Source organism: Chamaea fasciata, unplaced genomic scaffold, assembly GCF_029207755.1.
Source record: "Chamaea fasciata isolate MVZ Bird 193981 ecotype frontalis unplaced genomic scaffold, bChaFas1.0.hap1 SCAF_27, whole genome shotgun sequence".
Lineage (NCBI taxonomy): Eukaryota > Metazoa > Chordata > Aves > Passeriformes > Sylviidae > Chamaea > Chamaea fasciata.
Genome location: NW_027094112.1, coordinates 3770245 through 3998073, shown reverse-complemented (window position 1 = coordinate 3998073; position 227829 = coordinate 3770245). Strand labels below are relative to the sequence as shown.

The 227829-nt window shown below is 60.6% G+C and overlaps 18 protein-coding genes across 28 annotated transcripts; 10 read left to right on the top strand and 8 right to left on the bottom strand.

Annotated features, from left to right (window-relative positions):
* The first annotated feature begins 569 nt into the window (after positions 1–569).
* PSMD3 (proteasome 26S subunit, non-ATPase 3) lies at positions 570–5886 on the top strand. Its single transcript, XM_066205193.1, has 12 exons — positions 570–780; positions 1653–1843; positions 2562–2699; positions 2869–3005; positions 3094–3284; positions 3464–3567; positions 4196–4310; positions 4529–4648; positions 4728–4831; positions 5043–5198; positions 5290–5340; positions 5436–5886. Exons 1-12 carry the CDS (start codon positions 609–611, stop codon positions 5511–5513), a joined length of 1557 nt encoding a protein of 518 aa, XP_066061290.1. The 5' UTR covers positions 570–608; the 3' UTR covers positions 5514–5886.
* A 2320-nt stretch (positions 5887–8206) lies between these two features.
* On the top strand, positions 8207–9948 carry CSF3 (colony stimulating factor 3). Its single transcript, XM_066205275.1, has 5 exons — positions 8207–8222; positions 8661–8830; positions 9187–9294; positions 9424–9570; positions 9778–9948. The coding sequence occupies exons 1-5, from the start codon at positions 8207–8209 to the stop codon at positions 9946–9948; spliced, it is 612 nt and encodes a 203-aa protein (XP_066061372.1).
* Positions 9949–12838: 2890 nt separating this feature from the next.
* Positions 12839–30421, bottom strand: MED24 (mediator complex subunit 24). The gene is made up of 25 exons (XM_066205138.1): positions 30037–30421; positions 27691–27773; positions 27139–27177; positions 25685–25758; positions 24423–24646; positions 23843–23954; positions 23242–23392; positions 22916–23029; positions 22146–22193; positions 21897–21979; positions 21474–21560; positions 21066–21177; positions 20360–20502; positions 19688–19725; positions 18988–19070; positions 17619–17797; positions 17424–17523; positions 16926–17101; positions 16220–16484; positions 15871–16052; positions 15537–15630; positions 15104–15203; positions 13565–13642; positions 13298–13446; positions 12839–13176 (listed from the first exon to the last, which is right to left on the bottom strand). The coding sequence occupies exons 1-25, from the start codon at positions 30164–30166 to the stop codon at positions 13060–13062; spliced, it is 2961 nt and encodes a 986-aa protein (XP_066061235.1). The 5' UTR covers positions 30167–30421; the 3' UTR covers positions 12839–13059.
* Positions 30422–35048: 4627 nt separating this feature from the next.
* THRA (thyroid hormone receptor alpha) lies at positions 35049–49321 on the top strand. Of its 2 annotated transcripts, none has more exons than XM_066205028.1 (10): positions 35049–35160; positions 40500–40548; positions 41559–41778; positions 43082–43143; positions 44851–44951; positions 45034–45181; positions 45524–45729; positions 46391–46537; positions 46626–46884; positions 47777–49321. In XM_066205028.1, exons 3-10 carry the CDS (start codon positions 41726–41728, stop codon positions 48025–48027), a joined length of 1227 nt encoding a protein of 408 aa, XP_066061125.1. In that variant the 5' UTR covers positions 35049–35160; positions 40500–40548; positions 41559–41725; the 3' UTR covers positions 48028–49321. The 2 variants fall into 2 exon arrangements, with proteins under 2 accessions (XP_066061125.1, XP_066061126.1); XM_066205029.1 differs by lacking the exon at positions 35049–35160 and adding an exon at positions 35249–35263 and having other exon boundaries at positions 40503–40548.
* A 1618-nt stretch (positions 49322–50939) lies between these two features.
* Positions 50940–57524, bottom strand: NR1D1 (nuclear receptor subfamily 1 group D member 1). Its single transcript, XM_066205030.1, has 8 exons — positions 57338–57524; positions 54412–54753; positions 54235–54323; positions 54006–54150; positions 52901–53364; positions 52554–52739; positions 51593–51803; positions 50940–51386 (listed from the first exon to the last, which is right to left on the bottom strand). Exons 1-8 carry the CDS (start codon positions 57522–57524, stop codon positions 51187–51189), a joined length of 1824 nt encoding a protein of 607 aa, XP_066061127.1. The 3' UTR covers positions 50940–51186.
* A 7107-nt stretch (positions 57525–64631) lies between these two features.
* On the top strand, positions 64632–71641 carry MSL1 (MSL complex subunit 1). Its single transcript, XM_066205189.1, has 8 exons — positions 64632–64859; positions 67652–67875; positions 68206–68588; positions 69276–69340; positions 69517–69584; positions 69808–69932; positions 70018–70090; positions 70228–71641. The coding sequence occupies exons 1-8, from the start codon at positions 64716–64718 to the stop codon at positions 70316–70318; spliced, it is 1173 nt and encodes a 390-aa protein (XP_066061286.1). The 5' UTR covers positions 64632–64715; the 3' UTR covers positions 70319–71641.
* A 161-nt stretch (positions 71642–71802) lies between these two features.
* CASC3 (CASC3 exon junction complex subunit) lies at positions 71803–83371 on the top strand. Of its 5 annotated transcripts, none has more exons than XR_010723943.1 (14): positions 71803–72089; positions 74010–74037; positions 74320–74357; positions 75755–75913; positions 75990–76141; positions 76525–76701; positions 76904–77589; positions 79076–79143; positions 79339–79453; positions 80010–80108; positions 80695–80909; positions 82007–82129; positions 82299–82830; positions 82936–83371. XR_010723943.1 is itself a non-coding variant. In XM_066205044.1 (14 exons), the coding sequence occupies exons 1-13, from the start codon at positions 71817–71819 to the stop codon at positions 82341–82343; spliced, it is 2178 nt and encodes a 725-aa protein (XP_066061141.1). In that variant the 5' UTR covers positions 71803–71816; the 3' UTR covers positions 82344–82362; positions 82936–83371. The 5 variants fall into 5 exon arrangements, 3 of the variants coding, with proteins under 3 accessions (XP_066061141.1, XP_066061144.1, XP_066061143.1); XR_010723944.1 differs by having other exon boundaries at positions 82286–82830; XM_066205044.1 differs by having other exon boundaries at positions 82299–82362.
* Positions 83372–87423: 4052 nt separating this feature from the next.
* Positions 87424–95380, top strand: RAPGEFL1 (Rap guanine nucleotide exchange factor like 1). Its single transcript, XM_066204972.1, has 15 exons — positions 87424–87976; positions 89854–89932; positions 90562–90712; positions 90785–90882; positions 91409–91521; positions 91703–91870; positions 91951–92048; positions 92173–92295; positions 92397–92575; positions 92644–92734; positions 93364–93414; positions 93636–93723; positions 93819–93883; positions 94156–94210; positions 94860–95380. The coding sequence occupies exons 1-15, from the start codon at positions 87541–87543 to the stop codon at positions 94982–94984; spliced, it is 1920 nt and encodes a 639-aa protein (XP_066061069.1). The 5' UTR covers positions 87424–87540; the 3' UTR covers positions 94985–95380.
* A 497-nt stretch (positions 95381–95877) lies between these two features.
* Positions 95878–107118, top strand: WIPF2 (WAS/WASL interacting protein family member 2). The gene is made up of 8 exons (XM_066205179.1): positions 95878–95948; positions 102013–102125; positions 102312–102444; positions 102583–102702; positions 103120–103770; positions 104799–105008; positions 105118–105219; positions 105907–107118. The coding sequence occupies exons 2-8, from the start codon at positions 102063–102065 to the stop codon at positions 105945–105947; spliced, it is 1320 nt and encodes a 439-aa protein (XP_066061276.1). The 5' UTR covers positions 95878–95948; positions 102013–102062; the 3' UTR covers positions 105948–107118.
* Positions 107119–107696: 578 nt separating this feature from the next.
* On the top strand, positions 107697–111250 carry CDC6 (cell division cycle 6). Of its 4 annotated transcripts, none has more exons than XM_066204987.1 (12): positions 107697–107758; positions 107952–108202; positions 108441–108659; positions 108945–109144; positions 109232–109395; positions 109532–109638; positions 109778–109917; positions 110003–110103; positions 110229–110293; positions 110438–110637; positions 110747–110887; positions 110996–111250. In XM_066204987.1, the coding sequence occupies exons 2-12, from the start codon at positions 107959–107961 to the stop codon at positions 111083–111085; spliced, it is 1671 nt and encodes a 556-aa protein (XP_066061084.1). In that variant the 5' UTR covers positions 107697–107758; positions 107952–107958; the 3' UTR covers positions 111086–111250. The 4 variants fall into 4 exon arrangements, with proteins under 4 accessions (XP_066061084.1, XP_066061085.1, XP_066061083.1 ...); XM_066204988.1 differs by having other exon boundaries at positions 107709–107754; XM_066204986.1 differs by lacking the exon at positions 107697–107758 and adding an exon at positions 107774–107858.
* Positions 111251–113477: 2227 nt separating this feature from the next.
* Positions 113478–118844, bottom strand: LOC136301677 (basic salivary proline-rich protein 1-like). Its single transcript, XM_066204799.1, has 4 exons — positions 118673–118844; positions 115438–115955; positions 115137–115334; positions 113478–114110 (listed from the first exon to the last, which is right to left on the bottom strand). The coding sequence occupies exons 1-4, from the start codon at positions 118842–118844 to the stop codon at positions 113478–113480; spliced, it is 1521 nt and encodes a 506-aa protein (XP_066060896.1).
* Positions 114974–135351, top strand: RARA (retinoic acid receptor alpha). 2 transcript variants are annotated; one of them, XM_066205369.1, is made up of 9 exons: positions 114974–115186; positions 121847–122142; positions 132152–132300; positions 132405–132546; positions 133468–133628; positions 133714–133890; positions 133970–134174; positions 134355–134513; positions 135053–135351. In XM_066205369.1, exons 2-9 carry the CDS (start codon positions 121965–121967, stop codon positions 135262–135264), a joined length of 1383 nt encoding a protein of 460 aa, XP_066061466.1. In that variant the 5' UTR covers positions 114974–115186; positions 121847–121964; the 3' UTR covers positions 135265–135351. The 2 variants fall into 2 exon arrangements, with proteins under 2 accessions (XP_066061466.1, XP_066061467.1); XM_066205370.1 differs by lacking the exons at positions 114974–115186; positions 121847–122142 and adding an exon at positions 127164–127319.
* A 1247-nt stretch (positions 135352–136598) lies between these two features.
* GJD3 (gap junction protein delta 3) lies at positions 136599–137773 on the bottom strand. The gene is made up of 2 exons (XM_066205371.1): positions 137647–137773; positions 136599–137325 (listed from the first exon to the last, which is right to left on the bottom strand). The coding sequence occupies exon 2, from the start codon at positions 137316–137318 to the stop codon at positions 136599–136601; it is 720 nt and encodes a 239-aa protein (XP_066061468.1). The 5' UTR covers positions 137319–137325; positions 137647–137773.
* Positions 137774–139052: 1279 nt separating this feature from the next.
* On the bottom strand, positions 139053–157172 carry TOP2A (DNA topoisomerase II alpha). Its single transcript, XM_066205368.1, has 35 exons — positions 157140–157172; positions 156644–156787; positions 156360–156450; positions 155870–155933; positions 155292–155437; positions 154585–154682; positions 154069–154281; positions 153690–153863; positions 153393–153494; positions 152803–152940; positions 152561–152699; positions 152123–152280; positions 151600–151725; positions 151041–151151; positions 150844–150949; positions 150355–150464; positions 149562–149654; positions 148983–149097; positions 148546–148667; positions 147804–147952; positions 147260–147491; positions 146997–147131; positions 146698–146898; positions 145947–146142; positions 144621–144712; positions 144292–144435; positions 144085–144168; positions 143790–143987; positions 142766–142871; positions 142356–142496; positions 141762–141906; positions 141567–141628; positions 141323–141442; positions 140144–140343; positions 139053–139708 (listed from the first exon to the last, which is right to left on the bottom strand). Exons 1-35 carry the CDS (start codon positions 157170–157172, stop codon positions 139574–139576), a joined length of 4623 nt encoding a protein of 1540 aa, XP_066061465.1. The 3' UTR covers positions 139053–139573.
* Positions 157173–158128: 956 nt separating this feature from the next.
* On the bottom strand, positions 158129–164379 carry LOC136301676 (collagen alpha-1(XV) chain-like). Its single transcript, XM_066204798.1, has 18 exons — positions 164214–164379; positions 163946–164001; positions 163243–163305; positions 163094–163159; positions 162660–162866; positions 161775–161894; positions 161645–161698; positions 161045–161146; positions 160814–160858; positions 160564–160644; positions 160419–160460; positions 159783–159917; positions 159592–159654; positions 159397–159465; positions 159145–159213; positions 158793–158987; positions 158482–158594; positions 158129–158343 (listed from the first exon to the last, which is right to left on the bottom strand). The coding sequence occupies exons 1-18, from the start codon at positions 164377–164379 to the stop codon at positions 158133–158135; spliced, it is 1857 nt and encodes a 618-aa protein (XP_066060895.1). The 3' UTR covers positions 158129–158132.
* Positions 164380–166483: 2104 nt separating this feature from the next.
* Positions 166484–175437, top strand: IGFBP4 (insulin like growth factor binding protein 4). Its single transcript, XM_066205228.1, has 4 exons — positions 166484–166882; positions 172743–172897; positions 173012–173146; positions 173423–175437. The coding sequence occupies exons 1-4, from the start codon at positions 166519–166521 to the stop codon at positions 173549–173551; spliced, it is 783 nt and encodes a 260-aa protein (XP_066061325.1). The 5' UTR covers positions 166484–166518; the 3' UTR covers positions 173552–175437.
* Positions 175438–176855: 1418 nt separating this feature from the next.
* Positions 176856–194257, bottom strand: TNS4 (tensin 4). 2 transcript variants are annotated; one of them, XM_066205205.1, is made up of 13 exons: positions 194173–194257; positions 187479–188113; positions 183511–183937; positions 182934–183349; positions 182026–182112; positions 181452–181559; positions 181094–181186; positions 180739–180816; positions 180277–180348; positions 179118–179286; positions 178767–178835; positions 178526–178552; positions 176856–178009 (listed from the first exon to the last, which is right to left on the bottom strand). In XM_066205205.1, exons 2-13 carry the CDS (start codon positions 187987–187989, stop codon positions 177880–177882), a joined length of 2187 nt encoding a protein of 728 aa, XP_066061302.1. In that variant the 5' UTR covers positions 187990–188113; positions 194173–194257; the 3' UTR covers positions 176856–177879. The 2 variants fall into 2 exon arrangements, with proteins under 2 accessions (XP_066061302.1, XP_066061303.1); XM_066205206.1 differs by having other exon boundaries at positions 182934–183346.
* A 16983-nt stretch (positions 194258–211240) lies between these two features.
* CCR7 (C-C motif chemokine receptor 7) lies at positions 211241–221003 on the bottom strand. Its single transcript, XM_066205259.1, has 3 exons — positions 220938–221003; positions 215854–215903; positions 211241–214539 (listed from the first exon to the last, which is right to left on the bottom strand). Exons 1-3 carry the CDS (start codon positions 220945–220947, stop codon positions 213478–213480), a joined length of 1122 nt encoding a protein of 373 aa, XP_066061356.1. The 5' UTR covers positions 220948–221003; the 3' UTR covers positions 211241–213477.
* Positions 221004–227829: the final 6826 nt, after the last annotated feature.

Below are 227829 nucleotides of genomic sequence, written 5' to 3'. Positions count from 1 at the left end.
GGGACCTACGGCATTCCCAACCCGGCCCCAGCGCGGCCCCTCATGGGCCCCTTCACAGAATCCCCGGTCCCAGCCCGGCCCCCCACGGGACCCTTCACGGGACCCCCCGTCACAGCCGAGCCCCTCAGGGGACCCTTCACGGGACCCCCCGTCACAGCCGAGCCCCTCAGGGGACCCTTCACGGGACCCCCCGCCACAGTCGAGCCCCTCAGAGGACCCCGCGCTGCGCCTCAGCGAAGACTCGCCCGCGCGCGCGCCCCCAAAAGGCGGGAAGAGCTCAGCACCCGGCGGAAACCTCCGAAAGCTCTACGGAAATCTCCGAGTGAGTGAAGAGAAAGGAGCCGATCAGTGCCGGAACCCTCCGAAAGGGCTCGGCGAAAAAGCCCGAGAATACGGCGGAAATCTCCGAGCGAGGACGGAAATACCCGAGAGCGTCGCGGAGAGCAGGCGCGACGGAAGTCTCCGAGCGGTACCTGAGGTCTCCGAAAGCCTGGCGGAACAACCCGAGCGGCGGCGGAAACGGCCGAGCGAAAGGCGGAAGGAGACGATCGTGTGTGGCTCGGCGCTCGGCTGGTCGCGCCTGGCGGCCCGTTGTGCAGTGTCACGCCATGAAGCAGGACGGCGCGTCCCGCCGCCGCGGCGACAAGGCCAAGGCACCCCCGGAGGGACCCCCGCCCGCGCCCCCCGACGTCGAGATGCACGAGGAGGCGGCGCCGGTGGCCCCCGAGGCGGCCGGGGAGCGGCAGCCGCAGCGGGAGCTGGACGCGATCACGCTGGAGGGTGAGGGGGGGCTGTTGTTGTAATGGGGGTGTCTGTGGCGATGGGGGGGGGAACTGGGGGCTCTTGGGGGTAGAAGGGAGCTGGCACAGACCGGGGGAACCGCTGAGAGGGGGAATTTTGGAGAAAGGGGACTGAGGGGAGGTATAGTAAACCCTGAGGGGGTCAGGGTGGGGGTACCTGAGGGGGGGGGGTGTGGGAAAGGGGCTGGAAAGGTGTCGGAGCAGGGAAATGACGGGATCGGGGGGGGGGGCAGTTTGAGGGGGCTCTGAGGGAAAAAGAAATGAGAGGTGAGTTTAGGGTGGGGGAACACTTCGGGGAAGGGGAGCTGGGGGGCAGCATGTGGGAGAGAGAGAGGGGAGGTGTGTTTGGGGGGATGTCACTATGGGGAAAGGGGTTTAGGGGGCACAGAGAGCGAAATGGAGATGGAGGGTGTGTTTTCTGTGGGGGAGAAGGGTGTTTGGGGCAGTGTGTGAGGGAAAGGAAGGGGGAGATTGGTTTTGGGGGCAGTCGCTGAAGAATGGGAGATGGAGTTGTGTTTTGGGGGGATCACTGTGGAAGGGAATTGGGGCGGCTCTGTGAGGGCGAGGGTGTGTTTTGGGGACAGACTGTGAGGGATGGGGGACCGCAGACCTGCTGTGGTGGGACCCCACGGGGGTGCAGAGGGAGGATGGAGCCTTTTGGGAGGAGGGAGAAAACTCTGCAAGGGCCTCACCAGCCCCCTGCTCCAAGCAGGGACAGCCTTGAGGGCAGGTCAGGCCACCAAGGCTATGGGCAGAGAGAGCTCGGAACAGCAGAAGGGGGCAGCCCTGGCTTTGCTCCGGGGTGCTCCAGGCAGAGGATTTGGGGTGAGGGGTGTCCGTGTGCCCCCGCAGACATCAAGGAGCACGTGAAGCAGCTGGAGAAGGCGGTGTCGGGGAAGGAGCCGCGCTACGTCCTGCGGGCGCTGCGGGCTCTGCCCTCCACCTCCCGCCGCCTCAACCCCAACGTGCTGCACAAGGCCATCCACGGCTTCTTCACCTCCAACTGCACTGTCAGGGACTTCCTGCTCGGATTCCTGGAGGAGGTACGGATGCCTGCACTCACCTCTGCCCTGCTCTGGTGACACCTCTCAGGCAGAGCTGCCCTCGGCACGGGAGGGATGTGGGGCTGTAGGAGTGAATCCAGAGGATAATCAAAGGGATGGAGCAGCTCAAGCTGTGAGGAAATACAGGGAGAATTGGGATTGTTCAGCCTGAGGAGGAGAAGGTTTAGGGGTGACCTAATTGTGGTATCTGAAGAAGCGACAGGAAAGATGGAGAGGGACTATTTACAAGTGCTTGGAGTGACAGGACAAGAGGGAATGGCTTGCCCCTGACAGAGGGCAGGATTAGATGGGATATTGGCCAGAAATTCTTCCCTGTGAGGGCAGTGAAGTACTGGAATGGATTTCCCAGGAAAGCTGTGACTGCCCCATTCCTGGAAGTGCCCATGGCTGGGTTGGATGGAGTTTGGAGCAACATGGTTTAGTGGAAGGTGTCGCTAGCCGTGGCAGGGTATGGGGCTGGATGGACGTGAAGGCCTCTCCAACCCAAAAAAGTCTGGGATTCTGTGATTCTTTCCCTCTCCTAGGAGCCTCTGGAATAGGGCAGTGGGGTTTGTGGGCACAGGGGACGAGCAGCCCCTCTGCTCAGACACACACGAGCAGGGACAGGACCTTGCAGTCCTGGCCTGGTTCCTGTCACACCTGGAGCAGAGCTGTCTCCACACAGGGACAGGAATCCAGAATTTCTCTCTCCCCTCAGTCCATGGACACAGAAGCTGAACTGCAGTTCCGCCCACGGACTGGGAAAGCAGCCTCAGCCCCTCTCCTGCCAGAGGTGGAGGCCTATCTGCAGCTGCTGCTCGTCATCTACCTGATGAACAGCAAGAGGTACCCTGAGGTGAGACCCCTGAGCTGCCCCTGCAGTGCTCCTGCTCCCCAGGCATCCCCTGCCTCTGCCCCCTGCTGTCCCCTCATCCCAGCAGTGTTCGTTTGCTCCCCACAGCCCAGGTGGTCTCTGCCTCTCCTGGGATCAGCCCCCTGCTCTGACGTCCCTTTTCCTCCTGCAGGCTCAGAAAGTGTCCGATGACCTGATGCAGAAGATCAGCTCCCAGAACCGCCGGGCCCTGGACCTGGTGGTGGCCAAGTGTTACTATTACCACTCCCGCATCTACGAATTCCTGAACAAACTCGATGTGGTCCGGAGGTGGGATGGGTCCTGTGGCGGGGGCTCTCCCTGAACTTGACCCCCCAGCTTTCCTTTCTCTTCCCTGACTCCCAGTCCCACCCCGCAGCTTCCTGCACGCCCGGCTCCGCACGGCCACGCTGCGCCACGACGCCGACGGCCAGGCCACGCTCCTGAACCTGCTCCTGAGGAATTACCTCCACTACAACCTCTACGACCAGGCCGAGAAGCTCGTCTCCAAATCTGTGTTCCCCGAGCAGGCCAACAACAACGAGTGGGCTCGGTACCTGTACTACACAGGTGAGCGGGGCTCAGTACCTGCCCTGGCTCCTGGCACCCCACACCGAGGGCTCCAGTTCCTCAGAGAACTCCTTTGAGCAGCTGGAGGTGGGGCTTCCAGGCAGGATTTGGAGCCCCATCCATGTAGGTCAGGTTGGATTCACTGGGTGGCTTTCCCCGCCCGCCCCGTGTGGGCGCAGGGCGGATCAAGGCCATCCAGCTGGAATACTCGGAGGCGCGGCGGACCATGACCAACGCCCTGCGCAAGGCCCCGCAGCACACGGCCGTCGGCTTCAAGCAGACAGTGAGTGGGGAGGGGGGCAGGAGCCCCTGGGTTGGGTCTGAGACCTCCTCGGGGTTGGGATCTCACAGGGTTTGGATGTGGGACCTTCTGGGATGTCAGGGCCCGTGGAATTTGGTTTGGGAATTCCCAGGCTTGGGACCTTCAGCGATGGTGATGGTCAGGCCCCATGGAGTTTAGTTTGGGACCTCCCAGATTTGGGACATGCTGGGGACAGGTTTGGGACCTCCTTGGGTGTCAGGCCTCATGGAGTCAGGTCCCCTGGGATTTGGGACTTCCCAGGGTCAGGTGCAGGACTGCCCAGGGTTGGTCTCCACAGGGATGGTTCTGGGATCTCCCAGGCTTGACACCTTCCAGGATGAGATCTGGAACCCCCCAGGGTTGGGATCTCAAAGGTTCAGGCCCCATGGAGGCAGGTTTGGGACCTCCCAGGGCGTTGGGCCCTGCAGGGATGACAGGTGCAGGGCCTCCTAAGTTTGGAACTTCCCAGGGATAAATCTGGGACCTTCCAGTCCCCACAGGGACAGGAACGGGTTTGCGGTCTCCTGGAGTCTTGTGCCACACGGGGACGGGTGCACAGAGATAGTTTCAGGCCCTGTGGGGACTCACTCAGGGTCTCGCTCTGGCCCAGGTGCACAAGCTGCTCATCGTGGTGGAGCTGCTCCTCGGGGAGATCCCGGACAGGCTCCAGTTCCGGCAGCCCTCGCTCAAGCGCTCGCTCATGCCCTACTTCCTGCTGACCCAGGGTACGGCTGCCCACCCCTGCCTGTCTCTGTCCTTCCTGCAATGTCAGAGGATCATGGAATATCCTGAGTGGGAAGGGACCCAGTGGGAATTCTCTCTGCCCTTGATGGGACTTGGATGCAGATGCCACTTGGGAAGGAGGAGAAGGAGGAAGTCAGCCAGCCGTGTATTGCTTTCCCCAGCCTTTCTCCTTCCCCCATTCCCGCCTTCTTCCCTCCAGCTGTCAGGACAGGGAACCTGGCCAAGTTCAACCAAGTCCTTGACCAGTTTGGGGACAAGTTTCAGGCTGATGGCACCTACACCCTGATCATTCGGCTGAGGCACAACGTCATCAAGACAGGTAGGAGGATGTTTGGGGACCCGCACCAGGCTGGGCAGGCCTGGGGGGGCTGCATCCCGTTCTTCCCTTCTCCCTGCAGGTGTCCGCATGATCAGCCTCTCCTACTCCCGCATCTCCCTGGCTGACATTGCCCAGAAGCTGCAGCTGGACAGCCCCGAGGACGCCGAGTTCATCGTTGCCAAGGTACCAGCACGGGGAGTCCCATCCCTGTGGGGTCCTGGAGTGCCCACAGCCCCCCACCCTGCCCCATTCCCCCGCATCCCCTCCCTGCAGCACCGCTGGGTTGGGGTTGAGGCTCCTGTAGGGAAAATTGGGGACACTCAGAGCGCCATGTCCCTGCTCTGTGTGAGCCCTCGGGGACACCCCATGCCCTGCCCCGTGCCCGGGCTCGCAGGCCATCCGGGACGGCGTCATCGAGGCCAGCATCAACCATGAGAAGGGCTACGTCCAGTCCAAGGAGATGATCGACATCTACTCCACGCGGGAGCCGCAGCTGGCCTTCCACCAGCGCATCTCCTTCTGCCTCGACATCCACAACATGTCTGTGAAGGTGAGCACAGCGTGGCCCCTGGTTCCTGATGGGGACAGCAGGACGCGGCTCAGGGCTGGCTCAGCTCTGAGCTCCTCTTCTTTTTCTCCAGGCCATGAGGTTCCCACCCAAATCTTACAACAAGGACTTGGAATCTGCAGAGGTGAGATCTCACCAGGGTCGCTGCAGCCACCGTGGCCACGGGAAGGATGTGGCTCCTGTCCCCGCCTGCCACCAACCTCGGCCTTTGCTTTCCAGGAGCGCCGGGAGCGTGAGCAGCAGGACCTGGAGTTCGCCAAGGAGATGGCAGAGGACGATGATGATGGTTTTCCATGACCCTGGGCCCTGGCTGTACTTTTTTATTTGTCCCTTGGACAGATGGTGGCTGAGCAGGGCCCTCCGTCCCCCCCCAGACCCCCTTTTATAAATCCCTGCATGTCTGTACTGTGGGAGGGGACACAGGGGGTTCCCTGGATCCACACCCCCTGGCCACCTGCACTTGTGGTGGGACCCTCTCCCCAATAAACATCCTTGAAAGGATCCCTGTGGTGACATCGGAGCCGATGCCGGGGGGCTGCGAGGGGAGCGGGGCTGGAGGGAGCAGGAGTGGGGTCTCCACTGGTGCCCCCCCAGTTCCCACGACAAAAGTGGGGTCAAACTTTGTTAAACTTCAATTATGACTTTTAAAATAAAAGATGGAAAAACACCAGCCTGGGTGGCTCCTGCTGTGGGTTTGTTGGGATGGGGAGGGAGCATGGGGCTGGTCTGGGGCCTCTGCTCTCTCCCTGGGGCTAGGCACCAGAGATGGAACTAGATCTGGGGGCCTGGAGCTTTGTCTCAGTGGTGCTGGGAGTGGCCCCAGCAGCTCCAGGATGGCATCCCAGGAGGATTCCCTTGGGAAAGGCACAGAGCCCCCCTTGTGCCCCACAACACCAACCCTCGGGGTGATGGGGGCAGGGGACATGCAGCCGCTCCAGGTGGGTCCCATCAACATCTGCAATGAGCTCTCTGAGAAAATCTGGGAATCTCCCAGCCACGCCCATGCCGGGATGGCAGCCAGGGCTGCAGGTCAAGAGCCGGGCTGTCCCAGCCCATTCCCGCTCTGGGGGAGACCAAAGAAGGCAAGAGCCCAGTCACAGGGGCTGGGGCTGGCACTGGGGACACAGGGGCATCCCAGGAGCACTGGTGTGGTGGCAGATGTTGGGAAGGGGCTGAGGGTGCCCAGGTTGGGCCCTGGGAAGAGGAAGGGTGACCACAAGACCGAAACACAATGGGGTGGATGCCCAGGACTGTCCCGGGACTGAGCAGCTCTGGCCCCGTGGTGGGGGGGGGGATTTGCTGGGCCAGCTCCTTCCTCCTCCCCCCAATACCCAGAGTTTCAGATTTGAAACCACTTCCTTCCTTGGAAAGCTGACAGGGCCTTTGGGCGCTGATTCAACCCCCCCACGCCCCCATCACAATTCCTGAAAGCACCATCCTGCTGAGAGGGCAGATCCGCTCTGGGGTCACCCCTTGGTCAGACTGAGGGGACCATGCTGAGCCCCCCAATGGCCACCGGCTCTCCCTGGCTCCGGGGTGGGGACAGGCACAGCTGGGGGGACTGTTTCTCCCGCAAATCCCATGAACAGTCTCTACAGCCAAGGTCCTTCCACACATCTGGAGGGCAGAACGTTTAGTGCTGCCAGGTTTGAAGGGAGGTCATCAGTAGGTTTCAGAGTTAACACCTGCCTGTGCCAGGAAGGCTCTGCTTTGTACTCACGGATGGGCTGCAGCTGATGGGGGTTTATTTCCCAGCTAGAAGCAGGAACTTCCAGGACTTCCAGGAACTTCTGGGGCTGGTGCTGTGGCTGGACCCCACAAATTACCCCATGGGGTGTGGGTGTGTGGCCCATCCCAGCAGCCGCCAACATCTGCAACCTGCAGAGCCCGGGTTCCCCGTCCCCATCCCTGTCCACACAGCCTCCAGGAGGGCAGCGATGGGACCCAGCCAGGGGTCAGGGGTGCAGAACGAGCCTCCCCAGCCCAATGCTGGCCTGGGCTCACCCTGGGGTCACCCTGGGGTCCGGGGCTGTGAGGGGAGCGGGTGCCTCCCGTGCCCCAGCCAGCCTGTGCCGGGCAGGAGGCAGCCAGCTGGCACTGACCCAGCAGATCCTGGAAGGACTTGCGGGAACAGGCACGAGCCAAATTTCCCTCGTCAGTGCAACGGGGCTGGGAGCAGCCACCCCTTGCCAAGGGCTGCCCTGGAAGCCTCTTCCCCGTAGGGTCAGAGGCGGGGCTGGGCCCTCGCAGGTGGGGTCAGCCCGATGTGGCTGGTGCTTGGTGCCGCACATGGGGACACCGGGCAATACCCGGCCCCGCAGTGCCCAGCAGGGCAGGATCAGGCCCTGTGGTGCTGCCCCGGGGAGCCACAGCCCTGGGCAGCTGCCTGGACCGGGCCACACCTTGGCCACCTCCAATTGGTGTTGGCATCATGAAGGTCACACCAATACCCGCCCTAATGCCGGGGTGAGGGTCTGGGGCAGCTTACAGGGAGTGCTGCCCATGTGGGCAGTCCCAGAGTGACAGCAGCAGCGAGAAGCCACCATCCCTTTGGCCGGTCACCTGCGAGTGACCCTGCGAGTGACCCTGCACATGACCCTGCTGCGCTGGGCACTGGCCCACCTGGCCAGTGCAGTGGGAGCCCTGCAAGCAGGTTAATGAGTCACCAAAGCACCACCTGCCCTGTCCCGGCACCCGCCTCGGTGCCTGGGCTCCACCGGGCGACTGCAGCCACACCGAGGGGCACCGCTGCCCACCGGGAAAGCCCCACGCTGTGGCCGCGGTCGAGCACCCGCTTCGCGAGATTTGCATGCTGTGATTAAGGCAGTGAAGCAATCGCGCTGTTGCCTCATCGGTGAGAATCCCCGAGGCCCGTGCGCTATAAATGCCCCTGGATCAATGAGCACAGCCAGGCAGGAGCGAGCAGAGCCGGGCTGGGCTGGGCAGGGCCGCACTGCACAGAGGAGGAGACACCGAGCCGGGCACCCACCATGTGCTTCCTCACCCGTGAGTACTCAGCACCCACTGCAGCACCTCATCTCCCACTGCTCCCGTTACACCCGCTTCCCCCACTGCTCCTGCTGCACCCAAACCACCCCTAAAACCCACTTTGCCCATAGGACGCGCTGCCCCCAAAACCACAGCACTCAGACCACCCATTCTTAACAGTAGCACCCACCGTCCCCACTGCACCCAGAGCACCCAAAAACTCACCCTACCTGTAGCACCTGCTGCACCCACACACCCAGAGCCCCCTGCTGCTGCCCTCGGCCCTGGTCAGAGGCAGGGGACACTGGTCCCTCTCCCCTTTTGGGGTCTCTGCCCCTTCCCCAGGCCATGCTGCTGCCACCATACCCAAGGTAATCCTGGTTGCTGAGCCCATCCTGGCTGAGGGGTCGGCGCTCCTTGGGGTGTCCGGTGGATGCTGAGCCGCTGTCTCCACAGGTGGGCTGGCGCTGCTGCTGGGTGTGCTGCTGTGGGCGCCGTGGCAGGCGCTGCATGGGGCACCACTGACCGAGCTCTCAGGGGACCAGGACTTCCAGCTCTTCCTGCAGAGGAACCTCGAGTTCACCCGCAAGATCCGCGGGGATGTGGCTGCGCTGCAGCGCGTGGTGGTGAGTCCCACAAGCTGCAGAGGGGGGATGGCAGCCGCTGTGAGGTCACTGATAAGGTGACCTTCCCCTCCCTGCCCTTATCAGCACCGCAGGGTGAGGAACTAGCAGGGTCCCCTGCACTGGCCAAGGCTCAGCCCCGGGGTGTTGGGACACCCACCGGGGCTGCGTGGTGACCTTCCTGGATACACACTTGCCTGGGCAGACACATCTCCCTCCCCATCCCACCGGGTCCACTCCATCTCCTCCTTCCTCCTGGCTGGGCTGCACAGGGTCCCACATCCCAGGGATGGGATGCTGTGGGGTGCTGGGGGTGTCATGGTACTCTGGTGTCCTGACCCTGTCCCCTTTATCCACAGTGTGACACCCTCCAGCTGTGCAAGGAGGACGAGCTGCAGCTGGTGAGACAGGACCTGGACATCACACAGGTGCCACTGGAGCAGTGTCACAAGCGCACCTTCCAGGCAGTGAGTGCAGACAGCCCACCCCTGCCATGAGCTGCTCAGCTCTGTCACGGCTCAGGGCACCCCAGAGCCCCCTGTGGCTTGGTGGCCAGGTCACACCCAGCCCCACTGACCCCGCCATGCCCACCACAGGAGACCTGCTTCAGCCAGATCCGTGCCGGGCTCCGTGTGTACCAGGGATCTCTGGCCACCATCCAGGCCCTGCTGCCCGCGCACGCTGGGCTGGTGGAGACCCTGCAGCTGGACATGGCCAACCTGTCCTCCAACATCCAGCAGCAGGTGAGGGGGCAAAGGGGAGACAGGTGGGGACACGTGGGTAAAGAAGGTGTTGCACCCCAAAAGGAGGGGTTGGGCATAGTGGGGCACGGGGCTGCATTGACGGGGATGGGTGGGCAGGGTGGGGGCTGCATCCCTGCCAGGGGCACACTTGGGCAGGGGGGCGTCTCCAGGCCTGGAGCTGATGCCTCTGCCTCTGCCTGGCTGCAGATGGAGGACCTGGGCCTGGCCACAGTGACATACCCCTCAGAGAACCAGGACCCTCTCCCCACCTTCTCCACCAACTTCCACCACCAAGTGGGCGGCTTCTTCATCCTGGCCAACTTCCAGCGGTTCCTGGAGACGGCGTACAGGGCACTGCGGCACCTCGCCAGCCTCTGACCCCTGTTTGTGGATGTCCCACCTCAGGGACATCCCGGGAGCACCCCATTTCCTGCTTATTTAATATTTATGGCTATTTAATATTTATCTGTCTGGGGATGCTCCCCCACCCGCGGCCCCGGGCAGGCGCCGGGGGATCCCGCGGTGGATCCATGCACAGGTACCTGTGCAGCATCACCCTTGTTTAATATTTAAACACAAGCGTATCTCTGCTACGAGGATCTGGAGCTGGGCTGAGCCCCCGTAGCTGCTGCTGGCACTGCCTGTGCCTCAGTTTCCCTACAGCTCGCACTGCTGGGGCTGCTGCAGCATCCCACAGGAAAACACCTTCATCCCAGGATGAGGATGCTTCAGAGCAACATCTCCCTGTCTGGGCTGCAGCCTGCAGGGACACATCTGATGGGTGTTATTTCTAGTAATTAATATTTATTAGCCATTAGGGAGGGAAGACAGAAGAACCATAGGGATGCAGCAGCCTCACCAGGATGAGCGTTTTCCAGCACTTTGGGGAGCTGCATCTCTGCTCTGTCCCCCTTTCCCTGCTAAACTTAGAGTACTTGTTGCAGTTTAACTTATTTGTGCCCGTCCCTGGCCGGAAAGAGCCACTTGGACACATTCCCATCCTCCTGAGCCTGACGCAGCCCCGGTCCCGTGGCTGTGTGGGAGCTCTGGGCGTGGGGGGTTTTGTACTGTATTTATTGCTGCAGCTGGGTGAGCCCCAAGAAACACCCGCTTTTTTTTTCTATGTGATAAAAATGGAAATAAACTCTATTTTTGCACTCTCTCCGTTCTGCTGTCTCCTGCTTGCGTGGGAGGGAGGCAGAGTGGCCAGGGTGTGGGGACATAGGGACAGAGAAATGGGAGATGAGGGAAGGGAATTTTGGGCAGGGCTGTGGCTGCTGGTGTCAGCTCGGGAAGATGAAATGCAGCCCCCGCAGTGCTCCCACCCCACGGCCTGAGCCCGCTGAGGGCCAGGGGGCATCATGGGACGGCCACTTCCTCCCACACCCAGGAGTGCTGCTTGGGCAAGAGCCGATTCCTAGAAAGCTCCGGAAGGCACCCGGGCTGGCAGTGCCCGCTGAGGGCACAGGCACCATGCCCAGAGCTGGTTTGTGGGCTCATCCTGGGGCTGGTGGCACTGGGGGTCCCCAGCCACGCTTCTGCTGCTGCTGTCAAAGAGGGAATCTGCTCCAGAGCTGCCCAGTGACATGCTCAGAGCCCTCCCGGAGCTGCCCTGGTGGGAGCAGGCTTTCAGCAGTGAGGAAGGCAGAGCGGATGAACAAAAGGGGCAGCCCCCAATGTGGCTGAGCAATGTCAGGAGAGCCCTGAGCATCTCCCCTGCCCCAGAAAACCCCTAAGGGCACCCCCAGCCTCTCCCCAGTGGGTGTTTGCCCACCCTGGGCTGTCCCAGCTTCACCAGTCCCATTTCCTGCCACGGGGCCCACGCTCGCATCCCATGACCACCAGCATCCCTCACCACACTCATCCCAGCCGCACAGGAACAGAGCCCAGTGCTGCGGGCTGCCAGGGCTCCCAGTTCTGCCTCTGCACACAGGCTGGAGCCCCATGGTGATGAACTGCCAGGGGGAAGCCCTCGCCCACGGGCATTTGGCTGCGCACACCCCACGGGCAGCAGTTCCCTCCTTCCTCCCCCACCTCCTGGCTGCTTACAGAAAACTCCCTTCACCTGCTCCAGCCCCTTCCTGTAAGGGGAAGCACCGGTGCCAACGCCAGGCATGGGGCTGCCTTGGCAAATATTGACAGAACTGGGAAGGCCACGCCAGGTCCTGCTCTTTGCTCTGGGCTAACGGTAAAGAGCTGCCCCTGGACGAGCAGAGGTGCCCAAGCAGGTCGGTGCCAGCTCAGGGTGGGACTCACACCAGCGTCAGGCTCGGTGAGGCCATCCCGGCCCATCCCGGTTCGTGCCACGGCTCTGTTATCCGCCCCACCCAGCCCTGCAGCTGCTCCCGGCTGCCTCGGACTGGGACCAGGGACTGGACCCCTGGGGCCAGCAGGAAGGGCGAGGATGCTCTGTGTGCCAAGGCCAAGGACCAGCAACACCCGCAGCTACCCCAAGTGCATCAGGGTCTCTCCCTCCGGCAAAGCCTGGGAGCTGCCAGGAGCTGAACTCATCCTGGGATCAGATGGGGTCAGCCCGGCCCTGAGTCACTGCTCTGCTGCCTCTTCCCTGGCCAGCACCAGCACGGAGCCAGTGCTGATTCCCTGTGCCCCATCTCCCTTCAGAGCCTCCCAAAACAGGGCTGGGAACGCCAGTGGTGCTGAGGGGGGGCAGAGGCACAGCCCAGCCCCAGGAGTGGGCTCAGAGTCACAGCGCCCTGAGGGAAGGGCTGGTGCCCGCTGCCTCTGCTTTCCCCTTTCTTGTGAGTCAACACCAGTGGAAAGGGCAGAGGTGCAGCCACCGTGGCCCTGCCACCCCCTCGGGGACAGTTCGTGACAGCTCTGGGAGGATTCACTGCTGGAGCAGCTGAGAGGGTGTGGGGTCAGTCCCAGGAGAGCCTGTCCCAGCAGGATGCCGGTGTGGTGCTGGTGAGGCCACAGTTACTCACCCACTGCCCGTGCAGTGCTCACCACGGACCGAACTCATGGGAGGGAATTCCAACAAGAACTCACGCTCACGTGGCGGAATTCCCAACAAGAGCCCGCTTGTGGCTGACAGCACAGCAGGGAAGCATCCCTGCCCCACCCAGCACAGCGCCTGCTCCCAGCCAGAGCACCACAGGCAGCCCACCACCCTCTCTCAGGTTCAGGACAAGACGGAGGAGATTTCCCCTCCTGCCCAGCACAGGGCTTGGCCACTGGTTCCCCATCACCCCCAAAATCGAGGGGTTTTGGGGAGTCCCAGGAACCCAAATGTAGATGAGGCAAAAGCTGGTTGTACAAAAGGACTGATTTATAGAATTTAAAAAAAAAAAAAAAAAATAAGGGGTGTCTCAGTCTCAAAAGTGCCTTGAGGCAGAGTAAGGAGATGTCTCCATGTTCCAAGGGAGCAGCCCTCCTGCAGCTGCAGTGACAGAGGCTGTCCCAGCCATCCAGACCTTGAGGGAGACCCCTGGGCCCCTCAGGGATCCCCCCTGGCCGAAGTAGCCCCGCTCACAGCGCGGCGATGGCCTTGGCGGCGACGCGGCGGCCCAGGGGCAGGCTGAGGTCAGTGATGGCCAGGACGATTTTGGGACTGGACATGGTGGACACCTTCACCAGCTCTGAAACCTGCCCAGGGACAGAGGAGAAGCACGGGTAAGTGTCAGCAGAAGCCTGGGACGTGCCCACCCTGCGGGACCCTGTGCACGCCCCCAAGAAGGGACAGGCATGTCACAGCCACTGCACCCACCATGGTGAAGGGCATGAACTGGAGGATGCTCCCACGGCTGCCCTGCTCCAGGCACTCCACACACTCCTCCATGAACCACTGGACAAACTGGGTGTGGGTGCCGGCTGTCTTGGCCCCCAGGATGGAAGAGATGAGCAGGAAGAGGTTTGCTGTGGGGCCAGGGAGAGAGCAACAGTCAAGTCACTTCTGCGAGGCTGCAGGTGGCCTGAACTTCTCACTGGTGCCCCAGTGGCTGGATGTGACCCCACAGACCCATCCCCACCTTACCCAGCACCCGGTTCAGCGGGTCCCTCATGCTGACGGTGTGGAGTTGAGAGGCAGAGAGTGAGCTGCTCATGGAGCGATCTGTGGGCAGGAGCACAGAGTCAGGAACAGCCTCATGGCCCCCTTGGCTGAGACAACGTGCCCACACTGGCCAGCTCTGGCTACTCAAAGTCACCCAGCTCTGGGAGGGGCTTTGCCATGAGACAGCTCCGTGAAGCAGAAGAGGTTTAGGTCCCTTGTACCCAACAGAGCGTGTGCCAGTGGGGCACCTCAGAAACAGCACAGGTGGTCTCTGCCCCATCCCTGTCCCCTGTGCCAGCCCACACGGAGCCCAGGCAGGTTTCCCACGCTGCTTTCGGGGTGTGATGCGTGATGTCACGATCAGGAGCGGAGAACGGCAGCGACGCACACGTTACACGTCCTGTGTGCAAGCCAGATGTTCAACAGCTGCACAGCAGCCCTCCCATCTCAGTGTCAGGGCGCAATCCAGCTATCAGAGCTGAGGCATGTCCAAATCTAGCAGCAACTCCTGGGACAGACCAGCAGGATTGAGCTGACACCAGCTGTGAAGCACTGCTGGGCTCTCCTGTGGGAAGAAGTGGGTCAGGTCCACTCCGACAGGATGGGAATGCCCTTGGGAGGGCTCTCATGCACACCCCACAGCCCCTGCCCGAATCTGCAGGATCCACCTTGTGCTGCTCTGAGGATGCTCACCAGAAAAAGCAAGCCCTCCCACACTTTTCTCATGGAATCACATGAGTTACATGGTGGCTGCAGGAAGCGGCATTTCCACATCACTGCAGCAAATAGCCCAAAAAAGTCCTGAATGTCACTGGGAAGAGGTGGGACTGCCTCAGGAGGTAAAAGAAGATAAGTGAAATAAAGGGAAAAGCCCATATTTCAACATTAATGAAACCAACCGAAACTGAAGGTCAATGGATGTGTCGAAAACTAATATATAGAGTAATATGGGCTAAAGAGAGAAACAGTGACCTGAGAATGTCCTGACTCACTGCCCAGGAGTGTGGACAATGTATGTGGGAACCGTGACAGCACCCACTGGGCAGGACATGGACCCCCCCCCAGCAAATCCCCTGCCGGAGCTGATGCAACCCGTGACACTGCAGGGACTCGGATGTGACCAGGGGCCTCATCCGCTCTGCTTCTGTCTTGTTAACAGCAGTGGAATGTCAGGATTTGGCCCCAGGCATCAGGAATGTCGCCTCCAGCTGTGGTCCCATGCGGGGTGGCTGGAGGGACACAAAGCCCCCGAGCCCCTCGGGTGTGGGGTGCTGGGCTGGGGGACACTGGCACGAAAGGAAGTTGTAATCTCACCCTTTTAAGTCGTTCTGATCAGAAAAAAATAAAGAAATTGACCTTTGCCAAATGCAAAAACTCCAAGATAACTCAAAAAACACTTGAGAGCTCTAAATCCTCATCCGGCTGGTTTGGGAAGGGAAGGGTTTTGTGCAAATACACATTTCATACACAAAAGGGACAGCGAGGCAGAGGAGCTGTTCCTCCCTCCCCTCCTGCACTTACTGGGGCTGGAGAGGATGTTGGAATCCTCTTCGTTGGAGCTCAGCAGCCGCATGAGCTTGGAGGGCTGTGTGTCATCCAGTGGGAACAGGCTGATGTAATCCTGGGGGGAGAAGGGGGTCAGCCCCACCAGCCCCTCACTCTGCACAGGGCTGGTGGCCACCCCGGGCTCTGCACAGCCCCACAGCCCAGGATCTGAGCTCTGTTCACCCAGAGCACCCCAGTCTGAGCGGGACACATGCTGACCAGCTCGCTACAGCCCTTTGCCCAGAAAACAGAAAAGGAGAATCCTGAATTTTAAGGCTGGAAAGCCTCAGAGAAGCTGGGCAGGGAGTCTGGCTTTACCCACCCACTCCTGCCACCCTCACCTCCCCCAGCCACTGCTGCTTTTGGGCACAGAGAGCCCCCAGCCAACCCCTGCTCCACCTAGACACACCTCGATGTCCTCCCGGTGCCGCTTCTTCTGCCGGGCCGAGGCCTGGACCTTGCTGTGGGAGGAGTAGGAGCTCAGGGCACACCAAACAGAGAGCCTGGGGACAGAGCAGAGACACGGCCAGGTGCTGCCAGCCCACCTGACAACGGGGTGTGGGACATGGCAGCTTCCTCCTCAGAGGGGGACAGCAGGGAATGGGGACCAGAGTGGAAACTGCTGGCACTGCTGAAGCCAGAGAGGGATTTGGGCAGCTGGCATCCTCATCCCAGCACAGACCATCCCCTCATCTCCCCAAACAGGCCCCAGGGAGACAGTCTCCATGGCTCTGGGGTCTTACTTGGCCAGGGCCTTCCCGGGGGGGTCCATGAGGGTGTGCCACTTGGAGGAGTCTGTCAGCAGGTTGGGCAGGATGTGGCCCAGCAGTGTCAGTGTCAGCTGCGGCATGTCCAGGCAGAAGATGGCATAGAGCAGCTCCACGGCCCTCAGCGTGTGCTCCTTCCGAGTCTCCTTCAGGAGCTCCTGCAGGGCAGGGGGGAGAGGTGGGCCTGCCCCACTCCCCTACAGCACCAGAACCGTCCCAGCACTCAGCCCAGGGACCCCCAGGACACTGGGAAGACAAACTTGACCCACCAGTCCTGGCCTCAGCACCCTGCCCAGCACTAGGGGTCCCTCCTGCCCCCTCATACCTTGACCAGGTTGTTGCAGAACCAGTACACGCCCCCCATGTGCAGCAGGGTGTCGAAGATGTGGATGGAGCGGCTGTCGACCCAGCCCTTCTCCAGCACCTTGGTGAACACACTGGTCAGCACCTCCTTGATGGGCTTCTTAGGGGGCAGAAGATTCCAGTAGGGAATGGTGTCCATGCCAGTGGAAGGGAATTTGATCTGCGTGGCCGTTTGCTGCAGGACGTCCGCGCACATGTGCTCCAGGATGGAGCTCATGATCACCACACTGCAATGGAGGGACAATGTCAGGGGGAAGGAAAAGCAGGGCAGAGAATGGCACGGCTTGGGAGGTGTGAGCTGAGCCGGAAATGGAAACAGGAATTTATATGGCACCAGGGAAGTGGAAGCAGGGCAGGAGAGAGCACAGCACCGGGAAGGAGAAATGGGGAAGATGGCATGGCACTGGGAAGAGGAAGAAGGGCAGGAGGCAACGGCACTGGAAAGTGGAAACGGAGCAGGAGGCAGCATGGAACTGGGAAGTGGAAGCAGGGCAGGAGATGACACGAGATCAGGAAGTGGAATCGGGACGGGAGGTCATGGCACTGGGAAGCAGAAGCAGGGCAGGAGGTGGCACAGCCTCAGGAAATGGAGAAGGGGAAGCAAGGCAGGAGATGTGGCACTGGGAAGCGGCAGCAGGGCAGGAAGAGGCCCGTGTCCCCCAGCTCACCGCTCGTTGTAGAACTGGAGCGTGTTCTCTCCGTACAGGGGGGTGGCGAGCTGCCGGATCATCTGCAGGGACTTCTCCCGCTCATCCAGGCCCAGCATGCGGACGTGGGCCACCAGCCAGGCCACAGCACACACTGCCATGCTGCACACCTTCCCCTTGATGTTGTCCGTGATTTTCTAGAAGAGGAGACAGAGCAGAGGATGAGCATAGCCAGGTGGATGCACAGCCATCACCTCCTAGGACTGTGGGTCCTGACTGCAGGGTCCAAGCTCTTCTCTCCTCCACGGGTGACACTGTCCCTGCCAGTCCCACTGCCACCCACAGGGCAGTTTAGAGCAGGAACAAGGGGCTGAAGCCACATCAGTTTCCCACTTCCAAGTCACAGCAAGCTCCAAGGCAACTGCCAGAGGGATCAGGGCAGGAGAACAGGGCACCCCAGAGCTTCTGGCCCCTCCTCAGGACACAGCACAGCCCCACTCTGCCCCCCACCAGCCCCACCTGGATCGACTCAAAGGTGAGGACTCCATTCTCCCAGGCATTGAGGATCTCCAGTATGGCAGCTGAAATGCTCAGACACACCTCGTGCCACTTCATCTGCCTGTTGGGGCAAGACGGGGATTCAGACACAGCTCTGGGGTCAGGGGAGCTGGGCTGGGGGCTCCCCCCAGGGTGGGCACGTGGGTGGGCTCTTACACCAGCTTCATCTCAGAGGAGTTGTTGAGGAGAGCAACCAGGGATTCCACCTTGGTGGAATCTGGGCGGAAGCAGGGGTGATCAGGGTTGAGGATCTTCCCCTCCTCGGGCATGCAGGTCAGCATCCAGGTCTCAAAGAAGGGCACTTCGCCCGGAGGATTGGAATCTGACAGGATCACCTGGAAAGGAACCAGCACGGGGTCTGCATCCCACAGGGACCCTGCTGGAGACCCCCACCCTGGGGCCCGTCTCCCACCCTAGGGTGCTTGTGGCCGTGGGAACAGCGCCGCCCTGTGGCCTGGGGGGAGAGACAGGCAGTGGTCATGCCCCAGTAGGGCACTGGTCAGCCCCTCAGAGGCACTGGTTTCCCGTCTGTGGGCTGTGGTTTCCCCCAAAACTAGGGGGGAACCCCGGCAGAACACAGTCCAGCTCAGAGGAGAGATGCCAGGCCAGCTGTGAATGTGGCCACGGGGTCACTGTGTCCGGCTCAGACAGGTCCCCCCCACCCTGTCAAGCCACGCACAGGGTCCCCCTGGGGCCAGGGTGCCACAGCCCAGCTGGGAGGGTCCTGTGGGGGCCATGAGCTGGGAACCCCACACGTCACTTCCTCCCCTCAGCCTGTGTCACCCAGGGGACACTATTTTTATCCAAAAAAGTTTTGCACATCTGTTCAGCAGCAGCTGGGCAGGAAAGTCACCGGGCTAGGAGGGGGGGATGAGATCTCATTGGACAGCCCTGGGCACATCCGTCCCTGCCTGGCCCCCCCTTCCCTGCTCCCAGGGCCAGCTGGGCAGGACCCCACTCTCCCCCTCTCTGCATTCCCAGTGTTTCGGTATCGTTTCGCCTCCCAGCACGCGCAGATGTCGAAACCTGCAAAATTTTCATGCAACTGAAGTAGTGCTGTTTCCTGAGCAGGGCTGTGAGTTCCTCCTTGGACGGGAAGGGCTGACACTGCCAGGCCAAGCAACTCCTCCAGCCAAGCAGTGCCAAACTGGACGGGCAAACTGGGTGAGCTCCGAGGCCATTGGAAGCAGCATTCCCACTGATCCCACCGCCCATCAATGGAGCACAGCCCAAGTCCTCGGGGAGGCAACAGCAAGTCCCCTTCCGTCACGTGGCACCCAGAGAGCCCTAGGGACAGATTTCCAGGTGACAGGTGCTGGGTGCTGTGCCCTGGGCTCTGAAGTGGCTGCAGGGACAGGAGGAACAGTGGTGACAGTGGCAGGCTGGCCACTAGAGGAGGCTGACAGGCTGTAGCAGCACAGAGACTGAGCTGGCAGAGTGAGAGGCCGCCTTAGGATCCAGCTTCATCCTTCCCCTCCCTCAGAGGCTCCAGTCCCACCCTCTCACCCTCGCGGAGGATCCTTACCTCTGAGCCATAGGTCTGGGCCACATGGCACAGCATGAGGAAGGAGATGTCAAAGAGCAGAGCCCGGACTGGGCCACTCTTGGCTGAGGGAGGAGAAATAAAGATCTTAGGGCCCTCTGGCTTCAGCAGCAGGAGGGAAGCACAACCCCACAGGAATGGGGGCTGGAGCCCTGCTTTCCCCACACAGCTTTTCTAACCCCCCTCCGTGCTTCAGTGTGAACAAGGGGACGTGCCAAGCGCCTCCCCCCACCTCATCTGCCTCTGCTTGAGCCCCCAGAGCAGCGCTGGCCTCGCTCTGGGCAGCCCCAGCCCAAGTGGGGCCCCCCCTCACCATGGAAGGTCAGAGCACTCCGCAGGTTTCATCACACAGAGTCAGAGTCCTTATCTGGGCTGTGCTGACACATCACCCCTTCCAGGGAGGGAGCCGAGGGGCCCCCAGGCTCAGCTGGGGAGAGGGAGCCCATGGGAACACCCCAGATTTGGGATGGACACGAAGGCAGCGTGTCCCCAGGAGCCCAGATCCCTGCTGGCACATGGCCCACTCCCTGCCAGCACCCCCAGTCGGGCCTGGCACAGCTCAGCTTGCTCCAGTGCCACAGTCGGTCCCAGTTTAATCCAGCCAGGCCCCAGAGCATCCCAGCACAGGCAGCAGGGGGGGCACAGCTCCAAGCACCCCACGCACGGACACACACACACTTACAGATCTCTCCAGTGATTTGCTTGGTGAATTCATTCAGCCTGGAGGGGCAGAGAGTGGCAGCAAAGCATTATCAGCCCAACTAGACAATTCCCAACTCTGAGACAAGCAGAGGGCTGCCTGGCCTGCAGACCCTCCCAAACTGCATCCCAGCACAGAGGGGCAGGAGACGCAAAGCAGACACCCTCCAGCACCACAGGGATAAATCACCTCCTCCCTGTCTCTGCTCCCTGTGGCCGCACAGGTCCAGCCATGCTGCTCACCCCACACCAATGGGCTCTCCCCAGAGCCAGCTCTGTGGGTGTTTCAGAGCACAGACCCCCAAACAGGCCCCCCCATGCACCCTGAGGTTGGCGTGGGTCAAATCACCGTGGGGGAGCCCATCACACATTCCCTTGTGTCTGCAGACAGCGGGGACACACTGCCCTGGATCAAGGGCTCTGCCACAGCCTTCAGTTTTCTGAACACCCCCAGACCAACCTGGCTCCAATTCCCTGTCCTATTCATGCAAAGATGGGGTGCTGTGGGGCGCAGCCTCCCTGAGATCCCAGCCCCCCTCAGTGTTCCATAAGGCCAGGGGCACATCCAGCCCTGTCTAGGGGGCAGTTTAGGGGGCAGCCTGTTCCCCCCAGCCCCCCGGTCACTACTCACAGTGCCACCCAGGTGGACACTCACTTGACAAACTTCCGAGCGAAGGATTTCAGCTTCCCAGTGGCTGCCGCTGCTGCCAGCAGCAAGTCCAGGCTTTTCCCAGACAGCATGTGACCCAGGACCCCCAGCAGGCCCTCAGGGGACTTGGAGTGATCCGCATCCATGGTCTACAAGCAAAAAAAAATAAGAGGAAAAGGAAGTCACGGGGAATGTGTGCTACAGAGCAGCAGCAAACTCCAGCTTTTGAGGTACAGAGTTGATCAGCTGCAAGAGCTGTCCCTGAGACCTTGAGGAGCAGGGACCTGCTGGATTTGGGAGAGGTGAGATGGAGACCTCTGAGCCCCCACCACCAGCAGGAAAATATCTCCTGCCACTCAGTAGCAGCAAAATAACCAGAGTGACACAGGGACATGAGGAGTCCCCAGGGAACAGGGGAAATGCACACAGGGAGCAGTTGAGCGGGACGGGCAGAGCTGGCTGGGCTCAGGCTGCCGGCACTGATGACATGCCACCTGACAGCTCCTCCAGCTTCCTGGGAAGGAGGAGGGGAGCTCCTAATCTCCACAATAGAGTAGCAAGGCTCGAGTGATTTCTCCACTACTCCACCCCAGGGCAGGGGGAAATCCGGCGCCTCCCAACCGCCCTGGCTGCCTGGTTAGACTGATGCTGCTGGCAAAGGGCTCTAGGCCTGAGCCCAGCCAGCCCAGCACGGTTGCAGAAGGGCACTCACCTTCAGGATGTTGGTGACAGTGGGCTCAGCCCTCAGGATGAGCCCGGGGTTTGGCTGGATATTGGCGTTCTCAGCTGATTTCAGGGACGGAGAGTTTTCCTTGTCTGCGGCCCTGGGGGATCCCAAAGAAGGGCCAGTGTGTAGGAATCCATCACCCTGCCTCCCCCTCTTCACCCACTGGCACCCTCAAGGGGCAGGCACTGCCTTAGGCCACCACCAGCTGCCTCTTTGAGGGGACAGACTCTGCCTGTACGCAACCTGTCCCAAAAGCAGCATCCCGTCCCCTCAGGCCACCATGTCCCAGGCACAGTCCCCCAGTGTCAGCACAGCTGCTCCCTCATGCTCCCCCCAACACCAGGTGCTCCAGCCCCACATCTGGGGCCTTCCCAGACTTTGGTGTGGCTGTACCGTTTGTCGATGAGGTTGTTCATGTTGGCCTCGGAGAGCAGCCCCTGCTTGCTGCACTCCTGCAGCAGCAGGCTCATGCAGTTGCAGCTGGAAGAGAGAGAAGAGCTGTAGCCCCGAGGACAGTATTCCTATCACCTCACACAATGCCACAGGGCAGGGGGACTCATGAGCTGCCCTCCCAGCCCTGTCCCACCCCACCGAGGGTGCTGCAGGGTCCAGAGCAGCTCTGGGTGTCACACATGTGACTCAGCTGTCACACACACTCACTGCCTCACTCATGTGGCAGCAGCAGGTCCTCAGGAAGGAGAAATGAGATCAGAAACTAACCCAGCCCTGCCAGGAGCTGCCCCAGCACCCCACACTAAGGACAGGGTGGCTGTGGCATGTGGCTGTGTGGCAGCTCTGGCCATGGTGAGCACTCACTTGCAGCGCTGGTCAGCCTTGTCGAGGAGAGGGGTCAACTTCAGCAGGAACTCAAAGGCACAGTTCACATCCTCAGTGAAATCCTGGTGAACACAAAGGCACTCAGCTCACCATGCTACTGGCACAGGCCCACATCCCCCTGCCCCCACCTGCTCTGCCAGAGAGGCTCTTGGGAGCATTTCCGCGTGCAGGCCAGGCACAGCACCATCACGACACACCCAGGCCCCACAGATGTCCCTCTAGTCTCACCTTGTCCCCTTGGGGATACTTCTTGAGTTTAACCAGCACTTGGGGCATCTGAAAGACACAGAGTAACATGAGAGCAGACCCTGTTCCACAGCTGGGACCCCCCAGCAGCACCAGCCCACACCAACACAGCTGCACCCAGCTGCTCTCCCAGCCCCAGGAAAGCAGCATTTCTGGAGCAGTGCGTGCACCCAGGGGAGGACTTTGCGCCCCTGTTCCCCTCCACAGTGTCCTTCCACCATCACCTGGAGACACATTTTCCCCACAACATCTCGGGGAAACTCACTTTGCCAAACAAAATGAGGCTGGGCTGAAAGGAGGCCCCTGACAGTAAAGTTGATGCTCAGTGGGTGACAGGAGGCCTGGAGTGGGCTCGGGTGGGATGGACCCCAAGGGGCACATTGGGGGGAGTGGGGGTACCCAGAGGAGCACACTGTGGGGAGTGGGGGACATACTGTGGGGTGTGGGACACCCTAAGGGGAGCATTTTGGGGTGCAGGGGCATCCCGAGGGGCACGATGTGAGGCGTGGGGGCATCCCAAGGGGCATCCTGAGGGGCACACTGTGGGTGAGGGGCACGCTGTGAGGTTAGAAGACATCCCAAGGGACACATTGTGAGGTGGGGGATGCCTGGAGGGGCACACTGTGGGGTGTGGGGCACACTGCAAGAAAGAAGGAGTAATTGCTCTGGCAGAGCTCAAGGCTCAGCAGGAGCCAGACCTGCAGGGAAAGGACAACAGTGGGCAGGGACTCAGTGCTGGGGCTGGGCCCTACCTTCAGGAAGGTGAAGGCTGTCCACTTGAGCTCCTCTGTGCCCTCAGGACACTCGATGAGGCCCACAAAACAGGCCTTCCAGATCTCCAGCACGAAGAGCGGGGAGGGGATGCGCTGTGGGGCACACACACAAACCCTCCCTGTGCTGGGCTGGCAGCAAAGCACATCCCCCAACACAGCCAAACCCCGAACCCCTGCAGAGGTGTTGATGGGCTCCCGCTGCTCCCCTGGACCAGGCCCAGCACAGGGAAGGCACATGGCATGGAGCTGTGGCCTGGCCCCACAGCCCCAGGCTGCCTGAGCAGAACACACTGTCACTTCTGTACCTGCATCCTCTTCACCATCATCAGCTGCTCCACTAGTGGCTGGGTCTCTCCTGTGAGGTTCATGGTGCCCTCCAGCAGCACCACGGCGTGCACGGTGGGGAAGCCTGTCTTGTTCAGCTGCTCCGAGTGGACTGAGAGCATGGTGGGGATGCTGGATGGAAGAGGACAGCCCAGGGTCACTGGAGCCTTGCAGGGACAGATTCCTGCTCCTCCTGTCCCACTCCCATTCCCTGGCCAAACCCCCAACCTTCGCTGCCCTGGGGCAGGACCCTGAAACACCTGTGCCAGGGAGCTCCAAGGCACACCCAAGCAGGGATAGCAGCTCTGGTGTGGCCAGAGCAGCTGAGAGATAGTAAAAGGTCTCAGGGACACCAGAGGAGCAACCCCTGGGTAAGACTCTTCTGCAACAGGTCACCACCAGCCCTGTCCTCTCTCCTCTGGGCAGCCCCTGCTGGAGCAGGGATCTGAGCTGGGAAGGGATGGGGAAGCAGGGAGCCAATGTGAAGGGAGGCGGGAGCCTCTCAGAGCTCAGGGCAGGCAGGTCAGAGTGGGACTCTGACCCATTTTGCCCCGAGCCCATGGAGAAGCAGCACACAGCCACCTCTTGATGAGGGACACGCAGTCATCAGCCTGGCTCCGCAGCGGGGAGCTGCCAAGGTTGTTCAGGTTCTCTCCCAGCTTGACAAGGGACTGCTCCACAGTGCTCCAGGAGGCTGGGGAGGAAAGGCAGGGATTCAGCGAGGGGACAGTGACACATGGGGAAACCAGGCCAGCTCCAAAGCCTACATCAGCCCAGACAGGCTGAAGAGGCTAGGATGCAAGCCTAACCCAGGGGTCTGTGTATTCCCAGCAGGTCCCACCCCAAGCTCAGCCTGGCACAGCCTCCTGGCCAGACACAGATGAAGGCGTGGGGCTGTGCCAGGCTGTCGGAGCACAGGGCTCGCCACGCACCCAGGAACAGCTCACGCAGCCTTCACATTAATTCTGCTCCTCTTACAAGGGCAGCACGGAGGGGAGGGGGCAGAGAGTGGCACAGAGCCAGGGAGGAGACAGTTACAGCAACAGGGCTGGAAGATGGATAGGCTTGGAGCCGCAGGGACAATGCGGCAGGAGCCGGGCAGGGGGAAGGGAGAGGTGGCAGTGACATCTCTCCAGGGCCAGCGCGCGGGGCAGGGACATACATGTCTCCTCCAGCTTGGCAATGTGGATCAGGGCACGGTTCTTGGTGCTGCTGAGCACCTTCTCCAGCCTCTCCAGACACATCTTCAGCTGGTTCTCCGCCGCCGCCTGCTCCAGCGGCTCCTTCACCTTCTCGGCGTAGAAGGTGGCGCAGCGCAGGAACCAGGTGAGGGCACTCAGCAGTGCCCGGCACAGGCTGATGCACTCCTCGGCCTTGCCGTGGCAGCTGGGACAGGAGAGAAAGGGGAATATGCTCACTGTGTGTGTGGAAGCTGAGGCAGGGACACTGGGTAGGCTGGGGAACTCAAAACCAGCTCCTGCACTCCCAGCCCACTCCTCTGCTGCAGATCCCAACCTGCTCATCCCACCAGCGCTCCCGCTGTGCCAGGGGAAGGAGACACTCCCGCCCCCACCACGCAGCCTCCTTGCTGGCCTCTCCACTACAGGGAAACTTTCCAAGCTTTTAATCAAATTATCTTGCTAAGAGAGGCTCAACATTGATCAGTGCACTGCAAGAGGTGAACGCTTTCCCCTCCTGATGCACAAATCATCGAGGCCAGAAGTTTTGATCAAATCAAGCAGAGGATCAGAGCAGGCAGGAGCGGATTAAGGGCCGGCTCTGCAGTTGGCCAGCGACAGCTCCTTGTCAACATCTGCCACTGATGCATATTCATTGCTGCTGCTTCATTTCATCTCATTGAAGAGCCTTCCTCATCCTCCTTCTCCTCCCACTGCCCCTGCCACACGCTCCCGCCTCCCAGAAGAGGCTGTCAGGGGTTAACAGGAAGATTTCTGAGCTCTCAAAATAAGTTTTTGTGGCCTGAATTGTCTGGACTCCCCTGGGTCCTGCAACACCAGCGGAAGAGCATAAAGGAAGAAAACAAGGCAGCGCCTGGGGCAGCACCAGACCGGGACACGCAGCCAGGGCTTGGGAAGGTGCAGAGGGAAAGGAAATGGAGACCCTCAGACCACGGGTCTTACACCCACCCCATCCACCTGAACTGAGCAGGAAAACCATGGTGAGGTTTATCCCAGAATAGGGGTTTCTGGCAGCTTCCCACAACGCTGGTGGGGTTTGCATTCCCTCTGCTGGCACTCACAACACAGCAATTTGGTAATGGACACAGAGTTGGAGGGGGATCCTGCCTTCCTGTGCCAGGGTGAGTATCTGGGATCAGACAGGACTCCCAGGCTCTGCTGGTTCCTGGTTCTGCCCATGGCACAGCCAGGGCAGAGATGGCAGCGCTGGAATGTCACACAGTACCTGAGGCGGTCACAGAACATGTCCATGATCTCCAGGAGCGACTGGACACACAAGTCCCGGGAGAAGTCATCGAACTAGAGCAGGATAACACAGAGAGACTTCAGATGGGGGCTGCTCCAGCAGCTCCCGACACAAGCTCAAGCCCTTCCTCCAGGGCTGGGCCAGGCGCTGCGGCCACAGGACACTCCCCCTGGCAGCTGCCCAGAAGCCACTTGAATGAGAAGTAGGTCAGGACTGTCTGTCGGCCAGGTCGTGCCCTCCCGGGGTGGCGAGAGGCGGTGCGGCCGCGGCAGCAGGGCCGGGGCTGGGTTTTCTCCGCAGCCTCAGGCCGGGGCTGCGCTGCCCTGGCGCGGCGGTGGTGGCCGGACGCCAGCCCCCTGCCCACCCCCGGCTCGGTGGGGCTGGCAGCGCCAACAGCCCGGCCGGCCGCGGGGCCGGGGGCGGGGGGCAACAGAAGCGCGGCCCCCCCGCCTCCTCCCGGAGCAGATGGGGAGCCCCGCCGGGCCGGAGCTTGCCCGCAGCTCTGCGCTGGGCCCACGCTGCGCTGAAGGAGGAAGGCTCGGCTGTCAAGGTCAGCGCTGTGCCCGCCCCTCCGAACGGGCAGCGACGCGGCACCGGGTAACAGCAACGAGCCCGAGCCCTTCGGAGCAGAGCTGGGCTGGGCCCTGCTCTACCCTCCCCTGGGAGCGCACCCTCCCCGCCGGATCGGCGCTGGCACCGCTGGAGGGCTCCCCACCTCCCCAGGGCTTCATGGCACAACTCTGAGTTCAGCCTGCAGTCCCCCAGAATTTTCAACGCTGACTGCCAGAGGCATTCTCCTCCCATCCCCATAACAACAACGAGGTGGGGGAAGAGAAATCGTTCCCCCTGAAATCATTACTCCTTTGGTCACCCTGAGTAGGGGGCCTGTGGTGACCCTGACAAGGAAGAGAGCGGGAGTCTGTCACAGCCTGCGAGGGGCTTCCCAACATCAAGCAGCGGCAGCCATGGAGGGTGCTCAGTGTCCCCAGGGAAGCAGCACAGGGACACAGAGCACCCGTGGGAAGCCACAGCTGAGCGTGGTGTGTGGCTGCAGCCGCACGGCCCAGCCCTGGCAGCTCCTCCACGGCCAGCTCCGATCCGCACAGCGCTGCCAGCGCCGCCGGCCGCGGCGGGATGTGGTTTTCGGCGGTTGGGATGGGGTTACACACAGGCCGGGAGCCTGCCAGGGCCCCTAGGGCAGAGGGACCAGGCACTCACACCCCCAAAACCCACCAGGACCCGCGGCAGCCCATCCCCAGGGGGACACGGAGAGGCTCACGGGCACTAATCCGTGCTGGCTGCCCGCTGCTGACTCAGCCCAGGACGTCGCTTTCCACTTGACCTATATTTGGTGGGAGCCGTGGGGAGGGAAAGGGATTTGTGGGGTTGTGGGTAAAGAGCGAAACCTCGGACAGCACCTGCCGGAGCCGTACCTTGCTGATGGCCGTCAGCACCGTGGAATAAGACACCATCTACAAGACAGAAAGCCAAAACAAACGCGGTGTCACAGGGGCTGTGCGCCAGCACCGCGCTCGTTGCTGAGGAACGGCAAGGTCAGGGCACGGCCCCACTGCCTGTCACCGCAGACGGGGCCGGGGCCGGGGCGCTGACCCGGCACAAATCCAAACAGACATTTTTAGGTGATCGCTGATGTGTTTCACACAAACTTTAGGCGATATTAAATGCCAGGATATGAAAGCGTGGAGCTCACAGCGAGTGCAGAGGCTCTCGGGGGGCAGAATTCCCACCCTGGGCGATGGCAGAGGCTATTTATGGAAACATCCCTGCCCAAGGCACGCGCTGATCCCTCCACTGCCTGCCCCGGCCCAGCAGAGGCTCAGATGGGGGATTTGGGGTGCCTGCCCAGCCCAGGAGAGGCTCAGATGGGGGATTTGGGGTGCCTGCCCACTGCCAACACCCCAGTCGCTATGCCCAACCTCACTGAGGCTGCCAGGTGACCCCCAGCGGCACCAGCAGGTCCTTACCTGGGAGCTGATGGCGTATTTCAGGTAGGACAAGATGAGTGGGTTTGGGGACGGCCCGATCATGGCCTGCTCCAGGAGAGCCTCTGCAAGGAAAGAGGGTCCTAGGTCAGCACACAGGACACACAGACACGCTCTTCTCCCCTCATCCCACAGGGAAGCTGGCAAAGTCCAGCTGTACCAACTACAGTGGCTCCACACCCGTTTTCTCCTGAATTCACTGAATCCCACGACTTTGTAATCCCTGATGGGCACAAGCTGGGAAATAATTCAGGCAGAGCACGCAGCCTCTTGCTAACACCGCTCTCTCTGGGCGCTCAGGCCCCGAAACTGCTGCTCTCCACATTCCCCTCCCTCCCACTTCTTGCCAAGAGGCTCCTGCAGCCTGCACTGAGTGTCTTTTGCCCAGGCACCTGGGGCTGAGCTTGGGGCCACCAGTCCCCTGCACTGGGCGCAGCCCTGCCCGTCTGGCCCTCGGTGGCCTGAGGGGCTTTGCCCGTCCCATCTGCTCAGCCAAGCCTTTAATTGCCCATTTGAACCATGGCAGAGTGCAGGAAGCACCTCCCCGAGCAGGCCCCGGGCTGTGGCGCAGGCTGCAAGTAGGTCAAAGCACCCAGATGTAAACGGGGGAGCAGCAGCCGGGTGGGAAGTTGTTGCCCCAAAGCCGAGGAGGAGAAGCCACCGCTGGATCCTGAGTGTGGAGGCAGGAGACTCCCTGGGTCTGGCTCCAAGGCTGAATCCTGGGCCAAGAGCGTCTGGGATGAGGACAGAAGGCTGGTGGCAGCCGTCCCCTCCCCAGCCCATCCCAGAGTGTCACCACGAGCCAGCCACATGCTGCTCCCCGCTGCAGACATGTCAGCAGCGATCTGCCAGGCCCTGCCGTGATCCCGGCAGCCCGTGCCAGCTTTCCCTCCTTTGTACTTCCAAGCTGAAAGGCACAAGCTTGGGAAAGGACAGCTCTGGGGGCTGTGGTGAGGAAGGGAGCTGCTGTTCCAGCCATCGGGACCTCGGGAATGGGCTCTCCCTGTGTGCATACAATGCTCAGAGTCAGGGCCAGGGTCCTGCCCGTGTGGCTCCCAAAAGGAAAAGGGGACATTGCTCCTTACCCTCCTGGCAGAGGAGCTGCCCCAAAGAAACCACTGAGCCCTGGCTCAATGTGGGCCAGGAGAAACCCGTTCCTGCAGAAATAATAGGGAATTATCATCTCTGCGTCTGTTTTTGGGGATACGCAGATGAGTCCAAGCCAAGCACCCCGCAGGCCTTGCTGCCAGCAGAGCAAGAGCTGGTGCCACCAGGGTGGGAACAGGCACCAGGGAGCCCCGGGGACCAGCTGGGCAGCAGCAGGACTGGCCGTCGAGCCAACCACCCCCACCCCCAGCAAATCCATCCAGAGCAAATCCATCTCCCCACAGCCACAGCTCCACTTGGCCCCTCCAGCCACACCTCGGAGATGACAAACCCAGCAGAGGCAGCTCAGCAGTGGGGACAGGGTGTGACAAAAAAAAAGACCCTGACAGAAAATCCAGTGGGAGGATGGAGAGAGGGGGAAAACATCCACAGGGGAAACGATCCCCACACTCAGAAGAGTGAGAGTTGCTGCCTTTGTGGGGCTGGCTCCTTTAAACCCCCTGGAGCAGCAACCCCCAGCTCTGTTTATTTATCCAGAGACTTGCTACACAGGGAAAATCCCAGCACCAAGTTTCTATAATTAGCAGGAGAGCCTGGCAAATCTTTAAACCAGTCCTAGCCTTTGGCAGGATTTGTGTGAAATGCCCTTGAATTGGGCTGGGAAGCAGCCGTGGGAGCAGCACCTGGCTCCTGTGCAGTGCTAGAATCAGGAAATCGGGGAATCATTAAGGCTGGAAACACCTCCAAGAGCATCTCACCACTAACCCAAGTCCCCAGGAGCCACATCCACATGGTAACTCCACCACAGCCTGTGCCAACGCCTAACCACCCTTTCAATGAGAAAAGTTCTCCTGATTTCCCATCTAATTCTCTCCTGGCTCAACTCGAAGCTCCTTCTCTTGTCCAAAAAGCCAGGCTGTGCTGACCTCTGAACCCTCCCATGGGGAAAAAGGAGGGAATGACTCCAAAACGGAGCTGGCGGGGTGGGAAAGGGGCGGGGGAACAGCTGGGAATGGGCTGACATGGTTGGGAATGGGCATTTTGGCGTGAAGAATGGTGTGGAATGGGGGGGACCCAAAATGAAACACGGACCCCCATGATATCCCTGTCTGCACCCCAAAGGCGAGAACATTGGGGGCAACACCCCAATAGCCGCGTGGGAACCCCCAAAACACCCCAGTGTGTCCAGTAAGGAGGAGGAACCCCCCGCCTCCCCCCGACCTGCCAAGTTGAGGATGTCCCAGGTGGCTCCGCGGGGGAAGAACCGCTTCATGTTTATGGCCCATTGATAGTCGCTCCAGCGCTCCTTCCAGGCCTGCAGGATGGCCTGCTTCAGGTTCACCACCTTCATGGTCACCTTGCGGACGGACAGCTCAAGGCGAGGGGGATGGAGCCCTGACCCCACCGGGCAGGGCAGAGCGGGCCGGGGAGCGCGGGGAAGGGGCCCAGCGGCTTCGGAGGGGCACAGCTGGGGGTCTGCCCGCTCCCCGAGCCTGGGGGAGCTCGGAGCCGCCCCGGAGCCCCCCGGAGCCCGCCGAGGTCCGATGCTTGCGGGTCCCGCAGGGTCCCGCCGCCCCTCGCTGCGGCCCGGCGCCGCCCTCAGCGCCTGGGCACCGCCATTGCGGCGCCTGCCAACAAGCCGCGCGCTGATTGGGCGGTGAGCACGGCGTGCGCAGGGGATGATGGGAGTGGTAGTTCGGGAGGGGCTAGGCCGGGCGGGGGCGGGAGTGAGTGTGCAAAGGGTGGGTGGAAACGGGGAGCGAGTGTGCAAACACCGGGGTGAGAGTGCAAACAGCGTGTGGGTGAGCAAACGGGGGAGAGTGGGCTAAGACGGGATGTGTTTGTGCTGAAACATGAGGCTGATTGTGGAAATAGGATTTGACTATGCAAACACCGGGGGTGAGGGTGCAAATAGGGTGTGTGTGCAAACAGGAGGGGGTGTGAAAATGGGGGTTGCAAACACGGGGATGTGCAAACAGGGGCGGGTGTGCAAATAGCAGGGGTGTGGAACGGTGGGGGTGTACAAGCACAGGGGGAGGGTGCAAATACTGTGTGTATGTGAAAATGAGGAGTCGTGCAAAAACGAGGTGAGTGTAAAAACGGGGTGTACAAACGGGGTGAGTGTAAAAACAAGGGATGTGCAAACATGGTGCGAAGGGGTGAATGTGCAAAGGCTCTGGGGTGGCAGCACGGGTCTCACAGCATGTCTGTGTGTGTGCGCAGGTGTGCAAGTGTGCACACGCACACGGGATTGTGTGCATGCACGTGTGTGTGCTTAGATGTACATAGGTGTTCATGCACCCACACACATGAGCACAGGTGCGTGCACACAAGTGTGTGAGCACAGAGGTGTGCATGTGTGGGTGTGCAACCACACAGGTGTGCGCTGGGGTCTGTGTGTGACACAGACAGGTGTGTGCACACATGTGGATGCACAGGAGTGTGCATGTTCCTGCACACGCGTGCAGACACCAGCAGCCCCGGGCAGGTGTGCACACAGGTACCTGTGCAGGGCCGGGCACACGCGGGTGTGCACGGCCATGTGCCGCAGACACGCGTGTGCACACACGTGTCACAGCCATGGGCCTGGGCTGCCCCCCACCCCCTCCCTGCAGCACCAGCAGCTAAAAATATCCCCAGGGATGGTGCCAGCCGTTGCTATGGCAACGGGAGGATGGGGAGCGGGGCCGGGGGGCAGCCCCCCCACAACCACCAGCCCCCCAGAACCCCAACACCCTCAGTACCCCCAGCACACCGACCCCTCCCAGAATGCCCCCCGTAGCCCCCCAAACCCCCCAGAACCCCCTGCAGCCCCAACACCCCCAGGCCTCAGCACCCCCAGAACACTCCCAGCCCCCCCTTCCCCCCAAACCCTCAGCACCCCCTACACTGTCAGTCCCCCCCAGAACTCCCCAGGGGAGGACCCCAGGGGAGCCCCTAAGGCTCAAGAGCAGGGCGAAGGCTGCCATGGGGCTGGGGTGGGAGCTCAGTCACCCAGTGCCCCCACTGTTCGGGGGGGCTTCGTGGCCCCTTAATTCCCCGGTTAATCATTCATGGGGCCGGGGCGCAGCAAATCCCCCCGTGCCGGGGCCGGGATTAGGCGGGCAAGCGGCTGCCCAGCCGGCGAGGGGCCCCGACAGCGGGGGGGTCCCGCCGGGGGGGGAGACCTATCCATGAGGAGGGATTTCCTGTGCAGGGGGGGCCCCACTTCCCACAGCTGGCGGGGGAACAGACACCACGGGGGTCCCGAGGCAGGAGGGGCTCGGAGGAACCCTGCTGGACGCTCCCCCCCCGGCACAGCCCTCCCAAAGTCTGGGGGCAGAGATTGCTGGCCCTGGCGGGGTGGGGGGGATGGCAGGGTGTGCTCGGGGGGTCGCAGCTCCCCGGGGCTCCGCGGGGGCGGCCGGGTGGGGGGAAGGCGTCGAGGCCTCGGCGCTTTGGCAGGGCGCCCCGGCACAGCTGCCTCCGGCCCGGGGCCGGGGGGGCCGGAAGGGGCTGGGGCCGTTCCCAGCGCCGGGGGCAGGCGAGGGGCGAGCGGGGGCCAGCGTGGGGGGCTTCCCCTTCCCACGGGGTCACTGGGATGGCTGGGACCTCTGGTGCCACATCCTGCTGGGGGGGCACATGGCTGGTGCCTGGTGTTCAGTGGGGTGCGAAGGATCTGATCCGGGGCGGGGGGACACCCCCATGGGGACATCCAAACCCCCCGGCTGGTGGGGGGTGCTGCCCCATGGGGGTGTCCAATGCTGGGGATGGAGGTGCCTGGTGTCATCCCCTTCCTGGGGGTCCGGGGGGGGGGGCACCACTGCTGACTTGGGGCTATATTTAGTGTCTCTGCCGCAGAGCAGCGGGATGAATTTTAATGAGCATGTTCCGGCCGACTGCCTGCGCCCCGAGAACAGCACGGCCCCTCTAAATCCCAAATCCCGCCGGATCAGGGTCTGCCACAGGGCACGGGATCCCCACCCTGCTGGGGCAGTGCAGAGAGACCTGTGGTGGCCCTGGGGGCACCTCACGGGGGATGGGGAGCTGGTGATGAGTGCGAGAGGTGCCTGTCCATGCTCCAGAGGGGCCACAGGCAAACTCCAGCCCTGCCTCAGTTTCCCCACTGGGATGGGGGCTGCCAGGCAGCCTGGGGCAGGGGGATCTGGGGACATGTCATGCTGTTGAGGTGGCCGAGCCTCACGGGCTGGGGGCAGACAAGCTCGGCCACAGCCTTATCGCGGGCAGACGGTTGTGGGGGGCCGTGGCCGTGCCGTGTTTGCTGAGGATAAAGTGTACGGAACAGACGGGGAGGGACGGGGGGGCCGTCACGCCGCTGCTGCCCCGCCACGCTGGGACCGCCAGCCATGCGGCTGAGGGCCCCAGGGTGACACAGGGACCAGGGGATTGATGGGGGCTATGGGGGCCACAGGCCTGTGGGGGCCAGGGGCAGCAGGAGGTCCAGGGGTCCATCGGGGTCTGTGGGGACACCCACCAGCAGTCCCAGGTGTCATTCTCCTCCATGTTCTGGGTACCCCCATCCCCTGGGGACTCTCATTACCTGGGGGCCACCATCCCTGGGAACCACCATCCCCTGGGGATCCCCATTCCCCGGGTAGAACTGTCCCCTTGTTGTCCCCATCCTGAGCAACAGCGTGCCCTGAGAGCTGCTGGCCCTTGGGGACCCCTCTTCCCTGGGTGCTGCCTGTGTTCCCCGAGTATGGGAAACCATTCCCTGGGTACACCCCTCCCAAGGAAACCTTCATCCCTTGGGGACCCTCCTCTCCTAGAAGCCTTCATGCCCAGGAGACCCCCATCCCCCTCGTCCCCTGGGTGTCGCCGCACCGCCTGTGCAGCCCAGGGAGGGGGGTACCCGCGGGGCTGGGGGGTGGGGGGCGGCCAGGCTGAACCCCCCAGGGGTCCCAGGGCCGAGCTGCGGGGCGGCGGGCGGGGGTGGGGGTGGGCGGCTGAGCCGCTTTAAGCCCGGGCATGACGGGACGTGTAGTCCGGGGAGGAAAAGGGGGGGCTGGCAGCAGGGGCTGCTGGGAAGGGGGTGGGGTGGCACGGCCGGGTCGGGGGGCTCCGGGGGGCGACCCTCAGCTCCCTCCCCAGTGATCCCCCCGAGCTCTCAGTGCACGTCGCCGTCGCCGGCCCCACAGCAGCTCCGGATCCGGCCCCACAGCGGAGTACGGCCCCCGTCCTCCCCAGTCCCACACATCCCCCGGGGGGCGCAGGGGCAGGGCCCCCCGACGTGCGGGTGTCCTGCGGGGCCGGATCCTGCCCGGGGAGGTGCGGATCTGGGTGGGACTCCCGTGTCTGGTGTGTGCCCCTCCCCGGACCAGGTTGGGCACCCCGGGGTGTGGAGCTGCCGCCTGCCCCGTGGGCACAGTCACCAGCCGCCGTGGGGACCGTCGCAGATCTCCATGAGCATCATCTCCACCCCACCACCACCCAGCGAGGGCACCGTCCCAGCCCCTCCTGGGTGCAGTCCCCAAATCCCGGGGCAGCCTCCCCAGTCGCCACTGTCACTATCACAGCATCCCCGTGGGCACAGTCCCGAGCTCCCTGCGGGTGCCATCCCCTGTCCTCGTGGACACCAGGTTGTCACTGTCACAGCATCCTCGTGGGTGCTGTTCCCAGTCCCTGTGGGCGCCATCTGCACCCTGCCACGGGAATCCCCCTGGGCCTCCCTGGGCACTGTCTCCGGTCCCCCTTCGGTACAGCCCCCCAAGCTGTGGTCGCCATCCCCCGTCCCCGTTGTCAATGTCACTAAATCCCCGTGAGCACCGTCCCAAACTCCTGTTGTCACCAGCTTCGCCTCACCACGGGCACCATCCCGAGGACCCTGTGGGCACCGTCCCCAGCTCCCTATGGGTGCCCTCCCCAACCCCCGTGGGCACCTCCCCTATAGCCCCCCTTGCACACACAGCCCCCCTCCCTGTGCTCACCACCCCCCGTCCTCGTTGTTGCTGTCACCACAGCCCCGTGGGCACCGTCAGGGCTCCCTCCCATCACGCACGCGGCCACGGCCACCGTCCCCACCCCGTGATCCCTGTGTCCCGCGCTGCCCATCCCGGGGTCACCCTCCCACGGTACGCTCGGACCCCGCCGCTCCCCCGTGGGTCCCCACGCGGGGCCGGGCGCGGCGGGTGCAGGGAGCGGCTGCGGCCGGCGGAGGGGGCTGCGGCCGCGGCGGAGCGGAGCGGGCGGGCGGCGGGGCCGGGGGAGGGAGGAGCCAGCGCCGTTCGTCCGCCGCCGCCGCCGCCGCTGCGCCCCGCTCCGCTCCGCTCCGCGCCCCGCACCGCCGCTCCGAGCCCCGCTCCGCACCCCGCACCACCGCTCCGCGCCCGCCGCCGTCGTCCCCAGGTACGGCCCGAGCGGCCCCGCTGCCCCCCCCGGCCCCGCCGCCCCCCGGTTGTTTACCGCCGCCCCCCCCGGGCCCCCCCCGGCTGAGCACGGGCGCAGTTCGGTGCGTGGAATGGGGGGGTGGGGGGCGATCGGGTCGGAAGGCTCGGGACCCGCGGAGGGCTCGGGGGCCGCGAACCGCGAGGAAAAAACACGGGGAAAGATTTTTTTTTTTTCTTGGAAAATCCGGGCGTTTGGCGTGGGGCGGGGGGGCCGCGTTCCCCCGTGGGGGCGGGGGGGGGGCACCGCGCCCCCCACCGCACCCGCCGCTGCTGCATGCGGGGCACGGCGCTGCCCCCCGCCCGCCACGCCACGCCACGGGGGCAGCCCCCCCCCCGGCCGTGGCCCCCCGGCCCCGCGGCCCCCCCGTGGCCGTGGCGTGGCGGCGTGGCGGGGTCCGGGCCGCGGCGTGGCTCTGCGGTGATGGGCGCGGGGCCGCGCCGTGGGCAGGTCGCGGGGCCGGGCCGTGGGCAGGCCGTGGCCCTGTCGCGGCGGGGGGGGGAACCGTGGACGGCCGGGCCGTGACGGCGCCGTGGGGTGTCCGTGAGGGCTTTAGGGGCCCCTGTGGCCGCTCCCCCGCACCCACCCCGCAGGGCGGCAGGAATGCTGCGATTTTTTTATTTTTAAAATTTTAGAATATTTTTTTTAATTCTTTATTTTTGCGCCGAGAGCGGAGCGCGGGGGGGGCGGGGGGGGCGGTTCGGCCGCTCCCGGTTAGGGCGGGGGCAGCGGGGGGGCGTCCCCGGTGCGGCGGGGCGGGGGGGGGGCCTCGAGCCCCGCACCACGGGCTTCGCCCTGAGCGGGGCGCGGGGCGTGGCGGGGGCTCCCCTGTGCACGGCGCCCCGCGGTCCCGCGGGGTGTCCCCCACCCCAATCCCGGGGGGGGCGGATCCTGCCCCCGGTCCGGTGTCGCCGCCGGGGTTAGGGATGCGGTCCCAACAGGACCCTGACCCGTCCCCACTGTGCGATGCGGGGAAACTGAGGCAGGGGCGGGCGGGCGCCACGGCCAAGGTCACCCCGGGACCGCGACCTTCAGCCGTGACCCCCCCCCCCCGCCGGGGGTTGCCACCGGCACCGACACCGGGAGCCGCACCGGGAGGCCGGGCTGCGCGTCACCCTGCCTGACCTCCGACGGCACCGGGGACCCCCGCGGCTCCGCTGGAGCGTTGGGGGGGCTGGGGCCGCCGTGGGGCGCGGGCAAACCCCGGTGGAACCGGTTTGGGGGTGCTCCCCTGCCCGGGGGTCTTGGCGCAGGGTGGGGGCGCGGCGCGTCCCCTCCCCACGGCAGTGCCGTGCGGCTGCGTGTGCCCCCCGTAATGGTGCGGGCCCCGCGGGCCGGCGGAGCGGGATTCTCGCGTGGGGGTTCTCCCCAGCACCCCTTACCCTCCCGCGGCCGTGACCTTCGCGGGGCCGCGGCGTGGTCGTCCCGCGCACGGGTTCCCAGAGGGGGAAGCGCGGGCTGTACACGCCCAGTGTCCCGCACCCTGCGGAGCAGGAACGGGGGGGGCTGCGGGTGCACCCCCAGACTCCTCCTGACGGGCGGCGGCTGCAGGAAGCGGGACCCCCCTCCCCCCGGCTCCGCTCCTCGCCCCGCGAGCGCATTCCCGGGGCAGCAGAGACTGAAGCAGCGGCGGGGCCGCCCCGGGGGTCCCATCCCACCGACCCCCGGCCCCGCCGGACCCCGCGCAGCCGCCGGTGCGTGGGGGCGGGGCCGGACGCCTGGGTCCCCCTCCGGACTCGGGGGAAGAGGAGGAGGAGAGGGGGGGGATGCGGTGTTGGCGAAGTCGGGCGCGGGCTGCGCTCTTAGGGCCCCGCTGGGGCTGGATGCGGGCGGGGGACGCAGCGGGATCGGGCCCCCAGAGGCGGTGCCGTTCGGGTTGTCCTCCGTGCTGCAGACCCTCGGACAGGGTCGGGTGACTGCAGGAACACTGCGAAGACTGTCCCTCACGTCCCCTTCTCAGGGGGGACGGGCTCCCATGGGCGGTCTCGGTGCCGTGTCCTGGTGCCCGTTCCCGTGTCCTGGTGCCTGTCCCTGTGTCCCCTCGTCAGTGCCCGTGCTGGGCACCTCGTGGCAGCCACCTCCCCCCTTCAAGCAGGGCTCCCCGGGGAGGGGATCCAGGAGCCCCCCCGTCCCTGTGCACGTGAACCAGAGCCCCTGATTTAGAAACGTCCCATGCCGTGCCAAGGGCTGAGAATAGCTCCCAGCGTCCCGGCACACCTCCTGGGGCCGGGGGCACCCCGTGGGGCTCGGGGCCTGCAGCCACCCCAAAGAGCTGAGACTGGGCACACTTAGCACACACCAGGTGCTCAGGGGTCCCTGTGGGGTGACCTTCGTGACCTGGACAAGCATTGACATAGCGATGAGCCACATCCTGTGTGCTGGCACGGGGGACAGTGCTGGGGATATGGGAGTGTGTCTCTTCCTCGGCCGGGCAGCTCCAGTGGGATGGGAAACTGAGGTGGGATGGGGAAAAGGAGGCACAGCTGAATGCTCAGACACTGCAGGAAGGAGCGGCTGGTGTGGCCTTGGTTGGATGTAGTGTTATTGGTTGTCCTGTGGGGGCTGTGGGGGCTGTGGGGGCTGTGGGGCTGTGGGGCTGTGGTGATGCAGGACACGTCGGACACAGGACGCGGCGGTGGCTTAAGGCCACAACATTGGGTGTCCAGTCAGTGTCGGGACGGGTCATCAGCCCTGCAGCTGCCAGCCGTCGTATGAGTGGTGGCTTTTCTGAGCCGTGAGCGACAGAGAGGACATGAACCTGGGCCCAGCCATCCTGTGTCACAGCACAGCCCAGGCCCCACATGTGTGGGGAACAGGCACCATGCAGGCCACCCGTGGCACTGGGTGGGCTGCCCTGATGTCAGGCCCATGGCATCCCCCTTGCTCGGGCTGCCCAGCTGCTGCGGATGCCTGGGATTCCTGCAGCCTCCCGGCACGGCACGGCACGGCACAGCACGCTGTCCCCACTGCCACACATGCCCATGGCACTGGGCACCGCGTGGCACTGGGCACGGTGTGCCGGGCACTGGCACAGGTGTGCGATGAGCGCGCAGCACCAGACGCAGACACGCGTGTGGCACTTGGCACAGCCTCACACACGGGCATCGGCGCGTGCCGGGTGCTGCCAGCCGTGGCACGGCAGGTGCCCTGTGCCTGGCCACGCTCCCACGGCACGGTCCTGCCAGCCGGTGCGGCCAGGGTTCTTCAGGCAGCGGCAGATCTGTACCACCCTGGTGCCCATCGTGATGCTGCCCCAGTGCCCGCTGTGACACTGCCCCAGTGCCCACCCAGACGCTGCCCTGGTGCCCACCGTGATGCTGCAGCGCCCGCAATGACACTGCCCCAGTGCCCGCATGGCCGGGCATCGCTGGCTGGTGGCCGCGGGTCTGCCCTGCCCCCAGCCCGCGCTAATCACACTAATTGGCACCGTGGCTAAAGCGCTTAGGCCCTCACCTCCCTGACCCGGCTGGCAGCTGGGCTGGGGGGGCGCTGGGACCCCCGGAGCCCATCTGTGCTGGGGGGCAGGGACACGGCAGTGGCCCCGTAGGGCGGCCCCGGTATCCGGCACCCACGTCCGGCTGCACGGAGCCGGTCAGTGCCTTTATGGAGGGGCGTCCCATTGTCTGGGGTCCCCGTTCCGGGGGTCCCCGGGGGTGGGGTCTGTGGGGAGCGGGGTGCTGGGTGCCCCCACTAGGGCGAGGTGGCTCCCGCCGTCGGCCCAGCCCCGGACTTTGCCCCCGGGTTGTTTTCAGCCGTCTGCAACCACCCGACTCAGCAGAAACGCTCCCCTGGGCGTGGGGCTGGGCTGGGGGGGCGCCGGGGGGGCTCCCGCTGGCTGCCACTCCGCTCCCACCCAGCACCCACCCAGCACCTGGTGCTGCAGGTGGGACGCGCAGGTTTGGGTGCCGGCGGCGCAGGGTGGGCTGAGACCTGACTGCGCTCATCACACGTGTCCCGCTGGAGGAGGAGGAAGAGGAGGAGGAGGAGAAGGAGGAGAAGAGCCGCCTCCCGTGTCTGTCTGTCTGTCTGGGCCGCCCCAACGCGCCCGGGATTCCTCGAGTGACGGTTCCTGGAGCGGCACCGCAGGCTCCGCCGGGCGATCTCAGGGTGCCGGTGATGCCGGGGGCGTCAGGGGACTGTTGGGGTCTCGCTGGGGTGGCGAACCCCGACCTAACGCCGCTGCCCCCCGGCTTAAGGCCTGAGCCTGTCTCGTTTGGGGCCGCACCCACCACGCCGCCTCAATGGGGAAACTGAGGCGGGGCGGCCGAGCCCACCCACCGCACACTGACTTTGGGGACACCCCATATTCCACCCCACAGTGGTTTCACCGCGACGTCGATGCACCCCGAGCCCCACACATGCACCGAGCGTGTCGGGGCTCTGCCGGCGCGCGGGGTCCCGGGGGAGAGGGGCGGGGGGCGGCGGGGGGGCCGGTGCCCGGCGGGGGCCGCGCAGCTCTGGATCCCTGCCAGTGCCTATACTTGGAAGTTCTCTGCGCGCCGTTCCCATATGGAACAAACATTTGCTGCAGCCCCCGGCTCTATAGGTACCGCCGGCCCCAAACCCGGCCTGAGGCTGCGGCGAGGGGCGCCCAGGCCCCATGAGCCCCCCGAGGCGGGGAGCGTACCCCGGGGTGGTGGGATGCGGTGCGGTGCCTCAGTTTCCCTGAAGAGGCTGATGCAGGCGACGCCCCCTCCTCAGGCGTTCTGGGGGACTCGTCGTGCGAACCCCCCGGGCAGCGCGGGGTGCTCTGTGCACCCATGGGTGCAGCATCCCTCGCCCCCCATCCTGTGCTGGTCGGGGTGTCCTCGGCTGGGGGGGGGTGAGGCAGCAAGGGGCGCCCCGTAGCGTGGGGGTGTCGGGGGGGGCCCCCAGCCCCGTCCGCCGCGTTTTAAATCCGCCGGAGGAATTTCTGTGGCGGCCAAGACAAACGTGACCTACTTTCTGCTGTCCCCGCGCGGAGCGGAGGAGCCCGGGGCTGGGCACCGCGCCCGCCGCGGCCCCCCCGGCCCCCCCGGCGCGGGCTGAGGGCCCCCCGCGCCCCTCACACCCCTCCGCGCCGGGAGGGTCACCGCGGGGTCACGGGGGGGGTTGTGAGCAGGGCCCCCCATCCTGCCGTGGTGCTGGACGGGTGCTGGGTGTCCGTGGGATGTGGAACGGGGTGGGCACGAAGAGTCGGGGGTGCTGCCGCCGTCGTGCTTCAGTGTCCCCGTCACGGGGCGCTGGGGGGGAGTCGGGGGGTGCCCCCCCCCCCGGTGCTGCCCGTTCCATGACCCCCCCACATCGTGTCTTTGCCACAGCAGAGCTCGCAGAGGAGGGATCGCCTGGACCCCCGGCGCCCCCCACCCCGTAAGTCACCAGCTACCCCATAAGTCACCCCCACCCCATAGGTCACCCCCTCAGCAAGAGTCACCCCCAGCCCCAGATTTGGGGGTGTTCGACTGTGCAGTGATCATGTCAGGGCTCTCAGCCTGGCAGCATCCGAGGGGCTTTGCTGGATGGGGAGGGGCTGCCCTCTGCACCCCCTCCCCAAAGGGCTCCCCCAAATCTTGGGGACCCCCCAGCCCTGCCCCAAAGGGGGGGGAAACTCCCTGTGTGTGCTTGTGCTTTGCTGCACACTCACAGCCCTGGGCATGTTCTCACACAGCCTTGCACCCCTGAGCGTGCTTTTGCACACCCACCCACAGCTGTGCACACTCACACAGCTTTGCACACCTCTGCACACACCTGTGTGTGCTCTTGCACAACCCTGCACATACTCTCTCACACGCCTGCTATGCTCCCACAGCTTCACACACCTGTGCACGCTCACACACACCTGTGCATGCTCTTGCACACTTGCACATGCTTTTGCACACCCGTGCACACACTCTCACGTGCCCTGCACCCACTCTCACATGCCCTGCATGCTTGTGCATGCTCTCCCACAGCATGGCACACCTGTACACAAACTTGCACACCTGTGCACATTCCTGTACATCTCTGTGTGCTCTTCCACAACCCTGCACACTCTTTCATTCCCTCAGTGCTCTCCCAGCTTTGCACACCCGTGCATTTCACCCCCCTGTGCACACTCTCACCCCGCTGTGCCCTCTGGCCCAGCCCCGGTGCTGTCGCACACACCCTGCACTCCGCTCCCTCCTTGTATTCTCGCACGTCCCTCGTGCCCTCGCCCAGCCCTGGGCGCCCTTGCACGCTCCACACGTTCTTGCACACTCACACCCAGCCCTCCCCTGTGGCCACAGCTCCAGGGGGTACCTCATGTCTTCACACCCCTCCCTGGAGGTCCCCTCCGTGTCCCCCACGGCTGGTCTCCTTCCCCCGTCCTGGAGGTCCGTGCTGACGCCGCTGTCCCGCAGGGTCCGGCCCGGGATGCTGCGCGGTGCTGAGCACTGAGGGGCACCATGGGGTGCGCGGCGTAGCCCCCCGCCGTGGCCCCCCGGCCGTGGCCGCCCCGCCGTGGCCCCCGCGTGGCGCCGGAGCCCCCTCGGTCGGTGCTGAGCGCTCCTTGATGGAATTGCGGTGAATGGAACAGAAGCCCAGCACCCTGGACCCGCTGTCGGAGCCAGAGGACACCCGGTGAGCCCCCACCCCAGCACGGGGACACGCGGGGGACACGTGTGTCCCTGCGCATCCATGCGTGGCCTGCACCTGGCTGCGTCCTCTGTGTCCAAAAATCATGTGCATCCCCAAGTGTCCCCGTACCTGCCGCACCCCTGTGCCCACTGTGTCCCTTGTCTCCCTGTGCCCGGTGTGTCCCTGTGCCTGCTGTGTCCCGCGTGTCCTCGTGCTCAGTGTGTCCCCACGCATCCCTGCATGGTCATGTATGTGACCGTGCCCTGGGTACCCCCTGTGTCCCCGTGTGTCCCCGTGGTTGTGTCTGTGTCCGTGCCCCGTGTGTCCCTGTGTCCTGGGTGTCCCTTGTGTCCCTGCGCCCACCGTGTCCCCATGCATGTTCCGAACCTGGGTGTCCCCACGTCCTGTACCCCAGTTGTCCCCCAGCCCCCCTGTACCCCCCATGTCCCCAAGTGTCCCTGTGTGCCCTCACATTCTGGGTATCCCCACATGCGCCCCTGGGTGTCCCTCTGCACCCCACGTGTCACCAGGTGTGTCCATGCCCACGTGTCCCTGTGTCCCCACGCTCACTCGTGCCCCGCCATGGTGTCCCCCCCACCCGAGCCTCTCCCAGCCGCCCCCTCCCCGCGTGGGCCCCTCGCCCCCCCCTCCCGGGGCTATTTCGGGCCCCCGGTGGGGGGTGGCGGCCCGGGGTCACCTTGGGCTGGAGCCCCCGTGGGGGGGTGCGGGGTCCCCGGGGCGCTCCCCCGCCCCCCCCCGCAGGTGCCGATCCCCGCGGCCTCGGCCCCCCCCCCCGCGGGGACGGGCGCGCGCGGACCCCCGCCGCCCGCCATTGGCTGAGCCCCCGATGACGTCACTTCCCCGCTCAGCCAAAAGGACATTTTGTCTTTGACTGTGAATGAGCCCCTCCCCCACCCGCCCCTCCCCCAACCTTCCCCCGCCCCTCCCCCACCCCCCACCCTTTCCCTTCTCCTCCCCCACCCCTCACCCTTTCCCTTCCCCTCCCTCCCCCCCCCACCCAGCCCGGTCCCAGCCCCCCCGGGGCGGTGCCGTGTCCCGGAGGGGGGGTCCCGGGAGGGGTGTTCTGGGTGGGGGGGTCCCCAGGACCCTCTCCTACGCCCCATCCCGCACCCCGGGGCCGGACCCCACCTGTGACATCGCCGCGTTGGGACCTCTGGGCTGAGGCTGCCCAGCAGAGAAGGGGGTCGAGGGGGATTTTGGGGAGGGGGGGGCTGTTGGAAGTTTGGGGGGGGGGCAGCGGAAATCCGTGGGCACCCTTCCAGCCTGTCCCCCCCCGCTCCCGCAGGTGGCTGGATGGGAAGCGCAAAAGAAAGAGCAGCCAATGTTTGGTGAAGAGCAGCATGTCAGGTACGGGGACCCGCGGCAGCCCCGACACCCCGCCGGGCACCCCACGGCCCTGCTGGCCGCTCCCGGGTCACCCCAGCACCTCATATGCTCGCAGGGTTCTGCAGGCATCCCCTGTCCTGGTGGCCACCCTGGGGGCCCCGAGTCCTTGTCCAAGTCCTTGGACACCGCGTGTGTCACCTGGGTCCCCCAAAGTCTATGGACACCCCTTGTCCCCCATGGGCACCCCAGGATTCCTGTGTCCGTGCACCCCAGTGTCCCACGGACACCCCAGGTCTCGACTGGGTTCCCCGGAGTCCCACAGACACCCCGTGTCCCCTGTGGGCACCCCAGGAATTCCATGTCGTTGCCAGGGTCCCACGGTCACCCCATGTCCCTGGTGGAGAGCCCGAGGTCCCCATATCGCCCCGGCACCCCAGATCCCCGCAGGGTCTCCCGGGGTCTCAGTCCCCAAAGTCCCCGTCGGCACCCCGTGGGTCAGGGCGGTGCCATCGGGACGGCAGCGCCCTGGGGTGGGCGATAAGGGGGGCCCCGCGGGCGCTGCCCCCCGCCCTGCCCCATTCCCCGGCGGGGAGCGGCCGGCGCCGGCGGGACCTGACGGGGGGGCCCTGAGGAACCCGGGCGTCCAGCTCCCGCCCATCCCCTGCACCCGCCCTGCTCCGTCAGGGAGGGAACACCCGGGGACCCCCACGTCCAGCACCTGCAGAGCGCCAGAGCGGGCTCGGAGGGGTCCCCACGCCTGGGTTTGGGGGATCCCGGGTGGGTGCGGCAGTGCCGGGGTGCTGGGGACACCCCCCGAATTATGGGTGCTCTCTACCGGGGGGACCCAGGCATCCAGCCCCCTCCCCATCCCTCCCACCCCTCGGGGATTCCCACTTCCAGCCCCCCCAAAACACGAGGGTGAGCTCCTGGGGGGGCCGCGAGGGGCCCAGGGTGCTGGGGGCCACCCCGTGGGTCGTGGATGAACCGTGCCTCAGTTTCCCTGAGCACTTGGTGGTGGGGAGGCTCGGGGGGCTCTGGCGGGGGGCTGGTCCCCGGGCTGCCAGGCAGGGGGACCCCTGACAACGGCGGGGACAGTGGGTCTTTGTGTGCCAGGGGGACAGGGACCCCCCCGCTGCCGGTGCCCGGCCGGATAATGGGATAATGGGGGCTTTATTGGTGCGGGGGGCTCGGGCACCCCCCACACACCCCCAGCGTTAACCCTTCCCGTGCTGGGGCAGGGGCAGTGGCGGGGCAGACAGTGGTGGGTGCAGACAGAGGGGAAACTGAGGCACAGAGAGGGGAGGGCGTAGTGGGCATCCCTGGCATGGGGTGGGGTGGGGTGGAGGTCCCTGACGCTGCATGTACCAACCGTCTCTGATGTGGGGCGTGCAAGGGGGTCCCTAACTCGGCTCCTGGGGGACCCCTGATGTGGGCCGTGCAGAGGGGTCCCTGACTCAGGGTTTCTGGCAGTCCCTGATGTGGGGTGTGTGGGAGGGTCACTGGTACAGGGTGCTCCGGGGGTCCCTGACTTGGGGTTCCCTGGGGTTACCCTATCATGGAGCACTCCGGGGGCCACTGAGTTGGGGTGCCTTGGGAGTCCCTGACATGAGAATTTCTCTCATGGGGTGCTCTGGAGGCCTCTGTCATGGGAACCCCTGTCATGGAGCACCCCACGAGTCCCTGCTGTGGGGGGTGTCCTGGGGGTCCCTGACTCGGGGGTCCCCACAGGGTACATCCCTAGTTACCTGGACAAAGATGAACAGTGCGTGGTGTGCGGGGACAAGGCCACCGGCTACCACTACCGCTGCATCACCTGCGAGGGCTGCAAGGTGAGTTGGGGCGGGGGGGGCTTGGGGGGGGCTCAGGGGAGCTCAGCAGGGCTCACTGTGTCACCCCCTGCACCCTCCCCAGGGATTTTTCCGTCGGACCATCCAGAAGAACCTGCACCCCACCTACTCCTGCAAATACGATGGGTGCTGCGTCATCGACAAGATCACCCGCAACCAGTGCCAGCTCTGCCGCTTCAAGAAGTGCATCTCCGTGGGCATGGCCATGGACTGTGAGTTGGGGGGCACTGGGGGGCTCGGCTGGTGGGGCAGATTGAGGTCCCGGCACCATGGGGCACATTGGGGGTACCCAGTTCAGCTGCAGGACCAGGCTGGGATGTCAGGTGTCGTGATACAGCAGCGGGGTGGGATGGATGAACGGGGGGGTCCTAGCTGACTGGGGGGGTCCCAGATGATAGTAGGGGGCTTTTGGGAGGTGGGTTGGGTCCTATGGGGTGAGCTGGGGTGCCCAGAGCAGCCACAGGACGAGGCTGGGGGGTCGCAGTGGGGTGCTGTGCTGCAGCTGTGGGACACAGGGGTGGGGGGCTCCTGGCTGATGCTGGGGGTCCTGGCAGTGGTGCTGGATGACTCGAAGCGGGTAGCCAAGAGGAAGCTGATCGAGGAGAACCGGGAGCGGCGGCGGAAGGAGGAGATGATCAAGTCCCTGCAGCACCGCCCCAACCCCAGCGCTGAGGAGTGGGAGCTGATCCATGTTGTGACAGAAGCCCACCGCAGCACCAATGCCCAGGGCAGCCACTGGAAGCAGAAGCGGAAATTCCTGGTGAGGGGATGCAGTGGAGGGACTCTGTCACCATCTCAGCCCCCCACCCTGTCCCCAGGCCCCGGCTGGGATCTGCTGAGCACTCGTACACTCAGCACACACATGGTGGCGGTGCCAGGGTTTGGGATGTCACCGGTCTCCTTGGGCAGTCGAGGGGGGTGGGGACATCGCTCAGTGTCCTTGAGCTGGTCACCCCCAAAGGGTTCAGGGGTGAGCAGTGACCGAAGGGGACAGCTGTGCCCGCAGGTGGCCCTGGCCACAGCCCTGCCACTGGCCCTGTCACTGTCCCTGTCAGGCAGCTCCCTCTCCTGGCTGCTGCACCGGCCCTGCCACAACTGTTCCAGTGACATGGGGGCCCCAGAGGGGTAGCAGGGTCACATCACAGCCCCCAGGGGGTCCCAGGGAGGGGGAACAGGGTGACACCGCACCCCCAACACCACTGCCCACCATGGGGGTCCTAGAGGGGGAACACTCACTCTGCACACCCTAACACCACTGTCCACCATGGGGGACACAGTCACGCCATACCCCCCCAATGTCCTGTCTGCTGTGGGGGTCCCAGGGGTGACACGGTCACACCGCACTCCCCAATGCCACCATGGTGGTCCCAGGGGGCCCATGGTGACATCACCCCTCCCCAACACCACCATGTCCCCCACAGCCTGAGGACATCGGCCAGTCCCCCATGGCCTCCATGCCCGACGGGGACAAAGTCGACCTGGAGGCGTTCAGTGAGTTTACAAAAATCATCACCCCGGCCATCACCCGCGTGGTCGACTTTGCCAAAAAACTGCCCATGTTTTCAGAGGTAACGGCGGGCTGGGGAGTTTGGGAGGTCTGGAGTGGGCTGAGTCACACCAAACCCCCCCCCAACAACTGCCCCCACGTCCCCCCAGCTGCCTTGCGAGGACCAGATCATCCTGCTGAAAGGGTGCTGCATGGAGATCATGTCGCTGCGGGCGGCCGTGCGCTACGACCCCGAGAGCGAGACGCTGACGCTGAGCGGGGAGATGGCAGTGAAACGCGAGCAGCTCAAGAACGGCGGCCTGGGCGTTGTCTCCGATGCCATCTTCGACCTGGGCAAGTCCCTCTCTGCCTTCAACCTGGATGACACCGAGGTGGCCCTGCTCCAGGCTGTGCTGCTCATGTCCTCAGGTAATGGGTGATGGGGGGAATGGGGTGGGCACCCCAGTGCCTGGGCAATCGAGGGTGTGTTGGGTGGGCACCCCAATGCTCAGAGTTCTCACTGTCCTGCGGAGGTGTTGGGTGGGCACCACGATGCCCAGAGTCCTGACTGTCTTGGGGGTGTGTTGGGTGGGCACCCTGATGCTAGAGCCCCCAGTATTTGGGGTTGCAATGGGTGGGCACCCACCCTGACGCCCAGAGTCCTCTGTCCTGGGAAGTGTTGGATGGGCACTGTGATGCCAGAGCCCCCCAGCATCTTCAGAGTGCATTGGGTAGTAAACCACGCCCCCCTGGATTTCGGGTGGATTTGGGATGGGCGCCCCAATTCCCAGAGCTTCAGGCAGCTGTGCCAGGTTGGGAGGGGTCCCAGGAGCATGAGTGGGCACCCCAGTCCCTGGTACCCAGGAGCACAGGCTGAGCCTCTTGGTCCCCTGGGGACCCCTGCCAGGCTGACATGGGTCTGTGGGGTGGGCACCCCAAAAGCTGGGAGTGTGTGGGACACTCAGCCCGGTGGGAGGGAGAATCCCTGCAGATGCCGGACTGGGAGAGGGACTCTTCCATGGGCAGAAAATGCCAGAACAGCAAGGAGAGGTTTAAACTAAAAAAGGGAGATTGTGATGGGGTATTGGGAAGAAATTCTCTCTGCGAGGGTGGTGAGCCCCTGGCACAGGGTACCCAGAGAAGCTGTGGCTGCCCCATCCCTGGGAGTGTCCAAGGCCAGGTTGGATGTGTCTTGGAGCAGCCTGGGGTAGTGGAAAGTGTCCCTGCTAATGGCAGGGGTGGCACTGGATGGGCTTCAAGGTCCCTTCCAACCCAAACCATTCTGTGATCCCACAATCTCCTGATCCCCTGTTTCCCGCAGACCGGACGGGGCTGATCTGCGTGGAGAAGATCGAGAAGTGCCAGGAGACATATCTGCTGGCCTTTGAGCACTACATCAACTACCGCAAACACAACATTCCCCACTTCTGGCCCAAGCTGCTGATGAAGGTGACGGATCTGCGGATGATCGGCGCCTGCCACGCCAGCCGCTTCCTGCACATGAAGGTGGAGTGTCCCACCGAGCTCTTCCCCCCCCTCTTCCTCGAGGTCTTCGAGGACCAGGAGGTGTAGGGCTGACACCCCCCACCCTGTGCCCCCCAAGCCCCACTCTGGCCCCCCCCCAAGTCTTTCTCGTCCCCCTGTAAGGACAAGGGGATGCTGCGCCCAGGGTGGGGGTCCTGCTGTGCCCCCCAACAGCCATCCCCCCTGCCCCAGGACTTGACGAATTTTGTTTGTTTGCACAGGGAAGGGCCCCGACGGTCGAGCGTTCCCTTTATTGTCCTTCTCTTCGTAGATTATTATTTTTTAAGCATTTATTTCCCTCCCTGAGAGGCTAAAATATTAAACTAACTGCACTTTGGAAGGAGGAGGAGGAGGAGGAGGAGGAGGAGGAAGAGCAGGGAGGAGAGGAGGGGGCTCTGGGCTGCACAGGGAGAGGCTGCCCCAGCCGGGGGGCCGTGGCCATATGCACTTTTGGCCGGGCAGCAATTTGGGGGGCTGGGGTGGGGGCCAGGACCCTCCCCCATTGCAGGGCAGGGGGTGGGACCCCCATCCCCCATAGTGGGGTGAGGGCCAGGACCCCCCCTACAGCAGGGCGGGGGCACGGGGGGGGCACAGTGGTGGCAAGGGGGACCCCAGCCCATCGGGGTGCAGGGCTGGTGGACCCTCCCCCAGCCCGCTGGGTCTGCCCCGGCTGGGGTGACCCCCCTGTGTCCCCCCCTTATCCCCAAATTTGGGGCCAGATTTGGGGTTTTGGGGGTTCTCTTGTCTTTTTTTGGGCTGAGAGGAGACGATTTTGTGCCAAGCGCCGCAGATGATGGGCGCTGCAGGACACTGGGGGGGACCACTCCCCCCCCAACCCCCCCAACTTTTCCGTTGTCCTTTTTTTGTTGTTTTTCCCCTCGTCCTCGTGGGTTTTGTCGTGTCCGTCAGGAGTTGCAAAGGCCCCGGAGGCGCCGGCGGGGGGGCGGTGGGTGCCCCCCCCGGGACCCCCCACTGCACTACTGCCCCAGCCCCCCGGCAGCAGCACTTTGGGGGGGCTGCACCCCCCAACCGCCTCCCCGGGGGGGCCGGGCTGAGGCGGGGGCCGGCAGGGGGAGTCCCACAGGGGGCTTTGTGAGGGGGGGGGCACAGCTGCGAGGGGGCACCCGGGAATGGTTTTATCACCTTTTTAAACACCCCCCCCCCCCCCCCGAAATTTAGGTTTGTGAATTTTTTCTTACCTCAGGCGGAGGCCGAGGGGGGGTGCGGGCCGGGGGGGGGCCGGCGAGGCAGGCCGGGCCCACCTAAGCTAATATATATATATATATATATATAAATATATATAAAATATATAATTTTTGTAATTAAAAAAAAAATCTTTTTACGGGTCGTTTAAAAGCAGAAAATCCCAACACCAGACACGTCCCCCCACAGGCACAGGGGGCCGGGCTGGGCTCCCCCCACACCCCAGACTTCCCCCAACCATGGGGGTCGTGCTGGGGGGCCCCGCCAGACCCCCTGCAGCTGGGTTGGGGGGGGCACATCGGGGCTGCGGCACCCCGGAGTGCCCTGAGTGGGGCTGCCTGCCCCCAGCCCCAAGTACCAGCGCCGGTGGTGCAAAATGTCTTAAACCCCCAGCCGGGTGCCCGGCTCGGGGGTCCCGGCTCGGGGGTCCCGGCTCGGGGGTCCCGGCAGCACCGGCTGCGGGCGGTGCAATAGGAGCCGAACACTAACGCCCGCACTGGGGGGGGCACAGGGTTCGGGGCTTCGCCCCCCACCCCTGGCAGCACCGGCCCCAACACGTGCCTTGGGGCCACGGGCGGGGCTGCGGCAGCCGGGTGATGCCCCCCACGCCCGGTGGTGCCGTGGCCGTGACGGTGCCGTGGCCGTGCCATTGTTGGTGCCATGGCCACGCATGTTGGTGCCGTGACCGTGCCGGTGCTGTGGCCACGCGTGCTGGTGTTGTGCCAGCGCCGTGGCTGTGCCATGTTGGTGCCGGTGCAAGGCACGTTGGTGCAATGCCGGTGCCATGGCCACGCGTGTTGGTGTCGTGGCCGTGCCATGTCAGTGCCATGGCAACTCCTGTTGGTGCAATGACGGCGCGGCGCCGTGGCCGTGCCGGTGCCGGTGCCGTGGCCGTGCCATGTCGTTGCGGTGCCGGTGCCGTGGCCCCGCGCTGCCCGCGTGTTCCCGCGCACACTCCGCGTGACGCCGCGCGCTCCCGTCGCGACACGGCAGCGCCGTCGCGGGACGTGTCTTAATCAGCCCCCGTGACCCCCCCCCCCCCCCGAGCGGCCACACGGGGCCCTGGGGCAGCTTGTCCCGGGCTGGGGGGGGCTCAGCCCGGCCCCCCACACCCGCTGTCCCCCGCACGCCCCCCACCCTCTACTCCCCCCGCGCCCCCCCCGGGCCGTCCCCGCGTCTCCGTCTCGCGTCGCCATCGCACGTCCAGCATCCAGCGTCGGTCCCGGGGGGCCACACCGGTGCCCCCCACCCCTGCGCCACCTCCCCCGGGCCACCCCCGCCCCGCGTCCCCCTCGTCCCCGCGCCTCCCGCCTCCCCCCCCCCCGCCCCCCCCCAAGCACATACCTCATGGCTCCCGGAGCTGCCCCTGTCCGCGGGCGTCGAGCCCGGCCGGCACCTGGCCCAGCACAGCCCCGGCACGGCCCGGCTCGGCTCGGCGCGCCCCACGCGCGGTCCCCCACTATGCAGGGTGCCGGGGGGGCCGCGGCCGGCGTCGCTGAATGTAGGGGCGCGGGCCGGGGGGGCCGCAGAGCCCCCGTGACAATCACAGTCTGTGACGTGCGATTTTAAACCCTTTTGTGTTTTGGTCAGGATTTTAAAGAAAGATATTTTTATGGTAATTGTTGCTGGTCTATTTTACTATATATTTATGTAATAAATATATGATGAAAAAAAAAACAACCAACCAAACCCCCCACCCCCGACCCACCCCCCCCCCCCCCGGCGCGGCTGGATCCGGCCTCTGCGTCCCACCCCCGGCCACCAGAACGGGGGTGTCAGGGCGAAGGGACCCCCCGGCGCTGCCAGCGGAGCCGTGGGGGTGGTGCCCGATTTGGGGTGGGGGGTCCCAGCATCCTGGCGCCCACCTTGGGGTGAATCCCTGCAAGTCCGACGGGCGCCACGGGGTCGGTGCTGCCCCGGGGGAGAGGGGGAAGTCTGTGTGTCCCCCCGCTGTGGTGTATGTACAGGGGTGCGCGAGGGGGGTCCTGGGGGGTCCGGGGGGCACTACTGGGCGTCGATGCGGAAGGAGAGCAGCTTCTCGGAGTGGAGGTTGTTGAGGGTGCGCAGGTCCGGCAGCTTCAGCAGCAGTTTGGTGAAGCGCGAGGTCTCGGCCGGGCGCGTCTTCAACACGAGGGCGCGCAGGGCCCGCAGCAGCGTCTCCTGCAGCTGCTCCACTGATGCTGTGTCCTCCATGCCCGAGCGGTCTGTGGAGGACGGGGGGTCAGAGGCAGGGCAGGAGACACCCCAGCTCCACCCCCAAAACCCCCCTGATGTTCCCCCGGTATCACCTCAATGGCAACTCAGTCACCTCGATCCCATCCCTGAAAGCCCCAAACACCCCACTAACCCCCTGATCCAAGCCCCAAACTCCTCAATCCCCCCAAAACTCCCTGAACCCTCCAGTGCCCACCTGCCGAGACAAGGACGACGGCGGTGAAGAGCCCCAGCTCCTCATCACTGAGCTCGAGGGCGCTGAGCTTCTCGCTGAAGTCGAACATGGCCCCGAGCAGGTCTCCCATGCCCATGGCCCACAGCTCCTCCAGCCCGTACCGCGTGCGGCTCATGAATGTCACCGTCTGCTCCTTCACGTCGAACAGTGACGCAAAGCGAACCATCAGCACCTGTGGGCAAGGGGCAGGATATGGGACGGGGCACCAGGCAGAGCCATGGGCACCACACTTCATGCCAAGGACATCAGTCTCCATGCCACAGCTCCCAAATGTGGGGCACTACCGTGCCGTGGGGCACCAGACTGTGCCAGGGGCATTGTGCCATCCCATGGGCTCCGTGATCCATACTGTGATTACCGAATGTGGGGTACCATGCCACGGGGACTGTGCGATGCCAGGGGCACTGTGTTTCATGCCGCGGCTCCCAAATGTGGGATTACAATGCCATGGGACACCAGGCAGTGCCATGAGGCTTCGTGTCAGTCCGTGGTTCCCAAATATGGGGTACCATGCCATGCCAAGGGCATCATGCTCCATGCCACAGCTCCCAAAAGTGTGGCACTGCAGTACCATGGGGCACTATATAATGTCCGGAGCACTGTGCTGCATGCCACAACTCCTGTTTGTGAAGCACTGCAGTGCTGCAGGGCTCTGTGCCAGTCCACAGGGCACTGTGCCATGACAGGGACACCGTGCTCTGTGCCACAGATCCCAAATGTGGGGCACTGCAGTGCTGTGAGGCACCAGGCAATGCCATGAGCGCCGTGGCTCCCAAATGTGGGGCACTGCGACGCCACGGGACTCCTGCCTTGTTCTGAGCCACTGTTCCCAAGTTTTGGGGCTCCATGCCAGTCCATGGAGCACAGGGAATGCCATAGGGCGCCATGCCGTCCATCGAGCCCTCGCCATTCCAGGATGTACCTCAAAGGTGCCAGCCTTGAGCAGGGTGACTTGGTCGTGCTGGGAGAGCGCCTGGAAGCCGGGAATGTGCTTGGCGAACTCAACGACCTCACGGACGGCGGGGGTGAAGCTGAGGGAGAAATCCTCCCAGATCTCTTGCACGGAGCGTCCGCTGCGGCCGGGCACGTGGCTGTTCATGGGGCATGCCTGCGGGTGACCAGGGGTCAGCGGGCTGCGGGGGCTCCCCCCGGCCTCTGCGGGGCTCCCCCGGCTCTGCCACCCCAGGCCGGGGGGGGCACCGACAAGGGGATTAATGTGATTAGCGGCTAAAAATAGCTGGGAGGGAGCGGGAGCCCCCGGGCGCTCACCGGCAGGACGTCCTTGGGGCCGCGGGGCCAGGGGCACCCCCGAGGGGCCGGGGGCTCGGGGTAGGCGGCGGGGCACAGCCGGGGCTCGGGGGGGCCGGGGGCCCAGGCGGGGGGCGCGTCCCAGCGCAGAAGACCGCTGTCACAGGCGGGAGGGGGTCCCAGCTTGTCGTGCGCGTAGATGAAGATCTCCTTGTGGGCCTTGGCCACCTGCGCGATGACGTCCTCGGTGGCCCCCCCAGGGCTGGGCGAGCGGGGCGGCGTCAGCTGCTGCGGGAACTGGGAGAAGCAGGCGGGGGGGGCGAGCGGCGGGGGGCCGGGGGGCGGCGCACGACCCCCACCCGCTGCGGGACCCTCGCCGGGCCCCGGCATCGGCGGTGGGGCACTGGCCATGCCGCCCATGGCGCTCTGCATCTCCGCCAGCATCCGCTGCTTCTCCCGCTTGGGGATGCGCCCGAAGCGCACGGCTGAGGGAGGACACCGGTGTTAGGAGGACATCAGCGGCAGCAGGCACCGTGACCCCCTCCCCGCCCCCCAGACCTGCACCAGGAGGGGCCAGGGGCTGGCGGGAGCAGGGCTGCATCCCTCCCCCGGGCTTGGAGGGGACACGCCACCCTTGAGCACGGGGGGGAACCCATCCTGGAAGGGGACATGCAGCCTTAAAAATGAGAAGACACGGTCCTGGAAGGGACATAGAGCCCTGAAGATAGGGAGAGCCATCCCGGGAGGGGATGTAGAGACCTGAGCACGGGGGGGATGCATCCAAGGAAGGGACATACAGCCTCGATGTTGGGGGACTCTGTGTGGGAGGGGATACACAGCCCTGGCCATGGGGGACCCATCCTGGGAGGGGGGACATGCAGCTCTGGGCACGGGGCACGCAGGCTTGGAAGGAACACACAGCCCCACACATGGGGGGATTCCAGGAAGGGCAGACACATCCCTTGGGACAGGTACAGCACCCGGCACAGGCAGGGGGACCCGGCTCTAGAGGGGACCTACAGCCCTAGATACATCCAGGGAAGGGAGGAGCAGCCTGGGCACGGGGAATCCCACCCCCAGAGGGAATCCCCGGCTCGGGACGTCACGAGGGTCCCTCAGAGCTCACCATCACGGGACATGCCGACCAGCAGGCACTTCTTGAAGCGGCACTGCTGGCAGCGGTTGCGGTTGATGCGGACGATAGAGCAATTCTCGTTCTTGAGGCACTTCTTGTACTGGATGTTCTGCTGGATGCTGCGGCGGAAGAAGCCCTGCGGGGCGAGGGGGAGGAATCACTGGGGGTCCCAGCAGTGTGACAGGGGCTCCGTGCCCCATGCCCGGCCCCATCCCAGTACCTTGCAGCCCTCGCAGGCGTGGACGCCGTAGTGGAAGCCGGAGGCGACATCCCCGCAGACCTTGCAGAGCAGCACCATCCCGTTGAGCTCTGCGGGGGGACGGGGGTCAGCGGGGTCCAGGGGTGCCTGCCGCGGGGTGGGGAGACCACCCGCCACCCCCCCGCGAGCCCCACTCACTCGTGACGGTGCTGCCGGCTTTGCTTGGCGAGCTGCGACGCCGCTCGTCCGCGGGGACCGGCTGCACCCCGGGGAAATTCACCGAGGAGCCGTACGAGGAAGAAGTGGAGGAGGAGGAGGATGAGGAGGAGGAGGAAGGGGAGCCGTCTTCATGGGGGGCCAGTGTGGCTCCGCCATAGGCGCGGGAATCCTGGAGGGAGCCGGTGGGCGACGGGGGGAAGTACGTGGGGAAGGGCTGCGAGCCCGACTGGGAGCTGCCGTTGGAGCTGTCGCTGCAGAGGGACACGGGGCTGGTGCGGGTGGGAGAGGCGCCGCTGGAGCCCACGTAGCTGATCACCCCACCTGCAGAGAGAAGGAGCCACTCATGCACTGAGCAGTGCCGGGCTCAGCCTCCCCCGACTCATGGTGGTGGGAACCTCCGGTGGTGGGTGGGATGCCCAGGGAAGCACCCTGAATCCATCGGCAATCAGGATCCACGGGCATCCCGCGGAGCCACATATGCACTGAGCTGTGCCAGGCTCAGCCTCTCCCAGCTGAGGAGGGGGAAACCCCTTGGAGGGGGATTGCAGCCCCAGGTGGGGTGGGATCCATAGGGAACCATCCCGGATCCATGGGTTTCCCGTTGGGCCGCTCATGTACTGAGCTACACCAGGCTCAGCCTCCCTCAGCGCGGGGGGGGGAGGAGGGAAGCCCCCCAGAGGGGAATCGCAGCCCCACGCGGGGTGGGGTCTCCAGGGAAGCACCCCGGATACATCCCGGATCCGTGGATATCCCGCTGCGCCGCACGTGTGCCGCCCACCCTGAGTCAGGCACCGCACCCACCGGCCGCCACGAGCGACGGCCCCACGTGGGACGGGGACAGCCGGGTTTATCCGGGTGCGTGCCGGCTGGGGACACGGGCAGGGCACCCCGGAATTGCCTGCAGGAGGAATGTGGGCTGGGAACCCTCTGGAGAGGTGAAATCAGGAGGTCATAGGAGTTACTCCTGCCGTTCCTGGCTCCGTGCCAGCAGCGCAGCCGGGCTCCCGCCCCACAGCTCCCGGGACAGTCCCACGGCGCAGCCCCCCACGACGCAGCCCCCCGCGGCACCGGGATGCTCCCAGTGCAGCCCCCCATGGCACCGGGATGCTCCCAGCGCAGCCCCCCCAACTGGGGGGGTACGTCCCCACTGCAGGACTGAGGAGCTGTGTAAGGACCCCCGAAAGTGGGGAGCAGCATAGGGGGAGACACACGCGTGGCCCCTGGCTGAAGTCACAGCCGTTGTCACCCCACTCACGGGGCAGGGACAGCAGCACCGGGACACGACTCCGGGCTGGGACACGTGGACGGTGATGTCGGGGACACACGGGATCACCAGGGCCATGTGTCTCCCGCCGCACACGGTGCCGCTGGCACAGATGCCACGCGCCAGAGCCAGCTTGTCACTATCGCTCATCACTGAACCACCTCCAAAGGGGGTCACAGAATTGGGGACAGTGGGTCCCACCTCCAGGGCAGCTGATCCTGGGGACCCCCAGCTGCTTACAACACCGAAATAATGGGGGGATCTCCACCCCCTAAAGCCTCGGGACACCCATTTTAGGGTTTGGGGTGCGGGGATTCCCCCTAAGGGCTTGCCCCAGAACGAGGGAAACTTTCTTGACCCCAAAACAGAGGGAACCCCCCCAAACAGCTTCCCCGCAGCCCTCCCCCAAGCTCAGGCGGCCTCACGCCGCCGCCCCACGTGCTCCGGCCGCACGTGGCCCCCTAAACCCCGCCCCTTCACGCTTTACCACGCCCACCTTTCTCTCACTGGCCAGACTCCGCCCCGCCCCCTTTCGTTGCCCCGGAGACAGGGCTGCCCCCCCCAATGAACGGCGGCGTCCCCAGTTCCGTGCGTGACGTCATCGATGATGTCATGTGCCGACCAATGGGAGGGGGCGGGGCGGGGCTGCGGGGAAAACAAACTCCGCACGTGGCAGCGGCGGGGAGGGGGACACGTGCGGGGGGGTGGACACGGGGGAGGGGGGGGCACCGCCTCCGGTCCCCCCTCCGTCCCTCCCGGTGCGCGGGGAGCCCCGACACGCGCGGCACCGCCTCGGCCGTCCACGGGCTGCCCGGTCCCCGTGGCCCCGGCGCCGCTGATAGGGACAGCCCGGTCCCGCAGATAGGGACACCCCGGTGCCGCTGATAGCGACACACCGGTCCCGCCGCGGTCCCCTCCGGTCACCCCAACCGGTCCCGCCGCCCGGGACACACCGATCCCTGTGCGCTGCCCTGCTGTCCCGGTTCCTGGAACATTCCTGTCCCGCTGTCCGGGACTCACTTCACTCCCCTCCGGTTTCGCTGCCCAAGAGACAGCAATCCCGGTTTTCACCCTTTCCACCCCTGCGTCCAGCACTCTCTGGCGTTCGGGAATCCTCGGCCCCGGTCTCCGGGACACCCGGAGCTCCCCTCCGGTCCCGCTGCCCGGGACACCCCGGAACACCGATCCCTGTTTTCAACCATCCTACCTCCGCGTCCAGCACGCCCCAGTGTTCGGGACACCCCAGTCCGGTCTCCATCCCTTCTGCCCCGACCACCGAAGCACCCCGGTGCCGGTGTTCGCATAGCCCCGGTGTGCAGGACGCCCGGTACCGGCGCGCAGCCCTCCCTACCCTCCTCCCGGGGACACCCCGGCCCCGCTGTCTGAGCCTTACCCCGCTCTGCAGGACCCCCCGGTCCCGGTAGGACGGAGCCCCGTTCCGGGACGCGGTCCCGGTGCGCATCCTGCCCAGTCGGGCGTGCGGGACCCCTCGGTCCCCGTGTCCGGACCCCTCCAACTCGCGGTCTCAGCGCGCAGCCCCTCGCCGCGGTCCCGGGGCGCTGCCCCCCGATCTGCTCCGGCGCTGGGGACCGGTGCCCGCACGGTGGTCCCGGGGGTGGGGGGCTCCGGCGGGGCACTGACCTGTGCTGCCAGCCTCGGGGGCCGCCATCCTGTCCCGGCCCCGTGAGCCTCCCGGAGCGGAGCCGCGCTGAGCCGTGCCGCGCCGCCGCCCGGTGCGGGCTGTTGTGCGCCCGCCGCCTGCCCCGCCGCCCCCCGCACCGGCCGCGGCTGCGCACTGGGCCGCACGCGGCGCCGCCGCCTCCCCCATGTGATTCCCGGGGACAGCCTCGTGCCCCAGTGACACACTTTCCGCCGGCGGCCCCGGCCCCGCGCCGCCGGGGAGCCCGGGCTCGGCGGGGACCCCCGCACCGGGGCCGCCTGACGGACCGCGGGGACCGGGACCCGCACTGGTCCCTGCACCGGGGACACGGGGTACCCCGTCACGCAGCGCGGCACAGTCCCTGCGCTGGGAACCCCCGGGCGCAGCACTGTCCCCTGCACTGCGGACACTCGGGTGCAGCACTTGACACATCTGTCACCTGGCACGGCACTATCCCCCGCACTGGGGACCCCCAGTCCCGGCACTGGCAGCCCTGTCACCTTGCACAGCACTGTCACCTGCACTGGGAACACCTGAGCGTGGCACTGGCTGTCCCCTGCAGCGGGGATATCCAGGCACAGCACTGTCACTCTGCGTGGCACCTTACCCTGGGGACACCTGGGCACCGATGTCACCCCGCACAGCACTGGGGACACCCGGGTACCCCTGTCACCCCTCAATGCACTGTCCATCGCTCTAGGGACACCCAAGCACCCCTGTAACCCCGCGTGGCACTGTCCCCTGCACTGGGGACACCGAGTTACCCCTGTCACCCCACATGGCACCGTCTCCTGTGCCCACCTGTTCAGCTCTACCACCGCAGCCCCCTCAGCGCCAGGGATGCCTGTTCATGGTACAGCCCCCGGCACAGCCCCTGCCCGCTGCCCCCTCCCCATGTCCCCCTGCCCAGCCCCTGCTGTCCCCATGCTGCCCACGGCGGGTGCCCGCTGTGGCACGTGCCTGGCATCCACGTCCCAGCCTGGCCCCACTCCCGGCTGCCGCGGGGGCTGCGGCAACGCTGTGCCAGGACAGAGTTGGTGGCAGATCTGGGTCGCGGCGCCGGCCGGAGCCAGCCCAGCTCGGTGGCTCCGGGGGCTCCGGGGGTGCTCCTGCTCCCGCCAAGGGGAAGGTTTTGGGGGTGCCAGCACCCTCCCGGGTGCCATGCGCCGGGCGCTGCCCTGGCCCTCAGCCAGGAGGAGAAGGAGCAGAGCACGGATGTGCCAGCCCCGGGAAATCCTCCGAGCTAATCCCACAGGAGGGGAGGCCTCCGGTGCCCCGGTTGTGCAAAGTGCGCGAGGAGGGACACCAGAGCTCTGCTCTGCACCCCAAAGACCCCCCGGCATCCCGTGGGTGACGAGGCTACCCCTCAGCTGGAGGTGTCCGGGGGTTGCTGGGGGTGGTCCCGGGTTTTGGGGTTCCCCAAAGCACTGGGGTGGTGGGAATACCCCGACACCGCACAGGACGTGCCCTTGCCCTGAGTCACGGGGCGGTTGCACGGTACCGCGGCACCTCCGGCCGGGAGAACCGCGGCAACTCCCGGAAGGATGTGTGGGGCCAGGCTGGCACGGGAACGGGGGGACCCGGGGGGACCCGGGGGGACCCGGGGGGAACGCCGGTCCCGGGGTGAAGGGACCCGGCTGCCCGCAGGGCCGTGCTTGGACCGTGCAGGTGCCCTTGGCTCCACGCAGCTCCTCCCGGCACGTTCCCGGTGATTATCCGTGACTCAGCCGCACGTCTGGATTGGGAAAACATCCCCGCGCACGGCGCTGCGGCACACGGCGCTTGTGATGCTCGCCTGAAATCCTGATCCCTCAGGAATCCCCGGGACGGGACTGGGACTGGGATGGACGGGCCAGACCTCTTGGGGTCACTCTGTGGGGTCCCGCCATGAGGCTGGGAACCCGGCACGGGGGGTCCTGGTGAAAGTGCTGCGAGCAGGGACCCCAGGCTGGGCACAGCTGGGATATTTCCGGGATATCCCGACTCTGGGACCACCCATGGGGAGCAGGGTGAGGGAGAGGGGCCACCAAAGCCACCGGGACAGCGGGGTACTGCAGCTGACGTGAGCCGAGAACGCCTCCAGAGGCCGGGTCTGTGCCTCGGGGGGCTTCCCGCGGCTCCCTGTGCACCCCATCATGGCAGTGCCCGTGCCAACCAGTCCATAGCGCAAGGCGGGCACCTGAACGCCCCTCAAGATCTTCACATGCTACCAGACCCACCCCTAAATCCTGCACCTCCACGGATCTCTGCACCCCTGCAACCCCGCACCCCGCACCCCTGCATCCTGCACCCCCAAACTCTGCATCCCTGCACTTTCCTGGGGTGCTTGCAAGCCTAGATCCTGTCCTGCAAGTCCAGATCCTGTCCCTTTGTATCCTGCACCCCCAGATCCTGCACCTCCCGGGGTCTCTACCCCTCAATCCAGGTCTGCCCCATCCCGTCGTGGCAGGACCCCATGGGGTACCCCCACCCGCCGTGAGGTGCGCGGAGTGTCGGGGGGACACACACGTCACCCCGTCCGTGCCACCGGCTGCGTCCCTGCCCTTTCCATGCCGTGCCCCCCCCCCAGCTGCACCCCCTGGACCCCCCCACTTCAACAGCCCCACGGGGGATGCAGTCTGCATTTCCCTCCCCTGCCACTGCTCCGGGGGGCAGGAGGCAGCAGAGGGGCGGTGGGGCCGGTGGCAGAGCGCGGGGTGAGGCCGGTGCCCGGTGCGGGGTGCCCGGTGCCGGAGCCGGTGCCGGTGCCGTGGCCGTGCCGCGTGACGCTCGCCCCGCTTCCCGCCCGGCGCCTGCGTGCCGAGGGTTTATTTTTACTCGGGGCTGGAGCCTTGTTTACCTTGTTGAACCTTTTCCAGGAAAAGGGGGGCGTCTCCGCCGGGAACGGGGGTTCGTTCTTGCTTTTCACCCCCTCGGCCCCCAGGTTGGACAGCGGGGGCTGACAGGGCACAGAGCCCCCAGCCCTGCACCCCCAGCCTCACTTGAACACCCCCAGACCCACCGCGGGGCTGTAGCTGCACTGTGGGTTTGGGGACACCGGCTCCAGCTGTGTCCCCGTGTCACCCTACACACATCGAACCTCAGTTTCTCCACCCATAACTGTACTCTAGGGGGGCAACCAGAGGTGTTGGGTCCCACCCAATTTGGGGGTCCTGCACCCTTGACCCCCCTTTCATCCTCCCTCACTGACGGCACTGGGGGGGGAAGGGTGGGACAGAAGCCCCAGTGCTGCTATGGGGGGCCAGGAGAGTGCTCGGAGGGTCGGGGTTTGGGGTGTTTTGGGGGTGTTTTCCTGCCGGGAGCAGCCCTGGCTCGGCCCCTGGCTCTTGGCTGGAGCAGCAGCTCCAGCTGCCAGAATCGTCCTCCCTCCCCGGGAACGGGAAAAATCGGGTAAACAAGGCAGGCCTGGCCCGGACTGGGGGCACCCCACGGCAGGTGGGGGCACCCCAAGGCAGAGGGGGGCACCCCATGGTGTCCTGGCACTGCAGAATGGGGCAGACCAGGGTTGGGGGGCAGAGACCCCAGGAAGTGCAGGGTCTGGGGGTGCAGGGTTTGGGGATACAGGGGTCCCCCAGGAGGGTGCAGGAGTGCAGGATTTGGGGGGAGCAGGAGTGCACAGATTGGTGGACCCGCAGGATTTAGGGATGAATGCACCCCAGGAGGTTGCAGGCACCCAAAAAGGGATGCAGGGTCAAGGGGTGTAGGGACCCCACGAGGATTCAGGGGTGCAGGACCACAGGAAAGGTGCACTGGGATAGGGTTTGGGAGTGTCAGGACCCCAGGAGGGTTTAGGGACCCAGAAATTGGGGTGATACTGTCACATAGGGGTGCAAAAGGGGTGCAGGACCCCTGGGGTAGGGGGGACCCCAGTGTGTTCATCATGTGGGGGGGTCTGAGGAGCAACCCCGTGTGAAGTAGCCATGGCAGATGGGACCCCTCTCACCTGCCCGCCCCCCCCCCCCCTTCAAGGTCTCACGTGCTGATGTTTGTGTTCCCTCTGCAGCCTTGGGACCCCACGGGGGGGCCAAGGGGGGTAGGGGGCGGGACAGCAGCGGGAACTCCTTCAGCCTGCGGATCCCCCACCTCAGACCCACCACCTGGGAACCCTCCTCCCCTTTCCCATTCCGCCGTCGCCCCATGTTTGACCTTCCCAAAGGTCAAATGTGTGAGGAAGTGGGGGGGGGAGGGGGGCGGGGCGGCACCCCATCAGCCCCCCAACCCACAGGTCACACAGAGGCCACGGCGTCGTGGCCAGCGGCCCGGTTGGCATCTGTGCCAGCCCATGTGAGCGGGCTCCCTCCTCCTCCTCCTCTTCCTCCTCCTCCTCCTCCTCGCGCGGGGAGCCCTCTCCATGCGCGTCACGTGGCGCTGGCATGTGCGCCCTGCTCCATTTTTAGCCCCAGCAGCCTCCCTGCTGCAGAGCCATGTGCGGGCGGGCGCCGGCCGGCACGTGGGCCTGCCGCAGCGGGGATGGGCACCGGCACCGGCCCGGCCCGGGCAGGACGGGCACGGCGGGGACACGGCACCCGTGTGTGCAGATACGGACCTGTGTGCGGGCAGGCTCGTGTGTGTGTGAACATGGCTCTGTGTGTGTTTGTGAACATGGTCACGCGTGTGTGTGTGTGAACATGGCTGTGTGTGTGTTTGAGCATTGTCATGTGTGTGAACATGGCTCTGTGTGTGTGTTTGTGAACATGGTCACGCGCGCGCGTGTGTGTGTGTGAACATGGCTCTGTGTGTTTGTGAACATGGTCACGCGTGTGTGTGTGTGTGAACATGGCTCTGTGTGTGTTTGAGCACTGTCATGTGTGTGAACATGGCTCTGTGTGTGTGTAAACAAGGCTCTGTGTGTGTTTGTGAACATGGTCACATGTGTGTGTGTGTGAACATGCCTGTGTGTGTGTTTGAGCACTGTCGTGTGTGAACATGGCTCTGTGTGTGTGAACATGGCTCTGTGTGTGAATGTGAACATGGTCACACGTGTGTGTGTGAACATGGCTATGTGTTTGAGCACTGTCATGTGTGAAGATGGCTCTGTGTGTGTGTGAACATGGTCACATGTGTGAACACGGCTCTGTGTGTTTGAGCAGTTGTGTGTGAACATGGCTGTGTGTATGAACATGGTCACATGTGTGTATGGACATGGCTGTGTATGTGTGAACATGGTCACATGTGTGTGTGTGTGTGTGAACATGGCTCTGTGTGTGAACCTGGTCACACATGTGTGAACACGGCTCTGTATCAATGTGGTCATGTGTGTGTGAGTACAGCCATGTGTGTACAACCACAGTCATGTGGATGTGTGTGTGAGTACAGCCATGTGTGTAAAACCACAGTCATGTACGTGTGTGAGCACGGTCACATGCGTGTACAGCCACAGTCATGAATATGAGAACAGCCATGCACGCGTGTGAACATGACCATGCGTGTGTGCAAGCCACAACCATGGCTCTGTGTGTGTGTGTAAGAATGGCTACACACATGTATAAGCACAGACACGCGTGTGTGTGGGCACATCCACGCAGGGGGACAAGCACTGCCACCTCTATATGTGACCACAGCCACATGTGTGGATGTGCACAATCACACGGGGGGGACAACCACAGCCCCCCACCGTGTCTGAATAACAGCCACGCATATGCACACGCTGGTGGGTACAGCTGCCGGCAGGGCGTGATGTGACCCATGGCACAACAGGAACCGCGGAGCGGCTTCCCCAGTGCCACACTGTGGGGGTGGCACCGCCAGTGTGACCCGGGCACCAGGACCAGGGGTGCCCTGATACTCGCAGGGGGCTGGGTGAAGGGGGATCTCCCCCCGCGTGTGTTTGTGTGTCCCTGAACGCAGCTCTGCAGAGAGGCACGTCCCCCACGTGTCCCCTGTGCGTCCCCAGCACGTGCCACGCGTGTCCCCTGTGTGTCCCCGGTGACACGGCCCCGTGTGCTGCGGGGGGTGGAGTTTCAGCCGGGAGAGGGGGAAATGATCCTGTGTGTGTGTTTATACGTGTACATACATGTCCGTGCATGCCCATACGCGTCCATACGTGTGCTCTGGGGCTGCAGTCCCAGCTGTGCGTGTACATACATGTGCATGAGCGTGCACACATGTGCATACGTGTGCTCTGGGACTGCAGTCGGGGGTGCTTGTGCACGGGGCTGCAGTGTCTGCGGGCTGCGCCTGTGCTGCAGTGGGGGCTGCAGTCGCTCCCTGCAGGGGGACACGCGTGTGCATGTGCGTGCATGTCCGTGTGCGTACGAGTGTGCTGGGGCTGCAGCCTCTGCAGAGGGGGTGCTGCGGACTTGTGCGTGTGTGCGCGTTCTTGCACACGTCCAGCAGGAACTGCAGAGCTCTGTGTGTGTGCACCGGGGGGGGGGGGGGTTCAGCCTCCGTGGAAGGGGGTGTGCGCGCCTACGGGGAGGTGCAGACCCCGAGAATCACAGCACAACCACCCCCTCCTGGCCCTCCCCGCGTGGGGGGCTTGTAGCGGTGGGTCCCTTTGTGTCGTCTCCCCCCGCAACCCGAAGGTCCCCCCGCCCCGCCGTGTCCCCTCCCGCCACGGGACCGGCCCGTGACCCGACACCCCCCCCCCGTGGGGCGGGGGGCGGGCGCGGAGAGCCGGTGCCGCCACGCTCGGGAGCCCCCGAGCGGCCGCCCCCGGTACTGCGGCGCGGGACCCCCGCCCCACGCGCGTCCGCGTGTCGCGACCACCCGCCCCCCCGTCCCGGGGGAAGCGGCGCGGGCGGGCACCGTCCCGGGGGTCCCCTGGTAGGGACCGGCCCCGCTCCTCACCCGCCGGGATCCCACCGCCCCCACCGCCGCCGGCGCATGCGCGCCGAGCCCCGTTCGCCGGTACCCGGGGTCCCGTGCCCGGTACCGACCCCCGCCCCGCCGCCCCCCCGCGCGGCTCATCCCCGCGCGGGTCATCCCCGGGGCGGGGGCCGCTCCGCGCCGATGCCCCCGGCGCCCCCCGCGCCGCCGCCCTGCGGTGCCGGCGGGCGGTAACGGGGCCCGGCCATGCGGTCCACGGCGTTCCGGGGGGGCGGGCGGCGGCGGCCCGAAGGGGCGGGCGGGGAGGAGGAGGAGGAGGAGGGGGAGGAGGGGGAGGAAGGCCCCGCTCCGCCGGCCCGGCGGCCCCGGGCCCCGCCGCCGCTGGGGGCACACACGGGCCGCGGCTGCGGGGTGGCGGAGCGGGAGCGGAGCGGGGCCGCGGCGGGGCCGGCGGCCGGCGGGGGCAGGGCCGCGGCGGGGGATGCGGGCGGGCTGCCCGGGGAGGCGGCGGCGGCGGGGCCGGGAGCGGGGCCGGGGCCGGGAGCGGGGCCCGCGGAGCCGGGGAAGCGGCGGCCCGCGGCCCGCGCAGCGATGGGCGCCGGCGGAGGGTCGCCCGGGCAGGCCGCCTGCCTGCGGCAGATCCTGCTGCTCCAGCTGGACCTGATCGAGCAGCAGCAGCAGCAGCTGCAGGCCAAGGAGCGGCAGATCGAGGAGCTCCGGGCCGAGCGCGACACGGTACGGCGGGAAGGGGGGGCGGGGGGGGGGGGGAGCACCGGGGAGGAGGGCGGGAATGCGGCATGGAAGGGGTTAACTCCCGCCAAGGTTAACCCCTGCTTGGGTTTAACCCCCCCCCGATTTAACCCACTGCCCTGTGGGGTGACCCCCCCCCCCTCAGGGTTAACGCGCCCTCAGGGTTAACTCTCCCTTTAGGTTTAACCTCCCTCAGGTTTAACTCACCCTCCCCTCCCCCCCCGTGGGGTGACCCCAACCCTAGGGGTAACTACCCCTTGGTTTGACACCCTCCTATGGGGTGACCCCCCCATAGGGTGATCCTCACTCGGTTTAACCACCCCTAGCTTTAATACCCCTCCCGTGGGGTGATGCCCCCTCCCCCTAGGGTTAATGGCTCCCCAACACCACCCAGGGGTCCCTGGGATTGTGGTGGAATTTTGCTCATCGACAGGGAAGTTCCCAATCCCCGTGACACCCAAGGGGCTAATGCCCCCCCCCCCCTTTAGGGTTAATGCTCCCCTCCTATTTGGGGTTAATACCCCCCTCTTTGGGGGTTGATTTCTCTTCTCTTTGGGTTAATTCTTTCCCCTCGATGGTTATTTTACTCTCCTTTCTGGGGTCCATACCTCCCTCTTTGGGGTAATACCCCCCTTTTTGGGGGTTGATTTCACATCTTTTTTGGGGGGTTAATTCACTGCCCTCTTTGGGGGTTAATGTGCCCCTTTCTTTGGGGGAATAATTCCACCACCTTATCGGGGGTTAATTCTGCACCCCGTGGGAGTTAATGCCCCCCACCTCTGAGGGTTAATACTGCGCCCCTCTTTGGGGTTAATGCCCCCCCCCCCCCCTTGAGGGGTTGATTCCACCCCTCTTTGGGGGTTAATTCCCACCCCTCTTTGGGGGTTAATTCTGCTCCCCTCGAGGGTTAATATCCCCCTTTTGGGGGGGTTAGTGTCCCCCCCATAGGGGTTAAGGTCCAACCGCCGTGTCACCCCAGGGCTTAGTGCAGTTAACCTGCTCCCCCCCGTGGCACCCCAGGGGTTAATGTCCCCCCCCCTTGGCTGTTAATGCCCCACATCGGGACTTACTGTTCTCCCCTCGTGGGGGACGCCCCTTGGGGGTTAACGTGCCCCCATTTCGGGGTTAACGACTCCGGCTGGCACCCCAGGGGTTAATGCTCCCTCCTTGGGGGTTCCTGTTCTCCCCCCGTGGCACTCCAGGGGTTAATACCCCCCTCTTTGAGAAGTAATACCCTCAATGGGGGCGTCTGGCCCCCTCTCCGTGGGGGGGGGGGGGAGTGTACATAACCCTCCAGGAGGTTAATGCCCCCCTCCCCGAGGGGTTAAACACTCGCCAGGGGCAATTCTGCCCCCCCTCCCGAGGGGTGAGGCCCCCCCGGAGGTCTCTGCCTCCCCCAGGCCTGGGCTCCCCCTCGGGGGGTCGCGGGTTGCCCCGGGGGTCGCAGCCCCCCCCCCCCCCCCAAACAAAGCCGCGGGGGCACAAAGGGCGGGGGCGGGGCGGGGGTTAACGGGCCGCCGCCCGTCGCCGTGGTGACGGCTCGGGGGGGGGGGCCCTTAAAGGGGCCGCGTCACCGCGGGCACCGGGCGGGACACGGCCACAAGGGATGTCGCCCTCGCTGCTCGGAGCTGCACCTCCACCCCGGGGATGTGGGGCCCCTCACAGCCACGAGAGGCTGCCAGCCTTGGGGGGGGGATACTGTGGGGTCCCCACGGCTGAGCTGTGCTCCCTCCTCCCCTCCCTCCCCCTCCCACTAAGGGTGTCCTCTCTGTCACCCCAGAGATGCCATGTGTGCCCCTGCCATAGGTAGCCTACTTGTATGCCCCCCCCCCACATTGCCCTACCCGTGCTGTACCCCCAGGGGTGTTGTGTCACCCCACAGATGCTGCGTGTTCCCCCCTCACAGCCATGGGTCACCCCCTTGCCAGCCCCACAGCCCTGTGGCCATGTGCCATCAACGGCGGTGGCCGTGCCCAGCTGCAGTGTCTGTGTCAGCCGTGGCTGCCCCGGTTGTGGCAGGAAGGACGGGGACACCCCACGTGATGTCACCGCAGGCAATGCCGCGTCCCCCAACATGGAGGAGCCACTGCGGCAAGTCTGTGATGGGACTTCAGGGGCTGCCCCTGGGCACGGCCTCCCGGGGTGACACTGGTGGGGAGATGGGACCACCACACCCTGGGTGCACTGGGCTCTGCTCCCCAAGGCTGGGTCCCCCCAGAGCGATGTCCTCAGGGGTGCCAGGACCCCCCCGCACTCTGCTGTCCAAAGCAACCCCTCTAAACGGTGCAGGCCCTGGCTGGGGAGGGCTGGGGGCAGGTGACCATGGGCAGGGGTCACCAGGTGCTCTTTAAGCCCACAGCTAATTGCAAGACCCCCCCCACCCCCCCATCCTGCATCCTCGGGGAGGATACACAGAGGGTGGGACCCCCAAATTCTCTGGTTTCTGCTGCCTCATCTCTGGAAGTATTCAAGGCCAGGTTGGACGGAGTTTGGAGCAACCTGGGATAGTGGAAGATGTCCCTGCCCTTGGTAGGGGATGGGACTGGATGGGCTTTAAGGTGCCTCCCAACCCAAACCATTCCTGGACTCTTTGATTCAATGAAATCCCCCCCTCAAACTGTGGTTTGCAGCTGGACACAGGCATGGGCAGTGCTGGTGCAGGAGCAGCAGCCGGAGAGTGGCCATTTTGTGCCATTGGACATCCAGTGGCAGCTGCCCCGGGGTGCCCACGGGGGTGACCCCACCCCAAGGTGAGCCCTCCCTCACCTGCCTTGCAGCTCCTGGCGCGGATCGAGCGCATGGAAAGGCGGGTGCAGCTGGTGAAGAAGGACAGCGAGCGGGAGAAACAGCGCATCTTCCAGGGCTTTGAGGTGGATGAGAAGCCAGAGGCGGAGACGTGTGAAAAGCTGCCTCTGGAGTGTCCCCAGGACCTGCTGGAGCCTCCCCCCACCCTGCAGCCCAAGCACTTCCCCTACAGCAGGAACGGGAAGGGGCACAAAAGGTACAGAGTGCATGGGGGGCTGCATGGGGAGAAGGGGGGACACTCCCTGTGGCTTCACCCTCTGTTTATGGGGCTGGCACTGCCCAGTGGCCTTTGAGGTGTTTGGGGAGGCCAGCCAGCACCAGGAACACATCCCTGTGTTCAGGGGAACCTCAAGAAAGCCTGTGTGGGAGTGCAGGGCCCCAAAATGGTGGGGAAGCCCCTCTGTAAACTGCTGAAGTCTGGCCCTGATGCAGCAGGCCTGTTTTGGGGGTGCCAGGAGCCCCCTACAGCGGCTCTGGTGCAGGGCAAGGATCCACGTACCTGGCTCAGCTCCTCTTCCTCCTGCAGGAAGCCAACGTTTGGGAGCACGGAGAGGAAGACGCCTGTTAAAAAACTAGTGTCAGAGTTCTCCAAAGTGAAGAGTAAAACTCCAAAGCACTCCCCGGGGAAGGAGGAATCGGGCGCCTCCTTGGCTGAAACTGTTTGTAAACGAGAACTGCGGAGCCAAGAGACTCCAGAAAAACCCCGGTCGCTCCTGGAGACCCCACTCAGAGCTTCAGCCCCACCAAAGGGCCCCGGCACCCACCCCAAGGAGAAAGGCTTTGTCAGCGAGGCCGACGACCTGCCCTATCTCTCCACCACCGAAATGTACTTGTGCCGCTGGCACCAGCCGCCCCCATCGCCGCTGCCACTGCGGGAACCTTCTCCCAAAAAGGAGGAGACCGTAGCAAGTAAGGATGGAGAGAATGATGGAGAGGATGGAGAGAATGATGGAGAAGCTGTTGGGGCTGAGCCGGCCTGGGAACAAGGCTCGGCACCCTCATTCTGAATCTGGGAAAGGGCTCCCAGATTCCCAAAGGGAATGCCGGTGGTGCTGGGAAAGGTGCCATGCTGTTGGCTCCTTCTGCCCTGATGGGTGCTGGCTCCGGGCTCTCCCAGATCTCATCTTGGGCTCACCTCGCTCTGGGCAGGGCTCCTGACTGGTGTCTGTTGGAGCAAGTGGTGAAGCAACTTTTGGGTGGGTGGGAAACGTGTCTCTGGCTCATGCCGTGGTGACACAGCACCGGGGTCACCTGCTGTCCCCAAATCCGGTGCTTGTCCTGCCTTGAGCCCAGCGAGGTTGGTGCCAACGATGGGAACTGGGCTGTGCCAGGTGGCTCAGCGCTGCGGCTCAGACAGACCCTGGCACATCCCCAGGAGTAGCTCAGGTTTGCTTTGTGTGTGCTTGGCCAAGGGGGTAGAGATGAGCTTTGCTGTGCTGTGGCAGCTCACACTGCTGGCTCAGGATGGGGGTTTGAGGCATCCCAAGCTGTGCTCCAGGAGGAAGGGTGGGCAGGAAGGGAGCGGGGAGGTGGTGAGGTGGAGCAGGGGCGGTGGGGATTCAGGTGTGGGGTAACACCCTCCTTCTTGTCCTGCAGTTCCGTCTTGGAGGGACCATGTCGTGGAGCCCCTGAGAGACCCCAACCCCTCGGACCTCCTGGAGGTACGTGAGCCATCGGAGCTGGCGGTGCCACAGGGGCTTTCCAGGCTGTCCCACGCTCCCAGAGCTGGTGGCATCTCATCTCCTCATCCAGCATAAACCCTGGCTGTGGTTGGGGGGCTGAGGTGGGGGATCTGGCCCTGGGATGATGCACTGATCCCCATCCGGTGTTGTTGCAGAACCTGGACGACAGCGTCTTTTCCAAACGGCACGCGAAGCTGGAGCTGGATGAGAAACGAAGGAAAAGGTGGGAGCAAAGGGAGCAGTGGGGGTCTGGAGTCCCAGTCTTACAGCGGAGGGTCCTGGGGTATCACCCAGAGCAGGGGGCAGGGCAGGGATGGGCACCAGGAATGCTGCAGGAGGAAGGATGCTCTCACACCACTGGCAGCCGGTGCAGCCCCTTGATCACCTTGGGGGGGAGTCTGGCACTGCCCGTGGCTCCTCACCTTCCCAGCCATCCTGTTTTCCAGGTGGGACATCCAGCGGATCAGGGAACAGAGAATCCTACAGCGGCTGCAGCTCCGAATGTACAAAAGGAAAGGGATTCAGGAGTCGGAACCTGAAGTTACCTCATTTTTCCCTGAGCCAGATGATGGTGAGGCTTGGGAAGGGGGTGTTGGGGGTGAGGGTACAGACGGGGAGGTCTCAGAGGTCTCACACGCTCTGGTGTCCCTCCACAGTGGAAAGTTTGCTCATCACCCCTTACCTGCCCGTTGTCGCCTTTGGCCGGCCCTTGCCCAAACTGACCCCACAGTGAGTACTGGGGGCGGCAGGGGATGGGGCTGGGGAGTGCCGGTGTCATTCCTAGGAAGATGCCCTGCCCATTTTGGGTCTGGAGGGTGCTGTTTTGGGTCTGGGCAGTGCTGCAGTGACACCAGCTGTGCCCACAGGAACTTCGAGCTGCCCTGGCTGGACGAGCGCAGCCGCTGCCGGCTGGAGGTGCAGAAGAAGCAGACGCCTCACCGGACCTGTCGGAAATAAGGGAGATGCTGGGAGCTCCAAACACCTCCAGGAGCTCCAAATACCTCCAGGAGCTCTGTATGTCCTCGGGGGGAGCTCTGAACACCTCTACGGCACCAGAAGTTCTGCCATCACCGGGTCACCACCAGCTGCTGCCTGCTCCGTGCTGACGGATGGTTTCGTTCTTCTGTGATCCCAGTTTTGTTCGTTTGGGTTTTGGAACGTTTTGGACTCATCCCCCACACTGGCACCGGCCTCCCAGTGCCGGCAGCTCCACTCCCTGGGGCAGCAGGCAGATCCCAACCCCATCCTGGAGTCCCCCGTGTGCCGCCCCTGCGCTCTGCAGCCTGTGGCCTTGGGATCTGGGGCTCTCACCGTGTCCGGTGGGAACACGGGGATCACCAGCACCAGATCCCGTGTCTGGGGGTGCCACGGCCCCCGGGACTCACCCGCTGCTGCCTTCATGTTGTGTTTAGTTAGAAAGCAGGATAAACAGCGGATTGTGTTGGAGCCAGCTGGGCCCTGGAAACTGGGAAGCACCTGGGGTTCTCTTTTGGGAGGTTTTCCCTCTCTTTGGGGGTTTTCCTCTCTGGAGTGAGTTGGCAGGGGCAGAGGGGAGAGTTAAAAAGCAAATTTTTCTTTTTTTTTTTTTTTTTTTTTTTTTTGGTGAAATAGAAACCCTGTGCGCACAATTTGGGGGGTTTTCATGTTTTTTTTAAATGTAATTTAAATGTTTTGAGGCGGGCGAGGGGTTTGCTGTGAGAGGGGGCGATTATTGCCTATCCGAGCCCCTGGGTGCTGCTGGACCCTCTTGGTGCTGGATGGGTGGGGAGGGGCTCCATGGGCAGGGGCTCCATGTGTCCCCCTTTTTCCTCTTTTTTCCCCCTATCTCCCTTTTCCTCTTATCTCCTCCTTTTTTCCTCACCTTCCAAGCCCCCTTTTTTCCACATATTTTCCTCCTCTTTCCCCCTTTTCCTGTCCCTACATTGAGCCTGTGCCCCCCCAGTCTTATCCCCCACTGCCCCCCTCTCTATAATTAACCCCGAGCTTATTGGACGCCGGAAAACTCGTTTACAAAAAAAAAAAAAAAAAAAAAAAAGTTAGAAAAAAAACTTTAAGAAAAGAAAAACTAAAAAAAAAAAAAACTTTAAAAACCCGGAAATTGTTAAAAAATCGATAAAGTTCTAAAACCGCCGAGTTCTAAACACGTTACGGGAGGGGGTGCGGTCACGCGCGGACGCGCCCGCTCGCTGGTTTTATTTTATTATTTTTTATTGCTTTTCGTTGTTGGTTTTTTTTGTTTCTGTTGAGGTTGTTTTTTTTACAATAAACAAGGAAAAGGCTGCTGGGCGCTGATGGTTTTTCTTCCCTCCCTCCCCCCCCCCATATTTACCCGCCCTGCGGCGTGACGTCATTTCCGCGGGGCGGTGACGTCAGCGGCGCGCGCGGCGCGCTCCCCCTGGCGGGCGGCGGCGGAGAGGCGCCGCGCGCGCCGGTCCCGTGGTGCCCCGCGGCCAAGATGGCGGACCGGCGGCGGCAGCGCGCCTCGCAGGACAGCGAGGACAGCGAGGGCTCGGCGGCCTCCGACAGCGCCGGCTCCGCGCCCGGCTCCCCCCGCTCCGCCCGTTCCCGCTCGGCCTCCGGATCCCGCTCCCGCTCCCGCTCCGGCTCGCCCCGCCTGCCGCACCGCCCGCCGCGCGGCGCCGCGGGGGCCCTCGGCACTGGGCCGCGGGGCCGCGGGACCGAGAGCGCCGGTGGGGCGGGGGGGAAGAGCGCGGCCGAGTCGGAGTGTGTGAGTGCGGGGCTGCGGGGAGCTCGGGGACGGGGGGGCGGGCTCTGCTGTGTGAGTGCGGCCGCGGCGAAGTCGCGGAGCCTGGGGACACTGAGGGCCCTGGGGAGGGAGGGCCTGCGCGGTGTGTTCTGGTGTCTGCGGGAATCAGAGGGGAGCTTGGGGGCCCTGGGGAGAGGCGGGAGGGGCCTCAGGGATGTCCTGGTGTCTGGGCGCCCGGGGGAAGGCGCGGGGGTTGGACACCGAGGACCCGGGGCGGGGAGGGGGCTGAGAGAGGGGTTCTGGTGTCTGAGGAGGGCCTTGGGGAGGAGGGGGAGGGCTGGCGGGCTCTGGTGCCGGGGAGGCGTAGGGGAAGTTGTGGGACTGATATTACAACCTGCGGGGTGTGGGGACACTGGGGACAGAGTGGGGGGTGGAGAGCTAAGGGAGCACGAGTCTGGGGAATTGGGGGAATTGGGCTGAACTCCCCCATAGTGCGTGTGGGAGAGCTGGGCTGGGGCAGCCTCAGTTGGGGTGGGCACTGCAGCCCCCAGGACCGGACAAGGGGCTTTGCTCTGGCTCCTTGTGCCCTGTGGTTGGATCTTCCCCGTCTGAGATCCTGTCCCTGCTCCTGGGGTCCAACAACAAGGGCAGGTGGCGGGTGGGTGCTGCTGTCTCATCCCACCGTGCAGTTCCGTTCTTGCAGTTCACGTCCAGGTGCAATTCCCTCCTGGTTTGGGTTCTAATGGTGGTTATTTCCAGCTCTTTCCTGTTTTGGGTTCCAGGGCTGGTTATTTCCAGCTCCCCCTGACTCTGTGTGTTTTTCCGTGGCGCTTTTAGGTTTATTTTGTTGCCTTGGTTAGGCTGTTTGTGCTCTGGGGTTGTTTTTCCTGTACAGTTGGGTTGATCTTTGTCTTTATGCTGGAATCGTGGAATGGTTTGGTTTGAAAAGAACCTTAAAGCTCATCCAGTTCCACCTTCTGCCATAGGCAGGGACATTTTCCACTATCCCAGTTTAATCCAAGCCCTATCCAACCTGGCCTTGGACACTTCCAAGGATGGGGCAGCGACAGCTTCTCTGGGCAGCAGTTTTCCTGAGCACTTTTCCTGCTCTGAGCTCTTTGCTTCATCCAGCCCCTTCCCTGAGCTGGGTCCTCCTCAGCCTCTTTGTTATTCCCTGTTCTTGCCTTTTCCCTGGCTCTCAGTTGGTGAGGAAGGGATCCTGCCTCCCTTGTCACTGTCACTCTGTTCCCCGGAGACCCCCAGCACTGACAGGCTGTGCTTTGCTCTCGATATTTCCCCACTGCAGCTGCTCTAGAAGGTTCTTGGAGAAAGGCTCTGGGAGCCTGGAATTTATTTCTTCTTGGTCACTGGAGCTGAACTTCCAAGGGTGGATGCAATAGGGTCAGGGCCAGACCTTGCTGTCATCATGTCTGGGGTCATGGGATGCTGGGTATTAGGGAAAAGGGACATTAGGATAAAAGAGTAGCTGTTAGGAAAAGGGATTAGGATAGCAGATACTAAGAACGTGTGTTTTGACTACAAGGTATATTTTGACTAAGAAAATAAGTTTTGACTAACTAAGAAAGTGTGTTTTGACTATGAATGTAAGTTTTGACTAAGAAAGTGTGTTTTGACTATGAAAGTATGTTTTGAGGGAAAATTTTTTCATGGAAGGGGTGGTCGGGCACTGGCACAGGCTGCCCATGAAGGGGTGGAATCCCCATCCCTGAAGTGTACAAAAAGTGTGCACGTGGCTTTTGGGGACATGGTTTAGTGGTGATGTGGGGCTGGTGCTGGTTGAAGGTTGGACTTGATCTTAAAGATCTTTTCCAATCTGAACAATTCAATTATTCTGTGGTTTTATGAATCCATGACTCCATGTTGCTGGGACCCGGCTGCTGCCCTCCCCTCCTCTGACACCCCTCTCTTTTCTCTCTGCAGGAAAGTGAGGATGGCATTGAAGGAGATGGTGAGTGATGGCTCTTGGGCAGGGTTGTTTGGGTGCAGAAAAAAGTAAAAACCAGACAAAACAGCTTTTCTAACAATCCTGTGCTTGTTGCTATGCCAAATATTCACTTGTAACAGCAGGCAGATGTGGAATACAGGGTCAGTGTCCCAGACTGTCCCCTGCTCCCTCCTGAGCTGGCTGTGGCATTGATCAGGGGTGGTGCTGGCATCCAGATTCCCTTTGGAAGGGGTTTGGAGCCATGTCCAGCCCTGCCCTGACCCCACCTCCTTTCCCTCCCCACAGCCGTGCTCTCTGACTATGAAAGCGCCGAGGACTCGGAGGTAAGGGCCATCTCTGTCCTGCTGAGCCACTGATTCTCCTGGAATTTCAGCACAAACCCACTTTGTGTCCTTGGATCTCTTCCACTGACCCCTCTGTCTCCTGAGGAAATGGCTTCCCCCAGCCCCTGGCACTGGGACCAGTGTCGCTGTGCTGCTGGGGAGGGTGTAGGGCCAGTATGTGCCAGGGAAAACCCTTCTGGCTCCTCACACTGGGAACTGGATTTGCCATGGCCAAGAAGGGCGTGGGAGGAGTGTGGGATGCTTGTTGGGTTTTAATTAGTTGTAATTAAAAAGCAAAGTGGTGGTTGGGAGCATCCCAGGAGCTTCCCTCTGTTCTGAGGGAGCAGCCAGAGGGGAGATGCACTTTGGGAGTTGGGGGATGCTGAGGAAATCCCATCCCACCCATGCCTGGGGGCTGCAGGTTCCCCTGGATTTTTAGTTCAGAACACTGAAGTTTGAGATTTACAGGGAGTTTAGAGAAGTTCTGGTCTCTAAGGATTATAGTGAAGGCTTTCTAAGGAAAATCCATCTCTGTTTTGGGAATCTTGAGGGAAACGGTAGCTAGAGAACATCCAAACCACCAGGCAGAGGAGATCCGAGTTGTTTATATGGGAATTAATCTCAGTTTGGGAGTTAATCTATGCTATTAATGAGGAAGGAGCGCAGCAGGCTGCAGAGGTGACGGGGCAGCTCCCAGAGCTCTTCCAGCCTGGAATCCTGCGTGGAGGCTCCCGGTGGCAGCGGCGTTGTTGCATCACTGCCGTGCCAGGATGACTCTGTTCCTGTACCTAAAAATAATGCCCAGCCTGGGCTTCCCCGGCGTAAACACCGGGAGCAGCCGATGTGCAAAGGCTGTGTTGAAAGAGGAAAATGGAGCAGGGTTTGGTTAATCACCCCGAGCTATTTTTAGTTCGGATCCAGCCTCCGGAGGCTCCTGGGGGTGAAACCAGGTCATGCTCCTGAGCAGAGTGAGTCAGCTGAGGAACTCCAGGGAATTTGGAAACGTGGCCCTGGCTGGATCCAGGCCCTCAGTGTGGAAGAAAGGGCCTGAGATCACCAGTCTTCCCAGTCTGGAGGAGCCTTTTTGGAGTGGTGGGATGCCGCATCTTTGTGGAGGAGCTGATCCCAGCTCTATTCCAGAAAGCTTGTTGGAACCTCCTCTTGGGAGAGGTTGGGTTTAACCTTTGCTTTTCCTGTGAAAATATGGGGATAGGAAGAATTTTAGGAGCTAATCATCTGCTTTGGAAGGGTCATGGCAAACAGCTGGAACAGTTATCTAACTCCAGAATTGAGGGAATTTCTGGGCGATCTGTTGCTGGATCTCACTCCAGATCTGGGGAGATTCCTGGCAGGTCTGTTGCTAATGGAGCGCTTTCGAGTCACTGGGTGTCTCCCAGGCAGAGGAAGAGGATTACAGCGAGGAAGAAAGCTCCAAGGTGGAGCTGAAGCAGGACAGCAACGATTCCTGCGAGTCGGTGGCCAGAGGGGAGAAGGGGAATGAGAAGGCGGATCCCAAGGGAGCGGTGACGGGCGAGCGGCAGAGCGGGGACGGGCAGGTGGGTGTCCCACGGCTCCGGGCTGGGGGCTGGCAGCAGGACTGCTGCAGTGGTGAGAGCTCCCTGGTTCTGACAGGAGAGCACGGAGCCTGTGGAGAAGAAAGTTGGGAAGAAGGTTCCCAAGCACCTGGATGATGATGAGGATCGGAAGAACCCGGCCTATATCCCACGCAAGGGGCTCTTCTTTGAGCACGACCTCCGAGGGCAGACGCAGGAGGAGGAGGTCAGGTATGTGAGTGTCCCCATGGGGCTCTGGGGGTGACAGCCCAGCTTCCAGGCCAGCCTCTGGCAGCAGGGCTCCTTGCTTCAGTGGGATGCACCGGGAAAGTCTGTGCTGCCGTTACCTGCTCTGTGTCCTGCCACACACTTCAGCTCTTTGTTTTGAAGGAGAGATGCAAAAAAAAAGCCTCGTGCCAGGCAACTGACTCTTGGAGCTGCTTTTCCCAAATAGCAGTGGGTCACCAGCAGCTGCTGGCCAGGAGGAACAGGAGGAAGGAGGGATGCTGCCTCTGTGCATTCCCTGCCCCAGGAATGCTCGGGCTCTGTGTGTGTAACTGCTCGAAACTGCAACATGTTACAGCCCCTTGCTCCTCCCTGTGTCCCTTTTCCAGGCCAAAGGGTCGTCAGCGGAAGCTGTGGAAGGACGAGGGGCGCTGGGAACACGACAAGTTCCGTGAGGATGAGCAGGCCCCCAAGACCAGGCAGGAGCTGATCGCGCTGTACGGATACGACATCCGCTCAGCCCACAACCCCGACGACATCAAACCCCGGAGGATGCGCAAACCACGGTGAGCCCCAGAGTCACACCAGGGCCTGGATTGTCCCGGGGAGAGGGGCCAGGTCTGGAGCTCCAAGGTGGGAAAGCTCTTTCACGTGGGACTGTGTTCCTGGGGTTTCTAGATGTGCGTGCTGGTGAGGTGTTCCCTGACACACTGATTCCTCCCACCCAGGGGTTTCTTTCTAGTGAATTATTCAATTTTTCTCCCTCAGGTTTGGCAGTCCCCCTCAGCGAGACCCCAACTGGTCCAACGAGAGGCCCCCCAAGCCCCCGAGGCACCAGGGTGCCAAGAGCCCCTCGGCTCCCCCGCGGTCCTTCAACAGCCGCAGCTCTGCCAGCGCTGGCAGGATGCCCTCTGCCAGGAACTACCCCAGGATGGGGGGCTACAAGGAGACCCGTCCAGGCTACCGGGCTTCGGAGGCGGCTGTCCCGCACCGGAACGGGGAACAAGCCAAGCAGGAGAGTGGCTGCCGGGGGAAGCGTGCAGAGCAGAGCCCGTCAAGGGACACGTCCCCTGAGTTGGAGGTGGCACATGTCCACGGCAGCCCTGGGAAGGAGGAGGGGGCTCTGGAAAACCAAGCCACGGCTGCCGACGCTGCGCAGCCGCCGCCGGACAGACCAGTCGAGAAAAAATCTTATTCCCGAGCAAGAAGGACCAGAGTCAAGGCTGGGGAGGCAGGGAAGCTGGCAGAGGAAGTGCCTGCTTCTGAGGGGCTGGCTCCCATGATTCCAAAACCCACGGCAGCTGAGACCTCCCCCCCGCCAGCCAAGAGCAACTGGGAGTCACCAGTGGAATCCAGCGTGGATGGACTTGAGCAGGAGATGACCCAGATGAACCTGACCGAGCAGAACTGGAGCCCGGGGCAGTCACAGTTCATCCCGCCCCGGGAACTGAGGGGTAAGTGGGAGCAGCTTCCTCGTTTTCCAGCAGCCCAGCGCCTCCTGGTCTGTGCAGTTGGTTGGAGCTAAGCTGTCTCTGCCCAAGCCCTGTCCCAGGGTGGGTGCACAGTTGATGGTTCCTGCTGAGAAAGCGCAGTATGGATACAACAGCAGAGAAAAAGGGAAATTAAACGTTTCAGTGTAGGTGAATGGAATTACGGCTGGGAAGGATGGGAGATTCTTTCCCTGTGCTGTGAATCACAGCAAGACTGACCCCTGCTGCAGGAGAGCACGAGATGCTCTAGTTGGGCTCTGTGGTGTCCTGCTCGGAGCAGGAAGGAGCTTTTCCCTGTTTATCAGCTCATTTCCTGGCACTGGGATTTGGTTGCCAATAGCTGAGGCCTGGCTGGGATTGACAAATCCCTTTGTGCCTGGGAGGAGGGAGAGACATGGGACAGAGTTACTCTGGTGCCAGCTGAGGACAGTTTCAGTTGCACATCCACAGAGAGGTCATCCAGGTATAATTATCCTTTTGCAGAATTAGAGTCTGTTCTGGGAAGTGTTAGAATGCTTCCCGAGGGGAGTAAAACTGGAGCAAGGAGAAGGAAGCGACTTGCTGCTTTCACAAGCATCTGTGAGGTTGAGGTCATGGAACCAGAAGTCATTTGGTACTGATGGGACTGTGAAGTCTGTGAGAACAGACCCCTGGACAGGCTGGAAACATCACAGTGGGATGAGAGTTCAGAAGTGCTGAGGTTGTCTCATTTGGGTTTTTTTATGAATGTGCAAAAAAGAAGCATCTTCCCAAATTTCCCACAAGCCGGCTCTTGGCTGCAGGTAGATGATCATGTTCTGCTGTGAGAAGGATGATGTCTCCGCTGTCCCTTTTTTGTCCCTAGCAGAGGAGGGACGAGTTATTCTGGGAAGCATTTGGCTCTCATCAGTCCATTCTGTATCCCTCTGCCTGTATTTGCACTGCCAGTGATCCACCAGCACTTCCAGTGCTTGCTTTGTCCATTTTCACTCCCTTGGAATCACCTGTGATCACCTTGGCACTGTGGTTTGAAGCCATGGTTTAAAATACACTTCACTGTGAATTCACATGGATTCAGTTTGCTGTTTGAATCCGAAGGAGCCTGTGATAAAAGTGTTTACACCCTGCAGAGGGTTTAAACTGCAGCTTCAGATCCCATGTGGATCCTTGATCCACCTGGAAAAGATCTGTGTCTCAGCAGACACAGAACTCAGAGCCGGACCTGAGTTTCATGCTGGGGATTTAGTTTTGAAGCGGGATTTAGGCGTTGCTGAGCACCGTGGGTGAGTGTGCAGTGACAAAACAGCCTCTAATTTGTCCCAAAATATTTAAAATCACCGGGGGGCAATCAAGTCCAGAGGTTCTGTGTCATGGGAGCAAGAGCTGAGCCACAGCCACGCCCCCAGGCTGGGCGGCTCGGGCCTGGGAACCGGCACAAACCACAGTAATAACCAGTCTGTTCCTTCCTCAGGTATTCCCAACCATATGCACGTGGGAACTGGGCCGCCGCCGCCGCAGTTTAACCGGATGGAGGAGATGGTAACGCGTGATCCCGGAGCGTGACTCCGGCTCCGCGGCGCGCGGGAGACGGGCTCTAATTGTCTTGGGGTTGTAGTAATTACAGGCTGTTGATACCTCAGCCTTTCCCTTGTGGGGGTGTTTGGGGGTGGCCCAGGGGAGGTTTGGGGGTTGGGTGGGTGCCCCACAGCCCCCCTGACCCCTGGACTGTCGCAGGCAGTGCCGGGGGGCCGTGTGAAGCGCTACTCATCGCAGCGGCAGAGACCCCCAGTGCCGGAGCCTGCACCCCCTATGCACATCAGCATCGTGGAAGGGCACTACTACGACCCACGTGAGTGTTTCCTTCCTGCTTCTGTGGCTCCGTGTATGCTCAGAGCTGAGCAACTGCAGCAGGGATATCCCCAATCCTGTCAGAGTTGGGACTTTGTCTTCTCTTCCATTTTTTGTAGTGGCACTGTGTCCCCTCATCCAGTGTTTAAAAGGCAGCTGGGAGCCTGCCTTGTTGTGTTTAAACCCATGGAATTATCCCCAGCGTTATCCCCTCTCTATTCCAGGCCTCTTAGGACACCCCACTTCTTCCCGAGAACTGGGATTTAAATTGAACTTTAAATCAGGTCTTTGACATTTGAGCATGCGGAGAACAAGACTGCGGATGGATTAGGAATTCCCTCCAGCATTTAAAGTGTTAGAGAATAAATTCCCCGAGTTTTTTCCTGCTTTCTAAAGGGAGTAGGAGGCTTTTCTTTAGGGAGCATGTGGCATCTGTGAGCCCGGGAGCCTCTCTGTGCTGTGGGAGCCCTCAGGGCAGGCTGGGCTGTGTGTGCTCGGCTTCAGGGGAATGAAATTCCATGGAGCTTTTCCTCACAGCCTGTCATGTGTTGTTGCAGTACAATTCCAGGGACCAATCTACACCCACGGTGAGAACCCAGCCCCGCTGCCGCCCCAAGGGATGATTGTGCAGCCGGAGATGCACCTCCCTCATCCAGGTGAGGAGCCAGTGGGACATCCCTGGACCTGGGGAACAGAGAACTCTGCGCTCCCACAGCCTCTATCACAGGGGGCAATCCATTTTCCTTAATTTCTACAACATGGAAGAGACCTGCTCCCTCCTACAGTGAGGCTGAGCCAGTATCAGTTTTAAGGAAAGGAAAAAATAGGTATTTCTGGAGGTTCCAGCCGGTGCAGGCCGAGGGGAACTGAACCTTTGGCAGCTCTCAGCTGGATATTTGCAGGTCCCTGTAGGGCCTCACCAGGCTGGGCCACTCCCTTCTGTGGGCACTGGGCTGGTTCCTCACTGCCTGGCCCTGTAGCTCAGGAAAAAGCAGAACTGGGAGCTGTCGAACATGTTCTCCACTTGCCCACACAAATTGTTTCCTGCAGTGGAGTTGCGATGGGGCCGTGTCTGGTTCGGGGGAATCCACAGCTGGGGAGGGAGCTGTGCTCTGCTGCTCTGTGTCCCTCCCCAGCGTGAGGCTGCAGGGAAGCCTTAGAGCAGAGCGTGCTCCTTCCTCCTGCTACCCAGGGACGCTCTGGCTTTTTGGGTGACATCCGTCTGCTTCCTGTCACCTCCAGGTTTACACCCCCACCAGACGCCCCCTGCCATGGCAAACCCCGGCCTCTACCCCCCACCAGTGTCCATGCCCCCAGGCCAGCCCCCGCCGCAGCAGCTGCTCACTCCGACTTACTTCTCCGCCCCTGGAGTGATGAATTTCGGGAATCCCGGCTACCCCTATCCCCCTGGAGCTCTGCCCCCTCCGCCCCCTCCTCATCTCTATTCCAACACGCAGGTAAGCCGGATGCGCCGCGGCTCCTTCCCAGGCAGGAGCAGATGGGATGTTGTGGAGTGTGGGGTGGGGTGTGTTCCTCGAGGTGTTCCTGGGAGAGGATGTGGAGCAGCTGGGCTGCTCCATGGGGAAAGGCTGCTGTCATCCCAGAAAGGATTGTTCTCATGGCTGCCGTGCAGCTCCCTGAGCGTGGCAGGCAGTGGGTGAAATCCTGTCCTGAGGGGATCTGGAATTGAGGTGTTCCCTTGGGGAACAGGGAAACAGCCCCTCCAGGGCCCTGCTGAGCCAAGGATACCTTGGGAATGGCTTTGGAAGTCAGTTCTGTTTGAGATGGAGGCTGGGAACTGGCTGGTGTGAGCGGCACGGGGATGGATTTTCCTGCTCCATGGCCCAACTCCGTATCTAAGGTTGCTGCCGGGCAGTGAGGAGGCAGATCAGTTCAGCTTCCTGAGAAGGCAGGTCAGACCAGATCCTATAGGGACATGGATCAGATTCCTGTGAGGAGGCAGATCAGATCCCTGAGGAGGCAGGTTGGATCTCTCTGAGGATCAGACCAGATCTGATCCTTGTGAGGAGGCAGATCAGAGCAGATCCTTGAAAAGGCAGATGAGACTGGAGCAGACCAGATCCTGGTGCCGTGGCTGGAGCAGGGCTGACACTCTGTGACTGGAGCAGGGCTGACACGCCGTGGAAGGCTGGAGAGCTGCATGTTCCCTGAGCTCCCAGCCATCCCTGCCCTTCCCACTGCTCTGACTGATCCTTGCAGGACCTCACCCTGCTTTGAGGGCAGTTTCCCCGCAGGCTGCAGGGCTGAATGTGCGAGGGGGTTGTGTCCAGGCAGAAAATCTGCTGTTGGGAAGTTCAGGCATTCCATGGACTGCAGGGTGAGGGAATCCCATCTGCATAGGCTGTGTCCTGTCTCTGCCAGAGTGAGGGGACGTTGATGAGGGGTGGGGACACACAAGGGGCCTCGGGAGCTGATCTCTGGGGGGCACAGCCCCTCTTGGCTCTGGCTGGGGGCAGCTGTGCAGCCCCAGTGGGTGCCAGGAGGGGCTGGCAGGGCCCCCCAGCCCGGAGCTCTGATCCTGCTGCTCCTGCAGGCGCAGTCCCAGGTGTATGGGGGGGTCACCTACTACAACACTGTCCAGCAGCAGGTGCAGCCCAAGCCCTCCCCGCCGCGCCGGACGTCCCAGCCTGTGACCATCAAGCCACCCCCTCCAGAGGTACCATCCCCTCACCGTCGGTCCTGGTGTGTGTGTGTGGTGTCACTGGTGCGTGTGTGAGGCTGCAGTTCCCCCTCTCATCCCAAAAAAATAACCTTGTTCCTTTGTAAGGGGAAATCTTAAACTGTCTCATCTCTGACCTGTCCCAAACCTCAGCTTCTCGTTGCAGGTGGTAAGCAGGGCTCCAGTTAATTTGAGTTACTTAAATCTTTAAAACTAAAACCACGTAAAAAGTAAGTCTGAAGTTGATTCTTTTTTATTTTATTTGCTCAGGGTAGAAAACAGGACGATTTTGAGAGGGAAAAATCCAGCCCTGGTTGGAGGAGCTAGGAGTTAGGGAGTTCTCTGGAAGGATAAGTGTAGAGAACTCAGCAGATACTTCAGGCAGTAGAGTTAAAGATTTTTCAGGATGCAAGTGCTTCCCTGTGCTGGGAATGGTCTCCTTGCTCCAGTGCTGTGAGCTGTGCATGTGTGAGCGTGCTGGAATACCATGTGTGTTTTTGGTTTCCCGTTCCATACCTTCTTCACGTATGGGAGCCAAGCAAGCCCAGACCCGGGCAGGCATGTACCGGTGGGTTCCTGTACATGGGGAGGGATGAGAAGCAAATTGTCTCATGGAGGGGCCTTGTACAGACCTCATGATGGAAAAATCTGGAACCATGAGGAGAGGTTGGCACAGGGGGCTGGTTGTGCCCAGAGAGGTGGGTGGGGGTTGCTGGCAAGACCCAGCCATAGCACTGTTCCCCCATGCAGGGGTTTGGGGGGCCCTAAACCTCTGCTGCTCTTCCCTCTTTCCCCCCTCCCAGGACAGCAAAGGTGAAAAATCAAAGGAGAGGAGCAACACGTAGGGATACGGCCACAGGAATCCCAGCACCAGACTCAGCCCCTCGGCGAGGAGGAAGCTGCTCCTTGGAAATGGCTCCTTCCCTGCGCGGAGGTGAGGCAGCGGGATGAGACACCTGCACTGTGCTCAGGACCAGGCACTTCCCCCGTGGCCCGAGCCGTGCCTTCCCAAAATCCATCTCGCTGCTGCCCAGCCCCCTTCTCCCCCGCGCTGGGGCCGCCAAAGAACCAACCCCCGAGTCGGTCCTTGGCCACATGTTCTCCCAACTTCTCCCCGTTACTAAACGTTCCTCGCTCCCTCCTGGGGTGTTAAACTCCGCTGGCTTGATCGTGGTCTCTGTTTTTATTTTAAGGAATGAAGCAGCTCCTTCAGTAAAGCTGATTTGTTTCTTTTGGGTATTTCGTTTTTTATTTGTTTGGGTAAGCAGCAGTGACGTCTCCCCACGCCGAGTTCATTCTTTTCAATTCTCTTTTCAATTAGCAAGTTGATTTCTGCAACTTTGGGAGCAGGGGAAGGGCAATGCAGCTGTGGGAAGCTGTCAGGAATGCACTGCCTGGGCAGGAACCACTTAACTTAGGAGCTCTTCCTGATTCTTTTCCCAGCAAACTGTTGGTAGCTGGTGTGTGTGAGCTCTCAGGTGGGAATCCACAAGGTGACCCCCAGCCCTTCTCCCTGCCCAGCACATAAGGGGACATTTCCACCCTCTCTCTGCCAAATCCACAAGAGAGGGGGAGGTTTGTGGGCACCCAGCACCCCGACGCTGCCCGAGCAGCCCAGCCAGCACCCAAACCAGCTCGGCAGGGCCGGGTTTGCTCCCAGCACTTGGGTGTTGCTGCTGGGGCTGTGGAGGGTGTTGGAACCCGCCCCAACGCACCGGGCTGGGCTCTGGCCCCACAAGGAAGCACCTCAGCCCTGTGCCAGCTCCTGCCTCACTTCCCCATGGCAGCCTTGTGTCCCCTTTGGGATTCCTGACCTCATGGGGTGACTCTCACCGCAGCTGTGCCACGCTGATCCTGGCTGGCTCTCCTGTGCCGCAGTGCTGCCGCTCTGCATCCCGCATCCCACCAGCCCAGCGGCTCCGGCCCCGCTCCGGCTCCGGCTTGGCCACGTCCTCGCAGCCGTTTGCAAATTGCATTAGGAAACTTGGCAGGGCCGGCTGCTGATTCCTGCCCATTCCTGCCGATTCCTGCTGCTCTCCTGAGCACGTGCCGGGACGCCGTGGGGATGTGCCAGCTGCCGGCGCAGGCACTGGGTGAGGGGGACGTCACCGAGCAAGCGGTGGCTCGGCCACCCCATCCCTGTCTGTGGCCAGGATGGGGGACTGGCACCCACCTGCTCATTCTCTCTGTGGATCTCTCATCCATGCCTGGCTCTCCAGCAGAAATTCCTTCTTTGTTTGGTGTTTGTGACTCCGTGACCTTTTGTCTTGTTCTAGCCACCAAAGCCACATACCCAGAGCAGAATCCCCTCATGTTTTAGATGTCACAGTGTGTCGTTGACACATTGGTCACACAACGGAAATTCTGGGCCTCGCACCCCCCGTGCTGGGGTTTTGGTGGTGGTTGGATTCCTATCCTGTGGGATCCACATCCCTAACAGCGTTGTAGGAAGCAGACAGCTCCTGTGTGTCCTTCCTGGGGCTGAGACCCACAGGGACAGCATTCATCTGAGCTTCCCTGGCAGGACCAGTGCCACCTCTGCTGTCTCCCAGGAACTACTTCCTCCCCAGGAACCACTCTCTTCTTCCTAGGTACAGCTCAGCCCTTCTCAGGACCTCACAGTGGCACTGAAATTCCGGCTCCGTTGTGCCTGGCACCAGCTACCCTCGCCCCCACATCCCTGGTGTGGCAGCGGCCACTTGTCCCCAGCCCAGCTCTGTCCCAGTAGCAGGGCTAGAGAGAGCCCCCTTGTCTCTCTGGGGGCTGATGTGAGCCCCCTCTGCTCCCCCAGCCTCACTGGCTCAGGGGGAGGGACCAACTGTTGTGTTGGTGGTGCGGGAGCTGCCACCTGCGCGTTTGTGCCGCGCTGCCTCTGCCTCGGCGGCAGCCTCCTGCCAGCCCCCCGCCCAGCTGCCCACGCCAAAGAGAGGTGGGGGTGTACCCCACTCCTGTCACACCCTGATCCTGTGGATGGAGCATCATGGTGAGCTCTGCCCTCCTGCAGCCAGGCTGGGCAGGGGAAGGATGCTGGTGGGCCCTGCCAGTGCCGTGGTGGAAGGGTGACTTTGAGGGGCAGGAGGACCCAAACTCCCCCCTTTGCATCACACTCCCTTTTCTTCCTTCCCTTCAGGTCTCCCAATTCCTGCCCTTGCTTCTGGCAGTAGGGTGGGGTTCCCAGAGCAGTTCCAACGGCGGCAGCAGCAGCAGCAGGAAGCATCGCCTTCCTGCCCACACTGCTGTGCTACCCCATCCCTCCTCAGTGCCACTGCCTCAGTTTCCCTCCCTGGCGGCAGGATCACGTCTGACCATGGTCCAGGATTTGGCTCAGCCCTTCACGGGGATCTCATGGAGGAGCTGCCCCAATCTCGTGGGGGTTCTCCCCTTCCCCAAATGTCTGACTCCCTTCTCCCAGCGCTGCAGCTGGGAAGTGGGTTAAGGCGCTGGCTTGGGGAGGGATTTTTCCCGGGGTGTAATTTTTCCCTCCTACACACGGTCTGTTTTGAGCAGTGCCTGGAGGCTTCGCACCCCCGGCTCACTGCCGGGGCGGGGGAATGCGCTGGCTGCCAACCGAGGGAAGCGCTCGCTCCAGATCCCAGCTCGTTAGGAGAAATAGCAGCAAATTAATTAAGCCAATAGTTTGCTCTGCGCCAGCGGTGCCCCCATCCCTGCCGACACGGGGAGAGGGGATGGGACAGGCCAGATCTGGGGCACCTTTCCCAGGGGGAGCATTGCCCTCAGCATGGCACAGTGCTCCAGGTCCCTCCTGCTCGTGTGGCCCAGTGCATCCCCATTGCCACCAGTGAATGGGGTCTCAGGCTCTCTCTGTGCCTCAGTTTCCCCTCCTGCTGTCAGGAGAAGCCCCTCTCTGCGTGGCTGAACCTGGCCAGCAGCACCACTTACACCCGGGTCCCAGAACCCTTGTCCAGATGCCGTGGGGAAAGGGGATGGAGGAGCTCAGCAAAGTGGGATTTTTTGGGGGTGTTGGATGGGCTGTGGGGGATCTGAACGCCGGTGGTTGGAGGAACAGAGGAGGGACGGAGGAGGGACGTGCTGGGCCCCGCTGGGCTGTGCCGTCCCCACAGGATCATGCAGCCGGGGATGGGGATGTGGGGACATGTTTTGCCGCTCTCTGGCAGCCGCATGGATGGAGTTGCCAGGCAACTGCCGGGTGGAGGCGAAGCGGGAACAAAGCGGGAGCTGCCGGGACCCTCGTTCCTCCATCTCTACCCGAACCTCTGGGCTGTGGGGCCCAGCAAGGGCCATGGGGTCACTTGCTGTATCCCTCTGGCCTCTGCCACTATCCCACCCCGGAGATGCCACAGGGCCGTGGTTTTGCAGGGGGATGGACCCTGGAGAAGGGCACGGGCACCTGCTGGCCTGTCCAGAGGGTGCAAGGTGGGGCTGGGGGCTGTGGGCATGGGCAGGATGGGTGCCCAGCACTCTGCGGGAGCGCGCCAGGAGGATCAGCCCCGGGCAAGCGCCACATCTCGCTCTGCCCTGCCCCGGAACCTGCCCCGGCACCTGTCCCGGCACGCCGGGGCCCGTTCCAGCCTGGCAGGCGGCGGAAGGGGGGGGTCTGGCAGGCACCCCGACCTGCCCACCCTGCCCGCGGGGGATCCCAGCCCCAGGGGTGCCAGGGTGGGGGGTCTCGCACCCACCCCCGGCCTTTTCCCACGCTGCGGCGGGTGCAGAGGGCTGGGCTGGAGCTCCGGGGGTGGGTCACCCCACAGCTGGGGATGTGGCCCCGGTGCGGGGGACACTGGGGAGGGGCAGCACTGGGGGCGGGGCGGTGCCATGTGCCCCCGGGCTGGCAGGGGGGAACTGTGTGGGTGTGCGGGGGGTGTGCCGAGGTTGTGAGGCAGCACGTGGCAGGGGGTTGTGGGGCTGTGCCCCCTGGTCGCGGTGTGTGACAGCAGGGGGTGACAGGCTCTGGGCTGCGTCCCCCCAGGCTGTACGATATGTATGTGCGGGGAGGCGCGTGGTGGTACCCCGGGGATGCGACAGGGGAATGCGGGGAGATGGATGCGGGGGTGTGTAATGCATCACCTGTGCGGGGAAGCGGGGGGGTGACCGTGTCCTGCTGCGAGCCGGTGTCACCACAGCCCGGGGGCGGGTTGGGTATCGAGTGCGGTGCTGCGGGGAGGGGGCGGGCAGGTGCCGTTGGCGGAGCCGGGGGCGACGCGGTGCGGGGAAAGGGGCGGGCAGGTGCCGGGGTCGGCGGCGGCGGGGCCGTACCGGGGCGGGGCGGTGCTGGCGGCGGGGCCGGTGTGGGGCGGGCGCAACGCGCAGCCGGTGCGGGGCGGGCGGGGAGCGGCGCCGCGGCCCGAGCCCGAGCGGAGCCGAACGGAGCCGCCACCGCCGCCGATGGGCCCCTGAGCCGCCGCCGCCGCCGCCGCGCCCGGGCGGCCATGAAGCCCCTGGAGAAGTTGCTGAAGAAGCCGGGCTCGCACCTGCCCGTCCGCCCCGCCGCCCCCCCGGGGCAGGTACCGGGGCCGGGGTCGGTGCCCGCGCCGCGGCGGCAGAGCCTGTCGCGCCCGCCCGCCTCCCCCGAGGAGCCGGCGGGGCCCGCGGGGCCGCTACCGGGGGGCGAGGGCCGCTGGCTGGAGCTACGGCCGCCCGAGGCGCCGCTTCGCTCCCCTGAGGACCCGTCACCGGGCTGCGACCGCGACCGGGACCGCGACCGGGATCGGGACCGGGAGCCGCCGAGCCCGGAGCCGCCGCCCGCCGCCCGGTGCTGCTGCGGCTGCGGCTGCGCCCCCGCCGCGCCCGCGCCCCCCGAGCGGCTCCTGGCCGCGCTCCTCGACCGACTGCCGGCGGCTGCACACGGGAGGGGCTGCGGGGCAGGTACGGGGCTGCGGGACCGCCGGGACGGGCTGCGGGGGTGCCCGGGGCGGGGAGCGCGTGGGGCGCGGGCGATGCGACGGAGCGGGGAGAGACCGGGGGCGGCCGCTGCTTGCGGGGGGGATGCGCTGGTGGATGCTGGGGTGGGAGACAGCGAGGGGTGCGGGACCCCCGTGCCCGGTGAGGCGGGTGGCCCTGCACAGGGCGCAGCGGTGCCCGCTTCGGGTGACAAGGTCAAGGCTGGGTCCCCGCCGGGGCAGGGCGTCCGTGGCAGCGGGGTGGGCAGGAGTCTGTGGGGTGGGCAGGGGTTCCCCGGGCAAGACAGCACGGCAGAGGGACTGGCAAGGGTTATGGGCTCAGTGGCAGCGCCAGCTCGGTGGGGGCCGGGGGTGGCCGGGCACCGGCAGTCACTGCAGCATCCACCTCCCGGTTGGATGGTCCTTAACATCCTCCTGGTGCTAAAATTAGCCCCGACTGGAGCTGCAGTGGAGGGGGGGGCCGGTCGGACGCCCCTTTCCTCTAGCACAGGCCTCCCGGTGCTGTCCCACCGTGGCTCCCTGTGCTCAGGTGTTGGGGTGGTTTCGGTGCCAGAGCTGGGTGGGAGCCAGGCTGGGTGCAGGGGGATGGGAGCCTTCCCACACCACAGGGATCCCTGTCCCAGCCAATCCCACCTGGCTGCCGGGACCAGAGGCCATCGAGGACCCCAAGGCCACTGCCAGCCCCCTGCCCCAGTGATGCCAGGGCCGGGACTGGGTGCAACCACCGACAAGAGGAGCCCTCGGGTAGGGGCGAGCTGGGACTGGCAGCATCAGGTCCTCCTCCCTGCACGAACACGCTGCCAGGCCTGCTGGTGCCCGGGCTGGCAGGGAGCAGGGGGGCAGGAGCCAGCATGGGGGTCCCGACACGGGGAAACGTCCCCGCGACTCTGGGGTACAGTGTGAGTGCTGCAGCGGGATGGGGAAACTGAGGCAGCCTGGAGGGATGGGGGGATTGCTCAACTCCTGCCCCACAGGCAGAACCTGGGAGGGGGGGGCTGCACTCAGGGCAGGGGGCTGGGAGATCTGCAGGCTGTGTACCTGCACCCCCCGTGCTGCTGGTGCCCCTGCCTGTCCCAGTGCCCCAGACTGCCGTGTCCTCCTTTCAGCAGCAGCTGATGCCCCGTGGGTGCTGTGCCTGGCGCGGGAGTGCCAGGGGACCCTCTGCCCTGGCTTGGCACTGATCCGTGACCGGGTTAACAGTCTGGGGGGTCACTGGGGAGTGGCTGGGTGGATGCTCAGCATGGCCCCTCCGTGGTCCATGGGCCTTGGGCTCCCACCACAGTATCCCCAGCGCATGTGGGCACTACCCCGTGGGCACCCCCGGTTGGGGACCCGCTCGGGGCCGAGGGTTGCTCTGGTGCCGGGCGAGGGAGCGGTGTCTCGTCCAAAGGTCGCAGCGGTGACTGATGCCAGCACCAGGCCCTCGGCTCAGCTGGCCTTGCCAAAACACCTTCACAGGGTGGTGCCACCCACGCTGCCCAAGAGAGCCCGGCTGTGGCACCCGCCCGGTGTGCCCCAAGCTGCCTGCCTCAGTTTCCCTTCACTGTGTCCTGCTGTGCCTGCGGCCGGGCTCTCACGGGGCTCCCGGGTGTGCCGGGGCGTCGCGGCCCCGGTCCCGCCCTGCCGGCGCCTCTGCCCCCACACCGGCTCGGCCGGGCCGGGCTGCCCCGGGGCTGGGAGCGGGCCCTGAGTCAGCGCCGGCGCGGGGGGGTTCGCGTGGGGCTCGGCCTCTCCCGGTGTCACCCTGCGAATTACCATCTGCCCTGCCGGGCACCACCCTCGGGGCTGTCGGGGGGCTCTGGAGGGGAGGGGGTGCCCACACCTGTCCCCCTGTCCCCCCAGAGTCGCTGCTGGATGACATCGTGCTCACCCACTCGCTGTTCCTGCCCACCGAGCGCTTCCTGCAGCAGCTGCACCAGCAATATCCTGGGGGGCCCTGGGGGGCCACGAGGGTGGGCACAAGGGTGGGCGAGGAGGGGTCTGAGGCTGGGCATGAGGAGGGCACTGGCATTCAGTGAGGGCGGGTACAAGGGTGCTGTGAAGGGGCAGAAGAGTGGGTGCAACAGGGAGGTGTCCGAGGTTGAGCACAGGGAGGGCATGAGGGGGGCACGAGGGTGGGCACAAGGGTGCAATGAGGAGGGGTCCGTGGCTGGGCATGAGGAGGGCATTGGGGTGCAGTGAGGGTGGGCATAAGGGGGCCATGGAGGGGACATGGGGGTGGCACAAGGGTTGGCACGAGGGTGCAACCAGGAGGGCACCAGCATCAGCACCAGGGTGCTGTGAGGCTGGCACAAGGGTGGCCATGAGGGTGACAAAAGGGTGAGCATGGGGTTGCAAGGAGAAGTGGGACATGGGGAAGGCAGCGGGGTGCTATGGAGGGCTCACAGGAGCAGCAAGAAGGGGGTTGGGGTCCCATGAGGGTGGGCTATGGGTTTGGGTGTGTGCTACCAGGGAGGGCACAACGACCCTCAGTGAGGTCCCTCGGTGCAGCGGGTGCTGGGGGGTGGCCGTGGGTCCCTCCTTGCCGTGGCACCTCCTTGACATTGCCACTTTTGTGCTGGCGGCGGGCAGCCCCCCGGCGCGCTGGGAGGAGGGGTCGGGGCTGCGGCGCAAGCGGGCGGTGCTGGCCGTGCTGCTGCACTTCCTCGAAACCTACAAGGGGCTGCTGCAGGAGGAGGAGAGCGCCGGGAAGGTCATCAAGGTGGGTGTCCCCTTCCCGTGTCCCCCCCCTCAGTCTCCTGCAGTCCCGGCACTGACACCTCTCGCCCCACAGGAGCTCTACCTGCTCATCATGAAGGACACGTCCCTGTACCACGAGCTGGAGGATGAGATCCTCAAGCTGCACCAGCTCGTGGAGACTGTGGAGCTCAAGTGAGAAGAGGGTCAGGGGGTCCTGGGGGTGCCTGGTGGTCAGGGGTCCCCGGGGGGACCAGGGGTCACCGTGGGACAGGGAGGGCAGGGAGCCCCGTGGAGTCTGGAGTCCCTGTGGGACGAGGGACCTGAGGTCCCCTCTGGGTCAGAAGGTCTCTGGGGAGAGCAGAGGGGTCCCTGTGGGTCAGGGAGTCCCCAAGAAGGACAAGGAGTTGTGGCCCTTGGAGGTGCCCAGGGGCTGGAGGGGTCAGTAGCAGCCCACCCTGGTGCTCTCCTGCTTGCACCTTCACCTCCAGCTTTGTGGCCCCCCCACGCCCTCGCCATGCACAGCCTGGGACCCCTCCCCACTGCCCCCTCGTGCCCACCGTCCCCCTGTGCCCACCCTCAGTGTGCCCCGGTGCCCTCCCTGTGCCCGGCCTGCCATGAGCTATGCCCTGGGTGGGGGCTGCCGGGGCACCCCGGGGGGCTCGGGGGGCAGCCCCGGGGGTCCGGGGCCCTGCCTGAGCGCTGTCCCGTGCCCCCACAGGGTGGCCGACGAGACGCCCCCCCCGAACAAGCAGGTGAAGCCGCTGTTCCGGCATTTCCGACGCATCGACTCCTGCCTGCAGACTCGGGTGGCATTTCGGGGTTCTGACGAGAGTGAGTGACTGTGGGGGGAGCTGAGGGGGGCTGGGGTCCCCTCCGTGACCCACCAGCCGCTGTACGGGGCCGTGCCCTCTCCGGGTCTGCTCGGGGCTCGCTCCGTGCCTCAGTTTCCCCGGTGGGCAGTGCCCGGGGTGGTGTGGGGGTGCTCGGCTCTGACCCCCCGCCCTCTCCCCAGTTTTCTGCCGCGTGTACATGCCCGACCACTCGTACGTCACCATCCGCAGCCGCCTCTCGGCCTCGGTGCAGGACATCCTGGCCTCGGTCACCGAGAAGCTCCAGTACTCGGAGGAGCAGAGCACCCGCGGGGACGCCCTCATCCTCGTCACCATGGCCTCGTCCGGAGGTGCCCGGGGGGGCCGGGGGCGCTGCGGGCGGGGCTGGGGGGTCCGGCCGGTGCTGACCCCACCCTGTGCCCCGCGGCAGAGAAAGCGGTGCTGCAGCCCAGCGAGGAGTGCGTGTTCACCACCCTGGGCATCAACAGCCACCTCTTCGCCTGCACCAGGGACACCTTCGACTCCCTGGTGAGCCCCGTGGTGGGGACACCCCGGCAGGGACCCCCCCAACCCCATCACCTGCCCAGCCCTGGCTCCCTCCCACGCCGGGACCCAGCGCCCCCTGAGTGCCCCGCCCGGTGTCCCCCCGCAGGTGCCACTGCCCGAGGAGATCCAGGTGGTCCCGGGGGACACCGAGATCCACCGTGCCGAGCCCGAGGATGTCGCCAACCACCTCACAGCCTTCCACTGGGAGCTCTTCCGCTGCATCCACGAGGTCTGGGGGAGGGCTCGGGGGGCTCCAGGGAGTTACCGCGCTGCAGAGTGGCGGGGGGGGGGGGGCTCTGATGGAATGTGTGTATCCCCCTCCTCACCCAGCTGGAATTCGTGGATTACGTGTTCCACGGGGAGCGGGGCCGGCGGGAGACGGCAAACCTGGAGCTGCTGCTGCAGCGCTGCAGTGAAGTGCAGCACTGGGTGGGCACGGAGCTGCTGCTCTGCGAGGGGCTGGGCAAGCGCGCCCACCTGCTCAAGAAGCTCATCAAGATCGCTGCCATGTGAGTGGGGGGCCGCGGGGGGAGGTCCCTGCAGTGCCCAGCCCGCCCCTGACGCCGTCTCCCTCCAGCTGTAAGCAGAACCAGGACATGCTCTCCTTCTACGCCATCGTCATCGGCCTCAACAACGCCGCCGTCAGCCGCCTGCGCCTCACCTGGGAGGTGAGGGCTGGAGTGCCCCTGACCCCCCCACGGTGCTCCCAGATCTTCCTGTGCCTTTCTGAACGCGCCCAGTGATCCCAGACCACCCCTGGGTGCTCCCTGACACCACCTGGGTCCTCCCAGGAAACTCGGGGTGCTCGTGCCCACACCTGGCTGCTCCTAGACCCCTCCTGGGTTCTTTCAGACCCCACCTTGTGTGTTCTTGGAAACCCCCAGGAACTTCCTTCCCCTTCAGTACTCCCAGAACTTCTCTGGATGCTCCCACCCTGCTCTCCAGTGCTCCCAGAATTCTCTGGATGCTCCCAGACCACCCCTGGGTGCTCCCTGACACTCCCAGGACTCTTGGGATGCTCGTGCCCACACCTGTCTTCTCCCAGACCTCTCCTGGGCTCTTCCTGACCCCACTCTGAGTGCTCTTGGAACCCTCCAGGAGCTCTCACCCCCACCTCAGTGCTTGCAGGACTCCTCTGGATGCTTCCAGATCTTCCTGGGCCTTTCTGGACACCCTCAGATGTTCTCTGACCCTTTCCTGGTTGCTCCCAGAACCTCCTGGATGCTCCTGCCCTCCCCTTTGGTGCTCTATGACCCTGCTGGATGCTACCTACCTTCTCCCCTCTTTTGTCTTCCAGAAGCTCCCAGGGAAATTCAAGAATCTCTTTCGGAAGTTTGAGAACCTGACGGTGGGTGAGAGGTGTGGGGGCTGCTCTGGGTGTTTGGGGGGGGCCTCCCCTGGGGGTGTTTGGGGTGCTGGTGAGCAGGAGACATTCCTGAGGTGTCCTGGGGTGTCCTTGCCCCTCTCCCCCAGGCCACCAGCCCCATACCCATGGCTACCAGCACGGGGGGGGACCCAGGGCACCCCTGAGGAGCCCCCCCAAAGCCTGACGCCCTCATTCCCCACCAGGACCCCTGCAGGAACCACAAGACCTACCGGGAGGTGCTGGCCAAGATGAAGCCCCCCCTCATCCCCTTCGTGCCACTCATCCTCAAAGGTGAGGGGGGTCTCAGGGCCTTCCCCTCGGTGGGTTGGGGTCCCTCTGATGCCCCACAGGACCCCCCCCCCCCCATCACCCCCTCTCTCCTCCAGATCTGACCTTCCTGCATGAAGGCAGCAAGACCCTCCTGGACGGGCTGGTCAACGTGGAGAAACTGGTGGGTTCTAGGGGGGAATGGGGCAGAGGGACCCCCAGGAGGAGAGGAGGGAACTCCCCTGTGGGGCTGGGGGACCCCTCTCCCCCGAGGGTTTGGGGCTCCCCTGTCTGGGGGTGGGAGGGTTCGAGTCTCCTGTGTACAGAACAGGATCCAGGGGGGTCCCTGAGGGTGAGGGTTGAGCAGGAGGGTCCTGGAGGGGTCAGTGGTCCCTGGGGGGGCCGGGTGGGGTCTCAGGGGGCTGAGACTGACTCTGGGCTCTCTCTGTGCCCCAGCACTGCATCGCCGAGAAAGTGAGAACCGTGCGGAAGTACCGGAGCCGCCCCCTCTGTGAGTGGGGGGCACGGGGAGGGGGCACTGCCGGGGCTGGGGGGGCACTGCAGGGGGGGCCCACACGGCCCTGGACCTGCGGTGCATCCCTGAGGGATGGGGATGTGGCCAGAGCGTCCTCACACCTCTTTGTCTGTGTCCCTGCATCCCTAAATCCCTGCATTCTCATCCCTCATCCATCTCTTCATCTCATCCCTTCACTCTGCATCCCTGGATCCCTGCATCCCCATTCCCGAATCCCCATTCCTGCATGCCTGAACCCTTATCCCTTCATCCCTGTCCCCACATCCCCATTGCCATTTCACCCCCACCCCTGTCCCTGCATCCCGAACCCTTCATCTGCATCCCCTGCATCTCTTCCTTCCTTCAATCCCCACTTTCACGTTGCCACCCCCGTTTCCTCCCTGCATCCCCACATCCCCTGCATCCCCACTACTCCCTTTCTATCCCTGCGTACTTCCATCCCTCTCCCTCCATCCCTGCATCCCTCCGTCATCATTCCCACATCCTCATTCCCGTACCGCCACCTCCTATCTTTCCATCCCCACCCCTCCATCCCCTCCATCCCCATCCTCTCCGTCCATCCGCACGCTGTATTTTCCCATCCCTGTTCCCCCCACCCCCCCCGTGTTCCCTGTTCCGTTCCCAGGCCTGGAGCTGGAGGCGTCCCCGGCCCAGCTGCAGACCAAGGCCTACGTGCGGCAGCTGCGCGTCATCGACAACCAGAACCTGCTCTTCGAGCTCTCCTACAAGCTGGAGCCTGGCAGCCAGTGAGGGGGGGCCCGCCCCGGGACCCCCAAACCCCGGGACCCCCCCCGGGGGGCCCAGAGCCCCCCAGCACTGACGCACTTTGCCCAGCCCCGGCCCTTGGGTGCTGCCCCCACCCTTGGGGGGGTGGGGTGGGTTTGGGGACCCCCCTGGCGCATCCCCCTCTCCCCCCGCCCCCTCCCCTGGCTGGGGCACAGGGGCCCCTGGGGGGGCCATGTCCCCCCCTCTATTTTTGTATGTGTGGCTCGCCCCCCCGCCCCCCTCCCCAGACGTGTATATTTTCTACTGCCGCTGTCCGGAATTGTACATTTATTTTTTAAGAAAAAGGAGGAAAAAAGAAAAAAAAAAAAAAATTCAAGCTGGGGATGGGGTGGGGAGCCCCAATAAAAGTCTGTCCCGGCATCTGTCTCTAATGTCTTGCTAGAGAGTGAGGTCATGTGGGAGTGACGTCACAGCCTCGCTGCCGGTGACGTAATGAACCCGGCACCGACAGGGTGGAGCCGACCTTTCCAAGATGGCGGCAGCGGGGAGTCAATCTTTGACCCTCCAAACATGGCGACCGCAAACCTGTTTCCGTCAACCCTCCCAACATGGTGACTGCTGGAATGATCAGCTGACCTTCTCAATATGGCGGAAGGGTGGGACAGGCGGGGTAGACGCGCTCTGTCACGGCACCACGGGCCTTCAGAAGAGTTTCGACACAGAGTGGGGCTTTTCTTCCCGGTGGTGCCGCTCTGCCTTCGGTCACCGGGACACCGCGGCACCGGACGCCCACGAAGCCTGTGTGACCTTCTCAAGATGGCGATGACGGGCGCGTTCCTCATGGCCACCCGACCTCCTCATCATGGCGCCGTTGCCCCGCCGTGCCCCTCCCACATCCTGTTCGGTCGCGCAGGCGCAGAAGGGCCACGGCCGCCATTTCGTTCGGCGGGGCTGGGGCCGGGGCCGGGAGCGGCGGGAGGAGCCGCGGGTGAGCGGGGGAGGGCCGGGGGGGATCGGCGGGGCCGGGCCGGGACTCGCGGGGCTCGGGGGGCCGGGACTGCGGCCGCGGGACCCCTGCGTGCGGTGGCTTGGGGTGCGCGCGCGGGGCCTGTGCGGAGCCTGGGATCGGCGGGCCGGGGGGTGCGCTGAGGCCTGCGCGGATCTGGGGGGTGCCCGAGGCCGGCTGAGGGTCCTTGGAGCCGTCTGAGGGCTCCCGGGGGCCGGCTGAGGGTCCGCAGTGCCGGCTGTGGAGTGCCACGGACCGGGGGGGCTGGAGCCCCGCCACGGACCCCCTGAGCCCTGGGACGGCTGGGAGATCTCCCACCTCCCTGACTCCTGGGTCTCGTCAGGGACCCTTCCCCAGAACTGCCCTGGGCCCCCAGCTTGGGTGCGCCCGGAGCCGGCGGATCGGGGGGCCTGTGCCCCCACCGCCATGGGGACCCCCGCTGTGACCTCTGTGTCTCCTCTGAGGCCCGTCCCCAGGACCCCCATGGACCTCCACTGAGACCCCCGTCCTGGCCTTGACCCCTCCACCCTGACCCTTGTGCTGTATGTGGGATCCCTCCCCAGGAGCCTCCTTGTACCCCCACCCTGGGTGTGCCTAGCGCTGGTAGGACCGGTGGGTGGCCTGGGCCCCCTGGGATCCCCACGCTGACCTCCTGGCCTTCTCTACCCTTCCTTGGACTCCTGCCTTTGGGTTGGCTGGAACCAGCTGGCCCGGGGGTCTGGGACCTCTACCGTGACCCCAGGGCGTCCTCTGGGGTCACTACACTGACCCTTGGACCCCTTCACCTGATCCTGGGTCACTTCAGACCTGAGGGTCTCCAGAACCGGCCAGGCTGAGGGCTTGGGACCCCCACTGTGACTCCTGGCACCCCTCTGAGACCCCCATATTGGTGCCCTGGACCTTTCCACCCCTCCGCAGGACCCCCCTGGACCCCCAGCCTGGGGCTGCCCAGAAATGGTGGGAGCAGGTGCCTGAGGTCCCACCTTGGGGACCCCCAGAATGGAGACTCTGACCCTAGAGTGTCCCCTGAGACTCTCCCTATGACCTCTGAGACCCCCACCACGACCCCACTGACCCTTCCCCCCTGACTGCTGGGTCACCTCAGGGTCCCCTCCCCAAGGGTCCCCTGTGGGGCTGTCCAGAACCTGCAGGACCAGGGGCCGGGAACCCCCAGTGTGACCCCTGTGTCTACCTGGGACCCCTGCCATGACCCTTGGGGACCCCTCCACCCTTCCTAGGACCCCCTCTATGACCCCTGGGACCCTCACACTGATCCCCTGGACCCCCCACCCTGTGGGTGCCCAGAACCAGTGAGGGCTGGGGATGCACTGGGGCCTGTTGGGAGAGGGGGCACCCTCGTTGGGGTTCAGGAGAAGGAGGGGCAGACCTTTTGGAGCCTGTGGTGGCTTAGGGATTACCACGCACACAGAGTTCCGTGGAATCCTGAGATGACTTGAGTTGGAAATGACCTTAAATCCCATCTTGCACTGGAAGGGGCTGTTCCAAGCCCCATCCAGCCTGGAGCACTTCCAGGGATGGGGCAGCCACAGCATTTCTGGGCGACGCTGGAGTTGAGTTGTCCCTCCCGCTCCAGGGAAACACGTTCAGGACTCCCTGCTCCCGGTCCAACAGCCTCCCTGAGCACCGTGCCGAAGGTGGCAGGGATGGGAAGGCCGGTGGAGCCGGAGCACTGCGGGATCCCGCTCTGTTGGCATCGCTGTCAGGATCGCTGCACCCGGAATTCCCAGCTCCGGTTCCTCAGAGGAACCGGGAAGTCCCCGCGTCTCCCGCCACTTCCTCCCGCTGGAATAATTCAGCGGTTCCTGCCCTGCCTCTCGTGTGCCACCTCTCCCTTCCCGGCTTCCTTTTGCCTCCTCGGCAGAGGGGGAGCGGCAGGGAAGGCTGCAGGCCTGGCAGGACGGGCTTTTCCTGCTTTTCATTTTGCTGCAGCGGAATTTCGGGACGGGGTTCCTTGCTCCTGATTAAAGGTTTCCTCTGCTGAGTGACCTGAGATGAGATGGGAGCAAGGGGCAGGCTGAGCTGGGGGTCCTGTGGTCGGGGATGGGAAAGCCAAAGCTGGGGAAACTGAGGCCGAGGGAACTGTGGAGAGGAAAACTGGAGGATGTGGAAGCTGCGGAGGGATAGGGAAACTGAGGTTGTAGAAACTGTGGGTGGATGGGGAAACTGAGGCTGTGGAGCTCGTCCCTTAGGAGTTAGAAACTCTGGAGTTTGGGGTTTTTGTTAAAAACGCCTCGTCAGAGCCTGCGGGTTGTTAATAATTCACAGGGAGCGTCTGGATCCCGCGGGGTGGGAGCGTGTCTGTCTGTCTGCACGCAGGGATGCGCCGGCTCCGCGGGATGCTCCAAATGGAGCTGGCAGCTCGGCTCGGGAAGCATGCTGATAGGATTTTAAAAGCCTGAATGACCTTAAATCCTGCGATGGCTGTCGCTCAGGATAAATTATTTATGTAGCATCCTCAGCTCCTCGGGAGCGGGCAGGAATGTCAGGCTGCAGAGGACAGGGTTGGAATTTGGGAGGGGGTAACGAGGAACTGCGGGTTTGGATGGGAAGAGAGGGAAGATAAAGGCGCGGGGGCGGGTGTTGGAGAGGTCCAGCCTTGGAAGTCGTTCCCAAACCGGTGCGGCCGCATTTCTGCACCGACATCAGAGGGTGGAAATTCCTCTTGATCTGCAGTTCAAAGCCTCCCTGAGGATGAGGCGCTGCAGCTCGGGCTTGCAAATGTGAAATACAAATCCGCCCGGAGCCCAAATCCCCCTGAAAAGCGAGGAAATAGGCGGCTGAAGGTCACTGCTGCTGCCTGTCCTGCTCCAGCAGCAATCCCCCCGGGATGAGCGGAATGGGGGCTGCTGCTGGGGAGGGCGTTTCAGTTCCCTCCACAGCAAACAGGGACTTGAAAAATGCCTGGAAAACGTGGTGTGTCTCCCTGGTTGGGCTGGATCTGCCCACTCCTGCTGCTTTTAGGGGACAAGGGGCAGCTGAATGTCAAGTACTTGCGATTTAGTAATGTTTTGATCCCAGGGGTTGACAGGGAAGTGCTGATCCAAAACACTGCCGAGGGGTCTGTGGCCACGGTGGGCTCCCAGCCTGTGGAACAGCAGCTTTGAAGCAGCTTTCCACAGGGTGACCTCGATCTCCTGATCTCTCCCTCCTCCCTAGGGACAGCTTTTCACACCTTGTTTTCCTCATGCTTTGCTCAGAGCTTTCCTGAGGTTTGGTTTGGATTGGAAAAGCAAAGGCACTGTGCAAACCTGCCCCTCCTGCCTCAGCCCAGCTTTTATCCGCTGGTGTCTCTGGATTCGGCTCTTCCCAGCCACTTCTCCTGCGAGCACAGGGAGCTGCCACCACAGCATGTGGAGCCCTCAGAGGCTCCGATGTGTCTTGGTGGAAGGGTCCTGGTAAGGAAGAACAAAGGAGAAGGAGCACAGAGAAGTCGAAGCATTGTTAGCAGGGATAGCTTCTGCCAGGCATGAAGGGGTGCCGGGAGGAAAACTCCCCCTTTTTTCTTTTCCTGGAGGATTTAGCTCCTGTCTCCCTAATCTGTATCAGCTGGGTCTGTCTTCTTGCACATGAAAGATCCAGGCTGTATTTCAAAGGCACCATTCCCAGCCGGAGCTCTCAGCTTTTCCCAGCCATGTGCTGAGTTCGGGGCCTCTCGATTTTGGTTTTTCAATGTGACCTTTGCTGTTAATCCCCAGCCCGAACGGGGCCGTGCGCCGAAATGGAATGACCTGTTTCTTGGGAATTCAGCTCCAGTTTATCCTCAAGCTGCTTTAGCTTAAACTCTTCTCTCCCTTCCTCTCGCTCTTCTAGGTCAGAGCCTGGATCGGAGCGCAGGTTTTGCTGTAAGGGCACCTTAGAGGGGAGATAGTGACTCTTGATCTGTTTGTAGAAACACCCCCCTCGTCCTACAGTCCCTGTGGATTGTCTGGAGCCTGTCACAGGGTGTCAGCAGGTCACACTGAGAGACCCCAGCAGTGCTGGCCTGGCACAGGTGGCACTGGATGGTTTGTGCCAGCTGACAGACCCCTGTTTGTCTGTCTGTGAGATGCGTCCCTGTCACGGGGCCACCGAGGGAAGTGTCACCCTGGGAGTAACCAGCTGGCACAGGAGCAGAGCGGGGACACAATGTGTGACGTTCCCGTGGGTCGGAAGCAGAGGTGGTGGCCCTGGCATCACTCCTGTGCTGGCTCAGGGCTGTGACACATGAACCCGAGTCAGGAGTCTCATTACCTGGCGCATTCCTCAGCTGGATCCCTGCTAATTCCCTCCGGCAGCTGATCCAGCACGGCTGGGGCTCTGCCCGGAGCCACTCGTGCCACCCTGGCCCATTTGATCCCACTGCGGGTGGGAAGGAGCACAGGGAAAAATGTTCCTGTTGCAGCACGTCCCAGACGAGCACGTTCAGAGCCGTCTGTGATCCTGCTCCAGTGGGAAAGGCACAGGCCGGATGGGTTTGCTGGGCGTTGTTCCCGACTGGAGTGTCCGGAGGGATCGGTGGATGTTGGCTCTTGCGTGCGAGGCCTTGAGCTTGGGCTGGGGTGAAGGAGCACCATGTCTGTTACTGGGGAACTGGGAGTCTTGGGTGACTTGGAAAATGCTGTAAGATAGAGGGAGGAATGTCTTCCTGATGCAGCTGTAGCTGTGGAGTTCTCACAAGGTGGAAGAGATGATTTTAATTAAAAGGCAGTTTAGGTATTTATTTATTTCCCTGAACCCCAGAGTCAGTGATATGCCCAAGGGCAGGGAAGCTGCTGCTGTGGCAGCCATGCTGCTGCTCCCTGCTTCCTGCTCTCACACCTTGGGAATGTCTGACAGAGGATGGACCTGTGTCCTGTGGGATTAGGAAGTTGTAGTTTATCTAGCAGGAGATGAGTGTGAGAAGGGATCTGGTTGTTAATACCTGTAAAAATATGAGTCATAAAGGAACTTTCCCTGCGGTGGGGGCTGTTCCTGTGCCCTCTGTCACCTGCCCTGGAGGTCAGCACTCGGAAATCGGAAGTTTCAGGTGTGAAACTGCCCTGTCCTGTCCTCCTGTTGGTGACATGGTTCCCATTAGTGACCGTGGAATAGGTTTTCCTGTGGGGATGACATTTGTGGCACAGAGAGAGACATTTGTCCCCTGCCTCAGGATCTGCCCTGAGCGCCTGGGACTTTCCATGTGGTGAGTGAGGCCTCCAGTCATGACATTCCTATTCCCTGAGCCGGTGCTACAGGAGGCCCTACCTGAGCACTGCTGTCAGTGGCACGAGGGCCTGTGACCTCCCAGTGATTCAGGCTCCTCTTCCTGTCCCCGGTCCCTCTGTGCTCTGTCTCCAGTGCCGACCAGAGCTGCCGGGCCCTGCGGAGCCCCGGGAGCTGTTCCAGGTGAGCCCTGGTGCCAGACAGGTTTGTTCTGGGCTTCTGATGGGTTGACTTGGAGTGTCTCCAGATCCCTGCTGGGAAAGCTGGTTTCCCTGATTGCTTGGACAGCTTTGAGGGGGCTTTGGAGTTGTGGGGCACAGAGAGTCTTCAGTGCTGGGGGGTGATTGATGTAGGAGACAAGAGATCGGGAAATTCAGTGATGGGAGCCACATGACAGTCCCGTGCTGCTCTGGCTGCTGTGGAGCTGGAGCCATCTGGCAGATTTACCCTGGTCGTGGCTGGAGAGGCCATGGGGCCACGTGCCAGTGCTGGCGGGCTACTGTCACACTCCCAAGTGAGCAGCCTCCGGCTGCAGCTGGAGGAGCTGGATGGATGGTGCAGGATCAGCTCGGCCAGGTTTTGTCTGCCGAGCAAGGTGGTTGTGTGAGACGTGTCCTGGGGTTTGACTGCAGGCACTGTGGGGGCCCTGAGGATTTGGGGTGGGAATGTGCTGGCTCCCACCTCTTGGACCTGCTGCTCCAGGGTGTTGGGACAGCCTGGGAGAGCAGCTCCAGCTGCTCTCTGGGCACGAGCTCCGGGCAAAGGGGACCAGTACAATTCCTCAGGGCTGTGTTTCACCGCTGGCTTTCCCCGCATCCCCTGACCGCTTCCTCCCTTCCTGCAGGCATGAGTGCCCAGGCCTGCCCCCAGCACTGAGCAGCCGGAGCCGCCAGGATGCCGATCCCTCCTCCCCCGCCGCCGCCCCCCGGCCCCCCGCCGCCCCCCACCCTCAGTCAGGTAGGGGTCACCTCGCTGGGCGGGGAGGTGGCCTGTCCCCACACTGGGGCCACTTGCCGGAGGAATTGCCTCTGGAGAAGGCTGGCTGTGGCAGGGGTGGGGTGCTCCAGGAGGTGGGAATGTGGAGCTGGGTTGTTCCTGTGCTGGGGAGTCCCGCGGAGGTGCTGAGCTGCTGCTCCTCTCCAGGCAAACACGGAACCGCCAAAGCTGAGCCGAGAGGAGCAGCGGGGCCGCGGGGCCCTCCTGCAGGACATCTGTAAAGGGACCAAGCTCAGGAAAGTGACCCAAATCAATGACCGGAGCGCGCCCATCCTGGAAAGTGAGTTCCCAGCAGGCTCCCGGCCCCATGCTGGGCGATGCCGAGCCCTTCAGGGCGCTTGCCCATCTGGTTCCCAGCAGCTCCTCATTGGAGGATTGGATAATTCCAGGCTTAACCTCTTTGCCTCCCTCCTTTCAGAGCCCAAGGGCAGCGGCGGCAGCAGCTACAGCTCTGGCTCAGCTGCCATCCAGCCCAAGGGTGGCCTCTTCCAAGGTGGCGTTCCCAAGCTCAGACCTGTGGGAGCCAAGGACAGCTCAGGTAATGCCACAGGCCCGTGGTCTGCGTGGGGGTCTCTGGGGAGGGCCCTGAGCAGGAGGGGGTTGAGGATCTCACTGTGTATTCCTGATGATTTCAGCTGCTCAGAAGCAGGACCCCAAATCACATCCCATGCATAGCACAGGCCAGCTGTGCCCTCCCTGAGCCTCAGTCCAACACACAGACCTCTTGGAGGGCGCAGGAGTTTTGTGTATTGCTGAACTCTGTATGTTCTCTGTGGTGGCCACGGAGTAGAGGGGCGAGAGAGGGGCTGTGTGTGGCTGTGCTCGGTGTCAGCTCCCTGCATGTGCCAGACAGCCGTCCCTGTGGCCTGGCCCTCCTCGGCCATGGCTCTGTGCAGGGACAGCGCCCTGCACCTGTGCCGCGCCCGACCCCTCACTGTGCTCTCCTTCCCCGCAGACAGCTCCACTAAACAAACGCTGCAAGTCCCTGGCTCCCGAGCAGCTGCTCCCAGGCCCCCCGTGCCGGCCAGCAACAGCCGCCCTCAGGACGATGCCGACAGCAGCCGGGGGTCCCCACCGGAACTGCCGCGCACGCAGAGACCCTCCCTGCCTGACCTGTCCCGGCCCGGCACCACCGGCGGCACCGGCATGAAGCACAGCTCCTCGGCCCCGCCGCCCCCGCCGCCAGGACGCCGCGCCGCCGCCCCCCCGGCCCCCCCTCCAGCGCACGCCAAGGCCTCGCCCTACAACCGGGAGAAGCCGCTGCCGCCCACCCCGGGACAGCGCCTGCCCGGCAGCAGGGACGGACCCCCCGCCCCGCCGCCCATCAAACCCCCTCCTTCCCCAGTCAGTCTCCGGTCGGGCGCTCAGGGCCAGTCTCTCGCCCCCCCGCCTCCCCCTTACCGGCAACCCCCCGGTGTCCCCAACGGTCCTTCCAGCCCCAGCAGCGAGTTGGCTCCGGAGCTGCCGCAGAGACACAACTCCTTGCACAGGAAGGCGCCCGGCCCGTTGCGGGGTCTGGCACCGCCACCACCCACTGCTGCCTCCCCGTCCCTGCAGAGCAGCCGCCCCCCGCCGCCGGCCAGAGACCCCCCGAGCCGGGGAGCAGGTAAGAGCCACTCGATCGGTGGGGCGTGGGGGCAGCTGGGGTGATCAGGGCTTGGTGGGAGGTGATGGGCAAGAGTTGGCTTCGGTGAGTCTTCTGCATGTGGTGCAGGGGCCGAGCTGGGGCAGGAGTTGCAGTTCCACGTTTAACACATGTCCATGGTCATGTCTCATGACCATCCAGCTCCTTCCAAGCCCGGTGCTGATGGTGGGTTGTGGCTGGGCAACTCCTGTCTGTGCTCTCCTGGTGTGGGAGATGAGAACGTGGCAGAGCACAGGTCTCTTAAGCTTCCCGTATGTCACTGGGAGGGTGTAAAAAGCTGTGGCAGAGCAGGGTGAAGCCTTTCCCTGGGTGTGCAGCCCTCGGGAGCGTGTCCCCTTGGCTGGGACTGGTGTTGGCTGCACCCCGGTGCCCCCCCGTGCACTCCTGGGCTCCCTGTCCAGACCGCAGCTCCTGCCTGGGCCGCTGCCAAGCCGCTCCGTCCTTCTGGCCTTGCCAGAATCTCTCCTCAGAGCTACAGCTGGGGATCTGCGCTGTCAGCCCGGGTGTAATTAGGCTAATGAGGAGCACGAACTGCCACGGAGCCTCTGCGGGAGGCTGGGCAGGAGCGAGAGGTGGGTCAGAGGGGCTGTGGATCCTGTCACTGCCTTGGTGACACTGCCGAGCTGGCTTCCAGTCCTGGCAGGCAGCATCTGGGCTCCATGTGGAGCCGCTGCCCTCAGACTCAAGGATGTGCGGGATCGTAGCTGTTCCTGGGATCCCCTGTGGTGCTGAGGGACCTGTGCCCAGTGTGGGCTAGGAGCGTGCAGGGCTGGAGCAGCCCCTGGGGCGGTGGGGCAGTGGGGCTGACTGGTCTCTGCACTGCAGCTGGTGGAGGGATGAGGAATGCAGATGTCAGGAGCGAGCAGGAAATCTCCGGGCACGCGTAGGAGCATCCCTGGGCCGTGGTCTGGTGCAGCAGCTGGCCCGGAGCGCTCCGGGGGATGTCCCTGGGTTTGCCCCGGGAATGCCTGACGCCGCTGTCCCCGCAGCTCCGCCGCCTCCCCCGCCGATGCTGCGGAACGGAGGGCGCGACGCCCCCCCGCCCCCACCCCCCTACAGACTGCACGGCCCCGCAGAGCCCCCCAGCCGGGGGAAGCCCCCGCCGCCACCCACCCGGACCCCGGCCGGGCCACCGCCGCCGCCGCCGCCCGTGCGGAACGGGCACCGGGACTCCATCTCCACCGTCAGAGCATTCCTGGGTGAGTGGGAGCCCCGCACGGATCCCCCTCGGGGCTGAGCCCTGTGCCTTTGGCCAAGCTCCCCCAGAGCCCCCTTCCCTCACCTGCCCCTTTTCCCATTTCTTCACAGATGACTTTGAATCCAAATATTCCTTTCATCCCGTTGAAGACTTCCCGGCCCCAGAGGAATATAAATACTTCCAGAGAATCTACCCCAGCAAAACAAACAGAGGTGAGGAGGAGGAGGGGGCGTCCCAAATTCCCTCTCCCCTCCTGTGCCCTTGGGGCTGGCACTGTCCTGTTTGTCCCTGCACAGGGTGGGTGGTGCAGTGGCCATGCCCTGGGCCCTGCCTGTGTTTTGCGGGTGCTGAGCCCCATTCCCAGGGGTACCAAGCCCCGAAGGCAGCTCTCTGTGCTGCAGGGGGGGCAGAAATTTGGGCTCTGCGGATGCCCTATCCCACCTGCTCCTGGTTTGCCTGCTGGGCTCGTTCCTGCCTTTGCTGAGCACCTTTGGTACCGGAGGGGATCTCAAAGGACCCCGCAGCCAGGGCAGGGGCTGGGGCGATGCAGATGCTGTGTGTATCCCAGGATAGGCCCCGAGCACCGGCACTGGGACCCGGCAGAGCTCAAAGTGCCCTTGGTGCTGCGCGTCAGCGCTGCGGATCCCGGCGGAGACTCCGGGGAGAATGGGATGCTCGTTTATTTTTAGAGCCATGAATGTTTAATGCGGGTTTGAAAAGCCCCGAGCTCGGTGCGGCTGCAGCGGCTGCTGCCAGGCGCAAATCCCAGGCTCCAGATCTCCGCGGGGAGGTCGGGGGGGGGGCCGGCAGCTGGCGCGGGGGTGTGGAGGAGGGAAAGCAGACGTGCTGGATCCGGCTCTGCGGAGCTCCTGCTTCCAACAGGCTTCCTTGTCTTCCAGCTACGCGTGGGGCTCCCCCTCTGCCCCCCATCCCCAGGTGAAACTGGGCTGTGCAGGTGGATTGTTCCAGAGCAGAGACATGGACCTCCTTCCCCTTCCTCAGCTGGACCCCCCCCAGCTCCCAGCCCCCCGGATCCTGCATGACACACTCCCAGCCTCTCCGGTTTTCCCAGGACAAGCGGATCCCCCCAGTCCAGCGTGCTCCGCCAGCCCCGCCTCATCTATGCACCCCGCAGGACTCTCTGACCTCGTGGCAAGCCTGGATGGGTCCATCCCTCATTCCTCCTCATGGATCCTGGGTCGGGATCTGCCTGGGAGCCAGGCACAGGACTTGAGGCCAAGCCGTGTGCCAGCTGTTGGGACCAGGGGGGCTCATGGAGAGGGGCTGGGGTCAGGCAGGGAATGGACATGCTGTGAGACCCCCCCGAGCGAGGAGAAGCAGGGACAGGCCAGCAGAGCCTCGTTATCCTGGGAAAGCCTCATTATCCTGGTGGAACCTTGTTATCCCGGCACAGCCCATTGCTTTTTTTGCACAGGAGCCAGTAGCAGCAGGGGGGGAACGTGAGTGGGACCACGCAGGGACACCCCAACGGCACTGGGCTGGTGGGGACCCCCTTTCTCTGACCCCACAGGGGGGGCACTCCCGTGTGCCCCCTCAAAACCACTGCTCCCCTGGCACTCCCCCCCAGGGTTCTCCTGGCCCTCACTGCTGACACCCCCCCAAACTTGAGCTTTTTAACAAGAAAACACTAATTACCTGGGGGGGACCGTTTGTGCTGGCTCTGGCATGTGGGGGGGCCCTGGGGGCTGGTGATGTTTTGCCTTACACTCCCTGTCCGACGGGTGGTCCCAGCCGGACTCCCGGTGTTCCCGCGGCGGGGGTCACACTAATGTAGTTACTGATCTCTTTGTACCATAGCAGGAAGGGCACGGGGTGCAGGGGGGCCACCCCTGCAGATGGGTTTGGGGCTCATTCAGGGGATTTTTTTTCTATTGTGATGGACCTTCCCCTGTTGAGGCTGGAGTGAGGTGGGTGAGGGGTGAGTGGGGGGTTTCTCTGGAGAATGAACCCCCCCCCAGCGCTGCCCTTTGGGTTTAATAAAAGTTCAACACGGTTCTGCCCCTCCCACAGCGAGGGGCCCTTTTAAAAGGGAACAGAGGAAGTTGGAGGAGCTGGAAATTACATATAAATAAAAGTAATAAAGTGATAAATGATGTCAAGGACACTGTCTAAGGTGGAGGTCTCCGGGAACCCCTTTTCTTTCTTGGAGGAGATGCCGCATGGGCTGGGGGCAGGCACTCTGGCAGACAGGGTGGAGGGTACGGGGACCACAGAGAGGCCGTAGGAAGGCAGGATCGGGGTTACTAGTGGCACTGGAACCACTGGGAAGGACTGTGGGATACTGGGAGCAGGGGGAGGGGGAATAGTGGGTGTGGGCGCTGGGAGCACGGGGGAAGCGCGGTGGGGAATACTGGGAGGAAGGGTGGGGAGTACTGGGAGCATGGAGAGGCAAGACTGGGCGGCAGCTGGAAGGCAGTATAGGGGGAACTGGTGGCACTGGGAGTACGGGGAGGGCTGGGCTGGGGGTGCGGGCCATAGGAGCTCTGCGGGTACTGGGAGCGCGGAGTCCCCACAGGCAGACCACAGCTCCCAGCATGCCCCGCGCGCCGCGCTCGGCGCCTTCCGCCGTGCCTTGGGTGCGCTCTTTGATTGGCTGCTCTGTTGCGGCCCTTCCTCCGGCCACGGTGATTGGCGGCGGCGGCAGCGGCGCAGCCAATGGGGCGAGGGGGGCGGGGCCAGCTCGGCCTGGTGGCGCGAAGTGCGGAGCCGGGGCTGATTTGGCGCGAGTAGGTTGGTGGTGGCAGCCGGGGGGACCCGGAGGGGACCTGAGGGGGCTTGGGGGGACATGGGGGCCAGAGATGGGGGGCAGCGCGGTGGAGACTGGGACTAGGTGTGCAGGGGGTGGCTGGGATCCGCGGGGCTGGCGGTCTTTTACACCTGGCCAGGGTCGCGCCCTCTGACCGCTGTCGTCCTCCACCCGCAGCCCCGCCATGGCCAGCAGCAGCCCGCAGAGCCAGCCCACCATCGCCTTCCCCCGCACGAGGAGCGCCCGCCGCCTCGCTGCCCTCTCGGCCAAGAGGGACCCCGATGCCTCTGCTCCGCGCCCCTCGCCGCCTTCCAAGGCCTCGGGCCCCGCCGACCCCGGCCAGGCCACCTCGGACACACGCTCAGGCCGGGCCACAGCGCAGCCCCTGAGCCCCAAAGTGCAGCCCCTGAGCCCCCGCAAACGCCTGGGTGAGTTCCTCCGCCGGAACCCCCGGGAATGGAGGGCGGGCGCATCTCCCTTCTCACCTCGGGGGGCTGGGGCACATGGATGGGCCCAGCCCCGTCCGGCTCTGGTCCAGCTGCCTTTGTGGCTTCACCCCCATTTCGGAAGGAAGAGCTGCTCCCGCGGGGTTTTTGGGGGCGCTGAAGCACAAAGTCCCTCAGGGGAGAGTGGCCCCGTGTCACCACCAGCCTATTGCCCCTGCAGGTGATGACAACCTGTGCAATGTCCCCCATGCCCTGCCTGGCTCCCCGGCCAAGCGCAGCAAGGAGAACCGGGGCCGTCGGCTGCTCTTTGGGGACCCCTCAGCCTCCTCTGAGCAGCACAAGAGCCCGGAGCCATCCCCACGGAGCGGGGGGCCAGAGACCCCTCGGAGCTCGAGGCTCAGTGGGCAGCACCCACGCACCCAGCTCTTCAGGCAGGAAGGTGAGTATGGGGTTATGGGGTTATGGATGGGATGGGGATGCAGGGATGGGATAGAGATTGGGAATGTGGATGGTGATAGCGGTAGAGTTGAGGGTGGAGCAAAGGATGTGCTTGGGGATGTAGGGATGGGGATAGTAGAAGACAGAGCCAGGGATAGGGATGGGTATATGGGGCTAGGGATGGATTTGAAGGCAGGGATGGGGACATGGATTGGGATGATGATCAGTTGGGATGGGGTCCCAGCAGTGCCACATCCCTCCCTGAGTCCTCTTGCTCCCCGTGCAGGTACCTGTTACCAGCAGGCCAAGCAGGTGCTGCATGCGGCCATTCCCGACCGGCTCCAGGGCAGGGAGCGGGAGACGGGGATCCTCCGGCAGTTCCTGCAGGAACACGTCCTGGGGCGCCGTCCTGGCAGCCTCTACGTGTCCGGAGCCCCTGGGACTGGGAAAACAGCCTGTCTGAGCCGTGTTCTGCTCGACTGCAAGGTGTGTGCCGTGGCCATGGCCGTGGGGCTGCTGGGGGGCTGGGGGGCAGTGGGATTGGGCCAGTGTAACATTTCCCATTCCTGGCAGGACAAGCTGGCCGGGAGCAAGACTGTGGTGCTGAACTGCATGGCACTGGGCAGCCCCCACAGCGTCTTCCCTGCCCTAGCAAAGCACCTGGGGCTGCCCGTGGCCACTGGCCGGGAGCGTGTCCGGAGCCTGGAGAAGCATCTGACGGCCCAGGGGCCCATGGTGTGAGTTCCCAGTCTCTGGTGGGTGGAGTGGGATCCCCCTGGATGCCAGGAGAGGCAGGCTGGCAGCAGCCCTGCTCTCCCTGCTTTGGAGTGCTGTGAGGGCACAGAGCAGGGGTTGATCTAGGCTCTCCCACAGCCTCCTGGTGCTGGATGAGCTGGACCAACTGGAGAGCAAAGGCCAGGACGTGCTCTACACCCTCTTTGAGTGGCCCCAGCTGCCCAGCTCCAGGCTTGTCCTTGTGGGTGAGTATGCAGGGTGTAGCACTGCTGCCCTGGACACCCTTCCTCTTTTGGGGGGCTTGATGGGGTCTTTCCTTTGCAACCCCCTCCTGCTCCCTCCTTGGAGAGCAGCCTTCATCCTCCTCTTCCCCTCGCTCTGTAGGGTTGGCTAATGCCCTGGACCTGACAGACCGGAGCCTGGCCAGGCTGCGAGCCCACCCAGCTGGCAGCCCCCAGCTGCTGCACTTCCCACCATACACCAAGGAGCAGCTCACCCGCATCCTGCAGGAGCGGCTGGGGCAGGTGGGGACACGGGGAGGACAGAGGGGAGGACAGGGGGTCCTCTGCCCACACGGGTGGCAGCACTGACGGCCGTGGTACCTCACAGGTGGCTGGTAACCCTGTCGTGGACTCTGCTGCGCTCCAGTTCTGTGCCCGCAAGGTCTCTGCAGTCTCCGGTGACGCTCGCAAGGCCCTGGATGTCTGTAGGTCAGTGTGTGCCCCAAAACCCGGTGGTGACAGGGCCAGCTTGGTCCCTGTGAGTCTCCATGGCACCAGGGTGCCGTGCCCAGGGGTGCCCGCTCTGCCTGGCGCTCAGGGCTGTCCCTCCCCAGGCGCGCCGTGGAGGTGGTGGAGCTGGAGGTGCGAGGCCAGACCCTGCTCAAGCCACTGCCCGGGGGTGAGTCACTGCTGCCAGAGCCAAAACCCTGGGGGGCTCCTCTGGGGTCACTTCAGTGGGAGTCTGGGCTCCCTTTGTGGGGCACCTCTCTCCACTACCACCTCCCTTTTCTCACCTCCATGGGATCCTCTCTCTGTCCCACAGGTGACTCCCCGGCGTCCCCTGTCCCCAAGCGTGTGGGGCTCCTGCACATCTCCCGGGTGCTCTCGGAGGTGTTTGGGGACCGGCTGGCAGGGGGGTCCCAGGGGCCCCAGGACACGTTCCCACTGCAGCAGAAGGTGCTGCTCTGCTCCCTGCTCCTGCTTGCCCGGCACTCGCACGCCCGCGAGGTGACCCTGGGGAAGGTGAGTGGCGGTGGGACCCTCTCAGGGCTGGACCTGGGCGGTGGGTGGGTGTCCCTGGGGTGTCTCCTGGCTGCTTTGCTGTGGTGTAACCCCCCTCTGCCCTCCCCAGCTCCACGACACCTACAGCCAGGTGTGCCGGCGGCAGCAGCTCCCCGCCGTCGACCAGGCCGAGTGTCTGTCCCTTGTCACCCTCCTGGAGTCCCGCGGTGTCCTGGAGCTCAAGAGGGCCAAGGAGGCCCGGCTGGCCAAGGTACCGTGGGGTGGTGGGGCAGGGTCTGGTGACGGCACTGGGGTCCAGTGATGGGACTGGGGCAGGATCTGGCAGCACGGGGCTGAGCATCCCTCTTCTCCCACCCAGGTTTCCCTGATGCTGGAGGAGGCAGCGCTGGAGCACAGGCTGCAGGACACGGCGCTGGTGGGCAGCATCCTGGCTCAGGGCCTGCACTAACCCCCCCAACAACGCCCTCCCCATGGCCCCGAGGGGGATTTTGCTGCTGTGGCAAGAGCAGACAAGTGGCTCCCTAGATCTTGGGCATTTGCCAAATTCTGCCCTGGGGCTGCCAGTCTGGGGTCTTGTTATTAATGTTTTAAATATAATAATATTATTAATGTTCTATTGCAATTTCTATGTGACGGGAGCTTAGGCAGGAGGCTGGGACACCCCCCAGCCCCTTTGCAGGGAGTGGTGGGTGCTCCAGGCCCTCCTTACCACCCTGGTGTGTGGTCCTGAGGCCCGGTGTTGCTCCTGCCCTAATCACGGGCCGTGTTTGCCCCCAACTCTTTTAGAGCCTTCCAAGGCCCTCCAGAACCTTCTTGACCACTCTGGCTGTAGGGAGAATCTTCCCAGTGCCAGCCCTGCTCTGGGTCTCAGTGCTGGCAGTGGCAGAGGGGGTTCAGGGACCCCTGGAGGGGGGGAGAGGACAGGGGTATGCCTTTATCTCCTGATATGAAATAAAGTCGTTTTGGTTCAGCTATTGCTCCTGTCCCCCCGTTTCACCGCTGTTCCCCCAGTCCCTGCCTGCCCCACGGCCCTGTCCTCCCCAACCCCTCTCGTGGGCTCCAACCCCAGCCTCAGCTCCTGGCCCCAGCTCCTCCATTTCTGTTAAATAATGGACGCTTTGACCTAATTTTGCAGCTTCCTCATCGCGGGGGGGCTCTTGGGGGCTCCAAATGGGGGGGGGGGGGGAGTGGGAGGGGATGAGGCTTGGCTTGTGCCCCAAGTCCCTCCATCCCACCCTACCTTTGCCACCCCACCCTGCCCCCAGGACCCCTGGCTGCCCCTCAGCAGCTCCTGGCCAGGGATGGGGTGCTGGTGGTGGGGGAGGACGTGGTAACAGAGTCCCTGGTGTGCCTCAGTTTCGCTGTGGCCCCAGGGGGTGGCCCTGCTATGTCACAGCTCCACCCCGGCTCTGCCCCCCAGCTCTGTGGCCTGTGACGTCCCTGCAGGTCACAGGACACGGGGACATTTGCACCGGATGCCCAGGACAAGGACGGAAAGGGGAGCCTGCTGAGGCCCCGGGGTGCCACCACAAACAGGACAGCTTGCTCTCTCTGCCATTGCAGGGCCAGGGGACACCTCGGGGACACATCGGTCCCTGTTGGCCGTGGGGAGCGGTGGGGAAACCGAGGCAGGGGGGGCACGGGGGAATCTGGGAGCCCCGAGGGCCCCGAGCAGGCTCAGCCCTCGCTGCCGGCGCTATTTATAGCCGGCACTGCCATGTGTCGGACGTGTGCAGCGGCACGGGCGGGCGCCGGGGTCAGCCCAGGCTGTGCCTGCTCTGGGCTCTGTCCCGGTGCCCTCACCACGTCAAGGGCCCTGGGCGACCCTGTCCCTGCCCCTCCCCACACCGTGGGGCTCAGCGGGCACCGTGACCCAGCCACCTGTCACCAGGCTCTGGGGCTGAGCAGGTACCGGCATCATCCTGCCCGTGGGCTGAATATGGGCTGCGTGGGCTGTGGGGGGGTCCCCGGGTCCCTACGGGCCACGGTGGCCACGTCCTGCCCTGTGCCAGCCCCAGGGGGTGACGCAGCCCCACGGCACACAGTGACATGGCACACAGTGACAGTGTCAGGAAGGAAGCGCCTGGCAGCGTGTGGGTCTGCGGTGACGTGGTGGTGATGCAGGCAGACATCCTTCTCCCTCTGTCCCCACGGTGGCTCCATCCCCGGCCCCCCTGCGTCCCCCCATGGTGATGGGTGAGGTGATGGTGGCACAGGCAGGGCACGGGGACACCCCCACATCTGGGCCAGACTGGTCGTGGTGGGCACCCCACGGTGTGTCTGGAGGGCTGCCAGTCCTGGGCACTGCCCCTGGGGTGTCCTGGCTGTGTGCACGGGGATGGGGACGGCGGGGCAGTGTAGGGGACATGGTCCCCCTGGTGCCAGCCCCAGCTCCACTCTGCCGCAGTGGATGAAAAATCGATGGCGCAGCTGGATCCAGGCGCGTGGGTGCCGGAGCTCCCGCCGGAGCCGTTCGTCACCGGGGGCTGGCAGTGCTGCGGTGGGAGCGGCGCGGCGAGGGGACACCCCAGGACACCCAGCAGAGATGTGGGGAGGCCGAGGGGCCGCTGGCGTCCTGTCCCCCCACTCCAGCCCACGTGTGCCCGTGTCCCCTGTCCCCGCACACACGTGCCGTGCCCACGGGGCCGGGCAGTGCCCAGCTGTACCGTGGGCAGCCCCACGCGCGCGTGTCCGGCCGCGCTCCCCGCCCGAGTGCGCGGCGGGGGCTCGGTGTCCCCTCGGCGGTGTCCCCCGGTGCCCCGGCTGCCTCGCTGTCCTCCCTTGCACTCTCCCTTACATAAGCGGCCACGTGGCGGGCACGGCCGCCTCCCGCCGCGCCGTCACCGCCGGCACCCAGATTCCATCTGACAGCCCCTTTCCGCTCGGCTGCTCCCGCCTGGCACCGGGGCCGGGGGTGCGGGGCAGGACCCCGCACGACCCCGCCGCGCCCGCGCCGGGCGAGGTCTGCGGGGCCTCAGCGGCACGGCGACGCGGCCGCCCCGTCCTGGTGGCATCCCCTTGCCGCGCCCTGGCACCCGCCGCTGTCCCGCCCGCCCCGCTGCCGGGGCGCTGCCGGGCCTCGGTGCCGCGACGCCGCGGGAGAGACGGGGCCGGGCGCCGTGGCCGGGCAGGATCCGGCTGGGGATGGGCTCAGTCCCGTGGGGCTGTGCTCGGGGGTCCCCGGTGGCCGGCAGCTGCCCCGGTGGGAGCGGAGGGGGGTCGGGCTGGCCGCCGTGCACATCTGGGAGTGATTTGGCACATTCCACTGGGCTGAGCACATGCCGGCGCCTGGGCCTCGCCGCCGCGGCCCCGGTGTGCAGGGAGGGGGCCAGCGGCTGCTCCGGGCTGGTGTTGTCCCGGCCTGGCTGCCCGCAACCGGCCGGGGTGGCCGACCTCGTTGGGGGAAACTGAGGCACGGGAATGTGCTGAGCGGCCTGGTGGGCACCACCGTCCTGCGTGGACACCGTGGGATCCTGACAGGCACCCAGGGGTCCTGGGCGGCAGGGGCCCAGTGTGACTCTCCCCCGGGGCATGTGCTGAGGCTGCCTACACTCCTCAGGTGTGTGCGTTCCCAGGGGAGCTCCTGCCCCAGTGCCCTGCCAGCCCTCGGGCCACAAGATCTGGGCTGTGCTGGTGGGTGCAGGGCCTTGGGTGCCCTTTCTGGCCTCCCCGAATGTGGCTGGGTAGCCTGTGTCCATGTCCGTGTCTCCATTGCCATTCCCTTCCTAGGATCAGCATCCAGGGACAGCTAGAGCAGGGAATCACTGCCTGGGTACAGGCACACCCAGGGTGCCATAGGTGCCCCCAGCCCTTCTCCTCTGAGCCTGAGGGGGCAGCTCAGGGACTCCCCATCCCCCTCCCCTCTTCCCCCCAGTGTATTCCCATCTCTTCCCCACACCCTTGGAGCACCTACCCCCTGTGTTTTCCCTCATGTGGGTGCCACAGTCCTCCACCCGGGGGGGTGGGGGTGGGAATCCAGAGGCAGAGAAAAGGGAAGCGCGCTGGGGGGGCGTTGGAACACCTCCTCCTGTGAGTGTGGGTGGAAGAAGGGTAAGAGGGGCATCGAGGTTGCGGTGCGCGGCTCCTTTAAGAGCCCCCCCCCCCCGGGCCGGCGCGGCGCGCGCACCCACTTTCTCCCCTTCCGCTTTCTGGAGACTTCAAAGAGTTACAAAGCAGGGCGGGCCCCGCCCCCGCCCCGCCCCCGCCCGAGCCCCATTGGCCGGCGGGGCGGAGCGGAGGGCGTGGTCGCCGTGAGGGGCGTGGCCTCCTCCCGCTCCCCCCCGCCCTCCGCCGCCGCTGCCGCCGCCGCCGCCGCCGCCCCGCCCGGCCCAGCCCCGGGTAAAGTTTCCCCGCGAGCACATGACTCGCAATGGCCGCGGCCGCCGCTCGGTGAACCCCCCCGGGAACCCCCACCCCACCCCTCCCTCACCCCTCTAAGCCGGGGCGAACCCCCCCCTTCCCCCCGCTTCTTCCCGGTACCGCCGCCATGCAGCCACCACCGGGAACTCCCCGGGTTTAAGGATTTCGGTGTTGGAGTCTTCGTGAGCAGGTAATGAGGGGGCTCTGGATCCACCCGTGGGAGCGGGGTTGGGAAGGAGGGTCTTGATGCGGCTCCGGTACCGCCTCTGGGGATCCCCCTCCGGTAACGGGTGATCCCGGGGTTCCCGCAGCGGGGGAGGGACTCCACCGGGCTGCGGCTGCCGGGAGCACCGGAGCCGCAGCGGGTTCGGGATCGCGGCTTTGGCCTCTGCTTCCTACACTGGGCTTGAGGGTGCCGGAGTTCCCTCTCCCGGTACCGACCGCCTGGGCGCTCCCGAGCGGCAGCGCTGCCCCCCCAGCCCCGGGGCGGTCTCCGGGGAGGCTCCGGTAGCCTCTATAGCCCACCGGGGACCGGAAGACCGCCACAGAGCGCGGTGCTGCGGAGACCTCTCCGGGATTACCGGGCTCCCCTGGGCCGCCGGTGCGCGCAGCCACATTCCCCCCCACCTTCCCGCGGTGGGGGGGGGGGGGGGGGGGGCCGGGGCCGCTTCCCCTTTTCGGGGTACGGGGGGGCCGGGGCCCGGCGGGGGAGCGGGGCCGGGAGCGCGGGGGGCGGCGGGGGCCGGGGGCCGGGGGGCGGGAGCGGCGTCTGCGCCGTTTCCTGGCCGGCGGGCGGAGGAAGCCATCGCTCTGCGCGGCTGACAGGGCGGCGGCGGGCGGGGGGGCCCGGGGGAGCCGGGCGGGGGGCGGCGGGGCCGGGGAAGGGACCTTCGGCCGCCGCCTCCCTCCCGCAGCAGCTGCCCGGGGCCGGGCCGGGGGCGGCGGAGCCCCCGCGGGCTCTGGGCGGAGTGGGCGGATGGGGGTGCTGTCCCCCGGGTGCTCGGCCCCGACAGCGGGGGGACCCCCTCCGGGAGCGGGGAGCAGCGCCCCGGGCTGGGGCGGGCCGGTGCGGGGACAAATCTGTGCCTCTGTCCCCCAAATCTGTTCCTCTGACCTTTGACCTCGTTGGTGGCAGGGGCCGCCCCGCAGCGCGGCGAGTGCTGGGGGGGACACGGGGGTTCCCCAAGCCGGTCCCCCCGCTCCGGGGAGCCGGGCAGGCACCGGCTGGTGGCTCCGGGTGCAGCACCCGCCGCGTTCTCGCGCCGGGATTAGCGGGTGACGGCTCGGTGGCTTAGCGGCCCCGCGGCCACTGCTCCCGGGCCATATGTCACCCGTGGGCCCCCACCCTGCCCTTGGGGGTGACCTTGCTGCGGCTGGAGGATGCGCCTGGTACCGTGGGTGCTCGCACCAGGGATGCCCATGGGTGTCCCGACGGGTGTCTGGCCCCTTTGCCCGTTGCTCGCAGCCCTCCCAGGTGACACGGTGACACCGACAGTGGGATGGCAGGAGCAGGGCAGTGCCCCGCGCTTTATCCGGCACTGCCTGGCGCCTGCGGCTGCTCCATCCCACAGGGACGCCTGGCTTCACCCAGCTGTCCTCGTACATCCTCTGTGTCCCTGCACTCGGTCCCTGTGGCAGCAGCAGCGTCGCGGCCACAGAGCCTGGGGACAGCCGTGCCACCGCCTGCCCTGCGGCGCTGGGATTCACCATCCCGCCGCTCCGGATCTATTTATATCCAGGAGGTTCTGGTGTGACAACGTGCCACATTTGGCCGCTCGTGCCCTGAGCCACCATGCCCTGAGCCACTGTCCTGGCAACATCCAGTACTGATGCCAGCGCTGCCGTGAATAGGGTGGCTGGGCTCTGGGGCCCCCCAGCCCTTTTTGGGGCGCTGCTGCAGCACGTCAGGGCTGTGGGAACTGAGAGTCCCCTGCAGTGCGTGCCTGGAGCCTCAAGGTGCCCCATGCCATGGGGCACCCCTGTGCCGCAGGGCCCCCTGGCAGCGCCGGCCCCGGGGGGGTGCGCAGCGAGTGCGGGGGGTGCGATCATATCTGCGGTGACACATGTGCTGATTACGGAAAATGGGTTAATCTCCCTGCGGCTGGAGGCGGCTTAGCGGGGGGTAGCTCGTGGCAGGGCCCGGCGAGGGGCCGCGTGCGCCCGCCGTGGCCTCCGTTGTCCCCACTGAGCCCCGGCTGCCAGGCAGTGACAAGGGACATGGCAAGGGGACGTGGCAGTGGCGCACGGCTGCCTGCCCGCCCGCAGCCAGCCCGGGCGCGACGCGGTGGGTCGCGGTGGCTGCGGCACGGAGCGGTTTGGCCCCCCCAGGTACATCAGGTCTCCGCTCCCGGGAACCTGCCCAGGCTGGGGGCACGGTGCCACCAAATCCCGGTGTCCGGGGGTGTCGCACAGCCGCCTGCCCGCCGGGTCCCCCCGCGCCGTGTCCCGAGCGGCCCCGTGCCAGCTGCACTTGTCTGCCGGCTGTCGCCGAGCCAGCGAGGGCTGTCTGGGGCCGCGCTGTTCCCGGCACGCCATTCCCAGGGCGCCGGCTGCCGCCGCAGCCTCGGCTAAAAACAACCGGGACTGCCGCGAGTGGCTGCCGGGGCACCATCCCCCTGCTTCCCGGGAGCCCCTGGGGAACTGGGATGGGGCACTCCGGCACCCCTGGGATGGGGCACTCCGGGGCCGCGAGCCCTGGGCCTGTGGTTTCCTGCTTTCATCCTGAGGGTTGGGATACAGGGTGTGGATTGGGCTGTGCCTGGGGATGTCCCCTCCGTGGGCAGGCAGTGGTGGGTGTGGGTGTGTGTCCCCAGGGTGCTGTGGGGACAGCCCGCAGTGTGAGGGGCTGGTGGGTCATGCCGCCTGGGACACCACTGGACCTTTGGGACTGGCCTGCTCCTCTCGAGGCACCCACGGTGCAGCCAGGCCGGAGCGGTGCCGGTGGTGGTGTGGCACAGCTGTGGCCATCCCAGGGGCTGTGGCGGGGGGCCGGGGCACCTGTTCCCACAAAAGAATGGCGCGTCTGGTGGTGGGTGCGGGAGGTGTAACCGGAGCGGCGCGTTCCCGGCGTAACCGGAGTCGGCCCGGCCGCAACAGGTGGAATTTCAGTTTGTGGCTCCTGGCGGCAGCGAGATGTGGGGTGCTGGGGTGAGGACCCACACTACAGATCCAGCGGTGACTCCCTAGGGTGCCCATGTGCCTCCACGGGCTGTGGAGGCCAGCATGGACACCATCCCTGTCAGCACAGAGTGTCCCCATGGGCCAGTGTGGTGTCCCTGGCCGTGTCTGTGCTGGGGGAGCAGCGGTGGCTCCGTGCATCTTGCAGTTGGTGTTGGGATACAGGAACACCAGCGCTGCCCGGGGACCTGCAGTGGGGCTGAGCAAGCCCCCGGGTCGGCTGCTGGCCCCGGGGAGTAGGATATAGATCCTGGGGTCTGCGCTGGCCTCAGCATCCTCAGATTCCTGTTCCCAGCAGCCTCAACTCCGGCACACGCTGCCTGGCCGAGTGTGTGCCGCTGGCTCCGGCCGTGCCGCAGGCTGGGCATGATTCACGCCTGCCCGGGGACGTGAGAAACGTGACGGTGACTCACCGTGGAGAGCTTTGGGGATCCAGGGAGAGGGTCTCTCTCAGCAGCCCTGTCAGGGGGGCACCTCACCACCCCTGCACAACGCTGACTTTCCCGGGGGGGCCCAGAGGGGCCGGTGGTGGCGGGGGGCAGCGGGGGCAGCCAGGCCCTTGGCCTCGCGTGCGAGGCCACCTCGAGCTGCCTCTGCTGCCAGCGAGGAAACCGCAGGCTGCAACCGCAGCGGCTCCGCAGGCGCTTCCTGCCCTGCCCGGAGGCTGCCATCCTGTGCCCCCGTACCCCGGCACGGCAACCCCACCGTGCCCACACACCATGGGGGCAGCCTGGCACAGGGAGGGGTCCCCGTTGTCTGTTCCGGTGAGGGTGGGGGGACACACAGCAGCTGCTGCCAGATTTGGGGAGTGCAGGATGCTGCCAGATTTGGGGAGTGCAGGATGCTGCGGCGGTGAACCCTGTGATGGCAGCAGGGACGAGAGCCTAGGGTGTCGGGTCGGTGGGGTCATTAGTCAATGGGTTGATACGTCAATGGTGTGACTGATTCTAGGATGGCAGGGGAGCAGGGTGAGAGAATCTGGGGTGACAGGGGCTGTGACAACTGGGCCAGGACTGAACTGAAACCTGTCGGCCTGGGAATCGAGAGTGGCAAGGGGAAGCTGCGGCCTGGAGCACGGTGCCCGCCGGCATGACAGGAAGGGCTGGGTCGCTGCCCTGCCAGGCACCCCCAAGCACCCCCCGGGCCCGCTGGCCCCCCGCTGCTGGGGGCACCAGGGCGGTGCCCCCGCTCACCAGCGTGTCACATCCGGGTGCTGGTGCTGCCATCACTGTGTGCCCCGACAGGAAGCACAGCTGGGTTTGGGGGTGTGACATGGGCTGGGGCTGGGGTGCTGCCTGCACTGGGGGTTTTGGGGTGCGTCAGGATGGGCTGGAGGTGTAGCTGGCTGGGGTGGTCCCTGGGGACAGGGTGTTGCGGTGTGAGCGTTCTGGGATCGTGGTTGCTCTGCAGTTGATGCTGGCTGTGCTGGACGTGGCTGTGGGCACTGAACCCAGCCTGGGGAGTCACAGTGGGGGGCTGCCTTTTTGGGAGGGCTCTCGTGGGGGACTGTGCCAGTGCTGCCTGGCCTTTCTGGGTGTGCACATGCTTTTGCAGAGGGCTTTGTGCTTTCTTTGGGGTCACAGGGGGATGGTGGCTTGTGCAGCTGTGTCCCACCCCAGCCATGGCCCCCCCCAGTTATATCTCCCACCAGCCCCACTGCTGCTGGCCCTGGGAATGGTCTGATCTGCGTGTCCGTGCGTCTGTCCACCCGCTCCCGGGGGCCACCCCCGGCCTGGATGGGAGGCTCCTCATGGCTGGATTTGGCCCGGGCCCTGCAGCAATGTTTTCCGGGGCTGGAACGAGGCGCTGGATTCCAGGAAGCTCCGGGCCTCGTCCAGCTCCTGCAGGGACTGGAGGAAAAGGCGTTGGGGCGGGTGAGCATGGGCCCTGCTGAGGGGCTGCACAGCCCCTGGCCCCACACCGCTGACCTGGCAGGCTCTGGGAATGCAGCTTGGTCAGAACACCCAGGACCCACATTTGGGATGCCCACGACCCCCCAGTTGGGGAGCAGCTGTGTGCTGGGGGCTGTGGCAGCACATGGTCCCAGGGGAGTTCCTCAGGGCAGCAGCTCCTCCTGCCCACCGGGACCCGCAGGAGCAAGGCTGGTCACCATCCCTGGACCCTCCCGGCCACTGCTGGTCATGGGGAGCAGAGTGGGGGGGTCACTGGGGTGCACGATGACCAGCCCGGCGGCGTTGGCCTCGCTTGGTCCCTGGCCGGCGTTGTGGGGGGGGCCTGAGCGGGTTGAGTAATTGGGCCCCGGCACGGCTGGCGCGGTGCCCAGCAAGCACTTGGCACCGGCAAACATAAACAGTTCTTCCCGCGCCTCCCTCCCCTGGCTCCCCCCGGCCAGCACAACTCGGGGGCCACGGCCTGGCCGGGGGGGCCGTGGGCAGCCCCCCACACCGCAGACCAGGGTCCCTGCAGTGCCATGTGTGGACACCGCACAAGGGCTGTCCCCAGTCTGATGCTGAGCTGGCGTCCGGCACCGTGCCCTGGCAATGCCTGTGGGAATCCCACACTCGCCGGGGTACCCTGTGCTAGGGGGAATGTGACCCCCAGCCAGCCACTGATGGATGCCCACCCTAGGGGTGACAGGACCATAGGTCTCCCCATGGGTGCTTCCCACTGGGTGCTGTGTGAGTTGGGAGAACGGGGGTCCTGCCTCCGGTGGGTGCAACCAGCTGGGTTCTGGGGGGGCGGGCAGGGCCATGCCCATCCCGGCCCCTCCCCAGCGCCTTGCCGGGCGGCCCAGCCTTGTTCCTCTGGATCCTTTTCCGCCTCCGCGGGGCTGGGAGCCAGCACTCTCGGCAAATAAACAGCCCCCGCCGGGCCCCGCGCCAGCACTTAAATAAACAGCCAGCCCGGGATTGTGAAAGCCCCGCGCCCCCTTCCCACTGCCCCCCAGCTGGCCAGGGCCGAGGCGTCCGTGCCCACCGGCCTGGCTGGGGAGCTGCCGGCACACAGCACGGCCTGGCACGTGGCACATGGCGTGGGGCGGGGGCTGCGTCTCGACGGGCACGGCCCAGCCCTGCGGCTGGGGGAGCCCCCCGGTGCTGGTCCCGCGGGGGCTGAGCCCCCTCCCTCTGAGGCCGGGTGGCTGAGCCCCCTCGAGATCCGCGCAGGCATGGGGGGAGAGGAGCCGGAGTGGGCGCGTGGCTGTGACGGCAGAGCCGGCCTGGAGCCGAGCCGCTGTCCTCAGGGGACCCCAGTGTGCCCGTGTGCCCCCCCCGTCCCCAGCTGCCCCGCACCCTGCCAGGCTGGGGCAGGGGCTGCGGCCCCCCAGCCCTGCTGCGTGCCCTGTCTCCCATGCCTAACCTGGTGGAGCAGGTTTGGGATTATGGTGTGGCCCTTGGCTGGAGGGGGTGCCCTGTGGGGCCGCAGTGTCCCCAGACCGTCCCCACACCGTCCCCCTGTCTCCCCCCACTCAGCTAAGCTGGGATTAGCGAGCTGCGCCTGCCGGTGCCGCCGTCCCGGTGTCGTTAATCGGGGGGATCGGCGTTAATCCCACACGGAGCCCCAAGCCCGGCCGGCTGCGCCCTCCTGGGGCCAGGAGGGGATGTGGCTCCAGGGGGCTCTGGGGAAACTGAGGCACGGCTGGTGGGTGACCCTGCGGGGTGGGGGTCAGTGGTCCCAGCCCCTCTGCTAATGCCCCTCTCTGCTTCCCCCGCAGTGCTGCAGGACCAGCGCCAGCTGTGAGGACAGCCCGGCAGCAGGGCACCCGCGGGCCCCATGCTCTGCTTGCCCCCGGGACCCTGCACCTGAGAGCCCCCCGCACCGGAGACCCCACCATGGCCAGCAACAGCAGCTCCTGCCCCACGCCGGGTGGGGGGCACCTCAACGGCTACCCTGTGCCCCCCTACGCCTTCTTCTTCCCTCACATGCTGGGGGGGCTCTCACCACCCAGCACCCTGGCCGGCATCCAGCACCAGCTCCCCGTCAGTGGATACAGCACCCCGTCACCTGCCAGTGAGTACCACAGCCCTGCGGGGGCTGGTGGAACCCCCAGGGCTGGGGGGGTATCTGGGGACCCCTCCGTCCCCTGGATGGCACGTGGGTGCCCGTCCCAGGCTGGTCCATAACGTGTCCCTGGGGCAGTGGTGAGGGAGGGTTTGCCTGCTCCCAGCCACACCTGTAAGGAGCTGATTTTGGGGGCTCCGTGATTCAAGCGCCGGGTGTTTTTCCCCGTGTGTCCCTGTGAGTGCTGCTGCTGGGGAAACTGAGGCAGGGAGTGGTCAGTGGCCCCGGTGGGGTTGTGTCCTTAATTGTGGCCGCCTTCATTAGTGGCTCTTTTATATGCTGGTTATTAATGGCCTGTGGGCCCTGGCCAGCGTGTCCCTGTCCCTCCCTGTGACCAGCCTGGGTGCCCGTGGGCTTGGTGGGTGCTGTGTCCCCACGGTGGTTCTTTGTTCGCCGGTGGTGGGGCTGCCGTGGGGGAGGCGATGAAGGCAATGAAGACAATCATCATCGCGGCTGCTCCCGATTCCATTTCCCCGTGACAAGGTCGTCCATCACGGCCCCGGTAATCACCGCCTGCCATGACGGCAGCTGGGAGCCGCTGGAGGTGGGCTCCCACCCGGGCTCTCCTCGAACCAGCACCCCTCAGAGTGCCTCAGTTTCCCTGCATGTCCTCCTGGATGCCATGGGGTGGCTGCTGGACCTCTTCTCACCCCGGCCTCACGGTGGTGGGTGCCCGTGCCTGTTCCCTGCAACATGAGTGCCCTGCGGCGCCAGCTGCCAGGGAGAACCCCGTGGGTCGGGGTGTGGCGGGGCCCCCCCGGCCCGTCCTTGGCCCCGGGGGCCGGTGCAGGTCCGGGCAGGGCCGGCCCTGGGTGCTGTCCCCCGCCGGAGCCGCCCCGGCGGCGGTGGGACCCAGTGGGACCAGTTCAGCGACTGGGTGTCGGCGGGTGGGGCCACTCCCCCGCGCTGGCTCTGGGGCCATTCCAGGCGTGTGGGAACAGGCTGGGGGGGGCCGCCTGTGTCCCCTGCTTCCCTGACACTGAGGACACGGCCACGGGCACGGCTGGAGGGTGTCCTGGGGCGGGTGGCTGACCGGTGAATCGTGCCTCAGTTTCCCCTTGGCCTTCCCTGCTGGGTGCCCGAGGGATGCAGGGGGTGGGGGCACCACGTCTTGCTGCCCCCCCCCCCCCGCATAGCATCCACGCAGCCTGGTGGGTGCTCTGTTTGGGTAGGTCCTGCAGTATTGGGGTGTCCCGTGGCGCCGCTGCTCTTGCTTCTGGCAGAGGGAGGTTCTGGTGTCTGTGTTCCGCCTGCGGGGGGCCCGGTGCTGCCACCCCCTCCTCACCATGTGTCCAGCCCTCGCCAGATGTGCTGCAGCTGCACAGCCCCAGGGCCGATCTGCCTGGGCCCTACTGCGGGTGCAGATGCGCCTCCCAGGATTCAGGATTGAACTGGGCAGCCCAGCGGGTCCGTGGGTGCTGGGATAGGGATCTGGTAGGTTGGGAGCTGCGTGTGGGCACGTGTGTGCTCCCGTGGTGGATGTACACGCGTGTGCCCTCTGTGTGCTGGGTGCGTGTGCGTGGAGCTGCGTGTCCATGGCGCCGCGTGCGGCTGGCAGCGTGTGCACAGCTGTGCGTGCACACCTGGGGCTGCGCAGGGTGTGCACGTCTGTGTCACACGTGTGTGTGTGTGTGTGTGTGTCAGCGCCCGCTGTGCCTGTGTGTGCACACCTGGGGCTGTGTGGAGCACGCACACGTGTGTCGTGTGTGTGTCAGGGCCCTCTGTGCCTGTGTGTGCTGGTGACACACGCAGAGCAGGGTTGCCCGTGTCCCTGTGCCAGGTGTGTACACGCGTGTTGGTGCGTGTGGCAGTGCTGGGTCGTGCCTATGCCCTCATCCCCATCCCTGGGGGCTCCATGGCGCCTGGCTGTCCCTGGACGTCCCCTCCCCTCGCCCAGCGCTGGCCTGTGGCGTGTCTCGGGGGTCCGTGAGGGGCTCCCAGCGCAGCCGCCCTCCCAGACCCTCCCTCGCCCTGATTCCCAGGCCAGGCTGCGGGAAGCGGGACCCCAGCCCAGCCCCCGCTGCAGCCGCGCCCCCCCGGGCCCCGCTCCGGGCTGCCGGGACAGGGGGCCCCGCGCCCGGGCTGGCCTGTCACCCTACCCGCTGGCTCCGGTTTCCTCGCGCCGCAGCCGCTCCCCCGCAGCGCCCCGTAATTAATTAATTTTTAAAAATTAATGAGCAAAACGTGCTCCCTGCAGGCCGGGGGCCGGGGGCGGGGGGGGGCCGCGGGGCCCCGCTCAGGGCAGTGGCCGGGGAGCCCCGCGGGGTGCGGTGCTGGGGACCCCCCGGCCCCCCCATCCCTGCCCGGGAAAGATTGATGAGGCGCTGGGCCCCCAGCCTGGGAAAGCCCATTAGGCGGAGGTTCTCTATCACTGTCAGGGGCCGGGGGGAGCCGCCTGTTCCAGCCGGGAATTCGCCGGGCTCAAAAGCGGCTGAAGGGGATAAATGGGGTCTTTTGAAGTGGGCGGGCGAGAGGGGGGCTGCGGGGCCCGGGGGGGCTGCGGGGCCCCGAGGTGCCGGCGCGGCGGTGGGGGAAGGGCTGCGGCCGGCACCCCGGGCTGGGCTGCGGGGGCTTGTATGGGGGCCCCGGGAATCCCTGCCTGTGGGGACTGTGATCCCAAAGCCGTCCCCTCCGGGCACGGGGAGTCCTCCATGGGGTCCCCATGGGCTGTAGGGTTGCGTTTTCATCAGCCTTTTGGAGGCATCTCTGTCCCCCCGGAGGATCGCTCAGGGAGTAGGGCCAGGAGGATGCGGGGCTGGGGATGTTGCTGGAAGGGCCCTATTTTCGTGTCCCCAGGCTGCTGGTGGGATGTGGCTCTGGGCGGGGTGTCCCTGTCCCCCTCACACTGCGGGATTGCGTGGGGGGTGTCCCCTCGCCCAGTTCCTCTTGGCTCTGGAATTAAGGTTTTTTATTTTTTTTATTTTTTTTAAATCTCTGTTTCTTCCTGTTGCCGCCGACGCGGGACGAGAGGGGATGCGGGACTGGAAGGGATGTGGGAAGCGGTGCAGGAAGCGATGCGGGATGGGAAGCGCTGCCCGTCGGGGCGGCCGCCGGCATGGTCCGGCCGCGCGGTGCCACCGCCCGCGTCCCCTGCGCCGTCCCCTCCGTCCCCTCCATCGCAGCCACATTCTTTCCAGCGCTGGTAAATGAGTCAGAGCAGACATTTGTCATGTTCGCTGCAGGAAGTTGGAGCAGCGCTGGGCTTTTGTTCGAAACCTGCTGGCTAAGCAAAGCCCCGACTTGCCATTATTATTTAAACAGGCGCTGCCGCGCTGCGCAGCCCCGCACGAGCACACGGACACGCACACGCGTGCACAGCCACACATGTGCACAGCCACACATGTGCACAGCCACACATGTACAGCCACACATGCACAGCCGCACATGTGCACAGCCACACACACAGACACAACCACATGCGTGCACAGCCATACACGCACACAGGACAGTAACATGCACACACACAGTCACAGAGCCACACACACACGGACACACAGATGTGTGCGGCAGTGCCCGCATCCTCCCATCCGTGTCCAGCACGTGTGTGCTCCTCCTGCCCATTTCAAGGCCCAGCTGAGGGGTCAGTGGGGCTCCTCTCCCTCCACGGGCACCCCTGGGCTAGGCAGTGTGGATGTCGTGGCGTGCCCGCTGTGCAGCAGGGAGATTGCTGCGGCGGGAAGTGGCACCCCCGGGGCCTGTCCTTGGCGTGTGACCGTCCCCGCTCAGGGTTTGTGGTGTCAGCTTCAGCATGGGCTTGTGTGAAGGGGTGGTGTGGTGGGGAGTGGTGGCACAGGGTTCTCTGCCCCTGCACGGGTGACACGCCAGCACACACATGTGCATGCACACACAGATACGGCGGGCTGTGCATACACGTGTGTTCACATTCTCAGCTGCTCCCGTGCTCGCTGGGACACGGTGTCACATACATGTGCGTGTGTGTGCAGGACGAATGCACACACACGTGTGCACCCAGGCTGCCCTGCGCAGGCACACATACCTCCCCGTGTGTCTGTGTAGCAGGAGCACATTTGGCCTCTGAAGCAGGGATGCAGACACGCGTCATGCACTGGGAGCATGCATGAACACACGTGCACATGCATGTACACAGACCCACCCACCCCCCTGGTGGGGGGGGGCGGGCGAGGGTCAGGCCGAGGTGAGCCCTTCCCGCGGGTTCACCCGCAGTTCACCCGCATCCCATTAGGCAAATGAGCCGCGGCCGCCGGGCAGCCCTCGGGACCCCCCCGGGACCCCCAGGACCCCCGTCATCTCCGCCGCGCAGCCCCCGGGCCCCCCAGCCCCGCCTTGAGCCCCTCCCCATTTCGCTCCCGCGTGGCGCTGTCCCCGCGTGTCCGCGTCCCTGTGCATGTCCGTATTCCCCTGAGTGTCCCTTTGCCCCCGCGTGTCCGTGCCCTCTCCGTGTGTCCATTTCTCCACCGCGTATCCGTGTCCTCCGGCGTGTCCGTGTCACCTCATGTGTCCGTGCCCCCACCACGTCTGTCACCGCCCTGCATGTCTGTGTCCCTCTCGGTGTCCGTGGCCCCCCCTCCGGCATGTGCTTGTCCGTATCCTGTGTCCATGCCCCCCCCCCGCGTGTCCATTTCTCTCCTGCGTGTCCGTGCCCGTCCCCCGCATGCCCGTGCGCCCCCCGCGTGTCCGTGCGCCGTGTCCGTGTCCCCCTGTGTGCGGGTGCCGGGGCGGCCCCGCGGCGCGGAGCGGGTTAAGCGCGGGGAGGCGGCGGGTGCCGGGAGGGACCGGGGCTGGCGAAGCCGCAGAGCCGGCGGGGCTGCGCCTTCCTCCCCTCCCCCCGCCTCCTCCTCCTCTTCCTCCTCCTCCTTCTCCTCCTCCTCCTCCTCCCGCCGCTCGGGCGCGGAGCGAGCGGCGGGGCCGCTCCGCGGGGCGATGGCAGCGCGGCGCGGGGCGCCCCGGGGGCGCGGGGGGGGGGCACTGACCGCCCGGGGCCGCCCCGGCCGGGGGAGCCGCCCCCGCCGCCCCGGGACCATGTACGAGGGCGCGGCGGTGGCGGGGCTGCCCCCCGGCCCCTTCCTCCGCATGGATTTCTACGGGCCGGGCCCCCGGGGCTGCCCCCCCCCGCCGCCCCCCGCCGTGGAGCAGCTCCGGCCGCTGTAGGTACCTGCGCACCGGGGGCGGACGGGCTCCCCTCCGCCGCATCGGGCCGGGGAGAGCGGCCCCGAAACCCGGCCGGGTGTGGGGGGGGGGGTGGGCTGCGGGGATGGGTGCGGGGTGCGGGGCTGGGTGCGGGGGCCTTGGCCGTGGGCGGGGGGCTGAGCTGAGTGCCGGTCCTGGAAGAGTGCGGGGCTCAGCCCCCTCAGCCTCCTCCCCACCAGCTCCATGCGCAGAAGCCACCGGCTCTTTATAAACACCCCCTGCCCTATTTCGGGGCCGGTCGGGACCTCGGGGCCGAGGTCGGTGAAGGGGGGCAGAGGGGTCGCCTCTCGCTCCCCCCCTTCCCGCAGCGGGGTCCGGGCAGCGCCGGCTCCGTCGGGAATTTCGCTCTCTCCTGATAAAGGCTCCGGGAAAATCCAATTAACTACAGACGGAGCCGCCGCTGCTGCCGAGGCGCGGGGGAGCCCCAGCCTGGGCCCCCACCCTGCCGCGGATCGGGAGGTCCCCCTGGGCCGGGGGCTCCTGGGTGTGGATGTGGGGCCGGAGCAGTCCTGTTCCGGCTGGCGGGACCCTGCCTTGTGTCCCTGAAGGGGTCACGGCCCAGTGTCCCCCCATGCCCATGCGTGTGCGGGGGAGGGGCACGGAGGGCGTGCGGACACCGCCGTGCCGGGATGGGCGGCAGGGGGCACGGGCAGCGCGCTCCGGGTGCCGGCCAGCCTGGGAGCTGTTCCCCCAAGGGGATGTGGAGCCCTGCTGTGGTTTGTGCCCACGGTGTGGGGGGCGAGTGAGATTTGGGGGGGCTGGAGGAGTGCCGTGCCCCCGATGTGGGCAGGCGGTGCCCTGGCACCCAGGGGCCACCACAACGGCCCAGGACAAGTCCTGCCGGCTTCCGTGGGACTTTCTCCCCGATAAGGGCGGGGGCCCATGGCGGCGTGCCCGTGGCCGGCGCTGTGCAGAGGGTGTGTGGCCGTGGACCCCCGGTCTCACTCCCCTCATTGTCTTGGGGCCGCTCGACCTTTGCGCTGGCACCGAGCGCGGCCGAGGGGCCTTTGTCTGCGCTGGGGACATGCGGGGGTTCCTGCTGCCTCTGTGCGGGGTGGGGGCTGCCCCCGAGACCTCGCTCAGGCAGGGTGGGCAGGGGGGGCGCGGGCTCCAGTGCCACCCCTTAGCACAGGGCCCCCCGGCTCTGACTGCCCTGAGCAGGGTGGCTGGGGGCCATTGTCCCCTCTCTGTGCCCCCCAGTCCCGCGGGGGCCGGCACACCCTCTCCGTGGGCCGCAGCGCTGGGTGGACGTGGGTCCCCTGCCCTGGCTGGAGCACCTCGGGGCTCTGGTCACGGTGACCGTGACCTGGCGAGCGCATGGGCAGCGGGCGCTGGCGGCACTCCCTGGCTCTGTGCCCTGCTGCCGACGTCACACGAGGTGCCGTGTCTCCCCAGCCCGGGGGTGCCAGCCCGGGCAGGGCTCAGCGGTGTCAGGGCAGCCGTGCTGTGCCTCAGTTTCCTCAGAGCCAGCTGCGGCTGTGCCCGCTGGCCCCGCGGTGCTGGCTGCTGGCCCAGCGTGGCACGGCACTGCCCTGCCCGGCGGGGTGTGTTGCGCTGGCATGGGAGCCAGAGCTGCTCGGGGGGCACGGGGAGCCCACCCACACCCCCAGAGAGGACTTGGGGCTGCCACCGTGGGGAAACAGAGGCACGAAGCAGCTTTTGAGGGTGGTGGAAGAGCTTGTAGGAGCCCACCAGAACAGTGGGAAGCCCCTGCCCCTGTGGAGCCGTGTGCCGTTGGGGGTTTTTGGAGGGCTGTGGGGGTGTGAAGGGGGTACGTGAGGTTGGATTGTGCGTGGCACAATCCCCCCGCTGAGCATATTGTGGCCTCACATGGCCTTGTGAAAGCTGTGGGTCACACACAGATGGGTGTGTCGGGGTTTTGGGGACGCCAGGTCCTGGTGCTGGCAGGGGCAGACGCCGGGTCCTGGGCAAGATGCCCTGTGGGGACCGGGCGGTGGCCGCTGGGCTGAACCCCGCGGCCGGTGGCACTTGAACAGGACCGGACACCCCACGGCTCAGGGTTCCCGGCACCCTCTTCCCTCCCTCCCCCTGCTCTTGCAGAGGCGCAGGAATTCGGGGCACGTGGGGTTCTCATCCGCAGGGAAGCCCTGCGTGGGCCTCCACTCTCCTGTGGGGGGCTGTGACCCCTGGCACGGCCAGGGCTGCGGGGACCCCCGCTGCGACCCTCGGGTGGGCTTCCCTCTCTAGCCCCCCATCCCGGTCCTCCCGGCTCCTCTGGCCGGGCTCTGTCCCGGAGCCATGGCGGGATGGTGGTGGCGGCGCGGAGGCCGGTGTCCCCCCCGGGCACTGGCACACGGGGCGTCCCCGCAGGCGCTTTCCCACGCCAGGGCGGGGGTGCGGGTGTCGGGGTGCCCCGGGGTCCCCCGGCGCGGGCAGGAAGCAGCCGGCGGGGCCGCGGGCGGGGGCGGCGCGTTCAGCCTTCACCCGGGATCTGGCGGAGCCGCAGCATCTGGTCTGCAGCTGGAGCTGAGCTCCGCTGCCTCGGCCGGGGGGGGGGGACAGCGGGGTTCCCTCTGCTGCCGGGGGACGGGATGAGCCTGGGCATTGGGGACCACCGTGTCCCCAGTGGCACCGCGTCACCCAGCGCTGTTCCAGCAGGGGAGGTTGGCACCCATCCCGCCCTGCTCAGCGCCTTTGGGTGCTGCTCTGTACGCTCCCCGTGCCCCCCAGGGGCGCGAGGGGCACCCGGCCCTGATGCTACCATGAGGGGGGCTCCTGGGGATCTGGCCGGGCTGGTGGCTGTGCCTGTGCCCGTGTCCCCTCTGCGGTGGCACCGTGGTCCACTGGCTGGTGACGGGGGTGGCAGGGGATTCCCGGGGTGCTGGCGCAGCTCTGCCAGCGCAGAGATGCGGAGGGAGCCGGGTCCCCTCCCCCCTCCGCACCCAGCACATCAAAATCTTGTCAAATCCGCGTTTTGTGAGTGCAGCTCTCCACGAGGAAGTTCTTAAATTATATAAAAGAGGCGATAAATTATAGACGACGTTCGCTCAGTCACTTTAATGGCTCCGCTCCCTCGAGTGGCAGCGGTGATTTATTCAGCCCGGGAGCTCTGCCCGGCGCTCGCCCCCGCACCCGAGTCCCACCCCTCACACCCACATCCCACCTCGCAGCCTTGTGTCCCACCTTGCACACTCACATCCCTCCCTGCACCCTCCCGGCCCTCCACACACGCTCATACTCTACCTTGCACACTCCCCTGGTTCCTCACACGCTCATATCCCAGCCTGCACTATCACCTCCGTGCCCTCATATCCCACCTCACACATTCCTCTTGTCCCCCACACACTCCTATCCCACCCCACACTCTCCTATCCCACCCCACACTCTCCTATCCCACCTTACACACTCATTTCCGTGACCTCAAATCCCACCCAACGTACTCCTTACCCTGCCCTGCACGCTCCTGTCACACCCCGCACATTCCCCGTCCCCGTTGGCGCCTGGGGACAAGCGTCAGGGGTGGCTTTGTCCTGTTGTCCCCTCCCTGGCCCCATCCCGTGGCCTTTGGCGAGTGGCCCATGGCACTGCCGGGCTGGGGACCCCCACCTCTCACTCCCCAAAACCCCCCACTCCACTGGGGCCCCTGCCCTGGGCTGGGTGTCCCCGGCCGCGGCTCCCCGGCCCCGGGGGGACTCTGGCGGCCGTGGGGCCCTTTTTGGGGTGCAGGGGCCGGCGGGGCGGGGGGGGGCCCGGGCTCCCCCGCCGGGCCTGGCCTTTAATATCCTGTTTGACTGGTTCGCTTGGCTCCGCTGCAGAAAAACATTCGCAAACATCCCGGAGCAGCCGGGGAGCGTTTAACCCCTGCCTGGCTGCGCCCCACGCCGGGGCTGCACCCCGACTGTGCTGAGCCCATCCCCAGCTCCCGGGGTGCACCCTGACCGTGCTGAGCCCCCCTGCCCTGCGTGCCTGGGCTGCACCCGACTATGCTGAGCCCCTCCCGTGCCAGGGGTGCACCCCAGCTGCACTGAAACCCCCCTGCCTGGACTGTGCTAGGGCAGGGGCCAAGGCTTGACCTGGGGCACTTGGGCATCTTCTGCAGGGGGTCCTGGGCTACAGGGGTGCTTCTGGGATGCAAGAGGCACATGCCTCGAGGTTTTGGAGTGCAGGAGGGGAACAGGCATGTTCCATGAGGTTTTGGGGTGCAGGGATACTGGCTGTGTCCCCTGTGCTGTCAGGGCCAGGGTCTGCTTGTTATGGGGACAAAGGCAGTGCTGCTTTTGGGGATGTCCTCCATTGGGAGACCTCGGGGTGGCCCATGGAGTGCCACTGTGCCTGTCCCCTCTTGGGGGGGCACATGCTTTGGCTGAGGGTGGTGAGTGACCCTCGGGCTGTGGGGGTCACCCTGTGTGTATGGGGATCACACTGTACAAGTGGGGGTCACCTGTACGTGTGCCCACACACGTGAGGGAGTGTGTGGCACTGGTCCCCCCAGGCTGGCCCTGCACCCTCCGTCCCCCCATCCTCTGGCAGTGCTGCCTGGGCAGGGGGCTCCTGAGATCCCGGCCCTTTTCTTTGCTTTTTTTTTTTTTTCCCCCTTTTTTTTTGTCTGCCTGAATTCCACATCGTCTCCGTGACCTGGAAATGTCACGTTGCATCTTCCCAGCACGCGTCCTCTCCCCGCTGGCCCCGCTCGACCTGGCGCCAGGGCCAGGGTGGGCAGCGCAAGGCTGCCGGGACCCCTGGAGCTGGGGAGCAGCCATGGGGTGCCAGGGTGGGGGGTCCCTGCCTGGGGGGCTCCGTGCCCTGAGTGCTGCTCCTTTCCCCACAGCCGTCGAGACGCAGAGCACCAGCTCGGAGGAGATCGTGCCCAGCCCCCCCTCGCCCCCACCCCTGCCCCGCATCTACAAGCCCTGCTTCGTGTGCCAGGACAAGTCCTCGGGGTACCACTATGGGGTCAGCGCCTGCGAGGGCTGCAAGGTGAGCGCTGCCACCGGCCCCGACGGCCGCCACAGCTCCCCGGGGTGCTCGGGGTGCTCGGGGTCCCCGTGCCAGGCGCTGACCGGGGCGCGCGGGGTCCCCAGGGCTTCTTCCGCCGCAGCATCCAGAAGAACATGGTGTACACGTGCCACCGGGACAAGAACTGCATCATCAACAAGGTGACGCGCAACCGGTGCCAGTACTGCCGGCTCCAGAAGTGCTTCGAAGTCGGGATGTCCAAGGAGTGTGAGTGGGGATGGGAACGGGGACAGGGATGGGGTCATTGCTGGGGATGGGGGACAGGGATGAAGACCAGGGATGGCATGAGAACGCCCTGCCTGGTGTCCTGGTCAGGGGGCTCTGGGTGTGATGGGCCATCCCAGCAGCCCCCACCGTGTGCCCAGCAAGGCCCGGGGGGGATGGGGACCCCCTGGGATTGTGTCACAGCCTGGCAGTTGCCCGGGCAACACGTGATTGATAATGTCAGAGATAAATGACGCTTACGAGGCCTCCCGGCTCCGCTGGCAGTTGTCATGGTGCCCGGCTGTGCCCCCGCGGTGGGTGCCTGGGGGATAGGGCTGCTGAGGCACAGCTGCCTCCCTGAGTCCTGCCCCATCTGCCAACCCCTGGGGGCCTGGGACCCCTGGGAGGAGCTGGCAGAGCCTGGGGAGCCAGGAACCGCCAGGGGGGTTCAGCATCCCAGGGGCTCGCCCTGTACCTAAGAGGGGTCCTGGTGCTCTCAGCCCACAGAGGCTGAACCCTGCACGGCTGGGGCTCCTCCCAGCTGCTCCCCCCTTCCCAGCTGCCACCCCCAGGGTCCCTCCTGTGCCCCTCACCGAGCAGCTCAGCTGCCGTTCTCTGCCCCCGGGGTCCCTCTCTGATGTGTTGGCTCTGCAGAGCACTGTCCCCTTGGCGAGGGGTGTGGACCCCCCAGGGGTGCAGGGTCTAACTGTGCAGGGTCTAACTGCACCCCTAACTGCTCCTAATGACTTGGGGGTTGTTTAAAGGAATCTTTAAATGGGGCTGATGGCTCCGCTGAGAGTTTGTCACTACAGCTGAGCCCATTGCTGGTGGCAGGTCCCCATCCTGCCCTGAGGGGCAGAGTGTGGTGGGGCAGGGGCTGGGTGGCACTGGGGACAGGTGACAGTGACCCTGCCATTCCTGCAGCGGTCCGCAACGACCGAAACAAGAAGAAGAAGGATGTGCCCAAGCCGGAGTGCTCGGAGAGCTACATCATCACACCTGAGGTGGAGGAGCTCATCGAGAAGGTGCGCAAAGCCCACCAGGAGACCTTCCCCGCGCTCTGCCAGCTCGGCAAATACACTACGGTGAGTGTCCCGGGGTCCTGGGGGTCCTGGGGGCCTGGGGAGGGTGACACCCCCCCATGCCCTCATCCCCCATCTCCTGCCACAGAACAACAGCTCGGAGCAGCGCGTGTCCCTGGACATCGACCTGTGGGACAAGTTCAGTGAGTTGTCCACCAAGTGCATCATCAAGACGGTGGAGTTTGCCAAGCAGCTCCCCGGCTTCACCACGCTCACCATCGCCGACCAGATCACCCTCCTCAAAGCCGCCTGCCTCGACATCCTGGTGAGCATGGGGACGGGGACGGGGACAGGGACGGGGAGGGAGGACACCAGGCCGAGCCCCCTGCCCTCTCTCCCACCAGATCCTGCGGATCTGCACGCGCTACACGCCGGAGCAGGACACCATGACCTTCTCGGACGGGCTGACGCTGAACCGCACGCAGATGCACAACGCGGGGTTCGGGCCCCTCACCGACCTGGTCTTCGCCTTCGCCAACCAGCTGCTGCCGCTGGAGATGGACGACGCCGAGACCGGGCTGCTCAGTGCCATCTGCCTCATCTGCGGAGGTGGGTGCAGGGACGGGCACCTGCCCAGTGCCTGCGGGCCCCCAGTGCAGCCTGGCTGTCCTCCCCCAATGGCTGAGCAAGGAGACCCCAAATGAAGCTCAAGCGGTGGGAGTCGGGAACTCACAGGATGGCAAGGGGGACGTGCTGTTCCCCACAACCACTGTGTGCCCCTTTCCCCAGACCGCCAGGACCTGGAGCAGCCTGACAAGGTGGACAAGCTGCAGGAGCCACTGCTGGAGGCACTGAAGATCTACGTGAGGAAGAGGAGGCCCAACAAGCCCCACATGTTCCCCAAGATGCTCATGAAGATCACAGACCTGCGCAGCATCAGCGCCAAGGGTGAGGGTCCTGTGGCTTTGGGTCTTGAGAAAGCATCCAGGGGACACTGGGGGGTCCGGGTCACTCAGCATCCCCCAGAGGGGGTGAAGAAGAGCACACACCCAGCACTGCATCTTCCAGGGATGCTGGAGATGCGACCGTGCCCCTTGTCCTCAGTGCCCAGGGAGAAGCAAAGCCGGGGGTGTCAGTTTGAGGGTGATGCTTTCAGGGTGCTGTTTTGGCCGTGTCACTTTTTGGATGCCATTTTGGGGGTACTGGTTCTGGGGTGCCACAGGTGCTGTTTTGGGGGTGCCATTTTTTGGGTGCCACTTCTTGGGCACCCATTTGGGCATGCCAGTTTTAGTGCGCCATGTTGGTGGTGCCATTTTGGGGTTTTTTAGGTGTTTTTCGGGGGTGCCATTTTGGGGGTTTTTGGGTGCCTTTTGGGCGTGCCATTTTAGGCTTTTATTTGGTGCCGTCTGGGGGGGTGCCAGTTTCAAGGTGCCATTTCGGGAGCGCCAATTTCTGGTAGCACCTTGCTGACCCCGACCCTCCCGCAGGCGCCGAGCGGGTGATCACGCTGAAGATGGAGATCCCAGGCTCGATGCCGCCGCTCATCCAGGAGATGCTGGAGAACTCGGAGGGCATGGACACGCTGGGGGGGCAGGCGGGCGGCCCCCGCGGGGGCAGCCTGGGCCCCCCCCCGGGCAGCTGCAGCCCCAGCCTTTCTCCCAGCTCCAACCGCAGCAGCCCGGCCACGCACTCGCCGTGACCCGCGCCTGGCGCGCACCAGGACAGAGCCCGGCACGCCGGCACGGGGGGAGTCCCTGCGCCCGGCGCGGCTGCAGCCCCCCGGGGCGGACTCCTCGGCAGCCCCCGCCGGAGCGGTCCCCGCGGGGACCTCCCCAGCCCCGGGCCCAGCGCGTTGGTTGAGTCACATTTCAGGGGCGTGGGGACCTCGGCCGCGGCCCCGGGGACGCCCCGGCCCCACCAGCACCAGCACCCACGGGATCGCGACCACCGAGCCACCCCCCTCCCCCCCCGCCCCCGGCCGTCCGCGGGGGGGGGGCCCGGCCAGCCCCGCACACCGAGGAAGCAGAGTCATTTAAAAGAGAAAAGAAAGCAAAGTATATATATATAAATATCTATAAATATCTATAAATACGTTTTAAAACCTTTGTAAAAGTTTGGAGGGGTTTTTAGGCCTGTGCAGGTGGAGGGGGCACGGCGGGCGCTGCCGGGGGAGGTGGGGGAGGGGGGGGCACACGGTTTATTATTATTAAATTCTTTTTTTTTTTGTTGTTGTTGTTGAGATTTTAGTGGATTTAGAGTCGGGGGGCACCGGGCGGGCCCTGCCCCGGCCCCCCAGGTGGGGAGGGGACTGTGGGGGGCACAGGGTGGTGCCAGTCCCGGCCTCGCGGGGATGGGGGGCCCGGCCCTGCCGGCACGGGGAGGATGGGGAGGGGGGACGGGGGGGGGCTGGCTCCAGAATAAAGTTTATTTATTCTAGTGCCTGGCTCGTTATTCTTGTGGGGGTACCAGGGGAGGAGGGGGTGCAGGGGTGGGGAGGAGATGGTCAGGCTGTGGCACCCCAAGTCCTGCTTGTTCTTTGCTGCAGAAGGGCAGCCCAGGACCACCCCCTCCATTGCTCTCCCTGTCTGGTCATCCCCAAAGGCTGGGACAGAACCCTTTGGGGTTCCCTCAGCACCCTAAAACTCTCACCTTCCCACTCCTGAGGCCTCAGTCATGTCCCTCTATGCCAGGGGCCAGCCCTGATGCATTTGTGACACTCCCAGCACAGCGCCTGGGGGCAGCCCTGGCCCCCCCGTGCTGGGCTGGGGGGTCAGGGGTGTTCCTGCCACTGTGCAGGGATGGGACCTGTTTGTTTTCTTTTTGTCCGTATTTTTTTCCCAGCAGCTGCCGGGTGAGGCCCATCCGCCGCCCACAACAGGAACCGGGGGCACCGGGGGCAGCGGGGCACAGCCCAGCCCGGCCCGGATCGGATTCCCGGGCACGGCGAGGGCCCGGACCCCTCCGGGGCAGGGAGATCCGCAGTCGCCGCCGGGCTGAGAGCGGCCACAGCTCGTCCCAGCAGTGGCAGCCGGGTCACACGGTGAGGTCTCCCCGCGGGTGGGGACCACGGGGCCCGTCCGCAGCCCCCGCCGGCTGCCCCGGCGCCGGGCCCCGCTCCTGTGGCCGGTGGCAGCAGCCGGGCCGGGCCGGGGGTCCCTTGCGCAGAAGGTGGGCGAGCTCGGCCAGGCTGAGCAGCGCCGAGACCAGCCCCACCACGAAGTAGAAATGGATGAAGACGGTTTTCTCGGTGGGGCGGGAGACGAAGCAGTCGACGCGGTGCGGGCAGGGCCGGCGGCGGCACACGAAGAGCGGCTGCACCCTGAAGCCGTAGAGCAGCGCCTGGCCCAGCAGGAAGCCCAGCTCGGCGGCGATCCGGGCCACCACGCTGCCCACGTAGAAGGGCTGGAGGCGGCGGGCGCGCTGGCCGGGAGCCCCCCCGCGCCCCGGCTTGGCCGCCTGGTGCACGGCGAAGATGACGAAGAGGGCGGCGGGTGCCGAGAGCACGACGACGTGGAAGACGAGGAAGCGATAGTGGGAGATGGGGAAGGCGGCGTCGTAGCACACGGGTTTGCAGCCCGGCTGCTGCGTGTTACACACGAACTCCTCCTGCTCGTCCTCGAAGACGTCGCTGCCCACGGTGGCCAGGATCAGGATGCGGAAGAGGAGCATCACCACCAGCCAGAAGCGGCCCACCATGGGCGAGTGCTCCTGCACGGCGTCCAGCAGCGAACTCAGGAAGCCCCACTCGCCCATGGCCGCGCTGCGGGAGCGGGGTCAGCGCTGGGGGGGACGCAGTGCCCGCCAGGTGGGAGCCGGCACAGCGGCACAGCCCCTCCAGATCTCCATCCCCCCGCCATTCCCAAACGCACCACGGCGTCCCCACTCACAGGAGGGTGCCCAGGCACTGCCAGCCCAGCTCAGCTCTGTCGGGAGTGTCCCCAGGCACCCGCTGTGCCCAGGACTCTCCCCCAGGGATGGGTCCAAGGACACCAACAGGGGCAGGACCAGCAGGCTCCCCATGCCTTGTCCCCCTCCACTGCTCGGCCTGGCTGAGCTGTGGCCCCCCACAACAACCCCGTACCTGCGGAGGCTGCGGTCCACGGCGTGCCAGCGCTGCTGGCTCCGGCTGTCCAGGGCTGTCCAGGACTGTCCAGTCTCTTTGTCCAGCTGGGATGGGATAATGGTCCCACAGCCACGCCTGGAGTCCTTTTAAAGGGACAGAGCACCCGCAGGGGCGCCTGGAGGGAGGGAAGGGCTCAGCACTGCCGGTGGGGGATCGAGGACAAAAGCTGCCCTGCCCAGGGCCAGCAGCTGCCCAGGGCACAGGTTGGGAGAGGAGTGGTGGCCCCTCCAGTGCAGAAATGCCCCCAAAACTTTGTCCTTCCCACACCTGCAGGGCCTCAGGGCCCACAGGCCACAGCACTCAGCCCCCAAAAGCCCCCCCCGCTGGCATCACCCCCCTGACCGCCTGGGTACACCCAGCCCTGCTGCCAGCCTGGGTACACTCCAGCTCTGCAGTGCCTGGGGGATGCTCATGGCTGGCAGCAGCCCTCTCTGCCCCAGGATGCCGTGCCAGGGCTGTTTGGGGTCCTGTGGATCTTCCCAGGTTGTCCCCAGCTCTGGCACATGTAGACTAATCCCTAGAAAATCTTGTGTGTCAGTCAGAGCTCCTGCCAGCCCCTGCCCAGTGCTGTCAGCATCTGGTGGCCACTCAAATCCCCTTTCCAGTGGTGGGAGCAGAGGCCTGGACAACCGGGTCACCCTCGGACCCCCCTCACCCCTTGGGGACATACAGTGCCCAGGATGGGTCAGTGCCTGATGCCCCAGAGCCCAGCTCCCCTCCAACAACACCCCCAACACCCCATCCAAGGTTTTGGGATGGGAAACTCCTGGTACAGACTCTGTGGGCCACTCTGTGTTCCCAGAGCTCTACACCCGCGTCAGGGTGATGCCAGAGTTCTGAGAGCAGCCCCACAACCCACCCGTGGCTCTGTCACGGGTCGTGTTGTGCAGCAGAGGAGCTGTAAATAGCCCGGCCCTCGGAGGGGACGCGCCGGAGACGCTCTCCAGAGCCAGTGGAAAATCTGACAGTGCTTTCCACACTTGACTGGGTTCCAGCAAAGCACCGATAGCACGGGGGGCCCTGGGGTTTCATGGAATGGTTTGGATGGGAATGGTTTGCATCCGGTCCCATCCCCTTCCATAGGCAGGGACATCTTCCACTAGACCAGGTTGCTCCAATCTGGCCTTGGACACTTCCAGGGATGGGGCAACCACAGCTGCTCTGGGCAAGCAGCTCCCCCCGTGCTGGGACCACAGGGGTGTTCACAAGAATTGAGCTGTGGAGCCACAGTGGCCACAGCCAGTGGGGAAGTGGCCAACCAGCCCAGCACCCCCCAGAGCTTGTGCCAAGCCCTCTGCTCTGAGAGAGGGAGGGCTTAGCACAAGCTCTGCAGTTGTTATTTCCCTAAAAACACACAAATTCAGTGAAGAAAAGAAGTAAAGACACATTTATTAGACAAATATTTAAACGAACAAATTCAGGACAACAAGAAAAAACATAGAAAATATTTACATAGCGAAGGAACAGTGCTTGGAAAAATGACTCCAGCTCATCTGTGTTGGGTGGTGGGAATTAAAAACTCATGTATTTTAGTACTGTAAGATAATTCAAGGGAAATGTATAAAATGTAAAGGATTTGGCATATTCTAAAGTCAGCTTTAACACTAAAATGACCACAAAGTGTCAAACAATGGGGAAGAGGGAAGTGCGGCAGCACTCGCTGGGCAATGGCTCCAGTGTTCACCAAAAAAAGGGGAAGTTCCTGTTCAAACAAATCTAACTTATTTAAAACCAAGAAAAAACGAGCTGTGTTCACCTGTAACGAACTTTTTGGAGTGGCTCATGTTTGGTGAAGATTTCCTAGGCTGAGGTGGTCTTTGGTGGGAGCTCTGGAGCGCTGCTGAAGGCTCATTGTGGATCTGGAGTTTAAAATTTTCCTAAAAGCTCAAAATAGATCATCCTCAGAGGACTCCAGGTACTGGACAGGTTTTTTGAGGCGGCCAGGCCTGGCACGGGGCTGAGGTACGGGGCTTTCGTCACCAGAGTCAACAGTGAAGGTGTTGTCCTGTAGCTTGGATTTCTGGAGGGAAAGCAGGAAAGGAATCATGGATCTGAGCATCCACAGGGAACACAATGAGCACCACATGCTCGTGCCATGGGGATGGTGGGTATTTGAGGTGGTGGGAACAGACCAAGGTTCTGGGGTGTCTGACCCTTATGAGGGGAAAGGTTTTGATTCCAGAGGGTGGTTGGGCCCTGCCCAGGCTCCCCAGGGAATGGTCACAGAGCTCCCCAGGAGGGTTTGGACACCGCTGGGGTGGGATTGCAGGGCTGGGAGTTGGACTCTATGATCCCTGTGGGTCCCTTCCAGCTCAGAATATTCCATGATTCTATGACCCCCCTCTTCCCCATTCCCCACACCCAGGTAGAGAGGTTCGACCTCCACCAGCTTTCCTGCCAGAAGAACCCGCCCCACGCTCCGCAGTTCCCTCGGCGCTGGTGGTGTTGCACAAACCTTTGATGCAACAGTTTTGGCAGCCTTTGAGCCAAAATCTGAATCGGAATCCGAATCCAAAGAGCTTGGCTGCCTCTTCAGAACCTTCCTCCCCTTGGCGTTGTCACCCCCGGCGCGCAGGGATCCCTCCTTCGCCGCTGGCTTGGGTTTGGGTGCAGCCTTTTTCTTGGCCAGGACATCCATGATGGAGGGCTGGTTGTCTGGAACAGAACACGGTGTTAAACCCCTGTTTCGCTCCTCTCTCGTTCGCAGTTTGGGAATTACTTCCAACAGAAACAGGCTCTGCGCTGCCGCGGGGTCAGCACACAGGTCGTCTCCATTTGAAGCTGGGTTTTCTAGAAAGATCCCTCTTCCACAGATGGTGAGGAATGAGGTTGTTTATCTGCTCAGTTCCGCTACATTTAGAGGATCAAATTAAAGCGTCCCCAAAGCAATTTACAGACTATTTCAGATTGAACAGTCCTGATCTCTCAAGGCTCCGTAACCCATCTCAGACCTTCAAACTGCACAGGGAGGAAGAAATTTCCCAAACACTCATCCCTTCTTACCTATATTTTCACTTTTAAAAAGAGCATCTTGAAGCACAACTTCCAGTTCAGCTCATTTCAGGCCATTTCTGAGTGATAACACGCTTTCTTAATTTAGGAGTGGAAGTAACACTATTTTCCTGCTGGTATCAACACTGAGTTGATTCCATTTGGAATACACAACACAGTGTCAAAGTCTGGCAGTTGAGTTTAAAAACCCCCGAGTCAAACGCTGGAGATAGATGAGATGGATCCAGCACTGAATAGATCAAACTACCCCCAAAAGCTTGCCTGCTACAAGGCGGCTTTCCTTCCCAAAAAGACATGAAGTAGGACATTGACTGCAAGACACAAATTCCACTCCGATTATCCCTGCCAAGTATTACATAGCACTGTAGGAAGCATTCACTTTTCCTGTTCCCAAACTAAAATTCCCTCCCTCCAAGCATGTCCAACATGAACTAGAACATGATACATTTGGAAACAGACCTCAAACATGACAACCAGAGAACCTCTGCCACAAACCTCAGATCTTTGCTGAAATGCAAACTCCAGTTGCCCAGGCCTTGGAATGCCAAGCGAAATCCCTCGGCCTGTTTCCCACAGGAATTATAATTGTTCTCTAGAACTGATGCTGCTGAGCTGCCCTTACCCTTGGTGGCTCCGGCCTTCTTGGCTGCAGGAGGTTTTTTGGTCACGGCTTTGGTGCTTGGCACCGGGACAGATGGAGCTGCGGGAGCCTGGCTCACCTTGTCCTCAGGGTCATCTTGGACTGGAATGGGATAGGGAAAGAAGAAAGTCAGCCTGAAACAGCCAAGTTATCCCCTCTGCTCTTCCCTGTGCACTGCTGGGGGATTATAGAGCAATCCACATCGGTTTAGAGGTCTCACACTCACCAGGGGCAGCACTTGGCACTGCCTTTTGCTTGGGAGCTTTTGCTGCTTTTTCAGTGGTTTCCCTGGAAAACAAAACCCCAAGTTTTTAATTCAGTTTATGATGCACTAAAGAAGGGCATTAGAAAAAAATCCCTTTTAATTTCTGTGTAGAATTAAAGCACTACTGATTTCCAGTGATTATGGAAAAATACTCACTTGGGAGCAGGTTTGGGCTTGGGAGGAGCCTTTTTCTTAGAGTTTGTGTCCGAATCAGAGTTGCCTTCACTGTCACCCTGGAATTCATACTCCTCATCTGAGCTGGAGTGATTCGAGTCCGAAATGACCATGGGCTTGACTTTGGCTGATGGAAGGACACAGATGTGTTATTTTACACATTTGGCAATGTGCAGCTCTGTTTCTTTTTCAATATTTTAGCTACAGCTATTAAAAAATAAAAATCTGAATAAAAACAAGCAGATGCTGAGACTGCCAGGGAGAAGACTCCAAATGAAAAGTGTGTTCTGTCATTTGGAGTCTTCCAACCTCACCCACAACACATTTAATTTGCCAAGACAGTTGTGTAATTAAACCTAATAGCCATATTTCTCTAGTTGCCCATTTCTGCTTTTCCATGAAAATGTGCACAAATGGTAGAAATATTTAATAGTTTCAGACAGTAAAATAAAGAAGCCTTTTCAAGAAGATTTCTAAATGTGATCTGAGGCTCTGGGAGGTCCCTAAATAGTCTGTTCCATTTTTCTCCTCCACAAGAAGGACCATCCCTCTTCCTGCATCCATGTCCTCACTCACCTGCTGCCTGGCGAACCACTCGCTCTCTTTGAGGAGGTGCTTCAAAATCAGACTCTGAATCAGACCCTGAGTCAGACCAAGGGTTTCGTTTCTTGGTTTTCTTTATTGGCTTGAAAGGTAGAGTGGCCTGTCTCTTAGCTCCTGAAAAATATTGAGAAGCAGGATGAACCAGCAAACTTCCATGTACAACTCAGGCTCAGCTTAGAAATACACTGAATTCAGATGATTCTGGCTTAAACAAAGAGAAATAGCAATCTATTCCACTTGACTGTTATCCAGGATCACTTTCTCACCTAGTTTTTAAACTACTGATCCTAGGTGTTGCTCACCACCTTCAGGAAGAGGTCAGATAGCCAAACTGACAACCCTTTCCCTCTTTTCCTTGGAGGGAATAACATCAAAGCATTTACCTTGCTCAGTCTTCAGCTTCTGCACTAATCTCTGCTTCAGGCCTGCAGACTCCTTCTCTCCGGATGTGTTTTCGTCCTGATTCTCATCAAATTCAGTTTTTTCACTCTGCAGATGCAAGCAGATACCAAACAGTGAGTCAGCTCACACAGAAGTGGCACACAGGGTAATAGAGGAAGGAGCAGCTTATTTTAGCCATGTAAAAGTTAGTGGTACAAGAAACCCAAGTCTGTGAAATAAACTGTGTGCAGAATTACAGACAGGATCTGTAAATTGGACAGAATCTGCCCCAGATCAGGTGACTTAAAAGGCAAAATCCAGCATGGACAAAAACAGGAACTCTGGCCCCACTCCTGAGCACTTTGGTCCTGCTGCTGTGTGCTGGCTCTGGGGGGGATGGGGACACAGGACTGGACAGGGTGGGATAAAAACAAAAGTGAGAGTTATTTGGAAAAACTGTTGGGTGGAATCATGTGGAGGAAAAGAGTGACCTGTGTGGCTTTCAGGGCCAAACAGGTGAGAGGATGGGTTATATCTCTCTGTTGGAAATGGCTGAATGGCACAATTTCAACTAGTCCTATAAAAAGAGTTCAATCTTTTTTATCTCCTTGATACGGAGAACAATGATGGCATTAAGTGGGTGAAAGCATTGCTGGGAATGCAAAGGCTGTTCTGGAGAAGGGAATGTACTGGCTGTGCTTCCTGCCTGCTAGAGGGTTTATCAAATTCCCAAGACACCTGGAACAACTGTACTTGCATCCACCCCCTTTTCTGAGCTACCAGCCCATCTCTGGCACTGCAGTGTGCCAAAAATTTCCCTCTAAGCCATCTCCTGATATGTGAGTCTGTTCTCCTTCAGACTGAGACACCCCTATTCCCAGTGTTTCCCAAATCCTGAGGTCTTGTCCTTCTCCCTGAACAACTGCTTCAACAGGACAAGTCCAGCTAACAAGGACTCACATTGCTTTAGGACTATATTGAAGAGGATGTAAAGGAAGATCGAGCATTTGGAATGTTTCTTTTTACCTTTACTTTCTTTTTAGTTTTCTTCTCTGCCTCTGCCCTCATCTCAGGAGTGATCCGAGGAACAACCCTGATGCCATGAGGGGATGGCATTACTTCTGTCAGCTGGGCTTTCTTCACCTTTGCTTTCCCTCCTTTCACCTTCAAAGGTTTGCCAACAATCCCTGCACTCTCATCCTGTGCTTGCTTGGCCTCCACTACCTGCAGAGCATAAAATAACACAAAAAAATACAAAAGTCAATAAAGGGCTGGTGGATAAGACGAGGGAGTTGATTGTCTGCAGTGAGCATCAACATACATCAAGTTCTTCAATGAAGGCAGCAAGGTCTTCCTTCCACAGGTCAGAGGGACTCTTGCGCTTAAGGTTTTCCAGCTCCTTTTCCTAAAGGGAATCACAGATCATAACCATTAGTCACACATCTCAATCCGCCAGCCAAAAATAAACTGTATAACACGTAATATATTGTAAGTGTAATGCTTTTTATAAGGAAAGGAAAGCACATACTTTGTTATCCCTCTGCTTGCAGAGCTCATCTTTCTTCTCCTTGGTCAGATACCACAGGGGCATATTCAGCAGGTAGTTGAAGTCTGGGCCAGACGCTGCAGCTGACTCTTTGTCACTCTCTTCCTCCTCCTCCTCCTCTTCATCCTAAATGTGGATTTGAAACAAACATAGTCCACAAAAACCCTGACACACACGGGTAGGGCTACTGATCAAACACGGAAGCTCTCGAATCCTGCCAGTTGAAAAGCAACTTGGGCCTCTCTAAGGATTATGAAGCCTCAGAGCTCGGGGCCAGTTTGGGCATATTCAGAGGATGACTGAGGCATTACCTTGTTTTGAGCCTCCTTCCAAGCCTTCACCGGATCAGACTCGTACCCTCTCTGGATAAGAACTTGAATCAGCTCTTTCTTGGGTTTGTTTTCTGCAAACAGACATTTCAGGATTGTCACTCAGTGCCTACTACCAGTCGCTGTTAGGAGCGACAGATAGGAGTTACAGTTTGGATCCTGTGGTTGTAGCTGCTCAGCAGCCTAGAGAGCTCCAAACCAGCCTTTCCACATCACAGCTGGGACATGTGGAAAAGCCTGAACAACCCCTGAAAAACTCCTGTTTGGCAGGTGATTTGTCAGGGAAGCATTTCTCCTGTACCAGCCAAAAAAATGTTAGTATTTTTGTTTCCATACATGCATTTCCCCTGTTTTAAGTAGTTTTTTAACTTGGGGAAAAAAGGTATGATGGTATAAAACAGGTTTTATCATGACAGGCAGGTGGAGAAAGAAACCCTTGACAGCTTGGTATAGCTTGCACCTCATTACACATCACTCGGGAAATTTATACTCTAAGTGCTCAACCACTGGAAATGCTTGAGCTGGAATTTGCTCCTTTTTAAGGTATCAGAAGCCATCAACCATGAGACACAAATACAAATGAAACCAGCTCTGGCAGCCTTGGAACTACTTATTACAAAAACCCAAGAAAATGCATTTCAGGGGAATTATTTCTCTTCCTGAGTTCAGTCAGACAGACTCGGGCTGCTGGGATTACTGGGCTGCCTTCAGACACAAACCACAAAGCATCTTATGACACGTTGTCTGGCCGCATCCTCCGTGAAGGCAGCGGAACACAGCCCGGCTTTTACACCGAGGGGGGAAAAGTTGATTGAAAAATGTGTATGTTGGGAACAAAGATCTGCTTCTTTTTCTAGCTCATGATTCTCAGATGCTGATGCTCGAGTATCATCTAAGTTTGAACCCCTAGACCACTGAGAACATGATTTGGAGTATTTTTGCAGAGAGAGACACAGATTCTTAAGAATGCGTTTAACAGCAAACACTGCCCTTTCTAAACCCACAAATAATTAACTCTTACTCCTACCAAGTCAGAAATAAATGGGAATTATTGCTAAACTCAAATTCTCTCAAAAATTCTCACACACAGAGCAGGAAAGCTGCATAAGTATCCCATTGTCATTACTTATGTGTATAATACACAGACCAAGGATAGTCTGTGAAGCATTTTCCTCTTAGATGTCACCGGAACAGAGATAAGCCCTGGTGTGGATTGTAGAAGCCAGCCTGGGGCTGAGGGGTGCTGACAGAGCTCAAGAGATCACCCAGTTCTCCCAGTTACAACCCCAGTCACCAAGAACAACATACCAATCACAATTATGCCATCTATTTTCTCCAGGATGAAGCGAGCCTGGTTGCTCAGCTTTGCAGACTCAGCACCCAGCATCCCAATAAGCCATTCCTTCCTCAAATTGTAATATCGGAGCCGGAGTTCAAAGAACTCCTTAAGAATATCCTGGGCAGAGTCGTATTTCTTGAGAAAGCCGACATGGTCAAAAAGAACCTGGAGGAAAATGAAAGAACACGGGTGTTATGATGATAAAACTGATTCCAAACCCACTGAAAGTTACCTGTAACACAGGTGTGATGGTACCACCAAATTATTAACCAACAAATTATCACATCTCAGTGTTGTTCTAGAAATCACTTCAGTTTGTGAGCACAGCAGCAGAGACAGTTTTAGAATTTTGGTGTTCTTGAATACGCACAGTAGAGTTAAGGTTACTAGAATCTTAGAGCTCTGTGCAGGACAAACATCTCGCATCAAAGCTTCACACATTGTCAGGAACCAGACGTTCAGTGCCCCTGCTGCTGGCTCAGAGAGCTCTGCAAACTGTGATTTCAGATCATTTTGCCTCCTTCAGGCAAACCATCCACTCTGGGTCCACTCCTAAGCCAAGCTCTTGACCTTTGAAAGCTGATTTAAAACCAGTAACAGCAGAAAAATCAAAGTGAATAGGTTACTGCCAAAGAGGATTTTTGTTTCACGCAACGACTGCAGCTGTCCACAGAGTCTGAGTTAAACCAAGAAATTCCTTCAGCAAAATCTGTCACGTACCATGGAGTTGCATGTTAAACTTGTTTGGAGTTTGAAGACCTTATGCAGCCCCACGGCTTCGGCTTCTGCTAGTTTATCTTCAGCCATCTTCACCACGAACCTCACTGTGGTGTCTGTGTGATATTCCTTGTAGTCTGTGATTAGTGGGGGGGTCTTCTCAGTCCCATTCAACATTGGCTCCAGAACCTGCTCTTTATATGTCTGAGGAAAGAAACAAAGTCAGACCCAAAACTCACTACTTGCTTTTTGCTTTAAAGAGCAAACTATACATTCCCAGAGCAGATTTCCCTGTTTATTACCTGTGTCCATGTTCTGACAGGCAGCTCAGTGATCTCGATGGTTGTAGAATCAAGGATGGACACTTCACCACTTATCACATATTGATTAGGCCCCAGCTCATCTATGGTGCCTTTGAAATTCTTGTAACTGGGAAGCTGAGGAGAAAAAACACTGGATTCAGCTTTGTGTGGATGCCTCTTTTTTTAGGCATGCCCATAAAATGCTCAATATGAGCTCAATAAACTAACAACCAAGACATTTGTTTTTTAATTATATTATTTACCATTGGCAGTGGTTCTTCTCCATCCATCAGCCGCCGGATATTGTTCACAACTTCCCTGATATCGAAGTTGGGGATCTTACAGGCCCAGCCTGTACCAATCCCTTCAGCCCCATTGACCAGAACCATTGGGATGATGGGCATGTACCACTCTGGCTCCACACGCTGGTTGTCATCATAGAGGAACCTCAGGACGTTGTCATCCATTGGTGGGAACACCAAGCGTGCCAGGGGACTGGAATGGAGAAGGGAATTTAAGCCCAAATTCTTGTTACAGAACGTGACTGCCGTGCAACAAGAAACCTCCCTTATTTTTATTATCCCACCCAGGTTTCTCCCTTTGGTTCTGCTTCCATTTCTGTATTCTCTGCACTGATAGCCACGTTTCCATAATGGAATCTAAGCACCTGAATCTCACTTCAATTGTCACTACTCTGAGCATGCAAGTATAGCCCAAACTTTTAAAGGGAAAAATCCAAGTTGTTTTTTCATTCTAATTGCTGTAATATTGAGTCCTTTAATACAGTAAGAACTCTGGAATGCTGACCTGAGCATGGTGAAGATGTATCGAGGGCTGGCAGAGTCTTTCCCTCCATGCAGCCTTGTGCCAAACTGACCGATGGGCTGGAGCAAGTTGAGGTTATTGCTGCCCACAAAGTTCTGAGCCAAGTTAATGATGGTCATCATCAGTGCGGCCTGCAATAAAGGAGGTGCAAAGCTGAACATGCAGAATGGTTCAGGGGATGGACAAAGCGAGGCAACATTCACACCAAGAACATCATTGATACAGAGGATAAATACAATTGATGAAATACTGTAGGAAACTGAAGGAAAATGCACCCCAAAACCATCTGAAATGTTCTAGTGACCCATGTCTCTAACTATTGCTGACCTATGTCTTTACTTGTTGCTGCCTACCTGCTCTGAAACCTCCAGTGAAAGATTCTATCAGTCTCCACAGAGAACCTTGTGGTAGTGCTTAACTTGTCCTGACCCAGGCAGAAAGGCTATTAAGATCTGCCTAAGTCCATCACAAATTAAATAGGGTTTTCTTGTTCCACTTTTTGAATGAACTATGCTCCCATGGAGTCCAGACAGGACAGGCAAGATGACCAATGTGAGATTAAATGAATACTGAAGAATTAATTGTGGAAACACCTAAACAGCCACTTCCCTTTGTTGTACACACTCAAACATCTAATTTGGCTTTAGAGGCATCGTAACTCACATCAACAGAAGGGTTTTTGCCTTTCCTTTAAGGTATTTTGCACACCCAGGCAGGTTCTTACCTCACCGTGATGGTATGAGGACATCTCAGCGACAGAACCAGCCAGCTGAGCAACCTTCACCTCCCGCTTATCGTTTCGTTTGAAACAGGTGAACAAAACTTTCCTCTGACCTGGCTTCAAACCTGTGTGAAAAAAAAGACAAGACCTCGTGGTTAGAACATGTGATGTGATGCACTTGGCTTCTGCTCTCTAGAGATACAAGAACTGCTTATGCACCTAAAGATTCTGTACCTTACTGAGTAAGGTACTGGCAATAATATACTACAAAATGGACATGACATTTCATCCAAAGATAAAAAAAAACTTAGCAGAAAACAGACTTCAGGATACCGACCCTGAAACCTCAGCAGGTTCCCTGGCTCTGATGTGCCATCAAACACCCATTTCCACACTTCTGGGGATACACCAAGCAGAATCACGACTTAGAAATCACTTACCATCAACCAGTGATGGGATTGACCTCTCATTATCTGAGTTTGAGAACAGCACTAACTCCTTGTTGATGAAGTCATTGTATGTCAGATAATCAGTGTTTTTCCCATACAGGTATTCCTAAGAAAAACAGAGAGAAGATTGCCTTAATTTTTACAGGACTTAATCAGTTTCTTGGCTAGTTTCACTGAAATGGGAATTCCTTGTAACACCAGATAAATACAGCTCAAGTGCTGATACCCTTTGCATGGCAAAGGGAAACACTTCCCAGGATGCATTTTTTCCCCCATTTTGGGGGAAATAAAGACTTCATTTGCCTCTGCTTGAGTTATCATTTTCCTATTGGTACAGTAACTTGAAAGATGAGAGTTAAAAACGAAATTGACAGTCGGATAATTGACAATGAGGCTGCACTGATGAGAGAAGAAGCCGCTCTGCAAAATCCTGACACATTTTCAACGTCCCATAATCCGGACCTGACTCACTGACTGAGCTGTGTGCAGCTCTGGCGTGCCGGGATGAAGCTGAGAACAGCCCCAGGCAGAGACTGGAAACCAGTTTCCTTATAAACATAAACCTTTTACCTCTGGCAGACCGTGCAGCTTCCGTTGTCTTCTATCCTCCATGAAATTAGTCAGCCACTCCTTTCGCTCTTCTATCTTCTTCTTGCTAAAGGCCTGGATGTTACAAAATGAAAAGTAACTCAATTCCAGAACATTCTGTGGTTGTGCACTATTGGATCACTTGAGAAAAAGGAAGAGCTTACCCAGGAGAACAACATGCTAAACAGGCTGGTTTAAGCCCAAGAAATGCAATAAAAGGTTTCTGTAGCTAAACATATTAAGAGCATAATTTCCACCACTCTGTAGAAGACAGAGTAGTTAGGTTTAAATTTATAGATTTTTAATATAAGAACAGAAGACTAAAGCAGATTTGAGGGGAAATTAATATTTTGGGGAAAAACTTGATTTTTTTTTGCATGACCAGCTAAGGTGAAGTTCACAGAAATGAGGACTGCTTTAATCCACCATTTTCCACTGGGGGAGGAAGGGGAGATCTGACTTGGAGAAAACTGCAGCAGAATACTCAGAAAAATGTTCAAGGAGTATTTACTATTGTGTCTAAAAATGTCAATTGGTTTGTAGTGATTAGTTTGTTCTGAGCTATATTTAAAACCCATCATTAAAAGGGTACTCTTGCCCTGAGGTCGAGGGGCAGATTCGCTGCTTCTGGTTCAGCTAAAGCTGTAGCCTTGGTAACACAGAGATTGTCTCCAGCCCAAAGGCCTTGAAGAGCATTTTAAAAGAAAATACAGAGCATTCTACAAGGTGAAATACCAAAGGTAGTAAGTCAGCAATTAAATCGAGTGTTAGTTACCAGGGTGATCGCAGCATCATCTTCAGGCCCAGAATATTTGAAGCCAATTCGGTGTTTTGCCATATCTGCAAAGTATTCTTTGGCCTCCTTTGATGTGCTGGTACCCAAACCTGCAGGGACAGGAGAGTTAATCCTAATGCCTTTTTGCCTTAATTAAGTTCCAATTCAAAGAAATATTTTGCTATGCTGTTTTTCTGATGCATCCTATGAACACAGAGTGTGAAGATGACATCCTGAAAACTTAAATTACTTCAAAACGAGATGTATCACAAAAGTCATAAGAATTACAATTGAGTGTGCAGTGGCCTGTAGTAGTTTTGGGTTTTGTCTGTAATTCCTGTAGATACCTGAAATCTAATTGGAATATCACAGGAGGGAAGACACTTGGAGGACATCCAGTCCAAATCCTTTCTGCAAAGCAGGATTGACTGCATCGAATCATCAATGCTCTGACTCGGATCAGTTTCACCATATTAGATTTTTACAAACCTTTGTAGTACTTGATTTTCCATGAGTTGTGGTTCTGTGTACTGGATTTCCATTCTTCAAACTCGGGAATGCTGTAGAATGCAATTTCTTCTTTGTTTTTAGTGGCCTACAATGGACAAACATTTTAACTGTGAAATGAAAGGCATTTTTGGATAATGGATCCTCAGCCATTCACCTCATCCTCCCTCAGCCCTCACCTTTATGATGGGAGTAATGAATTCCTCCAAAAAATTGTGTCTTAGAAGAGATGGCCAGTTGTGATGGATGAAGTTAATCAGCAAACCTTTGATGTGTGATCCATCCTGATCCTGAATTATAAAAGAAAAAAAAAAACAACAAACCATATTTTATCATGGAATGATGGAAATGACAATTGTTGGCTTAATAGTAAACGACTGTAATTCCAGCTAACTGACCCTATTAACTTTCACCTCTAAAAAGGTGGCCATGTGTTAATTGCTGAAAATTAAGAGAAACAGAAAAGGTAGATTTTTGGTGCAAAAAGGTGTGAAGGACTGGTTAAGGACTTTGAAACAGCAGACTGGAAAGACAGTGTTTAGCTATTTGATGGAACTCACCATTTTACTTTTTTGTGGCTGAAAAGACATTATGACCCACAAAAATGTAAAATAGGAAAAAGAAATACAGAGAATTGGGTACAACAATAGCAGCAGTTAGAGAAATATTTTCTTCCTATCTCTTTATTTAAGTGCTAATTGTTATCCTCTCCCAACTTTCAATTTTAATGAACCTAACCTGATCTGTCATGATCATAATCTTTCCATAACGAAGACTTTTTAAAGATTCTTGATCTTCATAGTTCTTTTTATATTGCAAGCCCACAATCTTGATGATGTTGTTGATTTCGGCATTTTCCATAATCTGAAAGAGATCACACAGAATAAAAAGTTGTCTTTCAGACTCAAAACGTAGCTCAAGTAAATATAAAGTTATCCCTAAGTGAGTAATTGGCTGAGTTCTGTCCTGCTGTTGTTTTTTGCTGTTTAGTAACTTGTAATTTCTAATGGTTAAATTACTCTAGATAATTCCAAACATTTTCCAATCCACAACATGAACATTATCCCCTCAGGCAAATCACTGAACAGGACTTAATCAATATTCCTACTTAACCAGTGAGGCAGGCTCAAGATGAGGGAAGACTCAGGTGTTTAAGACACTGCTCCTTGGAGTTCCAGTGCTCCAGGTGCAGCTGCACTGACTCATTGCACAAATCACACCACACCTTCCCACACGTAACTGTAACCATTTTCCAACCAACCTGCTTATGAGAAGCTTCCCTGACATTGAGGATTTTCCCACGAAGAGGAAATACTCCATATTTGTCTCTACCAACCACTCCCAGACCAGAGACAGCCAGAGTTTTGGCTGAGTCTCCCTCAGTCAGGATCAGCGTACAATCCAGAGAATTCTTGCTGCCTGAAAAAGAAGAAAATCGAATCAGTTTTCTACTTAAGAAATGAAATCCAAGGCTGCACATTCACGACTGAACAAGTAGAAATAATCTTTTAACGCAGTTCTTTTGGCACTGCACACAGTAAATGGGGATAATCATAGTAAATGGGACTGCAAAATGGGAGTAAAACTATAATGACAGGTTTTCTCTTCTCACTTTTCCTTAGGAGACAGATCTTTTGTTTAACAAGCAAGTTTTAACTGTTTCTGAACTAATTGATTACAAAGGACATCAAACACTTACCAGCATCGTTGGCATCATCCAGTTTAGGAACACCCTTAATCTTGGAGTGTTTCACAGCTGAACACTTCTTATTCAGCTGGTTCTGAGCTTTAAATTTTACCCAGTTTAGGATACTTTCAACAATGCCACAGCCAACTGCCTGCAACGCAATCGAAAGTTATGGGAAAAGTCTCAATAATGACAGAAACTTTGTTATGTATTTTTTACAGACATCTTGACTGTCCGTGTACATCAGGACTTACACCCTTAATGAATTTTTCACTCAGTTTACAGGTAGAGCCGAAGTTCTTTGACTGCAGAGTCATGTTCTCCTTCGTCTGAGAGTCAAAGGTTGGGTTTTCAATTAAGGCATTCACAAAAATCCACATGTGGTTCTTCACCTGCAGTTAAATACAACAAGGATCACAAACTGTACAGACTCAGCTCACTAGTCAATCACACAGTGAGGGAACACTCAGCACTGTAGGGTTTGGAATTTTCGTAAATATTTTGTTAATTTTGAACAGCTAATGAATACTTATGAACAGTGTAAGATGATTTGGGATGTTAAGGAATTGGCATTTCTCCACCTTAATAGGTGTTATCTAACAGATACTGAGGTTTAGTGCATCTACACTGACTTATAGTGACTACTAAACACATTGCTCAAAGAAAAGGGAAGTTAATTGGCTTAAACTGGACAATATGAGACTTCTGTAATTAGCAATCTTATATATAGTGTCTGTAAAATGGAAATATGTTATTAATTAATGCAGTAATGCATTAAGCTGAAGTTACAATTTGCAGTAATGCTCAAGCTGTGTTTCCCACTTGTACAATTCTAACGGTGTACCTGGAAAGGCTTCACTCCAACTCCATTTTTGTTCTTCTTTTTCACAACATCAATGATTTTGGTCACGAGCTGGTCAGCCACATAATCAACGTGTCTGCCACCCTGAGGAGAATGGGACAAGGACCTGGGACTGAGGCCATGAAAACCTACAGAACTGTAAATATCTATTTAAAACTTTAAGCACGTTCTTTGCAACATTAAAGTATTTTTCACTCACATATGTACACTAACAAATAGCCAGGAATATTAATGTTGAAGAATATGGCACTAGCTTGACTAAACACACTAATGAGTTACCTTTGTGGTGGCAATGCTGTTAACAAAGCTGACTTGCTGGAAGCCTTTTTCACTCAAAGTCAAGCACACTTCCCATCGGGAATTGACTTCTTCATGGATAACTTTAAGTGCATTCCCAGTTTCATCGACCTTATCCTTCAGATAGAGGTCCACATAGCTGCGGAATCCTTTCACCTGCACGCAGATGAGAGCGGAAAACTGGTTGACAACAGCTCCTATAAATACTTAATTCACATTTTCCTGCAAAGCAAGTGTAGAAATCCCTCCTGCACGTGTTCATTTGCTCTGTGTGATGACAGAAATGGCCTCAACAGAACTTCACTGGCTAAATTGCACAGAAAAATGCAGATATTTGTGTTTATTTTCAATGCTCACTTACAGGAAGCCTCTGTCCATTCAAGAAAACTTTGACATCCTTTGTGGATCCAGCAATATCATATGCTCTTCGAGACATCAGTGCTACAATGTCCTTATCCAGAACGGTCATTTTGAATTTGGACAGATCAGGTTGGAAAGTAACACAGGTGAAATCATCTCCATCAAAATGTTTCAGCTTCATTTCTCCAGCCTTTCCCATATTGTCTGTCCAGGTCTGAGGAAAGGAGCCTTGGTAAGTTGCAAGTCAAACACACACAAACAACTACCTTAGTTTTTAAAAGCAGTAAGATGGTTTATATGTTTTAGATACCTTTGAATTAAACAAAAACTCTGGTTAAAAACCAGATTCTGATGCTGTCTGCTAATTTCATTATTTTCTTGAATGATATTTTGTGGGTCAAATTTACTCTAATCGCAGTGAACTGATGCAAGGTGTGCCTAGAGTTTTGAAACAAAAACTGAGGGTCTCATTTGAAAATTTGAGGTATAAACTCCCTGGAAAGAAAAGTGCTCCTACCTGCTTGAATAACTTTTTGTATTCACGACATCCAGTTTCCACAGTAAATTTTGTGCTGAATATGTTGCACAGTTTGGCTCCATAACCATTTCTCCCCCCTGGAATTAGAGGGAACACAGACTTGTGTTATTATCTTTGTCCAAAACCATCTAAAAGGATCCAAGACTAACTGGAGTTTGTCAACGTCAGCCAAAGACAATGGTCAACAAGCAACAATATTCTGCAAGCTCAGTACACAACTACAAACTTTGATTTAATTAGGGTTTAAGAGATTATTCCAAGACAATTTTCCCTGTTCCCATCTTTGCACTGTTGTTATGATTAAACAGAGCACAGAGACTTCTCTGATAGATTCAGAATGTAATTTTCATAGAACCACAGAATGGTTTAGGTTGGAAGGGACCTTAAAGCCCATCCAGTCCCACGATTTGCTGTAGGCAGGGCACTTTCCACAGCCTAGGTTCCTTCAAGCCCTGTCCAACCTGGCCTTGGACACTTCCAGTGATGAGGCAGCCACAGCCTCTCTGGGCAACCTGTGCCAGGACCTCACCACCCTCAAAGTGAGGGATTTCCTCCGTATATCTCCCTGAAATTTCCCTTCTTTCAGTTTTCACACTGCATCAAGGACCCCTTTCCCACCCTTTCTTGTTTAGGTCACACACTTAGAGCTGCACAGAGATATTAGTGCATATTTGAGCCTTCCCCACCTGTGACTTTCTTCTCGTTGTCATCGTAGTTGCTGGATGTCAGCAGCTGTCCAAAGATCAGAGCAGGCACATAGACCTTCTCCACTTTGTGTTCAACAACTGGGATACCTTTCCCGTTGTTCCACACACTGATTGTGTTATTCTCTCTGGGGAGGGAAACAAAAGTCTGCTTTGAAGGCTGCAAATGGCTGAGCTGTGAAAGAAGTCACCGAAAGGCTCTGGGGAAAGGCACCATTTCATCGCGAACAGATCTGTGCTCAGCAAGTGCAGCAGCTGCCAGCAGAGGGGGGACAGGCAACGCAGAAATGCCCAGATCTGCATATGTCGGCTCTGAAATGGACCCACACACAAAACCCTCTGCCTGTGCTCGCTCAGGATGGAAAGGGAGAAAACAACAGCAATGAAAGAGCAGCTGTTTCCCCAGTCAGCCCTCTGTAAGACACCAGGGGACTAAGCAGAGAGAAAGGCTTTCACAACTGGGGAATTAAATTTGGGCTGTCTGGGATCAGAGCCCTGCAGTGCCACCTCAGCTCTGCAGAACAGCTGAAGGCAACGAACAACAATGAAACCAAACTTACACATCAATTGTGACTTTAATGCACGACATGTTTTTATCCCTCTGCTTGTTGTCTGCGGCATTGACTAGAAAGGAAAGAGAATGTTGGTTTTTCGTTACATTCTCAATCAAGGGAAAACTTGAACTATAAAGTGTTCCAGTGGAATGAACACAAAAACTCACTACAGTGTTACTAATAATCATCTCAGCATGAAAATATTTTGCAAATTACAAAGAGGAGTACAACAAGTTATCATGGAATTATGAAGGTTGGAAATGACCCCTGAATTCCTCCAGTGCAACCACTAACATAAAAGGGAGAATTTTGGGCAGAATGAAATCAAGTTTGTAATTGGATTTTTGAAAATTTTCTTTTCATTTGTTTCCCATGAATGGCTTGCTATTAAGTAGTGCTAATAAGTTCTTGATAATTTATGTTTAGTTCCAGTTTCTTCCATTCAACCTCTGTTAATAACCTGTCACTCACTGACTCAACGGATCTGTCAGCTTACCCAGAATCTCATCAAAGATTTTGTACAAGCCGGGCACAAAGGTCACATCTCTGCAGTTGAGGCCAATGCCTTCATCATAAACCCACATTTGCTGGAAAAAAAAAAAAAAGAAAGAAATTTGTAAGTGCCCAGGTACAGCGCCTCTTCTGTGCCATCCGTTTCTAAAGCAGGTGTTTTGACTGATAAACTTGACTGATGTTTTGTGCTTTGCAAACAGCTGCTAATGACTTCCTGCGCACTCCGAGGTGCTCGGGGCGCTCAGCCCCGCTCCCCCCTGCTCTTACCTGAGTGACGAGCTCCACGGAGCCGATGTAGGTGTCTGGCCGGAGCAGGATGTGCTCCAACTGCGTCTTCTTCTGGTAGATATGCTCCACCGTGAGCTTCTTGGGGCCATCGGCCTTCTTCACACGGATGTTCTCGTTCGCCGGCTGTTGGGGGAGAGGCAGCGGCGGTGAGGGAGAGGGGTGAACAAAGGGAACGCGAGGGGGTCGGGCCGGGGAGTGGAAGAGGATCGCGGGGGATGAAGAGAACCGGAATCGCAGAGGAGCGGGGAATCTGAGGAGAGGGAGGGCTGGGGAAAGGGCCGAGAGAGGGGCCCGGGCAGACCCTGAAGGAGGCCTAAGGGAGGCTGCGGAGGACCCGGGCAGACCCTGAGGGGGCCCGGGGAGAACTTTTGCTGGTGCCCGGCGGGGGCTGAAGGGGGCCCGAGATCCCGAGGGGACGGTGTGGCAGGGGATCAGGAAGCCCCGCAGGGTGGGGGGCAGCGGTCGCAGGACGTACCGAGAGGGGCGATGGGGGCTGCAAGAGCTCCATGGCGGTGGCGGCAGTGAGAGCGGCTGAGGCGGCGAGGGCGGCGCCAACGTCCCCTTCAAACCTCCGCTCGTCCCGCCGAAACGCGCAGCCAATCCCCGCTCGCGGCCCCCTGCTCTCCGCCAATGGTAGTGCGGGGGCGGGCACATGGCTAATGCGCTGCCCGCCCTCCGACCAATCAGAGGCCGCAGGTGCGTTCAAACCGGCCAGTCGGGAGGGAGAGCGGCGGGATGGGCAGCAGGATTGACCAATAGAGGAGCGAGAGGGAGGGCGGTGAGGCTGCCCGTCTGCCCTTGTTGGTGGGATGTACCGGGATACACTGGGCAGACCCTGCGCACCCACTGGGGTAGTGCTGCACGCTGGCACCCGTTGGAACGGGACACTAGACGGGCCCTGGACACACACGGGGAATCACTGGGATACTCTGGACAGACCTTGGACACCCACTGGGATACACTGCGCAAGACCTGGCAACCCACTGGGATATACTGGAACACACTGTGTTCTGGGACCAAAACACAGACCTCACTGACGTGGAAACCTGTGCCAGGGTGTCCCCTCCCAGTTACTGCCAATCCCAAGGGAACTGGAGCCCACTCCTGGTCCCCCCAGTCCCTGTTCCCATTCCCGGATGTGTCCCCTCAGCCCCTTGCTGCAACTGGCCATGTCCCTCCAGAACAAAACACGGTGTCATAAAAACCAACATTTTTGTATCTTTATTTCTGGGTGGTGACTGTGTTGGCTCCCGTGGGGGTGGGAGGCTGCAGGCACAGCCTAGCATTGCCCCATGGCACAGGGATCTGTGGGATGGCACAGCTGGAGCTGGGCATGGCATGGCACAGCCTGGCTGTGGACTCAGTGCTCCAGCACAGCTCCGATACCACCCATGGTGCTCCCAGGGACATTCCCCAGCCACACAGGACTGGGGCAATGCCTGGAGCGTGTGGTTAGGTGTCACCTTTGTCACCACATGTGCCGGTAAGGAAAAGCCACCTCCACGCAGAGCACGGCCAGCGGTGCGGAGCAGTTGTGCCGGTGCCCAGCCAGCAGCCGGCCCTCGCCCAGGGCAGTGGCCATGCCCTCGGCTGCGGCAGAGCTCCGCCAACCCTGGCAATCCCACCGGCGAGCATGGCCACCCCGTGGTGTGGAGCCGTGCCACGCTAGCCGCTGGGGCCTGCGGGTGGGGATGGGGTGAGAGGGGCTGGGGGCACCCTGGGGCACCCGCGCTCTTTGCCCCTGCACTTCTGCAGGGAAGGACCCAGCACAGACCCCCCCCTCCAGCTCCCACACAGGACCCTGTGTCCAGACTCACCAGAGGGGATCTGTCAGGACGTTGCGCCCGTTGAAGGAGTAGATGGGACCCTGCAGGGCAGCACCAGACTGACCCCCAAAGAGGGAGGTCCAGGACTTGGCCAGCAGCTGCCCCTGTGGGAACAAGCTGTGGGGCTGAGCCAGGGGCCAGCCCTTGTCCCCAGCATGTGGGGGCAATAACATCCTCTAGGTTCTGTCAGCTCCCCAAAAACCCTGAGCATGGCCCCAGAGCAGGACTGGGTGGGGGTCCCTGCAGCTGATGGGGGCCGTGAGGCTTTGCTACCCACAGCCCCCTGGGGATGGGGTACCTGCCTTCAGGTTGATGATAGGGAGGGTCCTGTCTGTCCGCTTGACGATGGACACCAGGTGCTGGGTGGGAGCTGACAGGAAGGCCCGGAAGGTGCCGTAGAGCCCGGCCTCCTGTGACTGCCGGTAACACTGCAGGTCAGCGCCCCGGATCCCGCTCATATCACCGGAGAGGGGCACGTTGAGGGCAGCCAGGCGGAGCTGGGGATGGCAGGGAGAAATTGAGGTCTCTGCTCCCCTCTTCCCAGCAGATGTGAGCCCCTGGGAGTGCTGGACAGGATTAGGGGTCCCCTGGGCACCGGTCCCCCTCTCCCATGACTGGCCACTAATCCCCACCCTGAGGCCAGGCATTCCTTACAGATGGAATCCGTGGGGCAATGGTGGTTGGCAGAATCTGGGGCAGGCCTTGTTCCTCCTCCTTCTGGATCTGCAGAAACATAGCTCAGGTCAGTCTGAAGACACCCATCTGTGTCCCGTGAGTGGGGGCACCCTCCCCAGACTAACACGACCCCAGGCTCTGCTCATGCTGAGCTGGCAATGCCCTGCTGACATCCAGCCCATTCCTATGGCCCATCCCTCCCAGCATGGCCAGACCCTCAGCAGGGCTCACCAGTGACTCTGTTGGAGACTGCATGGGTGACAAGGTGTTGGGACCTCTTGGCTGCACCCTCTTTGCCTCCTGGATGGAGAGGTGGAAGAAGAGGGAGAGAACAGTCCTATGAGGTCTTTTCCCTCCATCATGCAGAGGAGAGCTCTGTCCCCTTACAGGGACATGAATGGACCCTGCAGCTCCTGCACCCCTTACCTGGTACTGTGGGGTGGAGGCAGAAGGATCATCACCAACCAAGAATGAGTTTGGATCCTCCAGCTGCTCAACGACATGAGCAGAGGGACAGGTTAGGGGGAGTCCTCTCCTTCCTGGGGATCTGCTGCCCTAGTGCCAAATCCAGCCCCGCATCCTGCCCCCAGAGCCCTGTGAGGGATCCCACACACTACCAGGAGGCGGCTCCAGCCAGTGGGGGTCCGGAGGAAGGCGTTGCTCCCTTCCTGCACATAGACCAGGCTCCCCTCGGGCACAGCACTGCTCGCCTTCACCATCAGCTCCTTAGACTTGAAAACCCACGTCTGGCGCTGGGGGAATGCAGAGGGTAAGGGTCCTGCTGTGTGGTAGGGGGCAGCTGGGGGGGTTTGCCCGGGGCCACAGCCTGGACGCACCCGGAGATCAGCGCGGGAGTCCGATGGCTCTGTCTGAGGGACACCAGCATCTGGAGAGCCCAGAAACGGTGAGGGGTCACAAGGTGTCCCAGCATAGGGCCTGGATGCTCCCATGGAAACTGGCCCCCCAGGGATGTGGTGGGAGTGGGTGGGAGAGCCAGCAGGGGTGCCAGGGACCCATGCTGTCACAGTCCCGGGGCCCAAGGAAGGGAGGGGCAACTTCATTAAAGTGTCTCCAAGGTGGCTGGATCCCCCAAAACACCTGGGAGACACCCTCACCTGATGACCAGCTGCGGTCTGCAGGTGCCTGTGAGGGCAAACAGAGCCTGTGTCTGCTGCTGGGCCCAGGAAGAGGGACACCCTGGTGCATAGGGAGGGTACGGGGACACTCTTAGGGACAGCGAGGCTGTGGCTTACCGGCTGCTTGCAGGGTGGCTGGGCATGCACAGGGTGCACCCTCTGGAAGCAAGGACAGGCAGGTTTGGGGGGGCCCTGCTGCTGTGCATGCTCACACGTGTGTGTGCTCTGGCACAGGGGTGTGCACACCAGTGCTGGGCCTTACGTTGAGGTAGAGGAGACCTGGTGGGCCAGGGGGGCCGGGGGGCCCAGGGGGGCCGGGGTTCCCAGGAGGACCTCGAAGACCCTGCAGTAGAGCAGTGTGGAGATTGGACTGGGCTATTTTGGTGCTGCCTTTTAGGGGGGCAGCTATGACATCCAGTTGATGTCCCCCATGCTTCCCGTTCCTGTCCCCTCTCAGGGCTGAATGTCCCTGGCTGGGGCAGTGCAGACACCAGCCAGGCAGGGACTCTCACATGGGGGATGATGGCTCCATAAATCTCTGGTTCCTCTTTGCCATCCTGCAAAAGAAGAGGGAGAAGACGGACTGATCTCAGTCCTCCATACCTCCATCTTCCCTTTCATATTTTCCATTCTCCCCCTCTCCTTCCTCCACCCCATCTGGGGCTGTGGGTCCTGTGGGGTTGCCAGTGGGGTGAACCATGTTCCCAAGGCTGGGCTGGGGTCCCCTTACCCTGGCCACTCACCGTCTGGTACCTGCTGATGGACCCCCAGGAGCCGGGCTGGCTGCCAGTGCTGGGGAAGGGGAGGTGGCCCGGTTTGCACCCGTGTTCCCCGTAGCAGCACCCCTGGGTGAGGCGCAGAGAGAGGCAGGATTAGAGCCTGTGCTGTGGTGGTGGGGATGGCGTGTGCTGGGGATGTTTATGGGTGGCACAGGTGTGCACACGCGTGTCTCTGCATGTGCCATGATGTCCTTCATCCCCCATCCTGTGCCCCATGCCCTAGGGTGAGCTGAAGGGTGTGGGGGAGCAAAGGCAGCATGGGGGGCTGAGGGGTGCACCCTCAGGTGTGGGGATGGGACCCCCCAGCCAGCTTCTCCCACACTGCTGCTTGTGGCTACAAACCGGCTCTCCAGGGTCGCCCTTTTCTCCCTGCAAGGGAAGCAAGAGATCCTGTCAGTGCCCAGCTCTGGGGGTCCTCAGGCCCCCCAAGCCCCCCCAGGCAGCGCTGTGCCTCACAACCAGGGTATCACCCGCCATGGAGCTGTTTGGTCGGGGTGCCATGGCCAGCGCTTTGCCCATGCCCTGCGCCAGGACCCCTGCCCATGGTGCCACTGCCCGGCTCACCTTGGGGCCCGGCAGCCCGGCCAATCCACGGTGTCCAGCGTGGCGTGAGTCACACTGCAAAGAGAGGGTGTGTGGGGTGACACTGGGGTGCCCCCTCCCTAGGACCCACAGCCTGGGACCCCCTACTCACCCTGTAGTCCCCTGGTGGTCCTGGTGGCCCCATGGGACCGGGCATGCCCGGGGACCCCGGCTCTCCAGTCCGGCCAGGGCTCCCTGGCATGCCTGGCAGCCCATACTCGCCCTTCTCACCCTAAGGGCAGATGGCACAGCATGGTGAGTGTGGAGTTGAGCCTCTGTGTTCCCCTGGGCCCCACAGTGGCAGGATTGGGGCAGTCCCGGGGCAGCCCTGAAGCCCTCTGAGGGCCTGGTAATGGGGCTGCTCCCCCAGGGCAGGGTGAGGGGCTGGTGAGCCCAGTTACCCCATCCCAGGGCCATGGACAGACTGGGCTGGGACTCCCTTACCTTTGGTCCTGGGAATCCTGGCTCCCCTCGGAGCCCTGGTTTGCCAGGGAGTGATGCAGATCCTGGGGGACCAGGGGGTCCTTCGTGCCCAGGCACCCCAGGGGGACCCTGAGGCCCCGGGAGTCCGGGTGCCCCTGGGGGTCCATCTGGCCCAGCTGAGCCTGGAGACCCTGGAAGTCCTTCAGCCCCAGGGAAACCAGGTGGCCCCACGGCTCCTGGAGGGCCTGGGGGTCCTGGCTTTCCCTCCCGCCCAGGGGCCCCCTGGGGGCCATCGTGGCCTGGGTAGCCGGGGGGTCCGGGCATGCCGGGCAGCCCGGGGGGACCTGGGGGTCCTGGATTTCCCACAGGGCTGGAGACTCCCAGCTGCTTGTCAGGTTGGCAGGAGAGAGGAGAGAGAGCAGAGTCAATGAGCTGCCATGTTCCATCCTCTGGTCCCCTTCCCCACCCACACAGCCACGTGTCCCAGTCATCCCCATTCCCACCAGTCCCGCTGGGGATGGACCCTGCGGCCAGCACCGGCATCACCTGCCCTTTTCCCTGCTCCGGTGCTCACCTCATTCTCTAATCTCTCAGGGAGTGCAGCAGGCGCGGGTGGGCTACGGGCTCCCGGGGGTCCCGGGGGCCCCGGTGGTCCCGGAGGACCCGGGGGGCCCCGGGGACCCTGGTGACCTGGCTGTCCTGGGCTGCCGGACTTCCCTCTCTCCCCTAAGAATCCGGGCTGGCCTCTCTCTCCAGGGAACCCTCGGTCACCTTTCTGTCCCTGTCGGGGAAATTCAGAGCCTGGCTCCACCTTCTGGCACTTTTCTTCCACTGGAGCCCACCGCGGGCACCTGCTGACTCCCTCCCTGGGGCCACCTGAGTCACTTCTCAACCCAGACCCCAAAGCTAGAGTCCAAATCCTGAGCAAAATGGGTTTTGCACAAATAAAAGACCATCAGGATTTCGCGCAGTGTGTCCCTGTGGGTCCCCTGCCCCTCCCCATCGCACCTTTGGGCCTGGGGGGCCGGGAGGACCGGGGCGCACGGGGCAGACACAGCCGGAGGTGTTGTGCACCTGGAGAGGAAGAGAGCAATGAGCCTCGGGACCGGAGCCCCGACTGACGGGTCCGGCACAGGTGCCCCGCGCCCACCTCTCACCTGGAGAGCGGGGTCCGTCTCCGGCGCCGACGGGACCCGCCGGGGCAGCCCCTTCGCCGTCGTCTGTGTGGAGGAGAGGAGGGGCTGAATGCGAAATCCCTGAGCACCATCCCCTTCCCCACTCCTACCGTCCCCATCCCGTCCCGATCTGCCAGCCCGTGTCTTCCAGCGCCCCTTGCCCGGCTGTCCATCCCAGGCTGTCCCTGACAACTCCCCGGGGACCAGCATCCCTCCACCACCTGAATTTGCAGGAACTCTTCTTCCACTGCGCTCCCCTCAAAGATCTCCGGGGCGGCCGTGGGTCGGTGCTGCTTGGGACAGACAGGGAATACTCAGTGCAGGGCTCGGGGCTGCCCTCAGCCCAGCGTGAGGGCCCAACCCCAGCTCTGCTGTGGGGCTGCCCCATGTGAGGGGACACTGGCAGCTGCCGTGACTTCTTTCCAAGGGGGCAGAGGGAGCTGAGAGTTGCGGTTGGGGTTGGAGCAGGGCACAGTGCCCAGGCTGGCGTGTGCAATCAGGGTACAGATAAGAAGGACATAACAAGGAGCCTGGCAGTAGCTGGCGTGTTTTGGGAGGGCCGGAGGGGCTGGAGGGGGGCCACTGCCCAGGGAAAAAGCACCTTGCCTCGTGTGCGCGGCGGGGCATGGCCTGACCCCTTCGCTGCCCCCCTGGAGAGTTGGTCCCGGCGTCTGGGGGCTGTTGCCAGAGGGGGTTTGCTCAGCAGCACCTTCCCCATGGGCTCCACGCTGGCGTCTGTGTCTGCAGGAGCAAAGGATGGGAGGTGGCAGGGCTGGAGGGGAACCAGGGTGGCACAGCGCTCCCAGTTCCCAGCACCTGCCACGGCCACAGCAGTGCCACCAGCAGCCCTAGACCCTGGCACCCCACACACCACCCTCCACGTGCCCCCTCCGTGCTGAGGTGCAGGAATTTGGGGTGCTGGGAAAGCCACGTCCCCATCCCGCCATGCCTACCTTCCTCCCCATCCAGGCTGGGGGCCATGGGGCTGGTCCCTGGATCCGGGGTGGTGTCCTCTGAGCCCAGGGAAAACCACTGGGCCGTGGCAGGGTGCAGGCACCCGGCCAGCACCGAGATGATCCAGAGGGTGGGGAGGAGTTGCAGGAGACTGCTGGACCCCATTCCGCTGCCTCGGGGCCCGGCTGCCCAGGGTGGGGGTCCTTGGCTCATCCCACTCGCCTGCGCCGTCTGGTCCCGCGGCCCCGGCACGGCGCCCGCTGTTATCGGCGGCCCCGACACGCCCCTTGCCCGCCCCGCACCCGCACCCCACGGACCGCATCCGGTGGGTGCTGAGCACCCACGCAGCCAGGCCACCGTCTGTCCTGCCAGCCCAGGGACAGGAGGGCGGTGGGAACCACAGGAAGGGAGCCAGGGCCAGGAGGAGATGTCAAAATGGATGCAAGGGAGGGCCGGGGAGGAGAAGCTGCCTGGAAATGGGGAGTAAATCCAGTGGAGGAGGGGGCTGGCTGAGAACAGAGGGCATTGGATGCAGGTCCTCACTGAGGTCTGTCCTGCTGCTGGTGCCTGGAGGCAGGAGGTATTGGAGTCCTGCAGCATCTGTGCAGGCACCATGTCCCAAAGTACATTTAAAAGGCCTGGGGTCTCACTGGTTTCATCAGAGCCACCCTCAGCTGGGGGGCTACAGCAATCTCTGACCCCCAGCCCCCTCCTGCTGGCCTGCAACCTCTCCCCAGGACTGGGGCAGCTCCAGACCCTGCTGGGGTGTGTGGCTGAGAAGCAGCAGCCAGTTTGAGCCCCCAGAGCCTCAGGAATCCCAAAGAGCTCCCCATCAAAGGCTGGGGGCATGGGGCTGTCCCAGGCAAGGACCTGGGCTACACTGAGCACCAAACACCAGCACTGAGCACCTGCATGGCCTCAGAGCTGTGTTTGGGGTGGGGGCAGCACAACTGTGGGGGGCACCAGCCCAGCCCCACTCTGTTTTACAGGATGGTGCTGGGACAGGGACCTGGAGGAGCAGTGGCTGGGCAGAGGTGAGGGAACACTGTCCTCCCCTGCATGCCCCACCGGCCGCTGGCGCTGCCTCTGCCCGCAGACACAACAGTCTCCCTGGTGGCCACTCCATGCTGCCAAGGCCTGATAAGGTGCCACAGCCTGAGCGGGGCTGGGCACCTGTTTGGGTTTGGTCTCTTCTGGGACACAGAGTCAAGGCTGGTGCCTTCTGTCCCGAGTCACGGCCACAGTGCAGCAGCACCAGGCAGGGCAGGGGCTCGGAGCAGTGCTGTGTGACGATACCTTGTGGGGCCTGGGGCTGGGGGATGTGGGGGACATCGACCCTGTTTGCCCCTGTCTTGCCTGCACTTCTTGGTGACGCCCAACTCACCTGCACGGGAGAGACAAGATGGTCTTGAGAGCCCTGCTGGCAATGCCACCAGTGCTGTCACTCAAACCTCAAAATGCCAGTTTAAGCACTAGATGTACTCCCCCTTGAGATGAGTTTGGGGTTCTCAGCCCAGGCCTTGCATGACAGGCAGTTCTGCTCTTCTTGTCCCACCCACGACACCAGGGCCCCCCTGCCATATCCAAGACGCCCGTGCTGTGCCCAAGTGCTGCGGGGACTGTCGGGGCCGGGGTCCCAGGAGGCAGCCGGGGCTTCCGCCCCCTCCCGCTTTTCCCGAGTAGCCACTAGGTGCCGGCAGCCTTCAACCTATCCGGGGCTGTGCGGGGCGGGGGGCGCAGGGGCCGCGGGTGCGGAACCGGGGGCAGGTGGGCTCGGGGAGCCGGCGGGGCCGCCCGGGGCCGTCCCGGACACACCGGGGCCGAGCCACACGGGATGTTCCGTTGTCAGCAGCACTTTTCCACCCGCCGGGGCCCCCCCACACTCGGAGCCCACCCTGGGGGTCTTGGCCGCATTCCCCGCGCTGCAGCCCCGCACGGTGTGTCCCCCGTTCATCCCGGTTGCTCTCGGGACTGAGCAGGGGTCGAGGAGGCGGGTGATTCGGGTGGGTGGCGCGGGGCCGGCGGCTCCGGGCCGGCTCTCCGCGCTGCCCGGCACCGGGGCTGCCCGGCCGGTGGCTCCGCTGCTGAAGCCGCCGCCGGTGCCGGTGCCGGTGTGGCCGCCGCCGGGGGGAGCGTCGCTGCCCGGTGGGTTCCCGGTGGCGACGGGGGCGGCCCCGCCGGTGGCCCCGGTGGCGGCGGCGGGAGGTGTGGCCAGGGGCCGCATAAAGCCGCATAAAGCCGCCGCCGCCGCCCCGCGCCCGCCGCCAGCCGAGCGCCGCGGAGCGGGGCCGGAGCGGGGCCGCCATGCGCCCGGGGCCGGGGCTGCCGGTGCTGCCGGTGGTGCTGGCGCTGCTGGCGGCGGCGGCGCGGCCGGGCAGCGGCGAGGAGGCGATCCAGTGCCCGCCGTGCTCGGAGGAGCGGCTGGCGCGGTGCAAAGCTCCGCAGGGCTGCGCGGAGCTGGTGCGGGAGCCGGGCTGCGGGTGCTGCGCGACCTGCGCGCTTCCCCGCGGCACCGCCTGCGGCGTCTACACCGCTCGCTGCGGTGCGGGGCTGCGCTGCTACCCACCCCGCGGCGAGCCCCGGCCCCTCCGCACCCTCATGCACGGCCAGGGCATCTGCACAGACCTGGCCGACGTCGAGGCCATCCAGGAGAGCCTCCAGCCCCCAGGTGAGGCGGCGGAGGGGCGGCAGAGGGGGGGTGCCCAGGGTGGGTACCCTGGGTGGGTGCCTGGGGGTCCTTGTCCCTCACAGGGGCAGTGGCATAACCCTTGTTGGCACCAACCCACTCCCTGCTCACTCGGCAAGAACTGTGGCCACAGGACTGGACTCATCGGGGACCTTCCCATACTTAGAGGGAGCTGATGAAAATGATGAAGAGCGACTTTTACACGGATAGATTGTGACAGGGCAAGGGGAAGGGTTTTAAACCGAAAAGGGAAGGTTTAGATTAGATGTTTGGAGGAAATTCCTCCCTGTGAGGGTGGTGAGGCTCTGGCACAGGTTGCCCAGAATATCTCTGGATGCCCCATCCCTGGAAGTGTTCAAGGCCAAGTGAAATGAGGTTTCGAGCAACCTCATCTGGTGGAAGGTGTCCCTGCCCACGGCAGGAGGGTGGAACTGGGTGGTCTTTAAGGTCCTTTCCAGCCCAAACAATTCCATGACTCTAAGAGGCAGGATGGGACGGGACAGCACAGAATGGGAATGCAGGGAGCATGTTCCAGCAAGGGAGCAGATATAGGTTGCAGGAGACCTGGTACAAGTGGCTCACATTTGTGCCATCCTTACCCACCATGGGTGCAGCAGTGTCACAGCTACTGGCACCACGCGTGCTGGAGAGGTGAACGTTCACCTGCTGTGCCCTGGCTGCAATGTGGCCCTGGACCGTGGGACAGCCCAGTGTCCTGAGAGCACCTGCAGCCCTTGGGGACACATCGCAGCTGCCAGGGGAGCTCCCATTGCCCAGTGATCCCTGCACTGCCGCTTCCCTGGGATGCTGCTGGCAGATCTGGCTGCACCACGGGAGGAAACAGGCCACGGGGCACCTGCTTTCCTCCAGGCAGGTCCAGCTGGAAGCTGTGTGGGAGCTGTGTCTGTCTGTGCCGAATGGGGCAGCGGGGTGCAGGCAGGGCCAGGCTGGAGGAGCTGCTGCCGATGTGCTCTGTCTGCCTTGCAGGTGATGATCGTGGCCCTCTGCCACGCCCCTGGTGCTCGGGCAGGATCTGGGATCTGAGAGGGGAGCCAGCAGTGGGAACTCACCCCAGAGCTGTGCAAGTTGCACCATGGGAATGAAGCTGCTCCCAGGGAATGAGCATGGGGACCTGGTCCATCAGTGGTCCCCCTTTCCCATCCTGCAGGCTGTGACCAGGACCATGTCCCCTGAAGCTGGGGAATATCATCCCAGAACAATTTACAGGCTGGTCTGGCCGGACTCTGGGTCCCCATGTGGGGTCACTTGGAGCTCCCTGAGGGGCAGAAGGGACTGGAGCAATGTTTGTCCTTTCCCATCCAGGGAGCTGGATCACAGTTCCAACCCCTCCTTGCGTGTCTGATCCATGGCAGCTCCTCTGGTATCCCCACTGTGATGAGTGCCGTTTGTGGATAGGCACGTCTAGCCACCCCCCTGCAGGGACAGGAGCTGGCTGGGGGTGCTTGGAGCCCCCCTGTCCTGCCTGTCTGTCCTCATCCCACATCCTGCAGGAGCTGTCTGGGCTCCCTGGCCCGGGGCTGTGCCGTGCTGCCAAGCCCTGTTGGTTTTGGCCGTGCCCTGTGTAATGCAACATTTTTTCCCAGAGCCTTTAGGAAACAGACTTGCATTTTTTCCCTTCCTTCCCGCGGTGTTTTGGCTTGGCTGGGGATGGGTGGGTGGCTATGGAAGCCAGGTCGCCCGCCGGGCACCGTGCTGGCCAGTGGCATCACAGGCAGCAGGATGGGTGAGTAGGAGCCCCTGTGTCCCGGATAACCCGTCAGGATATGGGCAGGACACCCACAGCAAATTGCTCGGTGCAGTCCCAGTGGTACATCCGCCTCTGAATCCCTGACCTGCTCTGCAGCCCGGGGACAACGGGAATGTGGGGCTGGAGACTCCCTCGCTCCCACACAGCCCTGCCTGGCACAGCGAGGGCACCCTGGTATGGCCAGTGCCTCTGATGAGTCCCCTCGGGATCAGCGGAAGGGAATGAAATGCCTGTTCAGGGGCAGGGGCGTACGGAGCAGGTGCCCCCGGCTGTGCCCGCGGCCCCGGGGCCGAGCGGGTGCCGGCGGCTGGGAAGCGGTTAACGCGCGGCTCGTACAGTAAACACTTTGTCTGGGGGCTCTGTCCGGGGGGCTCCGCATTCCAGGGAAGAGGCTGGGATCAGGGGGCTGGGCTGAGGCTGGGCTTTCTGAGCAGTTGGACATGGTTCCCGGCTCAGTAACCAGGAAGAGCCTCTCTGCTCACCTGGGACCTGTGGCACCTACGGGGCTCTTAGGAAGTGAGGGAGCAGTGGCTGCTCACCTGACTCGAGGCTGTCTTCCACGGCAGTGGGTCTGGGCACCTTGTGTTGGACCCTGTCCCTGCCACCCCCTCCCAGCCCTGCCAGCTCAGGGCTGGCTTTGGGATCCCACTTCTCAGCCAGAACCCTTTGCGGGGGCCAGCTCCAGAAGGTCCCAGCCGTGGCTTTCCGTCACAGCCAGCGGGTGGTGGTGGCTGAGCCCGTGTGTGGCAGCCAGGAGGAGGTGAGGACATATTCCCCAGCATACATGATGAGTGATTTAGTGTTGGGTAAATGATTTTGTCTGGGAAAACCTGGCCCATGGGAGCTGCATTCGTCCCGTGTGGTCTCTGTAAGCTGGGAGAGATCCTGTTTCCTTTCTGCGTGCAGTGACTGGGAGGAACGGCAGTGGCTGAGCCATGGCTGGACAGTGCGCAGGCAGGGAGGACAGGCTGGGCTCTGCCAGGCAAGGGTCAGCCCTGTCCCATCTGTCCTCTGGAGTGGGGGCTCATCCATGTTTGGGTTCCTCCGGGCTGGGTGCTGCTCCTGGCAAGGTTCTGATCCCTCTGGGGAATCACCTGCATCCCTCACTTCCTCTCCTGCATCCTGACTTCCCCTCCCTCGGTCCCACATTGGGCCCTGAGGTGGGAGGTGCTCAGCCGTGTTTGAGCACACCAGTGTGTCATGGGATGGGGCCGGGCCAAGCTCCCAGCTGGCATCCCAGGCCAAGGGGCAGTAGGTGCCTGGTGCCTGCGTGCCTTCCACCCCCATCCCCGGCTCCCCGCGTTCTGCCAGAGCCAGCACTTGGCAAAAAGAGCATGGCCCTCCCAGCGCTGGCGCCTGCCAAGTCGGGAGCCCAGGAAGCCAAGAGCCAGCACTGCCACGGTCCTGCCAGGACCACCCACAGATGACACTGGGGGTGCTGGACAGGGACATGGAGGGTGCTGGGGCTCACTGTGGCTCGTGCCATGTTGGCCACAGACACATGGATATCCGTTCTGGCCTTTGAGGCATATGAGGTCCTTCCTGCTGGGGCTGGTGACGCAGGGGGGAGCGGGGCTGGAGCTGTGGGGGTCAATGACACTTGTCTGTCCCCATGGACACACACGCGAGGTCCCAGGGCTTTGCTGGCTGCCCCAGGCTCTGCTCCCACGGGATCCGCGCGGTGGAGCCGGAGCCCTTCACCGCTCCCTCGGGCTCAGCGCTGTGAATCACAAGTTCGGCACGTGACCAACCTCATTTGCAGCTCCCGTTAATTGAAGGCGATGCTGAATGACTCGTTTGTGTCCCCTGTCCACAGGCCGGGCAGGAATCCTCCTCCTCCCGGGACAGGCAACTGTTTTATGTGTCCGGCGAGGGCAGTTACCCCCTCTCATACCCTTGGCAAGCACTTCCATTCCAAAGTGAGAAGAGAGGCTTTCCTTGGCCAAATCGGGACCCCCTCACCCTCCATCCCTCCAGGGTGGTGGTGCCCATACATCGGTGGCAGATTGGGTGGCATCAGGGCAGTGTGGGGTGTGGCAGCTCTGATCTCCACACACGTTGCTTTTCCCAAGTCTTTGTGCTGAGGGTGAGTTTTCTGAGCCAGCCGGATTTCCAGGGAGGCGAGAGGTTCTCTGAGCTGCTGTGTGTCACTTAGCAGGGGGACAGCAACCCCAAGGACAGCAGCGATCCGCAGGGAGGGAGGGATGCTGGGGCTGCCGTGAGAGCCGCGGACCGCTGGTCCCGAGTGCTGTCAGGAGCCGCCTCGCCGCCCGGAGGCACCGGCGTTTCATGTGACCTTATGAAAATGTTATTGGCATCTGGTTTTATTTAAGCTGGGAGATTTGATGCTCTGGAGGCAGCTGGCGGGGGGAGGAGGGGGGTTTGGCTGCGCCGGCGATCGGTGAGGGCTTCCCCTGCGGGGGCAGTGCGGGCAGCGCCGGTGCCTCCCGGTCCTGCCTTTCCATGGCGTGGAAGCCGCGCGTGGAGGTGCCGGAACTTTGGCACGGTGGTCCCCACCGGTGCCAAAGCTGCCCAGCTCTTCCTGTGTGTCTCCCCACAGGGATACAGGGGAAGGAAGGAGCATCCCTGCCAGAGCCCCCGAGCCCCCGGCGGGGCTCTGCCACCAGCGCCCGCATTGCGCCACAGCCTCGCCGTTGGTGCCGCCAGGGCGGGTGCTGGCACCGCTCTGTGCAGGGTCCTGGAGACTTCGGGTTTGTGTTTCAAATTTCAAGGGCATGAGGTATTTCCTGGAAAAAATGGACAGATTAAGCAAAAAGCAAATAACACCCACGAGGGAGGGGGCTTTGATTGGGGCTTGGCTCTGGACTTTAACCAGGCCCCCAGGAGCTGAGCCAGGAGGCCTGTGCTGCAAGGGACTGTGGCAAGAGGTGCCGATGGGAGATCAGGACCGAGATGCCGTGGGGATACAGTGGGCAGGAAGCTGCGGCTCCGACCCCTCTGCCTGCCTGAGGGAAGGGCCAGTGCCAGGTGTCACCCAGCAGCCCCTGTCCTGGCACTGTGAGTCCCTGGGTGTGATCCCGGATGGTGACCAGCCCTCGCCTGGTATGGGAAGGTTTTCCCTGCTGCCAGCTGCACTATTGATTCATTTAAGCCCAACCCCACAATAACCTCAGCCACTTTCCTGCACAGCCCAGGTGGATTGGCGAGCAAAACACTGCTCGGGCTGTGCCTGACGCAGCCCTGAGCACAGGAGGACCCCTGGCTGCTGGGGCGTCCACCCTCCACAGAGTCTTCACGGGCCCCAAACCAGAGGAACCGGCAGCTTTTTAAAAACTAAAGTCACGCCGTGCACTCATCTCATGACGCTCTGTCCAGCTGCCAACATCTGGGCCGGCAGCTTGGCTGCGCTCCTGGTGCAGGCGGGGATGCCAAGCGCCGCCTTTTGGGATCGGCCCCGCGGGAGATTAACTTTCTTATTCCAGGAATTTCTTCTTTCATGTCTTGGCGGGGGCCGTGCCCCGCAGCAGAGCACGGCTCCACTCTCGACTGTGGCGCCCGGTGCTGCCCCGCGCCTGGCGGGGGCTCAGCACCGCCCCGGTGCCCCCACTGCCACTGCAGCTCCTCAGAGATTTTGGGGGGCACCAGGGATGTCCTGGGGCTCGTTGTCTCTGTGTCCCAGGGTCAGCTTCCAGGCCTGCGGTTCTATTGCTGTGGGTGAGCAGCTAGTGCCTGGTGACACATGGCTGGCAAGGGCACAGCCAGACCCAGCACACTGGAGCCACTGCCCAGCACTTGCAGCAGGCATCTGTGACCCTACAATAACACACACATGGCAACAAGTTGTTAGTCATGGCTAATGAATAGGAAAAACTCCCAGGAGTCTTCCCAGTGCTGCAGGGAGCTCAGCCCAGTGCAGTGGCAGGGGCAGGATGGATCCAGGGCTGTGAATGATGCCTGTGGGGACCAGAGATGGTGATGTGGGACCTGCCAGAAACCACTGCATGTTATTCCTCGGGGTGCAAGTGGCGCTGTGGAGACTGGGGCACCGTGGGGCCTCCGGCACCCCCAGGGCTGCCCTGTGGCACTGAGCTCTCTTGGTCTGTGTCTCTGCAGAGAAGGAGGAGATCGACCACCCCAACAACAGCTTCAGCCCTTGCAGCATCCACGACCGCAAGTGCCTGCAGAAGCAGCAGGCAAAGAGGGTCAACAACGGCAACAAGATGCGCAACAGCGGGAGCCCTCACCACCGTGAGGACACGCGGGTCATGGTGAGCACCAGGAGGGCTGAGGAGGGCAGGGTGGGTGCTCCAGGCCCAGGATCCTGGGGCTCTGGGCCAGGAGCATGTCAGCCCTGTCATCAGCTCAGCCCCCCGTTTCCCCAGGCACAGGGCTCGTGCCAGAGTGAGCTGCACCGGGCGCTGGAGAGGCTGGCGGCCTCGCAGACCCGGACGCACGAGGACCTGTACGTCATCCCCATCCCCAACTGCGACCGCAACGGCAACTTCCACCCCAAGCAGGTAGGATGGGCTCTGACCTACCAAAGGGGACTGGGGGGGCATTGTAGAGCCAGGGTGAGGCTGGGATGGGGGATGTGGATGGAGGGGACAGTGGTAAGGCACAGCAGAACCTGCCTGGCTCCTGGTTTGGTGGGAATTACCCTTTGGATGCTGGGGGCCCTTTGCAAAAGCCTCAGGTGGGATGGGGGTGGTAAAGGCCCTGTGAGAGCTCCTGGTTGCCATGGGGTTGGCCATGGGGTCCAGGCTGGGTGTCCTTGACCGAACCCATCCCCACAGTGTCACCCGGCGCTGGATGGGCAGCGGGGCAAGTGCTGGTGTGTGGACCGCAAGACGGGAGTGAAGCTGCCGGGCTTCCTGGAGCTGAAGGGGGACTTGGACTGTCACCAGCTGGCGGACAGCATGTGAGCGTGACCGTGGCGGCCCCGCGCCGTGCGGGGCCAGGACCCCCGCCGGGGCTGCCTAGGAGAGAAGGAGAGGGGACGTGACTGCTGAGCAGTGCCCTGGTGCCGGGGGACCCCGGGATGCGCCTCGGATCGCACCGCGCTCTGCGCCGCGGGCTGCCCACGGCACTGCCCCCTGCGCCGTGACCACTATCAGCCTCTGCCGGGGGTCCCGGCACCTCCATCCCACACGGACACAGCTTGGATGATGCTGCCCTGGGACTGGGGTCGGGCTGCCTGGGTGGAGTGGGTGGGGAGCACCCTTGATGCTGCTGCTGCTGCCCCGTGGTACCCCCGGTTTTCAGCCTGGCCCCGCAGGCAAACCTCGGACACCTGGCGCCTCGGGGAGTGCGGTGACAGCATCGCGTTTGCAGCTCAGTGCCCGCCATGCCAGACCTCTGCACGGGCAGCAGCAGAAGTGCCTCATCCTGCCCTCCCTGGTGGTGAGAGGCTGCCCAGGCAAGGACTGGGGGACCTGGAGAGACCCCCCCTGCCAGCATCCCACCCCGAGCATGTGTGTGTGAAGGGCAGTGTGGCTGCACAGAGCAATGAGAGACCCTCCCTCTCCCTGCTGCTGCCCCCCAGCCCCACAGCCCGGGACCTCCTCCCCACGGCCCATCCCACCCCCTGTGCAGGGACAAAGCCTCCCATCCATCCTGCCTCCCCCTCCTTCATCCTGGGGTGAAGGGGTCGGGATCACCAGGCAAGCAACATTGGGGGGAGGGTGGAGGGGTGAGGGATGTCCAGAAAACACATCCCAGGGGGAAGAGCTGCTTTTGGTTTGAGTTTTTTTGTTTCTTCCCCAATTTTTTTAGTATTTAAAAAATGTTGGTGGGATCTAATAAGTGACTGTGTGGCCCCGAGGCTGGAATTCTCCATCCCCAGGGACCAGGGCACTGCAGTGATGGCTCTCGTGCCCTCTTCTTGGCCAGTGTGACAAAACCGGGATGGATTTTGGAACGTCTCCGTGATGGGATCTGCAGATTTCACCAGCACAAAGTTTTCAGCTGAGAAATTGTCACTGGTTTTGTACCTGTTTTTTTCTTCAAGCTGGGATGGAAATTTTTCATTTAAAAATGTCATGGAAAGTGTGCCAAAGACAGAAGGGACTTCCCCAATCCCCTCCTGACCCACCCTCTGGCTCCATGGCCTCAGTGGTAGGTTTTGGTTTTCCATGTGGATTTGTCCTATCCAAGGCCCCCGATGGGAACGAAGTGTTTCAGTTTTAGTGAAACACCCTCTGCCCTCCTGATCCCCTGCCTGCCCTGTGCCCTGCCAGATCCCCGCCTGCCCTGGCTGCCTGTGGCCCTGCTCACAAACAACTTCTAAACCGAGTCAATCTGCCAGGACAGCCCTCAGTGGGGAGGGGGGTCCCTGTCCCTGCCACCCTTCAGCTCCTCAGAGTCACCACACCAAGGAAGGGATTCCCAGGGCCAGTCCCAGTGCCAGTCCCCTGCAGCAGCACCACAGCAGGACACAGTGCAGTGGCAGGGCCGGCCCGGTGGCCTCGGTCACTCGGCCACTCCCCGTGCACACCAGGGCGGGTCCAGGGGACCCTTTCCTGATTTGGGGGTTCCTGGCAATGCTGATGCACCAGGGCACACTCTGTGTCCCGCTCCGAGGGCTCCAGCGTTTCCTAGCGTCTCTCCTGTAGTTTAGGGCTGTATTTACACACGACCATGTACCAGTGTCCCTCACCCTCAGCGTGTCCCCCGGCACCCAAGGGGTCCCTGTCCGTCCCTCCCGGGCCAAGCCCGTCCCATCAGATTCCCGTGTAGCACCGACCTTTTACAGTACACTTGAACCTTTGTATCCTCAAAAAAGGTAATTACTGTATTTAATTTCCCGTTATTTGATGTGTCTCTATCGAGTGTGTTTTATCTTTTATGGCTTTAAGTTATGGCAGAGGAGGGAGGCAGAGCAGGAGCGAGGGGGGCTGTGGGATCCCACTGGTGTGGGGACAGGCTCTGGTCACCACCTCTGCCCAAGGACCCGATCTCCTGGGCCTGTGCTGGGTTTGGGGTTCAGCAGCCCTGGAAACCCAGGAGCCCACAAGCCGCGGGAAGAACTTCACTGAGCAGGGATGGGGTGGGAAACAAACGATTTCTTGCTTCCTCATGACTCCCAGCTCAGTGTCTCCACCGGTGCCACCGGGAGGACGGGCACCGTCGGCCCTGCACAGCGCCACGGAGCAGCGGCGGGGCCGGAGACGGCGCCAGCCTGGGGAGGGGACCCTGGACCGGCTTCAAAGTTCAGGGGCAGACAGGGACAGGCACCGACTGCTCCAGGGACACGGGCTCGTGGCCAGGCAGTGCCGACGGCCTTGACGAGCCGCAGCCCGAGGCACATGTGCGGGCGCCTGGTGGTGCCAGGGGAGCACCGGGCATCTCCAGCCCCGCTCGGTGCTTTGGGAGGTGTCAGGATGCAGATGGGAGATGCCCAGGCACAGGAACTGCGACATCCGCACACTTCCCGGTCACGGCTCGGCTCTCTCCCAGTGTCTGCAGGCAGTGCTGCCCGGGGTCACGGCCCAGGAGTTTGCCGAGTCCCTGTTTGGTGGCTCCCGGGGCCGGCAGTGCCATCCGGGGCTGGCGCCAGCCCGATGCTCTGGTTACCGGAGCCGGGCGGTGCTGGCGTCATGCAAACAGCGCCGGGATGGGGCCGGAGGTGGCCGCAGCCAATTCAGACAGCCCAGAAATCTGCTGGCACGGCAGATCGGCCACCGCACCAGGGCCAGCACCAGTGCTCCTGGAGCCCGGCTCCGTCCCCTGGCCCTGTGCTGATGGCTACCAGGGCTGGCCAGGCTCGGGGGGCGGCACAACCCCCCAAAGCACCGTGTGGAGCCAAAGCCTTTGCCTGTCCCCGTTCCCAGCTGCCGATCCTGACCAACAACACGATAACCACAACGGAGTCCAGTTCTGGGGGTCCCGGGCCCGCCCCAGGGTCTCAGGGCTGAGGTCCCACAGCCTGAGGTGCCTGTGACCTTGGGGAGCTGCAGCCCCCCGGTCCCTGCAGCACGATGGGGACAGCGGAGGCACCTGGAGCCCCTGGGCACCAGCTCCCGAGAGCACCCTGCAGTGCTGGGTTGTGGCAGAGCAGAGCTCCGGGCACAGGGACCAGGGGGACAAAGCTGCTCCTGTCTCCTCTCAGAGCCCCATGTGCTCCCCCTGCAGTGACCCCAATATCTGTTTTGGTCACTGCCAAGAGCAGCCTCAGCTGGACCTGCTGCACAGCCTGGCTGGAGGAGAGGGACTCTGCCATGGGTCTTCTGGAGCAGAGCGAGTGTCTCCATTGCTGCCAGCCCTGTGGTGCCTGTGGCAGGATAAATGTTCTACTGCTTTATTGAAAATACTCCTGAGAAGGTTTGTTAACATGGGGGCCAAAATCAGAGCCAATACAGAGGCACCAAATGAGAACAAAGGTAGAGAAGAGCATGGTGGCCTCAGAGCCTCTTTCTGCTCTGAGCTACAGCATGAGCTGACCCTTCAGCTGCTGCAGATCACAGCAGCACCGTCTTCCTCGAGGCCCTGCCAATATACGTCATCTGAGAATCCAGCCCAAATTCAGGCAAGTTATTTCCAAAAACCCGATGTTTCACTGTCATGAAAATGTCACCGTTATTTCCCAGCTCTCCACAATGCTGGGAGGCCGAGCCCGCCCGCAACCCCGTGCTGTGTAAAAGGGCAGGAGAATTTCCCAGCACCAGGAAAAATGCGCTGCTCTGTCATTTCTGCCTGTGGATGCTGCTTGCTCCCTGAGGGAAGCAGGTTTCCAGCAGGACTTAGTCATTTTATACACTTTGATTTGCAAAGCTGCCTCTTTGTGCTGCTCAGGGGGTGATTCCTCCCCCAGACTTCCCCTCCTGCAGCACCGGGGCGTCGGGGCTGAGTCCCCAATGGTGGGAGCTCAGCTCCATGACCTCCCTCAGCCCAGACACCCCAAGAACAGGGGACCTCATGGCTGGCAGAAACCCCAGCCAGAGCATTGTGGTCCTTCAGAGCAGATGGTCCAGCTGAGGGACAGTGGTTCCACAGAGAGCACAGTGCCCGTGCCTCCTGGGCAGCTCTCGTCCCTTCCCCAGGGCAGGCAGTGCCCCACGGAGAGGGTCGGAGGAGAATCTCATCCCACCAGAGCTGAAAGTCTTCAGCTGAGACTCCTGATGCGATGATGCATAACAAAAAAGTCTAAATACATGCTGTTGCCAAAATGCAACCCGGAAGCAGGAGAAGGGGAGCAGGAGAAGCTCAGCAGTGTGTGGGCAGCTGCTGGCCCTGAGCGTCCCAGGTTCTGTCCCTATGGGCTGGGCAGGAGCTGGCGGAGCAGGTCGATGACAAGGGACACTGGCTGCACGGTGTCGTACTCTGCAAACAGGTGACAGACGTTCCCCGGGTCTGTCTGACTTTTGGCCACGAACCCAAAGATTCTTTGAGAAAGAGAAGAGGCTTATTCAGTTTGCATCCAGGAATCTGAAGGAATAGGCTGAAACCGGCCCAGCCACAAAGCCAAATCCCAGTTCCAGCAATTCCACCTTGGCCCGCTCCCCAATCACGTTTCCTTGGAAGCCAAGCAGCCGGGAGGAGCATTTTTGGCAAGGCTTCCCCAGCTGTGAAAAGATTCTTGAGCACAAGGTAGAGCCAGATATAAACTCACTTCCTGAGCCCAGCACAAGTCCCTGGGAAGGCTGTGGGATTTGGACTGGGGGTTCTGCACGAGGGGATGTGGAGAGCTGGGCTCAGCCAAACTTCTCCTCCAAACCTACTGAGCAACCCCTCCCAAAGCTTCACCCATCAGTCCCACGCCTCATCCTGCCACCATGGTAACTTCTATCACATCCCCCCCTCATTCTTTGAAGCTCTGCAATGCAGCCACTTCCGAAAGCAGCATCATTCGCCTGGATTGCAGCCCCCCACTCCATGCAGGAGGTCGTCCCTGCTCTTACCTGGAGGACTTGCAGTACTTCTGCCACCTGGGGGAAGAACAGAATTGGAGTTGCTCAAAGGCTGATGTTTAACTCATTCCATCAGCTGCAAAGCCAAGGGTTATGTTTAGATCCACCCCAGCACGGCGTGCCCAGGGCAGTTTTATGGGATTTGGGATTTGAAGTGGTGCAGGGGCACTGGGAACCACAGGGAAGGGAGCACAGCAGGTGGCTCCGAGAGGCATGGCTGCCCAAAACTCACTTTCTGTTCTCAGGGTCCATCCCACAGAACCTGATGGCAGCCAAGGGGTAGTGTCGCCTGAAAAACACCCTGGAAGAGGAGAGGGAATTGTTAGGAAAGGGAAGGGCCCGGGAAAGGACACGAATTTGCAAATCCAAGCCCTGAGGGTCTCAAGGCATCCCAAAATCCCAACCCTGGGTGCAGCTGGTTCCTGCATCCTCCCCCTGCCATGCCACCCAACACAGCACCCCTTGTTAAGGGGTCAAGTCCACCCCTGGATCATGACGTGGGTTTGTCCAACCAGGGCAGGTTTTCCTGAGGCTGGGAGGCGAGGAGGGAGCTGCCTCCCCATGGCCCATCCTGGGCTCTTACTTCCTCTGGACGTCGGTCAGCGTGACTCCCTGCTCTGTCACCCTGAAGTGCACCAGGGTGGGCGTGGGCAGCGTCTCCAGCTCCAAGGTGCAGGAGATGCCTTTCAGGATGGCCGGGGCTCCCGTCAGTGTCTCCACGCTCACCGAGTTGAGGTACAGGACGTTGCACACTGCAAGGACAGCACAAGGGCCCGGCTCAGCGCAGATGTGACACAGGCCAGACCCAGGGCCGGGTCCCAGGGGCCATCCTGCAGATCCCTCACATGGACCCGGGTCAGGTTTGTTTTGACGAAAATTAAAAGGTTTGGTGACTCAGAAATTCTTCACTAATTTAGTTTGGTTTACTTTAATTCTTTGCGCTAATTGTTGTAAAAGTCAAAGTATTTAATTTCCCGTTTCTAAATGTCACATTTGCTGTTTTTTTTTTTTTTTCTGTTTATTACATATTTCCTTTAATGAAAAGCAGAAAAACCCCAAGCCAACGAAGGGCTGAAGGCCAACCTAAAACATGACATTTCAGGCTGATTGAGCTGTTTAAAGGGCTGTTCTGGGTCAAACTAAACTTTCCAGCTTGCCAACTGATTTTTCAGAATTTCCAGCAAAACAAAGCAGTCCCCAGCTCCCCGGCCTGCGTTGTGACCCGTCCATGTGGTCTCCTGCCCCTCATTCTTTGCCCTCACCTGGAGCCCACACAGGCTGAGGTGCACAGACCCTTCCCTGCCCAGCTCTGTCATTCCTACATGTGCCCCACAAGGTCCCTCAGCAATTCCACCAGCCCCTGACTGCCCTCCCCCTCCTAAAGCTCCAGCTGTTCCATCCCCATTGAAGCCCACCAGGAGAGAGGCTTAAAAATCAGGAACTCTTTACAACTGTGCAAACTGGGGGTCTTTTATCAGCCTCATGACCTCAAGAACTGTGTTTTCAAGCATCTTGAGGACCCAAAATCTCTTTTCCTTAAAGACATCAGGTTCTCTTGCAGCCCAGGGAAAAATCTGCAGAAATCCTACAGGTATCTCCAGCCCCATGGGGAAGCTGGAGGGGGATATCACACCAGTGCCCATCACTGCACAGGGGTCATCTGCTGCTGTCACAGTGTGCCCAAGGCTCCACTCTTGCCATCTGGGCTGTCCCCAGGGCCAGCAGCTGGCTGCCGTCCTCACCTGCAGTTTTCCTGGCCAGGGACAGTGCAGATTCGGGAGCGCAGTCAGGGCTGTCCTCTCCATCAGCGAGATCTGCACAAAGGACAAGCAGGAGCAGTGATGCCACAGCCTGGGCCGAGCTGGTCACCTTTTTGGCCGATCCTTATCTCAAAAGAGGCTTAAAGGCCCGGGACCACTCTAATTGCAGGGGTTTAGAACAGTAATTAACTTAATTGTCCTTCATTTCCCCCTCCGGGCTCTGTTCACCTTTGATCTCCCACTCCTACTTCCCTTGCCCTCTCTCCATCCCCAGCGGAAGGGAGTCACCGCCGTCCCGTCCCCAGGTCAGCTCTGCAGGTTCCTGCTCCAACTGTAGCCAGAGGAGCAGCCCCTCACAGGCACCCGGGGGGCTCAGACCCCTCCCCACAGAGGACCTCCCCCACCTCCCCGGAGCGTCCCTCCTGTCCCGTCACCGTCACCTACCTCGGGTGGGGATGCTGAGCTTGCAGGGCAGTGCCAGCTGGGTGATGGAGTGCTGATACACGAAGGCAGAGAGGCTCCCTGCAACCAGAACTGTGAGTTAGGGGGGGCTGCTGCCTGGAACCCACCACCCACACACCTCCAGCCTGCTACAGTGTCTCAGGGAGCTCATGTTCCTGCTTTGGAGCCACTACCATGGTCTCACTGTCAGGGAAATGCAGGCAGGACCTGGGGCTGGGGGGTTCCTGTGCTGGCAGGTGTGCAAAACATTCACCTGCTCCTGGCTGGTGCTTCCAGGGGCTCTGGAAACAGCTCCTGGGGCTGCCAGGGCTGCTGTGGGCAACAGCACCGTCCTTACCAAAATACAGCTCCTCGCTGGCACCTTTCAGGTGAACCCCTTTGGTGGAGGACTCGATGAGGAAGTGCCGGACGAGGTCACTGCTCTCCTCTCCTGCAAGAGAGACGACAATCAGCATCAGCACCAGCCCCAGTGCCACTGTGTCCCCCCTGCCCACCCCAGGGTCCTGTCCCAGGGCATCACTGGAGCTGCTTTCTGCTGTCATCACGATGCCAGCCCCTGTGAGAAGTGAATGAGCACCCACAGACTCGCTGCCAGCGCCTCCCACACACCAGAGTCCTGTGGCTGCTCACCTGGCTTTAGTTTGAGTAGTTTCAGTTAAACCCTTGAAGCAACCCCCCCATCTGTGCCCCCATACCTGTCTGAGAGCCAGGAACCTTCATGGCCAGTCCGAAGGAGCCCCGGAATGAGGTGCTGTCCCGCACCAGGAACGTGCCCGGCTCCTTGTCCCTCAGCAGCTGGATTGCTGTCAGAGCACAGGCAGGGGCTCAGCCAAACTCAGCAGGTGAGACCTCCCTGCACTGTGCCCTGGTGCTCCGCAGGGAGTCACTCCTTGGCAGCAGCAGGAAAAGCTCTGGAGCATGTGCCAAGCAGATGCACATCCCTTGTGTGGCACCACCTGCAGCATCCCTGCAGGGCCCTGGCTTGCTCCCACGGGTCCCTGCAGTCCCCAGGACACTCAGCCCCTGCCCAGGCCACGCTGTGTGACAGGCAGGGGAAGCTTTGCAGTACTTGGAGGACACAGAGGGGCCGTGGCACAGCCCTTGTTTCTGAGCCGCCCCCCTCAACCTGTGACAGGGTCCCTCCACACCCATCAGCCCCCGGCAGACTTTGATTCGCCCCCACTGAGCCCCCACAGGGTCACCGGAGAACTCCGGGGGCAGGCCGGAGCCCAAGGTGGGGTGACACCTGTAGAGCCTTTCCTGCCTCACCTCGGTCCCTGCTGATGCTTGGCTTGAACCAGTATTTTGATGTGTCCATCACAAACTTCATGGTGGGCTGCCCAGCCTTCAGGGGACCTGCAAGAGACCATAGGATGTCAGGACCAGCAGGAACCTGAAGGACCTCCACAGATGGCAGAGCCCAGCAAAGACGTTTCTCTCCCAGGCTGGCCGCCAGGGCTGAAGGTTTTTCAATCCTTTCGAATCCTCTCCTCCCCACTCCTTAGAATAGCTCATTCTCCACATAATTATCTCTCTTGGCAGGCTGTGATGTAGTGCAGAGAGGGTCACATGGAATCCCCTGGCAGTGCCAGCCTGCCCAGCCCTGCACAATCCACTGGACCATGGGATTTACACCAGGATCTGACCCACACACCCTCTTGCTATTCCCATAAGGATCCCAATTAAAACCCTCTGCCCTGAGAGCTGCCTCTGCTCATCTCCTCCAGAGAACAATAGACCCAGTGTTTGCCCTTGAATGAGGGACCTTGTGAACCCTGGCACCTTTTGGTGTCCTCAGAGCAAACGGGAACCCCAACCCCTCCTCCCAACACAGTCTGGGTCTGCAAACAGGCAGGACAGGACAGAATGATGTTTCTCATCCTCAGGTACTATAAATAGGTGCATCTGCATCTCCTGGAGGGAGCAGAGCATTCCTGGCTGCTGAGCCCATGCCCCAGGACACTGGTGGGCAGAAGTCTGTGGCTAACCCAGGGCCACCGGCCTCAAGCTGCAGATCACCTGGACCATAGGGAGACACATCGGGGAGCTCCAGCGAGGACCTCTCATCCTTTGTGTCTATAACCCACAGCTAAAGCAGAGGGAAAGTGGGGTTTGCTCCCCCTTTCGCAGCATCTTTTGGGGTCTGCAGCTCCTCCCCGCCCTGCCCCGTGACTCACTGTCCGAGAGGCAGCTGAGTGCCGGCGCTGACAGCGCGTTGTTCAGCCCACCGAGCCTCGAGGCTGCGCTGCAGCTGGGCAGCGGGGGCTGCGTGGCAGAGCTTGGGGGGGCTTTGGCCAGCCGCGGGGATCCATCTCCTTGTTCCACGCAGCCGTTCACCAGCAGCACCGGGATGTCGGCCGCGGAGGTGAGGATGGAGGGGGGGCAGCTGCTGGCCTGGCCCTTCTGGGCCAGGGAGGTGCCGGCGCTGGGGGAGCTGCCTGCCCGGGGTTGCGTGGGGCTCTGGCCAAAAGCTGCCCTGGAGTGAGACACGATGCCAGAGGAAGGGGAGAAGGGGCTGCCCAGGGAGCTGCTGGGGGACGGCGAGGCAGCAGCTGAAGCGTCCGAGTCCTCATTTTGGAGCGAGTGGGTGCTGCTGCAGGAGGGAGACAGAGCAGAGATCAGGGGGTTGTTCACACGCAGAGACCATCCCAGCGACTGCACCAGCCCTGCAGGGCATCATCTCCCAGCCCAAGGAATGAGGGACTCGGGGTACACTGCCCTGTGCCCCTTCCACCAGGCACAGGTGGCATTTACCTGCCCAGGATGTAGCTGGTGTCAGAGCCAGGGCTCGTGGAGAGCTGGGACACCCAGCTTCCCCTCTGCCGGGCCCTCAACACCTGCACGGGCTTCAGCAGATTGTCAACACCTGGGGAGGTGCTGAGGGCCCCGGGGCTGCAGGAGACTGTGTCCGTGTGTCCTGCCAGGCACTGCCAGGGCACGCTGGAGCTCTCAGATGCTTTGCTACAGCTCAGGGCGGCCGACTGGGGGCCCGAGGGTCCGGGTGGGCTCGAGAAAACCACGCTGTCACTGGTGTTGTATTTGCCTCCAAGTGCCCCTTTTTGGGGCAGGAAGCTGTTGCCTTGGGGGGACCTGGAGAAGGGGGTGCCCGAAGGGCTGGGGGAGCCCTGTGGCAGGTCAGGCCCCGTGGCTCTGCCCGGTGTCAGCTCTATGTACTTGATATCTGCAGAGAGAAAGAGGACGTCATGGAAGATCTGGTGTGCGAGCTGGGTTCCTCAGCAAAGATCTGTGAGGAACATGTGTCTGTTCTTCCCGCCGTGGATTTTGGCTCCCCCTCTGCAGGGCTGGGGCTCCAGCACTACCCTTTGTTGAGACCCTGTGAGGACTGTTTCCTCACAGATCCCAAGGTGAAGTGACACCCCCCGGTGCTGGCAGGCTCCCAGGGAATGGGGTTACGTGTGGTCACGTCTGGCTGCTCAGACCCCCCTCTCCAGCATTACCCAGCCAGGACCTGCTGAGACCTGCAGCCAGAGGCGGGTGTTCCCTCCAGCAGCTGCTCTGTTTGTACCTGACTCAAGAGAAAAACACCTGGCTGCTCCCCCCGGGGTGACGTCAGGTTCGGAGGGTGGCCCTGCACACGCTGGGCAGAGGAGCAGGGGGATGTCACCTGGCCCCAGGTACAGCTGGACTTCCATCTACACTTTCCATCTCACAGGAAATCCATGTGGGACAGGGGCAGTTACAACCCTCTTGGTGTCCACTACAGGACCAGCCATGCCAACAGCAAGCACAGATCCAGGCAGGGGCCGGCTGCTCCCTCCTCCTTTCTCCCACCCTGCACAAATCTCTCGAGAGAAGTAGCTTCCAAGGCAGTCTCTGTGCTTGTGTTCTGCTGTGGAATTCTTTCTCTTCAGTCTGTGCTCACAGCCAGTCCCTCCTCGTCCCATTAGTGACATGGGAACAACACCTGACAGAGCATCTCCTGTCCAAGACCCCCAGTGGAACCTCACGGTCAGAACCCGGGGTGCCTGATGCATGTCCCTGGACAAAGCCAGCATTTCTGGCTGAGCTGGAAGAGGCCTTCTAGCAAGACACTCGGACTTGATTTGAGTGCTTGCAGCGATGGCAGATTCATCACATCCCAGGGAAGCTGCTCTGGTGGTTAATCACTCCAGTGCCAGAGGTGTGCACCTCCCTTCCAGTCTGGACGTGCCCAGCTTTGCTTTCAGTACCTTGTTCTTGCCCTGCCTTGGAGTTCAGGAAAGCTCCCATTCTCAAAGGTGTTTTTCAGAAAGGGAAAATCCTTTTTCCTGCAGCAAAGACAAACTGCTCTGACAGCCCTGAGCTCCCTGCCCAGGGTGTGACAGGTCCTGATGGACTTGCTGTGTGGGAGCTGCTGGCCCCGGCTACTGCAAGCAGCAACCTGAGCTCTGGGGCACGGAGCTGGATGAGCAGGAAGAGCACGGGGCTGTGGAGAAGTTACTCCCTGATCTCCTTCTCTATGCCAATCCCAGCACAAGATTGGGTAAACACAGCCAGCCATGAGCACCAAGGAGGGGCTGGGTGAGCCAGGAGGGCTGGTCCCCAGTGGAGACACAGTTGGATCGTGGCAGGACAGAACCAGAGCCTTGCCCTTCCACAGCCTTGCTGCCAGCAGCAGCTCCTCCAGTGCCCAGCCTTGGGGCAGCTCTGCAGCCACGTGTCCCAGTATCAGTGCACAAACCCTTGCAGCGAGCTGGCCGGATGCTTTCTGGCAATGTCTCCCCAAAAGGAGAAAGAAATGGGGTTTTTAATTGTCCTTTGAGGAACTGACAAGCATTTGTGCACCAAGCTCATGAGGCCTTTTACCTCCTACTTCTCTGCCTTTGCTCTTCTTATCACCTGTGGTTAAACCTCAAATATTTGCTCAAGACCTTGGCAAGTTTTCCCGCATCAAGGAGTGGCAGAAGCGCCACAAACGCGGAGCCCAGATGTCACGCAAGCCAAGATCTGAGATCTCCTTTCTCCTCTAGGAACTAGAAGGATCCAGAGGGAATGGTGCCTCTCACGAACATGCCTCCTGCTGCTGCAGCATTTGACAGAACCATAGACTATGTGGAGTTGGAAGGGATTGAGTGCCATGTTTAAAGCTTCCTCATGGTCTCCATTAGACGAGACAAGAACAAGCCCCTCTCGCCTCTCTTGAGCACCATCAGTCCCTGCCACCCTCACATCCGGGCACAGGTTGCAGGGCTGGAGGAGGAGGAGGTGAGTGTACAGGGACACTGCCCTGTGGGAGGAAGTTAGTGTAAAAAACCAAGTGCTGTTAAAAGAAAATGAAAGCTGAAGTGAGGCTTTTCCCACTGAATTTGTGGGCACCTTTCCAGATGTTCAGTTCCACACTTGGAGCCAGATTCTGCAGACCACTAGCACGTTACCTGCAGAGCTGCTTGGGGCTCCAGACCCCGAGCAGGGCACGGAGGGGGGCAGTGGAATGGGTCAGGCACCCAGCAGCCAGAGCTGAATCTGCACTTTGTCACAGTATTTTATCTGCAAGGCCACCCTGTCCATCCCAGCAGGAAGCAGGAACACTGTCTGCTCTGGAATTGCCTGGTTCCTGCAGTGCCGCTGCCCTCCTGCAGCACCGGGACCCTCACACCCACCCCATCCTTCTCCAGCCCTGCCGTCCTCATGTTTGCATGAGGGCTCAGGGAGAATTGAAATTTTTTCTTGTCTTTAACATCCTCACATTTGACCTTGCTGTGGGAAGAAGACTGGGGATTGAATGTCAAGGTATTCTTGTGTGTAAAGACAGGGATGGGCAATAAGGCTTTTGGGAAGCAGGGACACCTGAGGCACCTGAACCACCCTAGACCTGTCCTGTCAGCACTGTCAGCCCCCCACATGCTGGGGCTGCCCCGTGCACTGGGTGTTGGACACCTAAAATGAGCAGGAGAGCCCAGGCAGGAATACTTGGATCAGGAGCAGCTCACAAATCAGAGCTTGGGTTGCAAGGATGACAGGGAAGAGCTGCACAAGGGTTCACATAAGGCACTTGTGAGCAGAGGCAGGGCTGGTATGTGCTGCTGGTGCCTTGCCTATGCCAGGTATGCTGCCCGGGGAGTGCACAAGCCCTGGAAAAAGAATTTCCCTGGCAAAAGAATTGGGAACACTTAAATGGGATGGTTGTGCAACACTTGATACCTTAGCCCAGGGCTCTGGAAATCTGGCTGTAAATCCATGTGCTCCCACAGGTCAAGTGTGACCCTGGGCAAGGTTCTTCTGCCCTTGAGGGGAGCAGGGCCCTCCCTGGGCACCCAGAGCCCAGGGCCAGTCACTGGTGGTGACAACTGGGATTAGAAGTTTTCCAAGAGTTGCAAGTCCCATTTGTAATGAGAATTGTTTTCTCCAAACACAGGGAAATGAACATCAGGTAGAGCTAAAGGCTGTTTCCCCTGTTCCTTTCTGGACCCCTCTGAGCTGTCTGGACATGAGACATGTCAACAGTGATCAGACCAAGGCTGTGGAGGCACCAGAGTTAGGCAGAGCTTGGAGATGCAGCCTGTCCTGCTCCTCAATATGGAACCCTAATGTCAGGAAGCAGTCCCCAATTCTGGGGGACAGTGGGGACTGCCCCTGACACCCATTTCCAGCCTCCCCCAGGAACCCAGGAGCTTGTGTGCATCCAGAGGACAGGCGTGTACCTGACCCCTCTACTCCAGGCTCTGGGCAGAGGGTTTTCACCAGATCAGAGCTCCACAGCCCGAGCGCTGCCTTTGCCTCACCTATTGCCTCCGGGTCCTGCTTCTTGGTGGCTGCAGTGTCACCCTGAGCAGCAGGCTGGGCTGCATCCTTCACTGGCCTGCACGGCAGCGGCTGGAAGGTCGGATCGATTTCTAGGATCATCTTGTTGAGAGTCTCTATGGTTATGTCCAAGGAGGGAGACACTGGCTGAGCCTCAGGGTCCGTGCTGGTGTTCTCCTCCTCCTTCGGCAGGCACGGGGCAGGGGGTCTCTCCAAGGAGGAATTCTGCTGGCCTTTCCCCTGCGTGTGAGCAGCCACATGCTCCGACGCGGGCTGGGCTCCGAACGCTCTCCCGGCGGGGAGCAGGCGAGCCTTGGGGTGCACCATGGAGGGGGGATCAGTCCAGGCCTCTGTGGAGTAGTAGACGTACTTGCCCGGCAGTGTGGAGCAGCCCGGGTACCCCGCCGGGTGCAGGCTCTTGCTTTCCTCCGGGGAGGAAATGCAGACAGTCTGTCCAACACGCAACACGTGGGATTCTATGACCTGTGACATGGTTTGGTTTTCCGGTTTCACAGCTTAGAGGCCAAGGGAAACCTCCTCCTCCTCCTCCTCGCCTCCTTCCTCCACCAGGGATCTCAGACCCCGTCTTCAATCCAGTCTCCAGCGGAATAAGAATCTGAGGAATGCAGAGAGGAGCGGTTACACAGGCATGCCCCGGGCAGGAGCAGACTTCAGCGGAAAAGTCTATAAAAACGGGGATTTGGAGCGAAAGCTGGAATTCAGCTCATATGAAAACAAGTCACCCTGTCCTGCTTTTCCACCCCCTCCAGCCTCTGCTCCCGGTGCCACAGCGCAGCCGGGCAAGCACATGAAAGACTCATTGGCAACAGCTTTTCCGGATTCAAAGGCCTAAAATGGAATCCTGTTTTTATTTGCTAATTTTCTGGATTAAGAATGAAATGAAGGCTCTAACAGCCTTCCCATGGGACCCTGAACCTCGGGAGCCATCCAAGGGCAGCCAGCAAGCCTGGAGCCCTGTGGGGCAGAGAGCTGGAGCTGCCTGCCAGGGCAGTGTCCTGCAAGTGGGTGTACAGCTAATCCAGGATTTTATTTTCCTGGTACAACGCAAGGCTGGAAGCCTGCGGACGTGGCTGCTGCCTCAGTCATGGTGCTGCTCGAGGAATCTGACTGCAGATGCATTTTGAATACTCCCTGCCAGGAAGTATTTTTTAATTCCCCATTATAAACTCCTGTGGAACGAGGTTGGCTTCCCTCAGGGGTCTGGGAGAAAGGGTCTTGGGATGCCGTTTGGAGGTGGGGAAGCCGTTCCCGCTGCATTAGCAATTAATGGGGCTCCCCCAGCTGCTCCTCCTGTCCTGCTGGGCAGGAGCTGTGCCTCAGCAACACGCTGCCACCAAACACAGAGGGACCCTCACTCCTTTGGTTTGGGATGAGGAAAATAATCCTATCCCTCTCCGTACCCACTATGGCAGCCAAGCCTGGCATCTCCGTGTTGGGGACATCGAGGCCCAGCACATTCCCTGTGTCAGCAGCACACTATCCTCTCTGATCCCTGGGCAGAGCAGCACTGTTGGGGACCACAGGGTATCCCGAGATCCAGAGCCAAAGGTTTGCCGGCAGGAGTTAATGCCACAGCTCAGGGCTCCCTCTCCATACCCTGTGGGGTTTTGGTGTGTGACACTCCCCAACAGAGGGGTACACCTCATAAAATATTTGTCCTGTCCTGCAACAGTCTCCAATGACAGACTTATTTACTCCCTTATCCTGGGCTGATTAACGATGGAGTCACAGGATTAGGAACGAGACACGTTGCTCCAAGGCAGCCGGTCTCTCAGCCCCGTGGGCGCGGGCAGGAGCTGGGCCGGTGCTCTGCGTCACTGACTGTAATCGGTGACTAATTGCCCTGCCAGGTGTTGAGAGCAGGTACGGAGGGTGGCTCAAATCAGGGCAGCTGTGCCTTGGGTGAGTTATATAACCGCGGAGAAGCCCCATATCTTGCTAGAGAGACACCCAGAATACCCCGGGCTTAGAAAGTGTAGGGAATTAGAAGCAAAACATCGCTGCTGTCTGTTGCTGCTGTCAGCACCCGACCCCGGGCGAGTCACGGCAGGTAAATCCCTCTCCAGGGCTTCTGAGAGCATGGAGAGCTGCAGGAGTGAATAAATACCTCAACCCCATTTACCTTCCTGTCAGCCCGGCCCCCATCGTGTCTCCTGAGCGTCTGAGAGGTTTTAGTCACAGGACTGGCATAGGAATGGCTTGGGAGCAGGGCTGTGCTGCAGGAAGGGAAGCACCTCTGGAGCCTGAATTAGACAGGTCCAAGGCACTTCTGAATTGTTGCTAATTATTCCTGGAGGTTGGAACCTCTGGGAATTTGGGGCTATGCTGTTGGAGCCAGGTCTGCCCCAGTTCCCAGAGGAGATGGACTGAGTCTGGAGCTGGTTGTCCCTATGGAGAGCCAGCTGTGAAGGGATCTGCCAGAAACTGGGGGGCAGGTGGGTGAGGGGCTGCAGGTAGTGGGGTCCCTCCTCTGACTGCAGCAGTGCCACAGCCCACAGTGCCCTCCCCACTGGCTGTGCCACGGCCAGCACCAGCACGTGGCTCTCCCTTGGCATTTCCAGACCCCAGCCCCAGGGCACAGTGGCTACAGGAGCAGGCTGGGACCCAGCCCCCTTCCCCACTGGGCTGGCCATGGCAGGGCTCTGCCTGCAAAGTTTGTGTCACCTCTGGTCTAGTGACAGCACAGCTCTGCCCAGGGGGTGGCCAGAGCCCAGGTGAGCAAGTGCCCACCTTGGGGAACCACCCAAGGTCTCCTGCCTTGGGTCACCGCGTGCCACAACGCTGCCAGCTCTGCGTGAGAAGTGCAGTGTGGTACAAGGCTCAGAGGGAGCGTTTGTTAAATATAAAAAGAAGAGTCATTCCAGGTCAAAAACACAAGCGAGATGGAGTGAAAATTGGATTCTCCCCTGGGGAGAAGAACTGCCTGGCTCCAGTCGGCATCCGCAAGACAAGGCTGGTTTTAATTTAAGTAGGTACAGAAATAACGTGCAGGATGCATGAACCAGGGCTGTCGGGGCTTCCAGGAGCATGCACGCAACAGCTTCCCTCCTTTCTTGTACTCCTGCCCTGAGTTTTTTGATCTTTCTCATGTGTGATGCTGCCAGAATTAGCCTCCAAACCTCATTTCTCCTCCCTTCCCTTCTCTGGGTTGAAGTGAGAGGTCTCCCAGGCTCCTCACAGGAATTCTGAGCCTCGGCTGCAGGCTCTTGTGCTTGGAGGAGCAAAGGAGAAGGGCTGAGGGGAAGGAGGTGAATCACAGGCGGCTGCTGGCCACCAGCGTGGCACAGCCATGGGACAGCCAAATGCTGGCCACAGACATCAGGACCTCCCCAGAGCCCTTGGAATGGCAGTGTCCCCATGCACAGCCCCAGCAAGGGCTGGGCAGGGTCTGGCTGTGCCCCCCGGGTAGGGAAGAGGGGCCAGGCATGGGCACAGGTATCACACTCATCCACACCGTGCCAGGAGCCATGCCCTGGGCTCTGTGGCAGCAGCAGAGTGAGCTCTGGGACAGAATCAGGGCAGCCCTGACAGAGGGAACCCCAGCACCGCAGCCATGCCTGGACAGGCTGGTTCACCCCGGGCTGGGAGATCGACTGGCTGTATGGAAATTCCAGGGAAGGAGCTCTGTTGTCTCAGCTAAGTCAAGGCTAGCACAGAAAGGGATGGAAATAAGCTGGCACAAACACATCCAAGACTGGAAATTGCAGAGTTTCTGCTGCTGGAAGCAGAATGTGGAACACAACTCTCTCTAAGCTGGAGGGGACAAGTCACAGACTTCACATGCAGATGGACACTCTTAGAAATATCCTGAGTGAAGGAGCTGCCTACTGCACCAGGAGACCCAGGCTGTGGGGCTGGGGCTGCAGCCCAGCCCGCTAAGCCCAGTCCTGCTCCAGCCCAGCTTGGCAGGCAGCCCCCCGCGGCAGGAAAAGGAGCTGGGCTCGGGGTGTCAGCACTGGGGCACCCACGGGGGGGCAGGAGGTGGGGTGCTGGGTTTGGAGGGCTGCGGGGCGCTCCTGGGCGCGGCTGGGAGAAGCCGGGTGCCCTGGAGCCAGGGCTGTGCCGACACACCCCGGCTGCTCGATAACCGCCCGCCCTTCCCAAACCCGCCGGGCACGGCTCAGCCCCGCGACGCCACATGGGCCGAGCCCGGGGATCCACGCTGAGCAAAGTCCCTCCTCGCTTCGTCTGCAGGAGCCCGGTGGGACCCCCCCAGCCCCCGCACCGGCTCTGCCCTGGCAGGGTAAGGGCAGAGCTGGCAGCGCTGCCCCGCAGCATCGCCGGCAGCTGCACGCTGGGTGTCCCAGCGCGGTTATTTGGAGCTCAGACATACGAGCCGGGACACAGCCTCGCTCCCTGTCTGCGCAGACCCCAAAACAGCTCAGCCAGCTGCCAAATCTGGTTGTTTTTCCTTGCAACGTGAGCCCTGGGAGCCTCCCGATGACAAGCCTGTTACACATCCCCTCGCCAGGAAGGGCAGAGGGAACTGCTGGGACACCCAGGATTTCCAGAGCTCGTTATACACACAGTTTAATCACTGCGAGGGCTGCGGGCGACTTGCCTGGATTAGAGGGGCGTGCTGAGGGGGTTGAGGGAGAAAAGTTCCCATGGTTATGCTGTGTTTTCCCTGCAGAGCAGGGAGAGCCACGGTATCACATGGCAGATATTAATACACCCCAGCTCCGGGGGGTTCCAGCACCTGGTGCCCGAGGAGGGGCTGCCCTCCCACGCCGGGGGAGAAGGGCAGTCTGTCAGAGCCTCCTCCCTCGCTCAGACATGAGCGATTTGGAATCTCAGCAGCAAGAAAAAAGAAGCGTTTATGAAATCCCAGACAGCATCTTGGTATTTGACCAGCCCCCGGAGCTTCACGATGGGGCAGCACCCGCACAAGCAGTGCCAGAGCAGGATGTTTTGGTGGGGCAGCGAGAAACCCTCCAGTGCAACCCGAGAGCATCCACAGCAGGAGCCACCCACCCCCAGCGACCCCCCTGCGGACCCCCCGCCGCCCTCCTCCCAAAGTGCTCCTTGTTTAGCAACATTTCAGACTTCTGGAAGGGTCTCCAGGCTTTTGGAGGAGGCGGGATATTAGCAATGTTGAAATCGCTGCTCCAACAGCTCCCCCTCCCACTGCCTTACAGCCTTTTCCTCTCCCGGGACAGCTCTTTCTCCTCTGGCAAGAGCTTCTCTGGGTACAAGATCAGCACAGAGCCTGGTCCCCGTTTCCAAGAGAGGTCCCAGCACAGCAGGAGAAGTTTCCCCTCCCCTCTTTGTGGGTGAGCCGTTGACATGGGAGGCTCAGGGACAACAGTGTCTTTAGAACAGGGTGTCTGTCTAAAAATAGGCTAAATTAGCAAATCCTAAGAATGTTTGAGATGAGTTACAGGAACAGACACTAACGAGCTCCTTGGAGCACCAGCCAGGATGTTTCTTCTCTGAGACCATGGGAACATCTCCCTCCAGCCCTTGTGAGACTCTCTAGGCAGCATCAGACAGAGGAATCTGCAGCATGAGAGGCTGTTTCCCTGCATTTCAGGGGTGCCAATGGGGAGGGAGAGGATGGCAGCTGCTGCACGGGGGGCTCTGCACACTGCAGATGTTTCAGAAGGGCCCTGCACATCTGTGCTGGCCTGGGCACATCCCCTGAACCGCACTGCACCCAGGCCTGGAAACCTTATGAAGCACCAGAGCATGCTTCAGGCTCTTCCCTTGAGTCCAAGGAGTAGAGGTGGGACTGGATCCTTTCCCTCCCCTCCTCAGACTCCATTTTCCTCCCAATACATCTACCTACACCAGCAGCAGATCTGAGCACTCCCACTTGGAGCCCTGGCTGCACAGCTTCTCTGCCATCCTCCTGATAATCCCTCTCCTCTGACACAAGGATGGAGGCCCAGAACCTGCTTTTGGTTTCACAGCACGTTTGTTACTGACCTCATTCCCTGTGCTTTGACCTTCCTGGCTGTCTGTGGCTTAAGAAGGTTTAGTGGTACCACAACACCCCGAGCAACTCCGAGCCCACACAAACCTCTGCCTCAGCCACTGACACTTCTGCTCCCACGTGGCACTTTTATTGCCTTGAGCTCTCCACAATTCCCACACCACAGCTTCCCACAGGGAGGAAGGAGGCACTGGATCACGCATCGGAGCACACAATCCCAGCCACTTCACCTCAGCTGAGCTCACTTGAGGCAGTGGAGGAAACATGCAGTTGGACACATGCACAGACAACAAACACCACTGAAAATCTTAAATAGGCTTCCAAAGGGTCAGAAAGGTAATTGCTCATGTCATAAAGCCCATGGACTACTGAGAAAACCTCAGAACCTCAGCTGGAGTAATATGCATAATTCCACACCACTGCTCCCAGCATTATCCACCAGCCTTCCCCACCCTGGATCACCACTGCTCAGTTTCTGCCCACTGGCAGCACTGCTGGGGCAGGAACAACCACAGCTTGGCTTGAGATCACTGCGGCAGATTCCTCCCAAGGCACAAGAATAATCCCCAGGTAATGCAAAGCAGCAGCAAGAGGAGCGATGGAAGGGAAGAACTGATGCGAGCTGCACACAGCATTAGCATGAGAACTGAAAGAAGAAAAGGACTTGGAGGAGTCATCCAAAGGCAGAGAAGGCCCTGGGAATCAGCACTCGGAGGTACCTGGGCTGCAGCGGCTCGTCCCCACTCCCGCGCGGCTCCGCTGCAGCACCTCCAGCACCTGGAGCTCATAAACCACAAGGGTGGGTCTGTGCAAGGAGCGGGTTCTCTGCGAGCTTGGATTTAACGGGAGCACGGTCCCTCCCACCTGGGCTGAGCTTCGCCGCCCCTCCGTGCCCCGCAGGTGTGGTGCAAGAGGGAAGACCCAGACGCGGGGTTTGGGGTAAGAGCCGGGGCAGCGCAGGGCTGGCGAGGGGCCAGGCTGCCCCCGGAGCACAGAGCTGCCAGCCAGGGACGGCTTTCAGCTGGAGCTGAGCAAGGTAACCTGCTTGGGGCAGGTGAGGAGTCGATGCTACAGCTGCCAAGGACTGTGCCCGCCCCTGCATCCCCCTGGCAGCAGCAGCCCCAGCCCAGCCCTCAGCCCATGGCACAGTTGGTGGGGCAGGACTGGTGGGGACTGTGCTTCAGCCTGTCCGAATCTCGGCTATCAGCTGTGACAATAAATGAAGAGGGAACAACAAGCACAGACTCCTCTCCAGCTGGAGCGTCGGAGTTGAGATCCTCCTGCTTCTTTCCAGGGGTACCAGCTGCTCCTGAGCGCTGCAGGCACCACAGACACATTTCTGGGAGGAGCAGCAGAGGAGGGGACAGCCTGTCCTGTGTCACTGCCTCGTGGCAAAGGTGCTGCCTTGAGCAGGGAGATTGGTTCAAAGGCAAAGACTTTATCACCAGTCTGGTTAAAGGGCGTCTGTCGCCATCCAAGGGTCTGCGACGCCGTCATCACCGGACTGTTATCCCTGGTATATTACAGGGAAAAGACTGAAAAACATATTGAAAGGTAACCGTGTCTCAAACATGTGTTTGCAGTGTCCAGCCCAGAGCAGACAGGCCTGACTGCTGCACTCAGCATTCCCCCATCGGGAGCAAGGGATAATAAATAACCCCCAAGCATCCTTCTGGATTGCTGTACATTTTGGCTCAAGGGTTTCTTCCAGTCAGTGGGCACAGAGCCATGGAGCAACCTTTAAAACCATGTCTCTGAAATATCCTTTTTCAAGGAAACTGCCTATTCTGCTGCCCATAAATGCCTTGGGCTCACTGCAGTGTTGCCACACTGTGAAGGGACACTTTGAAACGTCTGATTTTATCAGGAAATAGGCCATATAAACTCCCTGCCTTAAATTCCTTCATCTCACTTTACAATCTTTCCAACGTTTCATTTATTATCAGCCATTGTTTTTTCCTGTCCTTACATCCCTGGGCAAACAATTTGACATGGCCAGCACAGCCCCTTTCCATCTGTGATGGCTGTGGAATTGCAGTGGGAGTGATTTCCCAGCAACTTTCCTTTTCCTGGCTGGTAAAATTCACCTGGATGAGGTCCTTGACAGATGGAATTTCTAACCTGGAGGATGTTCAGTGTCACACACACATTGGCCTGGACTCCAGCTGGAGGGAGCCAAAGGGGAGTAACGTTGGGTTGGGTCCTTCAAGCTGAGCATCTTCCCTGTCCTGGGGTGCTTGGGTGGTTACAATGGACAGGGAAGCACCAAGGCTGGGGGAAGAGGAAGATTTTGGCAGTCGAAAAAGGTGTCTCCATGCTCTGGTCCCATTGTTTGCAGCCAGCTCTGAGCACACACAGGCTTTGACTCTGTTCACAGCCCTGGGAAGCTCAGCAGAAAAAAATGTGTTCAGGGCTAAGCATCTCATTTGGAAAAATCACCCCAAAGTGACCCTGTGCTGTGCCACCCCATCCCAGTGCCTAGCTCCAGCCAGCACCTGGCTCACGGAGGTCGGGGTTGGATGGGACTCACCTGTGGAGCCGGAGTGGCCTCCCCAAAGGAAGGTGCTGACACCTTTACTGTCACCTTCCACTGTCACCTTCCGCTGTCACCTTCTACTGTCACCTTCTGGTGACATCAACATGCTCAGCAACCCAGAAATCAGTGCAAAGCTGTTTGCTGTGTGTTCACATCCAGTGTTGGCCCCAGGCTGAAGAGGCCTCTGTGTCCTGGAGTGATGCAATTCTCAAGGCAGTGGGATGTTACTGCTATTGGCACTTAGGAAGCCAAATTACAATTCTCGTGCTGCTCTAACATTGCTTTTCTGTCTTTTCTTTCTGCTTTTCTGTCCGTGTTGTGCAAGGCATGAGAAGATGGCCTGGGGGAGCGGCTGCTACAGAAAATGGTTTGTTTCTAGCAGGGCTGTCAAACTCCTCCTCAGTGCTGAAACAAATGCAGAGATATCGCAAGACCCCTCAGAAAAAAAAAAAAAAAAACCCCACTTCATTTACCTCTGGCTTTGACGGTTCTGCAGTGAGGCCAAGGAGTTCAGTGGCTCTCTGGCCAAGCTGTTACATTTTCTTTGTGCTCTCTGTATCCACTGAAGATCAGCAGGGAAAAACTAACGGGGTGCAGGGAGGGTTGTCCATGCAGCAGGGTGTTCTGCCCTGCCCCTAAATCTGTGTCACACAGGTGGAAAAATCTTGTATCAGGGCTCTGTTACCCCAATTAGAACCCATGTTACACTGAATTTACTGCAGAGGTTTTGGATTGAAGCAGCAATGCCTGTGAGAACCACACGCCAGTCAGTTCACCTGTGCAGTGAAAATCCCACCGGGAACAAGCCTCTGCTTTGTTCTTGACTTTCCCACCCTGAAGGCCCTGAACGTTATTAACAAACAACCCATCTCTGAACTTTGTAAATGGTGATACCGGTGTGCAGGTGGGCAAGACCGTGGTAGCATGGATGGGATGGGGTTTTCAGCAGCAGGTCAGTGCCACTTTTCTGTTCCCAGGAGAAAGCAGAGGGAAATGAGTGAGAGACTCACTGGGGGAAAGCACTTTGCTCATAGCTGGAGATGGCCAAGGAAAACTGGAGTGGCCACAGGACAGGCTGGAGGAAGAACAAGAGAGGCAGAGAGCTGCAGAGTCCCTCCTGCAGGGTTGCAAATGTGTGGTTCCTTGTTTCTGGGATTTGAGCAGAATAAATGCCCAGACACCGACAAGGGACCCAACATAAAAGAACATTTTCAGAGGAACAAATATTGGTTATGAATAAGACTTGGGAGTGCTTCCCTGGAACGCACCTGTGCAAACGAGGAGAAAAGGATGAAACATCCCTCGCTTTGTCACCTCTGCTTGGAACTGAGGGTTTGCTTCCTGTGTGAGGGGAGGTGATCCACAGAGCTCCAGGAGCTGCAGGATGAGGGTGGGCAAGGTGGGAGGCCTTGGACCCGAAATGTTGGGGCCATGCAGAAGGGCTGGAACAAGGGATTGTCCTCCAGGTCCTTCTACACTGCAGGAACCCCTCTTGGCAGTGGCCGTGGCAGAATTCTCTGTGACCCCTCTGAAGGTACCTCCTCTGCCTCTTCTTCCCTTGGCTAAACCCGACCTGTCTGTGCAGAGCAGATTTCTCCAGGCATGGCCCTACCCAGGATGTGCTCATAAAGGACAAAGTATTAACCTGACAGCTAAAAAAAGAACAAATAAAACGCGTGAGTTGGCCCAAGCAGCTGCTCTGCCCCGTGTCCCGAGTTGCCACTGACACTAACTCTCTCCTGCTACAGGCTCTGGAAAAACCTTCCAGAAGTCTGACATGGGCGAAGCGAAGTGACACCATGTCCAGCACTTCAGAAGTGTCATGGCAAGTTGACCGAGCAGTAAATCTATGCAGAAAGCAGACTGCTTCTATCTTCCTCCTCCTCTCCTCACCCCTCCAGCGTTCTTCCTTCCTCTGGGGCTTCTGAAAATGAAGAAAACATTTAAGTGCTGCAATACCTGGCTGCAAAAGCCACAAGGGCTGTGGCATTCCGGGGATTGATGGCACAGCTGGTACAAACAGAGCAGGTCTGGGCAGCACCCAAGGAACCCTCTGAGGGGCTCCTGAGCTGCCTTGTACCTGCCCAGTGCCACAGGGCGGGAGAGAAGATCCCAAACACCCCCAAGGGTCTTGCGGGGGGTAACCGGGTCTTGTTGCTCTGTCCAAACACCCCCAGAGATTCCCCCAGCCAAACCAACCCCTTCCTCTGGTGTGGGAGCTGGTGGGCACCGTGTCCAGCACTGCTCGGCTGTGCCGAGCCCAAAGCATTCAGCACTGGGGGGGTTGAGCTCCTGGGCATTTGGGGAGCTGAGGAGAGGCTGTTTCTGGGGCAGGGACAGCCCCTCACACCTCCCCTGGACCCTGGTGCCGCGGGGCTCCTGTAACAGCCACGTGCGGCTGCAGGGACCTCACGGCTTCCTCGCCAGGTGAGTCACCCTTTTCATGGAGTAACAAAACATATTTACTCAGAAGGGTGACGAGGCCCTTTGGTTCCCCTGAGGGGGTGTTAATCAGCCTCCTCTCAGTGAGAAAGGACCTTTTGTTTTCTAGACCTCACAGCGACGGTTTTCACCAGGGTCCGAAAGTGCGTGGCTCCGGGGAAATCACATCATGCTTGGAAGCATCGGTGACCGTCAGAGGCGGTGGGGAGCCAGGGAAGGGACAGGGAAAGCTCCGCGTGGCCGTGCCCTGCGGTGGGGCTGGAGGCTGTGTCTGTGCAGGAGGGAATGGAGGAGCAGCAGGGCTGGCCCGGAACGTGCCAGAGGCGTGGGCAGGGCTGAGCACAGCTCCAGGTCTGTGCCCGCACACGCCGGGCGCTGCTAGGGGAAAACCACTGACGTCAAGGACACAGGCCGGGGTCCTGCTGCTGCCCCTGCACGGGCGGAGCCGAGGGGGCAGCACCAGGTGGTTCCTGCTGCCTCCCACGAGGAATTCCCTGGCTCTGGAGGTGGGGCACGGAGAAAAGCCCTTTTTTGGCCACTGCTGTGTGACACCGGTAGCTGACCATGTGCCAAAGAGCTACAGACAAGCCCGAAAGAAAACTGGCACCTCGAGGCTCCCTGCCCCAAGAATGTTGATGCTCAGCACATAACTGTGCTGAGGAATCATCCCCCAGGATGAACACCTTGGATTTCTCTGGGATGTTTCCCAGATGTTTAAAGCAAGCAAAGGAGCCCAGGACAGGTCTCCACAGCCTGCACCTGTAGGTGCATTTTGCTCTCAGAACCTCAGAGAGTTAGAGACTGAACTCTTTTTTTCCTTAGCATCAAGCCCTTTACCTGCAGCAGCTTTTGATGGATCATTCCCAGTGAGGAAACCTCACTGGAATGGGGAGTACCTGCCTCCCTATTGCTGTGGGAAGGCGGGAAGAGGCAGCACATGTTGTCCCACATGACATCATCCACCGTCAGAAGCTGGGATGTCATTGTCCAAAAAAAATCTTTCCTTAGAAAGATGCTTCCAGGACCCACCCCAGATCCAGCCATGAGCCATTCCACATTGATGTCAGGCAGTGAATGAATCACGAAGCCTCCTGGCTCCCCACCACAGACAAATTTCTGCCTGTGCCAAGTGACACCATCCCCTCGCAGAGAGTCACCACAGTCCCCCTGGAGCCACCTCTGCCAGCAGAGCCCCGGGGACCCTCGGCTGGGTTGTTTGTGGGGGCTCTGCAAACTGGGGTTCTCAGGAACCAGAGGATCTTCCCAGTGCCTGTTCCAGGCCCCTCAGCAGATCCACAAGGACAGGGTGGTGTGAAGGCACAGGCCCTGGGGCCATCCTGGTGGGAAGTGTAACGCTGTGTTTCCAGGGGAGCAGTGGAACTCCTGCTGCTGTGGCTGAGCCTCGGAGAGCTGTTTCTCTTTCCTCTGGTCTCCAGGCATTGTCTCAGGCTCTGCTCCCAGCCAGCCAGAGCCAGAACACCTTGGACACCTCCAAAGAACCTTAGCCATGGATCAGCGAGAACAGCCACACTCCTGTACGTGATCAGTGACACAGGGCTGTGGACATGCTGCCTGGAAAAAAAAACCAACAAAAACACACTTGGGGCCATTCTAGTAACTATCAGCACTAAATCCCAGGGATTTTCGGAGGCTGTGACTGTCCTGGTCACTCCCAGGCTGAGCTGCTGGGCAGCAGGACTCGCCCTCCCCAGTAAGCCTGCAGCAGTTTCATCATTAAATCCATAAGCTGGTTCAAACTCGCTGGTCCCAGGGGAGCTGTGTGCTGGAAGAAACCTCCAGAGCTCCTCAGCAAGGGGGGGGCTCTCTTGGTGGAGAAATCCAGGAGGTGTTTGTGTTTGTGTACCCACAGACACAGAGGCTTCTCCTCTGCAGAGTGAGATCCTCAGGGGTTTGTTTCCCATCAGTGCAAGGTCGGGCTGTTCCTGCTGTAAAGAAATCTGGCGTGCTGGCCCTAAATCCTGCTGGCAGCTGGGCCCAGGGCACAGGTGCACAGGTGGGGATGGGGCGTGATGAAGGCATCACACCTGTCCTTGTTTGTGCTCCAGTGACCTCTCAGCAGAAGCATTTCTGCACACACTGACAGCACGGCGATGGGAGAGACATTAACCTCTGAACTATAGCTGCTGACAGCTTCTAAACAAATAATCCTGGTAAAGTCCTCTTCTCCAGGGTAGGAGAGTTGCTGGAAGTTTCACGGTGGTGGAAGAAGAAAAGGAAATGAAGCCCAGCTCTTCTCACGCTGCCTGGATTCTCCTGCCCACCTCTGAACTGTGTTTTTAACTTAATGCCACCAGTTTTTCCTTTTTCAGGAGTGAGACTCCTGCAACCCCAGGGCACGGAACGGTGAAACAGCTTTTGTCTTGGAGCTGGCGTCTCTGTTATCAAGGTGAACTCAAGGAGAACAATTGCTTTCCACACTCACTTTTCCCCTCCACAATCAGCTCTGTTTGCTCGAGCTGCGGTGCCCCACGCCAGCACTGATAGGGATTGGCAATTCAGGGGAATTGCTCCCATATTTGTTCAACGGAAAAACCGTAAACCCTGCGAGGAGGGGAGAGGATTCTGGGCACAGCCAGAATGTTAATTACGGCTCTTACTGCTAATAGCAGGTGTGAGGAGGAATGAGCAGGGACGGCAGGAAGGGGAAAGGTAGAGCCGAGGTGTACTGAGGGCCTCCGGATGGGTGCAGCAACAAAGGGCTGGAGAAGAATAGGCTGATTATTCTGGGTTTACTGGGATAAAGTGGGCACGGATGGTGAGGATCATTCGGTGCTGGAAGGCTGCCAAGGGGCTGTGAGTGGGACAGGGAAGTGCTGAGGGGTGCAGCTCCCTCGCTGCAGCTCTGCAGGGGCAGGCACACGCATGTTTCCATCTTACAATGGCTCAGCCCCACTGAAATCTGTAGCAGCCTTTGAGGGACTGGGGATCAAGTGCTCTCGCAGCAGCTGTTCCCAGATTTTTCCTGGGAGAAGAGCTTGGGACGAACTCTCAGGGTCTGTTTTCCACATTGAATCCCACACTGGCTGTGCACAAAGCACTCCAGTGCTTCTTGGGAAGCGGTATCTCCCCTCGGATCCCTGTAGCCTGGCCATCACCGCATCGGGAACCACAAGGTGCTGCTTCACCCGTGTCTGCAGCCCAGGGGAGCAGAGGGACTGCCGCTGTGGGCTCACATTCCAGGGGACCCCGGACAATGGGAGCATGGTTGGTGACTGCAGGCAGTGCCAAGGGCTGACTCACAGCTGCTGACACTTGTCACGCTGAAAGCATTTTGGTATTTATGGAGGCTGTTCCCAGCCGCAGTGCGGGCACAGCGGGGCCAAAGGCTCCCCGCCTTCCCCGCCCTCAGCCCAGCCCGCAGCGCCCTGGCCCGGCTGCTGCCAGGGCTGCAGGATGGGAAGGGCACCTGGATACCCCCGCAGCCTCCAGGCCAGGCCACTTCCCAGTGAGGAGGCAGCTTTGTCCTCGCCAAAGCTCTCCCGTACGAGTCCATCCATTCCTGTCCCACACGGTCGGGAATTCTTCCTTTCCAGCCTTTGCTCTTTGCTCAGGGATGCAAAGGGCTCTCTGACAGGGATGGTTAGGACACGGCATGGGAAAATCCGGGAACAGCTGCTGAGACAGCAGCTTGATCCTCAGCCCCTCAAAGGCTGCTACAGATCTCACAGGGGCTGAGCCATTGTGAGATGGAAACATGCGTGTGCCTGTCCCTGCAGGGCTGCAGCGAGGGAGCTGCACCCCTCAGCACTTCCCTGTCCCACTCACAGCCCCTTGGCAGCCTTCCAGCACCGAATGATCCTCACCTATCTCACCATCCTTGCCTGCTTTATCCATAATAATAACCCCATATAACCTGATAGCAGTGACAGCTCAGAAACGGCGCCCTGAAACCCCTCCGTGGGATAAAAGAAGAGGCGCCTTTTTATTAAAACTCTTTATTACAACTTTGCTTTAGGGAACCCACTGCTTCGTCTCTTTCCAGCCCTTGCCCTGCTATTGTCCGAGCCTGCAGGAAAAGGAAGGAGCAGAGGCCCCCGCGGTTCCTTCCTGCCCGGAGCCGGGGCAGGTGCGGGGCTGCTGGGCTGCACTGGCCCCTCTCCGTGAGCTCCAGCCCCCGGGACCACCACCGGCACAACTTTCACAGGACCACACTCGCTGCCAGGCAGAGGAGAGGAAGCTGCTAATGGACGCTAATGGAGCTGTGAGGATCCTCCCGGGAGGCAGCCGAGCTGTCCTGTAGCGAGAAAAGCGGCGAACAGCTCACTCGCACTTCCACGGCTGCTCTGGCTGTCGCTCTCAGACATCCCTCGGGGTTACAGCTTCAACAGATTAGGGCAAAGAAGATTTGGAGCTCCAGGCAAACCACGGAGGCAGGTGGGTTGGGAAGTCTGAGGCCAGTGCCACTACTGCAAAGGATTTGGGGATCTCATGCTCTGCCTCAGCAGCATCCCTTTTCCACCAGGTAACACCGGCATCCTCCTTCGAGGAGCTCTCAGGTGCAAGAAATACTGCCAGGGCTGGATCCTGAACACAGAGATGAGCCTGACCCAGTGCCAGGAGTGACACGCCGGCCTCTTTCATTTTTATTTTGCCATTAGGAATTTTCAGGATTTGTCTCATGACAAAAAATGTGCCGTGGGAAAACAGAACAAACAACCAAAAAAGAGTTGACAAGAACAAGATGGTTTGCCCCTGGCTTTGTTGTTTTCCTGCGTGTTTGTGAGTTAGCACTTGTGCTCCCTCTGCCTCTCCCCGGGGATCACCCACGGTGTTAGGGCTCGGCACGAGGAAGGGATCAGCTCCCAGACTTTCTCCAGGAACCGACCGCTGCAGTGCCCTTCCCGTGCTCCGCAGGCGGGTCATGCTCTATTTATCGGCTCCTTTCCACACCCCAGTGCTGCAGTGCTGCTTCCTCCAGCCCCGCGAATTCCAGTGCCACGGGCTGTGCCAGCAAAACGGGACCGGGAAAGAGCTCATGACATTGGAAAGAGCTGCCCGGCTCCAGGCTCTGCTCACAGCCCGAGCATCACCTTGGGCTCGTTTCTCTCTCTCTGTGACACCCTGGGAGCTTGGTTCCCATCTCCTAAGGGTCCTGAGACCCTCAGGATGTACCAGAGTGATGAAAAGTGTGGTTCACCCGCCTGGTTTCCAGCTGGGCTTTGCCACTGTGTTGTTCAAGGTTTGGAGGAATGGGAATTGTGCTCGGTGGCCACTGCCAGGGGCACCGGGATTTAACTGGTGTGAGGCTGTGCTGGAAGGAGAAGCTGCCAGCTGCAGCCAGGAATATTTTTTTGTGGATTTCCTGGGCAACACCTGCTCCCTGCAGCAGTGGTGAGAAGGGAAGAGGGAACAGTGTCTGCTCGGGAGGCACGAGCACATCTGAGCACCAAAGTGAGCTTTTAGACCCTTAAGGAAAATACCGAAGGGCACCAACTGCTCCCCTTGCCCTAGAGTGATGCAGCGCACAGCTCTGAGGCAGATTCAAAAACTTGCCCGGGAGATGATACAGGGAAACAAAAACATACAAGGTTAATCGGGGCTTGATCCTGGTGGCATCTGCAGCTCCCGCATCCTGCTGCAGCTCCACTCCTGGCAGCACCATCCCACAGTGACAACTGTGCTCGTAAAATCGTAGATTCACGGAATAGTTTGGGTTGCAAGGAACCTTAACACTCATCCCGTCCCACCCCTTGCCATGGGCAGGGACACCTTCCACCATCCCAGGGCGCTCCAAGGCCTGTCCAACCTGGCCTTGGGCACTTCCAGGGGTCCAGGGGCAGCCACAGCTGCTCTGGGCACCTGTGCCAGGGACGGTTCTGCTGGTGGATGTGGTGACCCGGGGGGTCTCCGGTGGCTCCGGTTCTCCCGGTGGATCCGGCGGTCTCCGGTTCCCCCCAGCGGCGGCGGGAGCCGCGCTGGGCTCGGGGCCGCCAGGGGGCGCTGCAGGTGCAGGCGGGGGGGCGGAGCGAGGGCGCGCGCGGGGACACGTGACTGCGCGTGCACAGGTGAGCGGGGGGGCAGGTGGGGACAGGAGAGACAGAAGGGGCCAGGTGAGGACAGGTGAGCATGGGAGGAGCAGGTGGGGATAGGTGGGGACGGGCTAGGGCACGTGGGGACAGGAGAGAGCAGTGGGGACAGGTGAGGACAGGTGAGGACAGGTGGGGACAGAAGAGAGTAGTGGGGACAGGTGAGCACGGGGGGAGCAGATAGGGGCAGAAGGGGACAGGTGGGGACAGAAGAGAGCGGGGAGGACAGGTGGGGACAGGTGAGGGCAGATGGGGACAAGAGAGAACAGTGGGGACAGGTGAGCCCTGGGGAACAGGTGGGGGCAGGAGGAGATAGGTGAACACAGCGAGGAGGCAGGTGAGGGTTCCCTACCTGACGCCCGTGCTGTGCCGTGCAGGGGAGACACATGGACAGCATTTCGGAGGGAAAGTACTGAAATGTTTTGTAAGGGGGTGTGGGAACCTTTCCCTGAAAACAGATTTGCTGTCACTGAGTGTTTGTTTCCATGAGGTCTGAGGGGGTGGGCTCTGGCCCCGCAGATAAAAGCCAGTGGCATAGGTGGGGCGAGCGGGGTTGTTTTTGTTCCTTTGTCTTCTGCAGAAGCCACAATAAAGGATTTTTTTTCTCTGCTATGCAAACAAGGGGAAAAAGGCAAACCCCGAGTGGATAGGTGTGTGTGGAGCCGAGGAGGTTTCAGTTTGCGGGGAGCGGGTCTGGGGAGGGGAAATGGGGGGAGTTTAGTTGTTCCTCACACATAAGGGAAGAGCACAGAGGTGCTGGGAGAGTGTCTGAGGGGTTTGGGCACCCCCTGGAAAACGAGCCTGAAACCGGCGTGTTTCTGCACTAAAAGCTGTGAATTTTCACGTGCATCTTTGCTGGCAAACACTGAATCAGGGAATATCCTGAGTAGGAAGGGACCCACGAGGATCATCCACTCTAGCTCTTTTCCCTGCACAGGACAAGCCAACAATCCCACCCTGTGCTGAGAGCGTTGTCCAAACCCTCCTGGAGCTCTGTGAGCCTTGGGGCTGTGACCATTCCCTGGAGAGTGTGTTCAGTGCCTGAGCACCCTCTGGGATAAGAACCTGTTCCTGATATCAACCTAAGTGTCCCAGACACAGCTCCAGCCATTTGCTTGGGTCCTGTCCCTGGTCACCAGAGCAGAGATCGGAGCTGCCCAGCAGGAGGATGTTGAAAAGCCCAGTGCCCTCAGCTGCTCCCCCCATACCCTTCTCCTCCAGGTCCTTCAGCATCCTCACAGCCCCTTTTGGGTGCTCTCAAATAGCTTTAGATCTTTATTTTTTACACAGGAATTACTCCAGAACAATCTGTTTACACGGTGGGGTTTCAGGGTGACAGAACCTCCCAGCAGACGGATGATTTACTGTCAGAGTTTCTGTGCCAGCCTCTGCCAGCTGTAGCTTCACCTCGGTGCAAAATTCACACCTCTGCAACGTTCATTGTCACCTGCATAACGGTGAGAAGGCTTTGAGTCACCCATCGCTGAAATGAGTGTTTTCCTCAGTTCATCTAGAAATCCAGAAGCTGAATCCTCCTGTTCGTGTGTGATGAGAGATTGAATAGCACAGTGAGGCCTCGTGGAGAAGAGGGTGTGTTTGTAAAGCTTGCTTGAAAAAAACCCATCTTCTGCTGCCTGACAAATCCCATTTTCCAGGCTGGGATTTTTCCAGAGCAGCTGCACTGAAGTTTCCCGCAGGGTCCCACGTGGTAGGAGGTGGCTGGAAAAGACCATTTATGATTTTTCAGAGTTGTCTAGGAAATGTGGGTACAAAGCCAGTGGAAGGTGATCTGTGGGAGCTGTCATTTTTAGGGGAAGATGTAAGAAACAGCATGGAGTTTAGCAGTGAGAATGGATTATTGAAGTGATGTGGAAGAGGCATGGGCTGATCCAGAGGGAAAAGTCAAGTGAATCAAAGCCATTTAAAATCACTCCCAACGGATTTAAATGAAACCAAAGTGGATTAACACCACTTTTTAGCCTGATTGCTGACAGAGGGGTTGCAAATGATATCACTGATACGATCGGAACCCACACCTTTACTTCAGGGTAAGTTTTCCCGAGTTTTTCCGGGAGTCCTGGCTTGGAGGGCCGGAGGTGTGTGTGGATCACTTCCCAGCCGTTCCCACATGGTGTCAGCAGCTCTCAAGGAGAGCTCTGTGGTCGCTCCTGGTCGCCTGTGGGGAGTTCAGGGGTTTGGCTGGGAGCCCTCTCCCAGGAGCAGGGAACTCGTGACCCAAAGCAAGAGGAGAGGAGAGTGGCTTTGAGGGAAGGACATGGAGGAGACCATGTCCCTGCTCTCCCCTATCCCAGCTTTCTGTCTCTGCTGGTTCCCGGGGCCAGGATGGCTGCGGCCAAAGGGGGGTGGTGACCACAGACTGGTGCTGGATGTGCTGTGGGTCACTCAGAGCCTGTCCTGTCATTCCTGAGGTTGTCACTCAGGCCCTGGGGAGGTCACCAGTGCTTTGGGAGGTTCTTTCTGTTCTGGGCTTTTCCTATTATCTCTCTCTCTATATATACATATATATATATATATATATATAATTTTTTTTTTTTTTTTTTTTCTTTTTCAGATGTCAGGAAGGAGAAGGAAGTTATTTCCATCTTGGTCACTGGAGCTCAGTCTCATGGTGTGTTTCAGGCCGTGTGCCATGACCTCATCCATGGCTGCAGGAGGAAATGGCCAGTGAGGGAAGGCTCCTTCTGCCCTAGTGATTATAAAGGGGGCTCATGTCCCTGCTGGAGCTCAGGAGCAGGTCCTTGGTGGGGGAAGTCCCCTGGGAGGAGCAGCTTTTCTGCGGAGCTGATGCCTCACTAGAGCATCACCTCTGTGCCCTGGGGCAGCTGGGACAGGATCCTGAGGTCCCTCCAGCACAAACCATCCCGTGATTCCCTGATGCCCTGCTGTGGTGCAGGTCCAAGATAACGCCTGGGTAGTGCCTGGAACAGGCTGCCCGGTGGAGGCAGGAGGCTCTGGCAGCTTTTCAGGGCTTGTTTGTGGTGTTGGGGAGCCCTTTTCTGCTGGCTGTTCTCTGCAGCTCCAGAGCAGCCTCACGCCCCGGGCTGTTTGGGCTGCGCTGGCACGTGAGGGCGGCTCGTGTGGGGAGGGTTGCTGCCAGGAGCTGCTGGCAACACAGCTGGATGAGCCTTGTATGGATCTGGTGCCTTTCCAGACCTCCTGCAACCCTCCAAAGCCACGTCTGTGGGGGCCCAGCCCTGCTCCCCCTCTGTACACAGCCTGGGGGTGACGTTTGAGCAGGAGCCTTGTCCCTGCCTGCGACCCCCCTGGCAAGGCAGAACCGGGACCCACCTGCACAAGTGCGAAACTCTTCAAAGGGGCTCGTGCAACACGGCCCAGGAGCTGAGCCTGGGTTAGTCATCCATAAAGGGCTTTGTTTTTTTCCTCTCCCACTCCCCGCCCTGGCACAGGGGTTGAAGCTCTTTCTCACTGCTTGGTGTGGCCAAAACTTAGAAAAAAACCCATTTTATCTCCCAGGGAATCAGTCAGCTCTGCCCTGAAAACGTGAGTTTCTCTCTGCGCAGCCCCAAGAGCTGGGTTTTGCCCCGGTGGGGTTGGATTCTGCTGTGATTGCCCCAGAGTGAAACCAGGGCTGCTGGGACACGTGTGTGTGCTCACTGAGCTTCACGTGGAGGTGGGACCTTCCCTGGTGAGAAGGCAAAGCCGTGGGTAAAACCTGCGGGATCCAGGAACTGGAGCTGGTGAGAGAAGTTCTGATTTTCGTACAGAGCAGCATGCACAGACTCCAAATCCTGGAAGGCCTTTTTGTCTGTCTCACTGGAGATTACTTGGCCTTTTCCTCTCCTGCAGGATGATTCTGGGTATTAGTGTTGTCCTTCAGTCACAGAAATTTCCCAGTAAATCCCCTGATCACTTCACAATAATTTCCATGCCAGCATTCAGCAGCAAAGAAAGTAGCTCTCTGCTTGTTATATTTTTTTTTTTAAGACAATTGAATTGAAAACAAAGCAAAGGGAAGTTTCGGTTCCTGCACATGAGGAGCTGCAGGGGTTCAGTGGTGACAAATGCCTGGGCTGGCTCTGCAGCTGCCCTGCACGTGGAGACAGAAGGCTTCCTATCTGTTCAGACCTGAATAAGGTTTCTACAACAAGCTGGGGCACTGACAGGTTGTGGTTAAATATCAACACTAGACTCTCTGCTGGTTTAATATCAATACTCACCTCTGCAGGACTGGGGTCTTAGTGAAAGTGAAAAATCAGCTTTCATTTTGGGCAGGTCGGTGGCTGCCGCAGCTGGGCTTGAAATCTGGCTAAATCTGAACGTGTGAAATTGCGTTCATTTCAGCCAGAGGCTGTGAGGGCTCCCACACGTGGGACGAGCACAGAGCCAGGGATATTCTACCTGGTTTTAGTGCCTGGGGAAGGAGCAGGACTGGGCTCTGTGAGGAGGAGGGCTGGGGACACGACTCCCACTCCGGGGCTCTGAGGCAGCCCAGCAGTGGATTGTGCTGCAGTCATTGAATGCAGCAGGATGCTGCTTATCTGGTTATTTTCCCTCATATCTCTACTGCACGTTCTTGCCCCCTGCTTGGTGCCAGCAGTTGGCTCTGAGCTGATCCTGCCACCTTCTAATCCATGAAAAGTCCTGGTCAGACTCTTGATTCACTTGCTTGGAGGTCGCTTGTGAGGACACAAAGGGCAGGGTGATGTCTCAGCTGCCTCAGTTTCTCCAGGTCCCTCTTAAATGGCCCAGGGGTGGATAAAGCCCCGCTGTGCCCCCGGGAGGAGGTGGCCCCAGGCAAGGCAGCTCTGCCAGCAAGGACAGTTGCCTGAACAAGAAGTTCTCCCCTGAGATGTGACACCTCCACCCCCAGAACAGGAATTTGGTTTTTTTTTTTTTTTTCCTTACAAAAGAGGCCATGAGGAGGAAGCCATGGCCTGCTCTCAGCTCTTCTGACTGATGCAATGTGCCCCCACCCTTCCCCATCACCCACGGGCATTATTTTTAGGGTTTGTTTACCTCACTCCGTTCCAGCTCATTCTTTCTTCGGGTGACAAAGACTTCCCTCACGCAGCTGCCCAGGTGGCACTCGAGAAACCACAGCCCTGCCTGGAGAATTTTCCCCTTCCCATCAAGTGATTTACCAGCGAGTGATGGGGGCCAGCACAGAGGGGGAGGTGACACACCGGTGCCATGCTCTGAGATAGCTGGGAGCAGCTGCCAGCTCTCCCAGTGCCAGTTGACTTGCTCCTCATTCCAGTTTGGCTCCCACCCAGCCCAGATCCATTTGGTACTAAGGGTTTCCAAACCATGGCTTAAAAATACACATGCAGAGAGATAAAGGGCTGTCAAGGAAGGAGAAATGATCATCAGTGATACTTGTCCAGAGTGATAAAAAGTCCAGGCCTTCTGAGTGCTGCAGGATTCCCCACAATAACCGGGAACAGGGATTGCAGGAACCACGCAGCTGGGACTGGGCAGTCACTCCCTCCCCTGCCTTTATGGAGTGTAAGGCAAACCTGTGTCCCCTTCCTCTAATGAGGGCCAGGATTTTTATTGGCTTTTAAAAGAAGATTTGGAACTGTGAAAGGAAATACGCAGCTCTTGCTGGTGAAAGGTATTAAAATAGGTTAAATCCATCTGAGAAACACACTCTTTTTTTTTTTTGTAACAAGTTCTGTGTGACTTGGCTGCAATATTTGTGACCCAAGTTGTGATTTTGTGTGGTTGCTTGGTGGGTAAGTTTTGCTGGTTTTAAGTTAGGGCTTTAAGGTGGAGTCTGTTTTCTTAATCAAGAAGGTTCCTGAATATCAAGAGTTTGGCTCGCAGTCACCTTAGAGGAGCAGGGGGAGTGGTTGAAAGTGCTGTGGCTCTCTGCAGATCCCCTGTCCTTGCTCCAAGCCCTGCTCAGCCAACTGCACCTCGTGCACAAACGAGCTCTTGGGGCAGTTGAGGACCTCACTGTGGTGAGACCCAGTGTTTATTTAAGGATCCCTGGGTTTGGGGTTTTGCATCTTAAGTTGTGTTATGCTGTAGTCTGGAGATACTTCTTGAGTCTCTGGGCCAGATGCTGAAACTCACCTTGTCCTTTCTCTCCCGGGAGAAAACGTGAGACTTTCATTGCTCAGTGAAAGCAGAAATGGGCCTTCGCTCTGGCACTCGGGTGTCAGGCTTCTGTTTCCTTGTGTTCTTTGAGTTTCTTCCTCTTTGATTCCGTGGTTACAATTACAAGGCACTTTTGGTGAAGGATATGGGTCCCCCCTTGCTCCCCTCTGTGTGCTTTGAGGCACGAATTAACTGGGGAGGTCAGGCAGGAGCATTGTGTTCATTGTTTTAGTTGCAGTTCCTGCTCTCACCCTGGATGTTGGGGGTTGTAGCTCTCCCTGTGAGCAATTCCCTCAGTAACGTGGTGGTTTATTAGTGAATTTTAATTAAATGTGAACAATAAAATGCTACAGCTCGAAGAATTTACACTTCAAGATTGATGAGTAGCCATTAGGTACATCCAGCTGTGGAGCAGCATCAAGAGAGGTGGGTTGATAGTTAAAATAAAAACTCCTTAACTTGCTGCTGACTTGTTCCTTTCGTAATCCACCAGCAGATGAAATAGACCAACATTTTTCTGTTTAGTTTATTTTTCATGCTCTCTTTCCTGCAGGGCAGCACTGGTGTGAAGCTGAGCTGATCAAACAGCTCCTGACAGGACAGAAGGATTGACAAGGACTGTACAAGGATGGAGAAAGTGCAACGGAAAACCAGAAGTATTTGGTTTAAATCGTTATAATTTATTATTCTCGGGCAGCAAAATACAGTCAGTTTTCAGACATTAGTGGGGAACCTCAGGTTGGGATCTTAGGCAAACGTTAACGACTCATCTAAATTAGATGCAAATTTGTTCTGTCCGTTAAATGTAACCAGGGAAAGCTAGGCACTCTGACATCACCACTGCCTCACTGAGGCACCAGCTGCAGCTGTCCCAGAGGGTGCCTCTGCATCTCATTTATGGAAGCAGCTGTGTGTTATCCTACTTGGAATTCATCTGGTCTGTAAGGACCTGAAGACCTCTTCCTTTGCAGGAGGGGGATGGCTTTTATCTACAAGACACCAGTACAGCTCCATGTGCTGGTGGAGCAGTTTCCTGGCTGGAATAAGGTGAATGGATTCTGCATGAAAAGGTTCCATGGAAGCGGAGTGTTCTTGGGGTACATTCATGAACAGATTGAACTTTGTGTAAAGCAGCTTTACATATTGAATATACATTAACAAGGTATTGTTACTGATGAGGAAAACTGCAAATATCCTGTGCTTGGGGTGTTCCTGGCTCGTTCGTGATAGCTGTATCTTGCCCAAATAAGGATGAGAAGGAAACCAAGGGCAAATAGCTGTTCAGTGTCAGTTGTCACCCCGTTTCATGTGACAGAGAAGCAGCACTTCTGTAGTTACCTGGGCATTGTAAACGAAAATGAGTTCAACAGTTGAGCACAGCTAGGCAACACAGAGCACAATGTCCTCTCTTCCCGAATCCCAGCCCTTGACAAAAATCCCATGCACCAGAGGTAAATGGTTTATGGTGAATTTATTTAGGTTTGGTGGCAGCCAGGTAAATACCTGGCAGTGCTGTCTCAGACTGAGCCAGTGAATTCTTTCTTGGAAGGCTGATTTTAATCCTCACTTCTTTAAAGCAATGCTCTCCAACCCATGAACCAGAGAGTTCTCTGTGTCACTCCTGATGGATCCATGTGTTGAAAAAATGGATGAAAGTCTGTTTAGTGAGTGTTTTGCTGCTCATGGCTCTGTGTGTTCAGGAGAACACAGATGTATCTTCCCTGTCAGCCCTGAGAGCAGCTCCAGGCTGAGACCTCTCTCCACTGGTGATGTCTCTGGGAAAGCTGGGTGCTGTGGGATCTGGGCACACAGGACAAGGACAGGGACAGCTGCACAGGTTGTGCTGCAGCTCCTCCCAGCTGACGTTCAGCTGTCCCACAACAGCGGTTCCCAGAGCGTTCATCTGTCATCGGGAATCTTTGCACTTCCCATGAAAGTGCCAACTGGAATTGCAGTCTGGGCTCCTCCGAGGTCTGTCTTTCCAGGACAATAATCTGCTGTTCAGCTGCTGTGGCCCTGGCGGTGGTGGGGCTGTGTTCGGAGCAAACCTCGGAGAGCGGTGTCTTTGTTGGTGCCGACAGCACTGATGCTAAACACGCCCCAGTAGCTTATGAGTGAAATACAGATCTGACTTCAAAGGCAACTGAAGTCCTGCTAGAAGGACTGGGAAGGGAGGAGAAAACCCACGTACATATTTATCTCAAGGTCAGCAGGTGATAGCCCAGAAAAAGGATACGGGCAGAAGTGAAGTGGAATTTGTACTTTACCTGACAGAGCTACGAGTGGCTACAATATTATACTAAGTAATTGAAATTATGGCTAGAGTTTGTACGGATTTCTCATTAGCTGTGGTCATTTCTCACTTTTCGTGGGGGAAGGCAGAGCAGTCATGTGCTCAGATACTCCACAGCTGGGGTTGTGTGTTGAATCGAGCCCGAGGCTGCGGGTGCGGGTTGGCCTTGGCCTGACTCAGTGCAAGGGCATTTCTGTGGGATTGCAGAGCTGTTGTCTCGTTAAAAGCAACATCAAAGCAAGGGTGATGCTCCCAGCAGCTCAGCTCCAAACGACAGCTCTGCTGCTCTGTTTTCTCTCAGTACTTGTCGCTTTTAGGGTAAATGTTCTATTTTGAGCATTTCTTATTTTGACAGGGAACAACTAAGCTGAAGGTGAAATGACAGGAGAAATTGTAGACTCACCACCTCTCCCTTGCTTTTCTATTAGTGACAACTCTGTTGTAAAGTCTCTCCACCCGTGGGATATTGGCCAGCAGTCCTTGCTGCTTCAGTTAGGGGGAGGCTTCTGGATTTTCCCCTCGACTTCTCTGCAGCGTGGCAGGTCTTGCTCTGCCAGGAGTTCAGACTAGAGAAAATGTCCAAAACCATTCCAGCTCGACCAAAGCGTGCCTGGGGCTCGGCTCACGGGGAGAAGGTGGTGGTTGTCTCTGTCTCCATGGCAAAGGAGGACCTCTTGTTGTCACGGCAGGAGGTGAGCTGCCAGAGGCGCTCCTGGCTCAGGCAGCCCAGCTCCTTCAGCAGCTTGAAGAGGTCAGTGCGGAATTTGACGCCGATGAAGGCGTAGAGGAACGGGTTGAGGCAGCATCGGAAGCAGGCCAGGGTGTAGGTCACGTCATCTGCCACATCCAGCTTCTTGCTCTCCTCGCAGGAGCTGGTCTGGTTGAAGGCTGAGATGGTCTTGGCCAGCATGACGCTGTTGTAGGGCAGCTGGAAGACGACGAAGACAATGACCACAGCGATGATGACCTTGATGGCTTTGTTCTTCTCGAAGTTGCGGGCCTGGAGTAACGTTTTGATGATGACGAGGTAGCAGAAAGACATGACCACGAGGGGAATTAAGAAGCCAAACACCATTTGGGACACTTTGATGCCGGTGTTGAAGGTCTGCAAGTCATTAGCAATGATGGAACAACGGGGTTGTTCCGAGTTGTTCACACCACTGTGAACCAGCTCTGGGATTGAGAGGATGAAAGCCAGGACCCAGATGAGGATGCACGTCACCTTGCTGATGAAAATCATCCGGGGACGCAGGCGATGGGCCGAGGCAGCCTGGACGATGGCGAAGTACCTGTCGATGCTGATGGACAGGAGGAGCAGCATCCCGCTGAAGAAACTCATTTTGCAGATGCAGTAGACGGCTTTGCAGGCAAAGCTCCCAAAAAGCCAGTACGTGGCCGCACTCGTGGCCCAGAAGGGAAGGGTCAGCAGGAAGAGGATGTCTGCCAGAGCCAAGTTCAGCAAGTAGATGTCTGTCATGGTCTTCAGCCTCTTGAAGTAGATGTAGGTGAGCATCACCAGCCCGTTCCCCAGCAGCCCCATGAAGCAGATGAGGCTGTACATGGCCGGGAGGAAGGCAGCACGGAAGTTACGGACCTCCTCCTTCTCACACACAGACTCGAACATGTTGTAGTCGATGGTGCTGTTGGGGTCGTAGTAATCAGTGACATTGTCCCCAGCACAGAACTAGAACAGGAAAGAGAAGAAGAGTGTGTTGGGACAAGGACTGTGTTGGCCGTGCCAGGAAAGGAGCCTAGAGAGAAGTCCCAGGGAGTTCCTAAGTGCTATCTCATGCCAACATCACAAACAGAGCTGACACAACCTCGTGGCTGAAAGTGTTTCCCATAAATATGTGAGGTTTGGGGCTTTTGGGGTGGGTTTCAAGTGGGAATTCCATTAGAAATGTTTTGTGCTCAGCCAAAGTAACGCCTGCAAGCCCTCAGATGTGTGGCAGCTTTCCAGAGTGTTCCAGGACCTGTCTCCAGCTGTGTGTGCACAGCCAGCTGTCAGATAAAACATGAGAAATAAAACACCCTTCAGCTGAATTAAAAATCAACGAAGGTGTCGGTGAGACCGTGAGGAAGCACAGTGAGTGCAGCAGGAAGCTGTTTCCGTGTCGGCACGGACATGTGGCTGGCATCTTATTCAGGCCCCTGATTTCAGTTCTGATTACTCGTTTCATCTTCCTACACTGCCATAACCTGTGGGGCAGACAGAGCCTGCGGTATCGGTGCCCTGCTTTTTGTGACTTATTGGTCTCCAGAACCTTCTCCCCACCGCACAGACATGAAAGGTTTCCCCTGGATACCCCCACCCTTATCAGAGAGTATCTCGGTGCTCTCCATCTCAGCAGGTTTGGCTTTCACCACATCCTGCCAGGCCGGCAGCAGTGAAAGGGAAAAGCAGGGGCTCGTGCTTTACACCGACTCCCAGGGAGCCCCATGGGCTGGGGGGTGGCCACTGCTCCCAAGGGATCCCGGGCAGAGGGACGCGGCCCTGGGTTTGGGAGCAGGTTATGGCACAGCTCCATGCCTGGGGTCCTCCTTGCTGGGCCAGGGGACTCTGAGCAAGAGCAGGCAGGGGAAGATGCTGAACTCTTCCTCCTTGGGCAAATCCCTCTCCAGCTGTGTGCTTGGTCAGAGCCCAGCACCTTGACCAGGAATTTGCAGGGAGCAGGAAGCAGCTGCTCCCTGAAATCAACCTGGCGCACTCCTGTCTGTCCTGGAAATGCTCATTTTGGGGCTAAAAGGGGACTTGTGCAGCCCAGGCCATCCGAAAATCACTGCGTTTGTCACAATTTTTCTCTCCTTTGTTTTGTTTCCCTTATTTATTTTTCTCTAGCTGGTCTCTGCTCTCACCTCCCACACTGGATCCTGGGGTGAGCAGCTGTGTCCCCACACATTTTGGGGACTGTGGGTGGCTGCTCTGAGTTTTTGAGATGTCCCTTTACCCACAACGCAAAGCAGCTGGATATCAACAATGTTGTTGAAAGCATCTTACCTGAAAAATGAGCGGCAGGCTGAAAACAAGGGTGACCTTTAGCTGCTTGCCTAGGGAAGAAGGAGATGCTGTTAGTGGCTGTGTGGGGGTTTCCACGCGGTTCTCACTTTGAAAGAGCAGTGGGTTGTGTTGCCCATGGCACTGTGAACCCTGCAGAGCCCTCACCACTGAGGAAACCAAAATCCGGGGAAGATGCCAGCACGATAACCCAGGGTCATGTGTGTTACTGTCAGAGCACTGGTGGAGTCTCAGGAGTTTGGCCCCTCTGGCTTCACGGAATCACTGAACAGTTTGGGTTGGAAGTGGCCTCTAAAGGTCATCCAGTCCAACCCCCTGCAGTGAGCAGGGATGTCTTCCACTAGACCAGGTCGCCCCAGGACCCTGTGCAGTGAAGGCTGAGAGCTGGGAACTCTTAACTCAGGCACACTGCACCCATTTGGATTTTATCCATTACTTTTCCCTGCACGCAGCCAGCAGCCTATTCCCTTGTGTCTGAGCAGTGAGGGTGCAGCTTCATCCATGTGAAGACATCCAGCTGTGAGGGCCATAAATCTGGCCCAGCTGTGCCCATGTGGTGCCTGGGCTGTGGAGAGGAGAGCTCAGCTCCCCATGGGACAGATAAAACTGGAGCTAGCTGAAATTTATTGCTTATCTCTAAATGTCAGGAGTTGGCTTCTGCTGCCTTGGGATGTGGAAATACAGAATACTGACAGCTGGGAGGAAAAACTGAATTCAGAGCCAGGTGTGATGGTGCTGAGAGCAATCTCAGCCGAGCAGCTCTTCCTGCTGTGGTTAACAGGGCAGGGGCCAGGGAAAGCTTTCTCCTTGCTGGTTTTACTGATCGTACCAGCATCTACCTCAGGCAGCTGCCGCTGAAAGTTGCTCAGCTGGAAGGTGGCAGTGAGAAAGCCCCAAGCTCCACTCTGGTGTGAGGAGGAGATGTGTCCCTCCCTGAGGGGTGCCTTGGCCCAGGATGTCCCTCCAGGCACTGGCTGATCCTTGCAGCCTCCCACTCCCTGTGGGTTTTCTGCTCTGGGGGGCACTGAGCAAGGAGATACCTTTGGCTTTCAGCTGCCTGTTCATCCTAGAGCTCTGCCTGGCTCCTCATGGCCTGGTTGTTCATGAATGTGACCGATTCCTGTGCTTAGTGTCTGCTGGACTCAACTCTGCTTGGTTTCAGTTTGGAGCCTGCTCTGCCAGGCTCCTGCAGTTACTGCACTGGACCAGGATGAATAACTTGCACTACAGATAATTGCACCCACTGCACCAAGTCCCCGTGTTCAGTCACATGCAACAGCTTCACAAGTTACCTGTGAGAGGGGATGTTTTTAATATGTGAGGGTGATGTGTGGGTGAGAGATCCTCAGCCACGTGTGAAAACTTGTACTGTTCATCCCCAAGCCTGTGTGTGCACCCACCCTGAGGTCTCCTAGAAATTCTGTCTCACCTTCCCCCTTACTTTCATCTTTTATGCTCATGCAGCTGTGTGCTCAGTTGTGTTCATCCTCCCTTCACCTTCTCCAAACCCTCCTGGGGATATCTGAGGGGTTCCCATGGGAACCTTTAGTGCAGGTGACTCAGGAGTGGAGGAGTGCAAGGCAGGGACTGAGGATGAAGTGAAGCTTCTGGCCGTTCTGTCCAGCTACTGGCTTTCACTCTGACCAGTCCCAAACTGCAGGAAGAGGTTTGGTGTCTACTGTGGTTGTCGCCTCTTCAAACTGCTACCCAGGCTTTTGCGTATGATACAGGAAATACACTAAAAACCTCAAGGACTGAGATCCACTAGGTGGGTTTAAGCAAGCACAGACTTGTGCCCTTCCTGCCTGGGATACAGGCACGGGGTCCCTGACTCTGCAAGCACCACAGTCGCCTTTAGTCTCCTGTTGCACCTTCTAAACAGCCTGGTTTCCCTGGGACTCGTGGAGCTGGTGCTCCTGGCTGCCTGTGGATGGGTGATGAGTACCTGTGCTGGTTGCTCAGCCCCACCAGGAAATTACCCCTGTGGCATCTGGATAAGAGGCAGAGAAGAGAACCACCCTCATTCCGTGGAGGGAAAGCACCCACCTAAACCAGACTCCACCAGCTCTCCGTGACTTGGTTTGCAAACTCCAGGTCCAACCCTGGCTTAACCTGACCGGTCCCAGCCCCAGCCCTGCTGGGGCTCCTTTGCTCTGTTCTGTTTTCTTATCTCCCTGCGAAGGTCTAGAAAAACAGGACTGAGAACGTGACTCAACCAACTCCTGAAACAGTTCAGCCAATATAATTCCTTTGAAGATCATCAGAGGTTTCTTTTTTCTCCCCCTTCTCAGTTGCTGTTTCAAGTGTCTTAAATGTCAAATGACTTTTCAATATGAAGAAAGCCTGTGCTGTTTCTGCCCCTCTTCTGTGCCCCCACCTCAGATTACACATTTGCAAAAGCACAACTAGAGAGGCCCTGCTGCCTCCTGCTCCCTCTGCACCAGTTTGAACACATTTGTGTCACTGCTTTCAGTCAGACTGGACAGGACTGGCATCTCCCCAACCTGTCTTGTGGTCTGGGGCAGTGGGCAGCAACAATTATCGTGACACGAGTCTTGCTTTGCAGTTTATCAGGCAGTTTAGGTAGATTTCTTTACTTTTTCTTTCTATTTTACATCTCCTGGCAGTTGGCTGCTGTGGGTATTTTCTTAAAGTTTTTAAAGATTTGTTCCTCAAAATACTAAAGAAAAAAAAACCCCTCTCAAAAGTCCCTGCAGCCAGTTGCACTAGAAACCTCATTTATAAAAATACACCAAAACCCCACCACAACAAATGAGTCAGCCTGGCCCTGGAGCCCCGCGTCAGCCCCCACGTCCCTCAGCCTGGGAGGCGCTGGTTTGAGGCCATCCTTGTCCTGAAGGAAACAGGTGGAAAGGGGAATTGAAGGGGAGGGAAGGGAGGAAGGAAGGGGTCTGCTCATGGCAGGGGATGGGAACCCTTCAGTTTTACAGTCTTCCTCCACAGATTAAGCCCAAGGAGGGGTAAATCATCCCTGACAGCTGTTGAGCTGTTCACGCTCCCTCAGTAGCAAAGGGAAAGAGACAGGTGTTTTCAAGCCCCAGTTCAGGTGCCCTGGGGTGGGCACCTGGGGCGGGCACCTGGGGCACAGTTCAGACCATGCTGTAGCAGAAGGCTGGGTGAGTTTGGACAGGTAGATCCTTCCCAGTTTATTTGGATCTTCCTCAGCACCAGCTATTAATTGTAAGCAAGGTAAGAGCAGCTGCAGGAGCAGAGAATCCCCTCAGGGGCACCCAGAAAGGCCTCTGACAGTGGAAATATTTGGTGTCAGGACATCTGCCTGGAAGAGGAGAGAGACACAGCCCTGAGGGTGGTTAATCAGATTACACAAATGACCAGGGCAACTCATGAGGGTCTGGCTGCTGCTGCAGCCAGGGAGCAAAGCAGGAGCTGGGAACGCTTTAGGGATCAGATGCATGAGAGCAAAGCAGGAGCTGGGAATGCTTTAGGGGTCAGATGCATGAGAGCAAAGCAGGAGCTGGGAATGCTTTAGGGGTCAGATGCATGAGAGCAAAGCAGGAGCTGGGAATGCTTTAGGGAGCATTGGCAAAGCTGTGCAAACCTGCTCTGGCCAGACCCTCGTGGTGAAAGAATGTTTTTTGGCCATCCAGGATTGCAAAGCAAGAGTTCCGGCCTCAGCACACGTGTAGGCAGCGATTAACCTGCTCTCTGTATTTTATACATGTACCAGTTTCTGCTGCCCCTTCTCCAGCAGTACGGGAGGCTTCTGGGAGAAGAACCAGGTATTTCTGAGAAAAGTTAATCATGCTTAAGTGATCTAATGACTATTGGCAGTTAACAGCCTGTTCTTCCCCCTTGCCCTCCTCACAACTGGTAGAGGAAGGACACTGTCATCTCCGGAGTGAGTGGACCCGGTGAAACACAGTCATGCTCTTATTTCATGTGTTCACTGATCTATCACAGAAGAAAGTTTTTAATTATCTACCTCCACTCCTTTCAGGAAACTGAATCAAAAGACAAGATAAGAAGAGAAAAGCAAGTAAAAATTTTCCTGCTTAAGCGAGCCAGTTGTGTTTCAAAGAAAGCACCATGGTGGTGCACCTTCCAAGAAAATGAAATACTCTGAAATACAATAGTAGAACAAAAAACCCAAAGCAGAAACGTTATCATAATTTGGTCAGGTTCTCACTAACTCTTTCTTTCCCCTGTCGTGATTAACCTTTCCCAGGAGCTGAGTTCAGCTGCCCCTGGACACTGAACCCCTTGGAACAAGCAGACCACAAAGCGCCCACAGGACAATGCAGAGGCCAAAAGTTTAAATGGGAAGAATGACGTGTGGTGAACAGGTCCAGCTGGGTGTTTGTTTAGATGCAGGGATTCCAAAATCCAGGAATTTCCTAAGCCATTGATAGCCAGAGCCTCTGAGGAGACATGCAAGGGAAAGAAGACTCCCTCGGCCCATCTGCTGCTCTTGCATGGAGGGCTCTGTGGGACCTGCCTGCTCTTTCCCCTGCATCCCTGGAACATCCCCAGAGCTTCCTTTATTCCCCAGGACTTCCTGCATCCATCCCCCTGACCATCCCCAGAGCCTCCTGCATCGCCAGTGCATCCTGCTTCCCCCAATGTTCCTGCAGATTTTTTTAATAGAAATAATTTGCAAAACACTGGATGGACTTAGCGAATGAACTCAGTTCTTCTTGCTCCCAATTCCTCGATTCACTGAATTAAAATGTTGCCAGGGAGAGTGCTCTCTCTTTCTCTCTTTTAAATTAAGAACACAGAAGAAAAGGTGTTAATTATGCAAGATTCCATTTGCTTTGGAGAAAAAGGGCCCCTTAAAATTGCCTCCTTTTTGTCCCTTAAAATAACCTCTTTTTAGTATTTGTTTCTGAAGTGATTTGAGGTTTTTGAGCTTCTAAAAGAGAACTGTGCATTTTTTTTTTAATAGTAAAAATGAGGAAGATGAAAGTCTTTTATACTGTTTAAATACCCTGATAGAAGTGCTCCCCTCCTGTGTCACAGCGCAGGGACTGAGCATCATTAATAAAGCTGAAGACACAGCCTGAGGCTGCAGCCCAGGTACTCACCCCCATCCATGGTGTGGTTCCAGCAGGATCCAGTCACAGAGGTAGTGAAAGCATCACCCACTCCAGTGTGCCTCCCCAGCTCCTGCCAGGGACCCTCCTGGGGGAACTCTGCTTTTATACTTCCTGCACCCCTGTGAGCAGCTCACAGGCACCCTGATGTCACTGACATTTAGTAGACTCTCCTCCTCCTGCTTCTCATGTGTTCAGAGCTGTGCTGAGCTCTTGGCATGCTCAGGTGCCGCCTTAGCGTGTTCTGCACACCCAGAGCTGTTACTGACACTCAGGGAAGTGAAGTGGGCTCTGCTTTTGGACTCACACATGAGTCCACATGGTCTGTGATGAAGGAAATGGGAAGGAGGGTCTTTCTTACCTCCCCTCTCCAGCAAATCCTGCTTTGTTTGTAGAGCCCTCAGTGCTAGAGGAAACAGAGGATCCCATCCCATCCCAACCCATCCCATCCCATCCCATCCCATCCCATCCCATCCCATCCCATCCCATCCCATCCCATCCCATCCCATCCCATCCCATCCCATCCCATCCCCCAGACCTGTTTTGGGAAGGGTGTTCAGGATGAAAAGTCTCAGTGCACAGGACCATCCATGACCAATAGCCCTTCGTCCTTCCTCCTCGCTACACTGTGAGCAGCTCAGTGACTTCCCCCCCCCCTCTTTCTGGGTGTTTTTGTCTTCCCCAAAAGGCTCTGCACTTTGTCAATTTCATGCCTTCCCCCAAGGCAAACCAGTGGCTTTTGTTTGGTGGGTGTCAAAGAGGGTTCTGCTCTTGGAACAGACCCCTCAGATAGCGGGGTTGTTTCTCAGACAGAAATGTCTCTAGCTCCTCACAAACTTGCATTTTTCCTAAGCCAGGCTCACCTAGAAGTGATGCCTTTTGTATCTTGTCCTGTCTCTCTTCTTATGCTATGTCAGTGCTGTTACTTCAGCCAGGTGGAGAAATAATTTCCATCAAAATATCCAAAATTTCCAAAGATTTCCATTACAGGATGGAATCTCAGCCCAGATTAAACATATCTGAACCTGAGGGTGGTTTTGAGGCTCCTATGGATTGTCTTAGGTTCTTTACGAAGGCTCAGATCCAGTTTCAGAGCCTCCTTCGATGTGGTCCCAGCCCAACTCAGAATCCTTCCCAATGCTTCCCTCTCAGTGGAGCAGTGCTTATGTGGTTCTGAGCCCATTCTGGGGTGCTCAGGGAACAGGGTGCTGGGCTACTCAGGGTCAGGATTTGGGGGTTTTTGGGGGCAGGGCGCTGGGGCAGGAGAGCTGTGACACTTTGCTCACACAAGGTGACCCTCCCCTCGCCTTGGCGCCCTCTGAGTGCGCGGCACTGACTCCTCCGCACCTCGCCTGGCACTTATCTCAGTCAGCAGGTGCCGTTCACATCTCTGCAGCTATTTATTGCTCTGTTTGCCTTTGCTCATCAGGTACCCAGGCAGGTACGCTGCCTCGAGAGCTTTATCTCGTAACCACTTCCGCCAAGGAGGACCTGAGATGAAAGACTTCCCTTGGGTACCGGCAGAATACCCGGAATCAAGGGGTGTAACAGCTCTGTGGAGACTTTATACAGGATCACAGCCCTGCCTGGGGAGCCGTGGGTGTGCAGAGGGGGCATGGGCCCCTCTGGGTGCTCTGAGCTCACCCAGCTCCAGGGAGAAGCACCAGGCAGAGTTCTGGTGGATCCATCCCCATGTCCACGCTGGCTGAAGCCAAAGGCGAGAGAGGGGAGGCAGGCAGGTGGTTTGCAGCTTGTTTTCTGCCCATGGTCCCAAGGTTCAGCTTCAAAGATTTGGTACATGCTGAATTCTGTTGTTAGAGCCCATTCAAGCAAACGGTTTTTCTTAAAAAGAATGGGAATATTTAAAGTGGGAACATTTAAAATAGACAAGTTGCTGTCTATGTATGACACTGAACTTCCTGTATAGTCACGTTTTATACCCAGGGAGTTCTCAGAACATTTATTAAATCTTTGCTTAATTTGATTGTGTATATTTGCAGCCTATTTCATGCCTGAGTGGTTCCATCTCTTTGACACATTGCCTGAACCTGGGCAGCCCATGAGCTGCTTTTCACAAAACTGTGATCCTGTGTGAGCAGACAGACCAAACTCAGACAGTGCCAGGCCTGAGCTGTGCCCATGAAAGCCATTGCACCGTGCTACTAGAACCTATTTGTTATTCCAAAGTTAATTAACTATATAAAAAGATTCAAATTGCCAGGTATTCCAGTCTCTGGGTCTCTTTGCTCCCCTCTTGCACTCCACTCCAGGAGAGTGGAAGTCAGTGATTTAAACCGCTGCCCAGGCTGCAGCTGGAGCTGGGTGGCAGCTTTCATCCATAAACCTCTCAATGAATATGCAGCTCCCGATAAATTCCACAGGAAGCTGCTCCGATTTCAGTTCAGTTCTCATTGGTTCCACTTGAACTGAAATACTGGGTTGAACTGAATTGAACCGTGTAATCTTGAATTGTCCTGACATTAAATTGCAACTCAGCAATGGAACATTACAAGGAAGTTTAGCTCTGTTTCACATCCCTGGCCTGTGTGTAAAACTGGAATTCCTGTGGGATGTCCCAACACAGTCTCACAGACTTCCTGAGGTGAGAAAGATCTCAAGAGCTCCAGGAGAGGGTTCCCAGGTGCTACATGCAGGCTGGGGGACCTTGGAAATCAGAACTCAGGGTTTTGCTTAGGGAGGTGGAATTCAGTCTGAGAGAAACACAACACAGCATATTCTTACATCGTGGATTCAGAACTTTTTGGTATTTCCCACCAGTTTTGCTTTAGGTGATTTGAGATGGAAACACCAGCTCCATCCCCCTTTGGCTGACATGAGCCGTGGGAAGGTTTGTCCCCGTGGCTGGAGGAAGCCAGGGATGCCCAGATAGAAGTGTTGGTGAGTTCAGGGTGAACCTTTCCCAGCTGTACTTCCTGGTCACATCCTTGCACTGACGTCAAGGAGGGACCCTGATGTCTGTTCTGCTGCTCCCTCTGCCTGGCAATGCCAACCCCAGGTGCCTGGTGCTCCCAGCTCTGACCTTGCTCCTGCCCAGACCCCTCCTCTGACGTCTGGGGACATCCAGGGGGGTTTGTGGTGGAAGTCAGCAGGGTCACTCCAGGGAGGTGTTGACGTCATTGTTCCTCAGGCAAATATAAAATAGCAGAAGTGAAATCACGAGTAAATTCCTGACCTTAAGAGTGGTACCAAGCTGGGATTCTTCACCCAGCAGAGTATTTTGAACGGGTGCAGGGGATGCCCTCAGAAACATCTTGTGATTGTGATCTCACCACCAGGTTATTAACAGATCCTTATCCTCCGGAGGGAGGAAGCAATCTGTGCAGCGCCAGGCTCTGATTGGGATGCACATCTGCCCGTGGTGGTCAGCCGCAGCAGAGAAGGGCACACCCAGTGTCACTGGGAATTCATCTGCTTTGTGCCCACATCCTGTGCTGGGAGATGGCCTGGCTCTCCAGTTCCTTTTTTGAGGAAAAATAAAAGATTTACCAAATTGGCATCTGCTCTACACTAAACAGTTGGACATCAGCAAGAATTTCTTCACGGGCAGGGTGGTCAGGCATTGGAAGAGGCTGCCCACGGAAGTGGTGGAGTCTCCATCCCTGGATGTGTTCAGGGAGTGACTGGATGTGGCACTCGGTGCTCTGCTCTGGTAACATGAGGATTGCTCACAGGTTGGACTTGGTGACCCTGGAGGTCCTTTCCAACCTAAGTGACTCTGTGTTTCTATTCCATCAAAGCAGCTCCCTCATCCTGGAGCCCAGGAATTGAGACGTGAGGAGGGAAACAGACCTGGAGACGCCAGTGGGGAGGGGTCAGGCAGGCAGGGACAGCCACACTCCCCTTTCCAACCCCAGGGTGAGAAGGGCAATCCAGGTCATCAGCCACTGACCGTATGCACTGCTGGTCCCTCTGTCCCTCAGGGCAGGGCTGGGCAGCTTCCCATGGCATCTGCTCCCTCTTGTCTGCCCACACTGCCCGGGCTGGATGCAGAGGGGCTGTGATGAACAAACACATCCTTTCTGGCCTGAGCATGAAGGAGACAGTGGTCACCTCAAAATGATGGGTGGGAAAGGAGAGGTGATTGAAGATGGGAAGAAAAGCTCCTGGGATGTTACAGAAACTATGTCAGGAGGGGCATAGGAGCACCAGCTGTGTCTAGAGATGGTTTGAACCTTCCCACCCAGGTGGAAAAATTCTGGGCAATTCCCACAGGATATCAAACGCTAATGAGCAGTGAATCATTTAGAGATATAATAAGATATGGTTTAGGAAGATAAAGGGATATTGACTAAAGAGATAAAGCATTATGACCCTTAAAAATAATTGAGAGTTGAAGTGTCCCTGATCATCCAGCAAAGATCACTCCTGTGAGCTGTCTTCCCTTGTTCAAAAGGTGGAAGGTTTAACACTGATCTGCTGCTGCCTTTGGATGAAAACTGGATCTAGAAACTGGAAATAATCCCATCAGCGTTTGCTCCAGGAAGAGCTCACCCAGCCCTCTCTGTTACAGATCTGGCATTTCTCATCCCCGGGATTAAAAAATTGTAACAAGCCCATGATAATGTGATTTTTCACTCAGTTTCTGTTTTTGTTACTGTCACTCTTTCTGCTTTGGCTTTCCCCACCCTGAAACGGGTGCCAGAACTAAAATGCCTTTTTCTTGACTTTTTTAACAGAATCGGGTGATGAAAGCAAATTGAAACTGGTTGTTGACAGAAATTAGACTTCTGGACTCACAAGTGAAGATTTACGTGATGATTTACTACAAAATAAGACACCAGCCTGATACGTGCAAAACCACTTCAAAAAACCCCTCGAAGACTGTGGAAAAAGAAATGTCAAAGTGAAAGAAGGGAACTGAGAGCACAAACAGCAAGACAGACCTGAAGCAGGATCTGGGCTTTCAGATTCCAGTGCCTGATTCCACTTGATCATCAGATCCTGCTGGGAGAGGTTTGCCAGCTACGGTCAGTAACACTGCCATACAGAGGGGATTTCAAACCCGGGGATCCAAGCCCTGGATTTAAAGTCTTGAGCAGGTGTTGCAGCTCCTTGAAAGCATGAACAGTCTTGGCTGTAACAGTTGAGGATGAAACTGGAACTTGCTGGGTGCCTGCCTGGGAGAACACGTGGAATTCCAGCCTCTCTGACTACCTGACACGATTGAGCCCCCACTTCTGCGGTGCAGCACCCACAGTTCATACCCAGGTGCCTGGAGAGCTCAAAGCTGCAGGTGAGTGACCTGTGAGCACCTCACCCTGGTTTGGCAAATTGGTACAAAAGCCTCACAGCGTGAGTTAATACAACTGCATCTCTCTCTGAGTTGCTACAGCCAGCAGCTCTCAGGGTGAGGGGAGTTGACCTCCAGCTGGGAGTTGAGTCCGTGTCCAGCCCTGAGCAGTCACACAGAGCATGAGCTGCCACAACTGCTGTTGCTGCTGGCTGACACTGAGGATCCTGTACAAGAGAAGCACGGCTCACGTTTACAGCCAAGGGTAGGGCTGTGTGTCCTTCAGGCAGGTTGATGGGGACTCCTGGTGGCAGTGCCTGCCGCAGCTCACACACCTCTGCCAGCACGCAACCTGCACCAATTCCATCTCCAGTCGGCCATGAGGGGTGTTTTCCCCCAGTATTCCAGCACTTGGGGCTGCTGGGAACACTTGTCAGTTAAGGGGATGAAGGGAGGTCACACAGGAGCAAAGACACCACACTGCCGTTTTGGTGGCAGTGGCAGCGTGATAAGGGGGGGTTTGGATTGGTGGATGATCAAACATGCTTTGAGTAGCTTTTGATATTTGAGAGGAAAAAAAAAATTCAAAATAGCTTTTTAAAAAAACCTGAACAGCAAAGCCTCTCCGGCTGGAGGTTCAGGCAAAACCTGGGGCAAGAAAAGGAGAAATAAACCATCCCTGGCTCCTTGGGACAGGGCAGGCACAGAGGCTGCACTTGGAGCAGGTGGAAAATGGAAAAGCACATCCTGGGATAGAGGAGGGACCTTGGCAAGGGGCCTGAGCAGAGCGAGGGTCTGACCCTGCTCCCTGTGTACTGCCCACACAACACCTCCCCTTCTCAGGACCCTCCTGACGGCCAGTTTATCACCACACAGGTGTGGATGTGGGCTCCCCCAGCAGGGGCTCTGGACCTGATCCCCAGGCCTCCCGAGGTCAGGGTTCAGGGTCTCTGCTCCTGCCCTGACCTGCATTGCTGCAGCACAAGGCTCTGAGCAGGCTCTGGCTCCCCGACACACACGAGCTGCCCCAGCCACCCCTTTGCACCAGCGTTCGGATTTGCTTTGATATTTTATTCCTGTAAAGCTCCTTTAATCTGTTTTATTTCTTTCTGTCACCAGCATAATCCTCTCTTGTGAGCAGCGTCTGCAGCTCGTTTGGCTCCAGGCAGAGCAACTTGGCAAGACTTGTCCAGGTGATACACAGGTGATTTCTTACCATTTTTTTTTTAAAAAAAACCAACCTTGTTTGTTTCTCTATAAGCCTTTTTTTCTTCTCTGAGAGTTCAGCTGCTGCACAAATATGAGGCTTTTGTCTTTCTGGGAAGCCAAGCTCAGTTGTGTATGTAGGTGAGGGGTTTGGAAGGGATTTGGGTGCACTAAGCTCTCAGAGGCCTGGGCTCTGGGTTCACTTTGCCTGGTGAATCATTTCTGAACAACCTCACAAGGTGCCTGGTTCATATTTTAACGTCTAAATCCCTTTCAAAACTTACCCTTTGGGCCTGCTTTGTGCGATGTACCCGTTACTCTGTACCAGCTTTGTAGGTTAGAAGGTTTTTGGGGTGATAAAATCTAATAATTACAGAAATGCAAAAAAACCCCAAACCCCAACAAACCCCCAAACCAACAAAAAAC

What these genes read in the sequence shown, in the direction of transcription:
- MSL1 (XM_066205189.1), top strand. Translation starts at nt 64,716, where the DNA reads ATGGGCGCCGGCGGAGGGTCGCCCGGGCAGGCCGCCTGCCTGCGGCAG. An exon ending in AAAGGAGGAGACCGTAGCAA is followed by an intron (nt 68,589 to 69,275) that starts GTAAGGATGGAG and finishes CTTGTCCTGCAG; the next exon opens with TTCCGTCTTGGAGGGACCAT. An exon ending in ACCCCTCGGACCTCCTGGAG is followed by an intron (nt 69,341 to 69,516) that starts GTACGTGAGCCA and finishes GTGTTGTTGCAG; the next exon opens with AACCTGGACGACAGCGTCTT.
- CCR7 (XM_066205259.1), bottom strand. An exon ending in GCCTGCCGCTCATTTTTCAG is followed by an intron (nt 214,540 to 215,853) that starts GTAAGATGCTTT and finishes TTCCTGTTCTAG; the next exon opens with TTCTGTGCTGGGGACAATGT.
- PSMD3 (XM_066205193.1), top strand. Translation starts at nt 609, where the DNA reads ATGAAGCAGGACGGCGCGTCCCGCCGCCGCGGCGACAAGGCCAAGGCA. An exon ending in TGCTCGGATTCCTGGAGGAG is followed by an intron (nt 1,844 to 2,561) that starts GTACGGATGCCT and finishes CTCTCCCCTCAG; the next exon opens with TCCATGGACACAGAAGCTGA. An exon ending in AGGACTTGGAATCTGCAGAG is followed by an intron (nt 5,341 to 5,435) that starts GTGAGATCTCAC and finishes TTTGCTTTCCAG; the next exon opens with GAGCGCCGGGAGCGTGAGCA.
- CSF3 (XM_066205275.1), top strand. An exon ending in ACAAGCGCACCTTCCAGGCA is followed by an intron (nt 9,295 to 9,423) that starts GTGAGTGCAGAC and finishes TGCCCACCACAG; the next exon opens with GAGACCTGCTTCAGCCAGAT. An exon ending in CCTCCAACATCCAGCAGCAG is followed by an intron (nt 9,571 to 9,777) that starts GTGAGGGGGCAA and finishes GCCTGGCTGCAG; the next exon opens with ATGGAGGACCTGGGCCTGGC.
- RARA (XM_066205369.1), top strand. Translation starts at nt 121,965, where the DNA reads ATGGCCAGCAACAGCAGCTCCTGCCCCACGCCGGGTGGGGGGCACCTC. An exon ending in GCGCCTGCGAGGGCTGCAAG is followed by an intron (nt 132,301 to 132,404) that starts GTGAGCGCTGCC and finishes CGGGGTCCCCAG; the next exon opens with GGCTTCTTCCGCCGCAGCAT. An exon ending in AGTCGGGATGTCCAAGGAGT is followed by an intron (nt 132,547 to 133,467) that starts GTGAGTGGGGAT and finishes CCATTCCTGCAG; the next exon opens with CGGTCCGCAACGACCGAAAC.
- MED24 (XM_066205138.1), bottom strand. Translation starts at nt 30,166, where the DNA reads ATGAAGGTGGTGAACCTGAAGCAGGCCATCCTGCAGGCCTGGAAGGAG. An exon ending in TGCCAAGCTGGAGGAGACAT is followed by an intron (nt 23,955 to 24,422) that starts GTATGTCCCTGC and finishes TTTCCTCCCCAG; the next exon opens with CCTCCTGGAGCACTGTGGAG. An exon ending in TGCGTGTCCCTCATCAAGAG is followed by an intron (nt 23,393 to 23,842) that starts GTGGCTGTGTGC and finishes TCTTCCATCCAG; the next exon opens with CATCCCCACCATGCTCTCAG.
- LOC136301676 (XM_066204798.1), bottom strand. Translation starts at nt 164,379, where the DNA reads ATGGGGTCCAGCAGTCTCCTGCAACTCCTCCCCACCCTCTGGATCATC. An exon ending in ATGGAGCCATCATCCCCCAT is followed by an intron (nt 160,645 to 160,813) that starts GTGAGAGTCCCT and finishes GCTCTACTGCAG; the next exon opens with GGTCTTCGAGGTCCTCCTGG. An exon ending in GTCCTGACAGATCCCCTCTG is followed by an intron (nt 158,344 to 158,481) that starts GTGAGTCTGGAC and finishes CCCCACCCGCAG; the next exon opens with GCCCCAGCGGCTAGCGTGGC.
- CASC3 (XM_066205044.1), top strand. Translation starts at nt 71,817, where the DNA reads ATGGCGGACCGGCGGCGGCAGCGCGCCTCGCAGGACAGCGAGGACAGC. An exon ending in GCGCGGCCGAGTCGGAGTGT is followed by an intron (nt 72,090 to 74,009) that starts GTGAGTGCGGGG and finishes TTCTCTCTGCAG; the next exon opens with GAAAGTGAGGATGGCATTGA. An exon ending in TCAAGCCACCCCCTCCAGAG is followed by an intron (nt 82,130 to 82,298) that starts GTACCATCCCCT and finishes TTCTCGTTGCAG; the next exon opens with GTGGTAAGCAGGGCTCCAGT.
- THRA (XM_066205028.1), top strand. Translation starts at nt 41,726, where the DNA reads ATGGAACAGAAGCCCAGCACCCTGGACCCGCTGTCGGAGCCAGAGGAC. An exon ending in CGTGGGCATGGCCATGGACT is followed by an intron (nt 45,182 to 45,523) that starts GTGAGTTGGGGG and finishes GGGTCCTGGCAG; the next exon opens with TGGTGCTGGATGACTCGAAG. An exon ending in AGCAGAAGCGGAAATTCCTG is followed by an intron (nt 45,730 to 46,390) that starts GTGAGGGGATGC and finishes TGTCCCCCACAG; the next exon opens with CCTGAGGACATCGGCCAGTC.
- IGFBP4 (XM_066205228.1), top strand. Translation starts at nt 166,519, where the DNA reads ATGCGCCCGGGGCCGGGGCTGCCGGTGCTGCCGGTGGTGCTGGCGCTG. An exon ending in GTGAGGACACGCGGGTCATG is followed by an intron (nt 172,898 to 173,011) that starts GTGAGCACCAGG and finishes CCGTTTCCCCAG; the next exon opens with GCACAGGGCTCGTGCCAGAG. An exon ending in GCAACTTCCACCCCAAGCAG is followed by an intron (nt 173,147 to 173,422) that starts GTAGGATGGGCT and finishes CCATCCCCACAG; the next exon opens with TGTCACCCGGCGCTGGATGG.
- LOC136301677 (XM_066204799.1), bottom strand. Translation starts at nt 118,844, where the DNA reads ATGGCAGCCTCCGGGCAGGGCAGGAAGCGCCTGCGGAGCCGCTGCGGT. An exon ending in CTCTGGGCCCCCCCGGGAAA is followed by an intron (nt 115,956 to 118,672) that starts GTCAGCGTTGTG and finishes CACTCCGCCCAG; the next exon opens with AGCCCGCGGGGGCTCCGCCG. An exon ending in TTAAACCCGGGGAGTTCCCG is followed by an intron (nt 114,111 to 115,136) that starts GTGGTGGCTGCA and finishes GGTGCCTGTCAG; the next exon opens with GATCCCACGGTGTCCACGCA.
- TNS4 (XM_066205205.1), bottom strand. Translation starts at nt 187,989, where the DNA reads ATGTCACAGGTCATAGAATCCCACGTGTTGCGTGTTGGACAGACTGTC. An exon ending in ACTCAGCTGCCTCTCGGACA is followed by an intron (nt 182,113 to 182,933) that starts GTGAGTCACGGG and finishes GGTCTCTTGCAG; the next exon opens with GTCCCCTGAAGGCTGGGCAG. An exon ending in AAGTACTGCAAGTCCTCCAG is followed by an intron (nt 178,010 to 178,525) that starts GTAAGAGCAGGG and finishes TCTTTCTCAAAG; the next exon opens with AATCTTTGGGTTCGTGGCCA.
- RAPGEFL1 (XM_066204972.1), top strand. Translation starts at nt 87,541, where the DNA reads ATGAAGCCCCTGGAGAAGTTGCTGAAGAAGCCGGGCTCGCACCTGCCC. An exon ending in CGGGAGGGGCTGCGGGGCAG is followed by an intron (nt 87,977 to 89,853) that starts GTACGGGGCTGC and finishes CTGTCCCCCCAG; the next exon opens with AGTCGCTGCTGGATGACATC. An exon ending in CTGCAGCAGCTGCACCAGCA is followed by an intron (nt 89,933 to 90,561) that starts ATATCCTGGGGG and finishes TGACATTGCCAC; the next exon opens with TTTTGTGCTGGCGGCGGGCA.
- NR1D1 (XM_066205030.1), bottom strand. Translation starts at nt 57,524, where the DNA reads ATGGGGGAGGCGGCGGCGCCGCGTGCGGCCCAGTGCGCAGCCGCGGCC. An exon ending in CCCCGAGGCTGGCAGCACAG is followed by an intron (nt 54,754 to 57,337) that starts GTCAGTGCCCCG and finishes TTCTCTCTGCAG; the next exon opens with GTGGGGTGATCAGCTACGTG. An exon ending in CGTCGTCCTTGTCTCGGCAG is followed by an intron (nt 51,387 to 51,592) that starts GTGGGCACTGGA and finishes CGTCCTCCACAG; the next exon opens with ACCGCTCGGGCATGGAGGAC.
- TOP2A (XM_066205368.1), bottom strand. Translation starts at nt 157,172, where the DNA reads ATGGAGCTCTTGCAGCCCCCATCGCCCCTCTCG. An exon ending in AGTGGTTCGCCAGGCAGCAG is followed by an intron (nt 141,907 to 142,355) that starts GTGAGTGAGGAC and finishes TCCTTCCATCAG; the next exon opens with CCAAAGTCAAGCCCATGGTC. An exon ending in AAGCCCAAACCTGCTCCCAA is followed by an intron (nt 141,629 to 141,761) that starts GTGAGTATTTTT and finishes TTTGTTTTCCAG; the next exon opens with GGAAACCACTGAAAAAGCAG.
- WIPF2 (XM_066205179.1), top strand. Translation starts at nt 102,063, where the DNA reads ATGCCGATCCCTCCTCCCCCGCCGCCGCCCCCCGGCCCCCCGCCGCCC. An exon ending in CCCCCCGAGCCGGGGAGCAG is followed by an intron (nt 103,771 to 104,798) that starts GTAAGAGCCACT and finishes CTGTCCCCGCAG; the next exon opens with CTCCGCCGCCTCCCCCGCCG. An exon ending in CCCCAGCAAAACAAACAGAG is followed by an intron (nt 105,220 to 105,906) that starts GTGAGGAGGAGG and finishes CTTGTCTTCCAG; the next exon opens with CTACGCGTGGGGCTCCCCCT.
- CDC6 (XM_066204986.1), top strand. Translation starts at nt 107,827, where the DNA reads ATGGGGGGCAGCGCGGTGGAGACTGGGACTAG. An exon ending in GTGTTCTGCTCGACTGCAAG is followed by an intron (nt 109,145 to 109,231) that starts GTGTGTGCCGTG and finishes CATTCCTGGCAG; the next exon opens with GACAAGCTGGCCGGGAGCAA. An exon ending in AAGGCCCTGGATGTCTGTAG is followed by an intron (nt 110,104 to 110,228) that starts GTCAGTGTGTGC and finishes GTCCCTCCCCAG; the next exon opens with GCGCGCCGTGGAGGTGGTGG.
- GJD3 (XM_066205371.1), bottom strand. Translation starts at nt 137,318, where the DNA reads ATGGGCGAGTGGGGCTTCCTGAGTTCGCTGCTGGACGCCGTGCAGGAG.